Source organism: Carcharodon carcharias, chromosome 9, assembly GCF_017639515.1.
Source record: "Carcharodon carcharias isolate sCarCar2 chromosome 9, sCarCar2.pri, whole genome shotgun sequence".
NCBI lineage: Eukaryota > Metazoa > Chordata > Chondrichthyes > Lamniformes > Lamnidae > Carcharodon > Carcharodon carcharias.
In genome coordinates, this window is record NC_054475.1 from 92,092,387 (window position 1) to 92,380,744 (window position 288,358).

General features: G+C 41.6%; 3 protein-coding genes and 1 long non-coding RNA gene across 10 annotated transcripts; 2 read left to right on the forward strand and 2 right to left on the reverse strand.

The window, feature by feature from the left end:
- Window positions 1–6,013: 6,013 nt before the first annotated feature.
- Window positions 6,014–57,905, reverse strand: LOC121281830 (cytochrome c oxidase assembly protein COX11, mitochondrial). Of its 5 annotated transcripts, XM_041194870.1 has the most exons (6): window positions 57,845–57,905; window positions 52,998–53,397; window positions 49,700–49,855; window positions 44,969–45,094; window positions 16,887–16,958; window positions 6,014–7,367 (listed from the first exon to the last, which is right to left on the reverse strand). In XM_041194870.1, exons 2-5 carry the CDS (start codon window positions 53,310–53,312, stop codon window positions 16,917–16,919), a joined length of 639 nt encoding a protein of 212 aa, XP_041050804.1. In that variant the 5' UTR covers window positions 53,313–53,397; window positions 57,845–57,905; the 3' UTR covers window positions 6,014–7,367; window positions 16,887–16,916. The 5 variants fall into 5 exon arrangements, with proteins under 5 accessions (XP_041050804.1, XP_041050805.1, XP_041050801.1 ...); XM_041194871.1 differs by lacking the exons at window positions 6,014–7,367; window positions 16,887–16,958 and adding an exon at window positions 36,440–36,659; XM_041194867.1 differs by lacking the exons at window positions 6,014–7,367; window positions 16,887–16,958 and adding an exon at window positions 42,374–42,767.
- Window positions 57,906–57,947: 42 nt separating this feature from the next.
- On the forward strand, window positions 57,948–79,940 carry rbm41 (RNA binding motif protein 41). Of its 2 annotated transcripts, XM_041194865.1 has the most exons (7): window positions 57,948–58,041; window positions 65,906–66,025; window positions 67,090–67,282; window positions 69,688–69,892; window positions 72,114–72,532; window positions 76,622–76,769; window positions 77,951–79,940. In XM_041194865.1, exons 1-7 carry the CDS (start codon window positions 58,034–58,036, stop codon window positions 78,049–78,051), a joined length of 1,194 nt encoding a protein of 397 aa, XP_041050799.1. In that variant the 5' UTR covers window positions 57,948–58,033; the 3' UTR covers window positions 78,052–79,940. The 2 variants fall into 2 exon arrangements, with proteins under 2 accessions (XP_041050799.1, XP_041050800.1); XM_041194866.1 differs by lacking the exons at window positions 76,622–76,769; window positions 77,951–79,940 and adding an exon at window positions 74,085–74,230.
- A 1,567-nt stretch (window positions 79,941–81,507) lies between these two features.
- Window positions 81,508–88,736, reverse strand: LOC121281831. The gene is made up of 2 exons (XR_005943955.1): window positions 88,266–88,736; window positions 81,508–85,120 (listed from the first exon to the last, which is right to left on the reverse strand). It is a non-coding gene; the product is annotated as an uncharacterized LOC121281831 (long non-coding RNA).
- Window positions 88,204–220,324, forward strand: zgc:152774 (uncharacterized protein LOC553526 homolog). 2 transcript variants are annotated; one of them, XM_041194863.1, is made up of 17 exons: window positions 88,204–88,332; window positions 88,429–88,501; window positions 115,921–116,053; window positions 126,365–126,582; window positions 128,568–128,715; window positions 129,425–129,581; window positions 137,857–137,985; window positions 141,407–141,526; window positions 142,203–142,306; window positions 174,992–175,099; window positions 175,839–175,967; window positions 176,685–176,762; window positions 177,555–177,609; window positions 191,906–192,087; window positions 192,723–193,611; window positions 211,854–212,137; window positions 219,907–220,324. In XM_041194863.1, exons 1-17 carry the CDS (start codon window positions 88,294–88,296, stop codon window positions 220,052–220,054), a joined length of 2,994 nt encoding a protein of 997 aa, XP_041050797.1. In that variant the 5' UTR covers window positions 88,204–88,293; the 3' UTR covers window positions 220,055–220,324. The 2 variants fall into 2 exon arrangements, with proteins under 2 accessions (XP_041050797.1, XP_041050798.1); XM_041194864.1 differs by lacking the exons at window positions 88,204–88,332; window positions 88,429–88,501 and adding an exon at window positions 88,873–89,240.
- Window positions 220,325–288,358: the final 68,034 nt, after the last annotated feature.

Here is a 288,358-nt window from a genome sequence, read left to right on the forward strand (position 1 = left end):
GACCCGATAGGCGGTCCCCTCAAAATTGATAACGAAGGCCCCCTCCAGGCACTCCTCCTGGGCCAAGCGGACAAATACCTGGCGCCGGAAGGAGTACACATGGCGGAGGGCCGAGTCTTTGAGGCCGAGCGGGATTGGTGCAACCCCCGACCTGACCTCCCCCAATTTATTAAGGTGGGGGAGGAGGAGCTCGCTGGATAGAAAAGGCGGGATGTTCGAAATAATAATTCTCTGGGCGGTGGCCTCAAGGGGGTCCACTGCCAGAAAAGTCCCGCCCACAGTGAGTCCTTTTTGCAGGGCGAGGTGCACCGCCCGCTCGGACCTCAAGAAGAATATGGCCTTCCCATACATTTTAGAGGCCGCGACAATGGCTGAGGGGCCGACGACCCCAGCCATAGCCTTTACGCAGGCCTCTATTGTCATTTCAGGGTGAGCATAGCTCTTTACCCCAAGGGCCCTGGTCAGGAGGCGGAAAGGTGACAGGGCAGCGGGAGCAGCTGGAGCCGCAGAAGCAACCACGCCCGCATAAGTTTTCTTTTTTTGAGGCCCTGCCACCGGTGACAAAACCGCCTCCACATTAGCCCTTGAGGGCCCGGCCACAGGTGATGGTGAATTGGCCTTAGGGCCAGAGCCACGCCCACCCAGGGAAGGATTGGCCATTTTGTTTTTTTCTTTTTATTTTTTTTTAGAAATATAGGGAGGAAAGGGGGTGGGGGAGAGAGGTAGAAACAACCTCCCCTCTTTTAGGCAGGAGAGGAGAGGAGGGAGAGGAGTAAAAGACAGGGAGGCACAGGAGGGAAAGAGGTAAATGTCCTGGTGGGTGTCCTCGATGGTGGATGGACGGTGGGTGGGGGCCTGATGTTCTTCAGGCAGGGGGAGGCGATGTCTTCACCAGCTATTGCTGGCCTTACTGGGAAAAGGGCTGGGTTGGGGGGAGGGGTGGCAGAAAGATGGTTTCAGCACACACACACACCCTCCCGCTCTTCCTTCCCCAACTCCTCTGGCAGTCTTCTTGCCTCCCCCTACAAAAACACAGTCCTTAATTGCCCCCACCTTAAACAAAAATACACAGTTCAGACACCCACCTAGGATGTAGTTTTCCAACTCAGTCCTGGCCTCCTGGCCTTCCTGTCCTGTAGCAACAGTAGCAACTGTTCTCTTCTCTCCCTCTCTCTCCTTTAGCAGCACAGGGGCAAGGCAGCAGCAGCAGCACTGGAGGAGCAGCAGCAGAAGCACACAGCAGAAGCAACAACCCCAAAGGCAGCAGCAGAAACAGTTGAAACACTGAGGAGCAGCAACACCAACACCACACACCTTCTCTCCTCAGTACCAGGAAACCAACTGAATCCACAATTACCTCCACGAGATCGTTAGGAAAATGAACTCTTGATCTAGGGGTTACAAACCCAGTACCATAACCACTTGGCTATTTAGGCCAAGCAAAATTGGGATAAATCAGGCACAGCCCAAGACGGGCAACGCCTGCAAGGAGCCACCGAGGCCCCCATTGTTTCATAGTTTGCCATTGTGAGATTTGAACTCTTGATACTCTTTTTGAGTAAACCTGTTTCCATCTGTTTCAGATGAAGTTACATTGTTTCATAGTTTGCCATTGTGAGATTTGAACTCTTGATCTTGGGGTTACAAACCCAGTACCATAACCACTTGGATATTTAGGCCAAGCCCAGGAAGCTGTAAGCTCCACAACCTGGGCACAGGTGTTAATCACTTGTACATAATGTTCACTATTGTAAATAAACTCCCAAGAATGTCTCCCTGCCTATTGCTCCTTGTGCTGATGAGCAGCGCTTGTGTCACTCAGATGTGAAACCTTGGTTCTTGCACAAGATAAAGGCAGGTGTCTCAGTCGAGGGCCTCTTCTCTGTGCTTTGTGCAGCCTTCAGACAACAGTGATGGTCCGGCCGCACACTCCTGGATATATTAGTGATGCCTGCACCTCGATCCTGATCACAGCACGCAAGCAAGCTACCCTTGGCCAGACAGGATTCAGACATTCATAGGAGGTTTTGTGAAGATCTATGGAGTGTCCTCACTGCAAGCCATCATCAACTTCCCGGAATTGAGCGACTATTAGGGCCTCCGCTGAGTCTCCATGACAGGACCCTCATCAGAGAGGATATGTGCGCTGATGCAATGTGAGGATCTAAGGTGTCTTCTCACTGCATGTCATCATCATCCTCCACAAATCTAGCAGCTATGAGGGCCTCCTGAGCACGCCTGCCTTGTCTGGCCATAGTGGTGGCCTCATCACTGACACCTTCAAGGGCCTCCTCACCTTCATCCCCGTCGACATCCTCATCGGAGGAGACCTCCAACTCCTCCATCTCCTCCTCAGCCAACTCCTCTCCCCGTTGCAGCGCCACGTTGTAAAGGGCACAGCTGGCAATGACAATGTGTGACACCCTCTGTGGACTATATTGCAGCGCTCCACCAGACCGGTCCAGGCACTGGAACCTCATTTTCGGCATCCTAATGGTCTGTTCCACCATTATAGTGTCACTCTGCTGTAGTCTGAGGCCGCCGCACAGGTGTCATCAGCCACGGCCTCTGCGGGTAGCCCTTGTCCCCGAGGAGCCATCCCTGCAGCTTCTGTGGACCCTGGAAGATGTCAGGGATCTGACACAGACTGTGAATGTAGTAGTCGTGAATACTCCCTGGAAACTGTGCGCAGATTTACAGGATGTTTGTGGTGGTCATACATCAGCTGCACATTCTGCAAATGAAAGCCCTTGCAGTTGACATAGTTGACCATTTGTCACAATGGAAACCTGAGTACCACATGAGTATAGTCGATGGCAACCTGCACCTGTGGGAAACCTGAGATCTGGACAAATCCCAGTGTTTTTGCATCCTGGCTGTCCTGGTCCCGGGCGAAATGCACTAAGTTGTGTGCCTTCGTGAAAATGGCATCTGTGACCTCATGGTTGCATTTGTGGGTGGAGGCTGGTGATATCCCACAGAGGTCACCTGTGGAGCCCTGAAGGGAGCTGCTGGCAGAAAAATTGGTCACTCTCATGGCCACGGGCAGTGGATGCCCTCCATGGTCCCATGGTACTAAATCCTGCAGCAGCTGCCAGATGTGACCGACCAGTTCCCTAGATAGTCTTTGGCAACATTGTCCTCAGTCATCTGCAGGAATGAAAGATGGCATCCATAGACCCTGAATCTAGCTAGGTCCTGAATAGCCATGGCTTGCTGTTCTGTTCTAGTTCTGTTGAAGAGTCACGAGGACTCTAAACGTCAACTCTCTCTTCTCCGCCAATGCTGCCAGACCTGCTGAGTTTTTCCAGGTAATTCTGTTTTTGTTTTGGATTTCCAGCATCCGCAGTTTTTTGTTTTTATGGCCTGCAGTGGTTCTTCAGTGGCATATGCAGGAGCCCCAGCTGCCCCTTCTTCCTGAGGGTGCTTGTAGAAACTGTGGGTATAGAATCTCCTGTGTATCAGTGGTCATGTGATGTTCTTGGAGGCTCCAACCAATGCAGGTAATCCTAGGGGATGGAGCTTCCTGACGAGAGTCCTGATCGAGCATGTAGCATCTGAAAAGCTCTTTGTAATAAAGTTTCTGTTTCTTGTCGAAATCTGTCTGGTCCATCAAGTCATTACATTTGGCGATGAGGGATAAATAGCTCCGACGCTGCACCTTAGTTTGTTAATGTGAGTACACTGAACTTTAAACAAAAAGACAAGACTATTCACCAGTCATGCCACTATTCAGCAGGATCAGCCCTTATGATGCGACTATTAAAGTCTGGAGCCAGTATGTAGAGCGCCTTGGTTTTTATTTCATAGCAAACAAGGTTACCGCGGAGGAAAAGCAGAAAGCCATTCTTTTGAGTGTATGTGGTAGCAACATATAGAATCTCATCCACAGTCTGACAGCCCCGAACGTGCCCAATTCCAGGTCCTTTAATGAATTAGTGGACCTTGTGAAAATGCATTTCTAGCCAAAGCCAACCGTAATAAACCACTGCATTAAGTTGAATTCGAGTTAGGGCTCGGGAGAGTCCATTGCAACCTATGTAGCAAAGCCAAAGCAGTTGACAGAAAACTGCAACTTCAGGGACACACTAAATGATATGTTGCAGGAGTGAAGTTCAGGACAATGCCATTCAGCGCCGTTTACTTGCAGTGATTGACGTCGATTTGAAGCACACCCTGGAAGTATCCTTCATCTTGGAAAGTGTTGCGAGAGACTCACAGACTTTACAACACGTACAACATGGCACTGTTCTTCATGTGGGGCTGGAACCTACCACCAGGCATGGCGCAAAAACCAGAGACACGACAAAGAGAGAGGCAATGCCCACTGTTTAAAACATGAAAAGGCCTGGTAGAAACACTTCAGCAGCCACTCCAAGGTTAATTTGTTATAGATGTGGAGGTGACCACAGATCAGACAGCTGTAAATTTAGGGAAGCAGAATGCTATTACTGCCATAGGAAAGGTCATGTAGTGAGGCAATGCAGGGCAAAGTTGAAACAGCCCGTGAAGCAGCAAACCAACATGATTGAATTAAAAAATACAGCAGAACCTGAAGCTGCCGACACCGACATCTATTCCCTGTATAACATAACCGCTGCAAAACCGAACCTATCACTGTCACAATCCAAGTTAATGAGATGCCACGAAAATGGAGGTAGACACGGGAGCTTCAGCCTCAGTAGTGGGAGAACACACATTTAAATGCCAAAATGAAGGTACCCAGCCACTGAATTGAAGACATACACTGGAGACTCTATACAGGTAAAGGGCATTGCCACAGTACCAGTGACTTATAGGCAACAGACAGCCCAGCTTAAAGTGATAATAGTGACAGGAGAAGGACCTAGTTAGACTGGCTACAGAAAATCAAGCTTGACTGGTCTGAAATATTTCACCTGAAAACAGAAGGAATTCCTGAATTGCTAAGGAAATACAACAGGGTATTTCGGGATGAGTTAGGAGAATTGAAGGACCTTTCCATGCTACGAGGATCCCTCAGGTCAGAGTTAGCACCTCTGGAAAATCATGAAGAGAAACAAAATGAATTTAGTGCAATTCTGAACAAACTGAAGAAACAGTTGGCAGAGAAGAGTCAACAATGTTCAATATTCCAGGAGGAAGCCAAGAGATACAAGAAAGAGACTGAAGAGCTGAAGAATCAGCTGAATGAAACAAAAAAGACATTAGAAGGAAAAGTTGTCGACCTTTCAAAGGTGTGAGTGGATAATGAGGCCATGGGTAGCTCAACTACCAAACTGAACTAAGTTAAGATTTCACCAGAGAGAAAGGTGGCCGATTGTGAAATTAAAATGAAGGACAAGGCAAAATTCTGCGGCAAACAAATCAGATTAGAAAAGGCTAACCTGACACTAGAGCTCAAGGAGCTGGAAGAGTATTGGATGTCACAAATATACCATAAACCATTAATGGGTTTATTCAGTGAGGATAAAGCCATTCCGCCAATAGAATCAGCAAGAATTCAACATTGGGCTTTGATATTATCTGCAAATAAGTATATCTTTATGCACTGTCCTAGCTTACATATTGCAAAAGCAGATGCATTCAGTCATCTCCCATTACCAGACAGTATTGTACATGTTCCAGTGCCACAAGAAGTTGTTATTACTGAATTTATTGGATTCTTCACCAATATGTGTGAAGCAAATCAGAAATTGGATGAACAGAGGTCCAATTTTGTCTAAAGTCAGAGAACTTGTATTGCAAGGATGGTCAAATTCACTGTGTCTGAAGAGATGAGACCAGTCCATGTCCAAAAAACAGTAAAGTTGTCAAGACAGAATTTTGTTGTGGGGATTAAGGGTTGTCGTCCCTTTGCAAGTAGGAGAACCATTCTTGTCAGAGCTCCACTGTGCGCATCCAGGCATATCAAAGATGAAAATGCTTGCATGAAGCTATATCTGGTGGCCAGGCATTGACAGTGACATTGAAAGAATGGTCAAGCACTGTCTTCATTTTCAGCAACAACAGAAATTGCCTGTTTCAGCTCCACTGCATCTTTGGGGGTGGCCTGGTCGACCCTGGGTTAGACTACATATCGATTATGTAGGACCATTCTTAGGCACCATGTTTTTGTTGATTGTAGATGCACATTCTAAATGGATGGACGTACATAAAGTCAGATCATCAACATCGAGCGCAACTATTGAGAAGCTACATCACTGTTTTAGCACACATGGCCTACTGGAAATCATTGTTTCTGATAAGGGTACAGTCTTTACCAGTACAGAGTTTCAGAGATTCATGAGTTTAAATGGAATCAGACATGTTAAAACAGCCCCATACAATCCTCATTGAATGGTTTAGCTGAGAGAGCTGTGTAAACTTTCAAATCTGGTATGAAAAGGTTATCAGAAGGTATGCTAGAATCTCGACTTTCCCACTTTCTTCTCAGTTATTGTACAATGGCACATTTGACTACGGGTTCAACACCGTCTGAATTATTAATTAAATGTCGCCTACATACAAGGTTAAGCTTGGCATTTCCAAACTTAGAGGGGAAGGTAGAGAGGAATCAGAGTAACCAAAAATTTAATCACGCTATTCATAGCAAAGCTCGAAGATTTACTGCAGGAGATACAGTATATGTACGGAATTTCAGCAGTGGACCTTGTTGGGTTCCTGGTACAATTGTCTCGGAAACTGGTCCCTTATACTTCCAGGTGGAAGTGGAAGACCAAGTAGTTTGAAAGCACATGATAGAGAGACATGCTAACAACCAACTATTCCAGCTGTGATTAACATCGAGCCATAAATCCCTGAGGTGACAGATTGACCAAGAATAGACATGCCCGATGTCTCTGTCGCGTTGCCACTGTCTCTGTAGAGTTGCCACTTTCTAATGATATATCTCGTGCTGCAGTTCCTGATCATGTTAATCCTGTGGGGGAACCTCAGTGGTAGAGCTATGCCACTCTAATCAAATGAGAGTACCTCAGAGACTTAATTTTTAATCGCCTGAATTTGTATATATGTATATGTTGTTGGATATTCAAATGTTCTCTGTAAATGGAAACTTTAAAAATTAAAGGGGGAGGGAATGTAGTAACTGAAGGTATAGCCTCTCCTGCTGTCCATCAGGAGTCACGTGATATTCTTGGAGGCTCCAACCAACGAGCCCTAAGTGCGGGTAATCCAGGGTTGGGGCATCCTGACGAGAGTCGTGTTCGAGCATGTAGCATCTTAAAAGCTCTCTATAATAACATTTATCTGTTTCTTTTTGAAACCTGTGTGGTCCATCAAGTCATTACAGTGCTGCTCCATCGCTCTCTTCTTCATCTCCACTCTCTGTACACCACGAAGCATACGTCTATATCACCAGGCTCCATGTTCTCAATGTACTCCTCCTGCAGGATGAAAGAGAGAGATGCGTGGGTTAGCAAGGGCTGCCCTGCAGTTGAGGTGAGTTGGGGGTGCAAGGGCTGCACTGCGGTTGAGGCGATTTGGTGGTGCAAGGGCTGCACTGCGGTTGTATGTAGTGCGCAAGCATATGGGGGGGGGGGGGAGGAGGAGGGGAGGGAAGCGGCCATGCATTAGGGAAACTTTGTATAAAGTGACCATTCCTCTTGGTTAAGTTTGAAGGCTCCTTAACACATCCTGGAGAGTGGTGGCCACCACTTGGATGTCCAGTGTTTAGTGCACTGCATGGCTGACTGAGACCCCACCCAACTCCACCCCACTCCACCTGACCGATTGGCAGCAGTTTCACCCACTGGACTGCATGTGCTCTCAACTCAGGCACCCTCCTAACCTGCACTGCAAGGCTGCACTGTTAGCTCGAACCATGGGGGAGACTGGTCCAAACCGGGATGCTGACATTGCAAGGGGCTGTAAGTGCCTCCACCAGTGACGGCTCCATGGCCAGCTTTAGCAAGGAGATTGTACAGCATGCCCAGTCATCCAATGTTCTGCAGTCTACTAAAACACTCATTAGTTTGCAGTCTGTACATGAGGAGTACAATGTTCATTGGCATTTGGTGGCACTTTCATGCCTCTGCGTCGCTTGAGTGGGCAGATAAGCTAGAGGCCTGACTCCAAGCGTGCCTATGTGGCTGCATCTGAACTGTCTCAGCTGAGGAGGAATGGTCATTTTATACAAAGTGTGGCTGCTTCCCTCCCCGTCCCACCCCGCGCATGCTTGTGCACTACCAACAACCGCAGTTCAGCCCCTGCCCACCCACCAAAGTCATCTCAACTGCAGCGCAGTCCTTGCACCCCCCCCCCATCCCTCACAACTCACCCCAGCCACAGTGCAGCCCCTGCCCCGGTACCGCACCATCATCCATCTGGAAAAAAAGCAAGCCCCCTGTGCCCTCACCAGAACGCACAGTGCCTCAACCTTGAAGTCCAACAAGCAACCCTGGCGAGAGCTGTGGAACGTTTCCATGCACTCACTTCCGAGCTCCCCTTGAAGTGCAGCTTGCCAAGTGCACGCCTAATATCTGCTGTTGGCCCCTCTCGCATGATCCAGCAGGGGTGGGGGAGTCATTCCAGCAGGAAGGGCTTATAATGATATGCAGGTATAATACAATGAGGTTCCCGGTGTCTGAAAACGTGGTCCGCCATTGACAGGCAGAGCTGACAATTGCAAACTGGTTTCACAACGTTGTGAAACCAAGTTTTGGCTTTCTCACCAAATTGCCCGTTCACACCGCCAAACATGCCCAACTCCATGGGGCATGGAAAATTCTGCCCAAACTGTTACCTAAAACAAAAACTCTCCTGGCTCAACACTCAGTAGCTGCTTCCAATTCAAAAACTTTCACAGCTTCTCAGCAGCTCACACAAAAAGGAAGCTGGTCTTCCGTGGGTTCCCCCACAGTCACTCAACAGTTAAACATCCCTTTCCTTAAATATCTTTTACCCCTTTCATCTCAGGTTCCATTGTCCTCAAGCACCTTTTTGAAACTCAACTTCTCCGCATATAAAAACCTTTCATGTTTTCTACTTTGCCTCTACTATCGGGTCAATAAAATTTACTCATGTAACCCCTGTAAGATATAAATGTTCCTTTTCACCTCAGAACTCCCTTTTGAAATTCAATGGCTGAAAAACCAATTTCCCCACTTACGAAACAATGCAAGTTTCACATCCAACCTATTTACTTGAACTCAAACACACTGGAACTTCTCATTACAAATGCACAATCCTAAAGCCTTTAACATTTCATCTCTTAAACCTCGCAGACAATCTGGGTTTAATTAACCCTGGACACACACACTTTCTACAAAGAAAACGTAATCACAAAAATATAAAAATAGACACCTCTCATCACACTCGTGAAAACAGCTGAGGTGGAAATGGAGGCGGAGCCGCCAGGCTCATTGCTCAGTGGTCATTACTTTTCCTGTCCTGCCTCCTGTTGTTCCTGATCAGGCCCATAAACTCTTTCCCAGCACAGCATAAATCATTCACTCAATACTGATAAAATACTTTGAAGTAAGAACCCATCTATGATAAAACAACAAAACAAAACAGCTATTCTTTACTCCCATTTCAATTGTCAGTCGAAACAACACAATATTACTTCTGCTCTTTAGTCGGGAAGGCAAGGTTACTACAATCTTAAAGATGCCTGACACATTGCCTGTAATTAATGGGTTTTGTTTCTCCCAGGATGTCAGTGTTCTTCAAACAACATACTATTTATATTCCATTATTACTGCTTTGAAGCACAAGCTTTTTCCAAACCCAGTGCAGTTTCTAACAAATGATCGCATCTCATTTATTTTGGCATTCCTTCCAGGCAGTGTTTTTCATTTTCCCTTTGTCCTTCTCGACCTGTATACAAGCTTTGACGTGGTTGACCACAAGATCCTCCTCCAAACCCTCAGCTTTGTCCAGCCGGGTAAGAATCCCCAGTAATAGCTTTTCCTCCCCCGCCCTGGGATCTATCCTTGGCCCACTTCTATCTCTTATCTATATGCTGCCTCTTGGAGACATTATTAGAAAGCACAGCTTCAGTTTCCTCATGTATGCTGATGACATCCAGCTCTACCTCATTACCATCTCTCCCAAATCCTCCCAAATCCTCCCCTGCCTCCAAGTTGCCATTCTGCTTGTCCAACATCCAGTACTGGATGAGCCGAAATTCCCTCCTTTTCCCCCATAACTTTCTGAGGCTGAACTAAACTGCTCACAACCTTGGTGTCCTATTTCACCCTGAGATACATGTGAGATGGAGGGTGCAAGAGTCCCTCTTCAGCTAGTGTAGTGTCTTGTAGCATAGCAACAGCACAGCTGCTACCTTGGAACTTATGGCCACTGCCAGAGATGCTGCAGCCAGGCATGCACAGCAAGATTCTATGTTACCAGCCTTAGATGTTTTGATGAAAGCTCAAATGGAGTTGGAGTTGCAATGTAATACTTGGGCCTAAACAGAAGCAAAAAGAATGCACGTAAATCAGCATAACAAGCAACAGAAAACAAAGATGTTTTGGGAAACCCTACCACTGTGGAAGGCACTTAATAAACAACAGTTTATTTCTCTAATTCTTTGTCTTTTTATTTGTCTCTTTTGCTCTCTCCCATTTTCTTTCTCTCTCGATCTCTCTTTGCCTTGCTCCCTCTCATTCTATGGGATCTCATTTCTTGCTCTCTTTTTCACTTTTCTTTCCCTCTTTATTTCTCTCTTTCTCCCTTTTCCTTTTCCCTACTTGCTTTCACACTTCTTTTGCCCTACTCTGCAATAATGGAAATCACAACAAATGTAAAGTACTTCACTCACTCAGATAGAGAGCTCTCGCTTTCCATTCCATTGATATGCTGTCTAAATGTTAAATGATCTTGAAGCTGGTACCATATTCTGAACTATTGTCACCAACAAGTGAGAAATTCAGTCACCGTTTCTCGCAGAAGTTTATGACAATTTTCATTGGAGCATGGAGACTTCAAAGAAGTCAGTTTTTAGGCATGCTTCATAATAGAATATATGTATAACTACACATCAAAACCTACCCGTGTCACAAATTCTACCAGCTGTGTTCTGTGACTAAGAACATTGAACAGGCTGCTCCACATGCCTATCAGTTGAAAATTACCCATGGAAAAGTTATGAGGTGAAAAGCTTGAGTCGATCAAACCTACAATCGATTGTTAAAAATTAATTTATTCACTTGTGCAATTTTGGTATTAGTCGGAGGATCAGTTGCTGTATGGAAACCAAGTGAACTTCTCGGCAGGAATTGGAGAGCTAGATGGCAAGTTATAACAGCTCCTGCTCTTGTATCTCCACGTGGCTAGCAAAATGCAAACAAGGAGATTTTGCATGTAGCAGAGTTCTCATCAACTTGCCTGTTCATCTTTTTGTATGTGGAATGTTGAAGAGGGACTAATGGAGGGGAATAAGTACATTTTAAATAAAGCAAATATATATTTGTAAGGAAACTAAATATTTCTTTGCTTTATCTTGACTGAATTAACGTTTTTCAGTGTCAATGTTCAGCAGTCCAATAGATTCAGTCCTTCTCTTTTTATCTTAGATTCAGTCCTTCAATGTGTTTCAGTCCTGGTGGAGCAAAGTCCACCCTACAACAGCTGGCTGGGGTGATCTGTGATGTTTATTTTAATGAGGCATGACAGCAGCCATGGAGCAGACTACTTTATCATCATATAGAGCATGGGGTCAACATGCACAGTTAAGCTTCCATCTGTCCATCTCCTCAGTCATTTAACTTCTCTCTTTAAAAGGAAAAGGATGGATACCCTAATTATGAAATACAAATGCACCCCTGAATCTTTATTGTTAAACATTCAGTGGAAAATCTCCAACCAGGTAAGAGGCAGCTCCTCTTTTCCATTGTTGTATATGAGCTTCCATGAAGATCACCACATAATCGTTTATGACAGACAACTGGTTTATTCATTCATCACCAGATTTGATTGGATCACATTTTTTGTTTTTATGGGTGTCGCAGGTCAGGCCAGCATTTATTGCCCATCCCTAATTGCCCTTAAGAAGGTAGTAGTGAGCTGTCTTCTTGAACAGGTCCTGCGTTATCGTAGATCAGAGGCCATTTGGTCCATGTTAGCCCCTTGCAAAAGCAACTCAGCTATTCCCTCTCCTCTGCCTTTGTAGCCCTACAAATCTTTTTAAAATAATTCTCCAATTCCCCTTTGAAAAACATGATTGATCTGCCTCCAACACACACTGAGATAATGCATTTCAGATCCAAACCACTTGCTGCATAAAAAAATTTTCCTCATGTTGCCTCTGGTTTTTTTGCAAGTCAAATTAAATTGGTGTCCCCTGGTTTGCAACTCATCTGCCAATATCCATTACTATATCCAGGCCTTCATGAGTTTGAACACCCCTGTCAAATCTCCTCCCAAACTTTCTCTTCTCCAAGGAGACCAGTCACAACTTCACCAACCTATCCACATAATTGAAGTCTCTCCCCAGAACCATTCTCTTAAATCTTTTTTCCACCCTCTTGAATGCCTTCACAACCATTCGAAAGTCTGATGCCCAGAATTGGAGAAAATACTCCAGTTGAGGGTAAACCAGTGTTTGATAAAGTTTAACATAGCTTCCTTGCTTTTGTACTCTATACCTCTCTTTATAAAGCCCACAATCCCAGTTGCTTCATTAACTGCTTTTTCAACCTGCCCTGCCACCTTCAATGATTTGTGCACACATACCCCTAGGTCCATATGGTCCTGCACATTTTATATTGTCCTTCCTCATTCTTCCTTCCAAAATGTATCTCCTCACACTTCTCTGCATTAAATTTCATCTGTCACAAGTTCACCTATTGCACCAATAAGACCTCTTGAAGCCTATCACTATGCTCTTCGCAGTTCACAATATTTCCAGGTTTTGTGTCATCTGTAAATTCTGAAATTGTGCCCTGCACAACCTAGTCTAGATTATTAATATAGATCAAGAAAAACAGTGGTCCTAATGCCAATCCCTGGTGGTGAACACATGAGAACATAGAAGAGCATACAAAAATTGGAGCAGGACTAGGCAAATCGACCCCTCGAACCTGCTCAACCATTTGATAAGACTTTGGCTTGATCTGCTTGTGGCCTCAACTCCACTTTCCTGTCAGCACCCCATAAACTTCGATTCCCTTGTCAATCAAAAATCTATCTAACTCAGCCTTGAATGTATTCAATGATCCAGCCTCCACTATTCCCTGGGGAAGAGAATTCCACATACTAAAGATCCTCCAAGGGAAAAAAATTCTCCTCATTTCCGTCTTAAATAGGAAACACCCAATTTTTAAACTATGTCTCCAGGTTCTAGATTCCCCTCTCAGCATCTGCCCTGTCAAGTTCCTTCAGAATCTTATATGTTTCAATAAAATCGCCTCATTCTTCTAAATGCCATTGGGTATAGGCTCAATCTGTGCAATCTTTCCTCATAAAATAAGCCCTTCATCCCAGGAATGAGTTAAGTGAACCTTCTCTGAACTGCTTCTAAATGCAATCGTGTCCTTTAAGTAAGGATACCAAAATTGTACATAATAGGCAGTGCAAAGAGTAGGCAAAAATTTAGCAGCTGGAGTATAATGTGGGAAAATGCGAACTTGAATGGAGAGAGACTGCAGAACCTTTTAATACTGAGGGATTTGGGTGTCCTCGTACATGAATCACAAAAAGTTGATATGCAGGTGCAGCAAGTGATCAGGAAGACAAATGGAATGTTGGTATTAATTGTGAGGGAAATTGTGTATAAAAGTAGGGATAAAAGTTGTTGCAGGTGTACAGGGTCTTGGGTAGACCACATCTGCTGTACTATGTACAGTTTTGGTCTCTTGTTATGAGTATTCAATTTCATGATTCATATGCTTTAGGGATCTAACTTTTAGTTTTGGAATTGAATTAATTTTGAATGTAAGATATATGAAGACACATGATTTGAGAAGCTGATCATCAGAGCCAAGATAATTACAATTCAAGAATGGTCTATGTTTACTTAAAGCAGTTAAGAGTTAGAGGCGTGAAAACAACAATCAATGGGTGATGCTCTTAGTTTTGTGATGGAGCCAGTCTGTTAAGATTATAGCTGTCCCCATTAGAGATTATTCATTAGAAATTATTCACAATTTCCTCAGATCAAAGAAGGTTTGAAAACAACAAGAGAAGGTCTTAAAGTGTCCATATACTTTTCAGATCAAAAGACAGGTTTATATTTGGAGATATTAGTTTAAAATTTCTTCCTGGAACATCTCGCAGTACTACAGAAATTGGTTTTGCAGGGAGGTAGCCTTGGTTTTGGGTTTTATCTGAGCTCTCATAGAAAACAGGTCTCAGGGAACAGAGAGAGAAAGCTGCCAGCAGCTGCTCTTGATGGCTGGGTCAGGAATTGTAAAGCAGCTGTAACCAGTAGCAGCTAGCTATCAGAAACTAACGGTGTTTTCTGATGCAAATTAAGTCTGAATCCACATAATAAAGAACACGCGGGAGAATCACCGGCGAACAACCATAACAACATGACAAGATAGGAGCCAGCATTGATTCTGAAAGCCACGCAGCGGACTGAGAGCTGCTGCCATATGTCGTACAGTGGAGGCATTACTGGAGCGTGGAGCTGTGATGAGGAACCTGGAGAGCTTGAGAGAACGGACCCTGCCATACAAAATATCTAAACACAATCTGCGGTACACAGATGGCGGATATTTCTTAGTGGATTTTGATGCCCCTCCCACCATTATCCTAACCACGTTGGATCATCTGGGACGTGACATAGATGTAATCAAACCTACGATACTCAAACACCGCACCCCAGAGACAGGTGAAACCTGCCCACGAATGATCCGACCCAACTATGAAGTGAAATTGTGTTCTAGAAGGAAATGATCTTATGTCAGAAGACAATTAACTATTTAAAAGAACATAGAACCAAAGTATTCTGTATTGAAAGCTATTGTGAGGTTATTTTGTTAAAGATGAGATATTGAAAAAAAGAGAAAGCAGTGAGGCCCATGCTTGAGCTGGGGTGTCTACAATCTAGAGATGCTTAAGCGGGTTGGAGGATCACCCAGCCAGATGCTAGTGGTAGGAACGCTAGAAATCTCTCATCTCAGAATAGCAGGAACACTGAGGAGAATCAAAGTGAATTCCTGAGAGCTGTCGGACACCTTGTTTTGATCCAAGGAGAAGTAAAGGAACCCTCAAGACCATGAAAATATAGGAGAACTTTTGGGTGGAAACAAACGTAGAACAGAATGGTCTGTTGAGACTTTTGTGTTTAAAGTACAAGTGTTTATGAAATATAGCGTTAAGTTAGTTGTGCTTGCTTTGTTTAACTCATTAACCAAGGTTCCGTTTGCCTGTTCTGATGGTTTATGTGGGTGGTAAAGATCCCATACCACTATGGAAAGAAAAGATCCAGGTTTTCCTGGAGTGCTGGAACATTCCTCTCTCAAGCACCTCTAAGTATAATTTAGATGGTTGGTATGTATGTACAATGGCCTGTAACTTCCAAGTTTCAGGGTGTCATAACTGGGAGAGTACCCAAAAGTTGCCTGAGGGACCCACCCTGAGGTCCCGAGGAAAGGATTGCATGGCAATTGCCTGGGAAGCTCACATTTCCATTGGGCAATCACCCTGCAATGGAAATCCAATTTTCAGATATAAAATCACAAACTTCAGATGGTTCTGACTATCTTACAGTAATAGTTACCCAGAAAATGTTAGATTTAAATCCAATTCTAACTTCTGGGTAACTACAGTACTGATCCCCTTTTGACCCCCAACAGGACACCCCCCCCACCCCCGACTATCCCCTATTCCCCCCCAGAACTATCCTCACCCAATCCCCAAGGCACCAACACACACCCCACTGTGGGACCCTGCCTGATGAGCCCCCCCCACCCCCAATACCCTGTGGGACTCCTGCCAGATCCCTGACCCCCACACTGCCCTCCCCATCCTCCAACTGACCACACCCAACCACCTGACCCACCCCAACTACCTGACCCTCCCCACTGACCACCCCCCACCTGCCCTCCAATCATCTAACATCCCCCACCAACCACCCGACTTCTTTCCACTGACCACCAGAACCCCCAGCCACCCAACCCTCCCCAATGACCACCTTACTCCCCCACCACCTGCCCCCGATCACCAAACACCCCCAACTGATCACTTGACCTGCCCAACCACCCAACCCTTCCCCACCTACCACCTGACACTTCCACTAACTACCTGACCACCCCCCCCACCACCCCTACCAACTAACCTTGCAAACTTACCTTCTCCCTGGCTTCTCAAAGTGGCTGGACCTATAAACTTACCCGCTTTACAGCAGCTAATGCTGTAAAAAGAGAGACATGGCTTCCTTACCTCTGACTCTCCTGCCCTCGACACTGTCCACAGAGGAGGTCCTGTGGGACATTGCAGGCGAGGTGGGTGCAGAAAATCCTGTCCTAGGCCTCGGGAACCTGCTGCGCTGCACTGTTTTCGCCCAACCTTTCAATTCGTCGGGCAAGAAAGGAGCAGCCTCATTTCCAGGTAAGTAAAAGCAGACTGGCAATCCAACTGATTGCCACTTCACGGAATTTACGGGCCACTATGTTCACCCCATTCATCTACATAACACCACCACTGCACATCGAAAGGAATAGTCAGTGAAGCACCTTGAGACACGTCTATTGGGGTGATAAGGTGCTATATAAATTCTTGTCTTTCTTTCATCTGCTTCAACTGAAATCAATTAACTTATAATGAATTCAAAAATTTGTGGGAATTTTGGGGTTATCTGCCTATCAAAATTCTTACTCCCAGTGTCAGAGAAAGAGGATGCTTGCTTAATTGTTCATGCCACTCAAACATTCCCACCTAAATTGGGAATATGTCAGGCAGAGAGTGTGATTTATCCCCAAGTATATGTGGATGCATTATTGTTACTGGATTACCATTCTGTGTCTCCTGGTGCCACCAGACACTCAATCGCTCTCTACAGCAAAGGGGAGGGATCCTGGATGGACCTATACAAACAGAAATATAATGAGTCTTCTTCCTTTATTACACAATAAACATTTCACATAGGTTTTTAAGGTGGAGGAATTTTCATGCCTATTCAATTATTCTTTTGAACACAGACAGCTGTCATTTGAGTTAGGGATTGTGCATTATTGAATTAGTATCATGAATTGGAAAACAGAGCACAACATACTGTATACTTACAAAGATGTAAGAAAAACAGCAGTTCTAACCGAATATGCATTTGTGCCTGAAACAGACTGGGATTTAAATTCATCCAGGCATTGAAATTGCATAGAGTGAATATTCATTTAATACGTTTGTATGATGTTCCTGTCTTTTTTTAATGGCAGTCTTAATCTGAAATTGGTTAATGACCAGAATTTGCTGTAATAATAATTAATGGTGAGGCTCAGATTTCCCCATTATTACAGGCTAAATTTGATAGCATCTTCTGACATCCGTACATGCACACTTAACTGTTCAAAAGCAGAGATTGGCCAGGATTTAATGTGGGTGATGGGGTCTGGGAGGCCCAATACTAATCCAAGGTAATCAGGCACTTACCTGGACAGCATCAGGCCTCCCATCAGATTAAACTCCTAGTAGGGTGGAAATTCCACACCTACAAGCTGCTGGCCAATCAGTACCAGCAGCGCCACTGGATCAGTAGTGGGACCTACTGTGAGGCTTACTGATCGATTCGCAGATAGGAGGTGAGTGTGGGTGAGATGGTAGTCGAGGAGAAGGGGGTCACTGACGAAGGAAAAGAGGTTTGGAAGTGAGGGAATGGGGGTGACTTCCTGTGGGGCCCCCCTTGACGGTATCAGGTCCCTCAATCTGGCACAAAGAACCCGTGAATGAGGAGACCCCACCCCAGTAGGCTGCTGACAAACTTGACAAGGTTTGTTGGGTGGTATCCCTGGATGGTGAGTCCCTCACCCGCCACTGGTGAAATACCAGAATATCAGTGATCAGTGATCGTGGGATGAGCTCCTTAAGGTGGCCACTTAGGGGCCTCAACTGGCCTCTGGGAAGGTAGGTCACCCACAAGCCTTCCCTCCCTGGACTTGATCATGAGAGGCAGGAGTGGCGGGATCTTCATCCTGCACTCTCCCACACAATCACAGTCTTCCCCACTGCCTCTAAACTCATGGTGGTGGTGGGGTGGGGGGGGGTTGGTGGAGATGGCATTAAATTCTGCCCATTATGTCAGAGATACACTGGACCCCACATAGTGCATTGTTGCAGCCCTTGCTGTTAGAAGCAGCACTAAAAATTGCTGTAATGGCATGAATGTAAGGTATTCATCCATTATCTCTGTACTAAAAATACATTTAAAAGTTAGTGTTGATCCATTCAGAAGTCAGAGAGTTTGTAATGGCGTAATAAATGATAATTTCATCTGAACAACCTCTCTAACCCTGATAAAGTAATTTTACAAATGGGGAGTCTCATTCCCTCAGAATAATGTTATTGATTTTTAAGTATTTTTAAAACTTTGTCTATCTCTTCCGGTTCTCTCAATTAATCCTGTTCATCTTTTCCAATTTTTATTTTGTTTTCTCTACATGAATTATATCTCATTTATATTTCTTGCTTTACACTTTGATTTGGAGCCTGCATTTTTTGTGATGATTTTACCATCTGATTGGTTGAAGAATCTCATCATTTTGTCTCACCTACTATTGCCAAAGATAAGCTACAGAGGATGCTATGCTCGGATAGCCACTTGATGGCTGGAAGTGGCCACTCTAAAACTGGTCAGCTATTTGTGGGAAGCTGTCAGCAAGGTGACCAGTGAGAACCGTTGCTTCACTGCTCACCACAAAATCAGGGTTATTGTCTGATGAAATAGCAGGCAAAAGGCATTTGATCAAAAGACATTATAGGCAATTTCAAGACCATGGGTTTTGGTACAGCACTTCCTTCCATAGGAACCAAATTATAAAGTATGGCCCATGATTGCCTAATTAGGCAAAAGTCCTGGCTGTTTGGTTTGAAATAAGCAGCTAACGTTCCTATTACCAACTTGACCTTGGAGAGTAAAGGACATGGAAGGTTGAAGAAAATAAGCTTAAGTAAAGTTACTATTGGAGGAAATATGTTGATGTCTGCAATGCTGTCAGAACAAGTAGATCAAAATATCCCTAGCGATGCTCAAGAGTTTGATGCAGTTCAGGTTTCAGGCAGTAATTGAGCAGGTGCGAGAGAAAAATGTTTTCTTTTAAAAATTAGAAAATTCAAAGAAAACCAATGCAGCAAATGTAGCACTCCAGGAAGATTTAGGTGGTGCTATTTATTCAGGAGTGTGATATATAGATGCCTGGGCTTAATTCCTCTCTTAAGCAGCCTGAACATCTTGCTTCGATACACATACGCTGACGCGTGCGCAGTCTGTATCTACCTGGAAAGGGACGTGGTAATAGCATCCCCTTGTGATCAGAACTGGTAACTTGTGTCTTTCAACTTCTTCAGTCTGTCCAAATTACCTTCAGTCTGTCCAAATTAACCTTTCTCTTTATATAAAAAAAATGCAAACATGAAAGCGGATTTCAGATCAGTAGCAACTATTGCTGCCGCTTTAAACATAATTCAATACAATCTTTCAAATAATCATATCTCCTTTAATCCATAAATTACGGGCTAATAAAGCCCAAGTTTAGTATCATTTTGACTTCCTGGTTTACATTTCCCCTGTGCTTGTAATGTTCTGCAATAAGTTTCTGATCATGTGATATGGCATGGCACGCTTTAGCCACTAAATTTGCCCCAGGCTAATATGCCTTAAGTTAGGCAAATTTAACTTTTGACTATTAGGGTGAATACAGAACAGATTGTTTATATCTGGAATAGATAGCTCCCAGCAGCAGGTGCCTGTCCTTAGTTAACAAACATCTAACACTGCAGTTAATAATTTAATATACTGATTTTCAGGTTTCAGTCAGTAATTGAGATCCGATAACCCTAAAGCTGCTCCCTGGCCTTCACAACCAAATATATTGCAGACACTAAACACCCCTGAGTAGGTATGAGTAATTGCATACAAATGAAATGTTAATGACAGAAGAACATCAATGTATTTGCTGTAAGTGGTTCCTTAGAAACAGTGGACATTGGGAACATTCCAGGACTGTGGCCTTCCATGCATGCCCTTTCCTTGTGATCCTCATTCAGTTCAGAATATTTATCCTTTCCAAAACATTTCCATCATTAAAATCCTCAAGACCAGTTTTTTGATTGTGCTGGTCACCACTTAATTCTGCTCAGTTTGTTCTATTACCTTAAATAGAATAAAAACAGAATAGTTACAACACAGAAGTATGTACTTTTGCCAGTCTTGTTTGTGCCAGCTCTCTGCAAGAGCAATTCACCTAGTGTCACTCCCCCGCCTTTTCCCTGTGGCCTTGTAAATTTTTCTTCAGAGAGCCAATTCCTTTGTGAAAGGCACGATTGAGTCTTTCGGCAGTGCATTTTAAAGCCTAACTACTCCTTGCGTAAAAAACATTTCCTCATGTCACCATTGTATCTTTTGCCAGTCATCTTAAAAAGGTATCAGCTGATTATTGATCCTTCCACCAATTAATCCACAAATTACAGGCCAATAAAGCCCAAGTTTAGTATCATTTTGACTTCCTGGTTACATTTCCCCTGTGCTTGTAATGTTCTGCAATAAGTTTCTGATCATGTGATATGGCGTGGCGAGCTTTAGCCACTAAATTTGCCCCAGGCTAATATGCCTTAAGTTAGGCAAATTTAACTTTTGACTATTAGGGTGAATACAGAACAGATTGTTTATATCTGGAATAGATAGCTCCCAGCAGCAGGTGGGATCAGTTTCTCCCTATCTATTCTGTCTAGGCCCTTTGTGGTTTTGAATACCTTTATGAAACCTCCTGTCAACCCTCTCTTCAAGGAGAACAACCCCAGTTTCTCCAATTTATCCATGTAACTTAATTTCCTCATTCCTGGAATCATTCTGGTGAATCTTTTCTGCACTCTCTTTCCAAATCATCACATCATTTCCAAGAAGTGAATGCAATACTCCAGTTGAGGCTAATCCAATGTTTTATAAAGGTTCATCTCAAATTCCTCAATGGCACTCCATACTCCTATTATAAAGCCCAAGATATTGTATGTGTTATTAGCCACATTCTCAACCTGCCCTGCTGCCTTCAATGAATTTTGCACATATACATCCAGGTCCCTCTGCTCCTGCATTCATTTTTGAATTGAACCCCATTTTATATCACCTCTCCATGTTCTTCCTAGCAAAATGAAACATTTCACACTTCTCTGCATTATATTTCATCTGCCACCTGTCCATCAATTCCATCAACCTGCCTATGTCCTTTTGAAGTTTAGCATTATCTTCCTCACGGTTCACAATACTTCCAAGTTTCGTGTCATGCATAAATTTTGAAATGGTTTCCTATACACTAAAATGTAGGTCACTGATATATATCAAGAGGAGGAGGAGTTCAAACTCTGATGCCTGGGGAACCCCACCCAAAGTCTTCCTCCAGTCTGAAAAACAACCATACTACTGTTTCCTATCAGTCTGTTAATTTCATATCCTTGTTGCTGATGTCCCTTTATTCCGTGAGCTCAAATTTTGCTCAAGTCTGCTGTGCGACATATTATGTTACCTTTTGGAAGTCCATATATACCACACCAACTGCATTACCCTCATCTACCCTCTGTTACCACATCCAAAACTCAAGCAAGTTAGTTAAATATGATTTGTCCTTAACAAATCCATGCTGGTTTTCCTTAATTAACCTACATTTGCCAAAGTGACTATTAATTTTGTCTCAAGTTATCATTTCTAAAAGCTCCCCCCAGCACCAAAGTTAAACTGACTGGCCAATATTTGCTGGCCTTTTCCTTATTCCCTTTTTGTACAAGGGTGTAATTCTCCAGTCCTCTGGCGCCACTTACCCAAGGAGGATTGGAAAAATTATGGCCAGTGCCTCTGCAATTTCCATCCTTACTTCCTTCAGTATCCTTGGATGCATCTCATGTGGTCCTAGTGACTTTCCAACCTTAATTACAACCAGCCCATTTAAAAACCTTATCAGTTTTAAACCCATCAAGTGTCTCAACTACCTCCTCTTTCTCCGTGCCCTGGGCAGCATCTTCTTCCTTGGTAAAGATTATAAAAAATATTCATTTAGTACCTCAGGTATGATCTCTGCTTCCCCTTGTCCATAATTGGCCCCATTCCTTTTACCAGGTATATGCCTATAGAAGATTTTTGGATTCTCTCTTACCTGCTAGTCTATTCTCATACTCTTTTCATTGCACTTCATATTTGTTTTTTTCAATTCCCTTCTATATTGAGCCCAATTCTTAATTATTATCCACATGACATGGTTACAGTAAGCCTGCTATATAAAAATGTGCTAGTGGTAGAGTATTATTTATGCACTATTATATTGTCCAATTGTTACATTGGTATAGTTTTTCCAAGCTTAACTGCCATTGACAGTGCCACCAGTATGGTGCATTAGCTGCTGGTGTCACCCTTTATTGCCTCTGTTGGTTCAATGGGCTATATTTTAAACTTTTGCACCTGCTCAGTGAGGGATGCTGACAGCAAGTCAGGTATCTGAAAGTTCCTGGATTATGTTTTGCTGTGGCTCTTTTAACTTAGCCAAAGTATTAAGCATCCTGCTTCCAGGTTTTCCAATCAATTGGAGAGGGCGGGCATGATCACAAACTACACCTGACTGTTCAAGCCTCAGTATTTAAAGGGACCCTGGCAAGGGACATAATGAAACCATTCTACAACCATCAGGAAGGAGACAGCAACTCTACTAGTGAAGTTACAATGTAGGATGATTGTCCCCTGGTTCTTTCAGGCATTCTTGGAGGTCATGTTGCTGGCTGTAGGGGTCTGAAGAGAAATATTGTTCTCAGCAAATAGAGGAAGAGGCCAGGTTCTTCCATTGTTGGAAGTGTTGAGGAGATGAGCAGTAAGATTGTAGTACCTCACTCATGCATACAGTGCTGTATGGAGGTACAATGACCTCACCAGGGTGAGAGGTGAGCGGGCATGCCACATTCAAGTGCCAACCCTCTCATTCTGATTTCCTTAGCTTTCTCTTGCACAAAGCTCTTCGGACCAACATACTTTGCAGGTCCACCTGTTCCTCTATCAAGGCACTTTCTCACGTGAACTTGGTGGTTGCATAAAATTATGAACGTTACCAACAAAAAAAAAAATCATTATCTCATTGACTTAATTGACCTATAGTATGTAGCACCTTTAATGTAATAAAAGATCCCAAGGTGTTTTAGAACCACTATCAAATTTTGACACCCAGAGATGTATGGAGATATTAGACCAGATATAAGCTTGGCCAAAATGATGGGTTCTAAGGAGCATCTAAAAAGGAGGAAAGAGGGGTAGCGAGGCAGAGAGATTTCGGGAGGGAATTCCAAAACTTAGTGTCTGGACAGCTGAAGGTATGGTTGCCAATGATGGAGCAATTGAAGCCAGGAATGCTCAGGAGGCAAGGATTGGCAGAGTGCATAGAACCTAGGGGCCATAAGGCTGGAGGAGATCAGAGGTTGAGAGGGCCAAGGCCACAGTATTACTCACAATAAGAGGCCGTCATAGAAGAATTATTCCAGGCTGGTTTATTTAAGACAGCTCCTCAGTGCTACTAACTTCCAAGTAGCTTCCACACAAAGTGTTTCAGCTGTATCATTTTATTCTGCTTAGATGGGATAATCAATGCCCTTCACCTGTTTAACTAGTACTTGCCTTTAATAAGGTGATTACCATGCAGCTTGATTATTTATTGACACAGAGGGATTTGAAAACAAGGATGAGAATTTTAACTGATTGTTGCATTGAACCTAAAAAACTAATTTAATATTCAGGGTATTTTAAATTTGCATATCTCTGGCTAAAAATGCTATAATTCTGTGACACATTCCCTGAAATCACCGTAGCTGGAAAACTACACCTGTAAATATTGATTTGAAATCATTTGTGCAGCATTTGGTTTATTTCTGGATCAAATCAAGCTGCAAAGTGTGAGTAGTCTGACCCTATATAATTTATGACCCATGTGCCACCTAAGACTGATAAGCTTCATGACCTCTTAAAAATGTTTGTGCACATCATGTTTAGTCTTAAACTCCTTATAATTTTCTTTATATTATAAAATGCATAAAATTTACAATTCCTAATCCAAAAATCCATGACCCAAATCCTCTTTTACAATCTTACGTTTTTAATAAACTGCCCTAGCTACACGCCACTGGCTTCCTAATGCCTAAGGTATCAACTTCAATGTTCTAATTGTTGAATACCTCCATGGTCATATACAACCATGTTATGACAAATCTTTTGTAGCTGTATAGCCCAATCAGGCTGTTCACCCTGTGCTCTGCTTCTTCACTTTGTCTAAACCATTTTGCTTTGTGACTTCTCTCACTTCTCACTCACTTTTCCAGAACCACTTCATCCAATTCGGGGTTGCAGGGAGTCAGAACCTATCCCGACAGGCAATGGGCGCTGATGGGATACATCCAGGACAGTACGCCTGTCCATCCCTGGGGTCACAGTCACACGCACACACTGGGGGACAATTTACCATAGCCAATCCACCTAACCAGCACACCTTTGGATGGTGGGAGGAAATTGGAGCACCCGGTGGAAACCCACACAGACACAGGGAGGTCAGGATCAAACCCAGGTCCCTAGAGCTGTGAGGCAGCAGCACTAACCACTGCACCCTTTTCTCCAATAGGTTATTACAAAGTTGCATTTGTTTCCCTTTCTTAATCTTTTGTTCAGCATTCTCCTCTGCCATTTTTAAAGGATCCTGGGATTTTCCTCTATGTGAAGGGTGCCAAAGGAATGCAAGCTGTTATAAAAAGTACCAAGTGATACTGGTTGAAGAGTTAAGTAAACTACACCTATCAACAGTATATCTGTAGATGTTGTAGCACAGCCTAAAATCTGAAACATTTTAGATCCAACAAATTAATTCTAAAATATATTCTAGTGTTTGATAGGGTGAATCACTATAAATGATAATTGAAGAGCATTTTATATTTTAGCTCAGGTTTAAATGTTATGTTTGTAACTGAAATACTGTACAATGAGGTGTACTTGAATTCCATACAATGTGACTAAATGGAAAGAGGTCTATCCCTTAAAATTCTAAACAGTATGATTGAACATTTGCTCATTAGAGTTTCAGACAATGGAAGTAAATGCATGTCATTTGGCCCAACGCTGCCACATCTGCAAGGATGCCCATACTTAACATAAAACGAGGTCCTTATATTATACTGGTCAGAAAATGGCAAACTCTATTGAGCTATAGAGATTAGTAATAAATCCATCCTTTGATATTTTAAAATGATTGAAAATTGCCTATATACAATATCCCACTCATCACAGTGTAAGAATATTTTCAATTAAGATGCTTTCATTTTAGCATTTTGCAAAACCATATATTGCTATCAATAATTCTTGAAAATATAAACAGCCAATTTCCCATTTCCACCAGCAGCTAAACTAATTTTATTATGGACCTTGTAAATTGCCATCAGATTTACCAGGTCCTGTTGTGGCCTGTTTGGAAAATGCAATGAAGCAGGTTGATATAGTGTCACTCCCTGAACCAGCACAGCAGCCAGGGTTGGGTTGATGAAGAAAGCAAAAAACAAAATATGCAGCAAGAAAATAGAAAACAAGAAACAATAATGGAAGCAAAAACACTGCAGAGGAATTAAAAAGAAAAACTCAAGGTAATAACAACCTGTGTTTACATAGCGCTTTTAATGTAATAAAACATCCCAAGGTGCTTTACAACCACTGTCAAAATTTGACTTCAGGCCACATATGGAGTTAGGCCAGACATAAGCTTTGTCAAAGAGGTGGGTTCCAAGGAGCATCTAAAAGGACAAAAGCGAGGTATAGTGTCATTCCCTGAACCAGCACAGCAGCTGGGAGATTGGATTGATGAAGAAAGCAAAAGGAAAGCAAAAGACAAAACATGCAGCAAGAAAATAGAGAGATTTATGGAAGGAATCCTAGAACTCAGGCCTGGGCAGCAATTAAAATCAGGGTTGCTCAAATAGCTAGAATTGGCAATCTAAAGTGTAGCAAAATTATACTCCATTGGTTTATCGTGACTGAATAAATTAAATTTGATTTTTATTACATGGGGATTATAGAATTTCCCAGCATTTATATCACTATCTGTAAGATCATGATTCAATCAAACACATAACATTCCACATACAAATTCATACTCATATGAGTGTAAACCCCGAAATACTTTCAAATTGGTGAAACAATCAACTTCTTTGGATAGAATTTCAAGATAGTGCTGAGACTGCAGTTAAATGTAAAACATGTGCATTGTAAAATAATGTCATTCATCAGCTTACAACATTGCTAAAATACATACCATAGAATTTTAAGCTAAACTAGTATCAAATGTACTTACAGACAATAATGCTTACACAGCCAGAGACAAACTCCTGCTATAAAATTAAAAGGCAAACTGTCACAGGAAATGAAAGATACAATGTGGAGTGTACCTTCAGATAGGTAGTATGAATAGCGTAAAATCATATTAAATAATATACAAGTTTTAGTTTAAATTTACAACAAACCATTCTTGTTTGTTAGCATAACAATATGGTGCAAACATTCTTGAAGACAATAATATACTTCACGTAGACCATAAAAGGCCGCTTCTTCTTATCCTGAACAGTGGAACCAAGGAACATAGCCTGTGCTTAAAGGGAGATAGATTCAAAATGAAACTGCAGACAGGGAAGCAGAAAGTATTGATTCATTGCATTGCAAAAGAATAATTACTTTCAGATAATATTATGGAATATAGTGCATGTAAATTGATAAGTTAGCTGCAGCTCTGGGTAGAATTCTCACCTCTGAAGTGGAAGGTTGTGAATTCAAGTTCCACACCAGAGACTTTTGCGGAATTTTCCATTCTGGGCCTAAGTCCGATGTTGGGGGCCGTAACCGGGAGTGCTTTCTGCTGTGGAAGCCGGTGGGAATTCATGCCAAGTTGCGTGATGCTAGCCTAACTAGTTATGCAGTTGGGGGTTTCCTGACATTTTGCATGGCAGGGCAGGCTGGATGGTGCCTGCCTTGCCATCATATCCGGGCCCCATATTTAAAAGGCTCCTGGGCATCAACTTACCCACCATTGAAGGAGGAGATGGATGGGAGGAAGTCTCCAGGGTGGTCAGTATCCAGGGCCTCTAACAGAAGACTGTCCTGCAAGGGATAAATGACCTCACCTGCACCGCCAGGGTAAGTGGACCCTCAACTGCTCACAATCAGTTACTAAATGGTAGAGGGGATATGGGCCCTAGTGGCAAGGGAATCATCTGAGTGGCCCATTCATAAAAGCAGAGTATTACTTAAATGGAGAACGGCTGCATAATTATGAGGTGCAGGGGGATCTAGGTGTTCTAGTACATGAGTTACAAAGAATTATTATGCAGGAACAGCAAGTAATTAAGAAGGCTAATGGAATGCTACCCTTTATTATGAGAGGGATTGAAGATAAAAATAAGGATGTTATACTTCAGTTATACAGGGCATTGGTGAGACCGTGCCTTGAGTAGTACGTAGTTTTGGTCTCCTTATTTAAGGAAGGGTTTAAATGCATTGGAGGCGGTTCAAATGTTTACTAGATTGATACCTGGAATGAGTGGGTTGTCTTATGAAGAAAGGTTGGACAGATTGGGCTTGTTTCCACTGGAGTTTAGAAGAGTGAGGGGTGATTTGATTGTAGTATACAAGATCCTGAATGGTCTTGACAAGGTTGACGTCGAAAGGATGTTTCCTCTTGTGGGTGAGTCCAGAACCAGAATTTTAAAATTAGGACTCACCCTTTTAGGACAGAAATGAGGAGACATTTTTTCTCTCAGAGGGTTGTGCGACTTTGGAACTTTCTGCCTCAGAAGGTGGTGGAGGCAGGGTCATTGAATATTTTTAAGTCAAACATAGATACATCCTTGTTAGGCAAGGGAATCAAAGGTTATTGGGGGTAGATGGGAATGTGGAAATTGAAACACAATCTAGCCATCATCTGATTGAATGGTGGAGCACGCTTGAGGGGCTGAAGGGTCTACTCCTGTTCCTATTTCTTATAATGTGATGTCTCATTGCCCCACTGCAGTCCATCCAACCTGCATTGTGGGTCCCTGACCCTTCCACCCAGAGTGTTCAGGTGCTGTCTGGGAGTGGAGTTGGGGTGGGCAGGTGCTGGTGTGCGGGCAAGGGGCTTAGACATTGGGGGCACCAGCTAGCATCACTAATGACATGTCTCTGTGAGCCTTTCCCTTCTATCTGCATGGGCTCACTGCTCTGGAGGGTGCTGCCCCTGAACCCTTGTGGACAACCTGCGGTGCATCAATCACATTGCACACAATCCAGTGGATTATCTGTAAAACTGGGAACATAAGAAATGTACTTAAAGCCTCATTTTTCTCACCCTATCTTCTCTCTTTGCTCAGGAAAAGTTGAGGCACAACAGGAGAGAGAGAGAAAAGAGATGGGAGAGGGCTGGCCTGATCTCAGGAACTCACTGAGTTGGAGAAGTGGGCAGCCCAGCTGGCAGGGGAGGAACCGGACCGAGCCTGTGTGCATGGAGAGGTCGGCGGACAGCCTCTATCCAGTAAGGATCCATGTATAACAAAAACAGAATTACCTGGAAAAACTCAGCAGGTCTGGCAGCACCGGTGGAGAAGAAAAGAGTTGACGTTTCGAGTCCTCATGACCCTTCAACAGAACTGATTTTTCTTTACAATGAAAGGGGTGAAATATAAGCTGGTTTCAGTTGGGGGTGGGGGGGTGGGAGAGAAGTGGAGGGGGGAGTGTTGTTGTAGGGACAAGCAAGCAGTGATAGGAGCGGATTATCAAAAGATGTCACAGACAAAGGAACAAAAGAACACAGAGGTGTTGAAGTTGGTGATATTATCTAAATGAATGTGCTAATTAAGAATGGATGGTAGGGCACTCAAGGTATAGCTCTAGTGGGGGTGGGGGGGCATAAAAGATTTAAAAATAATGGAAATAGGTGGGAAAAGAAAAATCTATATAAATTATTGGAAAAAAAACAAAAGGAAGGGGGAAGAAACAGAAAGGGGGTGGGGATGGAGGAGGGAGCTCAAGACCTAAAGTTGTTGAATTCAATATTCAGTCCGGAAGGCTGTAAAGTGCCTGGTTGGAAGATGAGGTGCTGTTCCTCCAATTTGCGTTAGGCTTCATTGGAACAATGCAGCAGGCCAAGGACAGACATGTGGGCAAGAGAGCAGGGTGGTGTGTTAAAATGGCAAGCGACAGGGAGGTTTGGGTCATTCTTGCAGATAGACTGCAGGTGTTCTGCAAAGCGGTCGCCCAGTTTACGTTTGGTCTCTCCAATGTAGAGGAGATCGCATTGAGAGCAATGAATACAGTAGACTAAGTTGGGGGAAATGCAAGTGAAATGCTGCTTCACTTGAAAGGAGTGTTTGGGCCCTTGGACAGTGAGGAGAGAGGAAGTGAAGGGGCAGGTGTTACATCTTTTGTGTGGGCATGTGGAGGTGCCATAGGTGGGGGTTGAGGAGTAGGGGGTGATGGAGGAGTGGACCAGGGTGTCCCGGAGGGGACGATCCCTACGGAATGCCAACAGCGGGGGGTGAAGGGAAGACGTGTTTGGTGGTGGCATCATGCTGGAGTTGGCAGAAATGGCGGAGGATGATCCTTTGAATGCGGAGGCTGGTGGGGTGATAAGTGAGGACTACGGGGACCCTATCATTTTTCTGGGAGGGAGGAGAAGGCGTGAGGGCGGATGCGCGGGAGATGGGCCGGACACGGTTGAGGGCCCTGTCAACGACCGTGGGTGGAAAACCTCGGTTAAGGAAGAAGGAGGACACGTCAGAGGAACTGTTTTTGAAGGTAGCATCATCGGAACAGATGCGACGGAGGCGAAGGAGCTGAGAGAATGGGATGGAGTCCTTACAGGAAGTGGGGTGTGAGGAGCTGTTGTCAAGATAGCTGTGGGAGTCGGTAGGCTTGTAATGGATATTGGTGGACAGTCTATCACCGGAGATTGAGACAGAGAGTTCAAGGAAGGGAAGGGAAATGTTAGAGATGGGCCACGTGAAAATGATGGAGGGGTGGAGACTGGAAGCAAAATTAATAAATTTTTCCAAGTCCCGACGAGAGCATGAAGCAGCACCGAAGTAATCATCGATGTACCGGAGAAAGAGTTGTGGAAGGGGCCCGGAGTAGGACTGGAACAAGAAATGTTCCACATACCCCATAAAGAGACAGGCATAGCTGGGGCCCATGCGGGTACCCATAGCCACACCTTTTATTTGGAGGAAGTGAGAGGAGTTGAAGGAGAAATTGTTCAGTGTGAGAACAAGTTCAGCCAGACGGAGGAGAGTAGTGGTGGATGGGGATTGTTCGGGCCTCTGTTTGAGGAAGAAGCTAAGGGCCCTCAGACCATCCTGGTGAGGGATGGAGGTGTAGAGGGATTGGACGTCCATGGTGAAGAGGAAGCGGTTGGGGCCAGGGAACTGGAAATTGTTGATGTGACGTAAGGTGTCAGAGGAATCACGGATGTAGGTGGGAAGGGACTGGACAAGGGGAGAGAGAAGGGAGTCAAGATAACGAGAAATGAGTTCCGTGGGGCAGGAGCAAGCTGACACGATCGGTCTACTGGAACAGTTCTGTTTGTGGATTTTGGGTAGGAGGTAGAAGCGGGCCGTCCGAGTTTGGGCGACTATCAGGTTCGAAGCTGTGGGAGGAGGATCACCAGAGGAGATGAGGTCAGTGACAGTCCTGGAAATAATGGCTTGATGTTCAGTGGTGGGGGTCATGGTCCAGGGAGAGGTAGGAGGAAGTGTCTGCGAGTTGACGCTCAGCCTCCACGAGGTAGAGCTCTGTGCGCCAGACAACAACAGCACCACCCTTCTCAGCGGGATTGATGACCATGTCAGGGTTGGATCTGAGAGAACGGAGTGCAGTATGTTCAGAGAGAGAGAGAGATTAGAATGGGTGAGAGGAGCAGAGAAATTGAGACGACTAATGTCGCGCTGACAGTTCTCAATGAAAAGATCAAGAGAAGGTAAGAATCCAGAGGGAGGGGTCCAGGTGGAGGGAGAATATTGGAGGTGGGTAAAAGGATCTGTTGAACGGGGAGAGGACTCCTGCCCAAAGAAGTGAGCACGGAGACGAAGACGGCGGAAGAAGAGTTCAGCATCGTGCCGAGCCCAAAATTCATTGAGATGAGGGCGTAAGGTTAAGAAACTAAGTCCTTTGCTAAGCATTGAACGTTCAGTGTCGGAGAGGAGAAGGTCAGGGGGTATAGTGAATATACGGCTGGGGCTGGGATTGGAAGATGGGGTGGGGACGGAGGGACAGGCAGGGGTGGAGGGTCCTAGATGGGTGTTGATGTGGAGTTGTTGGAGCTTGCGTTCCTTAGCACTTGAGAGAAAGAGAAAAAGTTTCTTGTTGAGGCGTCGGATGAGACGAAGAATAAAATGAAACTGGGGGCACCCGCAGCTTTGAAAAAGGATATGGCAGTGCTGCTGGAGGGATAGGTTGAGTGTGTTCATATGGCGGCGCACGGCACTGAGTGTGGATCTCAGAATGTGACGGGAACAGCAGTCCGAGAAACGTTTTACGTCCCGGAGATACCTGTAATCCTGGGTGAGTTCGAAACATGAGGGGTGGAATTTCAGTTGAAATCCACGTGGGGTAAGTCGGAGACAGAGACAGTCACTGAGAAAGGAGATATGGCTGTGAAAGCGGGTTTTAGTAAACAGCTTGTCAAACATCAGGAGAGAAATGGAAAGCAATGAAGGTGAACAAGGCAAAAGAGAGATACGGAAATCTTGTCGCAGAGACGAACAGAACTTCTTCAAGGTAGGCATTTCTTGAAGAGCAGTGGCATTCAATTAAACTGGTCCACTCCTCTATCACCCCCTACTCCTCAACCCCCACCTATGGCACCTCCCCATGCCCACGCAAAAGATGTAACACCTGTCCCTTCACTTCCTCTCTCCTACCGTCCAAGGACCCAAACACTCCTTTCAAGTGAAGCAGCATTTCACTTGCATTTCCCCCAACTTAGCCTACTGTATTCGTTGCTCCCAATGCGGTCTCCTCTACATTGGAGAGACCAAACGTAAACTGGGCGACCGCTTTGCAGAACACCTGCGATCTGTCCGCAAGAATGACCCAAACCTCCCTGTTGCTTGCCATTTTAACATTCCACCCTGCTCTCTTGCCCACATGTCTGTCCTTGGCCTGCTGCATTGTTCCAGTGAAGCCCAACGCAAACTGGAGGAACAGCACGTCATCTTCCGACTAGGCACTTTACAGCCTTCCGGACTGAATATTGAATTCAACAACTTTAGGTCTTGAGCTCCCTCCTCCATCCCCACCCCCTTTCTGTTTCTCCCCCCCTTCCTTTTGTTTTTTTTCCAATAATTTATATAGATTTTTCTTTTCCAACCTATTTCCATTATTTTTAAATCTTTTATGCCCCCTACCCCCACTAGAGCTATACCTTGAGTGCCCTACCATCCATTCTTAATTAGCACATTTGTTTAGATAATATCACCAACTTCAACACCTCTGTGTTCTTTTGTTCCTTTGTCTGTGACATCTTTTGATGATCTGCTCCTATCACTGCTTGTTCGTCCCTACAACAACACCCCCCTCCACTTCTCCCACCCCCCCCACCTTAAACCAGCTTATATTTCACCCCTTTCATTGTAAAGAAAAATCAGTTCTGTTGAAGGGTCATGAGGACTCGAAACGTCAACTCTTTTCTTCTCCGCCGATGCTGCCAGACCTGCTGAGTTTTTCCAGGTAATTCTGTTTTTGTTTTGGATTTCCAGCATCCACAGTTTTTTGTTTTTATCTAAGGATCCGTGTATAATGTAGTCACATAGAAACCTAAGGGTTATGCATTCCTCCATGTTGGAAGCAGCTCATGCAGTCACTCGTTCTCTCTTCTCTCACTTACAGGTGCTAGCAGGAAGAGGACAAGGGAGGAAGAGGAAGCCCTGTCCAGCAGGTCCTCCAGTCCACAGAGGACCAAGGACATTGGTGATGAGGAAGAAAGTGCACCGGTAGAGGCATCAAAGCAGTCACCTGCATCGTTCACCAGTGCAGAGACAAACACCTCGGTGGATACTAGATGTAGTCCAGGCAGGGTCTCACATTCTGGTGGTCACCACACAGGCACGTGTCCGCAGCAAGGGGTTGCAGGGTCAGCCAAGCTCACCGGCACTTGGCAGACTGCTAGGGAAGAGGCATTTGCGACGTCCAAGTTGGATGACGAGCCTCTAGGATCGGCCTTCCACGTGATGCTGGGGATGCTGCAAGAGGCTTGACAACATCAGGCAGAGATGTCAGAGGCCCTCAGCAGGGTGGCACATGGGTGGAAGAGTTCATCTGTCTGCTGGCTGATGAAGTGCTGACCTGTGCATGCATCGAAGTCTCCATGGGGAAGGTGATGAACACCATGGAGAGCCTGGTCCAGCAAAATACCCAGTTTCTGATGGAGATATGCACAGACCTGCAGTCCATTGCTGTAGTCATGGGTGAGCTTTTGCAGTGGCTACACAAGAGGGGGCAGGGCACCTCGACCTCCCTCGAGATGCCTCTTCCTCTCAAAGATTCAGACAGAGATCCTCGGGCACCCAGAGGGAGGAAGAGCAGCAGTTGTATACCCTTGGGGCCTTCACTCAGGACTCTCTGAAGGTGTCCACATCTTTGGAATCCCACTTGCCTGTGACCCCTTGAGCTTCATCCTCTGTGATCGCAGAGGGAGCAGCTGGCCCACAGCAGGACAGCCAAAGTAAGCTGGGGCCCTTCAGGCCTCAGGCCTCCAGGGAACAGCCGCCAAGGTCTTTCAAGACAACAGAGCAAACTGGTCAGCAGGCTGCCTCCACCCTACGTAGAAGTGGTAGGGAAAGAAAGATTAAGAAGTTTTGATTTCTACATGTGGTTGCATGGGTGCAATGTGATTGTTAATGTTATGATACTTATGTAAATAGAGTACACCTTGCACTTTAATGAGGTCTGGTGTGGGTTATTTATGTTTCATAGCCCTTAAGCCTGTGTGGCTCCCACCCTCCACCATCTTTAGAGGGATGCCACAGGCTGGGTCTAAATCCCTGGAATCATGCATGTGCAGGGAGGCAAAGGTATTGGGCCCTTGTCAGCCATGTGCAAAAAGTGCCCCGTGCATGATAAACCTTTGTCCTACATATGCTCATCTTTTCCAATGCCATAGCATTCTAGGTACTATATGCTGCACTTCCTCTTCAGTTGTCTAGTTGAGATGACCTGCATTTCTGCCCACCCCCAATGACCCAACTCCCATGCAGCATCTCGAGAGCTCCACAAGAGGATAGTTACGAGCAGCTGTGGTTCATGTTACCTTCAACGTGCAGTCCAATGCTTTTACGCCCCCCTCTGTGATCCACATTCTTCCCCAATAACCATTGAATAACTCCCCCCCCCCGGTCCCTGCCCAAGGTGTAACATTTGACCTTCCCATATTTACCCTTGAACCCTCTGTCCCATTTAGGTGAATGTCAACAACCCCTACCTTCTCAAGGAGTCCACCCCCATTACAATAGAAACAGCCTCCCTCATCCTGCCAACCCCCAGAATCCACTTTCACTTCCATATCCCCTCCAACAACCCTCAGCGCCCTTTCACACTACAGCGATTGCCCCACCCTCACCCTCCCACCCAACCCGCTCCTACTGCCCCCTTTAACCCTTACCATCCCTTCCTATCCCTCAGTACAGCCCCCAGGACTCATCAGTTAACACCATGGATCCCTCCCTTCCCCCTAATGCCTGTTCACACCTTCACACCTCCCATGCCCATTCACACCAGCACAACCCTCATGCCCACTCCACCACAACCATTCCCACCCTCCTGCTCCATACCAGCTCACCCATTCCATGACCCCCACAGCATCTTTCTTTCCCCTACCACCGCCAACCTCCCCTGCCCCTTCTAGATCTCCACACCTCTTCATTCCTACCTTCCCCGTCTAACCCCCCCCATCCCCAGAACAGGGCATCACCGCCTAACAGTTACACATGCATTCACAAGATGCGCCTCCGGGGAAGCAGCTGCAGGTAGAAGATCCATGTTGCTGATGCTCCGCCCACCCACTGCTGCATATGCTGTGCCAGGGTCCATGGTCGCTGGAGACCACCATCTTCTGATCTCCACAGGCTGCCCCAGGCCTTCTTCCAGGTGAGTCCCAACATGTCCACACCATGGTGGTCAAGATGTGTTCCAGACTGGCGTGATATCCTGCTGGCAGCACAGATGATTGGACAGGGATGGGGGGTGGGGGGTAGAATAATTATGGCTAGGCTTTCACCTGCATCCCACTAATGGGATGCAAAACGGCCTCATGCTGACCTTTAGTGGGAATGGTGACTGCCATGTCGGGCGGGAGCGCACATTCCTGCCATCATTTCACACCGGTGAGAAACTTGATTTTTCAGCTCTGGCCACATTTTCCCTCCCTCATCTGCCTACTATTAAACCTGCCGTTCTTGGGACTGGAAAATTCCGCCAGCACAGAAATCTAGGCTAACGCTCCCAGTGCAATACCGAGGGTATGGCACAGCTCAAGGGGCAATCTTTCTGAAAAGATATCAAACTCTGGCCCTGTCTGCTCTCCCAGGTGGATATAAAAGATCCAATGGCACTATTTTGAAGTAAACAGGGGAGTTGTCCTTAGCTTCCTACCAATATTTATTCCTCAAAAATCATCACTGGAATAGACTATCTGGTCATTATTACCTTGCTATTTGTGGGAATCGGCCTTGCACAAATTGGCTGCTGCTTTTCCAACAACTGTGACTAAATGCCAAAAGTACTTCACTAGTTCTGAAGTGCTTTGAAATATGCTAAGGTTGTGAAAGGTGCTACATAAATGCAGGTCTTTAGGCTTAGCATCCTAGGGAGGAACAGATGATTTTGGACTGTGGTTCTCAAAGCTTTCCATTTCTGGGGGGTTTCTTTCACTCCATGTCTGGGTCTGCTGTAGGTTAATTAATATTCATGGACATAATTAGTCAACAACTCCATTATTGTTGTATTGTGCGACTAACAGGATTGTTTTTTCTCATCTAGTAATTGCTATTTTGCATGTCTTATTGTTTATGGTTTCAACTGAGTTCAGCAGCGTTCATTGCTACTGTATTTATCCAATATATTACTTAACTGTCCTTGGAACATAATCCCTGTGAACAATGAAGTTATGCAATAATATACTGCAAAGTTTATTACTGAGCAGTTTTAAGTGTTATGTGCTACTTGCAAATAGGACAACCAGATACATTTAATCATACCCAGCATTTCATCTGAGGTAAGCTTAACATTCTCAGGAAAATTGAAAACATTTAGAATAGCAAATGCTGTTCAAATTGGAAAAAAATGTTAAAATTGGTTTTATTGTGGCTTAATTAACAGGTGCATATTATTTCCCATTAAATAAGAATCCCAGCTACAATGCCCACAGGACATCAATTCACGTTAACTTTTAAACCAAATGCTCTGTAACTTACCTAATAGAACATAGATTAAGGAACCCACAGCACAAACTCATGTCTTCTTTCACAACCTTAGTTTGCCCCAAAGTGTTTTAAAGGTTTATCTGTAATGAATGTATATTCCATTGGTTGGCTTTCACTCTATATGTTATATAATATATAAAGAGATATATATATATATAGTAGGAAAAGTGGAAAGACAATTTTTCTATCACATTTCAAATAACATTAGAAAAGTAGAAAAAATTTATTTCTACTCAACTTTCTTCAAATTACACTAGTTTTTTTTAAACAATACAAACTATAATTATTTTAACACATAGCTGGATGTTGCGAGATGAACTCAATACATTTTGGTCTTCTTTCAACAGCTTTAATTGCACAGGCACTGGCAGACGCTCCACCTTCCTAACTCCCCTAATTAAGTCTGGGACAGGAAGGGTTGAGGTTTGCCTTCCTACCTGTAACGCTTTCAAGTACAAACCCGTTTCCATCTGTTTCAGATGAAGTGACATTGTTTCATAGTTTGCCATTGTGAGATTTGAACTCTTGATTGATATTTTGATGATGTAACAGATGTTGTGTAACTCTTTTGAGTACAAACACGTTTCCATCTGTTTTTCAGATGAAGTTACATTGTTTGCCAGTGTGAGATTTGAACTCTTGATCTTAGGATTACAAACCCAGTACCATAACCACTTGGCTATTTAGGCCAAGCTTAAAGGAAACAAACATGTTTCCATCTGTTTCAGATGAAGTTTCATTGTTTGCCATTGTGAGATCTGAACTCTTGATTGTAACTCTTTCAAGTACAAACTCGTTTCCATCTGTTCCTGTTCAGATGAAGTTACATTGTTTCATAGTTTGCCATTGTGAGATTTGAACTCTTGATCTTGGGTTTACAAACCCAGTACGATAACCACTTGGCTATTTAGGCCAAGCTCCTTCCTACCTGTAGGCAAATTGATACCCTTAAGTGGCCAATTAAGGGCCATAGCCCACCACTGCTAGTAGAATCTCAGCAGGACTTGGCCTAAATAGCCAAGTGGTTATGGTACTGGGTTTGTAACCCCAAGATCAAGAGTTCAAATCTCACAATGGCAAACTATGAAACAATGTAACTTCATCTGAAACAGATGGAAACAGGTTTACTCAAAAGAGTATCAAGAGTTCAGATCTCACACTGGCAAACTATGAAACAATGTAACTTCATCTGAAACAGATGGAAACGGGTTTGTACTCAAAAGTGTTAGAATCTCAGCAGGACTTGGCCTAAATAGCCAAGTGGTTATGGTACTGGGTTTGTAACCCCAAGATCAAGAGTTCAAATCTCACACTGGCAAACTATGAAACAATGTAACTTCATCTGAAACAAAGAGTTAGAATCTCAGCAGGGCTTGGCCTAAATAGCCAAGTAGTTATGGTACTGGGTTTGTAACCCCTTCAAGATCAAGAGTTCAAATCTCACAATGGCAAACTATGAAACAATATAACTTCATCTGAAACAGATGGAAATGGGTTTGACTCAAAAGAGTTAAAGAGTAGAATCTCAGCAGGGGGAAAATGATGATGTAGTGGTAATGACACTAGACTAGTAATATAGAGACCCAGCATATTGCTTTAGGGGTATGGGTTCAAATCCCACCATAGCAGCTGGTGGAATCTGAATTCAGTTAATAAAATCTAGAATCTCAGCAGCCTGGGGTAGGCACACAATGGTGAGCAAGCCACCAGATATAGCCTAGAAGGCCCACCAGTGGCCCAAAGTGGGGGAGGCCCTCCTGCTAGTGCACCCTGTGCCCAACAGTGGGACCTCCAGCAGCAAGGCCCTTCACCTATGGGAAGACACCCCCCTTGGCTCTTAAACAACCTCCCACCCTCCTTATTGGAGCCTATCTAATTGGCCCTGGTGAGCCCGTCCCACTTACCTGGGTTCTGGGGCTTTATGGTTGTTCTTCATCTTGGGGCCTACCATAGTACTGGTAGTGGCTACCCCTCCTGGTGGCGCTGCTGGGGCTGAGGAGCTGCTAGCCTCTGATTGGAATTCTTGGAGGCAGGATCTCTGCAGGACCTGGGAACCCCAACATGGATTAGATAGGTGACCAGTTGGCTTTTAATTGCATTGGAGTGACCAGGAATGGCTGAGGTGATGTCACCAGCTGATGGACGGCCCACCATCACAACCATTAAATCCAGCCCAGTGTGGGGGTAGAAAGAGAAGTTACTGCATAAAATTATTTGGCTATGTCTGGATAGGTAAAAGTGGAACAAGGGAAGAAAAGTCCCATTCAGCTGTACAAAGGAGGCATTGAAGGAGGGTGGGATAATCCATTGTGACAAAGGCTGCAGAAAGGTCAAAAAGGATGAAAAAGAATAGAGCACCATGATCACAGACAGAGGTCATTTGTGACTTTGATTAGGGTTCTGTCATTGTTTGGCAGGGGTGTAACCTGATTGGATGGATTTAAACATGGAGTCACAGGATTGACAGTCATGGATATGGGAGGTGACAACACATTCAAGGACCTGGGAGAAGAAAGGGAGGTTAGAGATAGAGACAGTAGTTTACAAGAGCAATGGGGTGAAGGATGTATTTTTTAAAAAGGGAAGGGATGATGGGAGATTTGAAAGATTTGAGTGGAGACATTACCTGATTATCAGATAGCATTGGATCCATTATAGTAAAAAATAGTTCATAATTTAAATAATTTCTGGGAATACTGATACTATCATTGCAGGCATCAATCTTGGATGGAGCTATGCTTGCCGGGGTAGGGTTGGGTGGACTACTAAATGAATGTGGCTCAGCATTGGAATCGCTATTCTTTATAATTTACATAAATTTCTCAAATTCAAATACTCAATGCAAAGTGGTCAGATTTACAAATTATTCCAAAATATAAAGGGTTGTGGATTTGGAGGAGGTAGCTTGGTACATGGTTTCCCAAACTGTGAGTTGCAAGATGAGATTCAGGGGTCACGAGCTCCAAGGTAGCAATGACAGCCACGGAGCTTGGAGTGATTTCTGACAGCTGTGAGGCCTCTTTAAATCCTTGCATTTTTTTGTAGGTGGATGTGGCCCAATGGACTACTCTCTGAGGACCAATTGCTGGTGCAAAAGAAAACCTGTGAAAAGGTCAGTGTTCATTTTTTTTCTGGAGAAACCCTGCCTTTTCATCAACTCCTCACCATCTCAACTTCTGTTCACCCCCCAACCCTTATTCAATGACTGAAGCCGTCCCTCCCTCTCAACAACTGAAACTTCCCTACACCACTCAACAACTGAAATGTTCCCCCCTCCTCAACAACTGAAGTCTCCTCCCCACCTTCACACAACACCAGAAGCATTCCCCTGCTCAACAATTTAAGCCTCCAACCTCAACTCAATAGCTGAAGCCTCTGCCTGCCCCATCCCGTCCCCACTCAACACCACTCATACCCCCCAAATTTTCACTCTGGGGTCACACAAAGTCTGAGGCATTAAAATGGGATCACACTGGGAAAATATTTCTGAAGCACTGGCTTAGAAACTGCAGAGTGACTTGGGATAAAATATGTATCTGGGCAGAATAATAGCAGACTAATTTAAAGCAATCCAGCATTGCTGCACGTACAAAGAACAAAGTAGTCACGTAATCCATTGATGCTGTTGAAATAGCTAAACTGAAAGAGACCAATGAGTCTCACAGTAGGACCAATAAATGCCCAATATGTCAATAAATCCAACTAATGCAGAATAGCAATCAACAAAACGAAAAGAAAGTTGAGCTACATAGATAAAACAGTAGCATATAAGACAGAGGGAGTCGTTGATCAAACTGTACATTGCTGTTGACAGATCTTGAGTACCATGTCCAGTTCTGGTTGCCGAATGTCAAAAGGTCGACATTCAAGGTCTAGAGGCAGTTTAGAGAAATTAAGATCATGGCTGATCTGTGGCCTAATTCCATATAACCATGTTTGCCCCAAATCCCTTGGTTAACAAAATTCTATCAATCTCAGATTTAAATTCAATCATTGATCTAGCACAAATTGCTGTTTGTGGAAGAGAGTTCCAAACTTTGACCACCCTTGGCATGTAAATGTATTTTAATTCCTGAAAGGCCTAATATTTCAACTGTGCCCCGTAGTCCTAGGCTCTTGAACCAGCAGGAATAATTCCTGTCTCTTTACCCTATCAGTCTTGAAAAGGTATTCAGGTTAGTTAGGAAAAGGAAAATCCTGAATAATACTCAAAATTAAATCTCTATTAGGACAAGGAGTCACAGGTTCAAGCTCATAAAAGGCAAAGCAGTGCATGCACCACTTATACATATAAATATGCTGTTAATACGCCAAGTGTTTTGAAAATATGAGAACATAAGGCTTGGAGCAGGAGTTGGCCATTCAGCCCTTTGAGCCTGCTGAACCATTCACTTATATCATAGCTGAGCTTCTACCTCAACTCTACCTTCCTACACTACAATATTCCCACATCCTTCAATTCCCTTAGTATCCAAAAATCTATTGATTTCTGCCTTAAATGTACTTAACAACTGAGCATTCACAGCTCTCTGGGGTAAAGAATTTGAAAGATTCATAACCCTCTGAGCGAAGAAATTTTTCGTCATCTCAGTCATAAATGATCGGCTCCTTATTCTGCGACTGTGGGGCTAGTTTTAGACATCCCTGGGAAAACATGCTTCCAGCATCCACCTGTCGAGCACGTTTAGAATATTCTTTCATTAAGATCACCTTTTATCCTTCTAAACTCTAGGAATACAGGCCTAGTTTACTCAATCTCTCTTCATAGGACAATCCCTTCATCCTAGCAATCAGTCTAAGAATCTTTGTTGTATCCCCTTCTAAGGCAAATATATCCTTCTTTGGGTAAGATCAAAACTGCACACAGTACTCCAGGTGTGGACTCACCAAGGCCTTGCGTAATTGCTGTAAGAATTCTTTACTCTTTCACTTCAATCCCTTTGTAATAAAGGCTAATGTACTATAAGCTGTCCTAATTCTTGCTGTACTTGCAAGTTAACTTTCTGTACAAGGACACCCAAGTTGATCTGATTACCAATATTTTTAAAAAATCCACTTTTCTATTTTCCTAACCAAGTGGAACAATTTTTCACTTCTCCACATTATTTTCTGTTTGTCACGTTCTTGTACACTCATGTAGCCTATCTATATCCCTTTTCAGACCTTTTGCGTCCTCCTAGAGCTTACTTTTCCTCCTAATTTTGTATTGTCAGTAAACTTGGATATATTACCCTTGATCCCCGCATTTGAGTCCTGATTTATAATCTGCTAGACACTACAATACTGTTAAGAGGCCTATAAACTACTCCCACCGCTGTTTTTTACCCTTTACTGTTTCTTAGCTCCACACAAACAGATTCTAAACCTTGATTTTCTGAGTTAAGATCCTTTCTTTCTACTGCAATTAATCTCTCCTTTATTTTTAGGGCTATCCTGCTACTTTTCTAATTTGCCTAACTCTTTCAAAAGTCATGTATCCTGGACTATTTACTTTTCAACCTTGGTCACTTTCTAAGTACATCCCAGTAATGGCTGTTAGGTCAAACCCATTTATTTCTATTTGGTTGGAAAGTAGATTTATCAAATTTATTAATCATATCCATTGGCAGAACCCTCCCTTGGCATCATATTGATAAATTGGAAACAGTGGAATTTTTCATACTTTCTAAATGAAATGACAACTATTCATGCATGGTTGCAAAGCTGGTTCAGAGAACCCTATGAAGTTAGTTGAATGATGGACTGTTGCTGTATTGGAAAGCAATGTGAAATTCCTTTGAGTATCAAGCTTGGCTAAGGACTTTCCAAACTGTTTATTTACCTGACGCTTCATCTTAATTTACAACCATACTGTCCTGCATGCCTATGAAATGATTGTTGTTACATTATTTTGCTAAACAATCTCTTTTTGGGAATCACAACATTAAGTATTATTGGTGCAACTGTCAGATACACTGTCAATCAACATAACATTGAATTAATTTGATTTTCACAGTAATAGTATGTTAATTATATCCAGGTAAAGGTAGCTTTTGACCATCCTTTGCCTCAAAGAATGTATAGGAGAGAGTGATTATGTCTACTCGTGCCATTCCTGGATCTTCCGCAAACTCAGGGTCAATATAAAAAAACACAGGCATGTCCACTTCCTCATGGGGATTCAGCCGTTGCTCTTCAAAACAGAAACACTAAAAGAGAGAGGCAGAGTAGAGTGTGAGTTGTTATTATATCTACTACCTACTTATATTGGACCAAAAGTACACGGAAGAAACAAAAAAGTTTCTACCACAATTCGCTCCACCTTCTAAGTTCACATCTTTGGGGTCAGCCATACACGATTAAAAGTTACAGGAGATTCGAGGTCCCTTATAAATCCCTCGCCCATATTTCTGGATTTTGCCTGTTTGTTAAGAATACTAGAATTAAGTGCCATAAGAAGACCCTGGATCAATTGCATCAATTTGTCGCCAAGTATGGCTGGGCGTCATACCTGAATCCTAGGCTCACAGCCAAAGACAGTTCCCTATGGAAACCCAACATCATTTTCTGGAAGAGAACAAAGGTTGCTGTGGTTGATGTGACAGTGCGTTACGAGGATGATAATAAGGTGCTCGAGAAGGTGTGGGAGGAACAAAGTCAAAAGTATAAACATCTGCAATCAGAAATTATGGAATTGATGAGAGACCTTGAGCCCAAATTCTTTTGGTTTGGACTAGGTACAAGAGGGAAATGGCTTGAACTGAGTAACAGCCTTACGCAGTTCCTAAACATACAGAAATATAAGTCCTCTGCCCAAATGAATAAAATCTAATTCCTGCTTTGATCAGGACTCAAACAGAGAGCTTCATGTATTGCAAAATAGCACCTTAAATTGTCCTAATGGATGCTACTTGATGAATCATCTGAAAAATAGCAACTGTTTACTGTGTACATTGCCCTGGTCAAACTAAAACTTGATCATTGAGCCCACTTTGGAATCATAGAAACAGGAAGATCTTCAAGCTTTGGAGGACATGCAGGGAAGAGATACAACCCTGATTCTTAGTGCCAAAGGACCGAACTATAAATGCAGACAGAAGAAATTTAGGTTTTTCAGCCTTTACCAGAAGTAACTGGGCAGGGACTTCAACGTGATAAAAAGTAAATCCATAACATCACGTCAAATTAAATCATGCAACAGGACAAATAGTAACAGGTTTAATTTAGAAAGTTCTTGACTGATTTCAAGAAGCTGTTCTTCACAAAGTGTGATCAACATGTGGAAAGAACTTTCAAATCTGGTGGTTACAGTAACAAAGTGGAGATCACTTACAAAAAAGTTAGATGCTGCATTTTGAGAAGGGTAAGAGAGGTGTGAAAAGGCCACTTTTTCCATATGAATGGTCTTCCTCATCCACAACTATCTTGTAAATTACAAGGCAACAATTCATTCAAGTTCTAATTCTGAGTGGAGCTAATTGTAATGGAAGCTTATTGTTCCATTTGATTACGCGATGACGGTGAAGTTCAGATGCTACAGAAACTTGAAGATCAGATCTACACATTATAAGCTATACAGTTTATTGTTCAGATTCAAGAGGTAATGAATTTCTATACTCTATTATTTCTGTTCAGTGTTGTGTATCAGAAGAACACAAGGGCTGATTTTTGTGCTAGAGACATTGCATGTACCATTCCATTTAATGCATGACATGCTAAGCATTTGATTAAATAGTGATTTAAGGAGAAGTACTCCTTGAAAAACTACTGAAAAAAAATGGAGACCCATTATGTTGGTGTCCTCATTTCTTGCTTGTTCCAGTGATGTCATTTACTCCTAGGAGGAGTCCTTGTACCTAGGACCCAACTGACCGGGAACTGCTCCAGAACTCTGTGGCCCTGAGGAAAACATCCTGCCAGGTGCGTTTGCAAAGTGGCTAGGCAGTAGTATAATGTACAGGGTCAGACAGCTGCAGAATGGCTCCCAGGCTAAACCATAGCTGTAGCCACCACTGAAATCAGTGGAGGCTTTGAATAAAAAAGTGTTCCCAGAGACTTTCTCTTTCCTTTAAGATGCCACATCTTGTTGAAATTAACGGACTGAGATAATTCTGGGGCTGAGAATACCAGATATGTAAGGCATCAAAATCCACAAATCACAAGAACTATTTGCATTTCTATCGTGCCTTCAATGTAAGATGTTCCAATACAAACATGATGTCCCTGGAAGTATGTTAGTATTTGCAGAGGGTCCTGAGGTATGTGGAAATTCGACCCACAGGAAGGCTTAAAAAGCACTGCAAGAGGAAATAAAACCATGCATCTGTAGCCACATCAGACTAAATCAGAAGGCTAAATAAAAATCTTAAAAAGTCTTTTCCTTCTAACACTTGGCTTATTTTGTCCATACCTGTATTTTATTGAAGTATTGCCCTGCATCAAATGGTACTACATTATAAGTAGAAATTCCAATGACTGGTTTGTCAGTAGGATTTTTCGCTTTATAGAATGCCAAAGCCGTTTCTCCAGGAACAACCTGGAGTGAGATTAAAACAAAGATTTACTTCCTTACTCATTAATACCACTGACAATGGTCAATATGCCATCATTAATAGTAAGAAATATAAGAAAACTATTGGGCATTAACTAAAGCTACTGATCCATATTATATAGCAGTGCTACTTCAACATAATAATAGCAGGAATTCAAAACATTTCTTTTGTACTCCATACATAGTGCTAAAGATGCACTAAGATCCATAAACGGATTTATCAGTTTAGTAACATTTGGTTTTGTGGGCTATTTTTTTTTAAACATTCACAGGGCTTCACTGGCAAAGCCAACATTTATTACCCATCCGTAGTTGCCCTGGAACTGCTGCAGTCCATGTGATGTAGGTACACACACAGTGCTGTTAGGAAGGGAATTCAGCGACAGTGAAGGAACAATGATATATTCATTGGATGTGGGTGCATTTGTTGAGAGGGCATTTAAGAGTCAATCACATTGCTGTGGATCTGGAGTCACAAGTAGGCCAGATTGCCCCAGAGGGCAGATTTCCTTCCCGAATGGGCAAACTTTTAATTCCAGATTTTTATTGAACTCAAATTTCACCATCTACCACGTGCGATTTGAACCCGGGTCCCCAGAGCATTACCCTGGGTCTCTGGAATACTAGTCAGTGACAACACCACTATGTCACCACTTCCCCTTGGGTGGCTTGGAGCAGAACTTGCAGGCGGTGGTGTTCTCATCTATCTACTGCCCTTGTCCTTCTAGATGATAGTGGTTGTGGGTTTGGAAAGTGCTGTCAATGGAGCCTTGCTGAATTCCTGCAGTGCATCTTGAAGATGGTACACACTTATGCTACTGTGTGTCGGTGGCGGAGGGAGTGAATGTTTGTGGATGTGGTGCCAATCAAGCGGCTGCTTTGTCCTGAGCAGTATCAGGCTTCTTGAGTGTTCCAGGAGCTGGACTCATCCAAGCAAATGGGGAGTATTCCATCACACTCCTGACTTGCATCTTGTAAATGGGAGACAGGCTTTGGAGGTGACTTACTCGTCGCATTATTCCTAGCCTCTGACCTGCTCTCGTAGTCACAGTATTTATATGGCTAGTCCAGTTCAGTTTCTGATCAATGGTAACCCCCAGGCTGTTGATAGCGGGGGATTCAGTGATGGTAACGCCATTGAACATCAAGTGGCGATGGTTGGATTCTCTCGTTGGAGACAGTCATTGCCTGACACTTGTGTGGCACGAATGTAACGTGCCACTTCTCAGCCCAAGCCTGGATATTGTCCATGTGTTGCAGTATTTGGACATGGGCTGCTTCAGTACCTGAGGAGTCACGAATGGTGCTGAACACTGTGCAATCATCAGCGAATATCCCCACTTCTGACCTTATGATGGAAGGAAGGTCACTGATGAAGCAGCTGAAGATGAATGGGCCTAGGACGCTACCCTCAGGAACTCCTGCAGTGATGTCCTGGAGCTAAAATGACATCCAACAACCACAACCATCTTCCTTTCTGCTAAATATGATTCCAACCAGCGAAGAGTTTTCCCCTTGATTCCCATTAAATCCAGTTTTGCTATAGCCCCTTGATACCACACTCAGTTAAATGATGTCAAGGGCAGTCACTCTCACCTCACGTGGGGAGTTCATCTCTTCTGTCCACATTTGAACCAAGGCTGTAATGAGGTCAGGACTGAGTGGCCCTGGCAGAACCCAAATTGGGTGTCAGTGAGCAGATTATTAGCAGCTACGTCCTTTAGGACTCGGCCAGCTCAGTCAATAGTGGTGCTACCAAGTCCCCCAACCAGAGTACATTCTGCATCTTTGTCAGCCTCAGCGCTTCCTCCAAATGATGTTCGACATGGACGAGCACTGATTCATCAACTGAGGGAGGGCGGCACATGGTAATGAGCAGAAGGTTTCCTTGCCCATATTTGACCTGATGCCATGAGACATCATGAGGTCCGGAGTCACTGTTGAGGACTCCCAGGCCAACTCCCTCCCGACTATACCACTGTGCCACCACCTCTGCTCGCATAGTGATGGTGGTGTCTGGGACTTTAGCTGTAAGATCTGATTCCATGAGGATGACTATGTCAGGCTGTTACTTGACTAGTCCATGAGACAGCTCTTCCAATTTTGGCACTAGCCCCCAGGTGATACTATGGAGGGCTTTGCAGGATCAATAGGGCTGAGATTGCCATTGTCGTTTCCAGTGCCTAGGTTGATGCCAGGTGGTCCGTCCAGTTTCATTCCTTTTTTGTGACTTTTTAGCAGTTTGATACAAACTGAGTGGCTTGCTACGCCATTTCAGAGGGCATTTATGAGTCAGTCACATTGCTGTGGGTCTGGAGTCACATGTAGGTCAGACCAGGTAAGGACGACAGATTTCGTTCCCTAAAGAACATTAGTGAACCAGATGGGTTTTTACAACAATCGACAATGGTTTCATGGTCATCATTCAACTTTTAATTCCAGATTTTTATTGAATTCAAGTTCCACCATCTGCTGTGGCGGGATTCCCAGAGCATTACCCTGGGAATATGGATTACTAGTCCAGCAACAATACTACTATGCCATCGCCTCCCCCTTAGTCATGCAAGAGTCCAGTATCGAGACTGCTTTCTTGATCTAATTTGTCTTGTTACTTTAAACACCAGCGTATTATCTGCACACGCATTTCACAGTTCCAGTATGAATGCCCATGAATGGCGATTTGTTCACACTTAAATACCATTTTTCTCTTTGATCATTATATTTCATGCATTTTATCAATAATTTCACACAATTTATCAATAAATCATGGTGAAGCCAAGATATATGCAAGTGACAGTGTATTCAATTAATTATAGTGAAGCCAAGGTAAATAGAACAAAGATATATAGAATTTAAACAAACACATAGTAAAACCTAGAGACAGCGTCAACAGTGAGTTTTAGTAAAATCAAAATGAATGAAACCGAAATATATAGCACAACTAGTAAATTGTAGTTAAAGAAAGAGCTAAAACACACAGCTAAGACATATCAGTCACTTCTCAATCCCTTTCAATCATCCCATCACCACAGGGTTAGCTTAGTGAGCTCAGTATGTCTGCTCATGCATGCCAGTAATCAGATAAACTTATTTTTAAAATATTAAAGACACTGCCCGCCGCGGGACTGGAAATTCCCGCCCAAAGTCATCAGACCTTTGGCTAGTTGGTCAAATTCTCCGTCCTGCCTGTGACGATTCCTGCAGATGACCCGTTATTCCCCTATTTATGGAGGTGCCCTTTCCGTGTGTCCCTTGCATAGTTCATAACTTGCAATCCACATTCAGTTGAAAGCTATTTGAGCACTGGCACAAATTTAATGTTCATTGACACAAATGTAATGTTCACTGGCACAAATTTAATGTTCACTGGTCCTAGAGTTTGCCCAGATTATTGAGGTATTCAGGAAGTGTGGACTCTCAACTCATATAATGCACATTTAAAAAAAAAACAGTTTTATTAGTTAAATCTTTAAAACTACCTTACCTCACACTTATGTTCTACCTCCAATTACTTAACTACTGGAGAGGAGAGGGTGGATTTTTCTCTTCACTCCACCTTAAAAAACAGGCAGTCCTCAGGTTTAATGAAGAGAAAAAAGGGGCAGTATCCTGTTACACCAAGCCTCCAACACCACTGTGCTGCCATGTAATTTTCTGACTCAGAATTAGTGCGGGGAAGTTTTAAGATTTAAATGAGTTGGTAGAGGGTGTTCTCCAATTTAAGCTTCCTCTGGGTATTTATGTTGGTGCCCCAGTGCAGGGGAACAAGAGAAACTTGGTGCAAACGTTTATTACAGGAGCTTGATGGTCAATATCTGGATGGGTCCTGGATCTGCCAAAGGTGAAGGAGGAGGATAAAAGGATTTCATGTGCAATTCCTCCACACCACCCCCCTCTGTCCCGCACCAACTCCAAAAGCTTTCTAAAGGCCTAGTGGTTCTCCAGCAGTAGCCAGAAGGGACTGATGCTCGCTAGTAGGCCTATAACTGCATTCCTATGTCCTATTTTTTAGATGCAAGGCCAAGGCAGGGCATACAATTGCCAGGGGGGCAGGAAAACTACAGAGTCCTTGAATGAGGAGAGGAAGTTACCTGGACTGGGAAGACGGTGGCACAAATTTAAGGTAATCAGAAAAGGAATTAAATGGGATGCCACAAAAAGAGTTCTTTACACAATGGATAATGAGAATGTGGAATTTATTGCACAAGCTATTTTTAAAGCAGAATCCATGTAAAAGTAAAAAAGAGGAATATTAATAGGAAAATTAGTTGGAGAGTGGGATTGGACGAAATGGCTTATAGACAAAAAAAACAAAAACATTAGAAAAAATTGCCTGGTTTTGAGCTGTAACATTGAATTACTATGCCCTATCCTGCATTTGAAAGTGCAATTAACTAATCTCCAACTTAGCGGGCTTCCATGCTGCCCCAATAAAAACTATTTAACAGCATATGCATTGGACAGGCAGGACAGTCCTTTGGTTAAAATGATGTCTCAAGAGCCAAGAGTGGTTTCTGATTTAACTTATTCTGTATTACGGCTTGTGAAATTGGTTTCCCACGTATAAGCATATTGCCTGTTTTCACTCACATAGATTTCAGTTTGCTGAGGTCTGAAGTTCCATTGCAGACTGGCATGGACATCAGCATTGAAAGTTACTTTAATAACTCGATCCTTCACAGGCTCCATGGTCTCGACTTGATCCACATTATGACCAGCTACTGCAGTCCCTCCCAGACCTGTAGCCTGAAAGCAGACAATTGATACTGAATGCGTGACTAGAAGTAAATGACATTTAATGTTTTATGCCACATGGTACACCGATAGTTGATCTACCATAGTTTCTAAAACTAGAAGACCAGCACTTTTTGTTTTGGCACCAGAATGAAAATACATCCCAATGTATGTATGACTACCCATTGCAATCTTTAAAACTACCTTACCTCACACTTATGTTCTACCTCCAATTACTTAATCTTCACTACACCAGATTCTCAAAGATTGTTTATAACGAAAATAAAATTCAATAACTGTTATTTTCTACAAAGTGCCAAGTTAATTCCATGCTAATTTTTGTTTTAAAGACTGAGAAACCTAGATGAGTTCATTCAGCAACAGGTCAGCCAATTAATTTATTTTGCTAACATTATTGGAGCAAAGTGTTACAGATTTGATTTGAAAAAGCTTTTGAGTAAGACAGGGAAATGGAATGTCCTGCAACAGTATTATGTCACAGTGGTCATTGCCACAACCATCTCTCTGTAAAAATCAACTTCAAAAATAATATCTTTAATTTCAAACATAATTGCTTTTCATGTTATTGTTCCAACAGTGAAAATTAATGACATATTGAAAGAACTAATTTGCATAGTTCAGCCAAGTCTGCAAGAGAAAAGCAGTATTAATGTATAGAAACAAGAGCAGGCCAATTAGCCCCTTGGGCCCCTTCCACCATTTAATTAGATCATGGTCAAACTGTGACCTAACTCCAGATACCCACCTGTACCCCATATCTTTCATACCTTTAGTTAACAAAAATATATCAGTTTCAGATTTAAAAATAACAATTGACCCAGCAGTTGGTATGACATTAACATGAGCTGTAATGCAGTTCCTTTATAACATCGGATTAAAATTCACGACTTCCACTCAGTTTTTTAATCTTTATATTGTATTATATTTATGAGGCTAATTTAAGACCAAAAGGCACTGTTTTCCAAAATTGGCCCAAAACTTCTGAAGAGAGTCAGAACCCCTGTGTCCAATTCTAATCGGAAAAATACCCACCTATCTGCATACATAGAGGAAGCTCCAACTTCCAATGGAAGATCTTGCAGAATTCCCTCAGCACAGGAACCCTCACCGAGAACAATGAAGAGAATCAGTGCAGAAGCCAGGCCCCTTTTAAGGCACCAGCTGTTGTATTCTGGTAAGTATTTAAAGGTCCCCAAGGTTCTCAGTCTGAGTATATGGCTGAGGGAGAGTGGAAGCTGGGTGAGGTGGTAGAGTGGCTGAGTGGGTAGGTGGTTTAATGGGCAGTCGGTTCGGGGGGGGTTGGGAGGCCTTACATGTGGTAGGGGCTAGTCAAATTGAGTCGGGGGAAGTCGGGTGGTGAGAGCTAGTCAGGTTGGATATGGATTTCGAGGAGGGAGTCAGGTGGTGAGGTTTGTCAGATCGGGTTGAGGGGGACTCAGGGTGTCGAGGGGGAGTCAGGGTGTCAAGGGGGGAGTCAGGTGGCGGGAACTAGTCAGGTTGGGTCAGAGGGGGTGGGGAGGGAGTTGGGGAAATCAGGACATAGTTGGGTGGTTAAAGGAGTCAGTTGTATAGGAGTAAGATGAAGATTTTCCTGTCCAGCATTTCCTGGGTAACTATCCAGGTAAGTAAGTTGGAACTGTCTGAAGTCGGAGATTTTTTCGGAGAGTCGCAAGGAAATTGCTTATTTGAAGTTCAAACAGTGTGGGCAATTCCCATGTCGTCATTCAGTCAGGACTTATAAGAGTCCTGAAGTGCATCTTGGGAGTTACATCCAGTCTCCAACAATCCGGACATTGGAAGGTCTGGGCCATTATTTTTTCTGAGTTACTACCTCAGATTGCAGTTTCTACTAAAAGTTAACTTTAACCAGCATTATGGATTCTGCTTAACTGATAAAGGTCAATGTATAAAACCATTTGTACTAGCTTAACTTTCACTGGTGCTGATACAGAATTCTCAAGAAAAAGGTAATTTTATTTTTTCTTAAAACATAAAACATGCAGCTATGCAGCATCTTGTGACACCACAACATCTAAAAGTGTTTCATACAATAAATTACTCCTGGAATATAGTGTCCTTTATGGAGGTGACCATTCCATGTTATGATTAGCATGCTTGGCTTGATTTGCACCCCTTTCACAAACATTCACTCCCTCCACCACCAACAAACAGTGGCAGCAATGTGTGCCATCTACAAGATGCATTGCAGAAACTCACCAAGGCTCCATAGGCAGCACCATCCAAACCCACAACCACTACCATCTAGAAGATACATGGGAACATCACCACCTCGAAGTTCCCCTCCAAGCCACTCGCCATCCTGACTTGGAAATATATTGCCATTCCTTCACTGTCGCTGAATCAAAATCTTGAACTCCCTCCCTAACAGCACTGTGAGTGCACTTACACCACATGGACTGCAGCGGTTCAAGAAGGCAGCTCACCACCACTTTCTCAAGGGCAGTAGGGATGGGCAATAAATGTTGGCCTAGCCAACGACGCCCACATCCTGTAAATTAATAGACAAAAGAGATGCCAGTGGGTACTGGCTTTGGGAAAAATGCTGGCCAGGTCTCCAGAAAAAATACTGCCTTGGAATCTGATTAGGTAAAGGTGATCTTGTATTTTTTGCCAATCATAACTTTGTTGGAACATACACATTTCCCAGGTGTTTTTCACCACTTAGTTTTCACTATTTCTGTTTATAGACAAAGGTGTACGTAATTTGGCTTCTACATTTTTTTAAAAAAGCACATGTAGCTACATTCCCTCCCTCCCAACTCTGCTCCTATTCAACTCTGTATTTGGCAATTTGTATAACTGTGGAATAGTTTCTGCTGGTTCTCAAGAGTCTCAGACTTGAGACCTGGAAAAAGTGGCTATTCAATTATACGTACTGTTTGATTTCTTTGGGGTGGGATGAGGTTTGTGCTGGTGACCACACTTGCATTATCAAATATTTTGTTATTGGGGACATTTTAATTTTAAAATAGTACTGATTTTACACTGTAACAACCAAGTGATTTGCATATAGTTACTTTTGCCTCAGTTTAGCTGATTTTTTTTTACATTTGTTAACGTTGGCTTATCCTGTCAACTTGGTAACGAGGCACAAACACAAGGTTTTACTGACCTGGCAATAAAGTCTGTAAAGAGGGACTGCAGCATACGACATGCCAATCATACCAATTGCTGTTGCTGCTATATACGTGAGCACAGTTTTATTCTTCTTTCTCCATGCCTCCTCCTGGTTCTGAGTGAAGGGATTACGGCCCTTCACGCCCCGCACTGGCTGCTGAGAAGTCAGGTCATTCAGTTTCTTAGGAGTAAACCGATTAAATACTGAATACAGTCTTGGTGAACTAAACTGTTGTAGTCTTTGTGCACAGGAATTACAGGAAGACACCATGTACAATTTTGAGATGCTTGCCCAACAGGACCAACGCATGCTGAATGTTAGCCAGGCCGTGATGCTAATACGTAATGTTTTCTTCCTTCGGTGTAAATAACAAACAGTAGTCTTCCTGCAACATCTGGAAATCAATGCCAAAATGTTATACTTTTTTCCCTTTTTCTGGTGTGTGTATTACACAAGTCAATCATAACCTGCAGTAATCCTACAATGCTTGCAAATTGAGATGCAATCCAATATTAACTAAGCAGACCCACAATTATTTTTCATCTTAATTAAAATACTATTTTGAATGGTACACTATGGCCTTTCTTTACTGATTAGACCGCACCTGAAATACTATTAGCAGTTCTGGACACCACACCTTAGAAAGGATAAACTGGCTTTGGAGGAAGTACAGTATAGATTTAACAGATGATACATGGAAGCCAAGGCAAGGGTTAAATTACAAAGAGAGATTGCACAAACTAGGGTTGTATTCCTGGGAATTTGGAAGGTTAAGAGGCAGTGTGATCAAAGCTTTGAAGGTATCAAGGGAAACTGATAGTTTATCTCCATGTACTCTATTTCTGTTGGTTGGGGAGTCTAGGATTGGGGGCATAGTAAAAAATAAGAGTCAGGCCTTTCAGAGTGAAATTAGGAAGCACTTCTACATGCAAAGGATGGTAGAAGTTTGAAACTCTTCCGCAAATTGTAACTGATGCTCGACCAATTGTTAATTTTAAATCTGAGGTTGTTGATTTCTGTTAACCGAAGATGTTAAGGGATATGGGGGCAAAGGCAGATATATGAAGTTAGGGGCATGAAGGGCACAAATCAGCCATGATCTCATTGAATGGTGGAACAGGCTCCAAGAACTAATCGGCCTACTCCTGTTTTTAGTGCTGTCTAGCTGCAGGCAGCTAGGTGCCAGCTGGCTAGCTAGCTAGTTAGGTGACACTGTTTTAATGGAAAGACCTTGCACACAATACAGGTAAGCATACTTCAGGTGTACTTAAACAAGCATCTATCATCACTTAATGTGAAACTTTTCATTCTTTTGCTTTCAAACTTGGGAATTCTGACATTAATTTATCAAGACACGGCATATTTTAGTGCAGCTTTTAGGTTTTTTGTCCAACAGTTGCAGGTGCTATATTTGACTTCAGCAGAGTGATTGCTAAGAATGCTGATGTGCATGATGAGATCTACTCCTACTCTCCATCGCGAATGTGGTTGAATGCTGTTTGCCATGATGTGTCCTGTTGGAACTGTTCATTATTGTTTGGATCCCAGCCTTTCTTCTCAGCTCTAAATAAATGTTTCTGGTGCCTCCATCGTAAAGAAGTCCAGAGTTTTCACCTATGTTACACTTTTGCAGAAAGCCAATAAGCAGTAACCAAGGAACTAAAACACACACAATAGAAAATGCACAAGCAGCATTTCATCTTATCATTTTACCAACAAATGCACAAAAAATTAAATTACATATGCAAATATGATCATAGCTCAAAAGGTAACGTCCTCTTTGGACTCAATTGGGAAATTACCCTCAAGTTGTGCTTGGAATTACAGTAGTTAGGTTGGACTTTAATTTGCCATTAAAATTCATTTGCTAAATCAGAAACATAAATTCTTCCATGAAGCAGTGCAATCAGGCAGCGTAACAGAGTGTAACTGTTTATTTTTACTTGCCATTAAAAAAAGAATATTTTATGTATTTCCAAGTGGTTAACGTGGAGCAGTTCATACAGCTGAAATGGATTTATCGCAAAAATAAGCATTTTTAATTAGCATGTCCAATTCTCCACCTGTTAATAACCTGATGTAAGAAAACTAAAAATGACAAACAACTATACTGAACCATATACTAGTTCCATTATACACCAGTCAGTTTCTTAGTGAATTAAATATCTTTTAATATGAAGTAAAAGAGAAAAAAATTAGTGCAATTAGAAAAGCATTCCGCACATTCCAGCAATTACGGCCAGCAGGTGCGCCCAGTTCTGTGGGTGGAGTCTAATCATGTGAAGTTAATCTTGAATCCAGTATAAAAGATCACAGGAATCTTCTGTCTTGGTTCTGCTTGGAATGCAATTGTATATTTTCAGAAACAAATGGAAACTTGACTTACCCAACAATGGTGTGTTTTTAAAAATTATTATATATTGCTTAAAATGCAGTTTGCCACACTGGGATTTCTAATTAGCTACATGTGTCTAATATCTGGATAACACTATTTATATAGCACGTTTGAAAACCATACCCCAAAGCACATTACAGCTTGTTTTTTTTATTCTTTCATGGGACTTGGGCTTCGCTGACTAGGCCAGCATTTTTATTGCCCATCCTTAATTACCCTTAAGAAGGTGGTGGTGAACTAGCTGCCTTCTTGAATCGTTGAATCGTAAGTACACCCACCATGCTGTTGGGGAGGGAGTTCCAGGATTTTGATCTAGTGAAGGAACTGCAATATAGTTCCAAGTGAGGATGGTATGTGGCTTTCAGGGGAACTTGTAGGTGGTGGTGTTCCCATGCATCTGCTGTCCTTGTCCTTCTAGGTGGTAGAGATTGTGGGTTTGGAAGGTGCTGTCAAAGGAGACTTGGTGAGTTTCTGCAGTGCATCTTGCAAATGGTACACTCTGCTACCACTGTGTTGGTGGTGGAGGGAGTGAATGTTTAAGGTGGTGGATGTGGTGTCAATCAAGCAGGCTGCTTTGTCCTGGATTGTGTCGAGCTTCTTCAGTGTTGTTGGAGCTGCACTCATCCAGGCAAGTGGAGAGTATTTCATTTTGCTCCTGACTTGTCTAGTAGATGGTGGACAGGCTTTGGGAAGTCAGGAGCTGAGTTGTTCTCCGCAGAATTCTCAGCCTCTGACCTGCTCTTTTAGCCACAGTATTTATATGGTTAGTCCAGTTCAGTTTCTGGTCAACAGTAATCCCCAGGGTGTTGATAGTGGGAGATTAATGATGGTGATGCCATTGAATGTAAAGGGGTGATGATTATATTCTCTCTTGTTGGAGATGGTCATTGCCTGGCACTTGTGTGGCACAAATGTTACTTGCCACTTGTCGGCCCAAGCCTGGATATTGTGCAGGTCTTGCTGCATTTGGACATGGACTGCTTCAGTATCTGAGGAGTCATGAATGGTGCTGAACATTGTGCAGTGAACACCCCCACTTCTGAAATAAAAGCAAAATACTGCAGATCCTAGAAATCTAAAATTAAGAACAAAATGCTGAAAAACTCAGCAGGTCTAGCAGCCTCTGTGGAGTGCAAAAGAGTTAAAATTTCTATATTACTCGTTCAGAGCTAATGTTCTGAGGAAGAGTCATACAGACTCAATGTTAACTCTGTTTCTCTATCCACAGATGTTGGACCTGTTGCGTTTTTCCAGCATTTTCTGTTTTTATATCCCGACTTCTGATCTTATGATGGAGGAAAGGTAATTGAAGATGGTTGGGCCTAGGACACTACCCCGAAGAACTCCTGCAGTAATATCTTGGGACTGAGATGATTGACCTCCAACCTTCCTTTGTGCCAGGTATGCCTCTAACCAGTGGAGAGCTTCCCCCACCCTCCCTATTCTCATTGACTCCAGTTTTGCTAGGCCTCCTTGATGCCACACTAGGTTAAATGCTGCCTTGATGTCAAAGGCAGTTCCAAGTTCTCTCTTCACCCTTTGAGTTCAACTCTCATGTGCATTTTTGGACTAAGGTTGTAATGAGGTCAGGATCTGGGAGGCCCGGGCAGAACCCAAACTGAGTGTCAGTGAGATTATTAATAAATACTGCTTGATAGCACCCCTTGCATCACTTTGCTGATAATCGAGAGTAGACTAATAAGGTAGTAATTGGCCAGGTGTATTTCATTCAAATGAAGTGCATTTGAAGACTAATCACTTGTTTTGTAGGAAATCCCGCAACCAATTTAAACATTGCAAGCTCTCATAGCAATGTGATAATGACTCGAAAATCTATCTCTGTGTTATTGATAGAGGGATAAATATCGGCCGGGCCAGCTGGTAGAACACCCTTGCTGTTCTTCGAAATAGTGCCCTGGGATTTTCTACATCCATTTGAGAGGGCAGAGGGTACCTCCATTTAATATCGCATCCAAAAGACTATTGAGAAGTTGTAGTTGTGTACCCAGTCTGGAGGTGAGCCTTTGACAAAGATACTATTTCTTCGTCACTTCCAAAGTTTCAAGTTGTAATTTCCGATTTGCCGGCATCAAACGTGTATGAATGTACTGTAAAAACCCAAATCACGACAGCTCCGCTGCCCGGTGGCTGCATTGTGAATTTTCAGCCCCTGTCCCATCACACTGAGATTCCAGTAACAACGGACCATACAGAGTCCCAGCTACCATGTCCTTTCTTTCAGTATGGCAGCTGCTGTTCCTCCCACTATTCAGACGAAAACAAGGCCCAGAGAGACACTGCACCAAGTTACAACCCGACCATCTCTGCCTGCCGAATTCAAGGCCCCGGCTCTCCGGACTGAACATGAAATCCGTTTAACTCGGGGGGGGGGGGGGGGGGGGGGGAGGAAAGTCCTTAGGCAATAAAAATATTTATAGTCACTCACCGGTTCTGAGAGCTGTGCGGTGCCGTACTACATTACCCATGATGCCATTCGGTTCGCGCTCACGCAGAACCTTGGTCACGTGATTTTTGCAGGTGCCAGAAAACTACAGTTCCCAGGGGCACCTTGCGGCAATCTGGTGTATTCGCGGAGTCGGCTGCCATTGTGTGACTGAGGAGGAGAAGAGTGAAGATGCGCAGGTAAGTCACGGAGATCGAGCGGTGAAGAGTGTCAGTGGATTTTATACATCGCAGGCGGATCGGTAATGGGGGCAGGGTTTCCGCAGGACCAAAGCAGGTTATTAATTTTGCTCCGGCCTGAGGAAGATTTATAATCACTGGAAGCTGTTCCCTGGAACAGAGTCTACAGAGGGAGATGGCTGCCTAAAGAGAGGCTTGTGGGTAGTTAAGGAGCAGCAATAAAACAAAACACTGTTGTTTCAGAAAGCTGTAGCGTTATTCGCAGTAACATCTCATGCTGCTCATATGAAACCTTATACTTAATTTGAACCTAACTACGTATTTAATTCAAAAAACTGGCCCCAAGGCATTATTTCTTCGGAAGATTTCTGATGTACGTGTATCTCCATATGTAATCAGTGTACATTTATAATATGTATGCATAATATACATTAAACTAAATCTCACCTATTCCCAGCCAAAATTAGTGTTAAGTTGTTCAGTTTAATTTTCAATACAATTTTCTTATCAGAATACTTTGTTATTTCCAGTTGACCTTGGTCGCTCTGTTCAAAAGAATAAAATCCTTTTTCAGTTTGGACATCTCAAAATAGTTGTTCCTGACAGTCTCCTGCAACCGGGACATGAAGATAAAGGAATATAGTTGGGAATCTGAAACAAAACTAGAAAATGCTGGAAAAACTCAGCAGGTGTGATAGTATCTGTGGAGAGAGAAAAATAGTTGACATTTCAAGTCTGTATGACCTGGGTCATTTTTAGCATTTTTTGTTGTTTCAGATTTCTGGCATCTGCAGTATTTTGTTTTTATCATAGTGGAGAATCTATTGTGTTCATGTTTGTCAGGTGTACAGCAGTATGCAGCTTGAGCTTTCTTTGATGCAGTTCCAATATTTTAGGTCTGGCAAAGAAAGGAGGCTAGTTGGCTAGCATGTGGTTCAGAATAACAGCAACAATGTGGGTTTGATTCATGTTCTGGCTGAGGTAGGCTTAGAACCTGCCTCCTCGCCTTGCCCCTGAGAGGGGAAGGCAATGGCAAACCATCACTAACAAAAGCAGCCAAGAAAATTGCACAGGATGAAGCATTCAGCTCATAAAGAACCAAGGACCAGCTTTGAACAGAACACACATTAATGAATGAAAGTGTAAAGAATGTTGTTATTGTCTTTGTTTTAAAAGTAAAAAGATAAAGTGTAATTACTATAGACCTCCATTTATTTAGAGGGTAAGCCCATTATGTGGTGGGATTTTCCATTTTAGAGACTAGGTGCAATGGCAAGTGGGAAACTCGGCGTGATTCCCAATGGGTAGCCGGGCAGATTTCCACAACGGATCTTCCGCTTTTCAGCTTATTAATTATGCATCAGTGTGGATCTTGTTGAATGTTGTGACACAGCAGTCAGTGATTTGCCTGTCGTGCCATTACCTCATGGGGTCGAAGGTCCTGGCACCATTTTTAAACAGCACCCAAGCACACATTCATTCACTGCTTGTTAGGTGTGAGCTGCACATCTGTATGAGCATGGCACTCAAAAAGCCTAAATCCTTGGCTCCACAGTTCAGCGAGGCTTCCCTGGAGAATCTATCCCAGGTTGCCCAGGTAAGGAGCGAGGTGCTCTTTCCTCGGGATGGGAGCAGGAGGCCTCCTTACCTGACCACACTAGCCTGGGAGGAAGTTGCCAGGGAGGTCAGCACTCTGGGCAACAAAAAAGGACCGCCCTGCAGCCCTGAGAAAGGATGAATCATCTGATCCACTCAGCCAGGGTAAGTGAACCTTCTCCTCACTCCACACTCTCACCCTGATAAGGGCATCAGGCAATCTAAGGGTTAGAGCCCACAGGGATGTCGCACATTACCAGCAGATGGGACATCACTGATTGCCTACTAGCCACTTTAATATCACCATCTCATGTAAGATCCTGCACCTTCATCGTTTACTGGAGAGGGCTCAGCTGACACAGCAAGCATGCATGCTTCTGAACTGCTCTTTCATCCATAGTGCTCACAGTCAATCCATCTGTCTATGCAGGACAAGATTTCCTACAGCAAAAGGGAGAGAGCCAAGACTGGAGGGGGGACCCAGAGTTGAGGACACTGCCTGTACAAGGAACAGGCTGCAGGGCTGGCTGGAGAGGATAGAGATTATTCCTGCATGGAAGGTGAGATTGGCTTCCCCGCAACAAGCCATTGAGGGTGCATCTAGTATACATTGGCCACACGGGGACAATGACTGTGTGACCTAACATGTAGGAGCCTGCCTAGTCAATCATTAATGATCTCTTTTATTTATTCCAACCACAAGCAAGAAAAGATAGAAGATGTTCTCCAGATGTCTCAGCCCCAGCCCCCAGGTCACCTCAGATGAGGAAGCAGACATCCCATTTGTTGAAGAACCGTCACTGCGTTTGCTTGCACCCTTCACAAGTGTAGATACACACCTCAGTGGGAACTAGTTCTAGAGTAGGCTTGAGTTCACAATTTGGTGATCACCTCACAGACGCGGGTCCACAGCAGGTGGAAGCAGTGGCAGCCAAGGTCTCTATCATTCGGAGGACTGCTGGAGACCAGGTTCTTGCAAAATCCGAGTCTGATGAAGAGCCTCTGTAATTGGCCCTTAGAGAAATGTTGGAGATGCAAAGGCAGTAGGGCTTTCAGAGGCTATCAACAGACTGGATGGAGGAGTCCATTCATGTTTTGTCTGATCTTGTGGCTTCATCATGCCAAGGTCTCCAGAGGAAGGGTGGTGGCCATCTTGGAGACCCAGGTCCAGCAGAATGCACAGTTTCTGTTGGATTTGCGCTTGGACCTGCACTCTGTCACTCTAGCCATGGGTGCGTTCCAGCAATGGCTAGGCGAAAGGGGGACGGGGCATCTTGATCTTCCTCAAGGAATGAGGGAGGGGCCCTTGGGCACCCAAAGGGAGGAGGAGCATTAGCCAGACATTCCGTGGCATCCACCCAGGAGTCTGCAAGGGTGTCTTGCTTCAAATCCCCTCTGCTTTGACCACATTAACCCCAGCAGGTCAGGCCAAGGATGGTGGATCTGGATCTGAGCAGGAGACCTTGATCAGGGTGGGGCACTCCAGGCTTCAGGCCTCCTGAGGATGCCTGCCTAAGTCATCTCAATAACAGGGCATAACAGTCAGCAGGCTGCCTCCACCTCTGCTGCGTATGCTGGGGCTGCACCTTGACAGCACCTTGCGGTAGAGCAAGGAAAATTTTAAAAGGTGTGAATGAACAATGGTGGCACGGGTGTTCAATCACTATCTGCTTTTCACTTTGTAAACATATTTCGCTTTTATCTCTCTCCAAGTCTCAGGTATTGAATGGCTCACCAATATGATGCAATGCCCTGCATTCATTCAAGGACACCAAATACCATCCCCTACTCCAATTATCTCATATCTTGTCCCTCAATTCCACGAGGTCTCACTCAATCTCATCACAGTCAGTTGCTTTTAGTTACACATCGGCAACATGAACAAAGGCATTTCCAATATGAAAATGATGGCTGGACATTGCACATGTAATTCTTGCATCTGAGGCTCACGTTATGTGACCACATGAGACTTGTTCGCGGAAGGTTAGTGATTATCCTGATACTGCCACACTGAAGTCTGATCTTTCTGGATGTTATAAGTATTTATTTCACCCATGTGCACGGCCATGGTCTTTATTTTATGACTGTGATGTTTTGATAAAAGTATTATTCATCGTTGAGCACCATAACCTTTCATGCCTCCCTACTTGACAGGCATGAATGTCAGAGGTGTGTGCTCATCCTGATGAAACCAGCCAATTACCAGTGAGTATCTTTCTTTGCTGCTGAATGGCTGCCTAGCTTTGGTTGATGGAGTCCTTCTGAAGTCTCAAAATACCATTCGATATGGATTTCAATACGTGACTGTGCAATCAGTGTCATAGGGTTCATAGCAAGGATTGATCTTTAAGATGGAAAATGTTGATGATTATAATGGTATGAAAGTGATGCTGCAGCACATCTCCTGAGTGCTCATCAGTATCTATGAAAAGACTAAGTTATCACTGACTGCTGTGTCAAAACTGATTGGGCCACATCATTCCTAGATGCCAAGGCAACGCAGGATGGAAACTTGTCAGGCTTCCGAATGCAGGGGGTAATGAGTCTCAATAATTACACAATGGTCCTGCTGACCTACTCTGTGAGTACAATGCTAACATAACTCGCAGGTTTGCATCCATGCTGTCGTGTGACAGATCACTGTGTCCTGATGTCCGATGGCATCTTGGGGCTCAGTATCATAATGGCGCTTGGAGAGATGGTGCTGTCTGGTTGTAGCTCCCTCTTCAGACGGTCGAGTGATAACCATCGATGGATGTTTTTCCTCTTAGAGCCGCCTTGCTAAGCTTCTATCACATTGGCATGACTGCATTGATGTGTGCATTAGCATTTCTGCCTCTTGAAGGCTGCCATGGCCACTGACTTTTTCGCATATGGTTGAAAGGACTGCACTATGCGTAGTACCTTAAGGACGAGTGCTATTGGAGTGCTTATCCCATTACACAGCAGCCACATGCTCCCTAAGCTACTGTGTCTTCCAAGGATGTCCTCATCATTAGGGTTGGAAATGACTCGTGCTTCTTCCGTTATCGTTTTGTCGACCTGACCCCATGCCTTCAAGGCCACATGCAACTCTGACTTTCCGGGACACCCCACAATGAGACCATCCAGTGCACCCCCCCATGACTTTTCAGCTACCCACATTCAGGATGCAGGTGCCTCTCCAGAGAGACCTTGCCCCAACCAAGACTGGGACCAAGACTCGCAGGGTCCTCTAACATGGCCCGCATAGCCCCAGGACAGTCTGTTCAGTATGTCCCTGACAGTGTGGCCTCTGCCTCGTTTAGTCTCTGACTCCTCCTTGAACAGTCTTATAACTCTTGCTCCAGGACGGTCTTTCACTATTCCACTCTGTTTCTCGATCACCTCCTCTCCAATCCTACCTCCATCTTCCCCATTCCCTCCTGTGTTCCACCATCCCTGCCTCCCAGTCCTGCCTTTGTCTTCCCCCTTTCTTCCCATGTTGCACCATGCACCCCCCCCCCCCGTCCCAGTCTTGCTTCTGTCTTCCCCCTCCCCACTAGTATTGTCCCCATTGCCAGCCTTGGCACAGCTTGTAAAACAAGCATCCAAAATCTCGCAGCAATGTTCTTAAAGGTAGGTGAAAGCAGTGTCTACTAACCTCGAGGTCATTAGTGAAGTCAGGCTCGCCAGGTGCACTCCACTTAGATAAAGCTGGGAAACAGACTGTTCTAACAATCCGATGGTGGGGTGCTTAATTTGAAGGGGGAATATAATTCTGGTGAATTGGCCTTTTAATGAGCATTCATGAGATGCAAATGAATGCAGATGTGGTTCCCAACATAGACCAGTGGGAAACTTGACCCAACTTTAACCCGCCATCAAAATCAAGAGAACAAAATTCTAAACTAATTTCCCACTGGTGGGAAACTGAATTTTTCCATCACGCCAAATTTAGTTCCCCCACCCGCCACAATCCCCACTGCTAGCAGGAGAGGAAAATTCCACCCATTGTGTCTTACAGAGACTAAAAGCCCAGGTTTGATTCTGAATTGGGCTCTTAACAGATGTAACTTGAGATGGTGATAGAAGTGTTTCAGTAAGCCTGAGTTCCTCCGGACTAGGGAGGAGAAATATCAACCAGTGCTCCCAATCCTGATTTCTAGTGATCCCTGCATGGATGCTTGGTGAGGACAGGATTGACTAGGCTATAATGTTCTGTATGTTTTAATAACTTGCATATATAGTTTAAGAAGTTTATAACATGAACATCTTTGTGCAGTCTGCTTCTGGAAGGAGCAAAAGATGAATAGCTGAAAGACTAGTTGCCAGTAGAGCTATATCCTTGTATGAATCAGTGCACCAAAAGAAAAAGCAAATGGGGACAAATTACTAATAAAGTTAGAAAAAAAACTAGTTCTGCTGGATTGATGGGGAAGGATCAATCTGGTAAAACATTTTTTTCTAATTCCATGAGTGGTTGTTACTCTTCTGGTAATGACAGGTTTGCTCTTGGGAAACAGGGAGATAACGACAGTACTGTTGATAATTACTCATCGACTACCACATGGTTTTAATGTTTAATGTGGTCTCCTCTACATTGGAGAGACCAAACGTAAACTGGGCGACCGCTTTGCAGAACACCTGCGGTCTGTCTGCAAGAATGACCCAAACCTCCCTGTCGCTTGCCATTTTAACACTCCACCCTGCTCTCTTGCCCACGTGTCTGTCCTTGGCTTGCTGCATTGTTCCGGTGAAGCCCAACGCAAACTGGAGGAACAACACCTCATCTTCCGACTAGGCACTTTACAGCCTTCCGGACTGAATATTGAATTCAACAACTTTAGGTCTTGAGCTCTCTCCCCCATCCCCACCCCCTTTCTGTTTCCCCCTTCCTTTTTTCTCCAATAAATTATATAGATTTTTCTTTTCCCACCTATTTCCATTATTTTTAAATATCTTAAAATCTTTTATGCTCTCCCCATCCCCACTAGAGCTATACCTTGAGTGCCCTACCATCCATTCTTAATTAGCACATTCGTTTAGATAATATCACCAACTTTAACACCTATGTGTTCTTTTGTTTTATTGTTGTTGACATCTTTTGATGATCTGCTTCTATCACTGCTTGTTTGTCCCTACAACCACACCGCCCCTCCACTTCTCTCTCTCTCTCTCTCTCTCTCTCCGCTCCCCCCACACACCTTAAACCAGCTTATATTTCAATTCTTTCTTGGACTCGAACTCAAGTTCTGTCGAAGGGTCATGAGGACTCGAAACGTCAACTCTTTTCTTCTTTGCTGATGCTGCCAGACCTGCTGAGTTTTTCCAGGTAATTCTGTTTTTGTTTTGGTTTTAATGTTTCATGGTTTATAGGAATGCTGCAGGGACTGAGAATTATTGATAAGACCAAAGAAACTTGTTATGAGCAAGCTTAATCATTGATACTTATCTTCAAATTTTCTCCTTTAGCTTTTGTTTTCATTTTTATGATTGGAGATCCAATGTAAACAATTGCTTCATTATTTGGGAGGTTAGCATTCACCTGCCTGCTTTGAGGGCCATACAGGTTAATGGTCGTTGGTCTTATTCACTGAGAGGAAAAACTGTCATGAATTATTTTCTTTTCATTGATGTTTTTGCTGGGTAGTGATGCACACAAAGTTACTTGCATCATGTTTATAATCATGCAAAAAAGGATCTGCTAAGTATGTGTAACTTTGTATTTGCAAACTCTCAAATCAAAGAATTTTATGCAGCAATGGTGCCTATTAAACTTATTTCCTCCGAATTTCTGCTTTTTAAAATTTCTTTTCCCTTATGTGATCTTCCCAAAAGCAGACTGTGCAAAGATACTCATGTTATAGCAGTATTAACTCGAGGCAGAACATAATATTTGATCCTCAACTCAAAATACAAAGGATCTTTCTTAGACACTGGGATGATTAGAATATCCCTGCTTTCTGGTGTTGAGCAGAAATATCACAAGTCGGTTTAATGTCAGCCTTACAAATTGAAGTAGAAGTAGATTTAGCTTCTCTTGGCTGTTCATGAGATAAAAATATATTTGGAACAGAAAATAGTGTGTTATAAATCAAAGAAGATAATTAAACCTTTGTTAATTTTCATCAGCAGAAGTATGTATGTGGCTTTTAATTTTATCCTTCTGATGACATAGCAGAAATGAGGAACTAGCTGCTGTGGCTATGAGCCTATGTCTAATTACAAAATACGAGTTTGTGACCTTGTAGTATTTTATCCTGGTGTAATGTGAGTAATACCCCTCTCTTTGTTCATCACCATTTAGGGTTAGCAGTCGTGTTTGTGGTGATGAGGATGTTGAACCAGAGGAGCTGGAAACAGAAGGAGAGAGGCAGTTACAAAACCTCTTGAAGCACCAGTTGGACAAAACAGTGACACTTGAAGAGTGAGTATACTAACATTTTAACAGAATAACTTCTGCATGAAGTAAGAAATTATTAATGATTTTGTACATTGTTCTAATACATAGTAGTACTTTCAAAATTATGAAATAATAGAAAATCCTGGAAATATTCAGGTCTGTCAGCGTCTGAAGAGAAGATAGGTTAATGTTTCTTGTGGAAACCCTTTATACTGATGGATCTTCTGTGTATTTCTAGCATTTTCTGTTTTTATTTCAGATTCCCAATGATGCTCGTTTTCTTTTGTTGTTTTTATTTCTAATGATTTTTAAATCTTGCCCATAACATTATATCAGATAATTCTGAATGACAGTATCTGTGATATGTAAAACATTTATTATTTTCTTCATTGTCTATTCAAAATTTCATTGAACAAAACCTCCCTAATGTCTTTGTCCCTCATTTCTTATTGTATGTCTAGTTTTTGCTGCTTAATATTGCTGGAGATACATTCTGAAAGAAAGAGCATGTATGACACTTGAGCTCAGTTCTTTCAGATTTGGATCTTGCTGTCCAGCTTTGCACAGAAACCCATGTCAACCCTGAGGTTGCTGAAAAACATTCAGTGTAAGAGAATGATCATAAGATGACTTCATACTTCTTCTGATAAAGCTGCATGAGTATTGGCTTGCAAAGTCTGAGTTACGTCATCATAGCCTGAAAGTTTCAAACACCAACTTCCAGTACAGGCGTTGACATTTGGTGATTAGAGCATCTCGCCAATGTTTTCGGTTCAATTGAGTTAATTTGCATATCTGTAAATACAGAATCTCACAATGTATTGACATTGGTTTGACTTGGTTGAAGCAGCTTCTAGCTCAGTAACAAGTACGAACTCAGGTCAACCTTCATGAGGCTCAGCATTATTTGTTGACCACCAACATTTATCTCATAAGAGAGAGAACTGGGCCTCCAATGAGAAAAACGGTATTTTTAGAAATGTCTGTCCTATAACTGAAGTTCCTTAATCACTAATTAGTTCTTAAGTTGCTTTATGATATGTTGACTTATTGCTGTTTTTCTTAACTTAAGTGTCTCTTTTTGACAGATGCATAGCTAAGAAGAAATGCTTTGCCCCGAGTGCTTTATACAAGCCATTTGGGGAGCAGGCAGCAGGAGTGTTGAGTCTGTCACAGTTTCAAACTCTGCAGGATGGAGAAGGGGAGATTGCTGCCCTGAGAGAACTTGGACTTACTGACAGGGAAATACAACTCTGGAGAGACAGAGAATCTCTGGTTAAGGTAAAGTATGATTGGAGAGTTTTGGCAAACTCATACAGGGTTAAGTAACAACATGCAACTTTGGTATCCAAGCGGGTAGCCTGTTCAAAAGGGTTAATTCTATTTTGGACATAGCAGTCTCAGGAATTTTACATCACGGTGTTGTTATGTATTCCTAGTGTTGCACAATACAGATTTATCCAGTAAATTATTATATAGATCACATGAATGCATCTCTGAAAACAGGAAACTATAGGCCAATTAGCTTGACGTATATCATGGGGAAGTTAGAATTGATTATTGAGGAGGTTATAGCTGAGCACTTAGAAGAGCTCAAGGCAATCGGGAATACTCAGCATGGTTTTGTGAAAGGAAAATCATGTTTAACCAATGTACTGGAGCTTTTTGAAGGAGTAACATGGATAAAGGGTGCCTGTAGATGTGCTGTACTTGGATTTCTAGAAGGCATTTGATAAAGTACTACATCAAAGGTTATTATGGAAAATAAAAGCGCATGGTGTAGGGAGTAACTTATTAGCATGGTTAGAAGATTGGCTGGCTGGTAGAAAGCAGAGAGTATGCATAAATGGGTCTTTTTCTGATTGGCAGGATGTAACGAGTGGAGTCCCACAGGGATTTGTGCTGGGGCCTCAATTTTTTACGATTTACATCAAAGACTTAGATGAGGGGAGCAAAGACATGGTAGCTAAATTTGCACATGACACAGTGATAGGTAGGAAAGTATGTTAAGTGGACATGAGGAGGTTGCAGATGGATATAGATAGATCGAGTGTGTGGGCAAAGATCTTGCAAATGGAGTTTAATGTGGGAAAATATGAAGTTGTTCCCTTTGGCAGGAAGACCAAAAAAAGAGTATTGCTTAAGTGGAGAATGGCTAAATATTTCTGAGGTGCAGCGGGATCTAGGTTTTCTAGTACATGGATCACAAAAAGTTAGTATGCATGTACTACAAGAAATTAAGAAGGCTAATGGAATGCTATCCTTTATTATGAGAGGGATTGGGCTTGTTTTCATAGGAGTTTAGAAGAGTGAGGGGTGATTTGATTGTAGTATACAAGATCCTGAACGGCCTTGACAAGGTGGATGTCGAAAGAATGTTTCCTCTTAGTGGGTGAGTCCAGAACTAGGGGGCACTGTTTTAAAATTAGGGGTCGCCCTTTTAGGTTCGAGATGAGGAGAAATTTTTTCCAGTGAGGGTTGTGCGACTTTGGAATTCTTTGACTCATAAGGTGGTGGAGGCGGGGTTCATTGAATATTTTTAAGGCAGAGGTAGATAGATTCTTGTTATGCGAGGGAATCAAAGGTCATTGGGGGTAGATTGAAAAGTGGAAATCGAAACACAAGAAGATCGGCCATGATCTTATTGAATGGTAGAGCAGGCTCGAGGAGATGAATGGTCCACTCCTGTTCCTATTTCTTATGTTCTAATGAAGCCATGGAAGGATTTGTGAACGTTCAGCATTATTTCAGTTAAATCTGGAAATTGCAAACTGCAGTTTGCAAGTTTATTGTGTGGAGGGGAGAGGAAGTTGGAGGTTTGCAGCTGATTAAGGAGATGGTGTGGCCCTTGAATTGCTGCAAATGCTAGTGGAAGACAAAGGGAGTGCTGTGTTCCCTAGCCATGGTCATGTTTGGAAGCTGATGCAAGATAACTACACGTCATGAAACTTTCAGAGTACAATTTATGCTGTCAATTTAAAAAGGAAAGTGGGAAGTTGGACATTAGGCATCACACCCAAATATGAAGCATCTGCAAAGCATTAAAAAATTAAACTGTCTGCACAACTGCATTTCAGTACTATAAGGGATTCATATTAATGTGATTTTGGCTTTGACGTATGGGTCACTCACCATACGGGTATACCCCATAAGGGTAATGAGCCCTTAAAATTTGCCCTATTAATATTAAGGCACAATCAGTATGACAAAGATCTACTCAGTAAATTGGAGACTGGGTTATGAAAGGTAATAAGCTTTTGGATGTTGTAAATTCAAAAAGACGAAGGAACAACGGGGATCTTCAGTATGAAGCATTTTTTGACAGGGAAGACCAAAAATTGCTTCCAGGTTGAATCATTGAGGGGAGGGAGTTGTAGGTGCTGTTGACGTAAGGCCACATATTATTAGCATCACAGGTACAATAACACTGGCATGTTGTAATCAGTTTATTAAATATTTAATATTTCTTTGTGTGCAACTCTTGAATAAGTGTGTGTGCAACAGTGCTAATCTGCTATCAAACAGATCACAAAGTGCATAAGTACAATTTTTTTTAATCCTGGTCTTTGTGGCCTGGTATCTTTTTCATTCCTCACTGCCGCATAAAAGCTGAAATCTGACACTGAGCAGTAGAGGATTGGAGACAGACCCCACACTTTGAAAGCCAATTCAGTTTGTGTTTAAAGTTCTCAGGGCTTGGAGCAGATCCAGCAGCAGTGCAACAAAGACTCCGTGCCATTGAAGAGAAAATTGAGGAGCGACAGCGACTTCTGTCATTGCCACAGAGATTCGCAGGAAGTAAACAGCTGAACAGGAGGGAGATGGAGATTGAAAATGCCATGTTCCAGGGAACTGACCGATATACCTTTTTGAAGGCTCTGTATTACCAAGGTGTAGATTTTTGTTGTTACATCTACGTTTTCTCATTCTTTGTTTATATTGAGTCATTCCCTGGAATAAGAAAGAAAGGAAGCAACCTGTTCCAAAGCTTCTGCTCAGGGAGATGAGTAAGAATAGCCGGGTACAACTTGTCTGTAATTCTTTTTTCCTTGAAATGAAGGAAATGGCTGACTTCTTAATGATATGGGTGAGATGTGGAATTTGCCCAGTGGGAGATCTTATGTGCTAACTCGTATTTAATACACTAGAGCAGGGATTTGGAGCAGTAGGGACCCGACATTATTATCTTTAGTTATACCGAGAACTCAAAGCCCTTGCTTCAATTTGGAGGTCAGAAAGCTGTGTCATTCAATGTTGTTCTTTGACTCTAGCCAGTTTTGTGGTCAAATGAATGATTTTTTGTCCATGCTTTATCAAAAAAAAATACTTACAAAGACCTGTTCTATGAATTTGTATGTTTCTGTGATTCTGCTTTGTAATATTATTGTTCTACCCTTGCAGAATATTTGTGACAAATAACTGGCAAATTCCAGAGTAGTGGACACAGAACATGGTATTGTATGACCTTGTGCCAGTCATCGTTTGAACACTGTCGATTAATTGTATTTTTTGTTTGTAAGTTTTCCTGTTTTCTCCCCGTTTTTGTTCCCTGAAATTTCCTCCATCATGCATCAGCCCCAGCTCCAAGCACGGCCTAGAGACCTGATCCAAGTGCTCTGCCAAAGTCACTCCATAACTGGTCACTGGTGTGTGCAGGACTGACTTCTGATTTTTTTCCTTCCCTGGTTTCTACTTTCATGACAGCAGCACTGAGATTTGAAAGCCACCATCTGGGGAATTGAGGGCATAAACCTGTCTCCTACATCTTATAACATAGCACACTGCGACTTCAAAGCATTTGGTTGCTTGTTTTTAACATCCTCATGGCATGCTCCTTATCTCAGGCCATTCAGCAGAGGATGTGAACATAGGTGAGACATGTCTCCAGCAGGAGGGAAAGCAAATTGGATTGTCAGTCACAGGTGCAACTCTCAGCTGCTGGTTTTAGAATGGCTTGGGCAGAGACATTGAAACATATTGGCTGGCCAAACTCCTGATTATGGAATGAAATGGGGTGTAGAGGATTGAAACAAATAACTAAAATAGCTTGCAAAATGGTATGGGAGGAACTGCCTAGTTGGCTACTCTTAAATAGGCCAGATAGTGTTATCTTCTGCCTATTTCCTCATCTTCAACCATTTCTCCCCTCACTCCATCTTCGAGCTTGCTATTATTTTGCCTTCCTACTGAATACTGTTCTCTCTAGATTCCTTGCCCATTTGTGTGCAATTGATATTAAAGCTAAAACTTCATTGGCTCAGTGGTGTGGTCTTGACTGTACCATAAGAAAACGTTAAGGGAATTTAGACCACCATTTTTGTGGTCTGACTCAACTCCACCTAGCATCCAACTAGATTTTGATCTCCCCTAGTGTTTTTGACAATACAAACTTACTTAGATTGTTTCTAACATTATCATGCTTTTGAGCATCTAATTATTTTAATGTTTTGAATTTTATTTTATTATTTTAAATTTATCCAATCATTTTGGCTCTATTCATAATCTTAAAAAGTGGAAAAATATATTTATGAATTATGCATGTTTGCCAATGCATTATAAGGTCTTTGTATTAACCTCAATGTGTTAACATACATGCACAAATTAAATATAATTTTACTTGACTTTATGAACATAGTCCATCGCCACTGTCAATTTCACCTGAATGCAGCAGAGTAATTAAAAGCTATTTAGTCACTCGACCAACGTGCTAAATGAGCTGTGGTACTAAGAATTGAAAACTTACCTACTTCTTGTGTTTTATTGAATTTCATTTCTAGTCGGAAGCTGTGCCAATGTGTGGCACCACAGTAGTTCAATTCTCAGGTTTCCTTTGGGTTTCAGCTGCATTGAGGGGAGGAAGAATTATCCTTGGGCTAGTGTCATATGCTGATATTCCCTTGGGGAGCTCTTGGATATTTGGGTGTCTAGGAACAGTTCAGACTTACATTATCTCAGCCATAGGACAGACTTGGCCAAGGGAATGGCAGGGGATGGGGTGGTGGCAGATGGAATGGGAAAATGTTCTGATCCAAGTATCCTCTTCGACATAATTTTATCCTGCTTTTCTGGGTTATGACATGTATAAATGTAACTCGTTTTGTTTCCACTTCAGATGAGAAGTCCGTAAAAGACCAGAATGACCCTATCAATCAATTAGAAATGATGTTACTAAAATTTAAAAACGATCCAGTTGGAATGGGAGACACTCCAAAAACCATAACGGGGCCTTCTATGGAAATACCTTCCACAGTTACAAGTGAAGGAGATACCTTTAAGGAAATGACTGGCCTATTTATTCAACCACAAAGTCAGGTCTGTGCTGCAGATCTATATGAAAATCAGAGCACCAAAGGGCTTTCTGTAAATGTTGCAATCCAAACCCTACCCAGCACTGGCACTCATGGCCCTCAGAAAATTACCCAGCAAGTGGAAGCTGTTCCCAAAGAAGAGATCTGGAAGAACAAGCTTTCTCAGGAGGAAATCCGAATGATTCCCAGGTTTTCAAATTATAAGCCTGGACAACCAAGCAGGGTATGATTAAATATTATTCATTAGCTGTAAAAGTATTTTTGTTGAATATAACCTCTGTGAGGAATTAAAATGTCTACATTTTCACTAATTTAACATCTATGATGAAGTGCAAACTTAAGGGAGGTCACATTGGTGTTCTGTAGTATTGTTCAAAGCCTCCTATAACCAACACCACTATTCAGTGACTTAAAAAAAAACCTGAAACCATCTGTAATGATATTTACCCTTTTTAAAATAAATGTTATCAAGATAAATGTTGTTGCTGGGCAATGGTTCTTTTTATTTCAGGGACCAAGTATAAGACTTAAGCTTTCCCCTGTCTTGTATGTCATGGGTAGATACAGGATAAATATTCTTCAGATCTTCAAATAACAAGTCTTTTCACCCTCACTACAGAAGAACATTCCCATTGCATGATTGTGATATTTTCAACTTTGCCCTTAAGCCATCTTTCTCACCTGAATGACAATGCAAACTTATACTAAATTACAGTCAGTGTTATGCTGTGGGTTTAAACTGACTAAAAACTGGCTTGTGACTCATACTTATCTCACTTAAAATTGTGGGTATTCTTAGAAAATGGGTTTTGAAATGTTCGCTGATGATTGAACAATGTTCAGCATCATTCACGACTCCTCAGATATTGAAGCAATCCATGTCCAAATGCAGCAAGACCTGGACAATACCCAGGCTTGGGCTGACAAGTGGCAAGTAACATTCGTGTCACACAAGTGCCAGACACTGACCATCGCTAACAAGAGAGAATCTAACCATTGCCCCTTTGACATTCAATTACATTACCCTCGCTGAATCCCCCACTATCAACATCCTGGGGGTTACCATTGACCAGAAACTGAACTTGACTAGCCATATAAATACTGTGGCTGCAAGAGCAGGTCAGACACTAAGAATCCTGCGGCAAGTAACTCTCATCTTCTGACTCCACAAAACTTGTCCACCATCTACAAGGCACGAGTCAGGAGTGTGATGGAATACTCTTCACTTGTCTGGATGACTGCAGCTCCAACAACTTCCAAGAAGCTCAACACCATCCAAGACAAAGCAGCCTACTTGATTGGCACTCCATCCATAAACATTCACCCGCTCCACCACTGACCCACAGTGGCAGCAGTGTGTACCAACTACAAGATGCACTGCAGGAACTCACCAAGGCTTCTTAGACAGCACCTTCCAAACCCACGACTGCTACTATCTAGAAGGACAAGGGCAGCAGATAGTTGGGAACACTACCACCTGGAAGTTCCCCTTTAAGCCACTCACCACCCTGACTTGGAAATGTATTGCTGTTCCTTCAATATCAATGGGTCAAAATCCTGGAACTCCCTTCCTAACAGCACTGTGCATGTACCTACACCACATGGACTGCAGCGGTTCAAGAAGGCTGCTCACCACCACCTTCTCAAGGGCAATTAGGGATGGGCAATAAATGTAAGCCTAGCCAATGATACCCACCTCCCATGAACGAATAAGCTTGGCATCACCCAGTCATTAAAACTATCTTGTCTTCTATTCTACGCTTGTTGGTGTACAGATTAGCCGTTCACCTGTGAACTCAATTTCAAATCCATGCCTTTGAGTCCCACTCTCCACCATGCAGTGATTCTGATCCCGTGTGTCCAAAATGTTTCACCAGTCACATCATGGACTTTGCTCTTGATTGCTATTTTCAAGGCTGGGATGGGAGAGGAGGAAAACATCTGTTAGGTGAGCTATTCCTATCACATTTTAAAAAGCTACTGCACTAAAGTATTTTTTGAGGCAATGGGGCAGGAACAAATGTACATTTTACAGGCTGTAGGTAGGTATAAAAGTATCTTTTTTTTTACAAATATATCACCATATAAAGGACCTATGGAATACTTCAGATAAGGTCAGATTTGTAGACTAATATGTAGCTGAAATACATACGTGATCAGCAATGTATTTTGTTTTAGCTAATCAGTAAGCTCACCTTTGACTTAGATTGAGATGACAAAATCCAAAGAGGAAAGGGGGCCATTTGACCATCTATGGCTTCTCATGCCATATAAACCTGCAGCTCCCTCATTAAGACATCAAACTGCCTCTTGAATGATTCCAAAGGTCTAAGGATTAATCCTTTCTATTGCATTCAGTATCCTGTATATGGATGTAATAAATCTCTCTTAATCGCCTCCTTTCAAAGTTGAAGGGTTCACGTTTTCTGACCTTTCTCATGCTACAATCTTGTGATTCTAGGCATAAGCCTTAGGGCCTTTTCTGCACCACTTGATGGCTTAGCCACAGGGACTGAATACATCATTCAAGATGCATCCTGACCAGAACATGATATAGCTTTAGCATCTTAGCCTTAGAATTAAACTGTATTGATGTGGGAATACAGTACACATGTCTAATATCAGAGAAGCCACAGGGCTGATTGATGTGGGAAACTGAAATGGTACTTTGGGGTAGGAAGAGATACCTATCTGAGATTGGGATAATGAAAGCATACTTTTGCAGCTAAGCTTGATTCAAACCTCAGTGAAGATCCACAAACATAACTCCAACAAGATCATTCAATATCTTTCAGAAGTGAGGACCTTCATTTTGTTACCTACATAGTCCATAGGCACTTGACCAGTTAGTTAAACAAACCCAACTGCTGCTTTGGCTAATATTTTCTGATTTGGAACATGCCAAGGATCAATCACCAATTCAATTGGAGAAAAGTATTTTAATAACATTCCCAATGGATAAAGGGGAGCCTGTAGATGTACTGTACTTGGATCTCTAGAAGGCATTTGATAAGGTGCCACATAAAAGATTATTACAGAAAATAAAAGCACATGGTGTAGTGGGTAACATTAGCATGGATAGAAGATTGCTTTCAGCCAGCCAATGAGTATAAATGGGTCTTTTTCTGATTGGCAGGATGTGAAAAGTGGAGTCCCACAGGGGTCTACTGGGGCCTCAACTTTTTACAATTTACATCAATGACTTAGATGAGGGGAGTGAAGACATGGTAGCTAAGTTTGCAGATGACACAAAGATAGGTAGGAAAGTATGTTGTGAAGAGGACATGAGGTTGCAGATGGATATAGTTAGATTGAGTGAATGGGCAAAGATCTGGCAAATGGAACTTAATGTGGGAAATGTGAAGTTGTTCACTTTGACGGGAAGAATAAAAAAAAGTATTAAATGGAGAACGGCTGCATAATTCTGAGTTGTAGAAGGATCTAGGTGTTCTGGTACATGGATCACAAAAAGTTAGTATGCAGGTACAACAAGTAATTAAGAAGGCTAATGGAATGCTATCCTTTATTACAAGAGGGATTGAACATAAAAATAAGGATGTTATGCTTCAGTTATACAGGGCATTGTTAAGACCGCACCTTGAATACTGTGTGTTTTGGTCTCCTTATTCAAGGAAGGATGTTAAGGCATTGGAGGCTGTTAAAAGGAGGTTTACTAAATTGATACCTGGAATGAGTGGGCTGCCTTATGAGGAAAGGTTGGATAGACTGGGCTTGTTTCCACTGGAGTTTAGAAGAGTGAGGGGTGATTTGATTGAAGTATACAAGATCCTGAACGGCCTTGACAAGGTGGACGTTGAAAGGATGTTTCTTCTTGCGGGTGAGTCCAGAACTAGGGGGCACTGTTTTAAAATTAGGTGTCACCGTTTTAGGACAGAGATAAGGAGAAATTTATTCCTGTGAGGGTTGTGCGACTTTGGAACTCTGCCTCAGAAGGCGGTGAAGGCGGCGTCATTGAATATTTTTAAGGTAGAGGTAGATAGATTCATGTTAGGCAAGGGAATCAAAGGTTATTAGGGTTAGATGGGAAAATGGAAATCGAAACACAAGATTATCGGCCATGATCCTATTGAATGGCGGAGCAGGCTTGAGGGGTCAAATAGTCTACTGTTCTTATTTCTAATGTACTGGGAAAGTTTTGTGGCTGTTCACTGTGGGGATTGTAACAAAATACAGCCTGATCGCTTGTAAATGTGACAATAAAGTGATACACTGCTGTTGTGTGATTCAAGTTTTGCTATTGCACATTTACTTCACAGTGCTGTATTTCTTCCCTTTTCCCACTTCCTCTCAGGTTCTGTACTTGAAAAACCTGAATCCAAAAGCCACGCTGGAGGATCTATTTTCCTTATTTGTTTCTTTCCAACAAAAAGATGGCCCTCAACTCCTTTTCCGGTTATTGACAGGCCGAATGAAGGGACAAGCATTCATCACCTTCCCATGTATGTATTTCCACATGACTAGGTAGCTAGTTCCTAAGAGTTTATTACAGTGTTTTGTTCATTAAACATAAACACTAAAATGTCTATTACATATTTTATTTGATTGTAATAGGGCGAATATGTTTTCATTATATTTCAGTCAGCAGTATCTCTAGGGGATGAAAGCAGATTGGCTGGAACTCTCATTCTTAATGGGGGATATAAAACAGGTGATATTGGATTGGCTACCTATTATAAACCCAACTCTGTTTTCCTCAGTTGTTTGAATGAAGATCAGCTTGTTTATATTTTCAAGTACAGCTAACAGCAGAACTGCATGGTTGCTGTCAGTTGCATTCGATGAAAAACTGTCCTTATAAGTGTAAATTTTGAAGTGCCATTGATAGTTCAGGCACCTGTTTGCATTGAGGTTCAAATGCTAGAGGATGCCAGTGTATTTTCTAAATGGCACATGTATAATAGAAGGTATGTTTATCAACATACTTTTTATGTAAAGTTTCCCCCACGGTCGAATGCATAGAGGCACTCTCCTATGTAGTGCTAAGCTATGCAAATTTAATTTCTGGTCTGTGCCAAGACCGATATCTGGATACCACCTGGGCTGGGAGTGGAAAATTTAAGATTGCTCCTGTAACTCAATGACTCTTGCTAGAAATTCTGTGTTGACATAGAGACCTGGACAAGGTTTGGCTGTGATTCTCTCTATGGTCAAATAGCCTGCCAACACTCTGTCTCAGCTCATACATGAATATATCTGTGGAACTGTACCCTGAATGAGTCAGCTTCTTCAAGAAAGGAAAATAGAAAATTGCATGGTGGAGTGGGTGGGTGGGGTTTGGTGAATCAAAGTTAGCTACGTATAAGAATGTCCTGCAGCTTGCTTGAACAACGTGAACACCTGCTCCTGAGTATTAACTTCTCCACAACAATATTAACTGTTCTGCGTGTATATATTTATGCACTATTGCTTTTAGGCACCAGATCTTAGACATGGAACAAACATTGCAGACTTTATGCGTGGATATGTTCCTGTCTTCCCAATATTCTGCATCCAAAGAATGGGATTATTAAACTTTAATATGGGGAATTTTTTATTCCTGCTGGGTGTGGAACTACAATACCCTAATATCCTGAGCGAGTTATTTCGGCTTAAATTTTAGTTATTATATTTTTTTTTTTAGGTGTGGAGATGGCAATGGAAGCACTGAACATGGTGAATGGCTACAATCTGAAGGGCAAGCCAATAATCATAGAGTATGGACAGAATCGGTCGGACCACTGATTTGTGCTTGGAGAATGTGGCAATTAGGAGGAGTTCCAGCACAATGAGATTGCTAGTCACTGGGATCACAGGCACATTGGAGTATTGGAAAGCGATCAGCTATCTGCAGTGGATAGATTTTCAACTCTTGAACCAAGATTAATTACTACAGTGTGTGGAAACAACCCTCATCTGTACATAACCCACACCCTCACTTGTTTCTGTTTATTCTGAAAAAAAAAGCACCTTTGGGCTTCACACTGGAAAATGCACCACATGATGTACTGAACTGTATAGAATAGAGTAGAATGAGAGAAGTCCCAAGTTTAGTTCGTAGTGCTCAGCTTTTCTCAGTGAAGGTTACATCTAGAGTGCTGCAGCTGATTACACTGTCCCTTTGCTAGGGATGAGAAAAGCTCTTGAGTTTCAGGTGCCTGAACCACTACATAGTGCCTCTTGCAGTGAAGTGGTTTCAGTTAAGGCTCCCCATTACTGAAAGATTTGGTAACATTGACTTTCTAGGCTCAAAAATGATGACTGGCTTTGATGCATGATACCAGCTGCTGTTGACATAACAGAACTCTTAATAGTCACTGCTTCAGGACAGGAGTGGAAGAAAACTAGAGCAATTTTTTGAAAGGATATGCCATTATTTTAACAAATTTTAGCTCATGTAATAATTAAACTACACAAACAGCTTATTTATTACCATACTGCTTTATAATCACATTTTCATACACTTAACTAGCACAGAAATGTTTTAACAATGCTTTTTTAAAACTGCTCTATCCTAACTTAATACAAGACAAAAATAGTTATGCAAATTTCATCAGAGGAAATAAATTCTAATAAGGATTTTTAGTAAGAGGTTTGGATACATATGAAGGAATGACTAGTTAAGCGCTTAAAGAAGAGCAGACCCAGAAAGAAGAAACAGAGCAGTGCTTCTTGCCATTTTTCACTTTTGCCAAACCTGGAAAGTGGTTCAATCCAAGTTCATTGTGGTGTGAAGTTATCCAACAGATCTAACTTCATCCCTTGTTACGTCCCTATCATCCCAAGGAATTTACCCTTTACTACAGACATAAGATGTGGGAAAACACATCTTTGCCACATCAAACCTGTAAATTTGGGCATATTTTGTGGATTATATGTGTGTTAATTAATGAGATTTAGAAAATAGAATTCACAGCCAAAAAAGGTAAGCTTTCTTGATTAATTACAATACAGCAGCGATCATACTTGTGAACACCATTCTGACCCACTATGGTGGTGATTTTGAGTTTTGATATGGTTGAGGTTGTCAGGCATTGAGACGGTAGTTTGAAGAGGCATAATAGTGCTCTGCCATGAGATCAAAACTCAGCTGACAGGCCTTTTTTTTTCCTGCTGTTATATACCCTCTCATTTGTCAATGTAGGCAGTGATCCAAAGAGATGATAAACTGATTTCCCACATTCAGCTAGGGGGTGAACTTTGGTTGAAAGTAACCAAGGAATGTGAAAATAAAATGTTTTTCAAGAAATAAAGTTTAAAATCTCCATCCCTGAGAGTTGTATTTATATTGGCCATAGATTAACCAGTCTTTAAAACTAAGTAGACATTGTAGACAATTGAGCATTTATGCCATTATGTTACTTGGGATTAAAATGTTTTTCCAAGTTTTAAATTTGCTGTAGTTATTTCAACTGGTGTTATCTGTCACGATTAAACATTTATGTGATTGTTGAAAGAAAATGGATGATAAAGTACATGGATGGAGCTTGTATACTGGGTGTTTGGATAGAATCATATTAAATTGGAATTCTTAAAGGCTGATGAATTAATCCCATGAAAGTTTCCAGGAATATTGTCTTTTTATTCATTTACCTGTCAGATATTAGATGATGAATAAAAGACAATGATGGACACCATTTGAGTTTTTTTTATTGATACAGCTTCTGGTGATTTTTTTTTCCCCAACACTGCCCTTGTTGGACTAATTGTGTGCAAGCATTTTTAAATACTAAATGACTGGCTCTATTTGCAAGTCAAAATATTTTCAGGAGTTTTGAATTTATTGCAGTGAGAGTCTTGTGCTTTGTATACAGTTTTGTACAAAGAAGTTTTTCCCTTTGGGTTTGGAGGGATTGTCTGGGGGGACGAGATGATCTGAAATTTGGTAGTATTGGAGGACAGGCTGTGGAGAGTTGTCTGAATTTCTTTTGGCTGTTGGGTGCGCAGCTGACAAATGCTCAAGCACAAATCACACTAAATACCAGCCTTAAACCCAGATGCTGATCAGATAACCTGGGGAGAGAGGGAAGGGGGTATTATGGTGTTGGGGAATGACTTAAATGTGGGTTGGGTATGTGGCCCGATGGCTGGGAGCTGGTGGTAGGTTGATGTGAACTATAAACCAGGGCTTTTGACAGGGAAGTGAAATTTCTAATTCCACCAAAAGAACAATTTTAAGGGTGATATTTTTGCAATTTTAAATCTTTAAAATTTTTTTTGGTTAGGTGTGGTCAAGTGAAAAAGTTAATGGCAGAAGACTTTATATTTTTTTGAGCAACTGTTGGCTGTCAAAATTATTACCAAATTAGAATTAAAAATACAATGAATTTGCTTATCCAATTGGGGAAGGAATTTAGAATTAATTCCATCTCAATTTCTTCTAAGTTTGTTTTATTTATTTGTTTGGGATGTGGGCGTCGCTGGCTAGGTCAGTACTTATTGCCCATGTCTAATTAAGCAAACATAAAAACGTGAATGCAAGCACAGTTCTGTCGAAGGGTCATGAGGACTCGAAACGTCAACTCTTTTCTTCTCCACCGATGCTGCCAGACCTGCTGAGTTTTTCCAGGTAATTCTGTTTTTGTTTCACCATACCAGGAGTTTGACATGGTACACATCACTAAAGTATTATTTTAATTTATATAGTTTCCTGAGACATCTATGGGAAAATTCATACCAATACAGTTCAGTAAGTTCTTAAGTTAAAACACAAGCAAAATAGGCTGTCTTTGTGCATCTAAATTAGAAATCCTTATGTTGACATGATTCCAAAACTGGAGAAGTATTGCAGTCCCCAACACTAATCTAACATTTCATACTTTATCAGTATAGAAAAACCTGAATGCTTAAAGGGTGTATAACACAAAGATGATTTGCCACTTAATGGTATAAACTGATCTTGTTCTACATCATATTAAATATTTAATACATATTTATACTAAGGGGCAAGAGCTCTTTTTAAAAAGAATACAGCTGAGGTAAGGGACAACATAAAAGTAACAATGTACAAAAATGCAACAAAAAAGTACAGATCCTTGCAACTGAGAGGTACAAGAACAAAAAAGTGACAAAACAGAGCGACAAAAAGAAACTTGCCAGGGATATAAAATCAACGTTATTTTTTCACAAAAAGAGACTGACCAGGAGCAATGTAGGCTTCTCAAGCTAATGAGTGATAATGTCAATGAAAGGAAACAGAGGACAAGTTGAATAATTTATCAATATTTACAGCACAGGAAGAAGATAGTACTCCAGACATTACAGAGAAACTAGTATTGAACTGGACAGAAATACATAAAAAATAACTTAAGCAAAATAGTAGTAAAGAAATTAATTGCACTAAAGAGTGATAAATACGCAGGAGGGGATACTTCCTATCTCAGGATTTTAAAGGAAGGTGAAAACATTGCAGGTCTATTATTTTCCAAAGTTCTCCTGACTTGGAACAATTTCTTCAGATGGGAAAATCTGACATCATTGTGCTATCTAAGAATGCAGAGAGGGGGAAACCAAGGAGTTATAGACCAGTTAGCTTAACTGTTGTTAGAAAATTACAGGAGTAAAATTAAGAGGAGTGACTGAGCACCTTATAAACTTTCATCTGATCAGAATGCTAGCATGGATTTGTAAAGAACAGGTTCTAACTGACTAATCTTATGACATTTTTAGAACAGGTGACTAAAAGAGTGGACAGAAGTTTATCTATTGATGCACATTTGATAAAGTCCCTCTGAAGAGACAGGTAAAGTTGAAGCTGATGGAACTGAAGGCAAATTATTGACCTAGTTAGGAAATTGAGTGGTAGGAGACCATGGGTAAGTATTGGCAGGATGCAAGTGATAGTGTCCCATCAGGCTCTGCGCTTGGGTTTTAATTATTCACTGTATTAATGACTTAGAGCCACATGTCCAACTTTGTTGCTGTTACAAAAGATAGGCTGCATTGTAAAGTGTGGGTGAAAGCATTAAATTAGAAAGATGAACTAGTAGATTAAGTGGATGAACAAAACTGACAAGTGGATTTTATGTAGGCAGGTGTGAGGTCATCTATTTGGATCTAAAAAGGAAAAGCTAGAAACAGTGGAGGTCCAAAGAGACTTGTCATTACTTTTTGTACCTGACCATGATATTTTAATCAAGAAGAATAATAGAATGTTAGACTTTATATATGGAGGACTAGAACAGAAGGGGATAGAAGTTGTGATATAGCTATACAAAGGCCTGGTTAGACCACACCTCTCATACTATGTTTAGTTCTGGGCACTACACTTTAGTTCAGGTATTTTAGCCTTGGAAGGAGTGCAATGTAGATTGACCAGAATGACATCTGGACTCCTCAGATTAAAGTTATGAGGGTAGATTACACAAACTGGGGTTGTATTCCATGGAATTTAGTAAGTTAAAGGAGTAATGTGATCAAAGTTTTAAGATATTAAGAGGGGCAGATAGAAACTATTTCACCTGGTTGGAGTCTCTAGGATTCAGGGATGTAGCCTAAAAATTATAGTCAGGCTTTTCAGGAATGGAGTTAGGAAATACTTCTACACAAAAAGGTAATAGAACTATTCCACAAATGGCAGTTACTGTGAGGTCAATTCTTAATTTTAAAGTGGAGATTGATGGATTATTGCTAACCAAAGGTATTAAGGGATATGGGGTGAAGGCGGGTATATGAAATTGCATCATAGATCAGCCATGATTTTACTAATGCGCAAGGAACAAGCACTAGTGGCTAAATGACCAATTCCTGTTTCTATGTTCCATATCATACCCCATCCCAACTTGAGTGTATAATTCCACAGAAATCACAGCACAGAAACAATTTTCAGACCATCAAGGCCATATTGGTGTTTATCCTCCATGCAAGCAGTAATCCTATTCTTATGTGGCCTGCATGGTTCCCATATCCCCTTCAAACAACACCTAATGGTGTTGACAAGGCCTCTGTTTCAATCACTAATAATAGTATTGTATTCCATAGCCTCGAAAAACATGTTTAAAAAAAGATGTATATTTCCTCGTGTTCTCTGCCCGAAGGCAGGTCCTTGGTGGTTATTTTTCAAACCACAGCAAAGTGCCATGATTTTTACTACAGGTAGGGTAAGGAGGCAGGTCCTGAACCTACCTCAGTTGGAATGGGGATCAAACACTGCTGTTGGCACTAATCTGATCCGCACATTAGCCATTTAGCCAACTGAGCTAACCGGCCCCAACAATGTTTCCTGTTCAGTCCTAAATTTCTTGCATTTAATCTTACATGTGACCCTCATTCTAGATCCCTCAATCACTGGAAGCCCTCTGTGAAGGAATGGGACACCGTTAATAGAAATAATGTTAAATGCTGGACCATTGTAAAATTAAGGTGATAACTTTAATTTTTGAGGCAGCAGAACAGCTCCAAATTGCTTCTCAATGACATTTCTTGCAGTAGCATAGGTCTCATCATATGAGTGTTGGTGATGAGTGACTGGGTTGTGGAGGGAGACATCAGTCAGGTATAAAATGAATCGCCATTGTTGATACTTTGGCCTAAAGATCTTGGGCAGCCAATTAGTGCAGACTGGCCAACTGGTATCATGCTGCTGCCAGGATGACATGTATTTACCAGCATGGTGAGCTGGGTGTGGTCACATACCAGCTGCATATTGAGCCAAGGTATACTTTGCAGCACCAATGTATTTCAGCATTGAGATTCATTGCCCACAAAGCTACATGTATGCAATACCCTCTCCTTGCATACAGTCTCTGTTGCCTCCTGGATGCAGCAATGAATGGTAAACAATGACAACTGGAGGAGGGTGGATGCCTCTTTGCTTCTAAACTGCATGCATAGTATCGCAAATACTGTGCTACCAAATTGTGTGTCCTTTTGTGTTGCGTTGGACATATTGTGATGGGATCATGGTGCCTAATGTCTTGGTATTATGTCTCCAGAGTGCTAACACCATGGTCAGCTCATGTACAGCCAAGCAATAAACCAGAATTGCAAGAGATACGGAAAGAACTTGCTGGTCGTCAATCACAAGCGGAGCAGTGAAGAGTGGTCTCTCTGACACAGGGACTAATTGGGCAAAGAAACTGGAACAAGTGGCATTGTTCCAATCCCCGTGGAGATCAATGATTTTTTTAAAAAAAGATGAATTTCCCAGCAACTACTGGAAATTACTAAAAGGAGAAAATTTCATATTTTTAGACTTGTACTCTTAAACATCAAACATTACTTAACAGGCAACTAATGTACCAAACTAAAGAGGTATTTTCACATCAACTAATTAACACAATCTTCCTACAACCTCTTGTTTTCTGTACACCTAATTTCTAGCAGATGTAAAGTTCCAAGTTACTCCCAGCCTTCCAGCAGGTCCACTTCCCCCTGCCACACCAGGTCAAATCCTCCAGTGTCCTTCGAAAATTGTTCCATTCAGCACCAACTCTCGCCTACAAGGCCCACCTCAGTGACTCCTTGTCCCTTAAAACTCAAAAGTCCTCTCTGTTCGGGCCTCTTCAAGCAGAATACGAGCAGTTACAAGCAATCTGCTTAATTGTTAACGCAAACAGTTCATCCTGCTCTTCGTAGCAGCAGCTTTGTTACTTTTCCACATAGCAGCATCTGCCTTGTCTCTCTCACTCAGTGTCTCTGTGCCTATCTCCAAAAGGCAGCTGTGCCTTTTGCATGACAAGGTGTGAAAACTGTCAGTTGATTTTCAATAGGATTCAGTTTGCTTTTCTTTTCCCATGGCCATGGGGGTCTGTTTCCAGGCAGAGGTTCAGTACGACCCCATCGCCCTATCCAGAAGTGTTCAATTCTGTTTCACCTTAAATTAAAGGAGACACTTTAAAAAACATAACCATCTTGTAAAGTCCAATTTTCATAACAACATCAGAGGTGTTGAACACAAGGACCTCGGCTAAATGACTAATTTATTTAATCATTCAGTCATGTTACAGTAAATACATCACTTGAGTTTAGTGCTTCATGACTTTAGCTGATCGGGGCAAGATTATAAATAACTAAATGGAGGACATGGGTAGGAAAGGTTTCAGAGATAGCCTTGAAGTCACAGCTGAGATTTAACAATTCCACTTTTAATTATTGCCTCCCAACAGGACCGCAGCTCCCAGGTCATTCCCCAGCGGAGGCAAGGCTTCTGCCGCCACTGACATCACAATTGTGCATCCGGTCCCCGCCACCCTCTTCCCAAAACCTCCCGTTCTTTGCTGCTCCCGCCCACTGCCACTGCCCATTCTGCCACTTCCCACTCACATATAAAAACAGAAATCTGCGGATGCTGGAAATCCGAAACAAAAACAGAATTACCTGGAAAAACTCAGCAGGTCTGGCAGCATCGGCGGAGAAGAAAAGAGTTGATGTTTCGAGTCCTCATGACCCTTCAACAGAACTAGGAGAGGGGTGAATTATAAGCTGGTTTAAGGTGGGGTGGGGGTGGGGGGAGAGAAGTGGAGGGGGTGGTGTGGTTGTAGGGACAAGCAAGCAGTAATAGGAGCAGATAATCAAAAGATGTCACAGACAAAAGAACAAAAGAACACAGAGGTGTTGAATTTGGTGATATTATCTAAACGAATGTGCTAATTAAGAATGGATGGTAGGGCACTCAAGGTATAGCTCTAGTGGGGGTGGGGGGGCATAAGAGATTTAAAAATAATGGAAATAGGTGGGAAAAGAAAAACCTATATAAATTATTGGAAAAAACAAAAGGGGGGAGAAACAGAAAGGGGGTGGGGATGGAGGAGGGAGTTCAAGACCTAAAGTTGTTGAATTCAATATTTAGTCTGGAAGGCTGTAAAGTGCCTAGTCAGAAGATGAGGTGCTGTTCCTCCAGTTTGTGTTGGGCTTCACTGGAACAATGCAGCAAGCCAAGTACAGACATGTGGGCAAGAGAGCAGGGTGGTGTGTTAAAATGGCAAGCGACAGGGAGGTTTGGGTCATTCTTGCAGACAGACCGCAGGTGTTCTGCAAAGCGGTCGCCCAGTTTACGTTGGGTCTCTCCCATGTAGAGGAGACCGCATTGGGAGCAACAAATACAGTAGACTAAGTTGGGGGAAATGCAAGTGAAATGCTGCTTCACTTGAAAGGAGTGTTTGGGCCCTAGGACAGTGAGGAGAGAGGAAGTGAAGGGGCAGGTGTTACATCTTTTGTGTGGGCATGGGGAGGTGCCATAGGTGGGGGTTGAGGAGTAGGGGGTGATGGAGGAGTGGACCAGGGTGTCCTGGAGGGAACGATCCCTACGGAATGTCAAAGGGGGGGGGGTGCGGGAGGGTGAAGGGAAGATGTGTTTGGTGGTGGCATCATGCTGGAGTTGGCGGAAATGGCGGAGGATGATCCTTCGAATGCGGAGGCTGATGGGGTGTTAAGTGAGGACAAGGGGGACCCTATCATGTTTCTGGGAGGGAGAAGGCGTGAGGGCGGATGCGCGGGAGATGGGCCGGACACGGTTGAGGGCCCTGTCAACGACCGTGGGTGGAAAACCTCGGTTAAGGAAGAAGGAGGACATGTCAGAGGAACTGTTTTTGAAGGTAGCATCATCAGAACAGATGCGACGGAGGCGAAGGAACTGAGAGAATGGGATGGAGTCCTTACAGGAAGCAGGGTGTGAGGAGCTGTAGTCGAGGTAGCTGTGGGAGTCAGTAGGCTTGTAAGGGATATTGGTGGACAGTCTATCACCAGAGATTGAGACAAGGAAGGGAAGGGAAGTGTCAGAGATGGACCACGTGAAAACGATGGAGGGGTGGAGATTGGAAGCAAGATTAATAAATTTTTCCAAGTCCCGAGAAGAGCATGAAGCAGCACCGAAGTAATCATCGACGTACTGGAGAAAGAGTTGTGGAAGGGGGCCGGAGTAGGACTGGAACAAGGAATGTTCCACATAACCCATAAAGAGACAGGCATAGCTGGGGCCCATGCGGGTACCATAGCCACACCTTTTATTTGGAGGAAGTGAGAGGAGTTGAAGGAGAAATTGTTCAGTGTGAGAACAAGTTCAGCCAGACGGAGGAGAGTAGTGGTGGATGGGGATTGTTCGGGCCTCTGTTTGAGGAAGAAGCTAAGGGCCCTCAGACCATCCTGGTGAGGGATGGAGGTGTAGAGGGATTGGAAGTCCATGGTGAAGAGGAAGCGGTTGGGGCCAGGGAACTGGAAATTGTTGATGTGACATAAGGTGTCGGAAGAATCACGGATGTAGGTGGGAAGGGACTGGACAAGGGGAGAGAGAAGGGAGTCAAGATAACGAGAAATGAGTTCTGTGGGGCAGGAGCAAGCTGACACGATCGGTCTACCGGGACATTTCTGTTTGTGGATTTTGGGTAGGAGGTAGAAGCGGACCGTCCAAGGTTGGGCGACTATCAGGTTGGAAGCTGTGGGAGGAAGATCCCCAGAGGAGATGAAGTCAGTGACAGTCCTGGAAACAATGGCTTGATGTTCAGTGGTGGGGTCATGGTCCAGGGAGAGGTAGGAGGAAGTCCCACTCACTGATGTTTGTTAACATCGCTCTCTCCGCTGCTCGCAGGAGGCGGACAACTGGGGCCAGGGCCAGCGAGGCTCACATCTTACGAAGTAATAAAAAAAGCAAAATTGCTACTTCCAAAACATTTGCAGCACATTTTAAATTTCAACATAAAGTAAATGTGGAGTAGAATGTTGAGTAATGATTCTTTCTCTAGTTCGTTGATGAAACTGCGTCGTGCAGAAATTGGCATGTTATACGGCATCCTCGCTCAGGAAGCATTGCGCTGTAGGGCAGTTTGCCCATTGATGGGAAACACCATATTGTACGGCATCCCCACGCAGAAAGCATAGCTCTGTACGGCAGTTCCCCTTGATGGAAGACGCCATGTTGTACGGCATCCTCACAGAAAGCATTGCACTGTACGGCAGTTCCCCCATTGATGGAAGACACCATGATGTACGGCATTCCACCGCCGTTGACAACGTTGCGCCCTCACCTGGGAAACGGAGAACTCTTGATCAAACATGGCGAGGCTGAGTGAGCATGGGATTCGCCTCAGTGCGGTAAGCTGAATAATAACGTAATAACAGCCGGAATCAGACGGAGCTGAGTTGCACATCTGCCAAATAACGCTGACGATGTTTTATTTTGTTCTTCAGATGAGCCCCACCTACTTACACACGAACTCGACCAGTCACACCTGGCCTTTTAGCGCAATCGCCGAGCTAATAGGTAAGGCATCGCACTGGCTTGTCAATCTATTCTTACTATAGCAATTTGCCGATGCTCGGCTTCTCTGCTGATCGCAACAGGAATTCAGCCGCCTTAAATTTTATATTTAATTATTTAATTATGTCCGAAATCTCGACTGCCGGGACAACCGAATTTGCGCGGGGGAGGGTCGCCTCGATGACTGACGGATGATTAGACCAATTAGGCGATGGACCCGTCATTTTGGGGCAGACTCATCCACCCCTGACTGACGTTTGTTTTCGGCAATTAGCGAACTGAGGGCGGGCTATAAGGATCTGATTGGCGCAAATGCTTGATTAGCATTGGCGCGAGCCAATTGAATTTGAACTGTCGTTAACGCCCGTGAGGTAGATGCAACAACCGTTGTGGACTGAAGTTGTCTGGTGGACTCTAGTTGGTGAGGGCGGGGAGAAGGAAAAACAGGTTAGGTTCAGGAGTGATCTGGGTGAATTCGGTGATGATTTGGGATGGATGGAAAGGATTGAACAGCCGATAGTAGCCGGGAGCGGTTGTTGTCACCTGACGTCTCCCAAGCCCCTGACTGCAACCCGAAGCACTCTCGGCTTCTCAGCCAATCACAGAGCGCAACGGAATCACAACAAACACCGCGTGACAATGGGAGCGAGCTTGAAACTTCCGTGTTAGGTAACGCCTCAGGAGCACGCGGGGAGCTGTGATTGGTCATTTTTGGGGTGTTAGCGGACAGTATTCGAATTGGGTAAGTAGAATTGTGTCCGAAGTGGAAAATGTGGTGACGGGTACTTGTGGTTCTGCGGTCTAAGCAGAAATTTGGACAAAAGTTTTAGTTTAGGCCATCAATTTATTGTTATCAGAATGACCATCCTTAGTGTTAAGTATTACAAAGTAATATTTGCATAAGTATGCCATAAATAAATATTTATGGTATAGTAACATGTCAACAGATTCATGTTTATGTTTCACACATGCCTCTTCCCATTCTAATCCTATTATGAGTCATCGCTGGACTTTTAATTTTCTAATATCTTTATTGTTGGCTTTCCTCTATCCTTTGACATACAAGAACTAAAAATATTTGGTCCCCTAGGCCCATCATTACTGTCTGTGCTGATCTTCCAGTCCCCTTCGACATCACCTGTAAAATTGTCTTCATTGCTTCATCTCAGAATATTTCTGCAAGATTGTCCTGCTTTATATTCCCTCCCACACCCATTCAAACTTGATACTCTTTATGCATCATTCCCACCCTTTACCCTGTTGTTGCTGATAGTGCTTCCAGCTACCACCTTATTCTTAAACAGACTCCACCTCTTTTCTTACCAAGGAGAGCTGTATGCTAAATGGGAAAGTGCTGAGAGTGTGACTGTGTTAAACACTGGCTGAGCTGCCTATACTCATTGAACTTGTGGGGTGGTAGGGGTGGCTTGCTTTATGTATGTATATATCAAGAATACTTTCTGGTGAATTTTTCAATTTTGCTTTGTGGAGTGCTTTAGTTTTTATTGAGATTGCTGTTCTAGTGAAATTTTACATCTGTGGGTGGATTGTTGCTTACTTTGATTTATTGTAACAGGGGGTGGAGGGGTGACATAGTGATAATGTCACTGGGCTGGTAATCCAGAGGTCCAGGCTAATGCTGTGTGGGTTCAAATCCAACCATGGCAGCTGGTGGAATTTAAAATACAATTAAATCTAGAATTGAATGCTAGTCTCAGTAATGGTGACAATGAAGCCATTGTTGATTGTTGTCAAAAACCCATCTGCTGCACTAATATCCTATACGGAAGGAAATCTGTCCTACATGTGACTTGGTCTAGAGTAAGGTGGTTGACTCTTAACTGCCCTCTGAAATGGCCTAGCAAGCCACTCAGTTCAAAGGCAATCAGGGATGGGCAGTGAATGCTGGTCTTGTCAGTGACGCACACATCCCATGAAAGAATAAAAAAAGTACCCAGAATACCAAGTGTAACAATTTCTTGAAGTTTTGGTCTATGTGAATTTCACAGCCTCATAGTAAACAGAGAATTGTCAGGCTGTGCCTCTTCTAATCTCAGCTATAACGATGTACAGCTAATTCACTGTGTTCGTTCATGTGCATTTGGCTGCCACACAGGACCTGAACCTATTCTGTCTATCTTCTTATCTCTTAGCAGCTGTCAAGTTCTTCTGTACATCTTCCCTTCCTGTCAGCCTGTCGTGCTAGCTTTCATTTCCCTGTTGGGCATGTTGAACCCCAAATCTGACTCCACCCCGTTACTGCCTTCCTTATTTATTTTTTTAAATTTATGTTCTTATTTCTTATATTTGTCTTATCCTACTTCTGTCCCAGGCATGAATCTGCCTTGGATTAGCCCAGAGCTACCTCTGTACCTTTCTTGACATTCACTCGCTGCTGCCTCCCTACAAGCAACAACCTAGGTTGTCACCTTCCCCTCTGATCAACTTTCTCACCAGCACCTGTTAGAGGTTAACCACGCCAACCTATTTCTTGTCCTGCTCACCTCAGTCAACATTGTCCCTTTTGACTTTGCATGTCAACCAACCTGTCATCACCCCTCCCTGCATAACATGGAATAGAATGTTACACCACAGAATGAGGCCAATTTGGCCTAATGTCTGTGTCAGCTCTTTGAAAATACCATCCAATTCGTCCCACTGCCCTGCATTTTCATCAATGTGATGCAGATTTTTCCTTTCATATATTTATCCAATTCCCTTTTGAAAGCTACTACTGAATCTGTTTCCACCATCCTTTCAGACAGTGCTTTCCAAATCAACAACTTGCTGTGTTTTTTTAAAATAAATTTTTAAACAAACTCCCTATTAGCTTTAAACAAACCTGGCTTCTTTTGCTCATGACCTTAAGTCATGTCCTCTGCTTATTAACCGTTCTGGCCAGTGGAATATTTTCTCAAAATCTCTCATTACTTTGAACACCTCTGTTAAATCTCCTATGATCCATCTCTCCTTTAAGAACAATTCCAACTTCTCGAGTCTTGCCACATAACTGAATTGCTCACCCCTGGTACCATTCTGATAAACATCTTCAAGGTTTTGATATCCTTCCTATAGTGTGGTGCTCAGAATTGGACACAATATTCCAGCTGAGGCTAATCAGTGATTTATAAAGGTTTAGCTTAGTTAAGTTCTTTGATTTTGTACTCTATGACTCTACTTATAAAGCCCAGGATCCCATATCCTTTTTAACAGCCTTCTCAACCTGTCCTACACCTTCAGATATTTGTATTTGTGAACCCACAGGTCTCTGTTCCTGCACTCCCTTTAAAATTGTACCACTTAGTTTATATTGCCAGTCCTCATTCATCCTTCCAAAATGCATTACTTCACACTTGTCTGCATTAAATTTCATCTGTTGTGTATCTGCCCATTTCACCAGTCTCATTTTATCTCTACCTTTTAGCCTATTTCGATTCTTTCACCCCACTACCCCCACTAGGGCTATCTGTACCTTGCTTGTCCTGCTTTCCACCCTTAATTAGCAGATTCCTTAGATAATATCACCACCTTCAACACCTCTTTGTCCTTTTGTCTATGACATCTTTTGGCTATCTCCACCTATCACTGGTCCTCTATCCAGCTCTACCCCCCCCCCCCCAAAACCAGCTTATATTTTACCTCTTCTATTTTTACTTAGTTCTGTTGAAGAGTCATACGGACTCGAAATGTTAACTGTGTTCCTCTCTGCAGATGCTGCCAGACCTGCTGAGTTTTTCCATGTATTTTTATTTTTGCTTTCTCATTATCCTAAAGTTTGCTCCTTTACTCCTTATGGTTTACTGAATTTTCAAGTTTTGTGATCTGTAAACTTTGAAATTTTGCCTTCTATATCTAATTCCAATTCACAGCATACATTAAAAGAGCCCTGGCCATTATACTGTCCCTTGAGGTACAGCACTGTATATTTCCCTCCAGTCTCTCAAACAGCAATTCATTTATCACTACTTTTTGATTCTTAGCCACAGTGCCATTGCTCGTACAGACCTATAGGTTTTGACTTTTATTTTTAACAAGACTGTTATGTTGCATTTTATTGAGCACCTTATGAAATCCGTGTACACAACTACACTTCCTTTATCAGCCCTCTCATTTACTTCATTAAAGAACTTAATCTAGTTTGTCAGATACAACTTTCCTTTAACAATTTGGTGTTGACTGCCATTTGTTAACTAATCCATGTTCTTTCAAGCACCAGTTTTGTCCTGGGTTATGGTTTCTAGATATGTCTGCACGACCAACTAGCTTACAGTTAACAGGTATTTTCCCTCCATTTTACTCCCTTAAATGTCTATTCACTTGCAAACAAGGCCCTTGTCATCTACAGCCTTATGATTGCATTGGCATCCTGACTTTGACTGAAACTTGCCTTATGGGTGACTATCTACCCAACTATACACTCAATTATTTGCACAAAAACTGTTAAAATGACAGCATTGTCCTTATCAGTACTGTACATATGCTGTCCAAACAATGAGATACTTACTGGCTGTACAATACCAGACGGGAGTAAAACAAAATACTTCCATAAGCTGGAAATTTGAAATATAAACAGAAAATGCAGAAAACACTCGACAAATCAGCTGGCGTCTGTGGAGCTGATACTGAGACACATGGATTTACAGAACTAGGCAAAAGGATATAGTCCTCTTGTATCTGTTGTGTTCAATACTGGTCCACACCCGCACACCCAGCGATGCAAATAAGCTGCAAGCAAATTTTCAAGCGCTGCTGGCAGTTTTAGCACTGAAGAAAATATTAATCTGTCAGGTTCAGGAAAACATGGCTCTGTGCCTCCAGTTAATCCCTCTGCAGTGATTTAACCTGCGCATGCTCACACAGATACTGGAAGGTGTCACCTACTGGTGCTCCAGAAAGACATATTTCAACACATAGACCATATGCAGTGGAATCTCATAAACTTTCTTTTAATGGTGGTCACGTTGGCAGCAGTCACTCCGTTGGAATATAGTGAACAGATTAAAGGAATCACAGGGTTCATTTTCAACAGGAACTTTGCCTCTGAGATAATCTTTTCAAATTGTAATAGTCCTCACTGCACCCACTTTCCAGAGATGACCTAATAACCACATTATTCGCTGACTACTGTAGAGCCTGACAGAAGGAAATAAAGACATCAAATCCAACGTCAGAACAGCCCCAATTGAATACAAAGCACAGCTATGAATTCTTTTATGTCCCCAGTAAAATGTTTTCTCTCTCCCATCCCATTCAATTTTCCTGATATGGTCCACATCTTTCTTCTCAAGTCCAAGGGGTGCACATTTGAGCTTATCTGACAACTGGTTTAACATCCATCAACCGATCTGGCAGGACCCCATCAAGTTGAGCCTCACTCTGGCAATTCTGCTCATTACTTTGGGACTAACATGGAGAGTAAATATAACCCTCCTCCTGAATTCTTTTTTCCATTACTATCTCCATAAACCCATCTACCCTTCCTCTTCTGTTATTGCCTGCAACAAGTATGAAGACCTCACGGGACATTTTATAACTGAAATTTAAATCATGCCTTCTGCTGTTCCCTTTGTCAAACCTTCCCTTTGGCTCCTCTCTGCTCCAGCCCTGATTCTTCACAATTCTCTAATTTTCTCTTCTATCTCCCTTCATCCCTTTTCTGAGCTTATCCATGAGATCCTACTCCTGCTCCCTTGACCCCATTCCTTCTAAACTGCTGAACAGCCAGCTTCTCTTCCTGGCCCTCACATGAGCTGATATAAATGATTCCTACTCCTTGGGTATTGTCCCTTGTCCTTTCAAACCATTAGCATCGCCCCCTTTTAAGAATCCCACCCTTGCCTACTCTTTGCAGACCACCACCCTATGACCCTTTCTTGCTCCCTTTCCCTAATGGGTTCTTAAACATTTTATGTCCTTCCAAATCTGTGTCCAACTTTATCACACTTTCATGTTTGAATCTCTAATCAGGTTTCACCCCTGTTACCACATTGAAATGGCCCTAATCAATGTAAAAAAAAATGTTATCCTCTTTGACTGGGGTGCCCTAATACTCCTCATTTTGGCTTTTGACACAGTGAGTCATCTCATCCTTCCCCAATATCTTTCCTCACTTGCCCAGTTCCCTGGGATTGCTGTCATTTGGTTCCTTGCATAACTATCCAATTGCAGTCGTAGCATCTCCAGGAATGACTTTTCTTCCCACCTCCACCTCGCCATTAGCCCTGTATTTGGTCATGCGCTATCCCTTGGTGATATCACCCAAGAACATGTACATTGATGGTGCCCAGCTCTATCTCTCCATTACTTGCCTTGGACCACCTCTGTATTGTCAGATTGCTTGTTCATTAGATGAGCCAAAGTTTCCTCCAGTTACACATTCAGAATTCTGAAGCTTTCATCTTAAACCAAAAACACGATACCCTTGCCTCGATTCGATTTCCCCTTCCCCACCCACTGTTTTCAACTGAACTAGACGTTTTACAGTTTTGGCATCCTGCTTAACTCCCACCTGAGCTTCCTATCCCATCCACTCCATCATTGTTGCTTCTGTAACATCACCTGTTTCTGTCCCTGCTTCAGCTAATCTTCTGCTGAACCTTCATTCATGCCTTTTCGTCACCTCCAGACTTGACTAGACCAATAGGAATCTGGTCATTTAAATTTTGTCAATTTCAGCTGATCTGAATCTCTGCTGCCCATATCCTTTTCAGAGTCATGCCCTGTTACCTATCGACCCTGATCTCACTGGCCTACATTGACTCCCAGTACCCCACTGCCTACAGTGTTAAGATTGTTGTCATGTTTAATTGCCTTCATAGCCTTTCCCTTTCTTTATAATCTCCTCCAGACCTCCAAATGCTCACCCCCAAGTCTCTCCATTCCTTTGACTGGCCTTTTGTGCATTTCACCAATTATTGGTGGCTGTGCACCAATAATGTCTAGGCTCCAGACTCTGGAATTTCCTGCCTAAATCCATCTGCCTCACCGTCACACTTTCCTCCTTTGAGACACTCCTCAAAACCCACCTCGTTGAACAAACTTTTGTCAGCTATTCCTAAATCTTTTTCCTTGGCTCAGCATTCATTTTTGCCTCAGGAACATTTTTTCTACATTAAATGCATTATATAAGTGCAACTTTTAAAAATCCTTCTCAAAACTTAGCTTTTCCACCAAGTTTTAAGTCACCCATCTAATCTGCTTTCATGGATTGCCATCTGTTCCCATTGTTCTTCTCTCCAATCTTGCAACACTTCATTAAAGGCCCCAAATTAATCCAAGCTGCAATTGTTGAATGCTCCCAATTGTCCTAGAATTGTTTAATTAATAAACAACAGGCTGAGGGGATATGACTTAACAACAACAACAACTTTCGTTTATGTGGTGTTTTAAAAGTAGTAAAATGTCTCGAGGTCCATGCACAGGTCCATCATCAAATAGAACTTGATACTGAGCCACATAAAACAATATTAGGACAGGTGACCAAAAGTGGTAGGCTTTAATGTACATCTTAAAGGAGGAGAAAAATGTAGCGAGACAGCGAGGTTTAGGGAGTGAATTCCAGAGTTTAAAGCCTAGGCAGCTGAAGGTATCAGTACCAATAGTGAAACAAAGAAAGTTGGGACGCGCAAGAGGCTAGATTTGGAGGGATGCAGAGATTTCTAAGGGTTGGAGGAGATTTTGGAGATGTGAAGAAGCAAGGCAATGGAGGAATTTGAAAACAAAGATGAGAATAAAATTGAGGCATTGCCGTACCAAGAGCTAGGGTAGTTCAGTGAGCACAGGGATGATGGGACTGGAATTTGGTGTGAGTTAGGGTACAGGCAGCAAGAGAGCATGTGCTCAAGTTTATGGAAGGTTTAATGGTTGGGGGGTGGTGAGGAGGGAGCCAAGAGAACATTTGAAAAGTTGCTTGAGAAGCCAGGAGGGCATTGGAATAGTTACTTATTTGAGAGGTACTCCAATGCTGCCTGCCCACAGGTAGCCACTCTGCAAGCTTGGAAATCCAAATCCACCACTTTATCTGGATCGCAGAGGTGATTGGCTGTGAAATGGATCCCAGACCTGTGGAATTACTCAAGTCCTTTGTTTTCAATTGAGCCACTGAGGGATGCTTTCCCTACTTATGTTAACATAGTGCAAGGCAGGGAGGAAGATTATTCTGGTATAACTTTTTTAAAAAGCTGTCAATTTTTTAAATATACACAATTTTATCTGCTGCTAGACTACAGAAAGCAGATGTAACAACATTAATGCTGGTGGCTGGCTCCCAAATGCAAGCTTCCCGGAATATAAATTAAAAGAACAGTGTGAAAGCCACTTTGAAAGGAAACGTTCCAGCAGTTTACAGACAATTTATAATATTGCCCAGAAGCTAATGTACAATGAACTCTGGCACCGGTCTGACCTCAGCTATCTGTAATTCATCTAACTGCAGTCCAAACTTTTAACACTTCTGTACATATATATAGATGATATTTCTTACATTTGTAAACACACAGCTAACCCCTTAACATCTCAAAGTAGAAATAGGAAGAGCACCTCTGAATCCACTGACCTACATCCGGTAACACTTCAGTGCACATTGACCACAAACCTTGTAACACTTCATTGAATACTAATCTTAAATACAATACGGCACAATGCAGGACACAAGCATTGTGTCAATATTTGTGTACAGGTTGGAGGTTGTACGGTGTATTTGTAGCATACAGCTTATTGTCTCATGGAACTTAACCTAAACAGTGCAATAATGTAGGGATCTCACATCCTTGTCTCTTGTTTGGAATAAGGAATCAAGTACTGAATTTAAACTCTATCAAGATTTCACAGCTGACAGACTAGATAGAAGGAGTAGTAAAGGGTCACGGGAGTGGGAGTACAGTGAACCCCCCCTAACTGTATTACAGATATTACTGTTCTTGGAACTAAGTCTTGTTTGTCTTGATTTCTCCAGTTTTTCATAAGGAATAATAACAGGTGGGTGAATGCATTTACAAGAAAATAATAGAGGGGATGGGGTGAGTTTCATGAACTGTAATACTGAAGCAGTAGTTTTTTTTTGTGCTGAGCTAAAATCATTTCCATTTTAATCAGCTCCAGTCAGAAATGCCACAATTAACCATAAAAATTAAATCAGGTCTGCTTTGTATTTTTTCCTACCGATGAATATCATTACAATATCATTGTAATTTAACACTGAATAGGAGATAGTATTTCTCTTCATATCAATGAATACAATGCTTCCTTAGACAATTTTGTTTAAAAATAAATTTGCAAAGTATAGTCAGTATTTTTTAGGTCATGTAGAATTATTTTAGAGGAGTAAGTAAAAGGACAAACGATAAGACTGTTCTTCCACTTGATGGCTTTGGAGTTGAGGAAGATAATGAGCTAACCTGTTAAATAGTAGCAGATACAGGGCTGCAAAAACAGCAGACAGAATGGATTACAAGTTAGCTAAAAGCTTCAAGTTATTACCTAAGTAACTACAATTACAGGGAGGTAGAGATCATTTCTTCTTTGGAATTAATCGAGCTATCCTTAGAGTGGATTTCAATGTTTTCTCACAATTTCTCCTGCAATTCATACTGAATGCAACAATTATTTTGGCTGCATCAGAGTCACCTAATGACTCTTCTCAGCAATTAGATTATGAAAACTGACTGTTAACCCAATATTTCTAATTAAATTTCTGTTTATTAATTCAAGTCTATGGATCCAGCCAACTCATGGTGACTTTGCTGCACTTACAAAGGACAGAATAAGTATTAAGCTTTCTATTCCTGGAAGCAGGATTCTTTGGTTGACTAAGGCCAAAACATTATGTTTAATTTTTTTAAAAACAATAATTTGTAATCCACTTGGATACCTGGCCATCTATAATTGGAGTTATGTGGGCAACAATTTAGGGTATTTCTTAACTTACTCCTTATACCCATTGCTGTTTTAGCAGGCTTGAGTTTGCTGTAACATGTCACTGTGATCCTTGTCATGCTATTACTTGATGCCAAGTAATCAATTAGAGGGTTTGTCGCCAGGTTAGAGAATGTAGTCATTCAATTGCTTACTGCATAGATGGAGCTTAGAGACTTGAAACTCAATTGCAAATCTAGACTGTCAGCTAATTTGTAAACTATTACAAGTTAACATTAATCTTTAATGAGGAAAGAAAGTATTTTTCTGTCAAAATATTTCCCAGCATTTTTTTAAATAAAGAATTAGCCTTTGGAGAATCTTGATTTTATTTTGAAACTTCAATTTTAATATTAGCTACATTTTTAATGTTAACCACTTGCCAGGTATTTCTTGATGCATGGCCACAACACTATTAAGGAGAGAAAAAAAAGGGCTTCAGTTCCAGATTGATCTAAGCTGTTCTGGAGGGTTTTCTGGCTTCATGTAGCCCTAGGGGCTGTCTAAAGTTGTAGCCCTTTGTCTTTTCAAAAGTAGTTGCTCCAGGACATTGAGTGGTATAGAAATTCTTACCAAAAATTGATATTCCTGTGAATATGTTAAATGAAATGTTGGGTACTATTAGTTTTCTCTATAAGATGAGAGTCTCTTTTACTTTAAATCATCTTGATATTCTTCAGTTATATGATTACTAATAATAAAGATAAAAATGGCAGCTTTTCTGTTGTATTGATGACAAACTTTACTTACTTTATACAGACATGCAGATCTGGTAAGCTGTAGGTTTGATTTCTGACTTAGCTGTGATGTAGTCTGGGAGAGAAAATAACCTGGATTCTCCCTCCTAATTGTTATCCATGCAAGAGTGCTTACCTGCAAACATTGGGTGAGCAAAGAACTCGGAGCAGACTGCTGAGCCCCTCAAACCTGTTATACCATCCAATTAGGACTTGGCTGATCTGAGCCTCAACTCTTGTTTATCTGCTTTAGAGCTATATCCTTTGATATACTTACCTAACAAAAATTTATTGACCTCACTCTTGAAAGTTCCAATTGACTCAGCATCTACAATCTTTTACGAGAAAAATTTCCAGATTTCCACTATTTGATTGAAAATGCTTCATGATTTCCTTCCCAATGGCCTGGGTTATATCTTCTCATTTTTGATTCCCTAACCAGAGGAAATATCTGTATCTACTCTATTGAATCCTATTAATATTGTAAATGACACTGACATGTCCTGTGGTACCCAGAAGTCTAAAATAATCAAACTTTTACCACACAAATGCTGGAGCTGATATCAAGTAGATTTTTCCAGATCTCACCATGTGCTGTGGAAAGATACGTTGTTGTTTTAGTACACTGACTGAAGTGCAGTAGTGAATGATGTGGCATCTGGTATACATGTATACATACGCGTGACAGTATAGTTCCTGAATCATTTTGGAACAATCACGTCACTTTTCATTCTTCAATAGTTAAAAGTGAGGATAGGATAAAGCTGGATGTGGCGATCTTATAGTTGAATAGCTTGCTGATAGTTACTGGGCTTACATGTAAGTGTGCACCTGAATTAGGTAACTGTTTTGTACTGATGGCTTCTCTGGCTGAGGACATGTCTGTGTTTGAACCCTAGACTTTTCCAAGATATTGCTCAATAGTACACCATGCAGTTCTTTTATCAATCAAGGTATTGGTGAAACTCCAAACGAGAGTTATAGCTCTCCAGTCATGTCATTTGCACACTGGATGATATTGCAGCTTGATAATCATTCACTAGTGCCTTTTTTTGCAGTATGTAGTATTACAGTTTTATACATGATTCAAATTTGCTGCTTTTGCAGCAGCAATGAATGTTGACACGCAGCAGGGCTAAGAATCATAATGTAATTATTGCAGATTTATTGATTTAGTTGATTATTGGGAAACAATATTTTAGGAAGATTCTCTCAGTAATTTCAGTACCAGATTTAATCAGATGTTGCAATTTTGATGGTAATTTAAAAACCAAGCAACAAATATCTGAGATAAAAACAAAAAACTGCAGATGCTGGAAATCCAAAACAAAAACAGAATTACCTGGAAAAACTCAAATATCTGAGGTTTATTGCATCTAAAAATACAGCTGTGCTCATATGGCAGGCTATTCTGATTTGCGCTTCTTTGTGCACAAGTGGTCTTCGTGAGCGTGAGCAAAACATTTTTTACAAATCCTGCATCCATACCATTTTAAATGAGGTAGGAGGCCCTCCGAATGTCAGTATAACATTGGAAAGCAGTTAATCCAAGTGGTTTGAGCAAGTGGTTTTGCATTTTTTGTGTTAGGGAGTTCCACAGTTCAGTCACTAACCTGAGTTATATGACTAGTTTAGTCCTTATTCTCCACCACAAAGGCTTCCACCTACATCGTATTTTCTTCCCCTGCCTCAGCCCATTTTTAACCCCCATACTTGACTATTTCAATGCCCATCCTCCATCGACTGTAAACTTAAGCTCATCAAAATATCTGCCGAATCCTATCCCTTACCAGATCCCATTCACCTATAACCTTTGGTTCTTGCTGACCTACATTAGCTGAGTCGCCAATGCCATAAATGTAAAATTCTCATTCTTGTATTCCATTATCTATTCAACACTCCCCATCAAAAGTCTCCTCCAGCATTATGACCCCACCCCAAAACAGCTTCTTATGACACTGGCCTTTAATGCATGTACATCCATTGGTGTCCATCCCCTCAACTGTGTAGGCCCATTGCTCTCAAATCCCTCCCTAATCTCCTCTGTCTGTCTATCTCTCTTTCCTATTTTTAAGGCCTCCCTTAAAAGCTGTCATTTTGAATAAGCCTTTGGACTACAAACCCCAACAGATCTCTGCTTTACTAACAGAAATTACAGTACCCTATTATTTTTATTGAGATTATTTCACAGGTTTTTGAATCAGACACATTTGAGCACAAGTGTTCTTGCACTTCGAAAAGGTTTGCTTAATTAGTGCTGCTATTAAAATCAACTCTTCAAAAACTCTTGATGTTTATTGTGTACTGAAAAGTTCGGGCTGGGATCTCCTTTTCAGCAAAATGCTAGCAAACCACCCTTTTTATCTGCGCCTGGACTGCACACCTAGCCAGTTTTCTCGGATCAGGTTATTTTCTGTATTTCAGATGTGCTCATCTGAGAGTAGACAGATAATTACTGCAAGAGCCTGCTGCACTGCCTTGCATCAAGCAACCTCCAGGCCTGGTTGAAAATATATACGATTTTTAAATTATCACTTGTCAGCAGGTTTTGGTAAAGCACAATTGTGCATGTATATAAAAATATTCTTGCAGCTGCACTGCAGGTCTCATTTTTAATATTTGAAAGGAATATGTTGGGAATGTTAAATATTTTTATATTAATCTACTGAACTATGATTGGCACCCAGAAATACAGTTAGATTACAGATATTCCCTATCCTGGTACAGATTGTGTCTGGAGAGGGTATTTTGAGTTGTACATCAGTAGAGTGAAGTGATAGGCCTGAAATTATCACTGATGATTATAATCAGGTGATCAGTTAAAAGTAGCACACAAGAGGCAAATTGGCATAACATTAAGCCTATTGTCCAAAATTCATTTTCCTATAATGCTACTATGCAGTAGCAACATGAGTGGTATTCGCCACTAACAGGATGGTGCCGTTAAGCCAAAAAGACGTTTCGCCTATCACACAAATTAGTAATGTGGTCTATGAACTTCAGTGCCAGTGTGATGCTCGGTCTGTCGGCCATACGTCCCAAAGACTAGTGGATTGTATCAAATGGCACATCCCAGTCCCTGTTCGCAATGGGCAGACCGTACTCAACCAGCCCGTGCTTGCAAAACTCAAACAGTGTCCAACATTGGATATGATTCTGCGGTTGGACAACATTTGCTAGGAATTACGCTGACAACCAATTTGAGATTGTCAGTTGGGCTTGCAATGTGGCGCATTTGCGTGTACTGGAACCTACATATGTTAATACACAGAGCCATGTTCTTTGCAGACAGAAAGAACATATACATACACTTCGCCTGTTTCAGCTAAACAAAACAAGTGATAGCCATTTGCTGACTCATTCCTCAGGGCAATGCCTTGACCAATCAGGATCAAGCTGTCTGGTTTAAATTTCAAACAATGCTTGGCAGTTAACTGTCAGTCACCATCAATGGTGCATTTTCCATGGCAATGCCACTTGCCAACCAATCAGCACTCTCTTCACATATAGGATAATTGTTGTTTTCCCCCTATATATTGGTATTCTTGCGAGTGTCCTAATGATTGCAAGACAAAAAGCTTAGACATGTCTTTTTTCAGCAATGCTTAAGTTCAGTAATGATTTTTCTGTTTTGAAGCTTAAGGGTTTTTTCTATATTTGGAGGGATAGATTATGATCCCATCTTTTATGCAAACTATAATAACTACACCAGTTAGAGTACAAAGGGCTGAAGGTTACTAGTTTCGGTCAGTTCCAAACGGCATCAAGTCAGGACAGTTGAGCTGCGCCTGAGTAAAAAGGAACTGTTTTGTAATAAGTACAGTTCCAGAAGTGTGTCGCAGTTATATTGGTAAAAATCAGCATGTTGCAGTTTTCCTTCCTGTTCTGTGATGTGACACTGTGTAATTTTCAAAATATTAGTTTGTCTTGCATTCTTTTCCTGTCACATCATCTGATATGACCATCATAACAAGGGATCAGAATCACAAGGGGAAATGGTGCAACTGTTATTTACCTGAGAAAAATGTTTAGGTTGTATTTTTCAACAATACTAAACTTTGAACAAGAAATTGCTCAACTGTAGAGAGAAATACATTATTATGACGCAATCTGTTGAAAACATGCCTGTGGAATACACGATCAAAAATCTTGAAAACCAAATCTTGAATTCCAGTTTACAAATTAAGCTTTTTAAAAATTCTGCAGATGTAAAAAAAAAATTGCCCGCTTGAATTGTATTTTTAATTGGAATTATAAAAATCATTGGGATTTAAAGCAGGCCAGGTCCTTACAGATATAGTGAAATTCTGAAGGAAAGTTACGATTCCTACTTTGGAACAGGTCCTAAACAAGAAAGGGACATATTAGGGGTGAGAACATTGCTAATGCAAATTAGTGAAAATTATCAACATTAATAAAAAGCTTTAAATTAGAAATACACTTTCTCCTACGTCTTAAGGCATTTAAATACCAGGAATTTCTGGGCAACACTCAAACTACGAACATACGAATTAGGAGCAGGAGTAGGCCACTCAGTCCCTCAAGCCTGCTCTACCATTCAATAAGATCATGGCTGATCTGAATGTAACCTCAACCCCACACTCCTGCCTACCCCGACCACCTTTTACCCCTTTGTTAATCAAGGATCTATCTAGCTTTGCCTTAAAAATATTCAGAAAGTCTGCTTCCACTGCCTTTTGAGGAAGAGAGTTCCAAAGACTCTCAACCTTCTGAGAGAAAAAAATTCTTCTCATCTCTGTCTTAACTGAGTGACCCCTTATCTTTAAATAGCGACTCCTGGTTCTAGACTCTCCCACAAGATGAAACATCTTCTCCACATCCACCCTGTCAAGACCCCTCAGAATCTTAAAGATTTCAATTAAGTCACCTCTTACTCTGCTAAATTCCAGTCGATACAAAGCTAACCTGTCCAGCCTTTCCTCCAGGGACAACCTGCCTATTCCTGGTATTAGTCTAGTAAACCTTCTCTGAACTGCTTCTAATGCATTAACATCTTTCTTTGAATAAGGATACTAGAACTGTACACACTGCCCCAGATGTGGTCTCACCAATGTCCTGTATAACTGAAGCATAATCTCCCTAATCAATTTTCCTCACAAGAAATGGTAACATTCTATTAGCTTTCCTAATTACCTGCTGTACCTGCACACTAACTTTTTGTGATTCATGCACTAGGACACACAGATCCCTCTGAATCTCAGAGCTCTCCAATTTCTCACTATTTAGATAATTTTAATTTTGATTCTTCCTGCCAAAATGAACGATATCACATTTACTCACATTATACTCCATTTGCCAGATCTTTTCCCACTCAACCTATCTATGTCACTTTGTAGCCTCCTTACATCCTCTTCATAATTTACTTTCCTACCTATCTTTGTGTCATCATCAGATTTAGCAACCATTCCTTTGGTCCCTTCACATAAGTCATTTATATAAATTGTAAAAGGTTGAGGCCCCAGCATTGATCCCTGTGGCACACCACTTATCACATGCTGCCAATCAGAAAAAGACCCATTTATGCCTACTCCCCGTTTCCTGTTAGCTAGCCAATATTCTATCCATGCCAATATATTGCCGCCTACACCTTGAGCTTTTATTTTCTGCAATAATGTTTGATGTGGCACTTTACCATCTGCCTTCTGGAAATCTAAGTACAGTACATCTACCGGTTCCCCTTTATCAACAGCACATGTGACTCTTTCAAAGAACTCCAATAAGTTGGTTAAATCTGATTTCCCTTTTACAAAACCATGTTGACTCTGCCTAACTGCTTTGAATTTTTCGAAGTGCCCTGCTATAACACCTTTAATAATAGCTTCAAAAGAGCTGGACTGTTCATTGCAGAACAGATCAATGCAAGCTGATTTGAAGTGAGTGCTTTTGATGATGTCAATTTCCTGAGTCCTGGAACAGGTGTAGAATATATAGTCAAGTGGGGTCTTTAGTGATGCTTGATCTAAGAACACTTTATTCTTTTAAGCTGAAAAGCTGAGAGGCCTATTCAACATCCTCTACACTCCACAGGAATTAGTTCAGATTTGCACCATATTCTGTATCAACCAAGTGATAGACAATGTAATTTGATATTTTTAACATTGCCATGAGCAGGCACTGAGTGATATACCCAAATGGCATTCTGTTCCCACGCTGTATAAAAGCACTGAGCATGTAATGGAGTGTCATTCAATTTTACCACTCATGAACATATTGTTAGCCTATAGCCTAACCTAGTCTAACCTTGAAGTTTGTCCATTGGATATTTTGGTAGTTTTCTACTAGCATTGTCAGATGACCTCTCCAAGTTCACCTTGTCCACAAGACTCACTTGCTGCTCTTGACCCCATTCCCATTAAACAGATGGCCAGCCAAATTCCCTCTGTGGTCCCCACACTAGCTAAAGGAAAGAGGACAGTAAACCTCCCCTCAGGTACTGTCCTCTTTCCTTTCAAATATTCTGCCATATCATTTTTTAAAAAAAAATCTTTGACCCTTCTATCCTTGTAAACTTACTGCCTCTCTCCAACATTCCTTTCCTCTCTAAAGTCCTTGAATATGTTGCCTCCCAAATCCCTGCCCATCTTTACTGCACCTCCACATTTGAATCTCTCTAATTGGGTTTTGCCCCTGCCACAGCACTGAAATGGCTCTAATCCAAGTTACAATTCAGGTGACTGTGACTGATTGTGGTGCTCTATCCTTCCTCATCCTCCTTGATCTATCTGCAGCCTTTGATACACTTAACCACAACATCCTCTTCCAGTGCCTCTCCTCTGATGTCTAGCTGAGTGGACTGCTTTTACCCACCCAGTCATGGTCACAAAGAATCTCCTGCAGTGGTTTCTTTTCCAACCCCTTTTCCAGTACCTCTGGAGTGTCCCATGTATTTATCCTTGGCCTCCATTTATTTCTAATACATGTGTTACCCCTCACCAAAATCATCTCAACAGACAATTGCTACTGCACATTGGCTCCTGGGAGACGGTGGCCTTCAGTCACCTTGCTGGCTCAACCAACAATGTGGTTGATTATTAAATGCCCTTTGAACAAGGGCAATTGGGGGTAGGCAGTAAATGCTGGCTGAGCTAATGACGCCCACAACCCATGAATGAATAAAAAAACATCTTGACATTAAAATTGTCATCCTCATGTGCAAATCTGTCCATAGCTTCAAGCATGCCCCACTTACAGCTATCTGACCATCTGAGAATCCTGCATTGTCCCAATTCTGACTTCCTATTGTTGGTGGCTGTGCTTTCAACCACCTATATTCGCAAAGCTTGGAATGCCCTCCCTAAACTTCTCCACTTCTTCTCATTTATTCATTCCTTTGAAGCCTTCTTTCTTTGACCAAGCTTATAGCTGTCTGTGCTAATATATCCTTCTTTGACTGGGTGTCCATTTTCATCTGAATTTGAACCTGTGGAATGCCTTGGGATGTTTCACTATATTAAAGACATTTATAAATGTAATTTTTTGTTGTTAAAGATTGTTTTTACTGTATGTCTTTATGTTTTTAATAAAAGTTTTACAATAATGAAAAAAGTTCTCCAGAAAATAATTTTTTATTTCATTATAACAACTTATGGAATTAACATTACAAATGATAATTAATTGGAGGTTTTTAAGCAGAGAAAATTGTGCTCAGGATTTGGGGGATATAGCAAAGTCACATTTATTGTACACTTGGTATTGCTCCGAGAAGTCACCACCTTGTAAATTTGAATAGCTCAGTGGCCATTGAATAGTCAGACCACAGAGACCCTCCCCACACATAAGGTCATTGCACCAGATTCACATTTGTATGGCTTGAACAGAATGACCAGTGAGACAAGTTTCTTCTGATAATTCACAATTGCTTTACTGAATCACCCACAACCTCACAGTACAAAAGCCCAAAATTTAAAACAACCCGTTCCCAGTATCTGACACGAAGTCACCACGACTCGGGTTTAAACTTACAAAAATGTTAACTCCACACGAAGTCCCCATGACTTGGTTTAAACTTACAAAAATATAGGTAAAACACTACGTCTTGCCCTGAAATGTTAAGAAAAAACCCTCAGACTAATATCACCAAGATATGGCTGAAACAAGTTACAAGTTACTGGCAAAAAACATCAAATTTTCACCCCAAACCTTCACAAAACTCAGATCAGTATCACTACGATTTGACTGAAACTTACAACCCCCAAAGCGGCTGGTCTGTCCAGTGTGAAACTAGGCCTGAGTCAAGGTGACCAGCCCTGACCCTCCTCCTGACGCAGCACAGATACTCAGGTGTGCTCTTTTTTTTAATACAATGATTTAGGTCAGACATGTGAAAATATACTTCCATTTAGTTGATTCCACGCAAAGACCAGACAAATGTCATCAGCTCCTGCTGGTTGAAACAATACGGGATTTTCCATGGAAGATGTTCCCAGATGAATATTATCAATTCTCACTGTATGAGCGATTCTCCTGCTGTTAGAGGTGGCACAGTAACAGCACCCTGCCTCCAAAGTTAATGAGGATTTGACTGATCCTATTTGCAATACTATTGCCTCTGGTTCAGACCTTAATTGCATAAGTCCTTGAGTGTATTGTATTGATATGTCCTTTGTGTCATTGTATTGGGTAATCAGACTTCTTGACTGCATTAGTCAATGGCAGGTAATGGCGTTTCCCTGGTACCATTGTTCCTTGATAGCAGTCAGTCAATGTCCAAACCCTTTTGATGAGAGTCTGTTTTTTTACTAAATGTCTGAATGAACCCCATGCTGCCAATCTCTGCTGACTGCAGCTTGGCTGTTGTATTTTATAGTTCCAGTCATGAGATCAAAATGTCCATGGGTTTGAAATTATGTTCCATAAATTTCCCAATTGGAAGGCATTCCGACCCTACGCTACATGAGAAGACATTAAAAGTCACTGATATTAGATAGAACTCGAAGCCACATCTAAACTAGTGCAAGTAGGATTGGAGGTTCCCATCCCTGAAGACATAAGTGAACCAGTTGGGTTCTTCCAACTATCCATCAATTTTCATTGGAACTGTTTTGCTACCGCTAGGCCACAAATTATCAAATGTATTGAATTCAGCTTAATCTGCCATAGTGAGATTTGAACTCTATCTCTGAATTGCTTGTTTAGCATCATTACTACAATGTCAGCTATGGCTTGGTTGAAAGCATTCTCGCCTCTGAATCAGAACGCTCAAATCCCAATGTAGAGACTTTATCACAAAAATTTAGGCTGACACTCCACTGCAGTACTGAGGTAGTGCTATACTGATGGAGGTGCTGTCATTTGGATGAAACATTAAACTCACATCCCATCTGCCCTGCCAGGTGGACATAAAAGCTCCCCTGGCATTATTTTGAAAAAGAACAGAGAAGATATTCTTGGTGTCCTGGCCAATATTTATCTATAAATCAATAGCAACATGTTGTATTTATATAACACTGTAGTAAACATCCCAAGCAACTTCATAGTAGTGTTATAAAGCAAAATTTGAAACCGAGCTACAAAGGCGATATTGAAGCCACATCAGAAAAACAGTTCTGTTGAAGGGTCATGAGGACTCGAAATGTCAACTGTGCTCTTCCCTGCCGATGCTGCCAGACCTGCTGAGTTTTTCCAGGTATTTCTGTTTCTGTTTTTGTTTCAGAAAAACATTATCTGGCCGTTATCATGTTGCTTTTGTGGGAACTTGCTGTGCGCAAATTGGCTGTCATGTTTTCTACATTACAACAGTGACTACACTTCAAGAAATATTTCATTGGTTGTAAAACACTTTGGGACATGCTGAGGCTGTGATAGGCACTATAATTAATGCAAATCATTCTTTCTTTCAATGCTACTCGCCTCCAATAATAATACATAACATCCAGTATCCTTCACATATTGTGCTCTTGAACTTTGATATTAATGAAGCAGTGAATTTAGATAGACTTCAGATGCTAAAAGTCAATTACGCAATTAACAATGCCCTGGAGATTTCAGAGGAACAAGGAAGGAGTTTTATGATGCACTTGACAGAGGCTCCAACAGATTGAAAATTGGCAAATGTTGTTCACACCTTCAAAAAGACAATAAATTTGTTCTTGTACCTAAAGGCTCATTAGGCTACTCTCAATAATCAAAAAACAATAGAATCAATGAGCAGAAAAAACGCAAGTATGAAATTAACATAAAAACAGAAAATACTGGAAAAACTTAGGTCTGGCAGCATCTGTGGAGAGAGAAGCTGTTAACATTTCGAGTCTGTATGATGATTCTTCAGTGAAGAAGAGGCATATGGACTCGAAACATTAACTCTGTTTCCCTCTCCTCAGATGCTGTCAGACCTGCTGAGTTTTCCCAGCATTTTGTTTTTATTTTAAATTTCCAGCATCTGCAGTATTCTGCTTTTATGAAATTAACTGAATAAGTAATAGCCAGCACAGCTTTAGAAAGGTTAGATTTTGCCTCGTCAGCTTTGTAGATGTTTTTAAAGTGACATTTCAACTTATTAGAAGGAAGACACCATATGTAATGTAGCTTAACTTCTAAAAGAGTTTTACTAATGTAAATGCATGAGAGACTTTACAGACTAAGGTCAATGGCTATCCTGGATTTGTATGTAGCCAAAGGGCAGGAAGGAGACAGTAGCCATAAAAACAATTAGATAAAAGCAAAATACTGCGGATGCTGGAAATCTGAAACAAAAACAGAAATTGTTTTTTCCAGCAATTTTTGTTTTTGTTTGAGATAAAAACAATTAAATTGTCTTGGGGAAAAGTATTGATTGGCGTGCCTTGGATATCCTTTTCCTTGTATATATAAAATTCCTTAAATTGGAAAGTTAAAGCATAGTCATTAAATTAGCAGATTTTAATATACTGAAATAGTGAACTAGCATACTTAGTGTTAGGTAGCAATAAAAACAAATAAGCTGCTTGGTTATGCAGCCTTATCAAATGAGGTCATGACCTGGAAGTTAATGCTGAAATCATACAGAGCTTTAGTCAAGTCACAATTGGTGTAATGCATACATATCTGATTACTGGGATTTACAGAAACCATGCAGAGATAATATAACAGTGAGCAATAAGGTTTATTTTCTGGTGTCAGCAAAGAGCTGAGGATGAAGCTTGATTAAACTGGGCTTAAAGGAGACTTGGATGGAGATTTGGGAGACACTGGCAGGCATTATGAGGGAGTCAGTGGGCACTAGGGAAATATTCGTAACTTAGAAATAGGCCACAGTGGTGCCTCTATTCCATTAGAGTGACAAATTGAACAGACAACCACAGACCTGCTTCATTCTCATGTAATATAATGGAATCCATTATCAAATGAAAACTTAAATAAGTTATTGTTTAAACAATCTAATATTGGTCAGCATGGATCCCTCAGAGAAAGATCCTACTTAACTAATCTCTTTGACTTTGAGGAGTTAACATCCTAGGTGCACTTTGGTAAACCCTACGATATTTTGTACCTAGACTTCCAGAAGGCATTTCAAAACCTCCAACAAAAAATCTCAAAGCTGCAGGCATTAAAAGTATATCTTGAGTACAAATAAGAAATTGGCTGATGGGTGAAAAACAAGAGATGCTTTCTAGATGTATTACTTTGGGGTAACAGAACTACTAAGTGGGATGCCACAGAGTTTGATCTTGGGCTTGTTACTGTTCCTAATTTACATGAGTCAGTTGGATCAAATTTATAGATTGTACTAAATTAGGAGGAGCAGTGCAATTTGAAAAGGCACCTCTGAAATGACAGACTAAGTGGACAAAACATGTAAGTAGCAACAATGGCAGATGAAATTTAATGCAGACAAATGGTAAATACTACACAAGTAAAAATGATCAAAATGCATAATCCCATGGATGGTGTTGAAATAATGAAAGGCGAAGTAGAAAGAGAGCTATGAGTCTGAGTAGTCTTTCTTCCTCTTGTCCAAACAATCCAGATCAGCAATCAACAAAGTCAATAAAAAACAACTAGATAGCCAAAGCAGTACAATATAAATTGGAGGCAGTCATGATCAAACTGTGATGTTCTGGCCATTCTGCATCCCGAATACTGTGTCCACTTGTAGTCACTGAGATAGAAGTAATTCAATTGTTGGAAATAATGCAAAGAGCCTTAAGACTGACCTGCAATCTTAGAGGTTTAAGTTATGAGGAAAGACTGGAGAAACTTCATCTTTTCGACTTTGAAAGCAGATATCTGAGCGGTTTCTTAGATGTAAGTTTGTAATTGTGAGGTGAATTTGCCAAGCAAATAGAACAATGGGGTGACAGTTTTAATAGTAAAAGGTATTAGGTAAATTATATCAGGAAATTGTTTTTGTCATGCATAGAGTGATCTCACAAAATGGAATAGTGGTAGTGACACCCCAGGCATCATTTTAAAAAAAACTATTAAATGTTGCAATGTTGGGATATGCTTCAGGACATCCTGGATGGATGAATTAAGATGGGCCAAATTGTCTTTCTCATCTGTAGTTATCTTGTAATCTTGTTTTTTTTCTCAAAACATTGTCTTAAGGAATCTTATGGAGATGTGTAAGATCCTTAATGGGATAGAGAAAATAAATCCGAAATAATTCTTCTTATCCTGCTGCCCTGTTAAGATGAAGACACATGTTCACGTAATGAAAGACAGAGACCATACATTTTTACAGAAAGGGTGATGAACAGCTAGAAAAGGTTTTCAGGAAAAGCGGTTAAGCCCAGGACATAGAACTCATTTAAGAGACAGCTAGCTGCTGCGTTGTAGGGTATAGTAGAATTGATATTCTGGAGGAATGAGGGGCCGAGAGGTTACTTTCTTCCAAATTAACATAGAGATGTAGTTAATGTTTTTTTAAAAGTTGGAAAGAGCTGATAAAACTGGTGAATGGTATTCAAAGATCACCTCAATGAGTCATGAAAAGACTTTAAAAGAACAAAAAAAATTAACGCAATGGAAGGGCAAGGGAAGCAGAAAAAATGTTCTAAAGTATTGGAAGAAAAAGGAAAGACAGTGAGGGATATGGCTAAGACATAAAATTGTTGAAGTCAGTGTTCAGGGAGCTGCAGAACACGAACAACATACTGTTTCTGAAGTTTGCATTGAACTTAGTTGGGAGAATATAGGAGGTTAAAGTTAAAATGATGATGAGAGGGGAATTGAAATGATCAGGCTGAAGTAGGTCAGGATAGCACTTGCAGATGGACAGACGTTCGGTTACCCAGACTTCATTTTGTCTCTGCAATATAATGTAACCATACCATGAGCAGCAAATACCTTGCTGATTTGGAGGAAGTCTATGGAAATTGATGCTTTACATGGAGTATTTGGGGCCTTGGCAATGGCTTGGGAAGAAGTAAATGTTTCATAAATGAGACACGGTCTCTGATTATTGTTGTGTAGGGAAGGTAGATAGCAGTTAGACTGATGGAAGCGTATAACAATATCGCAGAACCAACTGTTCTGAGAACAAAAGCAGAAAGAGGGTGGAAACATTTCCATAGTGTTTGGATCATATTGTGGCCAGCAAAAATGGTAATGAGTATTCTTGCAAATTTAGAAGATAATGGGATGAAAGATGTAACCATAAAGAACCAGATCATTTTTGTAATTGGAAGTCAAAGGGATGAAAATGGAAATAGGAGAAAGGGTGCAGAGTTGGTCAGGAGCTCTGTCAACCAAGAGAAAAAAGTTTGCTCAAGAACTCACTCAGCTAAGGAAAAATGAAGTTTCAAAGGCTCTAGTTCTAGAAGTGCATTGGAACAGTTTTCACAGAAACAGGAGGAGAAAAGAATGAAGTTTTTTCACAAGGTGAGATGAGAAGAAGAGTTGGGGTAGTTTCAACTTAGAAATTTGACTTGTCTTTTCTATCTCTGGATTCCAGCAAATCCGCTATGCACAGCATTTTCTAATTTTACTTTTAGTCTCTAATCAACAGCATCACAACTATATAGCTAGCTATGAAGTAACTCCAGCTCTGAAATTACCAGAAAAAAAATTAACAAAAGTTAAAGTAAGGCAAGGAGTGGATTGAAACATGTTTTCCTAGTGCCACCTGCCATAAAACTGCTGGAATAACCACCTCCTGTACTTTGCGAACATATTTGAGGACATAAGTATCAATGGATCCCTAATTCAAGCCTTTGCTGAATTTTCTCATATCAGACAGCAACAATTGGAGCATCACCTTGGGTCTTGACATTTCTGTGATGGGGAATTGAAAAATCAACCAGGAGACTCGCATCTGCAGGAAATGTGTAATCATTCAATGACAATAGGATTGCCCTCTGCTGTGAAATCCTTTGTGATTGAATTGCCTGCTGCCATACATATGAACATACAAACAAGGAGTAGGAGTAGCCATTTGGCCCCTCGAACCTGCTCTACAATTTAACAAGATCATGGCTGATCTAATAGTAACCTCAAATCTGCATCCCGCCTACCCCTGATAACCTATCACCCACTTGCTTACGAAGAATCTATCCACCTCTGCCTTAAAAATATTCAAAGACTCTGCTTCCACCACCTTTTCAGGAAGAGAGTTCCAAAGACTCATGATCCTCTGAGAGAACAAATTCTGCCTCATCTCTGTTTTAAATGGGCAACCCCTTATTTTTAAAGTGACCCCTAGTTCTAGATTCTCCCACAAGAGGAAACATCCTCTCCACATCCACCCTGTCAAGTCCCCTCAGGATCTTATATGTTTCAATCAAGTCACCTCTTACTCTTCTAAACTCCAGTGGATACAAGCCTAGCCTGTTCAACCTTTCCTCATAAGACAACCTGCCCATTCCAGCTGTTAGGCTGGTAAACCTTCCCTGAACTGCTTCCAATGGATTTATAACCTTGCTTAAGTAAGCCAAGCAATACTGTACACAGTACTCCAGATGTGGTCTCACTAATGCTCTGTATAACTGAAGCATAACCTCCCTACTTTTGTATTCAATTCCCCTCGCAATAAATGATAACATTCTATTAGCTTCCCTAATTATTTGCCGTAGCTGCATACTAGCATTTTGCGATTGATGCACTAAAATATGCATGTCTCTTTGCATTGCAGAACTCTGAAATCTCACCATTTAAATAATATGTCTTTCTTTTATTCTTCCTGCCAAAATGGATGATTTCTCATTTTCCCACATTATATTCCATTTGCCAGATCTTTGCCCACTCACTTAACCTATCTATATCTTTTTGTAGCCTCCTTACATCCTCTTCACAATTTACTTTCCTACCTATCTTTGTGTCATCATCAAATTTAGCAACCATTCCTTCGGTCCCTTTATCTAAGTCATTTATGTAAATTGTAAACATTTGAGGTCCCAGCACTGATCCCTAAGGCACACCACTCGTTACATCTTGCCAACCTGAAAAAGACCCATTTATGCCTACTCTCTGCTTCCTGTTAGCCAGCCAATTGTCTATCCATGTCAATATGTTACCCTCTATACCATGAGCTTTTATTTTCCCCAATAACCTTTGATGTGGTACTTTATCAAAAGCTTTCTGGAAATGTAAGAGTGCATCCACTGGTTCCCCTTTATCTACAGAACATGTACTTCCTCAAATAACTCCAATAAGTTGGCTAAACACGATTTCCCTTTCACAAAACCATGTTAACTCTGCAATTTTCCCTTTGACAGATGTTAAGCTAACTGGCCAATGGTTTCCACTTTCTGTCTCCCTCCCTTTTTGAATAATGGAGTTACATTTGCTATTACCCAACCTAATGGGACCTTCCCCGAATTTAAGGAGATTTGGAAAATTAAAACCAATGCATCAACCATCTCACTGGCCACTTCTGTTAAGACACTTGGACGAAGTCCATTAGGACCCAGGCACTTCTCAGCCTGCAGCTCCAACAGTTTATTCAGTACCACTTCTCTGGTTATTATAATTTTCCTGAGTTCCTCCCTCTCTTCCATTTCCTGATTTTAAAGCTGCTTTTGCAGTGCTACTTGTAGCTTCAATTGTGTAGACTGATGCAAAATTCATCTGCCATTTCCTTGTTTTCCATTATCAATTCTCCAGACTCACTTTCCATAGGGCCAACGCTCACTTTGTTAACTCGTTTCTTTTAAAAATATTTATAGAAACTCTTACTATCTGTTTTTATATTTCTGGCTAGCTTTCTCTCGTACTCTAATTATTCCCGCCTTATTAATCTTTTAGTCATCCTTTGCTGTTCCTTATATTCTGTCCAATGTCCTGGCCTTCCACCTATCTTTGCACAATTATATACTTTTTCTTTAAGTTTGATAATATTTTTAACCTTTCTAGTTAACTACAGATGGTGTGTCCATCCCTTCAACTTTTTCTTACTTACCCTTACTCATTGGTGACACTTGCCACCTGAGAAAAGACCACTTGTATAAGGCATCCATGAACCACAGACCTCTGTGGAACTATGTCTAACGCAAACCAGAGTCTTCAGGGGAGTGAGCAAAATTTACAGGATATGGGCCAGAAGAAGTGTTCAATTAGGATGTAAGGGACTCTTGGTATTAATTGAATCATGAGCAAGGTCCTTCAAATATAAATTATAAACATGTATAATAAATACTTGCGTAAATGCATTCCCTCCAAATATCTTAAATATGAAGTTAATGATTCTGTATTGATTGATTTCTGTTTCATGACCATTTTTGAGAAGTTGGCAAATGTGTGTGAGAATTCAAGTGTAGTTTTAATTTAATGCTCAACCACTTTCTGTTTGCTAGAAACCAGTAACTGCTTTAATGATAGGAACCTTTTCTATTCCAGATAATGCATGTGATCCAGGAGTGTGTGCCAAACAAATGTGGATTGACGTGACTGAGATTAAAAATGAGCTGTGCCTGACCTTCACTGATAATGGAAATGGAATGACTCCAATTAAACTACACAAAATGTTGAGGTAGAGTGCTTAAGGATGAACAAAATGAATTCCATTTTATTAAGATACTTGTCAAAGAAAATAAAGAAGTATACAAAATGTAATTTAGAATTTATTTAGTGAGCTAAGTACAGTATAGAACAGCACAACAAAGTACACAACAGGTAAAATGTAACTTAGAATAGAACTCTGATGTTACTGCACAATTCTGAATCCATTATGAACTTCCTTCTTACACCTGTTCATCTGTTAATTCAAATATTGCCAAATCCTTTCACTTGCTTCTTCTGAAAATGTCAGGCAGTGAGAATAACTAGAACCATATAAAAAGGGTGGGAAAAGACCACTAGGCCAATCCAGCCCACTGCATCTATGTGATATTCCCATATACAACTCCTGGCTCCCAAAGCTTAGCCATGACCTTCAAGGCACAAGTCAGAAGTGTGATGAAATGCTGTCCAAACATCCAACACCAGCACACCGTGCTACAATGTGCACGATCTATAAGATGCATTTCAGCAATGCACTAAAGCTTCTTTGCCAGCACCTCTCAAACCCATGACTTTCACCATCTAGGAGCTCAAAGGACAAGGCAGCAGGTGCATGTAAGTGCCATCACCTCCATGTTCCCGTCCAAGTCATACACCAACCATTCCTTCATCATCACTGGTTCAAAATCCTGGAACCCCCTACCAAACAGCATTATGAAAGTATCTTTACCACATGGATTGCATATGGTTCAAGAAGAAGACCTCAAGGGTAACTAGGCATAATTATTGCTGAAAAAAAGAGACACTTCTAAGCTTTTCATCTTGCACTCACCAGGACACTCACAAGAATAACAACCTAAGGGGGATAAAGAACAATTTATACTGTATGTGAAGAGAGTGCTGATTGGTTGGCAAGTGGCATTGCCATGCAGAATATGCCACTGATGGCGACTGACACTTAACTGCCAGGCATTGTTTGAAATTTAAACCAGGCAGCTTGACCCTGATTGGTCAAGATATTGCCCTCAAGAATGAGTTAGTGAATGGCTGTCACTTATTTTGTTTAGCTGATACAGGCACAATGTATGTACATGTTCTTTCTGTCTGCAAAGAACCGGGCTATGTGTATTAATATATGTAGCTTCCACTTCATGCAAATATGTCACATTGCGAGCCTGACTGACAATCTTAAATTGGTTGTCAGTATAATTCTTAACACATTGAGGATTATTTGGCAAATGTTTCCAATCGCAGAATCACATCCAAAATTGGACAGTGTTTTGAGTTTTGAAAGCATGTGCTGGTTGTGTACGATCTGTACCCTGCCCGTTGCAAACAGCAGCTTGGACATGCTATTTGATACGATCCGTTTGATATGATCCATCAGTCTTTTTGGCCGACATACCTAGCATCACACTGGCACTGAATCTCATATACTACATTACTCATTTGTGTGATAGGCAGAACGTCTTTTTGGCTTGACAGCAGCATCCTGTTAGTGGCGAATATCACTTATGTTGCTACTCTTGTGGCAGATGGAATTTATTGTAGGAAAGTGAGGGGTCATGCACTTTGGTAGGAAAAATCAAAAGGCAGACTATTATTTAAATGGAGAGAGAGTCCAAAAAAGTGCAGCACAGAGGGATCTGGGTGTTCTTGTGCATGAAACACAAAGTTAGCATGCAGGTGCAGCAAGTAATTAAGAAGGCAAATGGAATTTTGGCCTGCATTGCTGGGGGCTGGAGTTTAAAAATAGGGAAGTCTTGTTACAACTGTACAGGGTGTTGGTGAGGCTGCACCGGGAGTACTGTGTACAGTTTTGGTCCCCGTATTTAAGAAAGGATATACTGGCATTGGAGGCAGTTCAAAAGAGATTCACTAGGCGGATTCCTGGGATGAAGAGATTGACTTATCATGAACGGCTAAACAGGTTAGGCCTTTATTCATTAGAATTTAGAAGAATGAGGGGTGATCTTATTGAAGCGTAGAAGATTCTGAGGGGGCTTCACAGGGTAGATGTTGAGAAGATGTTTCCACTAGTGGGGGAATCTCAAATTCGGGGACATAGTTACAGCACAAGGGGTCACTCATTTTAAAACTGAGATGCAAAGGAATTTCTTCTCTTAGAGGGTAGTGAATGTCTGGAATTCTCTACCCCAGAGAGTTGTGGAGGTTAGATCACTGAAAGTATTTAAAGAGGAGATAGATAGATTTTTGAAATATCAGGGAGTTGAAGGTCATGAGGAGTTAGCATGAAAGAGGAGTTGAGGCCTGGGGCGGAGCAGCATGTTCTTATTGAGTGGCAGGGCAGGCTTGAGGGGCCGAGTGGCCTACTCCAGCTCCTAATTCTTATGTTCTTATTTATGTTCTTACTGTATAGTAGCAGCGTGAAACAGTTAGCTTTAACTGTTTATCAAATTTTTGAGATACCTTACCCTTCCATGCCTAGTAAATAGGGCCCGAGCTATTTGCTCATCATGCAAGCTTGATGCTGAAATAGGGCGTATCACAGGCATCCTGCAGGATAATGGCTGCCCTCATCAGATCACTTCGCACTGGATATCACGTAAACTCATGATCGGGCCTAAGGCCATCACTTTCAGCCCTGAAAAGTGCCCAGTCTATCTCAGATTACCCTAGAAGGCAAGCTATCTCAAAAATTTGAGCAACAGGTGAAGCTAGCTGTTTCACACTGCTACTATGCAGTAGCAACATGAGTGGTATTCACAACTAACAAGATGCTGCTGTTAAGTCAAAAAGACGTTCTACCTATCTCACGAATGAGTAATGTGGTATGTGAATTTCAGTGCCAGTGTGATGTTAGGTATGTAGGCCCTACGTCCCAAAGACTGGCGGATCGTATCAAACAGGATGTTCCAGCCACTGTTCGCAACGGCCAGGGTACACACCGTACTCAACCATGCCGTGTTTGCAAAACTCAAAACACGGTGTCCAACATTAGATGTGATTCTGCGATTGGACAACATTTGCCAAATAATCCTCAATGTGCTAAAAATTACACTGACAACCAATTTAAGATGGTCAGTCAGGCTTGTAATGTGGCACATTTGCATGTCTTGGAAGCTACATATATTAAGAGACAGGGCCCTGTTCTTTACAGACAGAAAGAACACATACATACTTGGTGTCTGTTTCAGCTGAACAGAATATTTGCTGACTCATCGATCAAGGCGCTGCCCCTGAGGGATCAGGGTCAAGCTGCCTGGTTTAAATTTCAAACAATGTTTGGCAGTTAACTGTCAGTCGCCATCAGTAGTGCATCCCCAATGATAAAGGCACTTGCTAACCAATCAGCAGTGTCTTCACGTACAGTATAAAATGTTGTTTTCTCTCTTATATTGGTATTCTTGCGAATGTCCTGATGAGCGCAAGACTAATAGCTTAGACGTCTCTTTTTTCAGCAATACTCAAGTTCTATACTACCAAACGACTTGAGGCATAATTAATAACGTTCACATACCAAGAATGAACATTTAAAAAAAGTATTGACCATGTATTCTACTGGGAGAGGCAAAATAAATCGGAGAAAAGCTGCCAATTAAAAAAGCTATTTAAAAATCTTTTAGATTTTAAATCCGTTTATCGATCAATAATGCACGATACTTTTTGTTTCAATTTCCCCTTAAATTTATTTTTTGTTTGAAAATAAATTTGGATGAACTATCTCTCCTTGAATTTTTAATGGCACCTTTCCTTGATGTGAAGGTACTTAATATATCCTCATGACATTGAGCTTTAGATAATCTTACAATTCATTGACATATTTCAGTTTAGGACTTTTTGTCCTGCTTGCTTCCCTTAATGTCCCATTAGCACATCCTTTAGATAATATCACCACCATCAACACCCCTTTATCCTTTTGTCTATGACATCTTTAGCATTCTCTTGGCCTCCACCTATCACTGGCCCACTATTGAGCTCTCCTGTCCCACCCCTTCTACCAGCTTATATTTCATCTCATTTCTATATGTCTTAGTTCTGATGAAGGGTCATATGGACTCGAAATGGCAACTGTATCCCTCTCTGCAGATGCTGTCAGACCTGCTGAGTTTTTTTGCAGGTATTTTTGTTTTTGTTCTAGGACTTTATCATGTTATATTCATATCCAGATGCCCTTTCAATGCCAATGGGCTGTGACTACTGACTCACTGGAAAGCCTTCTGTAGCTAGCGTGACACTGTTTGCTTGATTTTCTCACCCCTCTTGTTTTAACCTCACTATTGTCAATTGCATTGGTGAATGCCTCTTGGAATTTTTATTCCTGTTCTCCCTGATGATGTATCTCAATGAGATGGAACTTCAGCAAATTCTGCAATCCATTGGCCCAAAAGAAGTTAAGACTTTTTCATGTTAATGGCACGTTTGTTGTTACCTCTACTTATATGCACTGCCCTATGTTTGGCACTATTGAAATTCATCGATTCTACATGACCCGATCTGTGTGATTAGTCCAAGTCTCTCTGAATATAATCCTTTTACTCACTACCTGCCATACAGCTTCGTGTCATCAGCAAATAATAATTATGCTACTATATTTTCCTTGTTCCATATCATTAATAAATGTTATAAATAGCAGGTGTCAAGAAAGAGTCCACAAGATATCTTTGTGGTACAGTATAAAACATACCCAACAAAATGCACAACAGGTAAAAGTGTTTCACAACAGAAGTATACAGTGTAGACCATATATTGTGTACCACAACTAACAGAATAAACCTGGTGTTTTAGAACACAAGTATACAACAGTCCCAAATACAATGTAACATAGCAAAATAAAATATATGATTCATCCAAATGCATTGGAATGCAGCATGATATCATACACTATAACATAAAGTTTGTCAAATCACAGGTCATTTAAATTGCAATATAGTATACTAAGCACTGATTGAATAATGTATACAGTACATTCATACTATAGTTTGGGCACCATCAGTGGTGATGCTTCATTTATTTCCAGGTGTATTTTTGCAGCCTACCTAACCTCAAGTAGAGATTCAATACCATAGAAACCTGTCCTGGGATCCCTGCTATTCACAACAGCAGATACATGGGAACACCACCACCTAGAAGTTTCCCTTCAAGCCACTCACCATCCTGACTTGGAAATATATCATCGTTCCTTCGCTGTTGCTGGGTCAAAATCCTGGAACTCCCTCCCTCATTGCACTGTGAAGGCAACTCATCATCACCTTCTCAAGAGCAATTAGGGATGGGCAATAAATGCTGGCCAAGCCAGCGACGCCCACATCCCGTACATGAATTTTAAAAAAATGATGTGGACTGGGGACCTTTAACAGGAATATGATTTTTTTTTATATGTATAAGAGACATGGAAATACCAATTAGGAGCCATAGGGCAAGTGAAATAACCCCAGTAAAGTACAGGTACCAGACCCAGTATCCAGGAAGCTCAGGACTGGACATGTGCCAGATTTTGGGATTTTACGGATTTTGGGTCCTGGCCTGGCATATAGTTATAAGACACAAAATAGAGTATGAAAAATAAAGAATAAGGGAGTTTTATTTAAATTGCTACCCAGGCCGCCAACTTCGAATGTAGCCGGTTTTCAGGTCCTTTGGGACGCTGGATAAGGGCTGCAGTGCCTGTAGAGCGATCTGCAGAATTATTGACCTAAATTTCTTTCCTCTGTTTCTTTTGGACCATGGGCAGTATCTGGTCCTCATTTGACAAATGTTGCATGATTGAAATCAGGAATTCACTGTATGGGGATTCACAGGTGCCAAGCTGCATTCTGTCATTAGTACAACTTGTTGCATTGTTCCTAGGAGAAATTCTTATAAGGTACAAGTTGGGATTTTGGTTTCTGGCAAACGGTGAATAATTCTCGTACAGCACAACAGAAAGCACATGGATATAGATTCTATGGGGAATCAGAATATAAATAAGAATGGAACCTGGTGAGAGCAGTCTCACCCAGTTGGATGACAGTGAAGAGGCGTTGGAGGAGGATGATGTGGTCAACCGTATCAAAGGCTGGAAACAGGTCGAGAAGGATGAGGAGGGATAGTTTACCTTTGTCAAAGTCATACACAATGTAATTTGTGACTTCGATAAGAGCTGTTTCGTTACTTTGACAGGGGTGGAAACTTGATTGGAGGCATTCAAACATGGAGTTCTGAGAAGGATAGGAATGGATTTGGGAGATGACAACATGTTTGAGGACTTTGTAGAGAAAAGGGAGGTTAGAGATGGGACAGTATTTGCAAGGACGGTGAAGTCAAGGTTGGTTTTTTGAGGGGAGAGGTGATACAGCAGATTTAAAGGATCCAACATGCCACTTTGCCCTGGATCCCATGGGCTCTACTTTCTTGACCAGTCTGCCGTCAGGAACCTTATCAAAAGTCTTGCTAAAGTTCATGTAGACCACATCAAATACTTTACCCTCATCAACACTCCTGGTTACCTCCTCAAAAAAATTGATCATATTTGTCAAACACGACCTTCCCTTAAATCCATGCTGACTATCCCTGATCAATCTCTGTCTCTCCAAGTGCAGATATATTCTGTCCCTCAGAATTCTTTCTAGTAACTTTCCAATCACCGAGGTTGGGCTGACTGGCCTGTAATTTCCTGGTCTATCCCTTCCTCCCTTTTTTAATAATGGGACAATGCTAGCAGTTCTCCAGTCCTCTGGCACCTTACCTGTGGCCAGAGAGGATTTGAAAATTACTGCCAAGGCCCCTGATATCTCTTCCCTTGCCTCCCTCAACAGCCTGGGATGCATCTCATCAGGCCTGCAGAATTATCCACTTTTAAGGTTGCTAAACCCGCTAGTACCTCCTTTCTGTGTTAATTTCCTCCAATATTTCACAGTGCTTCACCCTGATGTCTACACCTGCATCGTCCTTTCCCATTGTGAAGACCGACGCAAAGTATTCATTGAGGACTGTACCCATGTCTTCAGAGTCAATGCACAGCTTACCTCTGTGGTCCCTAATTGGCCCTACACTTTCCCTAGTTATTCTCTTGCACTTTATATATTTTAAAAAACCCTTTCAGCTTTCCTTTATTCTACCTACCAATGCTTTCTCATGCATTCTCTTAGCTTTCCTAATTTCCTTTTTAAGTTCCCCCCTGCACTTTTTACACTCCACTAGGGATTCTGCTGTATTGAGCCCTCAGTATCTGCCATAAGCTTCTCTTTTTTTCTTAATCCTAACCTTTATGCCCCTTGACATCCAGGGCTCCCCAGACTTGGTCCCCCACCTTTGTCTTTATGGGAACATATTTGCCCTGTACTCTCACTATTTCCTTCTTGAATGCCTGCCACTACTCTAACACAGTTTTATTTGCAAGTAGCTGCTCCCAGTCCACTTGAGCCAAATCGTATCTCATCTTAGTAAAATTAGTCTGTCCCCAGTTTAGAATTTTTATTCCTGGCCCAACCTTATCCTTTTCCATAACTATCCTAAATGTAACTGAGTTATGGTCACTATCTCCAAAATGCTCCTGTACTAATATGCCTTCCACCTGCCCAGGCTCATTTTCAAAAATTAGGCCCAGAACTGCCTACTCCCTTGTTGGGCTTTCTATGTACTGGATAAAAAATTTCCCCTGATGCATTTAGGTATTTTGCTCCCCCCCTACCTTGCACACTAAAATTATCCCAGTTAATATTTGAGTGGTTAAAATCCCCTACTATTACTGCCTTATTATTCTTACACTTCTCTGAAATTTGATTGCATATCTGATCCTCTACCTCTCCCTGACTGTTTGGGAGCCTATAATACACCCAACAACATGTTTGCCCTTTTTGTGTTTTTTTACCTCAACCCATGTGGCCTCATTTGATGATCCTTCCAAGATGATATCCCTGCTGACCGGTATTAATGATTCTTTGATCAATATTGCGACCCCCCCACCTCTATCTTGTTTGAATACCCTATACCCAGGAATGTTATGCTGCCAATCCTACCCTTTATTTAGCCAAGTCTCGGTCTTAACTATGATACATTCCCACGTGCCTATCTGTGCCCTCAGCTCGTCTATCTTATTCCTCATGCTCCTTGCATTAAAATATATTCCATTTAGCCTTACTAAACTCACTTCTTTCTTTTCTAGCCTATGTTTTCCCTGCCTTCCAGACTCACTTACTAGCGTTTTAACTTTTAATTCCATCTTAGCTTCTCTCCCTCTGAACTACTTTTCAGGATCCCACCCCCCGCCAATTTAGTTTAAATTCCCCCCAACAGTATGAGCAAACCTCCCTGCAAGTTCAGGGCTGGGCCAGGGAGAAGCAATAAAGGAATGGAGGAATGTGGGCAGAGGCAGCTGATCAGATTGTCTCAATTATAGTGACAAAGAAGAAGCCCGTGAGGTCCTCACATTTATTGTTGGAGTTGAGTGTGGAGGGGACAGGGAAAGAGGTTTAAGTTTGCCAGGGAGAAAAGAAGCTGGGGTCATCTTTGCATTTCAGGATGATACTGAAATTGTGAGCAGTTTTAGCAGATGAGAGCAGAATCGATGTTTTAGTGGTGCAGCCAGATCTGGTGGTGGATGGCTAAACCAGTTGTTCTCCATAACCTTTCAAATCTGCTTCCCTTGTTGTCATTTTTGGTGTCTGTATTTCCTCTTAAAAGCTTGGCTACAGTGTTAGCTATTATTCAGTATCAAATTTCAACCCCCACCCATCAACCCCCTCACAAGAGTCCAAAAGCACTTGTCTCATTTGCACTAGGTGTGAATAGTCGCTAGAATTTGAAATTCTGTTTGTTGCATCCAGGATGCTGTTTCAGATGCTCCGTCTGAAACTCACCATGTACCAGGAAGCCCTGTTGTTCTATGAACTAAAGCTTTTGGCTTTCAGGTTTCAGATCAGAAGCACCCAAGCTAAAAAAACCTGGCTTTTTTCTAGTATTATTTTGGTAAACTGTGGTATCTGGAGCATATCTTTTAAATCTTGTGTGTAGTATGTGTTGCATAGAAGACATCACACTTTGCAAAAAATGCAAAACGAGATTGAAATAAAATTTTAAAAAGCCATTCCTTGATCTGGAACCTGAAACTTGAAAATAGCCATCCTCTGACCCAGGCAATTTCTCTGTAGCTACCATTTCCTTCATTTACCTCTTTAGAGCAGTGGCTTAAAAACTGCAGGCCAGCTTGCCAGCCAGACATCATAACTGTTCCAATCTTGTGACTACCCGTAATGGATACATATAACATCTGGCATGTTAATGTGCAAAATATTTAATTTGCACAATGCAAAGTATGGTCATGCCTGAGACCCATCTCTCTCGGTGACACAATAGGAAAAACCAGAGAGACTTACTACTCCCAGCAATTTCCCCACTGTCGGTTCTTTTATTTTAAGATACGTGGACAGCTTTTAAAATAATTATTTTAATGCAACTTATTGTAAGTATATCATGATTTTGTGGGAAAATTCACCTTGTGATAAACAGGTTAAGTTACGGACCAAAAGAGCTTCTGAGGTTTGATAGCTGGTCTGTGTGGCATCTGTTGATCTCAGCCAGGGTAGAGTGGCTGTGCTGCAATTGACCTCATTGCTCCTGGAGGAGGAAAGAGAAAAAAAATCAAGCAGTTTCCAATAATGATCCTTTGATCCTTGTTGGAAAGTGTATAGACAGATGTTAGGTGCGAATAGGTTAGGGTCTTGGCCTCCAGTCAACTTCAGTATCCACACAGTTCATACAGCAAGAGTAGTCATTGGGCAAGGGTCTTCCAAATCTCTGACACTATACTCATTTATGAATTATTGCATGAAAGGAATGGAAGGGAGGAAAATTGGGGAAGAACAAACAAAAACGTCAGCATTAGATTTTAAAGCTTGTTTAAATTTTGATTTGTGAATTTGGCTTAATTTCACAGATGTAAATTTGTTGGTTACTGAAGACATCAAGAAATGATGTTTCTTGAAACAAACATTTAAAAAATGTTTATTTTTTCCTCCTTTCCCTATTTATAAATTTGATACATGGAGGCAGGGGGACAAACCAGCCATCCACATGCAGAGCTGTGGATTTCTTGACTGATGACAAAGTTTAGAAGTGACAAGTGCAATTTGAGGAGATGGATTGAATTTCACATATATTTAAATGACAAATAACCTGTGGAACTCAGGACTTTCTGGCTGAGAATTTCCTGTGTGTCTGCTCTGATCCCCTCTCCTTCCCTTACAAAAATGGTCTGGTCCAGCTTGGCTAGAATTGGAAGAAACTGTTAATTTTGCAACAGTTGGTCTTTGAGGTAGAATGAACTCTGTATGTAAAAATCTGTTTTATTGTTGCAAGTCTTTTTTTTTCTCATTTTTCAACCTTGAATCTTATTTCACAGCTTTGGCTTCACTAATAAAACAGGGAATAAAAGCCACTTGCCAATAGGAGTATATGGAAATGGATTTAAATCAGGCTCCATGAGGCTGGGAAAGGATGCTCTTGTCTTCACCAAGAATGGCGGAGCTTTAAGTGTGGGCCTCCTATCACAGACCTACTTGGAACAGATTAATGCACAAGCTGTCATTATCCCTATTGTGCCTTTCAACCAACAGAATAATATCCTTTAATGTGATGGATTTTTCATATTTAGTTCATTTTATTTTAATTCAGTGGGATTCCTTCAATATCGGACTATTTTGTTCCACAGGATTCTCTTATGTGATGCAAAATGTTATTATAATGCTCCCCACTAATTTCTTGAGCATAGTGTTATGATATACAGCTCCTATTTAATGGACAACTAATTCTAAATGTTTAAGTGCCGCTACATCTCCTGTGTGATGCTATCTTTAGTCCATAGAACTGCTCCCTGAAACATTATATGCATTATATAAAGCAAATGGTTTAATTCCGGTGAACATGAGCCACTCTTGGTTAACTCTTGCAAACCGAGTTGTATGGTCAGGGACTTCATCACTGTATAACTTAGCTCCACTGAGTTTAAACATTTTTTTCCAGCCACAATCTGCTAATGTTAGATTTTAGAAGGGATGGATTCCTCACATAAGGGGAACCCTCCTTCAAATGAGCGGAATTGCCACGGCAAGCAGGTTTACTTTTTCCTTGTTGGATGGGATCCACTGCATATATAGAGTTGTTTGATTTCCAAATCAGTACTAAGAGAAGGGCTGACAAGAAAACCGTAAATAACTCTAAGAAATAAGTAAACATAACAGAAAAAAGTATACATCAACAATGTAGTAGATAAACTCTGGCTGTTCTGTCATTGGCCTTGTGCACTGTTCTAACAAAGATGAATGCAAGCTTCAGGAACAATATCATCATGTTCTCTTGGACACCATACAAACCTCTGGTCTGCATATTGACGTAATTAACTTCAGCTATATCCACATTTTTATTGATTAAACTAGATAGGCGTTTGGACAGCCAGTGGTAGGCCTCTTAAGATGAAGCTGGCTGCACTACTGGTAGAGCAGTGTGACTACTGGCCCCATTTTGAGGCTTTTGGTGCCCTATTAACCCCAGGTGAGGACATTCAAAATTGACTCTGGAGAGTCAAGACTCAAGGGCAGTTGTTTAGGTGAAGAGGATAACTGAACCCAACCAGGGGCAGGTGGTCGGTGAAAGTGGGAGAGGTCGATGATGAAAAGGAGGACTAGAGTAGAGGAAACCAACAACAGGAATGGCTAGATAGCACAAGGTAGGACAAGGATGTTTTCCTTTAATTGAAAGGGGGGTGGGTGCAATGAGCCACCCCTCACTTAGATGAGCAGTTTCTTTTTATTCTTTCATTGGATGTGAGCATTGCTGGCAAGGCCAGCATTTATTGCTAATCTCTAATTGTCCTTGAGAAATGGAGGACTGGAGCAAGGCCAGAGAGCAAAAGTAGCCAGGTTCATGGGAAGGACCGAAAAAGAGAAAAGACGGATGGATGGGGTGGTGCAATGGGGACAATGGGAGGTGATGCAGGGGTTGGACCATGACCTGCTTGCATCTTTTAAAAAAAAAATAATGGATAGGACTTGCAGTGAGCTGCAGTTCATAATTTTCAAACATGTTCACACAGGTCTCTCTGACTGTTCATTAGCCATCTACCACTTGTGAGTATCCATCAAGAGACCTGTCATGATTTTCATGCAAAGGAAACTTTGGTGCACATGGCAAACATCAGTGCCATTTCTGATTTCCCAAACATCATTCAGTCGAGTGAAATGAAAGGAAAGGAGGTATCACACTGTTGAAAAGTTGCTTCCAGGCAGATTGTTCACTATGGTGAAGGATTCAAATAGCAAGGAAAGCTAGATGTAAGAAGGAAGGTCAAATGGATAACTTTTACAGAAGGGGTAATCAAATTGTGAAATACGTTACCAAGAAAAGTAAATTTTTTTTATTCATTCAAGGGATGTGGGCTTTGCTGACAAGGCTGGCATTTATTGCCCATCCCTAATTGCCCTTGAGAAGGTGATGGTGAGCTGCGTTCTTGAACCGCTGCAGTCCACGTGGTGTAGGTACACCCACAGTGCTGTTAGGGAGATAATATGAATAGATTCTTATGAAAACTACTTAACTCACTGAAGCACAAAACCTCATAGTTACTGAAGACTCGGTGCCAAGTCTGGAGGCCATCTTGAAACATTCCATCTTCAAATCACAGGAGGAACTGCTGGCAGAATTTGATGCAATCCTCAGCAAAAAAGGAACCCGGATTATTATTTGGAACATCAGAAGGTGGGTATAGAATCCAGTAATTTAAACAATAATCCTTTACCAAATTATTTCAAGAGCTGTAGACCATTTTGCTGTTTAACCAATTCCCCGACACCCCCTTTTGTTGCTCACTCATCCTTTCTAGCGAGAAAAGAAGTAAATGAGTTTCCATTTTGTCTAGAAACTTGCAAGTTACATAATTTAGCAAATGTAAATGTCTCATGTCCTTTTCTTCATATGAGCAGTCTTATACAGGGTTGTGAGACAGGGAAAATATTTCTTGTGCATATTTAATTTTTCTTTTTTGGATCCTTCATATCACACACTATCCCCTCTCTCAGTCATCTGCCAGTGTTATTTTGTAAATAATTTAGTATCTTTGCTTTAGAGGTGTCTGGTTTTCTTTTGAAAAGCTTTGACAGCATGTCTCTTTTCTCAGCAATGCTCAAGTTCTGGACATTGTTATTTGTTGTCATTTTCATCTTGTCATTCTTATTCATGCCCTTAACCAGATATCCATCAGTCACTCTGGGTTTTACTTCAGATGACTGCAACCATCTTCTACTTTAGTGAACTAATTTTGCAAAGTAATTTCAAAGAACTTGTTGCAGTTGATGTATTGCCCAACCGTTGACCTAAGAAACATTTCTGACACGTGACTTTTCACAGTACAGAGGGATCAGTTCCAACACTTCCTTTCTTGTTGATTAAAGGATTTTATATCTTTTAGAAACAAGGATGGGAAACCTGAACTGGATTTTGAAACAGACCAATTTGACATCCGAATCCCAGATATCAGTTGTGAAGATGTAGCAGGAAAGAAGAAAACTTACAGACGGCCTGAGCGACAGGACCAGCACACACCTGAAAGTGACTACTCATTAAGGGTCAGCACCTATTTGTATGTGAAAGCTTTTGTTCGGCAGGTTTGGAAAAGAGAATTAATTGAGCAGTGGATAGATCGTTCCGTTAAGAGTTTTATATCTGGTTTGACGTATTCCTGGAGATTTAATAATGTGATGCCACTCATGATACTTAATCATGTGACATTTGATCATGTGACATTTTTCCACTGTAAATGTTATTGCCTTTACCTTAGTTGAGTGTCTCAGTGTCACCAAGTATTAACCAAGGAAGTTAAGGATAGTATCAAATTGAAAGATGTGGCAAAGATTAGTGATAACCCAGAGGATTGGGAAAGTTTTAAAAACCAACAAAAGATGACCCAAAAAAAAAGAGGGAGAAAATAAACTTTGAGGGTAAATTAGCAAGTAATATAAAAACGGACAGTAAGAGCTTCTTTAAATATATAAGAAGGAAAGAGAGGCCAAAGTGAACATAGGCTCTTTAGAGAATGAGGTTGGGGAAATAATAATGGGGAACCAGGAAAAGGCAGAGGATTTGAATAAATACTTTGCATTACGGTAGAAGACACTAATAGCATTCCAAAAATACTAAATAATCAAGGGGCAAAAGGGGTGGAGGAAATAAGTACAATAACTATCACTAGAGAAAAAGTACTAGGGAAACTAATGAGGCTAAAGGCCGAAAAGTCCCCTGGACCTGATGGGTTGCATCCTAGGATGTTAAAGGAAGTAGCTACAGAGAAAGTGAATGCACTGGAAATAATCTTCCAAAAATTCTTAGGTTCTGGAAAAGTCCCAGAGAATTAGAAAACTGCCAATGTTACACCGTTATTCAAAAAGGGGAGACAAAAAGCAGTTAACTGTAGGCCAGTTAACTTAACATCCGTCATTGGGAAAATGTTAGACTCTATTGTAAAGGATGTAATAGCAGAGCATTTCGAAATGCATAATCTAATCAAACAGTCAGCATGGCTTCATGAAGGGGAAATCATGTCTGACAAATTTATTAGCATTCTTTGAGAAGGTAACAAGCAGGATAAAGGGGAACCAGTAGATGTAATATATTTGGATTTCCAAAAGGTGCTCGATAAGGTACGGCACATAAGGCTACTTAATAAGTTAAGTGTCCATTGTGTTGGGGGAATGTATGAGCATGGATAGAGGATTGGCTAACTAATAGAAGACAGAGTGTTGGGATATGGGGGCATTTTCAGGATGGCAACCTGCAACTAATGGAGTGCCACAGGGATCAGTGCTGGGGCCTCAATTATTTACAGTATATATTAATGACTTAGATGAGGGAAGTGAATGTACTATCGGCAAGTTTGCGGATAATGCAAAAATAGGTGGGAAAGCAAGTGGTGAGGATGACGCAAAGAGTCTACAGAGAGACATAGACAAGTTAAGTGAGTGGGCAAAAACTTGGCAGATGGAATATAATGTGGAAAAATGTGAGATTATGCACTTTGACAGGAAGAATAGAGGAGATGAATATTATATAAGTGGAGAAAGAGTGCAGAAAGCTGCAGCACAGAGGGATTTGGGGGGATCCTCGTGCATGAATCCCAAAAAGCTAGCATACAAGTTCAGCATGTAATAGGGAAGCATATGGAATGCTGGCCTTTATTTCAAAGGGAATGGAGTGTAAAAATAGGGAAGTCTTGCTAAAACTATACAAGGCACTAGTTAGACAACACCTAGAATACTGTGAATAGTTTTGGCCCCCTTATCTAAAGAAAAATATACTGGCATTGGGGGCAGTCCAGAGAATGTTCACTAGGTTGATCCTGGGTATGGAGTGATTTTCTTATGAGGAGAGGTTGAGTAGGTTAGGCCTGTACTGATTGGAGTTTAGAAGAATGAGAGGTGACCTTATTGAAACATATAATATTCTTAGGGGGCTTGACAGGGTCGATGCTGAAAGGTTGTTTCCCCTTGTGGGAGAGTCTAGGACTAGAGGGCATAATCTCAGAATAAAGGGTCGCCCAATTAAGACATAGATGATAAGCAATTTCTTCTCTGAGGTTAGTGAATCTGTGGAATTCTTTACTGCAGAGGGCTGTAGAGGCTGGGTCATTAATTGTATTCAAGGCTGAGATACATTTTTCATCAGTAAGGGAATCAAGGATTATGGAGAAAAGGCAGGCAAGGGGAGTTGAGGATTGTCAGATCAGCCATGATCTCATTGAATGGCGGAGCAGACTCAATGGGCCGAATGCCTACTTTTACTCTTATGTCTTATGGTCTTGTGGTTTTATGGTCAATCCCAAAATAAAAGTATAACTGTTTATGGTGACATTAATAACAATTTATAAATCAAAGAAAGAGCACAAAAGATTTAAGGGTAAGTAGTGTTTAAGTAAAAACATTTGTGATGTTTCAAAAATATTGATCACAATGAGAAACACCAAGTAAATTCCATTGGTTCAACTGAAACATCATAAGTAACTTTGAACTAAATTGGTAGCATTTTATGACTTTTAACAAATAGCATCAAGTTCTAAAAATAACAAATAAAACCAAAACAAGCCTAACCTAAATCAATTCACTGACTCCCATAGCCTACCTTGCAAACCCAGATGAGTTTCAGTTCTCAGAGAGAACCTCCAAAGCAGCGTGGCTCTTGTTACAAAGCATATAATTTAACAGGTCAAGTGCATCACATGAACTCTCTCTCATTCCAGATTGTATTTCTTCCACCCCCAGTTGCTACCTCAGGACTTAAGAATTTCTAGGTGATTTTTGTTGGTCCCAGTGTCGTCGTCATCTCACCTGGCAGTGAAGCGCAGTTTCCAAATAATGGGGAGACCAACAGTGCTCAGACATTATCGTTTAATTGCAAAGCAACACAACTCGGGTACTTTGCATGCACCAAGTACACGTTCAAGGAGCATTTCTCCCTGGTCGCCAGCAGCAGTACTCATGAGACCAATTACCCATTCTGGTGGAACCCTTGCCAAAGTGAAAGGGTTGACTACTCGACTTCCCATCTAACAACTCCTTATCCATAGTACACCTTTGCCAAATTCTGATCATTAGTTACTTTATGCAAGGTTGGGCAGCTACCACCTGCTTCAGGGAACAATAACATTACTGTTGGTAATGGCAAAAAAAATCAGTTTTGTTCCTTTCAATGCAATTGTTTTGTTAGTTACCAATTCTAATTCATGTATTGACTACACTAATAATGTGAACATAGAAATATAGCAGGTAGGAAAAGAACAGCTGGCCCATCAAGCTTGTCCCACACTTCCGAAACTTGAGGACCATGATAGATATTTCCTACCCACCATAGCCACATTCAGAAAAACATCCAGGAAGAATAATGAGGACAAAATCTGCACATTTCCTCTCTGACCCTATCAGGTGATCAAAACCAGTCCAGGGGGTCACATTGACCATACGTATGATAACTGTTAATCCATTACCTTTTATACCTTTGTCCTGATCAAGGACCAGTTTAACTCCCCTTTGAAGGCATGCAGTGAGTCAGCCGACACCACGTAAGCGGGCAATGCACCCCATTGACTCACTAATTGTTGTGGGGTGGCCGAGTTGTGCTATTAATTATAGGGTTGATCCGCAGACACCTCTTGGGTGGAAACATTAAGTTTATTTACAATATACGTAGCAGCAACTATATGTGTGCTTTCAACTCCTACTCCTTCTCTGCACTCACTGACTGAGGTATCCTGTGCCACTCTCCTATTGGTTACTACAGATCATGTGATATCCCTTAAGTATTATTTTTAAAGGTACATTACACTAAATAAAACCGTAATTACTACGTTCCTTCCCCTTTAACTCGGCTATACATATATTTACAAGTACATATTTTTCAAGACTACATAATATGTTGGGTAAGGAATTTACAAGTTCAGTCGTTCAGGTGGTTTCCTGGTATGTGTGGAACGTCGCAGCTCCACAACTTCAGATTCTTTGTCAGGAACCTCCTTTTTCAGTGTTGCCTGACCATCAGGTGCTTCGGTGAGGACTTGCAGTTCTGCATCCTCAATTCTTATAGGAACATTAGGCATGTCAGTCCTGGATTGAGTGTTCTCAACAAGAAACGCAGACCTGGTCACGATCACTGGTGAAACCAATTCTTGGTGATTTATCTCTTTCTCTTCCTTAAATGGTCCACGTATTTACGAATGATCCAGCTTTCCCCTCCATGTGGTAAGATAGAGGTCCAGTCACTGCACTAATTTCACCCGGTGACCACTTTGGTCCTTCTTGAAATTTTTCACGTATACTGGCTCTCCCACGGCAAATTTCCTCTCATGACTATACCAGTCGTGTCTCGTTTTCTGGCTTCCCTGACTCCTTTCCACCTTCCCCTCTAAATCTGGCATTATTAAGCTTAATCTCGTCCTGAGACGGTGTTTCAGCAATAACTCCACCGGTGTGACACCTGTTGTTGTATAAGGGATAGTCCTGTAATGAAAAAGGAGTTCTAGCTTGGTTTCCAAGGAATTGCCAGTTAGTTTTCTCATGCCTGCCTTGAAAGTTTGAACCGCCCTTTTGGCCAATCCATTAGGGGAAGAGTGGTATGGTGCAGTTTTCACATGAGTGATACCGTTGAGGCTGATAAAGCAACTCAGCACTCGTAAATGCCATGCCGTTACCAGAAACGACTACTTCTGGTAGTCTATGAATGGCAAAACTCTGACGTCGTTTCTCAATTGTAGCAGCTGACATTGGTGACTTCACCTCATACATGTCGAACCATTTTGAATGGGCATCGACAATGAGCAGAAACATTGACTACTTTGGACTTTCCTGGGAACAGTCGCACCCAGGGTCCACTTGGCCACTCCCATGGGTGTAATGGAGCTGTCACTGGCAACTTTTGCAGTTGCTAACATTGTACACAGTGCTTCATTAGACACTCTATTTCGTCATCCATCCCAGACCATTATAATAGCTGCGTGCTATGGTTTTCATTTGGGAAATTCCTGGATGGGCACTGTGTAGTTCAATTAAAAGTGGTTCGCTTCCCTTTGAAGGAACTATCACTCATGCTTCCCACAATAAGATGCCATACTGGCTGGTTATTTCATGTCTTCTGTTGGACTCCTGTGACCAACCATGTAGCATTTGTTCTGGTACCTGAGACAGGATTGGGTCTTGATTTGTCCAGACTCTGATCTGTTGAGCACATACCAGCGAGGAATCTAAGAAATTTAACAGTAAAACAATTTCCTGTGGAACTGGGACATGTTCATCATTTTCTTGTAAAGGCAAACGACTAAAGGCATCAGCGTTTGCGATTTGATTGCCAGGTATGTGTACGAACGCATAGTCGTATGCTGCCAGAATTAAAGCCCATTGTTGTATTCTTGCTGAGGCTATGGGTGGTATAGCCTTGTCCTCACTAAACAATCCTAGCAATGGTTTATGGTCTGAAATGATAAAAGACGTGTGTGTACTTGTGAAATTTCTTGACACCAAAGATGATGGACAGGCCTTCTTTTCCTATCTGCGAGTATCCCTTTTCCACTGTGGTGAACGTTCTTGATACATAACCTATTGACTGTTCCGTGTCGTCATCCATCCGATGAGAGAGCACTGCTCCCACTCCATAGGGAGATGTGTCACGTGTCAGCACCGATTCTTTTGTCTGGTCATAATGTACTAAAAGATTGGACGAGTGCAACAATTGTTTCACCTTCTTTCTGGGGTGCCTCCCAAGACCAATGTTGGTTCTTTTTGAGTAGAGACTGCGGGGGGCCAGGACTGTAGACAAATTGGGTAAGAATCACCCACAATAGTTGATCATTCCAAGGAATGATTTGAGAAGTGAGGCGTTCTTTGGCGCAGGTGCCTCTCCTATGGCTGTCACTTTCTCCTCAACTGGGTGGAGGCCCCATTAGTATTTCTGTATCTTTTTTCTATATGCCGCCTTCTTTCCAGCACAAACTTTAATCTCGGCCTTCTTTTTGACTTCACTGTTGGCCATATTTTTTTTAGATGCAAGCTCAACTTGTCTGAGCTCAGTGGCTGAGTCACCCAAAAATTCATTATCTGTCTGCTTCTTGGGAAATTCTGCGACTTTTGCTTCCAAACCCTCTTTGGCTTCATTTAGCAGATTCTTCACCTCTTTGCTAGACAGCTAGCTTCAATGAGCTGGCACTACCTTGGAGTTTATCAGAACTCCTGTCTCCTGGTTGTATTCAACTATACAAGACTCCCAGGGCTTCTTGTGAGCCCTTTTTGATCACCTGAGCCCCCTCTGATCACCAGGGCTTCCCCTGAGCCCCCTCTGATCACCAGGGCTTCCCCGAGCTCTCTTTGCATTTCTTTTGCTGGGCTTCCAATCTACTGTTTTAGACAGTCTTCATTTCTTTATGTTGTTGAATGGTGACACATTCCTTTTGCATTTGATCTTGAAGGACAATCAACTGTTCTTTCAACTGTTTAATTTCTTGTTGTGCGCCCTATGGGGTCTCCTGTTGCCCTTGGCGGAGTTGCCCTCTCTCTGGGGTCTTATCCCCTTCGACAGGATTGCCCTCCCTCTGGGGCCTCTTGTTGCCTTCCACAGAGTTGCCTTCTCTCTGGGGTCTTGCTCCCTTCCGCATAGTTGCCCTCTCTCTGGGGTCTTGCTCCCTTCCGCATAGTTGCCCTCTCTCTGGGGTCTCTTCTAATTGTCTGTCCATAGCCATTTTTCTTGTACTTACCGCTCTAAATATATTGCTGCTTTAAGAACAGTCACCGTTTTTTTTAAACTTGGGCTTTCTCTGTAGCTGTTGGCTTTTCTGTATTGTGTTTCCCACGCATTGTGAGTCGACTTCTCTTTTAACTCTGTAAAACTTCGTTCCTGTTCAGAAAAAAACACAGCAGTGATTCCTCTCCCTTTTCTGGGTGATTCTGCTGGGTTTTTCCCTTTTACTCTGCAGGGTCTCTTGATGTTGAACATTCCTCACTTCGGGAGACTCAGCGGCCTTGGGGTCCAATCGGGCCATTTTTTTTTTTGTTAAATTTTAAAACTGCAGCAATGCTTTCTGCTCTGATTGCTGCTCCTTCCCTTTAACTTGCAAGCTGTGTGCCAGCCTCTCCAACCCACTGAACCTGTGGGGCTGCTGCCCACTTTAAAATGTAAGTACAGATTCTATCCCTTTTCCAATGTTTTGCTCACCCGCCCTGTGGACTCTCAGTCAGGGGTCCTGCAACTTCAATGCTATTCTTTCAATGCTCTGGGGGATTTCTCAGCCATTAGGTTTGGGTCCTGTTCCTTCTTTAACCTTAAGCAACAGCATACCTGGTGAGTATATTTTCCTTTCTTTTTAACTTGATTTCTTCTGTTCAATCCTGTTTTATCCTTGTCGCCAGTTTGTTGTGAGGTGGCCAAGTTGTACTATTAATTATAGGATTGATCCACAGACACTTCATGGGTGGAAACATTAAGCTTATTTACAATATACGTAGCAGCAACTACATGTGTGCTTTCAACTTCAACTCCTTCTCTGCACTGATGAGGTAGCCCACTCTACTTTCCCATTGGTTACTATAGATCATGTGATCTTCCTTAGCAAATATTGTTCTTAAAGGTACATTGCACACTAACTAAAACCATAATTACTACACTAATCTTTGGCTAAAGAACCACCTAACATCTAGCTTATTCTTGCATGTTTTGAATGGACGTGCCCTGGTTCTCCTCAATCTGTCAAACTGAAATAATCATCCAACCTTTCATTATTTCACATACATCTACAAGAATGCCTCGAAGTCTCTGCTGCTCCAAAGTAACTAGTTTCTGTTACTTGGTGGAACATGAGGCAACAGTGCCATTTACCCATCTCAAAGCAAAAATTTCAATATAAAGCGGAATATCCATTATCTGCACTACCATTAATCATCATTCTGATTACCTGCCTTAACTTTCACAAGATTCATTCTTTCATGAGATTTTGCTTCATTTCACTATCTGCTGTTGTTTCTTGCTATTTGTAGCGTGCTTGTTTTAATTTCTGTACCAAAGTTTGAATAAGAACAGACTTTGGAGATTCTCAATTATCTGATAATTTCTAAAATGCTTTGGCAGAAGAAGTGAGAAAATCCTCTCTATTTGGCTAATAATGGAGGTTCCACTGTAACTATTTACCTTTACTGAAATCTTACTTAGAAGTTTACAGTTTAGTAAAACAAATGTTATTTCAGCGATGCTTCCTGACTTATTAAAATAAGTCTTGCATTAACTTGCAACTTGTGTCAAGAAGTCATGAGGATCATGAATAAAGGTGAGGACTGCAAGATTGTAAGCCAACTACTAATTTTCTTTATCTTTTGATAGGCATATTGTAGCATTTTGTACCTGAAGCCTCGCATGCAGATTATCCTGCGTAAGAAGAAAATCAAAGCACAGCTTATCACAAAGAGCCTGGCTCATGTTGAATATGATGTTTACAGACCTAATTTTAATGTATCCTTTTTGGATTTGCAGTAATAGTCAGTACACTCTTTTTGCCATTATGATTACAATATGCTGTTGCTATTTTAAAAAGCTGCTCAACTTCCAGACCCTCACAGCTAAGTGGGACAAAACAATTCTACTCTTTCCTGTGCCTGGAGCTAACCTTTGCAATCATGAGTGAGTGCTGCTGATGTGAATGGTGGAATGAGGGGGGTGGGGGGTGGTGTGTGAGAGCTTGTATAATCCATTTATTAGGTTTTCAAGGATGGTTCCAGCAAAGTGGCATTAATAACCTATGTTGGCATCCCATACAAACTGGTATAAATCTCTCACAACGTAGCTTCCTTGAACTTCTGCACTAGAATAATGGCCTATATCTAGATGCACATTACTATGGCACAGATGTTGGGAAATTCCAGACCAAAGTTTATTGAGTACTCTGCTAGATCTCAATTGTGCACTTATAATGCAGCATTTAGCATCAGCCTAATGTTTGAACAAGCACTATACAAACTACCTTCCTTGTCTCTATTGAATCAATACTACTGTGTTCATTGTTCCTCTGAACTGACCTTTCTGTTCTTCCTAAGCTCAAATATACTGTTTTCTTCTTCCCTGCGTTGTCAGTATTTGAATTGTGTTAAATTGCATCTTCTCTTGCTCTAAATCTTTTTTTCCAAAGACGTGAATATTCTGAAACTTCTCACTTCCTTTAAATACCATATACAAAATATATGGCAGCAAATCACCAAGCGTCCTTTGACAGCACTTTCCAAACCCAAAACCTCTACCACCTAGAATGACAGAGGCATAGGAACACTAACACCTGCAAGTTCCCCTCCAAACCAAACACCAATCCTGACTTGGAACTATATCACTGTTCCTTCACTGTTGCTGGGTCAAAATCCTGGAATGCTCTTCCTAACAGTACTGTGGGTACACCTACACAAGATGGACGGCAGCAGTTTAAGAAGGCGGCTGATCACCATCTTCTTTGAGCAATAAATGCTGGTCCTGCCAGCAATGCTCACATCCCATGAAAGAAAACAAAAAAAATTGCTTCATTTTAAAGAATGCAAGATTTTACATGCCAGTGTTGTCACCTAAACGTTACTGATGTTTGTTCAGAAATTTCTTTTCACTTCCAGTTTTCAACCTTGTGGCATCTTGTATTTTGCCTAGGTTTCTTAACTTAAAAAAAATCTCTTCCATCTGAATGCTTGCTTTATAGAACTAAAATAACGAGGAAGGAGGAATACATTTCTTAACTTATATTCTTCCCAGTGAAATAAGTATTGGGATACAAATATTGCTTCCTATTTCAGTGCCATCTGGGGATACACATAAGCACAGCACAACCAAATCATGGTCGCATGCATTCAAATCTATAGTCCAGATTAATTTTTCTGTTTTTTTTTATCCCGGTGATGGCAGAAACCAGATTATGACTAAAACAGTTGTATACTGCAGAACTGTATTGTTTCTGAAGGTAGACAGGAGGCTTCAGTTGATCATGAAATTACATGTATTTAGGAAATCATATTTGTTCTTCTCTTCCCTTCTCTTGATTTTTCTCCACCTGCTTTCTCAAAAGGAGCCTTTGATTTTGCTTAAAAAGGTGCCTCTGCTTACCCCTTAGATGTGTCTACTTTTGATTTCCATCCAACATACTTGTCTCCAGTTTGCATGAGACTGCTCATTGTGTTTTTTGGTAGGCCATTCCTTAGCCAATTCAATTCTGTGACATTGTTCCCTAGGATAAGCAGTGACCCTTCACTCATTGAGATAGCCCTTTAATCCAACAGCACTGAGATGGACAAGGTTGTAGCTCTGGTACTGGCAGTGGGTAGCCTAAGGAACATAAACATGGATTGAGTTTACTGGGGAGAATGGAAGACAAAGGTAGATAGAGGTTACTTTTCCTGTTGGTTAAGGCTTTATGACTCTACACAATTCCGATATTATCTGGATGCTGGGATATGTATTCATGCATACCTCTGCAGAGATAAATACCATTTCTCCTTGGCTTGCGTTACAGGTTGCATTCTGGCATTAGTTCTAGCAATCATGCAGTTTGTCATTGTCAACAGACTTTTGTATCCCATATACTTTGGCTGAGGAATTGATTATGTGAAAACCCTAACCACAGCAGAACAAAGGACACTATGTTATAAAATACTAATCAATACTCTTACCTGTTCTTTGACCTATTGATGTACATTTAAAGTAAGCGCTGGCCTTTCAGCCTTCATTATTAGCAAAGTTCCACTTACAACTCCTTTCCTCTGCCATCAAACATGGAACCTTATTTCTGCCTCATACATAACAGGCATACAGGTCAAACAGAGACCCCTGTAGCTTTCAAGTTTACCTGATTAGCAGGCCAGGATTTTTTTATTCATTCATGGGATGTGAGCGTCGCTAGCTAGGCCAGCACTTATTGCCCATCCCTAAATGCCCTTGGGAAGGTGGTGATGAGTTGCCTTCTTGAACTGCTGCAATCCATGTGGTGTATGTACACCCACAGTGCAGGTAGAGAGGGAGTTCCAGGATCTTGGCCCAGTGATAGTGAAGGACCAATGAGATATTTCCAGGTCAGGATGGTGAGTGGCTTGGAGGGATCTTCCAGGTGGTAGTGTTCCCATGTGTCTGCTGCCCTTGCCTTTCTGGATGGTAGCGGTCATGGGTTTGGAAGGTGCTGTCTAAGAAGCCTTGGTTCCTGCAAAGCTTCTTATAGATGGTGTACACTGCTACCACTGTGCGTCAGTGGTGGAGGGAGTGGATGTTTAAGGTGGTGGATAGGGTGCCAATCAAGCAGGCTGCTTTGTCCTGGATGGTGTCGAGCTTCTTGAATGTTGTTGGAGCTGCACTCATCCAGGCACGTGGAGTATATTCCATTACACTCCTGATTTGTGCCTTGTGAAACATTTCTTAAAACCTAACTCTTTGACCAAGCTTTTGGTCATCTGACGTTATAATTATGTGGCTTGTGTTGTTTTATCATGCCTCTGTGAGTGCCTTGAAATGTTTTATTGCATTAAAGGTGCATAATAACATAAGAAAACAATCCTAGTCTCAGTTATTAAAATTGTTCATTTCAGCAGAGGAAATAATCAAAATGTCAATTCTGCTCCATAGAAGTACACTGAGAAATGATACTGCCAGCACACCTAATGCCCAGAGCATTGCTATTAACAAAAAATTGGTAGAAAATACTTTTGAAAAATATATTTTTTTGTCTTTTTTATTTTGAGTAAAATGCATTACTCAAAGCACAGATTAAATCATTATTGTAATATCCTGTAAATAAATAAATTTTCAATATGATTTACTTTGCAAATGCAGCAGATATACGGCACTTACAGTTAGGTGCTCAAGCTCATGTGGTTTACCATGTCTAATATGTTCTTTACCTTAATTATTTGATTAGAATAAACGTGTCAAAATAACCTTTGGTTTTAACTGTAAAAACAAAGAGCACTATGGGATAATGATGTACAACAAAAATCGGCTTATCAAATCCTATGAGAAAGTGGGATGCCAGATAAAGGTAAGGATTTCATATTCACATGTTTTGGTATTTAAATCAATTAAACACGCTTCTAGCCTGCTGAAATTATGTTCCTTTTTTTAACCAATTTTAGCTCTTGGTGGTGCTGATTCTTGCTGGGGTACATTTCCATGGACACCATTAATGTTCCAATAAGTGGCCAAAATACCCATTCATGGTATATGAAGCTACATAGTGAATGTCAGTAGACCATTCAACACTGGGACCCCATCTTGTTCTTGAACAACACCATAGCTTTGATTTTTCTTCTTTTTATACCTGAAGCATTGACATCAATTATAGCTCTGCAACTGTTGCACAGTTGAAGCCGGCTAACACAGGTCAGGCACTGAACTTGTGACCTTTTGGTCTGTGTGGCTTAGTGCTTCTTCAAACATCAACCCTAATTTCATCCCTGAACCTAGTGGACCACCTGCACACCTTCATATCTCTTTCTCTAAAGAAGCATGGTTTTAGAGTTGATATGTCTAACTTCATAAATGGTAACTCAGAATTATAAGTTTCTCAAGTACCAGGTTCTGTAGAACAGCAAACTAATTCTTCCTTAAAAATATTTTGATTAAGAATTAACTTTTTTTGGAAGGGACAATGCACCTGGAAAACATCAACTGCGTAAAACAATAAACCAATTATTTACTTGCATTTTTTTCTCCAGTCAACCAGCAGAGGATGTGGAGTTGGTGTAATTGGAATTATTGAGTGCAATTTTCTCAAACCAGCGCATAATAAACAAGATTTTGAATACACTAAAGAATACAGGTAAGACCAGAAAAACACAAAACCATTGTCCAAAACTTAAATGAGAAAAAACCCTTCGCCAAAAGAACGGAGTCCCTAACCTCAGACAAAAACAGTGGGCAGGATTTCCCAGCCCCACCTGCCGCCAGGATCATCCAGTCCCGCCAAAGGTCAATGGACTTTTGGCTGGCCCACCGCACCTCCCACCAGGGCGGGGCTGGAAAATCCCAGCCAGTGTCTGGCGGTCAAACGCTTTCCTGGACCACAGGTTTCTACACAGAAACTTGAAAATGTCATCTAACATTAAAATCTGAAACTAAAATGGGAAATACTGTAAATACACAGCAAGCTTTTCAGTATTTGAAAATAATCTAAATGTAGATTAGATCTTTCATTAGAACTAGAAACTGTAAAATAAACTAGCCTTCAACAAAACTTAACAGTGAGGTATGCTGATTTTTGTCAGAGATTGGAAATGACTTCATTTAATGGCTTGAAAATGTTTCTTTTGCAAAGGAATGAAGTAAAAATCAGTGGATAATAAATGTACAAAGCTTATCTCAACCAGTGAAAAGGTAATAAAAGAACAAAAATATGTGAAAGCAGCAATGAAAAGGCTTGGCTTTAAGGCATATATGAAAACAAATGCTGATAAAAGAATTTGACATGACAGCATATAAGAAAATGGGTCACAGAGTTTGCATTGAGCTTAGCTGAAGCATTGCAGAAATGGAAGTGATGAACCACAGGGAAGTTAAGGCTGCACTTTTAGAAGAGTGAAGATGTTTTGCAAATCAGCTGTCCAATTTCTGTTTGGTCTTTTCAATGTAGAAAAGATTACACCATTGACAGTAAATACAGTATACTAGATTGGAGGAAGTACATGTAAATTGCTGTTTCACATAGGAGGAGGATTTGGAGATCTGAAAATCAGTTACACGTGTAAGAGAAATGGCAACCAGGAGTTGGTGATAGAAGAATAGGTAAAGGTATCATGAGAGAATGGTCCCTCTGGAAAGCAGGAAGAAGAGAGGAGGATATGCTTGGTGATGAAAGTCATTTAATACTTACCTCTTCATTGATTCATTTTTTAAAAAATGATATTAAATGGACAGTGGTAACTTAAATACTAAATTGGCTAAGGAATAGGAGGCAGGGAGTATTGGGTGGATATTTTGCTGACTGAAGAGAAGCTTGCAGTGGGGTGCCCTAGAGGCTGTTATTGAGCCATTACTTTTCTTGCTGTATGTAAATGACCTGGACTTGTGCATAAGGACTATCATTTCGAATGGTGTGAATGATGCAATAAAGAATAGTACAATAGTAACAGACTTCAGTTGGAATGTAGACAGACAGGTGAAACGTGCAGACACATGGCAGATGCAATTTAATGTAGATAGGTGTGAAGTGATGCATTTTAGGAGAAACAACATGGAGAGGCAGTATAATTTAAATGGTATTTTCCACTGTGTCTCCTGCCAATGTAAAATGGCCGTCTACGCATGCGAACTGCTTTGTGCAGATGTCACTCTGCTCAGTCGGAAAGCAGTTAATTTCTTGATTGCACACAGGATATAATTCTGCTACGTGTTCCATGCAAACAAGATGGTGGGCCATAATATGTTTAGTATTGAGTAATTGGGACAGACTTGGTTCATAATCTAAATAAAATTTGAAAAGAAGAAATGCAACAAATGCTAATATCCTATATTGCAGAAAGTGTAAATTTAATGGGATGAGTTAGCGTAATTGCAAACAATCTGTAGGGAATGACTGTGAATTGGACATGCATCAATGCCACAGCTTTAAATGCTGTAGGCCCATGCTTCCCCAAGCCCACTACCACCCAACTTCCCCACCCCCTCACCCATTCCAGGTTCGGAAACTTTGCATCCAGACCTGTGCTAAAAGTGTAAAAATGGCGGAGAAACACTAGAACTGCACATGCACGGCGTCAGCAGCAAACAGAGCCATTATTTTCAAGGGGAGTGCAAGAACAGAGAGACCTGGAGGTTCATATTTACAAATTTTTGAAGGTGGCAGGGCAAGTTGAATATGCAACTAAGGAAGTTATCAGATACTTTGCTTTATAAATGGGAGCATTGAATTCAAAAATAAGGAAGTAATGCTAAAACATTACAAATCTCTAGTTAGGCCTCAAAGAATATTGTATACAATGCTGGTCACTGTTTTGGACTACCACCATGTTCTGTGTACTCTTGGCGTGGTTCCTGGCTGCTAGTACGTGTGACCTATCTTCCCTAGACAGACTGTAGTCTTACTCTGGTACTTGCTTTAAACTGGTTTATTAACACTATATAAAGGACAGGTTATAGAGTAGTTACATCTCTTCTGAGGACAATGTGTTCCCTCTCTCAAGAGAGAGTTTACATCACATTTCAGCATATCTATTCTATTAACCCATTACACTACACCTTCCACCAAATATTCTATCAACTTCTTAACAACAACATGAAACTATGTTTTAACCATGTACATTATATTTCTGCAACTCCCTTTTTACTACAAATTCTGCCTAACTGCCACTCTTGCCCCTCCACAAGTCACTCTTATGAGGGATTTAATCTCTCACAGTTCTCGGCCCTTTGGGAAGACGTGTGGGCGTTCTTCTTTTCCTTGGAAGTCATCACCATGAGCAAACTGGGACTTTGGCTTTGCATTATTGCTGGCAATCAGAGTGTAGAATCCAGAACTGCTAAACTGTAAAGATTGTGGATACTTGCAACAAAAGATGGATGCAAGAGAGAAGACTGAAGGAAGTCAACCCATGGATTCTCTTGAACCAGAAGAGAAAAAACTAAGACACGTTCAGGAATGTTCTGTTTCCTCAAAGCACATGGGAGAATTACCTGAGAAGATGAAGGATCTTCAACTCCAATTAAGACTGTTACAGCCAAATCATTCAATGCTGCATTGAAGATGAAAAAGGTATTGAAGATCAGAAATTCTGTTGAATCTAGATGACGAGAAGAAAAACGACAAATTCCTGTAGGCATTTCAGGAAATGAAGAAGAGATGATTTCCCAATGACATTTTGAAAAGGAAGCTCTCTTTCTGTAGACAGTGGTAACATTTCCTTACTTCACTTTGTCCATCGTGGGCAATGGGAATATTCTTTTAGGATACGAAGATAAGACAATACCGTTTTTTAGAATGGGATGAATCTCTAAGACAATATGAAGACATATTTTCTGTAGTTTCTTGTAGATGAACATCTTGGAAACATGTTTCCTGAACGGAATTCTGAACCTTTCGCAGCTCTGAAGATTTTGCCATGGCATCTGTGTTGAAGAACAGCTCTAATGGGAAGAAGATCTTCAGCTGGGGCTGAAATATGAACATCAGTTTACTTTCACCTTTGGAAACAGGTGCTACTAACTTTTTGGCAGTGTGATCTTCTATGGAATTAAGCAAGTCATTCTGCCTGGAAAACTCTTCCTGGTTAACCAGCGAAAGACTAGGTATTGCATTGATAGATCAGTGGAATAAAGATCTGAATGCTGTTCAGCCGCACGAAATACAGCAGACTCTTCAAAAAAGACAACAAAGATTTCGTAATGGTGCGTCTGTCGATTGGAATGGCAGACTAACCTCTAGGACCTCATCCTCCAACAAATCACTCAATGTCGCAACAGCCTTTTCCTCATTATTTTCTTCAGGAAAGAGCCAGTTCAGGTCCAAAAGATTTTCATGAAGTTGGCCGCTATCTGCTGCTGTGCCTTCTGTATCTGCCACCTCTGGCCTAGCTTCATAAAGAACGGAGAGATCCATAACCTCATTATCCGGCTAGGGCCTAGTGGATGTATTTCTGTGATGGAAAGGAAATCACTGCTGATTGAATAAACTCTGTCAGCTGCGATAGGCTGAAAATCCACTCATTCTACATAAAACATCGAAGATTGTTCCATGAAAGAAATTGAGCTTTCCAAATGCTGGTCGTCATTTGTTTTTTTTCCAGAATTCCTAGTAGTACGCCAACATCTTCACTCAATAAGAATGTACATTGATTGTGAACAACATAGAGAGAATCGACAACCTGTCGCCCTTTGTAGCAAAGAGGAGCAATTATCCTGCCTTTCATTGGAAGGTTTGTGCCACCTGGACCTTGTAATTTGATATCTGATGGATGAACGGATATTAGCTGAAGCCAATCTAGATAATCTGCTAATATGGTATGCCAGCTCCAGTATCAATTTTAAAGTTGGTTTTAACTTGCACTGTTGACTTCTCCTAGAAACTCTGTAATTTCGCCTTTGTCTTGATTTCCAATTTCTTAGATGGGAATGTGTTTCATAAATATTCTCTTGGCTTCTTCCCTGATTTAAATTGTTGGACTTGCAGAAAAGCTTGAAATATCCAGTTTTTCCACACTGGAAGCATTCCATGCATCCTGCTGGGCAGTCTTGGCCTTTGTGTTGCCTCTTTGCAGCACAACGTAAGCATCTCAAAATGGTTTCTATGGAGTTTCCCGCCCTTTCATCTGTTTTGGCGGGCTTTGGAATGGGTGGAGCCGCTGCCTGTGGGCCTACCCAGTTAATGGAGTCACGTGGAGCCTTGGAATTATAGCCCAGTTTATTTCTGAGTTCAGCCTGCCACTTGATCTAAAGTGAGGTCGTCTTTGCTCTGTAGAAAGTCGGAGAGCTTTTTAACCCAGACATCAATGACTATGTGGTCATGGATCAGCTCGTCCTTCAGCACCCTATATCCACAAGATATAGGTGATGTAGGTTAGTGAGAAATAATTCCACTGATTCTCCTGGCTTCTGGTTAAAACATGCGTGCTCCATCATCAAATTGTGCTTAGCGCTAAAATACATATCAAAGGCTTTGAAAACTGTGTCAAAGTCTGCACGGACTCTTCTATCTCCAGCCTCAGAAGAACGCCATCTGTGACCGGACCTATGGCATAAAGAAACAAACTGATTTGCTGCTTTTGTTCTTTAATATGAAGGCCTGATGCTGCTCAATATTGGAGGAAGTGCTTCTTCCATAACTCCCAAGCTTGGACTCTCTGTGGGCCCTCAAGACGTTCAAATGGGTACAGACATCGTTACCTTTCTCCAGTTTGCAGTCTCCTTTGGTAGGGTTGTAAGTAAGCTGCTACCTAGTTTTCTTTCACTCTCTCACCATGGTTCTGTTGATGGCACCATTCTGGCTAGATTGGTGTCACCACCGCTGCTACCATGTTTTGGACCACCACCATGTTCTATGTACTCTTGGTGTGGTTCCTGGCTGATGGTATACATGACCTATCTTCCCTAGACAGACTGCAGATTGCTCTCGTACTTGCTTTAAAGTGGTTTATTGACACTTAACGGACAGGTTACAGAATGGGTATGTCTCTCCTGAGTACACTAAGTTCCCTCTTCTCTCTCTCTCTCTCTCTCTCTGTCTTGTTAAGGGTGATTTAATAGAGGTATTCAAAGTTATGAGAGGTTGTCATAGAGCACATAGGAAGAAACTATTTCCTCTGGCAAGTAGATTGGTAACTAGTCATAGATTTAAAATAATTGGCAAAAGAACTAAAGGGGAAATGAGAAATTTATTTCTGAGGATTGTTAAGGCCTGGAGCACACTACCTGAAAGGACGGTGAAATCAGATTCCATTGGAACTTTTAGAAGGCAATTGGGCATTTACTCAAATAGGACTAATTTTCAGGTTTATTGGGGAAAGCTGGGGTGCAGGAGTGCATTTGCTGCTATTTAAAAGAGCCGACACAGGAGTGACAGGTTGAATGGCCTCCTTCTGTGCTGTAAGATTCAGTGATGCTATCCTACGGTCTAAGATTTTATACATGGCAGAAGATAATTGGATGTATGCAGAGACTGTTAGATGGAAGGTAAGGACAAGAGGATCATATGTTTGTTAGAAGGGGAGTGGAAGAATCAAAAACCTTAGCTAAGGAAAAAGGAAAATATTTCAGAAGCTCTGATGTGGAAGTATGGCCATCAGAGGAGGTATAATGTAAAGGAGAGAAATTGGGGTAGAAACATAAGCTGTTATTTGAAAGTATCTTTGACTGGTAATTGGCATCTGTGGAAAAAGCAATGCTAGCGAGGAAAGGGAGAAGTTCAAGAAGGTGAGGCAAGAATCAGTGATCTGTAACGTACTGATGAGGGATTGCCTCCAAATTCTACCATAGTGGAGAAATCTGCTAGGTTGGATTAAGGAGAGGAAGCATTATCAATGCAATGATGGAAGCAGTCAATGAGTGGACCTAACTAGGACTGCAAAAAAGAATCTCCCATATATTCCACAAATGCTGAGATCAATGCAGTGACTGACGGTGACACCTTTTATTGGGATGAAATGAGAAGACTTAAAAGATAAATTGTTCAGAATGAGAACAAGTTCAGGCAAATAGAAGAGGATGTGTTGTTAAAGAAGAGGATGATGGTGATTAGAGGCTTAGTGGGCCACTGTTCAAGCAGCAAGTAGAAGCAACAGAGAAATTGCTGGTAAGGGCTGATGGTGTAATGGGATTGTACCTTTATGGTAAAATCAAGATGATTGGCCCCAAAAAATATGAAATTTCCAAAAAGCAGTGGTCAGGCTTTGTCTATAATACTTCCTCTAATTTTGGTCCCCTTACATGTTAAGTGATATAGAGGCCCTGGGGAAAAAAAGTCCTGAGGAGAATCACAATTTTATACCTAGTTTAAAGACTTTAAGTAACTTTGATAGGCTTAGAGAGCTTTTTTCACTCTAGAAAAGTGCAAACTTAAAGGAGACTTGCTTGAGACTTTTAAAATAATGAGAGGATTAGGTTTGGGCTATGTAGGTCGGCTATATGAGTTAAGATTGGATGTGAAGGACCATGGGAAATAAGTTACATAAGCATAGAACTAGATTAAGTTATTAGGAAGATTTTCTGTTCACAGAAATCATAAAACTTTAGAACAAGTTTTCCCCTTATTCAGTGAGTACACATTTTCTGCAAACATTCAAAGGATGCTGAACGAGCTCCTAACTATGACTGACATAGAGTACAAAAGGTACGTGGGTAATTTGTGAATGAGTCTTTCCCCACGGTGATCTTGTGGAACTCATTTAATCACCTTCAGTGCCAGAATTTTATCCCCAAAATTTCTTTCTTCTCTGCCATGTGAATACACACAGCTGGCTGAAAGTACTATAGAGGGGGATGTAAGAGGTCTTTTTGATGCTGAGGATACAGGGTTGGAAGCTCAGCTTGGACTCAGTTAGGATATAGGGGTTACAAACAATCAGGTTCAGCCTGAAACAGTGGATGGAATTCTCTCTGGCGATAAGCAATAGAGGTCAGGACATGTTTCCAGGACGTGTACCTCTTCCCTGTGATTTTCCTGAGACAGCCAATTAATGTCCAGAGGGCAGGTTTACCATCCAATTAAGGGCAGCGATGGGCTCTCAAAGCTGAAGGGCAAATCAGAGGCCTTCCACCTTTAAAGGAGCAGCAGACTGTAATGGAAGGTAAGAAAAAGAGGGGGGAGCTTCAATTTGGGAGCACCTTCTCTCCAGCATTTTAAATCCCTCCAAGCACCTAAACTGGCCATCGCTACCTGTGGGAGACTGAAGGCTGATTGGAAAATTACAGTTGACCTACTTTAATTGTACTCAATTAGGCTGCTCTTGAGCCTGATCAACTATCTACCACAAGTAGCTAAGCAACCCTGTCAGCCCCGATCCTGCCTCTTTAAAAATGGCATGGAGATGCGATGGAGCCAGAGAACTGGCACGCATACCGGTGGGGTGATTACAGCAAAGGCCGTAAATCCAGCCTAGTAACTGAAAAGAGTTTGGAATCATTGGCAGGAGTAGGGAGTTTGGGGCAGAAGCTGAAGATGTTGGCTTTGTTTTTCGCAGTGTTTAGCTAAAGGAAACTGTGGCTCATCCAAGAGTGGATGAGGAGAGCCTGTAGATATGATGTACTTGGATTTCCAAATGGCACTTGATAAGGTGCCACATCTAAGGCTACTTCACAAAGTAAGAGCTTATGGTGTAAGGGGTGACATATTAGCATGGGTAGAAGATTAGTTAGCTAACAGGAAGAAAGTAGCGATAAATGGGTCATTTTCAGGTTGGCAACTTATGCTTAGTGGAGTGCCACAGGGGCCAGTGCTGGGGTGTCAACCATTCACAATCTATGTCAATGATTTGGATGAAGGGAACAAATGTACGGTAGCTAAATTTGCTGATGACACAAAGGTAGGAAATTAAGTGGCAAAATTTGGCAGATGGCGTATACTGTGGGAAAATATGAACTTGTTGCCTTTGGCAGAAAGAATAGAAAAGCAGTATACTATTTAAATCGAGAGAGACTGCAGAACTCTGAGGTTCAGAGGGATCTGGGTGTCCTTGTACATGAATCACAGATGGTACAGCAGGTGATTAGGAAAGCAAATGGCATATGCTGTTTATAGCAAGGGGAATCGACTATAAAAGTAGGGAAGTGTTGCTACAGCTGTACGTTGCCTTGTTGAGACCACATCTGGAGTGCTGTGTACAATTTTTTGTTTTCCTTACTTAAAGCATATAATTGCATTAGAAGCAGTTCAGAAAAGGTTTACTCAACTGATTCCTGGGATGAAGGGTTTAGCTTATGAGGAATGGTTGAGCAAGTTCAGCCTATACACATTGACGTGATAGGGTGGGGGAGCCTAGAACTAGGGGACATGGTTTAAAAATTAGGGGTGTCTCATTCAAGACTGAGATGAGGAGAATTTTTTTTTCTCAGACAGTCACTAGTCTGTGAAATTCTCTACCCCAGAGCAGTAGAGGCTGGGCCATTGAATAGATTCAAGGCTGAGTTAGATAGATTTTTGATGACAGAGCCAAGGGTTTTGGGGAGCAGATAGGTAATTGGAGTTGAAGCCACAATCAGATCAGCCACGATTTTATCGAATGATGGAGCAGGCTTGGGGGGCCGAATGGCCCACTTCTCCTAATTCTTGTGTTCTTGGATGTCAGACCAACAGTGTGACAACACCGAGGCAGTGAAGAGGTGAACAGAACTAATGGAGGGACGAGATAGGGATTATCGTTATGCATGAAAGCTGATTCATGTATGCTGATGATGTTTGAGATAATATGCATACAATTAATAGATAATAGGAATCAGGTGAGAGTAGTCCCACTGAACTAATGGAGGAGAGTCATTGAGGAGAATGGTGTATTTAACCATATCAAATGCTTCAGAGGGGACGGGAAGAATGAGGAGGGGTAATCCATCGTGGTCAAGTCAAAGAGAATGTTCTTTTCACAGGCTATTTTTCATCTTTGTACAGCCATGACTTGAAGCGCTAAAGGAATGGTATAGAGGTTGCAAGCTCCAGTGGAACTGATTTCTGCTGGATTCCCACTGATTTAAGGATCTGCTTGATCTTTCAGTCAGTCCTGTAGCTGACATTTGAAGCCCTCCCCTGAATCAGGCTGGAGCTTCAATTTGGTATATAAAAGGGGGTAGAGAAAGGAACTATGCCATTTTATGCTATTAGCACTTCAGACTTAGGTCAGTATTAAAACAAGGCAAACCAAATTAGGACTGGAAGAGTTGAAATTCCGTTCCACAGGCCATTTTCTCTGCACTTCTACTAAAGGCTTATTTCTTGCTCAGGTACATTTTCACTGATTGTGGTCAGCCCTTTGATAATCAAATGACCATTATTCATTTTGAACCTTGACAATGACCATCAGCAGGCTCTTTGAATCCTAGGATTGGTGGGGGTTTGGAGGGCCGGTTGAAGGGATTGTGTGGAGGGGTGAAGCTGTGCTGACATTGGGAGGAGGATTATTGATTTCATTCGCTTGTTGAAGATATGGAAGATATCATACATAAGCCCCAATGTTTCTTTCCAGTGGGTTTCTGTTGAATTGTACCATTTGTTGTTGCTTTCCATTTTCTTCTCTAGTTCCTCTTGAGCTTTAGATATGCTTGCCTACATGCACTTTGCCTTCTTCCCTGTATTCTCACTGTATTGAAATAGAGACTCCTGCTCTAACTCATTTTTCCCTGTGCATGAAGACTATGTACTTCTTACCTCCCTCGGACTTCACTTCCTCCTCCGATTTAGAAGTTTTTGAAACCTTGGTTAAGCTTGGTATCACTTAACTATTTCTTGATTTACCTCACCTTCTGTATTTCCCTCTTCAACCTTAGCTGTTTTCTACACTATTGAGTGCAGAATGAGCCGATAGAAACTCACATCAGAAAACACTGGTTTTATAAGCATCATCTCTCACATCTATAGTCAGGATTAAACATATCAGATGACACCAGCTCCACTTAGAAGAAAAGTTGGCTTGAGATTAATATTTATATTGATGGTGTGTCCAGCAGATAGCTTAGTATGTATAGTACTTACAATGCTACACATATCACAGTTCAAGTTCGAATCACGGTGGTTGATGAAGTTCTGAGTGCCTGATAACTCAGATTTTCTTCTGTTTCATCACAGTCAAATTTCTGGCTTTTAAGATTTGAGGTTTGTTATTGACTGTAAATTAGCTGAAATACATCTCACATTACTGAGGTCCAGCCAGTGCATATTAATCACAGAACCTTAGCACAGAAGGAGATAATTCAGCTTGTTGTGTCTTTGGAAAAAGCTATCCAATTAGTCCCCCTCCACCTTTACACTATAGCTCTGCAGATTTTTCCTTTTCAGGTACAGTTTCCTTTAGAAAGTTACTATTGAATTTATTTCCATTACTATTTCTGTCAGTGCATTCAAGATCATACATCATAGTCTATATACTTATAGTTTACATGCATGCTATCTTGAATTCTCCATTGGATCAGCCAGGAAATCTTTAACGTGCTGTACATGTACTTATTTTCAGTTGAGAAGTATATCTGTAATTATTGATAGATGATGCCAAAATAGACCCCTCTCAGTGGCAGTGAGTAGCTGAGCCATGTCAGCCAGGGAGTTCCCAGATTCAATCCCTAGTCTACAGAATTAGTTGATTTTATTTGGGACAGAAATGGATGTCAGCAACTATGATCTAGGGGAGGGGAAATCAATCCTAAGTAGGAATGTTTGTTTGAACATGAACATTGGGCGAGGCTAAGTTATCAAAAGTCTCATGGTGAAATAGCCTGATGAAACTCAGTATCTCGATTCTCACATAGTGAATGCTGCAAGTATCCATGGAAACCATACTCTAGTTAGTTCCTTCTGAAAATGAAGGGAGAAAACTAGATTGAATTGAGCAGAAGTATTTTGCAAGATCACACCATTACATGTGGTGTAAGAAATTCTGTTTCTGCATTGTAGCAACTTGATATCTTTGCATTTAAACAGAATGACTGGATGAAATGTAACTTCCTCATTGCAGTTGAATTGGACACCCACCCATCATAGCCAAAGAGGATGTGTCAACATCATGTAACACATCTGGCCCAGACATTGGACATGGGGGGAGATTGCAGTGACGCCTACAGTCTGCATTTTCGAACTGTCTAAGGGAAGTTGGCATTGCTAATATCAATGGCTTGGTAAAAACTGACATCAACAAGACAAGTAGTAAAAGGCTGGTTTCTAATTGCCTAGGAAATTTATCCAAATCTTAAAGTTGATAGATATAGTTCACCAAGTATTTTGCTTATAGCTGATCATTAAAGTTATTTTTATTGAGTAATTTCCTGTTTATACTGCTGCAGATCTTCAGGGAAACCTTTACTTCCTGTTACATGTCACTTAAAGTTAAAATGAGGAAAGCATGACTAGTCAAAAGTATTTGTGAAAATGGCACTCATTCCTAATAATGGTGTCTTGACTCAGCAATGGTTCCTTTCCCAGCTTTTCTGATTTCAGTGATCTTAATACAAAACATAGTTTTAGAATCAAAGAAAAGTGGGATTTTCATTCAGTAGTATTCAGAGTACAAAAGGGTATATTCTCATCCTGTGCAAATGTTCACTCAAGAAAAGGAAAATAATTATTTAAAATGAAAACCAAGTGCTAGAAACAGTCAGCAGGTCTGGCAACATCTGTGGAGAGAGAAACAGAGTTAACGTTTCTAATTGAAAAAACGTTTTGAACAAGAGTCATATTTGACTTGAAATGTTAACTCTGTTTCTCTCTCCACAGATGCTGCCAGATTTGCTAAATATTTACAGCACTTTCTGTTTTTATTTCCGATTTCCAGCATCTACAGTATTTTGCTTTTATAAAAGAATTAGTTCACTCTTCAACAACTGTTTGTACTAGATCTCATTCACCTTTCACCCTTGTGCTAGGTTGGCTGTCTCTGGCAATGCCTCAGATTTAAAATTTGCATAGTTGTTTCCAAATCCTTTTCAATGGCTTTAGCCCTCCCTATCTCTGTAACCTCCTCCAACCCAACAACGCTCTGAGATGCCTGCGCTCCTCCGGTTCTGGCCTCTTGTGCATCCCCAATTTTAATAACTCCAATGTTGCTGGTCGTGCCTTTATTGCTGAGGCCTTACACCCTGGAATTCCTTCCCTAAACCTCTCCTCTTTTAAGATGCTCCCTAGAAACAACCTCTTTTACCAAGCTTTAAGTCACTTATCCTAAGATAAGAACATAAGACTTATGAATAGGAGTAGGCCATTTGGCCAGGCGAGCCTGCTCCACTATTTGATAAGATCCTGGCTGCTCTAATTGTCGTTTCAAGTCCACCTTCCTATCTTCCCCCATAACCTTGACTCCTTTATCTATAAATATCTATCTAACTCGGCCTTGAATAAATTCAATGATCCAACCTCCACTGCTTTCTGGGAAAGAGAATTCCACAGATTAATGACCTTCCGTGAGAAAAAAAAATCCTCATCTCATCTTAAAAGGGAGACCTCTTACTTTTAAATTGTGTCTTCTAGTTCTAGTCTCTCCCATTAGAGGAAACATCTGCTGTTATCCACCCTATCAAGTCCCCTCAGGATCTTATATGTTTCAATAAGATTACCCCTCATTCTTCTAAACTCCAATGAGTATAGGCCCAACCTGTTCAACCTTTCTTCATAAGATAACCTCTTCATCCTAGGAATGAGAAGAATGAACCTTCTCTGAATGGCTTCTAATGCAATTATATCATTTTGCAAATAAGGAGGCCAACACTGTACATAGTACTCCAGATGTGGTCTCATGCAGGCCCTGTACAGCTGCAGTAAGGCTTCCCTACTTTTATATTCCATTCCCCTTGCAATAAATGCCAATATTCCATTTACTTTCCCAATCACTTGCTGCTCCTGCATACTATTTGTGATACCAGGACACCTAGATCTCTCTGTACCACCTAGTTCTGCAATCTCTCTCCGTTTAAATAGATTACTGTTTTTCCATTATTCCTGCCAGAGTGGACAAGTTCACTTTTCCCACGCCATCTGCCAAATTTTTGCCCACACATCTAACCTATCTATATCCCTTTGTAGACTTTTTATCTCCTCTTGACAATTTCCTGTCGTACCTATCTTGTGTCATCAGCAAATTTAACTACCATACATTTGGTCTCTTCATCCAAGCCATTGATATAGGTTCTCTGTGACAATCCATTAGTTACAACTTGCCAACCCAATAAAGACCCATTTACTCCTACTCTGCTTCCTGTTAGCTAACCAATCCTTTACCTATGCTAATATGTTACCCCTACATCATGAGCTCTTATTTTGTGTAGTAAGCTTTGATATGGCATGTTATCAATTGCTTTTAGGAAATTCATGTATACCACACCTACAGGTTCCCCTTCATCCACTTTGCAAGTTATTTCCTCAAAGAACTCTAATAAATTAGTTAAATATAATTTTCTTTTCACAAAACTATGTTGACTCTGTCTGATCCTATTATGATTTTCTAAATATCCTGCTATAACTCCTTAATAATGGATTCTAGCAATTTCCCTATGACAGATGTTAGGCTAACAGACCTATAGTTTCCTGCTTCCTGTCTCTCTCTTGAGTAAAATTGTTACATATGCTTATGCTGTTGATATGGGGAGTAGGTTGAGGAGCTGAGGCAGAAAATCAGCCATGATTGTATTGAAAGGCAAATCAGAGTCGAAGAGGCATATGATCTACTCCTGCTCCTATTTATGTTCTTATATCAAACTTTGTTTGATAATGTTCCTGTGAAATGCCTTTGGACATTTCACTGTGTTGAAGGCAGTTTATAAAAGTAAGTTGTTGTTTGAGTGTTTTTATACCAAAGCAAAAATTTTGTATCCTGTTTTAATTTTTCATCAGTGCCAATATGTGGATGATACATTTGCTCTCTTTAAACCCCTAATGGCATGTAGTAATTTCCTTGCATGTCTTAATGGGCTCTATCCTACGCTCAAATTCACCTTTGAAGCGGAGCAGTCAAATGAACTCCCTTTCCTTGACATACTAATTGAGAAACCTGCCAGGGAGTTCTCTACCTTCACTGGTCAATACATGCATTGGGATTCTTACAGTTCCATGTGCTATAAGATTGGCCTTATCAGCAACCTCATAAATAGGGCCTAAGCTATTTGTTCACCATTCAAGCTTGATGCTGAAATAGGGCGCATCAAAGACATCCTGGCTACCCTGATCAGATCATTTCACGCTAACTCATGAATGGGTCTAAGGCCGTCACTTTCAGTCCTGAAAAATGCCCAGTCTACCTCAGATTACCCTGGAAGGACAAGCTATTTCAAAACTTTGAGCAACAGGTGAAGCTAGCTGTTTCACGCTGCTACTGTGCAGGAGCAACATGAGTGATATTCGCCACTAACAGGATGCTGCTGTCAAGCCAAAAAGACGTTCTGACTATCTCACAAATGAGTAATGTGGTATATGAATTTCAGTGCCACTGTGATGCTAGGTATGTAGGCTGTACGTCCCAAAGACTGGCGGATTGTATCAAACAGCATGTCTCAGCTGCTGTTTTGCAGCGGGCAAGGTACAGATTGTACCCAACCAGCCCATGCTTGTAAAACTCAAAACACAGTGTTCAACATTCAATGTGATTCTTCAATCGGACAACATTTGCTAAGTAATCCTCAGCGTGCTAAGAATTATGCTGACAGCTAATTTAAGATAGTCAGGCTCGCAGTGTGGCGCATTTGTGTGTACTGGAAGCTACATATATTAAAACACAGAACCCTGTCCATTACACACATATGCACATTGCGCCTGTTTCAGCTAAACAAAATAAGTGATAGCCATTCACTGGTTCATTCCTCAGGGTAATGCCTTGACCAATCAGGGTCAAGCTGCCTGCTTTAAATTTCAAACGATGCTTGGCAGTTAACTGTCAGTTACCATCAATGGTGCAATCTCAATGGCAATGCCTCTACCAATCAGAGTCCGCTTGCCAACCAATAAGCACTCTCTTCTCATGCAGTATAAAGTTGTTGCCTCCCCTGAAATTGGTATTCTTGCGGTTGCCCTGAAGAGTGCGTCTCAAAGCTTCGACAAAATGCTTTTTTCCAGCAATGCTTTTTTTTTCTTGAAATGTGGCAAGATAGTATTTATTGTCCTGCCACAGTTACCCCTGAGGGCATTAAAACCACAAAGTATTGGGGGAAGCCATATGTAGGCCAGACTAGGTGAAATTGGTGGCATTTTTATGATCAGCTAATACCTTCCACTGTTAATTTGTAGGTTGACACCAGATAAAATATCAGGTAAATTTAGTTTTACAACTTATGGGCTGCAAGTTGATTACCATTATACCGTTAAGTTGTTTTCTTGTAATAACCCAGTGGAAATTAGCAACTTGCCTTGCTGTCATAAGTAGTCCAATGCTTTGGTCAGACAACATGTTGAGTACTGTGTCCAGTTTTGGTCAAGAAGGAAAATCTTTAACAATGTGGTTAAATGTTAGATGCCAGGCACTTGAGTATATACCAGTAGATTTGTTTTATAATTTCAGGCTGCAAGTATTGTGGGTGCACTTGCTTTAGAAAAAGTTAGGCGAAAAGCTTGATACTTAAAATTTAAAGACAGCTTAAGGAACTGATCACAGCTTTGTGTGCTCTTCTGTACTTGATAAGACTTCATAGAGTGACGTTTAAGGTATTGAAGCCTGATGTCTCTCACTAACCATTTCTACGATTGATGCACTTTCCAATTTCAAAAATAATGGTATATATAATGCGTATGGTTAGGAACTTTCAGCAAAAGAGAATAGAGATGTCTACCACCAATTACATTTTAAAGTTTAGAGTACTTTTCTAAGAAAGTTTAAAAATTAGACACCAAGGGCAGTATGTTCCCGGCGGGTGGTGGGGTGGGGGGGGGGGTTGCTCACCAACATGTAAAATGACGTGCGGTGACATCAGGCGGAACTCAGGTAGGCGGGGGCTCAGCAAAATCAGCTGTGCGCCCACTGACCTGTCAGTGGCCAATTGAGGCCATTGACAGAGTCATTTAAGTAATTAATGGACCTGCCCATCCAACCTTAAGGTTGGTGGGCAGGCCGGGAACTCTGGCGGGCATTAGAAAAGGCATGAAACCTCATCCATGGGCGTGATGAGGTTTCATTTAGGTTTTAAAAATTTAATAAAAGTTTTTTTAAAAGTTATGGACATGTCCGAACTCATGCGACACTGTCACATGAGGGGACATGTCAGGGATTTTTCTTTTTCTATCTTTAATAATTTGTGCAGTAGAGACAATCTCCCCAAGGCAGCACTTAGCCTCAGGGAGATGAGTGGACTCTTTTGTGCGCATGCGTGAAAGAGTGCACTCTCGGCTCAGGGAATTCCCCCCCACCCGCACAGGGAGCGCAAAATCCTGCCCCAAGTTTTTACCTCTCTGATAATGCAGATTTGGCTGGGCAGTATTAATAATGTACCCTGGTATCATAACCTGTTTAAATCATGTGCTTTTTCATTGTTTCCACACTCTGAATCTATTTTCAATTCTTGAAACTGAACTACCTGTGAGATTTTTCTTAAATGTAGCCATGTGATCTTTTGTTACCTCCAGCACTTCAACTCATTTTTAAAAATAAAATATTATAAGATCAGATAAAATCAGGTTACTTATCTTTTTCCTCAATACAAAAGTTTGGATAGATCCTCTTTTAACTCTAAGAATTAGAAGTATTTTCACATCAGTGTAATTTTAAAAAAGATTTCTGATCATGGGATCCCCTTTCAGATGCAATTTTTACACTGGCTGTTAATCCACACTGATCAATAGCATTGTACCCGAATGCCTGGGTGATATCGTTGGAATGTATTACTTTGGAATTGTGAAATCTTTTACTTCATTATTCTTCCATAATGCTGATGGCTAAAAATGATGTGATAGCACCTGTGATATAAGACTACTTAGTGATGTATTACAGCAATTACAGGAAGAGCAAAGCTACACCAACCTCCTGGCACCATGCTGTCAGTTTAAAAGTCTGTTCACCAGGTCACAAAATTAAATGAAAGCACAAAACACCCTGGCTCCAAATTCCTTAGAACACAATTCCAACAGTTAATCTGGGATTAGGTTTGCCAGCCTTGACCCCACCAGGGGCTTTGGGACAAATATGGTGGCACCTTGTTTTTATGTGCCGGGGGGTGGGGGGGGGGGGTGCGGCGGCTGGTGGTTAGATAGGCACAATATCCATGATAGGTACATCTCCAGGACCCATTATGTATGAGCATTGGGGTGATCTATGTTCCTTTTTTTAAAAAAAAAGAAAATGATTCAATATCTTTGAGGGTGCATGCTGCTTTCCTGGCGCCAGTGGGGCCCACTTTTACTGATCTGTATGCCTATCCTCTCAGCATACTTCCATATACTGGCCTTTTGAGGTATGTTGACTCCTGACTGAGCCAAGAGAACAGAGGAATTGCTGGATGATAGAAGACCATGGTCCATCTAATATGCCCTCTATCATCCTGATGATTATCATCCAACGATAATCGTGTTGTTGATCAATCATGCTAATCAATCGCTATCAATTATTCCACAACAGAGCCAGACATAAGGAGGAAAATTCCAGTGGTGGAAAGATTTGATAGCCACAGGTCCAAAGTCTATTATTTCCAAGCATACTATACTTGCCACACACCACATCTCCATTTACTTATACTAATTCCAAAATGTTATTTTCTGATAGAAAAATATAATTTTCATTTGAATGAATTAATACTAACTGCTTCCACCATCTCCCTCAGGAAGGCCATCCTGGAATGTAAAAATAACCCCTGGCTTCTTTTCTCTACTGCAAACTGTCTTCTTATACCCCTCCCTCCTGTCTCCTCTACCTTCATCTCCAACAATAAGTGCAAGAAACTCCTGGACTACTTTGTCATTAAGATTGAGACCATCTGATCAGCTGCCCCTGCTACAGTACTGAAATGGCACTCATCAAAGTCACAACTTACGGCTTGTGTGACAGTGATAAAGGTAAATTATCCCTACTTGTCCTTTTTGACCTGTCTGCAAATTTTGATATGGTTGACCACACCATGCTCCTCTAATGCCTCTCCACTGTCACCCAGCAAGGCAAGGCTATCCTCAGCTGGGTGATTGTTATCACCTGCAATGGCTTCTCTTCCCATTCCTACACCATGACCTTTGGTGTCCCCCAAAGGTCTATCTTTGGCCCCCTCCTGTTCTGCGTCTACATGTTCAGCGGCACAATCTGAAGGTAATTAAGCTTTTACATGTACGCTGACAACACCCAGTTCTACTTCACCACTACTTCTCTCGACTCTTGCTAACTTATTAGACTACTTATCTGACTTGCAGTGCTGAATGAACAGAAATTTCCTCCAATTAAATATTGGGAAGACTGAAGTCATTGTCTTCAGTCCCTGCTGCAAACTCAGTTCTTGAGCTCCAGACTTATCCTCTCCCTGACAACTATCTGAGGCTGAACCAAACTGTTTGCAACCTTGGTGTCACATTTGAGCCCAAGGAGAGTTTCAGATGACACACCTGTGCCAACACTAAGACCGCCTGTTTCCACCTCCATACCATCACCCCGCTACATCTCTGCTTCCATTAATCTTCGACGGAAACCCTCGTCCATGCCTTTGTTACCTCTAGACTTTAACTATTCTAATGCATGCATGGCTGGTCTCTCATATTCCCCCTCTGTAAACTTGATGTTGTTCAAAACTTGGCTGCCTAAGTTTTTACTCACAGCAAATCCCAATCACCCATCATCCTGTCCTTATCAACCTATGTTGGTTCCTGGTGAAGGGTATTGGCTGGCAGAGTCCTTACAGGGCTTTGAGTTCACCTACAACATTTCAGTTATCCCTGCTGAGTGATCTTGGACGATGCTCTTTACAATGCGTGGAAGGGAGTGCCAGCTGAGCCTGCATGTTCAACCATGTCCAACAGACTGGTGAATACAACGTTAGACACTAACTTTCTTTCCCGGAAAGCAGTGGAGGCTGGGTCATTGAATTTATTCAAGGCTCAGTTGGATAGGTTTTTGACAGAAAGGGGAGTCGAAGGTTATGGGGGGCAGGCAGGAGTTGAGACCACAATCAGATCAGCCATTGTCTTTGGAATGGTGGAGCAAGCTTGAAGAGCTGAATAGCCTACTCCTGCTCCCTAAGTCCTATGTTTCTAACATGAACATTCAATAAAGAGTGAACACAAAAATACATTGTTTCTTCCATAATAAAGAAAATGTCCATAACCCTGCTGTAACCATCAATGCATGCTAACCATAAGGTATGTCAGTCCATTTAGCTCTTTGATTAAGCTCGTCTCAACATGATGATGCACACGTGATTAAAGTGAAACCAATGTAATGTGAAATATTTGAGTGAAATTTAAATTTGAAAAAAACACCTCTGTGCTTTCAGTAAGTCTTATGTTTATTGTAAAGTAGTAGGGCAGGAAAGTTGTGGCTGTGATGCAGAGCCTCCATGGTTGACCAGGAGGCTCTTTTATAGCCCACCCGTAACTGCAGCATCGTCAGCTGATGGCGAGTTTCACCATTGAAAAGCTTCCCCTGCCACAGAATTGCACGTTTCCTGTGCACACCGCTGGCACTTTAAATTTTAATTGTAATCGTGTAGGAAATGGGAAGAAGCAAGAGAGTGGAAGTGTGGCAAACTTCCTGCTCCTCCGTTGAGAACAGCACACCACTGACAAAGCCCCACCCAAAGAATATAACTTAGGACACAAAGTTCTATGAACTCCTCACACTTACTCAATTGTCAAACTCATTGATCAGTAGTTTCCTGGGTCACTTTGGCAATCTTTTTTAAAGTGGAAAACTTCGGCTTGGATAGTTCCCATCTCTGCTTTCAACTATCCCCAGCCCCTATATCCCTACCAGACAAAATTTTCCTTGTAAAGGCAGGCAGAGATACAGCCCCTTGTATGGCAAGTCAGAAACTCTCAGAAACAGCAGAAAGCTGCCACTACATTTGGTCACTGTGTTTCTCAGGGAGTTCATTTGGAGTTACAGTGAGAGACTGAAAGAACTTGAGGAATTTCAGCCCCAATTTAAAAAAAAACTTTTCCTTGATTCCTCATGCGTGAGCTTAAATTCTGAATAATGACAGGGAGGTATTACAGCTGTTTCCAAACCTACTGATGTATACATTTACCAACAAGGTCAATGAATACCAATAATGTGTGGGAATTCTGGCCAATTTGTTTTTCTTTGCCCAGGTATTTTAACTTACTGCAGATCAGAGATCATGATTGCAACAGGCAGCACATTTACAAATTGAGCTATTAGCAAAGTTTATGCAGAGATTCTTAAATAACATTGGAGATGTGTAAATATTAAATAAAAATACATCGGGATGACAAAGACCACAAACTAAACTATTCACCCACCATAAAGGCTCAATCCCAACCGTCAGTGGCCAAGTCACTATGTGCAATTGTGCAAATTATTTTCTAGCGATAATTTACAAAGAAGTTGTCTGCATTTACTTTGAATTAATTTATTTTAATTTTTCTTCACTTGTTAAACTTATCATGTGTCATTGTAGTTAAGTTTAATATATATTTGCTATTGTAAACGTTTACTCCTTCACACAATGGATTTGACTCCACATTTGGGCTCCTCCCTTGAATTTGTTTCTGTGGTTTCACATTACTTTCTGTTAGATGCACCTATTGATATTGCAGTGATCTAATAAGTATTTGAACTAGCCAAAGAATATGTGGAGCAACCTCATTGGTCTAGAAGATCACAGTATTGCTGGTGTAATTCAAAGCTGTACAGACTAGAAAGTCCAAAGTTTTGTTCCTGATCTGTGCTGTATAGCTACTTTTAGCAAAGGTACTAACTGGGGAACTACAGTTGTCATCAGCCCACCTGAATAAAAAAGAGGGACAGCAGTTCCTACTGACTACTCAGTGAGCCTTGTTGGAAAGAATGCTGTGGAACAGCAGGTGAAAATAAGGTTGAGTTTGGTTCTGATGATGACTTGTATTTATACAATGTTCCTCAAATTGACTGTCTCAGAATGCTTTATTGAAGGAACATCAAAAAAAACAAAGTAACTTGGGACATAGTAACTGAAAGCATGGTCAAATAAGTAGGTTTTTAAAACAGAAAATAATGCTACAATGTGGTTATGGAAGAAAACTCCAGAGGGCAGTAGCACAGTGGGGGAGGGAATTCTAACCACACACCCCCAAATAAAAAGATGGTTTGGCTAGGGAGAGAGGTTGAAAAGTTAAAAATCTAAAGCAGGAACCCAAAATACTTTGAATCCACCCATTTCCAGTTTTAACAGTGGTGGGCTAAGGAGGTGGGTTTATCATTTAAATATTTTAATGAGGCTGTGGCCTTCAATTTAACAGTGATTCTATTCTTACAGGGACTTGGGTTTCCCTAACCTCAAGAAACCCAGCAGGTGATAGGAGGCTGAATTCATAAATCAGTTGTCTTAACAGCACTTTTGTGGGTTAGGTGGAGCAAGAGTGTTCCCTTAAGCCTACCAACCACCCATTACACTACCCCAGCAGCCCAGTGACCTCTCCCACTCCTCCTACTAGGCTGCTGTCAGCCCAGTTTGGTTGCAGCCATGTGCCACAGCCAGCTTGTTAGGCTAGCAGTGAGTGGGAAACCAATTGAACAATATTTGTGGTCCTTTGAGAAACCTGTACTTGTGAGTTTCTTGACTTCAAAACAGCACTCCCTGTCCCCTCCTTGCCTCAGAGCTAATATCCAGCCATAGTGTCTAAAAGATGGCTATACATCCCTTGGCCTAGATGCATTGAGGACAATTGTAACATCCAACTAGTAATGCCTGAAACTAGCTAAATCAGCACAGACAAGGAATGAAACTTGAAACTTTCTACTCTGTGCAGCTTCAAGTTACATCAGCTGTACTTCAACCTTCGAGTCTGAAAGCTTATTGGATCACGATGTTATTGATTGCTGCATCTAGCCAAAAGTCATACATTACAAAGACTTAATTAAGTTCTGCCTTAAATCATCCACAGCATTTCAGTTTCACTGTTAGGGACTACTCTGACATTTGGGCCTCATTTACTTCCAACTTAAGCAGAGATGGTGTCAGCATGTTACTTAGGAAACCTGCAGAGACTGTTTTACAGGCTTATACCACAGAACACAACAGGTGCATGCCACCACAGACTGGAACATTATTTAGTGTAACATAGATGGGAACTGACATTGCTGTAGTATACAGGGTATATTTTATCCCAAAATGTTGTATTAAATCAGACAGATGTAATCTTTTTGGTGCTGAAGACATGAGAACATTGATTTCATTCATAGCTTGCCAACCTGCTCACAAGTTTACCACTTCTTGGAGGTACATGAAGGAATTGATAAGGTTTTTTGGCAAAGGAGTTTTGGCTTTAACTTCAGTATGTGCCTATTGGCCCATTTTAAAAAGACCTTTTTATGTTTGAAGTAATTCTGTAATGCATTTGGCCCTTTGTTGTCATTTCTGTGCTGCTTACACTGCAGGGCAATTTTGTTGCCACAACAACAACTGATATTTATATAGCTCCTTCAACGTAATAAAAGTTCCAAGGCACTTCACAGGAGCATTATAAAATAAAACATGACACTGAACTACACAAGAAGATATTCGGTCTAATGACCAAATGCTTGGTTAAAGCGGTAGGTTTTAAAGAGTGTCTTAAATGAAGAAAGCAAGGTAGAACAGCAGAGACATGTAGGGAGGGAGTTATAGAGAAGCGCAGATATCTCAGAGGCTTGTGGACTGGAGGGTATTACAGAGATAAGGAGGGGCAAGGTCATGGTGGGATTTACAAACAAGGATGAGAATTTTAAAATCAAGATACTGTTAGACGGATTAAATATAGATTAGTGAACACTGGCATGATAGGTGAATGGGACTTGGTGCAAAGAAAGACATGGGCAGCAGAGTTTTGGATAACCTCAAGTTTACAGAAGGTAGAATGTGGGAGACCAGCCGTGAGTCCATTGGAACAGTGAAGTCTAGAGGTAACAGTGGTATGGATAAGGATTTCAGCAGCAGATGTGCTGAGACAGGGTGAAGGTAGGCAATGTTATGGAGGTGGAAATAGACAGTCACACTGATGGTGCGAAGATGTGTCGGAAGCTCATCTTGGGATCAAGTGTGACACCAGGGTTGCAAACAGTGTGGTTTAGTCTCAGGCAATTACCAGGGAAAGGGATGAATTTGGTAGCTAAGGAACTGAATTTGAAGTGACTGTACAAAATTTGTGCATGAGCAATTGCTCAGAATTGTCATAAGTCAGTTCTAAGTTTTTTTAGTCGTTCATAGATTGTGAACATGATGGGTGAAACCAAGATTTATTGCCATCCCTAATTGCCCTTGAGAAGATAGTGGTGAGCCACTGCCTTAAACTGCTGCTGTCTGTGATGAAAGTACTCCCACAGTGCTGTTTGGTAGTGTATTCCAGGATTTTAAACCAGTGACAATGAAGGAATGGCAATGTATTTCCAAGTCAATATGGTGAGTCACTTGGAGGGAGCTTGCAGGTAGGGTGTTAAAATGCACCCGCTATACTTGTTCTTCTAAGCTGTAGAGGTCAGTGGGTCTGGGAAGTGCTGTCGAGGCCTTGACAAATTGCTGCATTGGACCCTGTTGATGGTGGACACTGCAGCCACACTATGCCAGTGATGAAAGGAGTGAATGTTTTTAAGGTGGTGGATGAGCTGCCAATCAAGTGGGCCTTTGTTGTGGATGTTATCGAGCTTTGAATGCTGGAAATGTCCTTATCCAGGCAAGTGAGAGTATTCCATCACATTACTCATTGGCACCTTACAGATAGTGGAAAAGCTTTGGGGAGGCACAGAATACCCAGCCTCTGATGTGCTATTGTAACCACAGTACTTATATGGTTGGTTCAGTTAAGTTTCTGGTCAGTGGTAATTCCCAAGATGTTTATGGTTTCAGCGATGGCAATGCTATTGAATGACGGGGGGAGGTGTTTAGAATCTCTCTTGTTGGAGATGATCATTGCTTGGCACTAGTGTAGTACAAATGTTATTTGCCACTTATTAGCCCAACCCCAAATGCTGTCCAGATCTTGCTGCTTCATTATCTGAGAGTTGTAAATTGCACTGAACACTGCATTCATCAGCATATATCCCTAATTGTGACCTCATGATGGAGGGTAGATCATTCATGAAGCAGCTGAAGATGGTTGGGCCTGGGACGCTGTGCAGGGTGCAGCAATGTCCTAGGGCTAAGATAATTAGCCTCCAACAACCACAACCACCACCACCTTTCTTTGTGCTAGGCCAGTATGGCTGAAACTTTCCTTGTTTTGGGAGAAGGTCTGTTCAGGCCAACAATGTGGATAACAAAGTGTTGACTCAAACAAGTAGCTTAGAAATCACCTAGGGAACTGAAAGAAAGGAACTCTTACATTTATATAGCGTCTTTCACAACCTTAGGACATCTCAAAGCACCTTACAGCCAATAAAGTACTTTTTGAAATATGAACACTTGCAGTGTAGGAAATGTGGCAGCCAATTTCCACACAGCAAACCCCCAAAACAGTGATAATCAATAATCTTTATTCCCCCATTGTAGATGGAGGGATACGTGTTGGCTAGGATCGTGAGGAAAATGTATCTACATTTCAACTCAACTTGATGGCCAATGCCATTTAGTTTTGTTGTTGCCAGCACACCTGAGGAAAAGTTTCGAATACCTCCAGTAATGGCACTCTGTCCTTTATATTGTGCTAATACTGCTAGGCTCTTGCATTTGGGAAATTCAATGACACTTGGACTGTATAAAAACACTGATGTTACAGAGTTGGCTCTGTGATTGCTCTTGCTCTCGAAACCAATCCTGCAGCATAAACGGACATTAGATTATACATAAACGGCGGGATTTTACTGCAGGCTTGGGGACCCTGACGATGAAATGGGAGTGCTGAGAACACACTTGCAGGAAGTGGGAGCAGCTCAGCAGCTTTACTGGAGGTGGTTTCCTAATTAGCCATTACTGGACTCACCAATTAAGAATGGAGGGCAGGCTCCCAATGTTACTGAAACAAAAACAGAATTACCCGGAAAAACTCAGCAGGTCTGGCAGCATCGGCGGAGAAGAAAAGAGTTGACGTTTCGAGTCCTCATGACCCTTCAGTTCTGTTGAAGGGTCATGAGGATTCGAAACGTCAACTCTTTTCTCCGCCGATGCTGCCAGACCTGCTGAGTTTTTCCAGGTAATTCTGTTTTTGTTTTGGATTTCCAGCATCCGCAGTTTTTTGTTTTTATCCCAATGTTACTGACCCAATTAAAGGGCCCACAGCTGTAGAGCCTGGGCAGTCCGCACAGGGAAAGGTGGGCATTGCTGAGGTAGCTTGGTGATCGAGAAGGCTCAGTGATAAGTAAAATAAAAATCGGGGAGATCAAGCAGACAGGTCCCTCAAGATGGCTTTCCTTACTGCTGCCCCCTCTTTGGGGCATGGAGCGTACATCTCCAGTGGTCCTCCTGACAGCCTCAGGGAGCTCACCTCCATGAAGTTGACAGCCTCTTCAGGCAGTAGGGTGGATGGGGGTAGCTGCTTGGTCACTGGCAGGCCTGAAGAATCGACCCTAATAAAATCCTTAAATATTTAAATTAGTTTCCCACTAAACAGAGGCAGGCAGCTACTTCGCATCTGACCGCTGGGAAACTTCCCTGCAAAGTAAAGAATTTTGTGTGGGTTTTTATGTGTTGGGATTGTAAAATTATCAATTTGTTAGGAGAATTGTCAGTGGAGTTATTTTCTGCATCCCAGCTAGCCACCCTGGGGCCAGGGAAATGCTGCTGCAAAATGATTTTGCAAGTGGCCAGGCATTGTATTATTACTGCTTGCAAGTAAATTATTGATCCTTCTATCAGTACAGGAATATCACCCTGGACAATATTAAAATGGAACATTTAACATGTAGGAGTAATATGTTGGCCTCCAGGTACACAAAATTATAAAGATAACGCAATGCGCAGAGAAAATCTGCTGGAGCTGTCAGTTCTCTAAAGGTTAAGTCAATTGTATATAGCAATAAGGTTATATTGTAAATAAGTTATATTGAGGTTATATATAAGATTATGCTGTAATACTGTTGTATAAGAAAGTTACTCTTTATAGTTGAAGTGTTCCAAACTATTTGTCTATAAGGTTTATGTAGCAACATCATCAACCCTTTCATTTTGATTACATCACCCCATACAGCAGCCCAAACAGTTCTACCTGTATAGCTTGTAATTTTGTTATAAGACTGGAAAACATTGCAGAGTTTAAAGCAAAGGCTTAACTGATTTATATAATTTTTAAAATCTGTTTATGGGATGTGGGAGTCGCTGGCTAGGACAGCATTTATTGCACATTTCTAATTGCCCTTGTTCAGAGGGCATTTAAGAGTCAATCATATTGTTGTAGGTCTGGAGTCACATATGAGCCAGGCCAGGTAAGAACGACAGATTTCCTTTCCTAAAGGACATTAGTGAACCAGATGTGTTTTTACGACAGTTAGCAATGGTTTCATGATATTCATCAGACTTTTAATTCCAGAATATCCTCTTGAGATTTTATTCATTTGGGAATGTGTTCATAGTGGATGATGATCTGTGTCAGCAGACACTACTGTACAGGTGTGAAGCTGCAAACTGTCCAACATACAGTCAAATAACGTTCAGATATAACACTGCATTTCCACCAAAATTGACAGGTGACTTTCTCCGATTGAATTCTTAATTTTTCTCATGGAGAAAAACAAAGGGTGCATTGAATGGCATACTAGAATTTATACCCATATCTTCTAGGGAATGATGGCTATCAGAATGATTGTTTTGTTCAAACCATACTATAATGAAGTAGTCTAAGTAGTCAAACTTTACAATGGTTTCTGCTCCTGACCGATTTCCAGTGGCTTCTATTGGAAAGCACTTGTATGTGGATGTACATGTCTGACAAAGATAGCATTGGATTTGACTGTTAGACCCCTGCAGTTAAATAGCCTGCCAACACTCATTATCTGGGTTTGGATGAGCAACGTTAATGTCAGCATGAGTAGGTACCTTCATGAGGGGAGAATTTTGGAGATGGGGGAGAAAACAAAAAATAATTAGCTTTGAGCAATTAGCAAAGGTTGCTTAGGGAGAAAAGAAGCAAATGTTTTTTTGTATTGAAGTGTTATTGGAAGAAAATCCAGAGAAGTAAAGTGAATAAAACAATTCAAAGTAAAGGTTGCACCACTGGAGTTCCGTTTGCACTTACATGTGCATTTTTATCTGCATTTGTTTTTTGTATTTTGGAATGATTTTTAGAGGGTTTTTTGTTATTAGTGGGGGGGATCAATAATAATTCACATTTTTCTGATTGGTCTTGGTGTTGAACTTTGCTGTGTTCTGCCTGTCATTCTGCATCAAGTGACATGGCGCAAAAGGGGTTTTAAACCCTTTGAGTTTGAAAAACAATGTTGTTGGGTGTTCATGTGGTTGTTGGACAGGAACTCTAGCAACAAAGGATATCCTGCTTTTGGTGCCCATAAGCGTTGCTTTGTGCAGAAAGAGAAATTTATCGAACACTGTTCAAACTTATCTGACAAGATAAGAACAAGTCATGCACTAGGTCAAAGGTGGACACTGGCAAGTAGTTAGGCTCGTCCTACGGATAAATTTAGTCCCACACAATGTCTGCAATCCTGTTAATTGTATAGAATGCTTATATGGTTGTCACAAACACTTTGCTCTACCGCATTGATATTTTTTAATAAAGCTTTCTCTGCCAGTTTTAAAAAAATAAAAGTCACGAGGGTAAATTGTTAAATGCAGAGAACCTATACCTTCAAATTATGGATCTAGTTGCCCCTAACAACCCAATCCCACTCCAATGACTTTACTATCCAGTGTGGAAATAAGCCATTCAGACTAGGAAGGACCAGACTTCTATTCCTGGTCTGCATTAAGTTAATTGATCTCAGTTGGAGCAGCAATAGGATGCCACAGTTAAAATCAATGCCTGTGAGGAATCTGAGAGAAATCAGACAGGCTTATAACTCCTGATCACAATCCTATAGCTTTTGTCAGTCGGACCAGTGTGTTCGGTAGAAGTTTTATTGATGCCTCAGTATAATATCCATTTGTTTCTTAAATTATTGCGGGCTATTTGCCTCCAGTACTGTATTCATAAATTGTTCCTGTTATCTGCTCTAAAATTACCTCGTGAATCTGTGGTCTGTTGTTCTATTCTCCCACTTATTTTCAAATAATATTCCAGATTAACTTTTACTGTACCTGTAACAATCTCGTATCTCCCTGAGGTCACCTCTCAAATGCCTCTTTTGTAGGCTGAAAAGCCCAAAAGCAGGATTTTCTCAACCCTTTGGGGATGGGCTGGGAGCTGCGAAGGGCAAGAAAATGGCATGGGAAAGTGGGTGGAGTGCCCAACATCTACCCATCGGCATGCCATTTTGCCAGAAGCACAAAAGGTGATAGATGGGCCGCCTGCGCAGATTCCATTTGAGCCATATAAGTGGGCAATTAAGGGGCTGTTTTCGCTTTCACTTGGCAGTTTGCCAACTGCAGGGAGTCCTGCTGCCACGTGGGACGACTTCTAGGTAAACCCTGGTGACCTTCCAGAGGGCTGCAGGGAAGGGGTGGGCCTCCTTTTTGGGCACGCTTTGGCCCATGTAGGCACCTTCCAGCAGCATTGACCACCCCTATGGGATCAGCACCACCTGTCCTCAGTGAAGCCCCCCCCCCCCCCCCCCCCCCCCCCCCCCCCCTCCCCAGCCCGCTTGCCAGGGCCTTGCTCCCTGGCTCCAGACTCCCCAAACCCCACTTTACCTGTCTTTGAGAGTATACAGCCATTGATATGACCACACCTTTCATGTGCAGCCCCAGTAATGGACACCACTGAGAACCTTTGATTGGGCTGTCTGCTCTTGGTGGAAAGCAGATGTCCTTAATAAGGATAGCAGCACTTTCAGCAGCCACAGAATTGACTACTACTGGCAAAATGTGGTCCTGGGTCCTGCTGCCCATCAAAGCAGGTTCAACACCCTCCCTCCCTTTCAGCCTTGTCAGCAAAATTTCTGAATCTGCAGATTTCTGCAGTCTTTGCACATGATTTATACTCCTGACACTGGGGATCAAGTTGGTAACTCCTCTCTGCACTGCCTGTTGAGTAGAATTGGGCATAATATTCAAGTTGAATAATGACCAAAGCACTAAAAAAATAATATTTCATACTTTCATATTCTCCTGTAGCTCAACATCCCATTGGTTTTATTGTTTGCTGTTCTGCATTTGTTGCCCATGTTTAGTGTTGTCTACTAAGACGCTTAGGCCTCTTTTCAGCTTTACCATAAGCTATTTCAACACTATTATTGAATTACATGTGTCATCTACTTATCCTTCATATGTATTACACATTCCACTTGTCTGCATTAAATTTCATCTGCCATTGTCCTGACCACATCAGTATTTTGTATAACTTATTTTGTAATTTCTGTGTTTTCTTCTTGGATTTCACGAACTCTACTAGCTTACGGTCAGCTGCAAATTTTACGACTCAACATCGAGACCAGGGTTTTCTGGCTCCATTGTGACAGGACCTGCCGCAGGGGATGCAGCAAGCCAGCCAAAAGACTTTCAGTGGGTCTGGACGATCCCAATGGCAGGCGAGCTGGAAAATCCCACCCTAAGTTTCTAAATCCAGATCATCTGTGTAAGTTAGAAATAGCAGTGGTCTCTGCACCGAGTCCTTAGACATCCCATTCAGTCTTTCCTCCACTCCAGCATATATCCTCTTATGAATATTAATTGTTGTCTATTTTTCAGCCAATTCCTTCTCAATTCCCAGAGTCCACCCTGAACTCAAAGCTGTGGGCTATCAATTAATAGCCTTTAATGTGGAAAAGTATCAGAAACCTTTTAGAAGTCAAGATCTGAACATTATAGAGGCTTGCATGGGATGCCATCTGTGGTAAAGCAAACTGTCGTAGATGCTGAAGATGATGGCATCAATTTTCCAAATTTGAGGAAATGATGTCTCAGCCAAAATTGCTGCGATTTGACAGCACAGCGTCAGTTACGAGATTGAGAGAGATGTTAGTAAAGGAAAGTTGGTGTTGCATATGAGTTTGTGTCTGCAGATAATTTGACCAAGATCAGCATGTGAATAAGGAATGAAAGGAGGGAAGGGTATGTCCCCAATGTACCAAACATAGTGCAGGACTAAGCGACGGAGACAAATTGAAAATCTCAGCCAATCAATGGAAATCAAACTAGCATCTTTCAATCCTAGCTCTTTAAAGCTGTAGTATTCATTACGTCCCTCAGTTTACAAGCCTCTAAAATGCAAGCTTAATATCACCTGCTCATTACTTCTGACTTATTTTGTCTTCCATTTTACTCATTTCAACTTTGCAATGTCCTGCTCTATATTTGTCTTTCATTGTGGATTCTCAATTCTGAAAAGATTTTGACATGTTTGAAGCTTGTCATAGACTAGCAGAAAGAACTTTTGAGGATAAAGTAAAATTTGTGTAATTCTAGCTAGTACTTTAGGGATTGAACACTAAAAATAACTTCTGTATCATTTAATTTGCAATTTCCTGATTTAACTTCACTCACCTAATTTTTTAAACCTTGGTTTCTTAAAGCTTGGATCTTAACACTTCCCCTTGTTCCCCATTCAGAATAACATGACATGCAATCTGTAGCAATGTATGTTGTCTAAAGTGCTAAGAAATGGCAGCACTTCTGTTGGAATAAAAACAGAAAATGCTGGAAACGCTCTGCAGGTCAGCCACGAACTGTGGGGAAGGGAAGGTAGGATTAGTGTTTTGGGTCACTAACCTTTCATCAAAACTCTTGAATGACTGAAGTGATAATGGTGGGACAAAAAAAGGAAATAATGAGAGAAGTTAGAGAAATATAAGATGTATATGAGATGAGGATGGTGTGTAAATAGTTACAACAAAACAAAAGGCGAAGGAAGCATAGAAAATCTGGCAAACTGGGGAAAGGTCATGTGGACAGGAGTATAATAGAAAACATCATGGGTCCAGATCACGTCTTCGATCATGTACTAATACAGGTTCTTCACCCTAAGCACCAGTCTACAACCTCCCCTGCTCCCAGAAATGTTAGTTCACCCATCCCACTTTGTCAATACATGCTGCACCAGAAACACTGGAACTGTGGTTTAGCACATTAGCTACGGATTGCATGTCATGATTTTCTGAATGGGAAACGATGGCAAGTGTTCAGACCCAACCAAGGTTTCTTAACCAAGGTTAAGAAACAACCAAGGTTCTAAAAATTAGTGTTAAGGCCATAGGGTTGTCAAGCGCCTGGTAGAAAGATGAGATGCTGTTCTTCAAGCTTGCATTTAGTCCAACGAAAGATCATTGATCTGAAACATTGACACTACCTTCCTCTTCCAACAGATCTGCCTGATTTGCAGTGTTGCCAGTGTTTCCTGTCTTTATTTCAGATTTCCAGCACCTGTGGTATTATTATAGCATTTGTGTTGGGTCTTAGAGTTTTACTATTAGGATTGAAAGAGGTTCTTGGTTCCACAGAGGTGAAGTGGTACCTGCTAAAGTCCTGCAACATACAAAAACAGATTGTTGATAAATGTCAAATGAGCCACCCATCAGAATGTACTACATAATTTTAAGGCGTTTCTAAAGAAGAATAGCACAATACCTTAATACCACTAGTTATCTATGGTGCACATTGCTAATTATAGTATTGTATCGATGAGTCATAACAGTGTCCTATAGTGGCTGGAAACAGGTACTATTTGATTTTGTTTTTTGTTCTTTACATTTGTAGATTTGTCAACCATATCATTTTTTCCAGCTTGAGCATCCTGAGGATGTTGCAACGCGATTGTTCAGATAGCAAATAGATCTCTTGTACTTTGCTTAAGTGCCCATTCTTCTTGCGTGAGTTTAGGCACTGATGGGGTACATTTCTGGGAGCAGATCCTCCTGTTGGTCTGCTGTAGCTTCAGCAGAGTGGCTGTGGAAACCCTGAAGAAACATTTGCTGATTGAGCTGTTAGTTTGAGGTTTGTGCCGAAATTACAGTGGACATATGAGAGAACCCTTACAGAAATTCACTCACAGCACCTGCAGACTACTTGACCATGAAGAACATTTTAAATGGAGCCTGCCTTCACCTGGTTTCTCAGAAACTCTTTTTAATCCCTGGAAAATTCAACTGAAGAAGCAGTTGCCTGTCATGGAATAAAAATTGTGAGTCAGCATGGATCAATAGTACTAAATAATGTTTATTTTAATAGTAACACATCCTAAAAGCCCAAGATGCTTGTTTTTCAGATTGACAGTGCAGGCATTGGGACAAAAGCTGAATGATTACTGGAAGGAAAAGAAAACCAAGAAAAACCAAGAGGAAGCAGATAGCACAGAGATGGTGGAAGAGCCACGGTGAGAGATTTTTGACTACTCTTCCATTTTGGAGCCTACTTTGATTAAATTCTCGGTTTCCATGTCCCCTAACAGTGTGCTATCCAATCCTTTATGACTGCCACCACTCCTAACCCGTATAAGTAACAGCACTACCACTGGAAAACGTTCTGCAGCCACCAATCTTAATAATGATGCATGTTTCAATTAGTCAATTCAAGATAATGAAGGATTTTCCTCAGACTTTTAAATTATGGACTATGCGGGTATCATTTAATCCAATTTAGATTTTTTTTTGTTGTTTGCTAGTTGAGCTTTTCTACTGTTAAATGATTTTCACAGACTGTTGGACAATGAAGTGCATCACAAAAATGTGTTGCCTCACTCCTGAGGGACCTAGTAGAAATGGTTTAGAACAGATGATAGTAACCTTCAGTATTTTAATGAGCACCAGCATGTAGAAATGTTGAATGTCATAAATCAGTGTAACCAAACCTGTTATCACAATTTCTTTTCAGTCAGTATGTATAATCATTTATTAACTACACTTTTCATGAATTATTAGTAAAATGTTGCATTGAGGGTTATAGACATAAATGATTCTACAATGGGACCCTCGACCTCTGTCAGTTGCTTCTGTAATACTTAGGACAGTGTCTTTTCATCCCAAATAAATTCAGCATTTGAAAATTATGTTTACTGTTAGAATAGTTTGAAAAAAGTACAAGTGCTTATTTTATTGTGCTGCTTTCCCACTCAGAACTGCCCCTGACCAAGCTTGGGTTCAGTGTGAGACATGCATGAAATGGCGCAAGTTACCACCAGAAGTCAACCCAGAGTCACTACCAGAAAACTGGTACTGTAACATGAATCCTGACCCCAAGTTCAGGTAAGAAGGAATCAGAACATGCCATCACAAGCAGAAGTGAGTCTCTTATATCTAATTGGTAAAACAATTACTTTTATGAATGAGATTACGTGGTCAGGGGGTGAATCATGTATTGCTACAATGGTCTTTCAGCTCTTACTCAAGTTGAAGGGGACCGATTTTAACTTTCAGAAACGGGTGCTTAATGAGGCAGTTATCCTGGTGCTCTGATGAAGCCGTACAAGGTCCTACCACTAGGTGCTTGATTACCTGGTTCGGGCACTAGGTGCCATTTAATATACAAATTGGGGTTCTATTATGTACATAGGACCCCAAAATCCATTTTAGGACAGAACTGATTAGAGTGTGCACATTGCACTCTCCAAACTGTTTTACTGTCAATACAGTCAGAAAAGTGCAAAAAACATAAATTTTAAATGACTTTTGTGCTGTCAAAAAGAGCAGGAATGCTACTACCTCAAGCTTCTTCTCCCCTGTGATTGTGACCACCACCCCCCACCCATCGAACTTGCTGCCAGCCAGATACCCAATATTGCACCAACCCGAAGAGGACAAGCTGCATTCGGACGGATGCCACAATGACTCCAGCCTCTTCACTGTTGGAATGAAGGGCAGCTGGCCCGCAAGCCTGACTGTCTGCCCAAAAGTTAAAAGCTACCCGAGTAGGTGATAAATATAGCCACACAATCCTAACATTTTGACTTTTTTTAATTTTAGGGACTGCTCTATACCTGAGGAGCCAGAGGAAAGTGATGATGAGATAACACCCAGTTACGAAAAAACATCTAAAAAACAGTTAAGTATCTTTGCCAGCATTGGTTTCATGTGTAATACAGAAACAGGCAATTTGACTGGACCAGTCCACGTTGTTGTTTATTTTCCAGGTGAACGATTCTCTCCCCATCTGCCCATCATGTTCCCATATCCCTTTATACTCCACCCCTTCATTAGGCCCTGTTCCTTCTATCATCTACCTAATCTATTCTTTAATGATATCTCTGCTTCAGTCGTGAACTGTGGTGTATCCCACAGCCTCATAACCCTCTGCATTAGAAAGTTTATCCTGTTCTCTATCCTAAATCCCATTTAATTTTAAATCTATATTCCTTCAATTTAGAGCCTTCAATCATTGAAAACAGTCTGTTTCTCTCTACTTTTGTCCCATCCCTTCATCATTTTAAACATTCCTGTTAATAAAGCACTCTGTAATCTCTGTTCTAATGAAAACGGCCTCAATTTTTCACTCTCGAGGATTTGCTGGAAAGGATATGTTGATGCATCTGTTAAGGAGAGATCAGGAATGGCTTTGATGTTCCCTACAATTGGATAGCTTGTTGGAATTCACTGTCTAAACTCACGCATAACCAATAATCTCTTCACCACCAGAAGACAGCTAGCTGGTGCATGACTTCAGGACAGTAGGAGAAAAATTTGGAAAGGACATCAAATTGCATGAGCCTTCCAGGACCTGTATCTTCATTCTGATTGTTACCTCCACTGCGGCTTGACAAAAGACCAAATAACTTCCTAAACGTTTCAGTTAGTTACCTCTGGATTTACTTCTTCATGTGCATTGTTTTTTCTTAGTGATCAAAGTCTGGAGAGAAAGAGCAGGAAGTCTTCGGAACAAGAAAGACTCATGGTAAGGAGTATATAAATAAAAAGTAACCTTTAATATAATCCATTATAGACAGACCTTTAGGCTGTTTTTGCATACATGTCACGCTCCAAATTGAACCCTCCACCTGAAAAATAATTATTAACTCATGTAGGCCATGCTCTTACTCAACCTTTTGCTTGAGAAAGTGTGGCCTATTTGCAAATCAATACAGCAGGCAACCCCTAGTGTAAATAATTAAGAGGAAAACACAGTTTTTGGAATGAATTGAATGTAATCTGGAATGTTCAGATGTGGTTGACTCCTGGCGGTGTTATACAGCATCAGAACTATTACATGTACAGATGTTCCTTGAGTTTCACTTTGCAAGGCTAACGTAAGGTACGAGATAGGGCCTTGTCTCCTTCATACAAGCGCAGGGAGGTTTAAGCAACTCATAGAACATAACATTCTCACCCAGTTGGAATTTACTGTGTATGTTTGTTAAGTTCCCTTTTTCATCACCTCTTATTATCAATCACATGGTACTTCTCAGCAGGGGTAATTTTATTGCAATGAAAGACTTTGTAGTTCCACAGTGGCTCAGTTGGTAATTGCATTTCCCAGTGTTGAACTGACCTACACAGATTAGAAAGGGTCCTGGTTGTTAAACTTCTGACATCCAGTTTGTGAAGGAGGTGACCAGAAGTCAGTCTTTACTCTGTTTGGATTTATTCACAAAGTCAAACATTACAATAGTCCCTAACTCTACAACCCACCGCCAGTGTCCCCAAGTGCCTTTTTATGTGTTTAAGTAATTGTCCAATGAGTGTTCCCACCTATAAAAATTTAACCTTAATTTATACTGGTTCAGCCTGTACTAAATTAGCTATCTTATCCCTAGCAACAGTTGAGGTCTTGTAGTCTTGATACCCTCATGCTAGGTAACGGAAAAATTTGGCCTCAGCTTCTGCTCAGTGGCACATATGAAAAATATTTGTATTCTCGGCTGTGATGGTTTCTATGATTGAATAGATTGTCGCTCATTATTTAAAGTTGCATAATAAAAATAGCCACTTACATATGAACATACAAACACTTGAATGAGATACTGGAGGATGCCCATGAATCAGCATCTTGAGAAGCGAATTGGTGATAACTAAATAGGGGGAAAATGCCCTCTTCTAGTTATCCCACATTGCGATCACTGAACATTGCTACAGTTCAGATTAGCAGGAGGCATACAGAAAGATGTAATGCATTTGATGAGCTGTACGTTATATAGGCACGTTTGATAGAGTATGATATGACATATGAATGGCCCACTTGCATTGTCCTAAGAGACCTTCATCCTTAAGACCTTGCACTGTTTTGGATGCACGAGGGGAGTTTAATGCCCTAAAAGTGACATTGGATTGGGATCCCAGCCTCATCCTGCCCTCTTCCAACTTGCACTTGGGCAGGCTTGAAGCCAAGCCGGGTGCCCCCCGTGCAGCTGTTGGGTAAAGCATTTAAACATTCTAGTAAGCAATTAAAATCTGTTTTAACCAAGGATTCTAGATTTAACAGGGAACAGATCTATTTTCTGAGTTGTGCAGAACTTGCCATGGTCATCGCGGTGAGGGCACAACCAGGAGTGCTACTTCAGTGAAACTGACAGGCTGTCAGCAGCCTTTGATCAATGAAACTGAAGAGCTCCAACTATGGCCAGGCGAGAGGCTGCTGCTCACGTCATACTTCCGAGTGCTTTCAATGCTTGACAAGTAATCGCCAACTTCTTGGAAGTTACTTTACCTGTCTTGCATGTCACTCACCTTCAGCTGCACTTCCCTGCTGTCAGCCTTCACCACAACTTACAGCCCTACCTTGCACCTCTGACAAAGAGCAAGAGCAGCATCAACACCTACAACACCACCAGTAGCAGGAGCAACACTAACACTAACTGCCTTCTGCTCAGCTGTGTGCTACTCCACGTGGCATAGGAAATGACCACAGATTCACCTCAAAGGAAGCAAGATTGTCAATACAGGAGTTACAGGCAGAGGATCAGGTCTTTCAACAAGTATGAGGATCATGGGTCTCAGGCTTTCATGGCAAGTCATTGCTGATCTCTGCAGTCACTTAGAACAAGACCTCTTCTCAGAGTTTGAGGTGGACACGCATCGTCAGTGGCTATCAAAGTGGCAGTCACTGGGGGCTCTTCCCCATTCTCTGCCTCTCCCCAAGGCTGTGTGCTCTCTTCTTAAAAGAGAGAAAGCAAAGAGTTATGAATGTTGGTAAGGTCTTGTGTGGATAGCAGGGAGGACTACATTTGTGGAGGGACTGTGATGCATAGGAGAGGACAATAGGATGAGGGTGAGTGTGAGTGTTTACTGCTTAGAAAGCGTTGTGAGATGCTTGAAGAAGGAGGAATGAGTGGAGCTCCAAGGACTGTTATTCTACAGAGTGTTATGCAGAGGAATGCTGGGAAAATCAGAGTATGGGGGTTGGCACCTGAAATTGTTATGCCACTCACCTTAACTGCCATCTTGACTTGCTGGGTCCTCTTAGTGCACCATCTCTGGAGGGACCACATTTCTGTCGCTGAATTCTTATGATTGCTGCAGCCACACAAATCCTTGTCCTGTTCAGCTATTCTAACCCATGCAGGAGTCCCTTCACTTAGAAATCATTCCTTTGACAGGATCAGCATCATCCCACTCATCCTCTATGATTGGTCAGGGAACCTGGAGATGGGGAGGTAGAGCCTTGGCAAAGGCCTACTCTAACTGTCAACGGATTCCCAACCAATTAATGGTCCTGTTGTTTCATCGGTGACTGAGTTCAGAAAATCTGCTGTTAGTTTTTATTGTTTTTTACCAAGAAAAAGCCTGATTTATTTTTCCTCCATGAATCTTTTTTTGTGATTTTTCACTAGTACGTATATTGCAATATCCTCTGAGGAAAACCCATTTTTTCTAGTTATTTTGGCAGTATTTCAACTTTAATATTCTTCCTGGATTACCAAAAACTCAAATGATCTTTTCCTGTACTGCAATCCATTGTTGAGGAGGTCTGGACTAATACCTGTTTTTTTGAACATTTTGGCTGAGTTGGTATTTTTCTCAGCTTTGACTCAGAAGATTGTAGGTTCAAGACCCACTTCAGGATTTCGACATGTAGTGTGACACTTCTTTGCAGTCCTAAAAGACTGCACAATGAGAGCTGCTTTCCTTCAGATGAACTATTAAACCAAGATGCCCTCTGCCTGTTCCAGTGTTTCAGGTGATTGTAAAAGTTTCTATGGCACTATTCAAAGAAGAGTTCTCCCACGTCCTGGTCAAAATTTCTCCCTCAACCAATGCTGCCAAAACCACATAGACTGACTGGTTATGATGAGATCATTCTTACTTTTACACATTGACATTTGCAAAAAACAGATGGTGGTATGAAACTCACAATGTTTTCAACTGCTAGGATAATTTTTTATATCCAATTTCAAGAGTTTTACTTTTTTTCCTGGCAATTTTTAATTGTTCTTATAAAATCCAAAATAAACCCCAAAAATTCATTGGATGGAATTTTGTTCAAAAATAAAAACTGAAAACACAGTACTTTGGCAATACTCAAAAATGGCACTGAAAATAAATGCAACCTGTAAATTTTAATGAAAATTTGGAATAATTTTAAATTCTATTCTGCTTCACAAATGGAAAGGAAAGACACAATGGCACAGTAGGTCCATGTAATGCAAATAATTTTTTCTTGTTCTTGACATTTGGACAAAATTGGCAGAATCCCATTTATTGCCCATTCCTAACTGACCTGTTGTGCGGTGGGCAAACTGCTTGAACCGCTGACATATGTTGATATAACTGGCCAGTGTTGGCCCCAGTCCCATTTCTAGGGTTTGATGGTGGGGTACTTGGCGATAATAGTGTTATTGAAGGCCAGGGAACGGTGGCCGTGCTTTTTCTTGTGGCAAATGATCATGTACCTGTCAATTGTTAACTCAACCCTAGTTGTTGCCTAGGCTGATAGACTGCTTTATTATCAGAGTTGTGAAAGCAGCTGAATGTTGTGGAATAGTCTATGAAGAGCCCTCTTTCTGACTTTATGAAGGAGATCATTGGTGAACTAGGTGAAGACAATTTGGCCAGACACTATGCTGAGGAACTCCCACAATGATGCCCTGGCAATACAATTATTGGCCCACATGACAACCACATCAGGGAGGGGGAAAGTTACCTGGACAGACACTTTGCTCCAGGAGGTGGTCACACCCCTTGGATTAGGTAATTCAAATTTGGTCTGTGATCAGGGAAAAGAGGACATGACTGCAGGTGAGGCAGGTATGGGGACCCAGGGATGTCGGTTGAGGAGCCTCATCCCCTGCAATTATCCAATAGTTATGAGATTCTTGCAAGCTTTGTTGGCAAGAGCGAGGACTGTAGGGAGGATGAGCGAACTGACCACGGCACTGTGGTACAGGGAGCCATTCAAGTTGGGTGGAGGAAAGAGGAATGTAGTAGTGGTAGGCACTATAATAAGGGGGATAAATACTGTCCTATGTAGCCATGACCGTGAGTCCCAAAGGCTGTGTTGCCTGCCCGATGCTAGGGTTGAGGATGTCTCCTCAGGGCTGATGGGGAACTTGGAATGGGAGGGGAGGGATCCAGTTGTCATTATGAACATTGGGACCAACAACATTGCTAGGATTAGAAAGGAGGTTCTGCTGAAAGAATTTGAACAGTTAGGAGCTAAATTAAAAAAACAGAACCTCAAAGGTAATAACCTTGGGATTACTACCTGAGCCACAGGCAAACTGGCAAAATAAAGTCAAGGAGTTAAACACCACGTAACTAAAAGATCAGTGTGGGAGGAATGGGTTTCAGTTCATGGAGCACTGGCACTAGTACTGGGGTAGAAGGAAGCTGTTCCGATGGGACGGGCTTCGCTTGAACCGTGTTGGAACCAATCGAATAACTAGGGCTGTAGAGAGGGCTTTAAACTAAATAGAGGGGAGAGGATTATGGAGAGGGGATATGTAGACAAAATTAATGACCCTTTACTTAAATGCACGTTGTATCCAGAACAAGACAAATGAATTAACAACACAGTATGATCTTATATCCATTATGGAGACATAATTACAAGGAGATCAAATCTGGGAACTAAATATTCAGGGTTATGTGACTTTTTGACAGGTCAGGCAGGAAGCAAAGGCTGGTGGAGTGGCTTTGTTAGTACGAGATTGAATAAGTACGATAGCAAGAAATGACCTTGGACTGGAAGATGTAGAATCCATATGTGTGGAAGTAAGAAATGACAAAGGAAAGAAGACACTGGTGGGAGTAGTCTATAGGCTCCCTAACAGTGGCTATACTGTTGGACAGAGAGTAAATCAGGAGATAATGAGAGTATGTAAAAAGGCAGTACATTAATCATGGGTGACTTTAATCTAAAAAGATTGAAAAAATCAAATTGACAGAGGTAGCCACGAGCAAAAAATCATAGATTGTATTCGGGTTGGTTTCCTAGAACAATATGTTGTGGATCTAATCAGGGATCAGGCTATTTTGGATCAGGTAATGTGCAATGAGGCAGGTTTAATAAATGATCTCAGAGTAAAAGATCCCCTAGGCAACAGTGACCATAACATGGTAGAATTTAACATTCAGTTTCAGAGTGAGAAACCTAGATCGGAAATAACTCTGCTAAACTTAAATAGGAGTAATTACAAAGGTATGAGGGCAGAGTTGGCTGGAGTGGACTGGGAAAGGAGTTTAGCAGAAAAGATGGTTGCTGAACGATGGCAGATGTTTAAGAAAATAATTCATGACTCATAATGATATATCCCAGAGAGGAAGAAGGATTCTAGGAAGGAAATGGTTACCCAAGTTAAGGATAGTGTCAAATTGAAAGATAAAACATACATGTGGCAAAGATTAGTGGTAAGCCAGAGGATTGGGAAAGTTTTAAAAACCAACACAAGATGGCCAAAGGAATGATAGAGGGTAAGCTAATAGATTCTGGAAAACTCCCAGAAGATTGGAAAATTGGTAACTATAGGCCAGTTAGCTTAACACCTGTCATTGGAAAATGTCTGGGTCTATTATAAAGGATGTAACAGCAGAGCGTTTAGAAATGCATAATATAATCAAGAGTAATATAACAACGGACAGCAAGAGCTTCCTTAAGTATATGAAAAGGAAAAGAGAGGCCAAAGTGAACAGGGGCCCCTTAGAGAATGAGGCTAGGGAAATAATAATGGGGAACCAGGAAATGGCAGAGGAGTTGAATAAGTACTTTGCTTCAGTCTTCAAAGTAGAAGACACTAATAACATTCCAAAAACACTAAGTAATCAAAGGGCAAAAGGGGGGGAGGAAATAAATACAATAACTATCACTAGAGGAAAAGTACTATGGAAACTAATGGGGCTAAAGGCCGATAAGTCCCTTGGACCTGATTGGTTGCATCTAGGATATTAAAGGAAGTAGCTACAGAGATGCTGGATGCACTGGTAGTAATCTTCCAAGAATCTTTAGATTCTGGAAAAGTCCCAGAAGATTGGAAAATTGGTAACTATAGGCCAGTTAGCTTAACACCTGTCATTGGAAAATGTCTGGGTCTATTATAAAGGATGTAACAGCAGAGCGTTTAGAAATGCATAATATAATCAAGCAGAGTCAGCATGCCTTCATGAAGGGGAAATCATGCCTGACAAATTTATTAGAATTCTTAGAGGATGTAACCAGCAAGATAGATAAAGGGGCACCAGTAGATGTAATAGATTTGGATTTTCAAAAGGCGCTTGATAAGGTATTGCACATAAGGCTGCTTAATAAGATTAGAGCCCATAGAGTTGGGGGTAGTATATTAGCATGGATAGAGGATTGGCTAACTAATAGAAGATAGAGAGTTGGGATAAGGGGGACATTTTCAGGATGGCAACATGTAACTAGTGTAGTGCCACAGGGATCAGTGCTGGGGCCACAATTATTTACAGTATATATGAATAACTTGAATGAGGGAAGTGAATGTACTATCGCCAAGTTGCGGCTGATACAAAAATAGGTGGGAAGGCAAGTGGTGAGGATGACACCGAGTCTACAGAGGGATATAGACAGGTTAAATGAGTGGGCAAAAACTTAGCAGATGGAATATAATGTGGGAAAATGTGAGGTTATGCACTTTGGCAGGAAGAATAGAGGAGTTGAATATTATTTAAATGTAGAAAGACTGCAGAAAGCTGCAGCACAGAGAGATTGGGGGGTCCTCACACATGAATAACAAAAAGCTAACGTACAAGTTCAACAGGTAATAGGAAAGGCAAATGGAATGTTGGCCTTTATTTCAAAGGGAATGGAGTATAAAAGTCAGGAATTCTTGCTAAAATCATACAAGGAACTAGTTAGACCACACCTAGAATACCGTGAACAACTTTGGTCCCCTTACCCAAGGAAAGACATACTGGCATTAGAGGCAGCCCAGAGAAGGTTCACTAGGTTGATCCTGGGTATGGAGGGACTTCCTTTAGAGGAGAGGTTGAGTAGGTTGATCCTGTACTCATTGGAGTTTAGAAGAATGAGAGGTGACTTTATTGAAACATATAGAATTCTTAGGGGGCTTGACAGGGTAGATGCTGAGAAGTTGACTCCACTTGTTGGAGAGTCTAGGACCAGAGGGCATAATCTCAGTAAGGGGGTCACCCATTTAAGACAGAGGTGAGGAGGAATTTCTTCTCTGAGGATAGTGAATCTGTGAAATTCTTTACTGCAGAGGACTGTAGAGGCTAGGTCATTAAGTATATTCAAGGCTGAGATAGACAGATTTTTAATTGGCTAGGGAATCAAGGGTCATGGGGAAAAGGCAGGAAAGTGGAGTTGAGGATTATCAGATCAGCCATGATCTCATTGAATGGCGGAGCAAACTCGATGGGCTGAATGGCCTACTTTTACTCCTACGTCTTATGGTCTTATCTTATGCATCTGATATGATTGGAACATTTTCTTCCTGACCACTATTGACCATAGTTTCAGCTTCTTAGTTGAATGCTGCTTGGATGCCAATGGCAGACAGTTTCACTTTGTATTCAGTTCTTACATTCATGTCTGGCTCAAGCCAATTGATTCTGGCAGAACCAAAGCTAAGAATCGATGAGCAAGCTGGATGTAACTAGCTGTTGCTTGATGGCACAATGAATCATTCTTTCCATTATTTTGTTGAAGATTGGGAAGAAGCGGGCTTGAATATGATACAAGCTGGCAATTTTCGATGGCTGTGGACTAAATTCCAGTGTTGTAGCTGCACTGGAACAGCTTGAATGACAGCTAATTTTAATGACCTGGCATTAAGTACTACTGGAATGTTGTCTTCACTCATAGCTTTCACTGTTTCCTGTGTACTCAGCAAACTCTAACTACTTAATGTCACATGGAGTGAACTAAATAAACTGTACAGTGATATCTATGATGCTAGGATACTCAAAGAGGCTGAGTAGGATTGTACATTCAACACTTGTGGCTGAAGACAGTTGCAACACTTCAACTTTATCTCTTATGCTCATGTTTAGCTCCACCATGGTTAAGAATGGAGATGCTTATAGAACCTCCTGTTGGTGCCTTGACTTGTTGTTGGATTTCTTGGCTCTGTTTATAGCATGCCAGTTTTGGTGTTTAGCATGCTCACTAGGCTGTCATTTCATTCTAAGGTTTTAAGATGCTGCTCCCCAGTGAATAAGGGATCATCTCCTGGCTTGCTGGTAATGGAGCAGTCAGCGATGTGCTGTAAAGTTACAGCTTGTGGTGGTATTCAATTCTTTGGCTGCTGATGGCCCACAATGCCTTGTGGATAACTGTTGCTTTTCAGTTACTATATCTATCTTTAAACTTGTTGTACAATGCAACACTATATGATGGAGTGTGTCTTTGTAGCAAATGTGCAGAGCTCACTTCTGTCCTGTTATCTTGGACTGATGTGTCTATAACAGATAGGAGGATGAGTTTCATCTTGTTCGTTGCTTCATTACCTGACAGTGACTCAGTCTTGCAGCTAACTCCTTCAGGACTTGACCAGCATGGTCAATGGTGATACTGCTCAACCAAATGAGTTTCTGAGATGTTCCATGGCTACTTGTGACATTGAATTCAATAATTATTTGTGGTAATGCTCAGGCTGTCATTAAAAACTTAATTGGTTAATTGATGTCTTTTAGAGAAGGGGATATACTAGCCCTACTCAGTCTGGTGTATATGTGTTTCAAGTAATCACTACAAAAGTTGAATTTACATAGTCTAGCAAGTCACTCTGTTGTGCAAGTAATCAATGGGATGCAAACTATTAAGAAAAATATTGCATGAACCTTTTGGTAATGACTCAGCTTTTCTATCAGGTCAAGAGCCAGGCAATATCAACTGACATAGCCCTGCAATGCCCTCTCACTAATATCTGAGAATTGTTCCCCAAATTAGGAAAGATGCCCCATAGGCTAGTCAAAGAACAACCTGACCTCACGATACTCAGTCATATCTATCAGCCAATATCCTAGATTCCTCCATCACTCCTGGTTCTAGCTTGCCTCAAGCTCAAGGAAGACCTACCAGAGGTGGGCATACAGTCATGTGAGGTGGTAATGGCCCTGAGCACCTTAAACATGACACTGAACCCCGTGAAGCATCAGAGTTTTAGGTTACGCAATACCAAAGGTGATCAGTAGGAGGTTCTATCTCCAACCCCCCAAATGGATCTTTCGGTATTGTTCCATGTTGAACATCACCACTTAGAGGAAGCGATGAAAGGAGTAAAGACACACAATTTAGTTAGAATCACCTTTTTAATTCAACACATCAATAGATTTTATGAAGGTTTCACCTTCCCGTATATGCTTTGTATCCTATGTCACATACCCCATATGTCAGGATATTCATTGCAAACTAATCTGTTCTTATATAAGGAATGATATCAGAGTGCTCCACACACAACTGTTGGATATAATGTGAAGAATTTTATTACATAGCTTCTGTCTGAATTATTTACATGAATTTCCTCCTTTAAAAAAACACTTTGCTATTATGCTTCCATCTTTTTGTGACTCGGTGTCAATTTTTGTCTGACTTTGCTTCTGTGAAGTGCCTTAGAATGTTTACTATATTGATGGAAATATTTGAATACAAGTTGATCCCGTTATTGATAACTTCCAAAGGAACGTTATATAAAATGAAAAAGTATTAAATGACAAGGTCAAAGTTGAAAAACCAGCATCTTCAGGGTTCTCAACTTGCTTTGTTTTCACCCTGCTTAGTATGGTTCCCAGCAGCCTCATGCTCTACACTTCACAAAAGCCATACAGCTATTACTAAGAATGAAAGAGCCTACATAATGTTGCGTATTTCTTCCTCATTTTTTTAATGTTTCAAGAACTGTTTGTGTTATGATTCTGGGAATAATTGCGCTCAGCCTTTGAGGACTGCGTAACAGCAACTTTTGAATTTTTTAATTGTTTAACACTTCAAAAAGGAAGTTTTCTAACTAAAACCTAAAAATCAGCAGGTAAAGTAACAGACAACAGATTATTTAAATTTTTTTAAGTCGGTTAAATGTTGAATGATTGCTGTGGAAGTCTTCAAATGCTAAGTGGCTTCTCCTTTGTTGTATTTTCTCCCTTTACCTTTTTTTCCCATTCATGCTTGTAACTTACTCTTCTCCTTTATATTTCTGCCTTTCTCCCTGCATTCCTCCCTTTAAACTTTATCACCAAATTTTTTCTAACTTTGTGTTTCTTTTATCTCTCTCGTTTGTCATTGTTTTTCTTGTGATTCCTTGTGATTTCTTCTTTTTACTTGTTAAACCCTAGCATTTTGAATTTACAGGCAATGCTAGAGAGGTGTCCTGCCCCTTTCCTCCCGTTTGGAATTTTCAGCCCAGTTTTCGCTCGAGATGCTTTGCCACTTAAAAGGTCTGCTTTCAGTTCTGAACTTCAAGTCCACACTCCACACTGTGAATCACTGTCTGGGGACAATGGTGACGTTAATCTCTTCAGAATGGCTCTATCATTCCTCTGTTAGTCTCCTTTACTCACTCACACCATTAACAACCCCTGGCTATGCTACTGCACCTTGCATGTTTAGAGAGAACCTCTCCCTCACTGTCAGAGATTCCTAATCACTGTGGCATGCCTAATGAAGTCTTTGCATTAAGAATGTTACCACATTTTCTACTGAAAAGCTTACTTACTGTTCCCATGTAGCTAAGATGTGAATGAACTATTAGGAAAATGATTAAATGTAATATGTTCATTCCACCACTGAGCGGTTGCTGGTGTATGCTGCTTGCCTATAGAACCACAAAAAAAGGTTTACAAAGGCAATGTTCAGGTGGATTACAACTTGATTCTGGTTTTATTTTTGTTTTAGTTCCTATATCAATCTTATGTGACTTTCTTTTTAAAGCACACTGATTGTGGTTCACCTAGTAATTTAAAATGAATCATAATTAACATAGATTAAGTTATGACTGTAGTTTCAGTTAATGCAGACAAAAAACGACATGTGGTGTCCTCAGTGACTTAAAGGCGTTACTCAGTGTAGTACTTAACCACACAGTTCAGAATATCTCACCTTCAATCTCCGTTCTGTATGGAGTTAACTGATCTGCAAGGAAGCAATTGGGGTGCAAAAAATGAGCTCAGTGCCCATAGGCCTGGGAGGAAAAAAATCATCTGTAGTCCCTGTTTCTCATAACTAATCAATGACTACATGTAGAAAAGTGCATATATTTATGAATGTAGCTGTTCAGTGAGGACAAGATTGGGCATGGCTCTGTTGATCATAGTTAAATGGGTTACTAATACTCTCTTGGTGCATACGTGAAGAATAACTAGGTAAGGTCTGGAGGGCTTCCATACTCTAGCAGCATCATTGCCTTGTAACTGTAAATGCCCCACATTGCATTACTGTATATCATCAGTGAAGACATCAGTTCCCAACTTAAGTCAGTCTGAATGTATGTGAAGAGGCCAGGGAATAAAATGGGATTTAAAAAAAAAAATTCTTTCATGGTATGTGGGCACCACTGGCAAAGCCAGCATTTGTTGCTTGCTCGGCCATTTCAGAAGGCAGCAAAGAGTCTACAATTTTACATATAATTTTTATTAATTTAATTCAATTTCACAAGCTTCCATGGTGGGATTTGATCCCTAGTCCCCAGAGTATTTTAGTCTGGGCTTCTGTATTACTAGTCCAACAACATTATGCTATGCCACCACCTCCCCATATAAAGGTTTGGCTACCTGTGAAAAGATGTTTTTGTTTTCTACACGGCAGCCGGATTATAATTACTCTGTATTCCAAGCCAGCTGGAGTGTTGGAGGATGTTAGAACTGCACCTACAGCCAAGTTAGAGAGATTTTTAGCGCATTAAACTTACAGCTGGGTTGAAGTGAGGTGGAAGCACATTGCTCCCTGAACTTAGCATTGAGTTGGAATCTCACAATCATTGCCTTTGGTTAACCTGTGTAGTGTAGTGTTTGAAGGAAATTCTGTGGTTGATTGAATGCTTGTTCTCTTCTCTAATAACATCTCAGTGCCTCAGTTAAAGGCTGTTGTTCATCACAGGTAGGTGATCACATGAATTCTGCAATTCTTTTCATTTTTGTTTTCAAATGTGCTGTAGCTTGACAGACTGAAGAAAGGAATAGATATTTTATTTAGATTGAGAGATTGGTGGCTGAAATACGACAAACCTCCCATTAGTCTTAAATTGATGCAAGACAGAACTGTTATAAAAAAAGATTTTTCGCATTTGCAATAATTTGTGCAGGTAACACCAACCAAGTTTCAGAATTAAAAAAGAACACATTGAATAGTTTAATTTCCTTAGCACAATCATGACAAATTTCTATGCTCTTTTTGCCTTTCATTACCCTGTTTATAGGCTGACAACTATGCTAAAATAACATCCAAAAAAATTTTATAAGTGCATCAAGCAGTGCCCTACCAAAAGAAACTAAACTCAATTTTTAATGCTCCTCTAAGGGCTAGCAGGATTTCTACACCCTGTGCATAAAATAACACAGATTACAATGTTTTTGCTTTATTCTTAAAAATGTTCAGCAGTATCATTGTTTGGATTGATACTTTGCTGTTGTTTTGTTTCTTTTTGTATTGTACTCCAGTATATAGTAGAAAATTAAATTTAAACAAAACAGAAATCATTTTTTGTACCTACCTCTCCTGCTGTCCCAGACCTTAAAATAATCTTTCAGTTTTCAAAGAGTTATAGGTGCTTTCATCCTGTCACAGATCTTCCTGCTGTGTATGGGTCAAGTTGGTAAAGGCACCATGTGAGTTGGAGCTGATCCATACAGAACTGGAAGATCCCTGGTTCAGTTGCTACTTTGTACTAATCTCATCTAGGGTCGCGGTTTGGTGGTATATTTGGTCTCAGCAATCCTGGGCTACAAAGGTAAATAAATGACAATCAGTTTCTAATCACTTTTGTTGGAAAGTGCATGAGTGAACATGTGGACAAAAGTAGACTGAACTGTAATCTTTCAATGGTTAATTAAGTCGTCTGATACTTGCTCACACATGAAAAATAGCCACTTGGATGATGTACCAGAGTGCAATTGACGCCTTTGCAAGTGGTGGCATCAGGACAATTTTATTCTTATACTCAGCAGAAAAGTATACCATGACACTGTAAATATTGTGCGATATTTACAAATCTTAACATTTGGAACTCAGACCTGTCTCAGCTAGAGCTGAGAAAGAAACTGGGTTAGTTCTATGCTGTGTTTTTTTTGGAATGTCAGGTGAACTATTTACTACAATCAGTCAAATGCTAGTTTTTGAAGAGGCACATTACAACCTTTCTGAACTTCTGAGGACAGCTTTTGCTGATGGGGCAATTAGACCCCAGTAAATTAAAACATGTTTCGGACCATAGAATATATTTTTAGTTCAGTAACACATCTTAAGTGATTCACGGAGATAAATTGTTCTGATTTCAAAGTATTGACGCAGAAGAAATATGTTAATGAAGATTTCTTTTGGCTCATATATTTCTAGTACAATTTAAATTAGTTGAATATTTGCTAGAAGTACTGTGCTGTACTTTTTAATTCCATTGCATATTGTAATCATAATTCTTTATCCTTTAAAAGCTACACAGTTAAGTCTAGAGATTTGGCCACATTTATGTGACCAATGTTTAGCTGCAGACCTCTAGAAGAGAAAACAATATCTAAGGCTAGTGTAGCTGTTCATGGTATGCTTGGTTAATTATGAAATTGTCTATTTTCCACAGATTCTGAAATCTTAATTTGCTTTCTCTATTTCTTTTTTGGTTACCTGGGAGCAGCAATCCCAGTTGGTGGAGAGAAAAGGTCACTTTGAAACAGGAGAAAGTGAGGAGGAGAGAGAGGAAGAGGAAGAAGGGAGCTGCAGAACAAGATCATGCTCCACCAGTCTCAGCACAGCATCAGGATATTCAGACAGTGTGAATGAAGAACGTGTTGTATCCTCCAGCCTAGGACTGAGCAGGTTGATGATTTAGTGTTGCATCTATTTCTGGCATTATATGTTTATTGAAATATATTACGGGAGCCAATTCAAAAGCTTTCGTTAAAAAATAAGGGAATTACTTACACTGTACAAGTTGCTTTGAAAAATATTTGAGGCCCCCTCATGGCATGGTTGGTGAAAGCAAGCTATGTCACGCTGGGTGAATTCCTCGCTATTGTTGCAGAAACCTGAGAAAAATGATGTAATCAATTATTGCACCTTTTTCCAGAGTTTCAACAATCCATCTACCAAAGCTACTGCAGTAAAGCAAAATAACCCCCATGGAAATTCACCCCTCTATGTCAGGGTTGATCAATGAGCAAATGACTGCTTGTTGAAGGTATCAGAGTGCATCTGTGCTACCTGGAACTGTACACCAGCATGAATCAGCAGCTTTAAGAGAAAACTTGAAAGAACAAAAAAGGATCATTGGCATGTCAAGGTGAAAACTAACAGGGATGGCAGTAAATGCTGGCCTTTTCAGCGACGTTCATGAACCATAAATAAATAAAGAATTCTGTAGAAAATTTCTAACAAACTTAAAGATTAAGTGAATAATGACTGGTATATGAACTGTTGTGGAATAACTTTTGTGATTAATTTCCTCCCCATAGTAACAAACGAAAACAGAGCCCAAGAAGTAAGAGCCGGAATAAAAAGCGCTTTAAAGAAAGAGCAGGAAGATTAGCTAATCCAGGTACTCCTGATCCAGCCCAATCAATGAAGTATGAAATGGTGAATTCTACCAGAGAAAGAAAAAGCAGTAGCAGTGATGATGATCTCATCATCATAGATGATGCAGGTACGCAAGGATCTAAAGACAGTATTACTCAGCAAAGCACCAAGCAGGAAAAAACAGAACCAATGGATTTCTCTAGCCTCACTGAGGATAGTTGTGACAATAACATTGTTAAGGAGAATGGTTCAAATAACGATGGGCCCGTTAATCATCTTTCTGCTGAAAAAGTACTTATTTCAGAAGGAACCCAGACCAATAACCTTGCTGTTATAAAGAAAATTGAAATAAGTTCCAGTGGCACCAATGAGCCCACAAACTCCCATTCTAATATGGAATCTCAAGGAGATGTTTTAACACACAAAGTCCATGAGATTGACTTGAATACAACAAAGAAGTATACGGCAGCCACTGTACACTTTCTGGAGAAGCAATTGGATCATGCAAGGAATTTATTAGATGAAAGAACCACAGAAAGAGATTGCTTTAGAAAAGAAAGTGAGGAGCAGGCCGTCACAATAGAGCAAATAACAAAACAACTGATGGAGTACCAAGAAATCGAAAGACAGCAACAAGATAAAACTACACCGAGACCAAACATAATGGAAAACATAGAGGCTGTTGGGCCTGAAGGCTGGAGCCTTGAGGAAATTAGGGTATATTGCAAGGAAATAGTACAAGAACGCGATGCCTTGGCCCAGCAGCTAGAAGATGCAGTAAAGAGGATGGAAAACTGCTCATCAGAAAGGAATCAGTTGAAAGAACAGGCAAGTACCTGCTCAGTTTGAGAGCAGAATAACAAATAAAGTGTCCAAATGAGGAACTGTGTTTTTATTTTCAATTTTTCCTACTGTGCTTTGAAACCCTCATCTCCTCTGGTGCTGTGAACCACCAGTCAAGAGGACAAACTGGAAACTTGTTTCTAGTCCTCTTCTGTTGGCACAGGAAATGCAAGAGAGTGGCCCTCACTCCTGCTGTGAGTAAGATTCTGGCCTCCGTTGGATCCCAATGAATGCACAGTTTAAATCAGGATCTCACTGTGTTGGAAATTGCAGGGCCAGGCCTCTTTATGTATGCTGTACCCATCAGACTTCAGAACTCTAACACATCAGGGCAGAACGTATTATCTGGTGCAAAATAGGTGCTCAGCAGAAAGTGTGCACCCACCAGCTACTTATTGTTGCTGTTGTAAGGCCACAGTTAAAATCAGAATGATATTGGGAGGAAAGTCATGTGTAGATGCTACTACCAGTAATAATCTCTTCTGCCACTGATGCTTTCTAATGTTAAATGTAAGTACGGTATTTTAATGTTTTGGGAACTAGAGGCATATGGTACACTTACCATTAAAATGCTAAGTACACCAAGCAGATAGAAGAGAAAAAGCCCAACAATAGAACAATGACTATATGTTTGCTATAATTTGCAGAGGCTGGAATTGCATTCCACTGATAAACTGGAAGGAAGTACATTTTTCCTGAAACAAATTTTACAACTGGTCAATAGAGTTTTACAAACATACGAATTAGGAGCAGGAGTAGGACAGGACACTCGGTCCTTTAAACCTGCTCCTAATTCGTTAAGATCATGGCTGATCTGATTGTAACCTCAACTCCACATTCCCACCTACCCCGATAACCTTTCAAACCCTTGCTAATCAAGGATCTATCTACTTCTGCCTTAAAAATATTTAAAGACCCTGCTTCCACTGCCTTTTGAAGAATAGAGTTCCAAAGACTCTCAACTCTCTGAGAGAAAAAAATTCTCTTCATTATTGTCCTATTTTTAAACAGTGGCCCCAATTGTACTAGATTCTCCCACAAGAGGACATCCTCTCCACATCGACCCTGTCAAGACCCCTCAGGATCTTATATGTTTCAATCAAGTCACTTCTTACTCTTCTAAACTCCAGCAGATACAAACCTAACCTGTCCCACCTTTCTTCAAAAGACAACCCACCCAATCCAAGTATTCCTTTAGTAAACCTTCTCTGAACTGCTTCCAACGCATTTACATCCTTCCTTAAATAAGGAGACCAATTCTGTACACAGTACTTCAAATGTGGCCTCACCAATACCCTATATAACTGAAGCATAACTTCACTACTTTTGTATTTGATTCCTCTCGCAATGACTGATAACATTCTACTAGCTTTTATAATTACTTGCTGTGATTAGGTTTGGAGAAAGCTAGTATGAATATAATTTTAATGATAAAATATTCTTCCTTATCAAATCAAAGTTGTTAATATGTTGTATAAGTTAAATAACAAAGTTTTCTGTAATCCATCAGGACTTATTAACAATATTTGTGTTTCTAAACAGTTCATATCCTTACACCATATGGCTTCTTGTTTCTATCCCACATGTAATATTTTGTAGACAGTTTATTTTGTTATTTTCCCATTATTAACATTATGAGTTACATATGAAAGGGAGGAAAGACATTGAATAGTTCTTCATCATCCATTTTTTTGGTTCCAGTAAGGTCTTTTCTACAAAAACAATGTTACCTTAAGACAAATCACAAATTCGCTTTCTCTGTAAGCGCTGTCAAATTTTCCAAGTTCAATCTAAGAGGGCAAAGATTCACTGGTTTGATGAGACTCAGGTAGCTGATTTAAGTAAATCTGGAAATCACATTAAGTCCTCCCAAGAATCTTCCTCTTTATTTTATTTTCCCATTCAAAAAAATGATAATCAGGAAGGAATATATACAAGGTTTGGTCAAAATATCCTATTGGGCCTGCCAGATTTTGTTTCAAAACCAATGTAATATACAATAAGAATGTAGAAAGTGTGAACATTCCATTTCAGACTTCAATCCTTATATTTAACAGATGGATGAGCTATCCAATTCATTCCTAAATCTCAACATAAATGAAGCAGGAGCACACTTTGTTGCAGGTTCATGATTGGCTAGTTATCAGCTATCTTGACCTAAATGCTGCCGAATCATATACCTGTGTAGATCTGAGAATCCAATGACAAAGAAAGGGAGGCATCAGATTCAGAGACAGAATTATTGCAGCTCTATTTCACATCATAGCAATCTATGCAGGAGAGATCCATGCAACAGATAATTCCCCCAAGAATGAATAAAATGCGCATGTCTTTCAGGGACACTTTATATCTTTGAATCTCAGGTAAGCTCATAAACTTGTACCAGTAGGGATCCAAAAGGCAGATATATCCACCTTAGATGTCAAAATGCCTGGTCATGTGGGGCTCGATCTGTATTTAGAAGGATTCCTTCTAGTTTGGCAGATTTGTTTCTGTTTGTTATCTAAAAGAAGGAAACTAAAAAAAAAGCTAAAGAAAGTATTTAACATAGGAAATACTGATACCATGTTTCTGAAACATATTCAGCAAGCTGACTAGATGCCTTGCGCTTAAAACACAGATACTTAGATTAAGTTATCCAGAACAGCTATAGAAAGTTAACATCTTTCGAACTAGTGGATACGTTCTAGCAACATGTGACATTGACCTTTTTTAAATTTAATTCTCCAATTTTTTTTAGTTGATGCTATTAATATTTCCATTGACAAGGACTGTACACTTGTGACACCTTGATAACTATCTGATGAGGACACAATCTCAGAAGTCACACTTCAGTTGAGATTCTGAAGAATTGGAAGGTGGCCAATTATGATTTTTTCCATTAGTGAAGATGTCATATTCAAAACTATTGTAGTTTTCCTATTTTGGTAGCATTTTCTGAAAACACAAGTATCTGTTAATCTTCTTGCTGTGCTAAAAAGTTGTTGTTCAAACCAGTTTATGGCAGAGGCTTCCTTTGTACAGCAGCTATTGGAAATTCTGCTGTGTCTTAGCTCAGGTAACTGCTTGTTGCAAGTGATTTACATGTGTAATTTGCATGCCAAATTATGACATCTAGCTTTCTTACTACAATTAATGCTTTTATAAGAATACAAAGGACATCTGGGACATAGGTTTGGCAAGAGTTGCTGATTATCCTCATTAACATCTGGATAAAAATTTGAGTTGACTATTTAGGCTTTTCATCCTCAAGTGCAAAATCACTCAGACCTATGTTCACTTCAAACCCACAGTTAGAGTTAGCAAGAGATTGGAGTGGAGGGAAACATTTGAATGCTCAGAAGATTGGACAGCAATGCATGATATCCAACAGGATAAGTTTTTTTTCTGTGGTTTATTGCAAAACCATAACACATAAAAAGCATGAGTTTATAATTTTGCTACAAATAGAGACATTTGAATATCCTCACCTGATGTTAGTAAGTTGCCTCTTAATTAAAGAAAAACTCACTATTCTTATGCCACTTAGTCTCTTATTTTAAATAAAGGAACTTGAGTTCAAGTATAGCTATTTTGTATGTGGTTTGGAAAGGGAGAAGTCATAAGGAACAATTAGAAAAATATGTTAAAAGGACAGTCATTAATTTTGATTTTCATCTGTTTGCTTGCCTTACTTATATTAAGAATAAGATATTTCTTTTGAAGAACCAACTAGGGAACAGGCTAAAAACAAAAAAACTGCGGTTGCTGGAAATCAAAAACAGAAATACCTGGAAAAACTCAGGTCCGGCAGCATCGGCGGAGAAGAGCAAAGTTGTCGTTTCGAGTCCTCATGACCCTTCAACAGAACTAAGTAGAAATAGGAAAGGGGTGAAATATAAGCTGTTTAAGGGGGGGGGCTGTTGTTGAGACAAGCAAGCAGTGATAGGAGGAGATAACCAAAAGATGTCACAGACAAAAGAACAAAGAGGTGTTGAAGGTGGTGATATTATCTAAAAGAATGTGCTAATTAAGAGGGGAGAGCACGACAAGCAAGGTAGTTCTAGTGGGGGTGGGTGAAATAAACGATGGGTGGAATACATTTAAAAATAATGGAAATAGATGGGAAAAGAAAAATCTATATAAATTATTGGAAAAAACAAAAGGGAGGGGGAAGAAACGGAAAGGGGGTGGGGATGGAGGAGGGAGTTCAAGATCTAAAGTTGTTCAGCTCACCATTCAGTCCGGAAGTCTGTAAAGTGCCTAGTTGGAAGATGAGGTGCTATTTCTCCAGTTTGCATTGAGCTCCACTGGAACAATGCAGCAAGCCAAGGACAGACATGTGGGCAAGAGAGCAGGGTGGAGTGTTAAAATGACAAGTGACAGGGAGGTCTGGGTAATGCTTGCGGACAGACCAAAGGTGTTCTGCAAAGCAGTCACCCAGTCTGCGTTTGGTCTCTCCAATGTAGAGGAAGCCGCATTGTGAGCAACGAATGCAGTAGACTAAGTTGGGGGAAATGCAAGTGAAATGCTGCTTCACTTGAAAGGAGTGTTTGGGCCCTTAGACGGTGAGGAGAGAGGAAGTGAAGGGGCAGGTGTTGCATATTTTGCGTTTGCAAGGGGAGGTGCCGTGGAAGGGGGTTGAGGAGTAGGGGGTGATGGAGGAGTGCACCAGGGTGTCATGGAGGGAACGATCCGCTTCCTGGAAGGACTCCATCCCATTCTGTCAGTTCCTTCGCCTCCGTCGCATCTGTTCTGATGATGCTACCTTCAAAAACAGTTCCTCTGACATGTCCTCCTCCTTTCTTAACCGAGGTTTTCCACCCACAGTAGTTGACAGGGCCCTCAACCGTGTCTGGCCCATCTCCCGCGCATCTGCCCTCACGCCTTCTCCTCCCTCCCAGAAACATGATAGGGTCCCCTTTGTCCTCACTTATCACCCCACCAGCTTCCACATTCAAAGGATCATACTCCGCCATTTCCGCCAACTCCAGCATGATGCCACCACCAAACACATCTTCCTTTCAACCCCCGTAGGGATCGTTCCCTCCGTGACACCCTGGTCCACTCCTCCATCACCCCTTACTCCTCAACCCCCACCTACGGTACCTCCCCATGCAAATGCAAAATATGCAACACCTGCCCCTTCACTTCCTCTCTCCTCACCGTCCAAGGGCCCAAACACTCCTTTCAAGTGAAGCAGCATTTCACTTGCATTTCCCCCAACTTAGTCTGCTGCATTCATTGCTCCCAATGCGGTTTCCTCTACATTGGAGAGACCAAACGCATACCGCTTTGCAGAACACCTTAGGTCTGTCCGCAAGCATTACCCAGACCTCCCTGTTGCTTGCCATTTTAACACTCCACCCTGCTCTCTTGCCCAAATATCTGTCCTTGGCTTGCTGCATTGTTCCGGTGAAGCTCAGCGCAAACTGGAGGAACAGCACCTCATCTTCCGACTAGGGACTTTACAGCCTTCCGGACTGAATATTGAGCTGAACAACTTTAGATCTTGAACTCCCTCCTCCATCCCCACCCCCTTTCCGTTTCTTCCCCCTCCCTTTTGTTTTTTCCAATAATTTATATAGATTTTTCTTTTCCCACCTATTTCCATTACTTTTAAATGTATTCCACCATTGTTTATTTCACCCCACCCCCACTAGAGCTACCTTGCTTGTCGTGCTCTCCCCTCTTAATTAGCACATTCTTTTAGATAATATCACCACCTTCAACACCTCTTTGTTCTTTTGTCTGTGACATCTTTTGGTTATCTCCTCCTATCACTGCTTGCTTGTCCCAACAACCCCCACCCCCCCTTAAACCAGCTTATATTTCATCTCTTTCCTATTTCTACTTAGTTCTATTGAAGGGTCATGAGGGCTCAAAACGTCAACTTTGCTCTTCTCCGTCGATGCTGCCAGACCTGCTGAGTTTTTCCAGGTATTTCTGTTTTTGTTAGGGAACAGGCTATCTTAGATGTGGTTTTGTGCAATGAGAAGGGGGTAATTAATAATCATGCTGTGTGGAGTCCTTTAGGGAACAGTGACCATAACATTTTAGAATTCTTCCTTAGGTTGGGGGTAGGATTAGTAAATTTGTGGATGACACAAAGATTGGCCAGGTGGTTAATAGTGAGGTTGAGTGTCTTGAGCTACAGGAAGATATAGATGAGATGGTCAAATGGGCAGATAAGTGGCAGATGGAATTTAACCTTGAAAAGTGTGAGGTGATACACTTTGGAAGGAGTAATTTGATAAGGAAGTATTCAATGAACGGCATGACACTAGGAGTTCTGAGGAACAAAGGGACCTTGGCATGTGTGTCCATAGGTCTCTGAAGGCAGAGGGGCATGTTAGTGGTGAAAAAGGCATATGGGACACTTGCCTTTATCAATTGAGGCATAGATTACAAAAGTAGGGAGATCATGTTGGAGTTGTATAGAACCTTGGTGAGGCTACAGGTGGAGTACTATGTGCAGTTCTGGTCGCCACATAATAGGAAGGATGTGATTGCACTGGAGGGGGTGCAGAGGAGATTCACCAGGATGTTGCCTGGGATGAAACATTTAGGTTCTGAAGAGAGGTTGGATAGACTTGGGTTGTTTTCATTGGGGCAGAGAAGACTGAGGGGCGACCTGATCGAGGTTTACAAGATTATGAGGGGCATGGACAGGGTGGATAGGGAGCAACTGTTCCCCTTAGTTGAAGGGTCAGTCATGAGGAGACTTAAGTTCAAGGTGAGGGGCAGGAGGTTTAGGGGGGATGTGAGGAAAAACTTTTTTACCCAGAGGGTGGTGATAGTCTGGAATGCACTGCCTGGGAGGGTGGTGGAGGCGGGTTGCCTCAGATCCTTTAAAAAGCACCTGGATGAGCACTTGGCATGTCATAACATTCAAGGCTACTAGCCAAGTGCTGGTAAATGGGATTAGGTAGGTAGATCAGGTATTTCTCACGTGTCAGTGCAGACTCAGTGGGCCAAATGGCCTCTTCTGCACTGCGTGATTCTGTGGAGTGAAATAGCCCAATCTGAAACTAGGGCTCTAAATCTAAACAAAGGAAACTACGAAGGTATGAGGCATGAGTTGGCTACGATAGTTTGGGGTACTTCATTAAAAGGCATGGCAGTGGATAGGCAATGGCTAATTTTTAAGGAACAAATGTATGCATTGCAACAGTAATAGATTCCTTTTAGGTACAAAAGGGCAGCAGGAAAAGTGGCCCAATTATGGCTAACGAAAGGAATTAATGATAGTATTAGATCCAAAGAGGAGTCATATCAAGTTGCTAGAAAAAGTAGCAAAACTGAGGATTGGGAGCAGTTTAGAATTCAGCAAAGGAGGACCAAGAGATTGATTAAGAGGGGAAAAATAGAGTATGAGAGTAAACTTGTAAGGAACATAGAAGAGAACTGTAAAAGCTTTTATAATTATGTAAGAAAAAAAATTAGTGAAGTCAAATGTAGGTCCCTTATAGTCCAAAACAGGAGAATTTATAATAGAGAACAAGGACATTGCAGAGCAAATAATCAGCTACTTTGGTTCTGTCTTCACAGAGGAAGGCACAAATAACTTCCCAGAAATACTAGAGAGCCAAAGGTCTAGTGATAAGGAGGAATTGAAGGAAATTAATATTACTAAAAAAACAGTGCTGGAGAAACCAATGGGACTGAAAGCCGCTAAACCCTGAGGGCCTGATAATCTACGTCTCAGAGTACTGAAGGAGATGGCCATGGAAATAGTGGATGCATTGGTTGTCACCTTCCAAAATTCTGTAGGTTCTGGAACAGTCCTGGCAGATTAGTAGTAACCCCACTATTTAAAAAAAGAGGGAAAGCAGGTAATTACAAGACTGGTTAGCCTAGCATCAGTGTTGAGGAAAATGCTAGAGTCTTTTATAAAGGATGTGATAACAGGGCACTTAGAAAATATCAATGGGATTAGGCAAAGTCAATGTGGATTTATGAAAGGGAAATCATGTTTGACAAAACTACTGGAGCTTTTTGAGGATGTAACTAGCAGAATAGATAAGGGAGAATCAGTGGATGCGGCATATTTGGATTTTCAGAAAGCTTTTGATAAAGCCCCACATAAGAGGTTAGTGTGCAAAATTAAAGCACACGGTATTGGGGGTAATATATTGCCATGGATTGAGAATTAGTTGGCAGACAGGAAACAGAGATTAAGAATAAATGGGTCTTTTTTCAGAATGGCAGGTGGTGACTGGTGGGGTACCGCAGGGTTCAGTGCTTGGGCCCCAGCTATTCACAATATATATCAATCATTTGGATGAGGGAACCAAATGTAATATTTCCAAGTTTGCTGATGACACAAAACTAGGGAATGTGAGTGGTGAGGAAGATGTTAAGAGGCTTCAAGGCGATTTAGACAAGTTGAGTGAGTGGGCAAATACGTGGCAGATGCAGTATAAGAATTCATAAGAGTGTATTCGGGACAGTTTCCTAGAACAATATGTTGTGGATCCAACCAGGGATCAGGCTATTTTGGATCTGGCAGTGCGTAATGAGACAGGTTTAATAAATGATCTTGAGGGAAAAGATACCCTGGGAAACACAGGTAGAATTTAGCATTCAGTTTGAGAATGAGAAACTTGGGTTGGAAACAACTGTGCTGAACTTAAATAAGGGTAATTACAAAGGAGGGCAGAGTTGGCTGGAGTGGACTGGGATAGGATTTTAGCAGAAAAAAACAGTTGATGAACAATGGTAGATGTTTAAGAAAATAGTTCATGACCCACAAAAAAGATTTATCCCAGTGAAGGAGAAGGATTCAAGGAAGGAGATAAACCAAGGATGTTAAAGATAATATCAAATTAAAAGAAAAGGCATACAATGTGGCAAAGATTAGCGGTAAGCTGAGGGATTGGGAAAGTTTGAAAAACCAACAGAAGATAACCAAGAAAAAAATGAGGGAGCAAATAAACTTTGAGGGTAAACTAGCAAGTAATATAAAAATGGATAGTAAGAGCTTCTTTAAATATATGAAAAGGAAGAGAGAGACCAAAGTGAACATAGGACCCTTACAGAATGAGGCTGGGGAAATAATAATGGGGAACTAGGAAATAGCAGAGGAGTTTGAATAAATACTTTGCTTCGATCTTCACTGCAGAAGACATTAATAGCATTCCAAAAATACTAAATAATCAGGGGGCAGAAGTTGGGGGGGGTGTGGGGGTAGTAAATACAATAACTATCACTAGAGAAAAAGTTCCAAGGAAACTAAAATAGAGTTAAAGGATGATAAGTCCCCTGGACCTGATGGGTTGCATCCTAGGATATTAAAGGAAGTAGCTACAGAGATGCTGGATGCACTGGAAGTAATCGTCCAAGAATCTTTAGATTCTGGAAAAGCCCCAGAGGATTGGAAAGCTGCCAATGTAACACTGTTATTCAAAAAGGGAGGGAAACAAAAAACAGGTAACTATAGGCCAGTTAGCTTAACATCTGTCATTGGGAAAATGTTAGGGTCTGTTATAAAGGATGTAATAGCAGAGCATTTAGAATTACATAATCTAATCAAGCGGAGTCAGCATAGCTTCATAAAGGGGAAATCAGGCTTGACAAATTTATTAGAATTCTTTGAGGAGGTAACACGCAGGATAGATAAAGGGGAACCAAGAGGTGTAATATATTTGGATTTCCAAAAGACATTCAATAAGGTCCCACATGTAAGGCTACTTAATAAGATAAGAACCCATTGTGTTGGGGATAGTATGTTAGCATGGATAGAGGATTGGCTAACTAATAGAAGACAGAAAGTTGGGATGAGGAGCATTTTCAGGATGGCAACCTGTAATTAGTGGAGTGCCATAGGGATCAGTGCTGGGGCCTCAATTATTTACAATATATATTAATGACTTAGATGAGGGAAGTGAATATACTATCGCCGAATTTGAGGATGATTACAAAAATAGGTGGGAAGGCAAGTGGTGATGATGACATAAGGGGTCTACAGAGGGATATAGACAGGTTAAGTGAGTGGGCAAAAACTTGGCAGATGGAATAGAATGTGGGAAAATGTGAGGTTTTGCACTTTGGCAGGATAAATATTACTTAAATGGAGAAAGACTGCAAGCACAGTGGGATTTGGGAGTCCTTGTGCATGAATCCCAAAAAGCTAATGCACAAGTACAACAGGTAATAGGGAAGGCAAATGGAAGGTATTATCCCAATACCCATATCCCAAAGGGAATGGAGTATAAAAATTGGGAAGTCTTGCTAAAACCATACAAGGCACCAGTTAGACCACACCTACAATACCGTGAACAGTTTGGTCCCCTTATCTAAGGAAAGATATACTGGCATTGGAGGCAGTCCAGAGGAGGTTCACTAGGTTGATTCTGGGTATGGAGGGATTTTCTTATGAAAAGAGTTTGAGTAGGTTGGGCCTGTACTCATTGAAACTTAGAAGAATGGGAGGTGACCTTATTGAAATATATACAATTCTTAGAAGACTTGACAGGGTAGATGCTGAGAGGATGTGCGCCTTGTAGGAGAGCCTTGGACCAGAGGGCATAATCTCAGAGTAAGGGGTTGCCCATTTAAAACAGATGAGGAGGAATTACTTCTCTCTCAGAGTAGTGAATCTGGAATTCTTTACTGCAGAGGGCCGTAGAAGCTGGGTCGTTAAATATATTCAAGGCAGAGATAGACTGATTTTTAATCAGTAAGGGAATCAAAGGCTATTGGGAAAACGCAGGAAAGTGGAGTTGAGGATTATCAGATCAGCCATGATCTCAATGAATGGCGGAGCAGACTCAATAGGCCAAATGGCCTACTTCTGCTCCTGCATCATATGGTCTTATAGTATAACGTGGATAAGTACGAAGTTATCCACTTTAGTAGGAAAAACAATGGCAGAGTATTATTTAAATAGTGATACATTGGCAAATGTTGATGCGGAAAGGGACCTGGATGTCCTTGTACACCAATCACTGAAAGCAAGCATACAGGTGCAGCAAACATTTAAGAAGCCACATGGCATGTTAGCTTTTATTGCAAGGGGACTTGAGTACAGGAGCAAGGATCTCTTACAGTAGCCTTGGCGAGACCACACCTGGAATATTGTGTGCATTTTTGGTCTCCTTACCTGTGAAATGATTACTTGCAATAGAGGGAATGCAATGAAGGTTCACCAGATTGCTTTCCTGGAATAGCAGGTTTGTCATATAAGGAAAGATTGGGTTGACAGGCCTGTATTCACTGGTGTTTAGAAGAATGAGAGGAGATGTTATGACTGATGCAGTTGGTAAAGTTGAGTTATAGAGGAGATGTTATGACTGATGCAGTTGGTAAAGTTGAGTTATTTAAAAATCCCACGGGGAAACTTTAAACAACTGTCATAACCTATAATTTTAAGTTATGTTTGAGATGCAACTCTAAATTCAGGAATCAGACCACCAGTTCTTGAAGGTTTACATTAAACTAAATTAAACATTTTATTAATTTACACAGGTGTGTGTGTGTGTGTGTGTGTGGCTACAAATTAACTTTGAACAAATTCCCAAACTAATCTCCATTAAGGTAGCAGCAACCCATAGACTTAACCAAAACACCAGGCAAAGCATTTTCACTTTATGAATTTAAAATGATCTTTTTACTTTGGTTTCTGTGGAGACAGTTGGAGGCTTAGAGCAGGCTTTTGATCTCACATTGCTTTTGCCCTGCAAACCCGAAAACTGCTGAAATTATACCTACCGTTGCCCATTGAATGTAAATTCTCATTGTATCACCAGGCTTTTCCAACAATAAAACCCTTTTCATAATACCAATTTTATTAGTAATATAAACATATTGCTTGGTATCTGCTAGATAGAGCTCAGCCTTCACTCGACTCCTTGAATGCTCTATTCAAAAAATGCAAATACATTCTATCACTCTTACATATCAAAACTAGTACGCATCAAAGCACCCAGACTAGCTGGCTTTAATCCAGTTAAGGCACACCCACAGACTAAACCTCTATTTTAAAAGAAAAATATTTTCCTTTCATATACATTAATAACTTCATGACACCCCCCTTCTGATCGGGAAATGAACCGTTATAATTCTAAAGGACCCATCTAATACCATTGCCTATACAACTATATATATATATATATATATATATTCACACACACAAGTCCTTGGTATCAACAAAAATCACTCCTGTTGAGTGTCCAGGTTCTTTTTAAAAAGTCCCATTTTCCTGTAAGCTTCAAACTTTTGATAATGCATCTGCGAACAGATTTTCTCTTCCAGCAATATGTATGATCCGTAGATTAAACAGTTGTAATAATAGATCTCTTCTGAAAAGCCTTGTACTTTTGTTTCGATTGTTATCCAAAAACTTTAAAGGATTATGGTCTGTACAAACAATTGTTTCTGATTAATTGTTTGCAATGTAAATTTCAAAATGCTGCAATGCTAACACCAAACTCAAAGTCTCTTGTTTGATCGTTAAATATCTTCTCTGTTGTACGTTCAGCTTCCATGAGAAATACCCTATCGGTTTTTCAATTCCAGTGTCGTCATCTTGTAACTGTACAGCCTCAATGCCTATATCGCTTGCCTCTTGCAACTTAATTTGCTTGGCATAATAGGGTATTGCCAATACTGGTGTCGTAGTTAATACAGTTTTCAAGCTATCAAATGACTTTTGACACTCCAGTGTCCATAGAAACTTCTTGTTCCTTTTTAACAGTTCAGCCAGTGGAGCAACCGCTTGGCTAAAATTTGGTACAAATTCCGGTAAAGCCCAAACATGCCCAGAAATCTCAAAACTTCTTATTTTGTTGTAGGCACTGGGAAATCTATGATCGCCTTGACTTTTGCATCTCTTGGAGCCACCTTACCATGTCCAATGGTATGGCCTAGATATGTAACTTCAGCTTTTGCAAATTCACTTTTAGCCAAGTTCATCATCAAATTAGCTTCTTGTAGTCGAGTAAATAATTCTCCTGGATGCTGTAACTGCTCTTCCCACGTCTGACTGAAAACAATTAGATCATTGATATAAACTGCACAATTGCCTAGATACGCAATTACTTTGTCAGTCTTTGAAGTGTCGCAGGTGCATTCTTCATACCAAATGGCATGACTTTAAGCTGATATAGTCCACTTGGCATTACAAAAGCTGATATCTCCTTTGCTTTCTACGACCTGCCAAATCCTTTTAGCAAGTAATCCTTGTGATAAATTTTGATTGTCCCACTTTCTCAATGCATTCTTCCAACCATGGCATGGGATACGAATCCACTTTTGTTACCCCCATTCACCTTTCGATAGTCCACACGCAGCCTTTGTGCTTTATCCAGTTTCGGTACCAGTGCAACAGGTGAACTCCAGTTACTGCAACTAGACTCAATTATATCATTTTGAAGCATGAAATTAATTTCTTTTTGTACTTGTGATAACTTTGCTGGACTTAATTTATAAGGATGTTGCCTTATTGAAGATGATATTTCAAAAGATACATCAGGTATAACTAAGTGTGTCTTTCCCAATTTATTGCCACAAATAGGTTTGTGTGAGTGCAATAGCTTTTCCAAATCACTTTGATGCTTGCTTGGAAGGTAACTCAATATTTCATTTAGATTTTCAAGCACCCCTTCGTTATCCAATTTGATTAGAGGAAAATCAATTTCAGAGTGCTACACTTCTACCTCTTTCTCATCATCCACCATTACTAAGTTCTCTTTTTGTTCCTCTTCCCTGTCAAAGTACTTTTTAAGCATATTTGCATGACACACACTCTGCTTCTTTCTTCTACCTGGAGTAATTATTAAATAATTTACTTGACTCAATTTCTTTTCAATTCTGTAAGGCTCACTACATCTTGCATTTAATGAATCACCTAGAACTGGTCACAAAACTAGTACTTTCTCTCCAGAAACAAAACTGAATTTTAGCCGCCTTATCTGTTTTTACTTTCATCACTTGCTGTGATATCTTTAAATGTTCCTTAGCCAACTCAAATGCTCTGTTCGATCTTTCCCTGAAATTTGAGACGTAATCCAGGAGATTAGTTTCTGAATTTTGACCACCAATTTCTCATGAATCAATTTCAGTGGTCCCCTTACCTCATGACCATAAATTAGTTCAAAGGGGCTAAAACCAGTCAATGCATTAGGAGTGTCTCTAATAACAAATAACAAAAATGGAATTACTGTATCTCAATCCTGTGCATAATTATGACAGTATGCTCTCATCATAGTTTTTTTAAAGTTTGATGCCATCTTTCCAAAGCTCCTTGTGACTCCGGATGAAAGGCTATTGACTTAAACTATTTTATCCCCAAACTGTTCATTACATAAGCAGTTGTGACATGAAATTTGACCACTGATTGTATTTCTTTAGGTAAACCATATCTTGTAAAAAATTTAATTAATTCCTCCACAATCATCTTAGGTGTAATATTTCTTAAAGGTATCACTTCAGAAAACTTTCTATAGACACATCCAGTATTGTCATTAAATACTGATTTCCACTTTTATTCTTAGGGAGGGGTCCTACACAATCAATCATGACCCTGGGAAAAAGTCCTTCAAATGCTGGTATGGGATTAAAAGGGTCGGCTTAATCACTGTTTGTGGTTTTCCTGTTATTTGACATGTATAACATGTTCTATAGAATTTGACTACATCACTATGCAATCCTGGCCAAAAAAAATTACCCCTGTATCTTTTCCTGTGTTTTCCTAATTCCTAATTGTCCCCCCATTGGAATTTCATGAGCAATCCTCAGAATCTCATTTCTATACCCTAATGAGATTACAATCTGATGCACCTGCCTCCGGCTTCCATTTCCTGAATGTGATCCGACCTCCATTTTCTTATCAGAATACCTGCCTGAAGATAACATATTGGAATACATTTTGCTTTGGTTTCTGAATAAGCTTTCTGATATAACTGTTTCAATTGCAAGTCATTTTTCTGTAACTCCACTAACCTCTTTGTGTTAAACATTTCAATTGAACTGTTCTGCATTCCTTCCTCTTGAACAATGTTATCAAATACAGTGCCAGCTAATTGGATTTTGACACCTTCTTGCCTTTGAACTGCCTGCTTATCTTGTTTAACTTGTTCTTCCCTATGGACCTTTGATCTCATTATAGCGCAATCAAGAAACAATCCAGGATGTTCCTTTTGTAACACCTCTGTTGAAAACACTTCTACAGGCTGCTCAACTACCACAGGCATCACCTACATTTGCAATTCAGCTATGTCATTACCCAGAATAAATTGAAACCCTGCAATAGGCAATTTTTTCATCACTCCAGCTATAACTTCACCCAACTTCCATTTGCTCTTTAAATTTACCTTCCACAATGGATTAGATTTAACATCTCCTTGAACCCCACTTATTATTACCTTCTCCTGCAACACTCCCTCTGAACAACAAATAGCACTGTCCCACAACATTAAGGGTTGACTAGCCCCTGTGTCTCTTAAAATTTTAACATCTTTACCTACTCCATGTGTACACATGGAAACACTTTGCCTTCACATACATAGCCTTTAAGCATTTCTGCAACCTGCTCCCCAGAATTCTCTTGAGTAAACTGTGAACACATTCCCACTTCTTTACCTTTCACTGATACTCCCTGTTTCACCTGTACACAAGCCACTGGTTTCTCCTGTGCCTGAACCTCAGAACCCACAGTACTTTTACTCCCAGAGCTTTTCTGTACTCCCACAGTTCCTACAGATTTTTCTTGCAATCTCCAGCACATTGCCTTTGTGTGCCCCACTTTATTACAATGAAAACACTTCAATTTTCAAATGTCATTTCTACCATCAGCATCTTCCTTTTTATTCTGAGAAAAAACTTGCTGGAAACTTCCAGCTACCCTTTCTCTTCCCTGACTACCAGCCTTCCTTTCACCTTCCCACTTTTTATCCTTTTCCAATTTGAAAGGGTGATGAATAAAAGGTTTAGCTCTATGAACTAACTCAGGATCATCAGCTATCTCTGCTGCTTGTCTTACAGAATTAACCCTCTGTTCCTCCATATGAGTTCTCACTACCGAAGGGAATGAATCTTTAAATTCTTTCAAAATAATGACTTCCCTAAGAGTTGCATAGGTTGTCTCTATTTTTAATGCCCTTATCCACCGGTCAAAATTATTTTGTTTTATTCTTTCAAACTCAATATAAGTTTGCCCAAGCTGTTTTCTCATATTCCTAAATTTCTGCCTGTATGCTTCAAGAACCAACTCATATGCACTGAAAATTGCCTTCTTCACCACATCATAATTCACCGACATTTCTTCTGATAGCGAAGCATATGCCTCAAGCGCCCTACCTAATAACTTAGACTGTAATAATAATGTCCAGCTTTCCTGTGGCTATTTCATCTGTTTGGCTAGTTTCTCAAATTAAATAAAGAATCCTTCAATATCTTTTTCCTCCAACTTTGGAAGAGCTTATACAAATTAAAACATATCCTCACTAGATTCTACTCTAGAGATAAAGCCCTTCTTTACCTACTGACATCTCTTTTCGAACTGCCAACATTTTCAGTTGGAATTCTCTCTCTCTTTCTGTTTCCTCCTCCAACTTCACAATTTCTAATTCCCTTTTAAAAGCCATTTCTCTGTCGTTTCTAATTCAAGCTTTTTCATTTGCAACTGGAGTCTCACTACCTCCAGCTGTGACTCAAGTGTCAGGTTTCACTTCCAACTGTAGATGCTGTACTATACTTTTAACCATATCTGATTTCCTAGCCCCTGCAGGTAACCCTAATTTTAACTGACCTGCCAACTCTGTTAACTTACTTTTGATTATTTTCTCCAACCCTCTGAGTTATCTCTTCTATTCCCAGACAAGTCTTAGCAATTGTCAAAGCCATCTTGCAGTCTCACCACTTCTAAAATACCTCACCAGCTCCTGAATTCAAAGTGCTTCTCGTACTTGTAAGCTTTAAGATTCACCAATTCCAAACCAATCAAGGAATTAGAAGTATTATTTATCCTGGATGAGCCCCCAATTTTTATGACGATGCAGTTGGTAAAGCTGAGTTATTTAAAAATCCCAGAGGGAAACTTTAAACAACTGTCATAACCTATAATTTTAAGTGTTATGTTTAAGATGCAACTCTAAATTCAGGAATCAGACCACCAGTTCTCGAGGTTTTACATTAAACTAAATGGAACATTTTATAATTTGCACAGGTTAAAATATATATATATATGCACACACACACACACACGGCTACAGATTACTACTATCTTAACTTTTAACAAACTCCCAAACGAACCTCCATTAAGGCAACAGCAACCCATAGACTTAACCAGACACCAGCCAAAGAATTTTCACCTTACGAATTCAAAATTAGGTTTTTTTTACTTTGATTCCAATGGAGACAGTTGGAAGTTTATAGCAGCCTTTTGACCTCGCATTGCCTCTGCCCTGCACACCCCAAAACTGCTGAAGTTATACCTCTCATTGAATGTAAATTCTCATTGTATCACCAGGCTCTTCCAACAATAAAATCCCTTTCATAGTACCATTTTTATTAGTAATATAAACATATTGCTTGGTATCTACTGGACAGGGCTCAGTCTTCACCCAACTTCTTGGATGCTCTATTCAAAAAATGCAAATACATTCTATTTCTCTTACATATCAAAACCATTACACATCAAAGCACCCAGACTAGCTGGTTTTAATCCAGTTAAGACACACCCACAGTCTAAACCTCTATTTTAGAAGAAAAATATATTCCATCAATCTTATATACATTAATAGCTTCATGACAGGAGATCTCTTGAAAAGTATAAAATTCTGACAAGGCTGGACAGACTGGATGCAGGGATGATATTTTCTCTGGCTTGGGGCTCTGGAACAAGGGATTGCAATCTCAGGATATGGGATAGGTCACTTAGGACTGAGATGAGGAGAAACCTCTTCACTTGGAGGGTGGTGAACCTGTGGAATTCCCTACCACAGAGGGCTGTGGAGGCCAAGACACTGAATATATTTAAGAAGGAAATTGATTTCTAGACTCTAAAGGCACCAAGGGGTAGGGGAAGAGAGCGCGAGTATGGCCTTGAGATAGAGAATCAGCCATGATCATATTGAATGATGGAGCAGACTCGAAGGGCAGAATGACCTATTCCTGCTTCTATTTTTCTGTGTTTCTATGTAAGAATTGGAAATGTAGCCTTAATATGCCTTTTTGACTTATTGAATGGGCAGTAAATGTAAATTGACTCAAAAAAGCATAGGAAGTAACGACTCCTGTTATTACAGCTTGGAAAAATGGAGCAAGAAAGAGACCAATTCAGACTGGAGTATGAAAAAATGAAACAGGATTTGAAAACTAATGCAAGCAAAGGTGAAGATTTTTATTGGACCAAAAAATCAGCAGCTGCGCACAGATACTCAGAGCTGGAGCTAATGCGAACAGAGATTGAAAAATTGAAGGGACAGAAGATAGAGTTGGAGGAGAAATTGAAAGAGGCCCTGAGGTGTAATACAGTATATAAGGAAGCATGGAACCCTTCAACCAGCCAGGAAGTTGCACAGGCCAACAGGTAATGAAAAAAAAACATAGTGGTTAAAGAGGGAGTCTTGCCTGTCAAAAACCTCTTAAAATGCAACTCTCATTGATTAGAACCCTTTTTTGAATCCTATTCGCCTCACTGTGTTGATTTTATTTGTAGTTATTTTAAGAGCTACTTTCGTAAGTTCTTTGAGTTGTTTCTAAGGGCAGCTGAACCATCACTTTTTTGTGCTGAAACTGCATTATCCAAATGTATCATGTGAGACTGCAATGAAGAAACTTAAGTATCAAATTCCAATGACTTGCCCATATGAACATTGAACATACAATCTGGGATCACATGATTTGCATATTTCAGGCAAGCTACAGTTGGAAACGCTTATAAATCAAAATTTATTCATTCGGGCCAGGAAATAATGTACTGCTGTAGGCTCTAAGCACAGAAGTTTAAGAAACCAGCGTTCCTCAAAAAACTTTCTGCAAGTGACCAGAAAGATCTGCATCAAATATCTGAAAGGTCTGCTGCAGCACACACAAATCCCAGGTATGCAAATATGGATGTCTTCCAGCAGAAACTAGAGATGGGGAAACTGCAGGAAGTCTGAAAATACAGCCAGGATAAAGGAATGGCAGAAAGAGTTACACACACAGGGAACAGCAAAGGGCACAAAAGATAGAAGGAATGAAGGAGCTGTGGAGAGAGTGCATTGTGAGAATAGTCAGAGGCCTAAGCACAATGGGGATAAAGCAATGGCTTAGAGAAAGAAAGCACTTTGTGATCCCAGTGGAATACTAGAGAACACAGTAGGGATAAATGAGTGGCTGAGAGAGAGAAAACTGCAAGAATAGCAGGACGTCAAAGAGCACAGTACAGCTAAAGCAGCAACAGAAAGAGTGAGAAAGCACTGTGAAATAGAGGGAGAGAGAGCTCTCTCGCGCACCCACTCTGTGCCTGCTCTCTCCTGCTCTGTGCCCGCTTTCTCCTGTTCTGTGCCCACTCGCTCACTCTCTCTATGCTTGCTTTCTCTCTCTGCTCTCTCGTTCTCTGAGTTCGCTCTCGCTGCGCTCGCCCTGCTCTCGCTGCGCTCGCTCGCTCTTCTCTCGCTGCGCTCGCTCTTCTCTCGCTGCGCTCGCTCTTCTCTCGCTGCGCTCGCTCTTCTCTCGCTGCGCTCGCTCTTCTCTCGCTGCGCTCGCTCTGCTCTCGCTTCGCTCGCTCGCTCTGCTCTGCTCTCTCTATGTTCTTGCTCGATCTCTGCGCTTGCTCCCTCTGCTCACTCTCTCTCTCTCTCTCTGCGCAGCCGGCTCGCTTGCTCGCCCTCTGCACCTGCTCCTTCTGCTTAATCGGTCTCTCCGCGCGGGCCCGCACGTGCTCACTGCGCGTGCTCCCTCTGCTCACTCGGTCTCTCTGCGCGGGCCCGCACGTGCTCTCTGCGCGTGCTCCCTCTGCTCACTCGGTCTCTCCGCGCGGGCCCGCTCATGCTCTCTGCGTGCACTCCCTCTGCTCACTCGGTCTCTCCGCGCGGGCCCGCTCGTGCTCTCTGTGCACGCTCCATCTCGCTCTGCGCGCGCACTCTCCTTCCCTCCTGGCACCCTCCCTCTCCTGAGAAAGAGAGAGAGCGCCCAGAGAGAGACAGAGAGAGAGAGAGCGAGCGCACAGAGAGACAGAGTGTGCGCCCAGAGAGACAGAGAGAGAGTACGCCGAGAAAGAGAGCGCCAAGAGAGAGTGAGTGCGCGCCGAGATGTAGAGAGAGAGAGCGTGCTGAGGGAGCGAACACGTAGTGAGAGGGAGTGCATAGGGCCAAGAGGGAGCATGAGCGCCAAGAGAGGGACCGACGGCCGTGAGAGAAAGGGAGCGAGCGCCGAGGGCCAAGAGAGGGAGAGAGAGCACAAGAGCGTGCCGAGAGAGGGAGGGAGCGAGCACGCAGTGAGAGGGAGCACAGAGGGCCAAGAGGGAGGGAGAGCGCCGAGCAAGAGAGCGAGCGCACAGAGAGAGCGAGCGCACAGAGAGAGCGAGCGCACAGAGAGAGCGCAGAGAGAAAGAGCAAGAGAGCGAGCACGCACAGAGGGAGTGAGAGGGGAGAGAGCGAGTGAGAGCGCAGAGGGCACATAGAGACAGAGAGCTCTGAGAGTGCACCTGGCACAAAGTTTCACCTGGGTAGTCGCCAGAGAAGGCAATTGGGTAGCAAGGATCAGATAAAAGCAAAATACTGTGGATGCTGGAAATCTGAAACAAAAATATACATAGCTGGAAAAACTCAGCAGGTCTGATAGCATCTGCGGAGAGGAATACAGTTAACGTTTCAAGTCCGTATGACTCTTCATCAGATCACTGGAAGCACAGCAAGGATCAGATGCCTGTAATGAAGCCCATTTAAAGCAAGAACAAGTTCGATTAGTAAAATATCTTTCACAAATACAAGGTGTGCCGAAATGCTTCACAGACAATTAAGTACTTTTTTTAAGAGTAACTGCATTTGGAATGTTGGAAATACTGCAGTCAAATTACACATAGGTAGGCCCCACCAACAGCATAGAGGTAAATACCAGAGAATGTGTTTTAGTTGGTTGAGGCGTAAGTATTGAGCAGAGCATAAGAGAAATCTCCCTTGTTCTTCAGCATAATGCCATGGGATCTTTTGTGTTCACTTGAGGTGGCAGAAAGGGCATTGGTTTAATGTTTCATCCAGAAGATGCCACCTCTGACAGTGTTCTCTTGATATGCCCTGGAGTATCAGCCTAGATCTTGTACTTGAGTTTCTAACGGAACTTAAACAAACAATTTGATGATTTCCATCCTAGGTAAGCGAGGAAACTGTAGCTGCTTCATCCATAATTTCCAAACCTCTTGTTTCAGCTATTGCCCATATAAAACTGACATAGACTGCAAGTGCCAAATGGCCGTCTCCTCTGCCATAATGATTCTACAAGGGAGACTGTTTGGAACAGAGAGATGTAAGGCACCAGTGAAGGCAAAGCCACAGCCCTAGAAGTAACTAGGACTGAAATTGTGTACTTCACAACCCCACAAACTTCCTTCAGAGCAGAAAGAAAGAGAGTTAATGATCCTTCCATGTCAGGCAAAATAAATTATTTTCTAATAATGTACTCTCCTAAGAATGGATTGTAAAAAGCATATCTGTCATCTACAATGGCTCCCCTTTACCTAGGAGATAGCATGATACCTTTCCACCATCAGCTATGACCTGAAAGGCTCTCCTGGTCAGCCTCCCACTTTGCATCCTCTATGAACTTGAGCTCATCCAAAATACTGTTGCACATATCCTAATATTGTACCTGTTCACCTTAAACCCTGTGCTCACTAAACTACATTGCCTCAGTATGGCAAAGCCTCGATTTTAAAATTCTCATCTTTGTTTTCAAATTCTACCATAGTTTAACCCCTCCCTATCTGTGTAACTTCTTTCAGCCATAAACCCTCTGAAATCATTGGCCTCATGCACATCCCTGATTTTTGTTCCAGCAGTAGTGTCTGTGCCCTCAGCTGCCCAGGCACCAGGCTCTGAAATTTCTCCCCCACCCCTGATAACCCCTTTACCGCTCTTTCTTCCTTTAAGACATTCCTTAAAACTTACCTCTTTGACCAAGCTTATGCTCACCTGTCCTATTCTCTCTTTGTGGTTTTGTGTTAAATTGTGTTTGACAATTGCTCCTCTGGAGCACCTTGTTAAAGACAATATATACATGCAAGTTTTTGTTGCTGCTGTTGTTGAATGAGTTCCTTCAGTCACATCCTTACATTAAAAATCTCTCAAAGTGCTTAATTGCTTGGTACATACTCCTGCCACCTCATCTCAAGATATCCAATGGGATTTCACAGTTTCTGCATTCATTTCAAAGGAAAAGACAGCCCACAACAGCTGGGAGAGATTGGCAGCAGTTGGTGGACTCCTAAACTTAAGACCCCCTTTCCCCTGAGAGGAAGAAGGTTTGCAGATCCTGGGGAGAGAGGCCATCAATGGTTTTGGAGATGAGGAAATAGGAGGAGCTGTGCCAGTTGAAGGTTCATCAAGGCATCCTGTTTCTCCTCCATTAACTGTTATGTCATGTGAAACACTTGTCATTTCTTCAATTAAAAATGACATGAGCCCTTCTCCTTGGAATTTAGCCTCTATTTCTCTTTTCCCTCTTTAGATGTGTCACAGCATGAAGAAGACAGAAGTCCCTCAGCATTCAATACCAACATTTTGTGGCACTCACCCTTATTCACTGTATCCCTCACAGCCAAACGACAGCACAGATTCATCGAACCTGGGGAAGTTAGATAGTGAAGAAGAGAAAAATAGACTGGACGAGTGAAAAATGAACTGGTTGACACATAGGGAGCAAGTGTGACCAGAGGCAGCTTGTGATGGTACATGGGGGGGATGATTTGGCTGGACAGCTATGAGGTTCCAGAGTACTGCAGCTTCTGGGCATATATTTAAAAGAACAATGTTTGCATAGCATCAAATGTTAGTGCAGGCATTAGGTCCCATATAAGACAGTGTGTTGCAATTGGCAGCTCAGATAAAAAGAAGTTCACCAACTGCTTATGCAACATATTGGAGAATCACTTACAATCATTGTGATCTAGTGTAGCGCATATGGCCAGGAACCTTTGCAGCAAAATCTAATCTTGCTTCCTGCATTGATGCTCAGACCTTTGTCATGGAGTCCTTAGATATAGGGCTGAAGAAGATGGTCTCTCTGGACAGATTTGGTGACTGGTTTCTGCCGAGTATCACTCAAGGGTTCACCAATCTTGCTGGACCGTTAGACTTACTTTTCTACAAGTCAAAGACTGTACATAGTTCCCAGTTCTTCAGGATGCTCCCAGATTGATCAAGATGCCTGAATTGTGTCTTCAACTCATGGTGTACTCAGTGATAATTCCGGTGGACAATTGTTCTTGGTTATTGCTGCTCAACAGTCCTGGTATCAGCTAAGGTCACACAGGATAATTTTTATCACCAAGAAACACCCAAAAGTTTTGTTCTCTGTGTTAGAGCGCTGTTACTGTTGTGTTCCTTAATATTACCTGCATAATGTGGGCTGGTTTCACACGCAAGCTGCACCTTGGGAAAATGGTTTATTTTCCTATTGACTTCTGTCTGGCATTGATAAAGGAATCCCATATGGTTTCTTGGGTGCCATTGCTACTTATCAGCAATTTCTTGCCACTTGATATTGATTCTCCATGCAGAAACTGATGGAATCACTTGTTCTGGAAATTAAGGATGATGTGACCTGAATAGCTACTAACAGAACAGCACACATGACATAAATCTGTGACAGCTTCACAGACATTTCTCGTCAGTTAATTGAGAGTAGGAGTGCCTCTGCTTCTACACGGTATGTACCTCTGATGCACCCTCATCAGCCTTTGCCCCCCTCCATTGATCCTCCTTCCCTTCCAAAAAAAAACAAAGATAGTGAGAATTCATAACAGGAAATTCATTGCTTGATTCCTGAAAAGTTGAGAAGGTAAATGACAACATTCAGCAAATGGTACCTAGACAGATGAGAATGGAGGAGGCAACAGCAAGAAGGAAGCTATAATAACTATAATGAGGTTTTTACTGAAACTGAATAATCTTGTTCCTTTGAACTTAACTTCCACCTTCAAGGTAGCACATCTATTTTATATTAATTTTGAAATTTAAGGCTCAGTGAAAATTAAGGGGAATTGAATGTATAAGATCACCACATTATTATCACCTCACCCAAAAATCGGAAAGTGGTTCCACCATCTTCTACAAATTTTGTCAGAAAATTAGGTGCATGCTAAGCAGAGCAGGGATGTAGTACAACTGATCCATGTCCCAATTCCAGTCCCTAGCTATTTTGAAAGGGGGATCATGTTTAACCAATTTATTGGAGTTCTTTGAAGTAGTAACATGTGCTGTGGATAAAGGGAAGCCTGTAGACATGCTGTACTTGGATTTCCAGAAGGTATTTAATAAGGTGCCACATCAAGCATTATTGTGGAAAATAAAAGCTCATGGTGTAAGGGGTAATATATTAGCATGGGTAGAAGATTAGCTGGCTGGCAGAAAAGAGAGATTATGACATAAATGGGCCTTTTTCTGATTGGCAAGATGTGACAGGTAAGGTCCTGCAGGGGTCTGTGCTGGGGCCTCAACTTTTATAATTTACACCAATGACTTAGATGAAGGGAGTGAAGGCGTGGTAGCTAAATTGGCAGACAACGCAAAGATAGGTAGCAAAGTATGTTGTGAAGAGGACAAAAAGAGGTTGCAGAAGGATACAGATAGGTTGAGTGAGTGGCAAAAGCATGGCAGATGGAGTATAATGTGGGGAAATGTGAAGTTGTTCACTTTGGTAGGAAGAACAAAAAAGCAGAGTGTTTCTTAAATGGAGAACGGCTGCAGAATTCCAACCTGCAGAGGGATCTAGGTGAACTAGTGCATGAGTCACAAAAGGTTAGTATGCAGGTCAGCAAGTAATTAAGAAGGCTAATGGAATGTTATCCTTTATTACAAGAGGAATTGAACATAACATTAAGGATGCAATGCTTCAGTTATGCTGGGCATTGATGAGACCACATCTCGAATATTGTGTGCAGTTTTGGTCTCATTTAAGGAAGGATATAAATGCGTTGGAGGCAGTTCAGAGGAGGTTTACTAGATTGATACCTACCTAGAATGAGCTGTCTTATGAGGAAAGGTTAAACAGACTAGGCTTGTTTCCACTGGAGTATAGAAGAGGGAGAGGAGACTTAATTGAAGCATATAAGTTCCTGAACCGTATTGACAAGGTGGACGTGGAGAGAATGTTTCTTCTTGAGGGTGAGCCCAGAACTAGGGGGCACTGTTTTAAAATTAGGGGTCGCCCTTTTAGGGCATATGAGGAGAAATTTTTTTCTGAGCGTTGTGCAACTTTGGAACTCTTTGCCTCAGAAGGCAGTGGAGGTGGGGTCATTGAATATTTTTAAGGCGGAGGTAGATAGATTCTTGTTAGGCAAGGGAATAAAAGGTTATCGGGGGTAGATGGGAATATGGAATTTGAAACACAAACAGATCAGCCACGATCTTAATGAATGGCGGAGCAGGTTCGTGGGGCCAAATGGCCCACTTCTGCTCTATTTCATATTTATGTTTGTATGTATGTATCCTAATGTCAAGAAGAACACACCAGGAAATCGAGACAATTACTTATAGTGAGTGAGGAAGACCTTGGAGAAGGCAGATAGTCTGACTACCCTGACAGAGAAAATTAAGAAAAAAAGAAAGCAGAACAAGCCATTGTAATTTATTTTCTAATGCTGTATTATTTTGTATCAACTTTCCAAAAGTTATTCAGTGTTTCACAACAGCAAGTTGATAAATAATCGCAATGTTGAACTAATCTGAAGATTTGTTTGATGAAGGGACTGGATGCTGCCTTTTCATTTCCAGTATATTGTTTTTAATCCAGTCCAAACTGATGTGAAGAAAATCTGGCTGTAAGAGTACTAAATGTAATAAATTTGCGCAATCTCAATCCGGTTCCTGTTGGGATCTCTCCATTCAGCACTCACATAGTAATCTAACTCAAGCCATAGGATGCTTAGTGAAATGGGTAAAATCTCACTATTTTGCCGTAAGTACAACTCTTCTGAGTTGGCAAGAAGCAGTTTTATTTGGCATTTAACTGAGAGTATTTGATGCTAATATGGGGCGCCCAAGATGGAAAGTGTTTCAGTTCATAGTAACATCTCTCATCTTCATGATGAGCACAAAACAAGCAAAGTACTTGATATGATACTAGAGCCAAGTAACCTATGTTGTGTTTCAACAGTGTACTGGCAAAGCTGAAGTCATTGCGAGTAAAGGTCGGACACCTGTTGGGTTCGGTTCTGCCACATCTGGACTTAAAAGACATCAGTTACGAAACAGACACAATCGATGAAATCCTAGAAAAGGTTATCGAAGCAAATAAACTCTGAGCCAAATCTTCCCTTTTATAACATACTAAGAGAAAAACAGCACCAACCTTTGATGAATGCATTTGAGCAACCCGTGTGTTATTTTGAAATGGGCATATCCCAGAAAAAACAGAAACAAGTGATAGCAATGTACAGGAAGCATTTGCAGAATTCACAACAATGGCTACTACTGAAAGTACAAAATCAGTTGTTTTGATAACCATGCATCTGACCAAATCTCTCCACATGTAATGAAATTTATCAGAGCTGCTGGTAAATGACACAAACTGCTGCTCTATGTTTGTTTTTTTTATGCCTCTTTTTGTTGGTGAATACTCCAGCACAAAAAGTTGCTCCCAGGCAGTAACATGATTGAAAATATTTCTGAATGCACAAACTTAATCTATTGATATTGGAAAAATGAAACCAAGGATGCAGAACAGCCTTAAGCTAATCAGATGTAAAGTCCTTACAGAATCAAATGTCTGATGCCTGCAACTTTTACAATTCCAAATCAGTGCATTTCTGAAACTTTTATAATATGCCATAGATCTAATAACATGCAATGGACATGTCTACTCCATAGTCACAATGACAGCTGTTTTAATTTATTCATAGGAGTCACTGGCTAGGCCAGTATGTGTTGCCCATCCCTAATTGTCCTTGGGAAGGTGGTGGCGAGTCGCCTTCTTGAACTGCTGTGTGAAGGCCGGAGTTCTTTAGGGAGTTCCAGGGTATTGACTCAGTGGTGATGAAGGAACAGTGATATATTTCTAGGTCAGGATAGTGTGACTGAGAAGGGACCTTGCAGGTGGGGGTGTTCCTATGCCTTATTGGCTTATCCTTTTAGGTGGCAGAAATCGCAGGTTTGGGAGGTGCTGTTGAAAAAGCTGTGGCAAGTTGCTGCAGTGCATCTTGTAAACTGCAGCCACGGTGCACCAGTGGTGGAGAGAGTGAATGTTTAAGATGGTGAATGGTGTTGAGATTCTTGTGTTGTTGGAGCTGCACTCATCCAGGCAAGTGGAAAGTATTCCCTCACACTCCTGACTTGTATTATGTAGAATCTGCACAGGCTTTGAGGAGTCAGGAGGTAGGAAATCAGTCACTCAGCACAGAATTCCCACTCTCTAAGCTGCTTTTGTAGCTACGGTATTTATATGGCTGGTTCAGTTAAGTGTTTGTTCAATAGTGAACACCCTCCCTACCCCCACTAACACTGACCCCAGGATGTTGATGGTGGAGATTCAGCAATGGTAAAGCCATTGAATGTTGAGGGGAGATGATTAGATTTTCCCTTGTTGGAGATGGTCATTGCTTGGCACTTGTATGGTGCAAATGTTACTTGCCTTTTATCGGCCCAAGCCTGAATATTTTTTTTTTCTGAAACTATTGGTAAGAAATAGTGAGTTTAGTACTTTTCTGACCATGCTGTCTTATTCAACTTGTAGTAACTGTAGAAAAATATCAATGAAATTAATTTTCTATTCTTTAGTAGGCAGTTGATCAGGTGAGTAAATTAATTGAAAAGATTTTTGCTGCTGAGATTGAGTAACAAAAAATAGTTACACAAACCTGACAAATGTATGTGAACATTTGCCTAAGTCTCCAAAGGGTTATTATAAAACAAATAGTATACTGTTAAGATTCAACCTTCTGAATGTCATCCTCTTCCTGCAGGGATTTCTCCATTCTTGCAAAGGATAATAACAGATGAAATGCATCATAATTATGATAAATGGGTTAATATGCTCTCTGTGGCTGAGACTTAAACTTGAGTCCATGAAAAATTTGAAGTTTGATTTACTTGGAAGTATCTGGTTGTATTTAAGAGCTGTTAGTTGATGAAAAACTTTATATTGTGGGAAAAATAGGCCTGTGATGTTACTTGAATTTGAAATATTCAGTCAGATTCCCGGGTTATGGTGCCCTTGCTATAAGATTACTGAGCACAGATTTGAGCCAACAGTTCACTGGTGAATTTCCATGAAGGTTTTCACCATATCCACTGCAGCTTTGACAGAGGAGCTGTGTAAACTCTGAAAGACATCACCGTAATGTCATCCGACATGCCAAAATCAAGTACCGTTTGACTCATAGGGTGTTTTGATGTCCTGTATTTGTTTAAGTGTAGCATGCTCATATTTATTTGGGTACAAATGTAGTTGATTGTTGATCTACAAAACCTAAACGTAAACTTAGTGAACATACTGGAGAACTCTGTTTTTAATATGACATTGTGTATAACATTGAGCCTGAAATTCCATAAGTTCCTTCCATTGATGAACATGTGGCAGAGTAGAACTCTTGGACATCAATGAAACCTATTGTAGAGCCTCTTCCAAACTGTGGAACTGGGATCATTAATATCCTCCGGATCAGCCACTGACCCCTGTAAGGGCACATCCCACCCAACAGAGCCTTCGAAAAATAGAGTTAGGCTCCTTTATCAGTTCTTTGATGTTTGTATCTTTGCTCTTAACTTGCTTTTTAACACCTAAGTAACTTTGCCTTTGCTATTGTACCTCTAGCCATGACACTTATTTATGACTGATTTCCTGGTTCTTTACTTGAAGTTATTTCAACCTCCTGCTAAGAACTACCCCTCAAAAGATGAATGACAAATTAGCATTATTTTTGAGAAAAGTGCGCAATAGCTGCTTTATAATAAATTGTTCTAATTGTTAAAGCAGTAGTTTGAAAAGCATATGGTGCCCCTTAACATTTGGGATCTACATTCTAATATATAATATATAGTACAGAACAGGAGTATTGTTGAAATAAAGAGACCTGCTGTCAAAACTTTCCATCTTGGACTCATCAGGACAGATGCAAGAAAGCCAGATTTCAAAAGGAGCAACAGTTTATACTGCAAGAGAAAAAGATGCTGATTGGTTGGCAAGTTGACTTTGGTTGAGTTGTTACCATGGAGAATGCACAAAGGAATTACTGCCCCCCACACTTTTGTTTTAATTCAAAAAAGCCCAATGCCTGGACATGTTCCATTTGTCTGCAGAGCACCTGTCCCAGTGTATGAATATATGTAGCTTCCAGCAAATGTAAGTGAACCACATTGTGAACCTGATTGATAATCTTGTTTGAACTAAACAAAAGCGAGGGGATCAATAGTTCCCTAGTGCATTATCCATGGCAATTCCTTGACCAATCAGAATCGACTTGCCAACCAACCAGTACCCTTTTCTCATGCAGTATGAATTGTTGCTTCCTTTGAAATTTGGCATTCTTGAGCCTGTACTGATGAGTGCAAGATGAAAAGCTTTGACAGCATGTCTCTATTTTCAGCACTTCTAATATATTGTAGACTAATGGAATAAGAATTTCCACTCTGACCACAATGAAAGTTCTAAATTAATGCGTTTGGGTAGCTTCATCCCATTTTTTCATATGGATATAGGTCCACTGTGTAAACCTGCTCCTAGTTTGGCACCAAATGGCAGTCATACTTGAAGCAGTAAAGATGGCTGCTCTGGGAAACAGACATCCCTCACTGATGCAGTGGGCTATTAATCCTAGATATCCTGCTGATTTCCAGTAAAAAGCTGAATTACTCTGCATCAACCCATGTAATACAGTGCAAACAGAGCTTTGACCTGCACTAACTCATGCTAAACTTAATCTGCCGCATTGTTGATGGTGATACTGATCTTGAGACTTTCACAGTAACATTACTATACCATCTCCCGCAATGAATATTGCAAAAACTGTATCTTATTATTAAGTCTTCCAACTTTAGACTGTACTGGATGGGATGGGGAAGAGAGTTATGAATGATAGGAGCCTGACAAACATTTTTGAAATTCCTGGGTTTTCTCTACAGTGAGAAAACAATCTGGGCTGATAATTCTACCTGACAAACAGAAGTGAAGCAAGTGTAGATATAAATCCTCAGTTCTATGTGAAATGATTTTGGGAAGTGTGAGTCCACTTGAACCCATAGCACAAAACTGCACTAAGTGGCATCTTATTTAGAGTAAGAAGGAACTAACTTGTGATTGATCAAGTTCTCAATACATCTATAAATGCTATGCAACAAATATAATAATTTTTTGTTGTTACTGTTATTAGGTAAATTCTACAACTGATGTGTACAGTGAAGTTCTACAGACAGTAAATGAGATAATGATCATTTCATCTTTGGTTATGTTTGATTGTGTTGATTTTTGAAAATTCATCCATGGAATGTGGGCTTCACTGGCTAAGCCAGCATTTATTGCCCATCCCTAGTTGCCCTTGAGAAGGGGGTGGTGAGCTGCTGCCTTGAACTGCTGCAGTCCATGTGGTGTAGGTACATCCACAGTGCTGTTAGGGAAGCATTTCCAGGATTTTGACCCGGTGATAGTGAAGGAGCGGAGATATATTTCCAAGTCAGGATGATGAGTGACTTGGAGGGGAACTTCCAGGTGATGTTGTTCTTATCTATCTGCAGCTCTTGTCCTTCTAGGTGGTAATGGTCATGGGTTTGGAAGGTGCTGTCTAAGGAGCCTTGGTGAATCCCTGCAGTGCATCTTGTCGATGGTGCAGATTGCTGCTACTGTACATCAGTGGAGGGAGTGAATGTTTGTGGATGGGCTGCTTTGTCTTGGATGGTGTCGAGCTTCTAGAGTGTTGTGGGAGCTGCACTGATCCAGACAAGTGGGGAGTATTCCATCACACTCCTGACTTGTGCCTTGTAAATGGTAGACAGGCATTGGGGAGTCAGGAGGTGGATTACTCGCTGCAGGATTCCTAGCCTCTGACCTGCTCTTGTAACCACAGTATTTATATGGCTAGTCCACTTCAGTTTCTGGTCAATGGTAACCCCCTCAGGATGATGTTAGTGGGGGATTCGGTGATGGTAATGCCATCAGACATGATGGTTAGATTCTCTCTTGTTGGAGATGGTCATTACCTGGCACTTGGGTAGTGTGAATGTTACTTGCCACTTGTCAAGGTCTTGTCCAGGTCTTGCTGCATTTGGACATGGACTGTTTCAATATCTGAGGAGTTGTGAATGATGCTGAACATTGTGCAGTCATCAGCGAACATCCCCATTCCTGACCTTCTAATGGAAGGAAGGTCTTTGATGAAGCAGCTGAAGATGGTTGGGCCAAGGACACTACCCTGAGGAACTCCTGCTGAGATAACTGAACTCCAACAACCACAGCCATCTTCCTTTGTGCTAGCTATGACTCCAACCTGTGGAGAGTTTTCCCCCTGATTCCCATTGGCTCCAGTTTTGCTAGGGCTCCTTGATGCCACACTCAGCCTTGATGTAAAGAGTAGTCTCACCTCACCTCAGGCGTTCAACTATTTTGTCCATGTTTGAACCAAGGCTGTAATGAGGATTGAGGGACAAATGTTAGTTAGGATACAGGCAGAATTGAGTGGTCTTTGCTGAATAATGTTGTGGTATCTTTTATGTCCCTCTGAACAACTAGATAGTGTTCTTAATTTAGTGTCTCATCAGAAAGACAGCACTACTTCATTTCTGCATTAAAGTAGAGGTTTGGATTATGCACCAAACAGCTGAATGCACAATCTTTCAACTCAGGGACATGAGTTCTCTGGAGGGGTTTGGTAGTATAATAGTTATTGTATTAGATAAGTATCCCAGAGGTCGTGAGTTGAAATTGCATGATATCAGATTGTGAAATGGATTTCAATAAAAGAAATTACGATCGAAGCTTTTTTTTTTACTTATAACCTCAATTGGTTCACTAGTATCTTTCAGGGAAAGGAGCATACCACCCCTATCTGCTCTGATTACAACTTAAATCCAGTCCTACACTACATGCTTTACTCTTAATGCCCTCAGCAGTGGCTTAGGTAGACATTCAGTTGTAAGAACAACGGCCTAAGGAAAAGGATCACCACAATCTTCTCCAGGCAGTAGTTGTTTCAATTTAAGTCACATCCTGCAAGAAAATTTTAAAAAGCTAACATTGTGTGAAGTTGAATCTGAGGTACGTTTTTAGGCACAGTGGAAGGAGCTTTACTCTACATCTTTTTTTATTTGTTCATGGGATGTGGGCGTCATTGGCTAGTCTAGCATCTAGTCATGCTACATGTGATTTGGGATTCTAGCTCCTCAAAACAGAATGTATCCCACCTCCCAGGTCTAAAATTCCTTACTTTAATATGAAAAATATCATAAGAACTAAACTCGAAGCTGATTCAATTCAGTGCATATTGACCCTGTTTACAGATCGCAATTCTTTACAAATGTAATATTGCACTGAAAGACCAATGCAACACTGCTGAAGTACAACTTACTGGAGTTTGAAAATTCTCAACAAATATTCCTTACATATTTCCCAGATATTTTCTTTTGCTATATTTATATCTGCTTTATGGATCAGAACGATTTGAAATGTTATTTTATCGTAATATGTTGGAACATTAAGTAAACAGGATTTGTGTAATGATACCAGTCATGACCACAGAATAGCTCGTAAAATTTTAGTGATTTAAGTTTCAGGATAACTAATTTACTAATGCTAGTGTGTTCTGAAATTATACCTAAAATAATTTATTCGTCTACCTTTTTCCAATCAAATTTGTTCTTAATTGTAGTTTAACAACTAGAAGAATATTATGCAGATTTTTTTGTTTTAAAAAGAATTGGATTTTGTTTATCTAGTTTTATGTGGAAACTCATCCTATTTGTTTTATGCCAGTTAAAAAATGAAAACAAACTGGTATTTGGAGATTTTCAGCATTTGTTTTTAATACAATTTTTATCAAACTTTTCTCCATGGGCCTTAATTGTTTCAGATTAGCTATTGGCTCCTCACAATTGTGCATTAGTTTTGCATCCATAAAACAAAATCTCCTCAAGTTGGTACACCCTGTATTAATCAACATATGGAAATCTTAACAGAAGTGTTAGCTGGAGTTAGTCTATCTTTCTGAACAAGAGGAGTGTAAGTGACATATAGAAGCATTAAAGGGCAGTGAGAGGTGCTATTGGCCTGCCTTCTAAACTAGTGAAAGGAATTATTTTCCCAACTGCTGGGCCATGAAGAAATTTTTTCAAGGAAAGCACTGGTAAGCCATCTGGGACCCCTCTCCTTTCAGAAGGTTTTCTAATCCTTATTGAAAACCCCAATCGTAATCAACAAATGAAGATGGGTAACAAATAGTTGGGGGTCTCAATCGGAAAACCCCACAAAATTGCTCACAGGTACAACAGTTAAACTCAATTAAATTGCTAACCATGAAAAGGAGTTCTCTAATTTTTTAGGGTATAATGATATAGGTCTGGCTTTACTTCCAGTATCCTGGCTCTGGTGGAAAAGGGAACACAATTGGGCAGGAAGGCCAGCTACTATATTCTCCTGCCAAGCTAAATTTCCCACTTCCAATTTTTCTCCTGAATTCCGTTCTTCAACAAGTCAGTTGCATGATGATTTATGAATCAATTCAGTGGCAACTAATGAGTTCAGACTCCAAGTTCTTCATGTTCATTGTTGAAAGGCAATCTTCTGGGGGAGTGGCAAGACAAGACGACATTAGCTACTGACCAAAAAAAGCACATCGGCTAAACCAATGAGATCTTGTTCATCTTGCAAACCTGCTTTATGTTTATTTTGGTAGATGAGGAAAATAACAATACTGAATGAGAATGTATATGAGCATCATCTCCAGTCTTCCTCATTAATAGACCCATATCTTTCAAACTTCATTTTACTGGAATTGTGGAACTAAGGTTAGTATTTGAAGAAAGAATAAAGTTATCAGTGTTACAAGTAAATCACTGATTTTTGTCAGCAAAATCTTCTCCCCAGCAACTTTTCTCAGTGACTCAATTCCATGTCAGTTAAAACAGGAATGTTGATTTGAACTCATTTTTGGAAAGCAGGATTGCTGGTGTGGTAAATAGAAAACCAATCCCAGTAGGGAGTGATTTTCTGAGATTGGAAGAGCAGAGGGAGCTTTACTGTGCAGCTAACTGTGCTTTAGGCATCTGTGTTAGATAAAATAATGGACATCCAAAGTGGAAAATGTTCTGTTTCTTGCACTAACACACTTCATTTAGAAAATGACAAAAGGGGAAATTCAGAGAGGATAGAATTGGAAGCTAATGACTTGTTTTGTGCTAATTGTACTGCTGATGCAAAAAGAAACTTTTGTGGCATGACATTAACAAGCGTTTGATATTTATTAACCATTTATTATTTTTTCAAACTTGTTTTTTACCTAACTGAATAATTTATGATTTCTGCTTATATGGTTTTAAAATTATATTTATCAAAAAATTAGCCTAGGGTCAAATGTTTTGGACAATATTTTAATTATTTTCAATTTTTAGAAGTCCTGAATTCAATGTTTGAGATAAACACACAGCAGCATTAAGTGTAGGTGTGTTTGGAAAAGTAATTGCAATAGTAGAAAATATTTGAGACTTCATCTGAATTTAATTCACGAAGATTTTGAAGCACTATTTAGTAGCCTCATCTAAGTAGAAAATATATATAAATAAAAAATTGTGCAGTAGAAACAGGAACCAGATGTTCAATAGATATGGAATAAATGTTATACAAGGAACTTTACGTTCTGTTATTATCTTTATTTTCACTTCTAAATTTTAAGCCTTTTTCTGAACCTGTTACATTTTTAAGATATTTCTGCATTCACTAATGTTATAAAGATTAAATTTGTATTTCCCCTGTAAGCAGCTAAGCTCTTTCCCTAACTCTACCTCACTAAGTTAGAAGCTACCGAGCTTTTAGTGGCCCTTGATGCCAGTGATGATGCCTGTGACAATATTAAAGAGATTACTTGTTTGGATAGTGGGAGGGGTATTGGAGGGTTTGTTTTTTTTCTGCACAGTATTTAGTCTAGCCTCATGGCCCAACCAAGAGCTGAGAAAACTCAAGATTAATGAGTAGGTAAATTGGTTATGTTCTTGGACAATTAACCAAGAGCCCTAGACGAATAATCCAGAGAATATATGTTTAAAGCCCACTATGACAGCTTGAGAATTTTAATTCAGTTTTAAAAATCTGGATTCATGAAGTTGTCAATTTGTCATAAAAACTCAGCTGGCTCATGAGCATCTTTTAGGGAAGGAAACTTGCCATTCTTAGCCAGTCTGCCCTATTTGTGACAGTAGCCCCACGTTTACATGGTTGACTATTAACTGCTGCTGAGTTGCAGAAATTCAAAGAGTTAAACCACTATTGTCTTGTCAGAGCAACTAAGAATAGGCAATAAATGTTTGCCTGACCAGTAATATCCACATCCTGAGGATGCAAATTTTAAAAAGTAGATAGTTGAGTAAAATTTAAAACCAGCTGGCTACCTTAATTTTATCCATCTGCAGCTTATGGAATCCAAAAGACCATTTTACAACCAGAAGCAGCTAGTCAAGGGCACCAGTTCAAAGCAGCAAAGTATTGGCCAAACGGTCAATAGCAAAATGTTGCTAATGGGTCACAAAAAGTAAATTACAAATATCAAGGCAATGTTATCTGGTGCGTTAAGTGCCACAGAATGACACGCATTTGAACATCAACATAGGGAGATGTTGGTTTAGTGTGTTTCTTCTTGCTTTCAACATCCGCTAGTCAGCCTTATATGATCTCTTTTCAAGATTCATCTTATAGATATATTGAGAATATTCTGTAACAAAAGGTAAGATATTGATATATTTTTAACCATATATATTTTGTTACAATTAGTGTTTGTCATGCCATATGAAGACGGTCAAGTGAAAAATTGTTTTAAACAAATGGCTTTATGATCTTTAATGAATGTTAACATCCAAATTATAAATGAGCAATGAAAAATACAAAAAAAAAGTTGTTACTTTGTTGCATCTTATAAACTCAGGTGAAAATTGTTTGCTCATCTAATCATTGTTAAAAAAGGGGAGGGAGGATTAGTGTCTTTCTTCAATGTATTTGTTTTTCTGTGCAGTACCCATGAGATCCGCAAATCAATTTAAATGAGAAAATAAGGTGTGATCATGAGGCAGCAAAGGATCCAAATATTGAACTATATTTCTTGTAGAATATGTCATTTTTTAATTCAGAAATGTAGTATTGTAACATTTCAATACATGGAGAAAACTTGATGGGAAAAGACTGTAACAACCATAGCTGCCCTTGAAAAGTGAGGAAGACTCCGTACCCAGCATTCTAACAAACCATATGTATGTAGTGATGCTTACTCTTCCCTAGATCTAAAATCTGGCAGGAATTGAAGAGGAGCATAAGATCATGACTTGTTTGCCTTGATGTATAAATTAAATGAAAATCAAAACAATACCATGAAACATACAGTTCTGTGTTTCCAAAAAAAACTAGAATTTTTCTGTTTGATTTACATTTCAGAAATTTCCATTTTTCTCAAAATAAGCCTGCGTCATCCAGACTCATGTAAATAACAGCCTTACATGTTTGGGTCATATCGGTCTTCCTCACCAATAGAAATGCCATTTCTACACAGTTGTTTCCTGTTAAGTATTTAAACATAGGAAAAAAATTGAATGAAATAAAATGTTTTGTGTTATGTCACTGTTAAATTAATATTTATTCTTTGATATTTACAGACGGTTTTATTAGGTTCAGTATTGTTTAGAAAGCATCTGTTTCTGTGTCATGTTAGTTGCAGAATTATCTTGTTTTGAGAATTTGTTAATGCGTTTGAGGAGCACTGAAGGTGTAATTGGTCAATATTTTGAATCCATGTTTGTTACTTACTGAGTTAAAGGAGCAACTTTTTAAAAGTGCACTATATTTGTGCAAAACATGTTTGGAAAACCTGTTGTTCAAAAGTAAGCAAAGCCATATATTGAATCAATATACAAAAACTATAGCGCTTAAACTCTCGTGTGTGGTAATAATCCCTATTCTCTTGTGCTAGATCACACAGACCTCCTGTTTGTTTTAAACCTGAGACACTGTATGTACTTTCTCCAACAGGAACACTAGAAACTGCTGAAACTTAATTTTTCCTTTTTTTATTGTTCACTTGTATGGCAACATGATTTAAAGATACACCTCGAAGTCAGGATATGATTCTGGCAAACAGAACTCATTTTTTCAGTTTAAATATATGATATAAATAAATAGAAATGAAACCACATGGCGTAAGGAATATTCTTGACATATGCTTATCTTATTGAAAACATCAATATGGACAGCACCAGTTAGCGTTTCACACTTCTTGGTGACAATGATAATTATCCTCTTGGTGGAAGGAAAACTACTACTAGCTTCTTGTCCATGTGATATCACAGTGCAAGCTTGATGCTATTAAGGGTGACTTGGGGGCATTGGAAATGGAATATGGCCACTGCTTAGATTTGTGTAAATCTACAATGTTCCTATATAAATTTCTTCTAAGTTTGAAATGTACAATTCAAGAACTTTTGTCACATTGCCTAAGCGTCCAAATTTATTTCTACCACTGCTAGAGATATAGATAACAACTTTATATGTAGTTGTTTGGTAGGACACAACTTGAGTACTGCTACAAAATGAGACATGTCTAAGCTTTTTGTCTTGCACTCGTGAGGACACGCTCAAAAATACCAATATAAGGGTGAAAACAACAATTTATACTGTATGTGAAGGTGCTGATCGGTTGGCAAGTGGCATTGTCATGGAGAATGCACCACTGATGGTGACTGACTTAACTGCCAAGCATTGTTTGAAATTTAAACCAGGCAGCTTGTCCCTGATTGGTCAAGATATTGCCCTGGGGAATGAATCAGCAAATCGCTGTCACTTATTTTGTTTAACTGAAACAGGTGCAGCGCAATGTGTGTATATTTTCTTTCTGTCTGCAAAGAACAGGGCCCTGTGTGTTAATATATGTAGTTTCCTGCACATGCAAATGCACCACATTGTGAGGCTGACTGATAATCTTGGTTGTCAGCGAATTCTTAGCACATTGAGGATTTTTTCACAAACGTCCAACCGTGGAATCACGTCTAATGTTAGACACTCTGCTTTTGAGTTTTGCAAGTATGGGCTGGTTAGGTACAGTCTGTATCCTGCCCATTGCGAACAGCGGCTGGGACATGCTGTTTGATGCCATCCGCCAATCTTTGGGACATAGGGCCTACATACTTAGCATCACACTGGCACTGAAATTCACATACCACATTACTCATTTGTATGATAGGCAGAACGTATTTTTGCCTTGACGGCACCATCCTGTTAGTGGTGAATATCACTCATGTCGCTAATGTGTAGTTGCAGCCTGAAGCAGCTAGCTTCACCTGTTGCTCAAACGTTTGAGATACCTTGCCTCCTAGGGTAATCTGAGATAGACTGGGCACTTTTCAGGGCCGAAAGTGACGGCCTTAGTCCTGTTCATGAGTGCGTGATGTACAGCACGAAATGATCTGATCAGGGTGGCCATTATCCTGCAGGATGTCTTTGCTGCACCCTATTTCAGCATCAAGCTGCATAGTGAGCAAATGGCTTGGGCCCTATTTACAAGGTTGTTGATAAGGCCAATTTTTTAGCGTGTGGAACTGTAAGACTCCTAACGTGTCTATTGACCTATGAAGTTAGGCTTGCGGTAGAGAATCCCTGGCAGATTTCTCAACTAGTACATCAAGGAAGGGGAGTTCATTTGACTGCTCCATTTCATAGGTGAATTTGAGAGCAGGATGGAGCCCATTAAGACATGTAAGGAAATTCTTGCCTGCAGCCACAAATTTAAATAAAGCAAAAGTATCATCCGCATATTGGAAATATGCGAAGGGTAGGAGGTTAGGTATCATTCCATCAAAGACACATTTCTCATGGAACCCCAACAAAGATGTTTGTGAGAGCTAGGTCTAGAGAGGATCCCATGGCAACACCATCTATTTGGGTATACATGGTGCTGTTAAAACTGAACTCAACTGCACGAGTTGCTGAGTTCATAAGTTCAGTGAAAACTGATTCACACAATGGTGGCGAGTCTAGATTGCCATGATATAGTGCTGTAGTGCAAATGTCTATGGCTTCCTTAAGTGGAACATTGGTGAATAGGCTAGCAATGTCAAATGAGCACATGGACACAGCATTGCTATCGATAAGCAGGTCCTGTATGGCCTTCGCAAATGTAAAAGAGTCCTTCACCATTTCGTGGAAAACTCACTCAAAACTGGTCGTAACAATTCGCCCAAGCATTTTGCCAATTCATGTTGTGCAAAACTGGTCATCGATAAGATGGGCGTAGAGGAATATCAACATCAGATTACCCTTGAAGGGCAATGTATCTCAAAAATTTGAGCAACAGGTGAAGCTAGCTGTTTCACGCTGCTACTATGCAGTAATAACAAGTGATATCTGTGACTAACAGGATGCTGCAGTCAAGCCAAAAAGATGTTCTGCCTATCACACATGCGTAATGTGGTATATGAATTTCAGTGCCAGTGTGATGATAGGTATGTAGGCCTTACATCCCAAAGACTGATGGATTGCATCAAACAGCATGTCCCAGCCACTGTTTGCAACAGGCAGGCTACAGACTGTACCAACCAGGCCACGCTTGCAAAATCCAAAACAGTATCCAACATTAGATTGATTCTTCGATTGGACAACATTTGCTAAGTAATCCTCAGTGTGTTAAGAATTATGCTGACAATGAATTTAAGATTGTCAGTTGGGCTCACAATGTGGTGCATTTGCATGTACTGGAAGCTACATATATTAAAACACAGGGCCCTGTTCTTTGCAGACACAGGCACAATGTGAGTATGTGCTTTCTTTCAGTTAAACCAAATAAGTTACAGCTATTTGCTGACTCATTCCTCAGGGCAATGCCTTGACCAAATCAGGGTCAAGCTGTCTGGTTTAAATTTCAAATAAGGCTTGGCAGTTAACTGTCAGTCACCATCAGTGGTAAATTCTCAATGCCACTTGCCAACCGACCAGCACTCTTCATATACTGTATAAATTGTTGTTTTCCCTATTGGTAGTATTCTTGCGAGTGTCCTGATGAGCGCAAGACGAAAAGCATAGACGTATCTTTTATCAGCAATAACTTTATATGTCTTGAAGATAAAATGACTTGGTCCAAGTTATAGATCTGGAGGAGTATCTTAAAGGAGTAGAGGGAGGTGGAGGGATGAATGGGCTTAGTGAAGGAATTCCAGTGTATAGAATGAAGACTGAAGGCAAAGCTGGCACTAATAGGGGAATGCAAGGAGGGGATATAAAAATTGACAGGTCAAAAAGCATGGAGCTGAAGGGCAGGTGTGCAAAGGTTATAGGGCTGGAGAAAACTACATTGTGTAACCACCGTCAAAGTGAATTTTTAAAGTTATGATTCAGATGTTATGCTAATCAAATGATGCTTCTGAATCAATCATTAACCAATGAGTATTTCCACATTGCTCATCATAACTCTTCGTGCACTCACCATACCGCCCCCCCTCCCCACCGCCTGCCCTGCAAGGGGTCATGAACCATAGTCTGGATTCAGGAACCATTTGAACAGTATGTTCTCCCCAGCACCACCCCCGCCCCCCAATGCGGTCCATGCCCTCCTTGTCCCCCATGCCACCACCATATCTATGCCCATGTACCCAGTATGCACTATGTACAGAACCAAGGAGTCAGATATAATGATACAAGTCTTAAAATGCTCGTGATTAAAAAACATTCAAATCTGCAACCATGTCAACAGAGACAGTTGACCAGATCTTTCTCTAGTTGGCCCCATTTGCATGCCTGGCTGAGCTCCAAAACTCAATAATGAATTAGCTCAGCAGAAGTCTATTTACACAGTGTTAAGATCCATGTAGAGGCTGATAACTTATCGAAAAGAAAGGAATTGCGATTACATCAATGGAAAGAAAACCGCTGGACAGGATCTAATTTTTTTTACATCTTTTACTGTAACAAACCAATTAAAATCAACTTAATTGAAACAATTAACAAGCGAAGAATATTTCAAATAAAAAGGTAAATTTCACAAAGTAGTGGATACAACAAAGAAACTCCTCATGTAGGTACATGCACTTGCATTACTACTTGCAGAAATGTGAGACCATGTGCAATATCATAGTCTTTTCGGCCTCCACTATGTAGAGTTTTCACTTTCCACTCAATTGTGTTGGCCCATGAGTCACTTTCACCAGCAGCCATACAGCATCTAAAGTCCCTGCACACAGTTACCACTGACAAGGCACCCATCTACAAGCCCTGTCTCACTCAGGTCATGAAAGTCCTGACAGCACAAAATCACCAGAAACTCCCTTTGGACAGTCTGATGGGCTCTTGCAACAGCAGTAATGGGTCTTCCCAAGCCACAACCCTTGCCTTTCCTGTTTTCAGCTCTCTACCCTTTCCAACTGTATAACGCACACAGTAACACAGTTTCTGCTTTATTCTCAGAGACCTGCATCAAAACCAGGATCTGTTCAAAGACTGGCAAACAGAAAACTGTTCCATTTGGAGAGAAGCTTGCTTGTTTCCTGTTTATATAAATTCTCAGTGTGCTTTGAACTGCCAAACAGAAAACACAGGCTGACCCATCCACACTGCAATTAGATTTCTATTTACCATTTGCTTCTTAGCTGTTCATCCCTCCGGTCATATGGGCATTTTTTATAACCGAATGATGTCTTAATCAGTAAACCAATTAACCCTCTTTCAGAATACTCCGCAGCCCACTTTGGTCTTAAAGGGACATCACGCAAAAGAAAATACATGCTTTTCCCAGCATATGGGATATCATAACAGGCTGAAGTGGCGTGTTAGCTTTAATTGAGGCATTCCTTTCCATGGGACACTGGCACCAGTTCTGGGACAGGAAGGAACTGTACCAAGGGGATGGGCTCCGTCTTAATCACGAAAGGACCCATGCACTAGCAGAAAGGGTATATAGAGAGGTAAATGCTTTAAAATAGTAATATGGGGGAGGGGTTGGCAGGAACTGCAAGCAGCCTGAATGTAAACAAAAAGTTAGGAGAGCAGAATAAGCAATAGAGTAAGGGAGAACGTTAATGGCAAAGGAATAATTGGAGTTATACAACATGAGTCTAGAAAGATGTTTGAAAATAATGGCTGGGGGCAGGGTCATGCACATCCGTTGTAAATGTCAGGGGCAAACCTGCCCCCTGCTTGGCTGGCTCACCCTGCAGCCATTGAACAGCCATTGGGCTATTAATTTGCTTAAGTCAAGCCTTCTGCCTCCAAGAGCTGCCAGCCAATCAAATGGCTAGCAGCTCTTTGATCCCAGCAGCACTACTGGAAGCAATAGCCACTGCTAGGGCTGTAAGCAGTCCCCAGTGGTGATTGTCAATGCAGCTGGATTTGAAGGTGGCTGGGGATTAGTCTTGTCGGGGCCAGGCTGACAGGTTCTGGGAAGTGGGAGGTGGTGGGAGATCAAGATGGACAAGGGTGGTGGGGAGGGGAAATGTGAAGGTTGAAACGAGGAGGGGGGGCTCCAAGTGGGCACAGGAGGTACAATCCGCCCCCTTGCCCTCGCCCAGACACCAGTCCAGGCAGTAAAAGCTACCAGGCTGCACAGTTGGCAGTGGGCTACCTAGCCATGGGTAAAATCTCAGCAGTGGCAGGAGAAGGCCCTTAAGTGGCTAATTAGAGAATTGTGGCAGGTCACGCAGGCAGCGCCTTAGCATAGTGTCCAATTTTACCACCCTCTCCTGTCTGCCAATACCAACAGCATTCCCTACCCACTTCCCCAGCAGGGATGGGGGCGAGGAACAGGAAAATCCTGGTCAATGTGAGACAAAATTCTATTAAAGAGTTAAATGTCTTTACAACAATGAACAGTATCTATAATAGAAAAGAGGAGCTGGAGGCAATTGTACACTGAGAAGAACCAGACATACTACTGAGACATGGCTATAGAAAAATCAAGATTGAAATTTAAACATTGTAGTTTATAACATTTTTATAAAAGGTAGAGACAGAAAAGGGCATGTGGAGTCAAGGAATTGGGATAATAATGACAGTAGGAAAAAGGGTTGCAGCTACAGCAAGACAAAAATGGAATCCAAATGGATAGAGCTAAAAGATAATAAATGATCAATCACACTAATGGGTGTAGTCTACAGAGCACCTAATAGTGGAAGGAGGTGGAGGAAGAAATATTCAGACAAATTAGGGAATCAAATAAAAATAAACACTAAACAAAACTCTCAGGGATTTCAATGACCCTGTTATTAATTGGATAGAATAGGTAGGTAAAAGGGAATAAAGGAATGGAATTCCTACAATGTGCACAAGACTCCTTTCTAACCCAACATGTAAAATGTCCAAAAGGGGAGGATTCAGTATTATATCTAATACTGGTGAATAAACCAGAATAGATAAGAGAAGTAAAAGTAAAGGTAACATCTAGGCAATAGTGATCATAGTACACTATAAGAGAAGGGCAGAAGTATGATGATAATCATGTTAATATATTGGAGAAAAGCTGAGAATAGGACTTGGGAAAATAAAATGGGCAACTATATTGATAAACAACAATGTAGAGCGTTAATGGGAAATATTTACAACCATGTTCAACAAAGTGCAGGAAATATACATTCCTCTAAAAGAAAAGAACAAACTATAAACACTTGTGACACTCCATGAATGAATAAAGACAAAGGGAACAATTGAGCGTTAGGAAGTACATAGACGGTGGAGGAATCCATGAGAAGAGAGAATATAGAGAATCGGAGACAAATAAAAAAAGCAATTAGGAAGGCAAAGAGCAACTATGAAATCAAATTATCAAGAAACATAAAATAGTGAAATAAAAAGTGTTGGATAAACTAAGCCAGTCAGACAACATTTGTGGAGAGAAACTGAGTTAACGTTTCCAGTCAATATCCTCTCGTTAGAACCTTTCTGGCCCAGATCTTCAGAAGAACAGCAATCATTGTCAGATTATCACTCTGCTAGAACTTTCCCCCACCTTGATGCTTTCCTTGCCAGGTCTTCCGAGGCCAGCTTTCCCAGAAATGTGGAGCACAACATCCCTCCGAGAACTCTGCCGCAGCACTGTAGACTTGGGGAAGACAGGACATGCCCGCTTTTTACAACACCAGCTGCTGTCTGGTAAGCTTAAAGGTCCAATGTAAATGGATAATTGGTGAATGAATGAATGAGGGAATTGATAGGGTAGCAAGTGGGTAGGTAAGCAGATAGTGTGGGTAAGGTGTTAGATGGATGAGTGGGTAGGGTGGGTAAGTGGGTGAGGTTGTAAATGGGTGGTGGGTCGAGTCAAGAGGGGTAGTCAGATTGGGGGCAGGTCCTGTTAGGGGGGTGGTAGGTGGTGGGGGTATTCGGGTCAAGTCAGGGTGGCTGAGGGTCATAGTTGGGGGTTCAGGAGTGATGATCAGAGTAGCAGGTGGGTAGTTGGGGGGTCAGGAGGAGGTGATGTGGTGGGGGAGAATGGTCAGTGTGAGTGATAGGGAAGTCACATGTGTAGTTAGACTAGGTTTTTTCAGCCCAACATTTCCTAAGCAACTATTGAGGTAAGTACATTGCAACAATCTGAAGTCTCAACTCTAGCTCAGAGACGGAGGCATTCGCAAAGGGCCCTGGACAGCAGGGGAATTACCCATCAGAAATTGACGCTTTCTGGAAAATTGCCATGGAGGTCAGCATGCCAGGATTTTTGATGCATATTTTGGGTTTTACGTCAGTCCCTGATGATCCGGAGGCCAAAGGTTTTGGACAATAAACTTTTGTTTTTCTACACAGATGCTGCCCGACCAGCTGAGCATTTCAGCATTTTTTGTTTCTATTTCAGATTCCCAGAATTCACAGTATTTTGTTTTTGATAAAATAACAAAATATTTTACAGGCGCAACAATAAAAAATGGAAGGCTGTGATGGCTATAGGATCATTAAGGGATAGTCAGGATAAACGTTGCCTCTCAAATGATAGAGGGATGGCAGAAATACTGAAGAATTATTTTACTTCACTGCTTACCAAGCATATAGAACAGGTAGGAATGACATTGGATGATGGGATGAGCAATGAGATAAGTGCATTTAAAATAGGTATTTGGTAATACAGAACTTGAGCATTGCTGAAAGAAGAGAGATGTCAAAGCTTTTCATCTTGCACTCATCAGGACACTTCACAAGAATACCAAAATGAGGGGAAAACAACAATTTATACAGAAATAAAAGCAGAAACCGCTGGGAAAACTCTGCAGGTCTGGCAGCATCTGTGGAGAGAGAAATAGTTAACTTTTCGAGTTCATGTGACTCTTCCTCAGAGCTAAAGAGAAATAGAAGTGTGATGGATTTTATACTGTTTAAGAGAGAGTGGAGCAGGCAGAAAAAGAATGAAGGTCAGGGAAAGGTGGCAGCTCAGGAGAGATTGGCAAAGATGTCATGGCAAAGGGACTGTTAATGGTAGTAGTGAAGAGGAAAGAAGGTGCTGATAGTAGCATAAAGGTAAGATAGCAGAAGTTGTTAATGGCAGAACAAGTGTCAGCACTCTGTCATGTGTTTTTATGTTTTGCTTTCACTGATGGCCCTGTGGGACAAGGAGGGCCTTGGGGAAAAAGATTAAAAATGAACAAATAAATAAAAGAATAAAATATTTTTTTAAAATAAAATAATAAAAATTGGATTAAAAATGGGGGAATATGAAGAAGAGAGTTCATGATCTGAAGTTGCTGAACTCCATGCTAAGTCCAGAAGGCTGTAAAGTGCCTAACTGGAAGATGAAGTGCTGTTCCTCCAGTTTGTGTTGGACTTCACTAGAACATTGCAGCAGGTGAAGGACAGACATGCGGGCATGAGAGCAGGGTGGTATGTTGAAATGGCAAGTGAAAGGAAGGTCTGGGTCATGCTTGCGGGTAGACCAAAGATGTTCTGCAAAATGGTCAGCCAGTCTATGTTTAGTCTCCCCACCGTAGAGGGGACCACCTTGGGAGCAGTGAATACAGCAGACTATGATGAAAGTACAATAATTTTCATAATATTATTCTGGTTTATTGTGAACTAAATTTATGCGGGTAAGTATAGTTGTGTCTGTGTGTGATATAATTAGATTTGTAGTCAAGTAGACTGCAAGTTTAAATCATTAAAAGAAGCTGGGTGCTTGACATGCTAATGAATAAACATGGATGCCAGCTTAGCATGTAAGGTATGATGGGAATTTGCATTTTTAGATAAATGAAGAGATTTGGTTTTGAAAGGGATCTTAGTCTGTTTACAACTAGCCAAGTAAACAAGGCTAAGGAAAGTGTTTATTTTTCCCAAAAATTACTGGCTATATATTGGCAGCATTAAAGTTTTTATATTATGAGGAAGATGCAGTTTCAAAGACATATGGAACAATAGAATTTACATATTAAAAAGAGAGAAACATATATAAAGGAGAATGAGGGGCTATGTGGCAGAAGGCAATGTAAGATCTAACAGGAGTTTGTGAAATAGTCTTAATAAAGCCTCCAGCATTTGTGCATAAGCCTGCTATATAGCGAAACTGAAGTTGGGAAAAAGCCATTTGGAATTCCACTGACAAGTGGGTATTATGTTAATTTGCTGATTCTGTTTTAAATCCAAAATGTATTTTGGACTGTTGCCTTAAAGGGACTATAACTAAGGGTCAGGTTAATTGGGAATTTTAGGAGTTATTATAGTAGTAAGTAATTGTAGTCTTATGTATGTGCTTGACATCTTTTATTTTGTTAATAAATAGTTTAATTTAACTTTTAAAATCTCTAAAGGTCTTGGTGGACTTATTGCTTCTGAATTCAGTGCACACATCTCATAATAAATACAAATTGCAAAACTATTGTGATAGCACAACCAAGTTTCTCTCATGGATTTGGTCCGGCTGGCACAAATCATCTGCCACCTCATAAACATAGACCAAATTGAAGGACATGGAAGTGAAGGGCTGCTTCACCTGAAAAGAATGTTTGTGGTCTAGATGAAGAGGAGGGAGGAGGTAAAGGTGCAGGTGTTGCACCTTCCATGATTGCATGTGAAGGTGCCATAGGAAGAGAATGAGGAGTTGGGGGTAATGGAGGGGTGGACCAGGCTGTCCTGGAGGGAATGGTCCCTATGGAATGCGGCCAAGTCCAGCATGATGCCACCACCAAACACATTTTCCCCACACCACATCCTCCTGCACCCCCGCCATGTCAGCATTCCGTAGGGACTGTTCCCTCCATGATTCCTTGATCCACTCCTCCATCACCCCCAACTCCTCATTCCCTTCCCAAGGCACCTTCTCATGCAATTGTAGAAGGTGCAACACCTGCCCTTTTACCTCCTTCCTCCTCAACGTCCAAGGCCCCGAACACTGCTTTCAGGTGAAGCAGCGTTTCACTTGCACCTCTTTCAATTTGGTCTACTGTATTCACTGCCCCCAGAGCGGTCTCCTCTATATTGGGGAGACTAAACGCAGACTGGGTGACCGCTTGCGGAACACCTTCACTCAGTCCGCAAGCATGACCCAGACCTTCCTGCCGCTTGCCATTTTGACACACCATCTTGTTCTCATGCCCACACATCCACCCTTGGCCTGCTGCAATATTCCAGTTAAGCCTAACGCAGACTGAAGAAACAGCACCTCATCTTCCGATTAGGCGCCTTACATCCTTCTGGACTTAACATTGAGTATAATAACCTCAGACCATGAACTCTCTTCTCCATCTTGACCCCATTTTTTATCCAATTTTTATTTTTATTTATTTATTGTTTAAATTTTATTTTATTCTTTTATTTATCTGTTTTTTAATCCTTTCCCCCCCCCAAACCCCCTCGTCCCACAGGGCCACTGTGAAAGCAAAATGTAAAAACAAGTGACAGAGTATTGACTCTTGCTCTGCTGTTAACACTTTCTGCTATTTTATCTTTCTGCCACTACCGGCACCTTCTTTAGTCTTTACCACTACCATTAACAGCCCCTTTGTTTTGTTTCCATGACACTGAGGATTATTTAGCAAATGTTGTCCAATTGAGGAATCACATCTAATGTTGAACACTTTGTTTTGAGTTTTACAAGCGCATGTTGATTGAGTACGGTCTGTACCTTGCCTGCTGCGAACAGCAGCTGGGACATGCTGTTTGATACCATCCAGCAGTCTTTGGGACGTATGGCCTAGCATCACACTGGCACTGCAATTCATATACCACTTTACTCATTTGTGTGAGAACATCTTTTTGGCTTGACGGCAGCATCCTGTTGTCACTTGTGTTGCTCCTGATAATAGCAGCGTGAAATAGCTAGCTTCACCTGTTGCCCAGATTTTTTTTAGATAGATTACCCTGGAGAGGTAAAGTGAGGTAGACTGTTCAGGTTTCAGAGCCAAAAGTGACGGGCTTAGGCCGCTTCATGAGTTTGCGTGATATACGGCATGAAATGATCTGATTGGAGTAACCATTTTCCTGCAGGATGCCTTTGATGTGTCCTATTTCAGCATCAAACTTGCATGGTGAGCAACATCAGAAATAGCTGGAAAAACTCAGCAGGTCTGGCAGCATCGGCAGAGAAGAACAAAGTTGATGTTTTAAGTCCTCATGACCCTTCCACAGAACTATTGTGGAAGTTCTGTGGAAAGGTCATGAGGACTCGAAATGTCAACTTTGTTCTTCTCCGCCGATGCTGCCAGACCTGCTGAGTTTTTCCAGGTATTTCTGTTTTTGTTTTGGATTTCCAGCATCCGCAGTTTTTTGTTTTTATTATTGCAAGGTGAGCAAATGGCTCAAGCCCAATTACAAGGCTGCCAATAAGACAATCTTATAGCCTACGGAGCTGAAAGAATCCCAGTGCATATATTGACCAGTGAAGGTAGGCTTGCAGTAGACCATGATAGAGAACCCCCTGGCAGATTTCTCAATTAGTACATCAAGGAAGGGGAGTTCATTTGACTGCTCCATTTCAAAGGTGAATTTGAGTGCAGAAAGGACCCCATTAAGACGTGTAAGGAAATTATTACATGCAGCTGCAGATTTAAATAAAGCGAATGTATCATTCACATATCGGAAAAGACATACTTCTCATGGAACGCAACAAAGGTGTTTGTGAGAGCTGGACCTAGAGAGGATCCCATGGCAACACCATCTATTTGGGCATACATGGTGCTGTTAAAACTGAACTCAACTGCTCGAGTTGCCGAGTTCATAAGTTCAATGAATACTGATTCTCACAATGGTGGTGGTTCTAGATTGCCATGAAACTGTGCTGCAGCGCAAGTATCTATGGCTTCCTTATGTGGAACATTGGTGAACAGGCTAGCAATGTCAAATAAGCACATGGACACAGCATTGCTATCGATAAGCAGGTCCTGTATGGCCTTCGCAAATGTGAAGGAGTCCTTCACCATGCATGTAAAAAAAATTTGCTCAAAACTGGTTGTAACAATTCGCCCAAACATTTGGCCAATTCATGTTGTGCAAAACTGGCCATCAATAAGATAGGGCATAAAGGGACATCACTTTTGTGTGTCTTGGACAGCCCGTAAATACGCAGCAAGCTGTGAGGACGGACCCTGTCACGTGTATCACATGACAGCTCATCGATCTGACGTAAGTCCAGCAAGTGTTTTATTAGCTTATTTTTGAGCAAAGCTGTCCAGTCATATTGCGTGGCAAGTCCAATGGATACAAATTTGGACCATCATTAAGAATAGTGTGCATTTTGTTGATATAATCACACATGGTAAGAATGACTATTCCCGTCCCTTTGCCAGGTTCGCTGATGTGTATGTCCGGGTTGGTCTCAAAGCCTCATAAACACCAAATTATTTGCGTTGTATTTGAAAGTCAGACAGGTCATTCAGAATCCCGCAATACACGTGCTAGATCAGCTAGTCGTGCTTTCAAGTATTCAGCATTTTCCGTGGACGCTGGTTTGTTGCTGGATAGTTGGGAGTCGGGAGTTCAAACTAACCAAATGCCTCTTCCTGTTTGACTTGGGATGAATGCACAGCAAACTTCAAACCATGCGCAAGAGCAAACTCCTTGCTTTCTGAGGGTACATGGTCAGAGAGATTTGTTACCTGTTTTGTGGTGTCATTAATTATGTTGCCAAACTGCTTTTACTTAAGTGAATTTATAATGTGGGTGTGTTTCAAATGGGTGCTGTTTATGGTGCAGTAACCACTTGCCAACTTGCTACCACTTGCTAACCAACAGCACTCTCTTCTCATACAATACAGATTGTTGTTTTTCTCCTTATATTGGTATTCTTGCAAGTGCCCCGATGAGTGCAAGACGAAAAGCTTAGATTTGTCTCTTTTTTCAGCAATACTACATTTAAAATGGAAAGGGGATGCTTTGAATAATCAAACTCAAAGAATACAATGTTCCTGCTTCAGATGGATTACACCCGCATTTTTTAAAAGAATTTAAAGAGATAGCAGAGGTATTATTACTCTATTTAATAATCTTCCAATTCTCCCCTTCTTTGAGATAGATCGTTGTTATCATCATTCCTTATGGTGACTTGTATCTGAGCTTATTAACCTTACTTACCTTACCAGGCACATTTACGCACATGCACTCAATGCCCATCTTAGCCTGCCTTCCATTGCCCCTCTGTCTGATGCCTGCTTTTTCTGAACAATGCTTTACTCAAATACTTTTAGACTCTTCCAGTCTTCTGTGCATCTTGTTTCTCCTCCCCAATGTTTTATCCTGTTTTCATCCTCGTAACAGATTGATGTACTGTAGTGGGTTAACGGAATAGTTATGGTAATGAGTGATGTAGGCTATGATGTAACAGTGACATCAGTAGTCATGTGCTGGACTCTTGGGAGAGAGGATAAGACAGTCTGTATTCATGAGAGACATACCCACTCTGTAACCTATCATATTTATAGGGAAGAATTTTTACCTCATCAGGCAGGTGCGGCAGGCGGGCCTGGGAGCAGCCGCGAAACTGACCACTGCCTGCAATGGGCCCCGACGGCAATTTCACACTGGCTGGCCAATTACTGGCTAAGCGCTGCTGGGATGGGGGTGGGAGCAGGAATAAGGGTGCGCTCAGTGGAAGCTCCCTGAAGGCACAGAGCTGCGGGCAGGCGAATAAGCCAGATGGTGTTTGAATTCTTAACGAAGCCTCATCCGCGAGCAGCTGAGGTTTCGAACAGTTACTAAAAAGCCTATAAAATTTTTAAAAACTCATATTTCACATGTCCCTCTTCATGTGATGGAGTCACAAGTGGGGACCTTTCCTTTGTTTCAAAATTCCTTATTTGTCATGTTAAAAATGATGTCACCAGCACTGCTGTCATCGCGCACTATTTCACTCCCGTTCTGATTGGGCATGTGTCTGCCCGCAGGAGGACAGGTTCTGTCCATAGTATTAATTAACCAGTTTGAAGTAACTGCCAGAGTAAGACTATAGTCTCTCTAGGTAAGATAAGTCATGCATATCAGAAGCCAGCAGCACATTAAAAATGACAGCAGTGCTGGTGACATCATTTTTAACATGACAAATAAGGAATTTTGAAACAAAGGAAAGGTCCCCACTTGTGACTCCATCACATGAAGAGGGACATGTGAAATATGAGTTTTTAAAAATTTTATAGGCTTTTTAGTAACTGTTCGAAACCTCAGCTGCTCGCAGATGAGGCTTCGTTAAGAATTCAAACACCATCTGGCTTATTCGCCTGCCCGCAAGCCGAACGGTTGGACAGGCAATGAAAAATTAAATTTACATAATTGGCTAAGGGCATTAATAGGCCTTTTAATTGTTGGCAGGCGCACTGCCGCCCCTCGCATGCGCCCGCTGATGAAAGATCGCAAGAGTGTGCATTGATGTCGGGACGCACGCCCGATGTCATCGCGCACTATTTCACTCCCGTTCTGATTGGGCATGTGTCTGCCCGCAGGAGGACAGGTTCTGTCCATAGTATTAATTAACCAGTTTGAAGTAACTGCCAGAGTAAGACTATAGTCTCTCTAGGTAAGATAAGTCATGCATATCAGAAGCCAGCAGCACATTAAAAATGACAGCAGCGCTGGTGACATCAGTCTAAAGAGGGGTTGGTTTCATCAAAGGGACCGTTGCAAGAAAGTGCAAGAAAACCTGGTAGAAGGAATGATCTACAAACATACCAAAACAGGAGGCAAACTGGAGAACAGTTAAGATGTACTTTCCCGGTGAGTAGTCATTGCCCCTACCCTACCCGTTTGAAAATCTCAAGGGCCTGCAGAGAGGCCAAATGTAGGAGTTATGGAAGAAACACTTCCTCTGATATCAGGCAGCATTGGGTCTTCATGTGAAAGCATCAGGGTACTTCATTCTTTTACACTGTAGGACCAGTCATCGACAATGTCCTCTTGAGAAAGGGGGTGGAAGAGACCTCGGCAGAATTTGACACCGTCCTCAAAGCCTTCAAATTCAAAAAGTATTTTAGCCTGAAATGAAACCTCTTGGGAGAGCTAGCGCACTTTAACTAAAGGCCCCAAAGATCAGGGGAATCAGTCAAATTATCTATTACTTGTACCACCTCTTGGCGACATAGTGCATTGAAAGATGAACTTACTTGCGACCACATCATCATCATCAGGGGCCCTGATGAAAAGCTGTCGGATTTTTCACAAAGATGACTTTACTCTGGACCAAGCAGTTCGATACATGAGGCAGGCTGAACTTGGAGAGATAAAATGGGCTATAACCCTCCATGACACCGAAGCTCTAAAAGACTCTGTTAACTGGTGACCTCAGCCACTCGAAAGCCCACCAAAATGGGCAAAAGGGAGGAAAACTCCACAGTAGTAATTTTGAGATGCTTATGCTGCAGTGCAGAGAAACAACACACACCAAGACTGCCCAGCAGGGCACTGTTTCCACTGCGGGAAGACTGACCATTTCAAGTACTTCTGTAAGTCCAACAACTTTAATAGAGGAAGAAGACAAGAGAATATTTATGAAATGCTCACATTCCAAGAAATTGGAAATAATGACAGAGACGAAATTAATGTTTCTAGGGGGAGTAAATGGGTCTTAATCAGGACAAATGATCAGTTACAGTGCAAGATAAAGGCTTTTGCACCAACTTTAAAGTTGGTACAGGAGCTAGTATTAACATGTTAGCAGGTCACCTATACTCCTTCAGTCAATACCCCTCCATCTATCAGGTGTTAAATTGCAAGGCCCAGGTGACACAAACCTTCCAGTAAAGAGTCAGCTAATTATCACTCTTCACTACAAAGAGCAACAGCATGTTGATATCTTCTATGTTGTTCACAATCAATGCATCTCCTATTGATGAATATGTCAGTATATTACTTGTTCCAGAAAAAACAGATGATGACCCACATTTGGACAACTGGATGCCTTTCATGGAAGAATTTCCAAAGTTCTATGTAGAGCCAGTGGATTTCCATCCTACAGCGGCTGGTAAGGTTTATTCATTGAGCAGTGATTCACTCTCCATCGCAGAGACACCACCCACTCAATCCCTGGGTGGATATTGAGATTGTGGATTTCAGTTCTTTATGAAGCTAGGCCAGAGGATGTGGATACAGAAGGCACTGCGGCTGACAGCAGCCATCTGCACAAAGACCTTTTGGACCTGAGTTGACTCTATCCAGAAGAAGGTCATGAGAAAGAAGCCATTGTAGCATCGGGTGATCCATTGGAGGTTGAGGCCCTAGAGATTGATACACCATTCCAAACTACAGCTGAACCATATGAAGTTTCTGTTGTTCTTTTTTGAGAGTCAGCTGTGTTTACTGCGGTAGAGCAACATTCAGATCTTTGTCATACTTAATCCATCAATGCAATGCCTTATATATTGCTGGTTAACCACAAAGAGTTCTCTAGGGAGAAAAACATGTTTGATTCCATGCCTGGGTTCATAGAGGATCACAATGCCAGAGAGTTGGTAATGCTTGTTACCTTGGGCAAAAGTAAATTGATGCCCATACTTCAGCCTCAGCAGAAAATCTTCTTCCCACTAAAGTTTTCCTTCAATGCAGAGGCTGAGGCAGAATCTTCACAAGCTTCTACAGCTTCAGAATCCTGTATAGGAGATTCATCTTCATGTCGTTATAGAGATTCATCCCATTGTGGAAAATGGTGTTGTCTTATCTTCTTATCCTCAAAAGTTATTCCCATTGCCTATGGTGGAGCAGCCTCACATAGAGTGTGGCAATGTTACCACTGCCTACTGAAAATGAACGTTTTTCCCGAAATGTCAGCGGGAAATCATCTCCTCTTCATTTTCTGCAATGCCTGCAGGAATTTCATTATTCTTCTCCTTGTTGTCCAGATTTGTTAAGTCTCAGATCCTCAATACCTTTTTCGTCCTCAATGCAGTAGTGAATAATACAGCGGTGAGAGTCTTCATAGGAATTGAAGATCCTTCATCTTCTTAGGTCTTTCCCCAGTGTGTGTCAAAGGAGTAGAAGATTCCAGATTGAGTTTTAATTTCTTCCCTTCCAGTTCAAGAGAGTTCAGCAGTTGTTCTCGTCCCTTCAGTCGCCTCTTGGGTCATTCTTTCTTTGAAAGGCATCTACGATCCTTACACTCGATTACCAGCAGTCCTACAAAATTGTTTCCCCATTTCAATGTTGATGATGTCCTACCAGGAACAGATGAATGCCTGCATGTCTCTATGACATCTTCCCAAAGAGCCATGAACACTGCGGGAGATTATTTAATCCCCCAGAACAATGACCTGGGAGGTGGGGAATAGGAATTGGGTGGAATCTGTAGAAGTAAAGGGGAGTTACAGAAATGTAATGTAAATAGTTTAAAAAACATAGTTTAACATTGTTGCTAAGATGTTGATAGAATATTGGGGGGTGGTGGGGGGGAAGATGTAGTATAATGGGTTAATAGAATAGTTATGGTAATGAATGATGTAGACCATGATGTAACAGTGACAACAGTAGTCATGTGCTAGACACTCAGGAGGGAGTATGGAACAGTTTGCACTCATGAGAAACATACCTACACTGTAACCTATCTTAAATGTAGACTAGAATCTTCCGGTTGGCGTGCGGGGGTGAGCCCCGCATGCTGATGTGTAAAATGACATGTGGTGATGTCAGGCAGCGTCCCGACGTTACCGCACATCATTCCAATCTTCAGTTCGGAGGCCACGCAGCAAGGTCAGCTGTGCGCCCACCAAACTGTCAAAGGCCTATTAAGGCCATTTATCACCTAATTAAACTGATTGTCTGGGCTGCCCATCCAACCTTTATCAAAGGTCCTTAATCTACCTAACTCAAATGGCCCACCCCTGCAAAATGGCAGCAATTGGGCCCGCGCCCACTCCCAAACCGCCTGCCCAACAGGGAGAAAATTCTCCCCATAGTGTTAATAAACCAGTTTGAAGTGACTTCCAGAGTAAGACTACAGTTTCTCTAGATTAAATAGGCCATGCATACCAGAAGTCAACAAACATGCCACCAGTATATGAAATGATTGATATACTTGAGAAAAACACAACACAAATTTCGCGAAACATAGCTCATTTGACATGATCCATGGCCATGTTTATCTCCAATATACTGCACTTTGACTTCCCAGATATTGAGAAACATCAAGAGAATCTGGGTGTGAAATAGGTTTAAAAGATCCAGAGCATTAATTTTGAATTTAATGTACATCAGCTGGTGACTCTGCCATTTGGTAACTTCATGGTTTGTATGGACTGCTAGCCTTCAGTAATTGTGTATTTTTAGGTAAATGACATTATTAAAACAACCAGCTGCTATCAACAAACCTGTGTGCTGTTGTTGTAATGTTGTATTTTGTACACAAAGCGGCGCTGTTGTCTTGTGTAACTTTCCTCTAACTCAAGAGTTAGTTTGTATTATTAGTATCAATCCACCCATAATTAGCCATAGTTCACAAGGTCTGTCGGCACCTCTCTATTCACTGCAATCCTGATCGCCACTGTCATTCCATTCTCCATCCAGTTTCTGAGGTTGTCCACACATCCAGCCCTTCTCCTTATTAGTATACAATGTCTAATGTATTCCTGTAACATTTCTTTTTCAGCTACTTTAACAAAGGAATTAAGTCATTTATTTTAAGCTGATAAGCTGCTCATTGAATTGCCCATAGGTAATTTAGCACCCAGAATGCGATTTCTGCTGTTTACTAGAGCATCACAGTAGCCTAGCTGATATCAGGCTTGTTCATTACTATAATACAGCAAAACTACTGAAGCAATGTATCACACGACTGCCACAAGGTCAACATTTGCTGGATCGGGGCCCTGTAGTTAGACTTTTTCCTCACGCAACAGCTCAAAAGAAAATTCTCTGTGAGTTGCTGGAAGTGTGAGCAGATAATGGGGCATCTGAGACCTTGGTGAACAACATGACCACCAGTCAACCCTTAATCAATGAGAATTATGGATTGATAAAAACAAAGCTGAGGAATGAATAGGGTGAATTTGCTTCCAGAATGAAAAAGTAGGATTTTTTAAAGTTGAAATTTCAATCATCTCTAATCACAATTTACTATCTAAATTACTTGTGCTTCCTTCCACTCTCTTGTTCCCATTTGTTGCCTTCCCATTTTGGTTCCCACTGCCAATTCTCTATCCAACCCACTAAAATCCCATTTCCTACCCTTTTTCCTTTTTAGCTATTCAATCCATTTTTCTTTCCTTCCCACTTATTCCACTGTCACTCACATTTGGATCTGGATCTCCATCCATTCTCTCTCACTCTTTTACAACAATGAGTGCCAAAAGGCCCTCTTTCCCTCCCACTTTTCCTATTTCTTATTATCTGTCTATCTCAGAGAGGCTTATTTGCGATCACAATTCAATTTATTCAAGAAGAGATATTGGAACGAAGGGGAGAAGTGTTTCTCTTTCTCAGTCTTCTCTTCTCTTCTAATTATTCTGTCTCATGGGGGAAAATGATTAACATGGACCTTTAATGGCAGGTTGGAGATGTTCAGTTGGCTTCAGATTTCAGCTGATGCCATTTTCAAATGAAAGCAATGTCACAAAGAAATTTCTGTCTCTGTTTAATACACTTTTTAAACATTAAAGAATGGAAAATTGCAAAAGTTGTATCAGAATTTATCAGCTGTCATTTATTTTTTCATTCAATCACACACTAACTCTGCATTTTTTAAAAAATAGACATGATATAAAATTTACTTCGGTAAAGCTTTTGAAATGTGACCTTGTCAAGATTATTTGAAGGAAAACTGTTGGGCAGATGTTGCTAAACAAAAACATGGCAGCAATGCAGCTGAATTTGGTGCATCCCAGGAAATGAAGTACACAGCACGAGGCCAAAGTGCACAACCCAAATTCACCTCACGGGGCCAACAGCTCTGGGACAACCACCCAGTTCAAGTTCAGGCTTTTTGGAGATGTTGGGGCCCTTCAAGTAAAAGTACGGATACAACAGGACAGTTAATTTGAGCATATTAAAATACATAATTTTATTTCTGTTCAACTCTCTGTGTAGACATTGGAAATTTCAGTAACTGAGAAAAAAAATCTTACTTGAAATAATTTCAGGAATCATTTTAAGTGACATCAGGCTAAATTGCACAAATTTTGGGGCAATATGCTCTTTACTATAAAATAGCAATTGCTGTGTATCATGTAGTGTGATGCTTTCACATTGATAAAAAGAACATAAGAGCAGGCTGTTCCACCATTCAATTGGATCATGATGGACCTGTACATTAACCCTGTAATCTTTTAGTACACTGGTCTAACAAAAATCTATCAGTCTTAATTTTGAAATTGTCCATTGACTTAGTCTTAATAGATTTTTTGAGAGGAGAGTTCTAGCTTTTCACTATGCTTTCTGACAGCTTTCCTGAATGGCTACCATAGCACCATCTACTATTGTAGCAGGCACTTATCACAAGGGAGTTGCCCTGGGAGTCATCAGCATTGACTCTGGATCCCATGAAGTCTCATGGCATCAGGTCAAACATGGGCATGGAACCTCCTGCTGATTACCACATACCCCCTTCCCTCAGCTGATGTGTAAGTGCTCCTCCATGTTGAACACCACGTGGAGGAAGCCCTGAGGGTGGCAAGGACGCAGAATGTACTCTGGATGGGGACTTCAATGTCCATCACCAAGAGTGGCCCGATAGCACCACTATTGACTGAACTGGCTGAGTCCTAATTGACATAGCTGCTAGATTGTGGCAGGTGGTAAGGACCAACAAGAGAGCAAAACATACTCGACCTCATCCTCACCAACCTGCCTGCAGCAGATGCATCTGCGCATGGCAGTATCGGTAGGAGTGACCACTGCACAGTTGTTGTGGAGACGAGGTCCCGCCTTCTCATTGAGGATACCCTCATTCTTGTTGTGTGGCACTGCCACCATGCTATATGGGATAGATTTTGAACAGATCTAGCAACTCAAGGCTGGGCATCCATGAGATGCTGTGGGGCAGCAGCAGAGTTGTACTCGAACACAAACTGTAACCTCATGGTCCCTCACTCTACCATTACCATCAAGCCAGGGGATCAACCCTGGGTCAATGAAGAGTGCAGGAGGGCATGCCAGGACCAGCACCAAGCATACCTAAAAATGAGGTATCAACCTGGTGAAGCTATAACACAGGAGTACTTGTGTGCCAAACAGCATAAGCAGCAAGTGATCCCACATCCAGATCTAAGATCTGCAGTCCTGCCACATCCAGTCATGAAGGGTGGTGGACAATTAAACAACTCATCGAAGGAGGAGGCTCCACAAATATCCCATCGTCAAAAATCGGGGACCCCAGCACATCAGTGCAAAAGATAAGGCTGAAGCATTTGTTACAATCTTCAGTCAGAAGTGCCGAGTGGATGATCCATCTCGGCCTCCTCCGGAGATCCCAGCACCACAGATGCCAGTCTTCAGCCAATTTGATTCACTCCACGTGATATCAAGAAACAGCTGAAGGCACAGGATACTGCAAAGGCTACGGACCCTGACAACATTCCGGCAATTATACTGAAGACTTGTGTTCCAGAATTTGCAACACCCCCAGCCAGACTGTTCCAGCACAGCTACAACACTGGCATCTACCTGGCTGTGTGGAAAATTACCCAGGTATGTCCTATACCCAAAAAGAAGGACAAATCCAACCCGGCCAATTACCATCCCATCAGTCTACTTTTCATCATCAGTAAAGTAAAGGAAGGGGTGATCAATAGTGCTATAAAGTGGCACTTACTTAACAATAACCTGCTCACTGACACCCAGTTTGGGTTTTGCCAGAACCACTCGGCTCCTGACCTCATTACAGCCTTGGTTCAAACGTGGACAAAAGAGCTGAGCTCCCAAGGTGAGGTGAGAGTGACTGTCCTTGAAATCAAGGCTGCAATTGACTGAATGTGGTATCAAGGGGCCCTAGCAAAACTGGAGTCAATGAGAATCAGGGAGAAAGCTCTCCACTGGTTGGAGTCATACCTAGCACAAAGGAAGATGGTTGTGGTTGGTGGAGCTCAGACATCTCAGCTCCAGGACATCACTGCAGGAGTTCCTCAGAGTAGTGTCCTCAGCCCAACCATCTTCAGCTGCTTCATCAATGACCTTCCTTCCATCATAAGGTCAGAGGTGGGGATGTTCACTGATGATTGCACAATATTCGCAACTCTTCAGATACTGAAGCAGTCCATGTCCAAATGCAGCAAGACCTTGGGCTGACAAGTGGCAAGTAACATTCATGCCAAATAAGTGCCAGGCAATGACCACCTCCAACAAGAGAGAATCCAACCATTGCCCCTTGATGTTCAATGGTATTACCATCACTGAATCCCCCACTATCAACATCCTGGGGGCTTACCATTGACCAGAAACTGAACTGGACTAGCCATATAAATAATGTGACTAGAAGAGTAGGTCAGAGGCTAGGAATTGTGCGATGAGTAACTCACCTCCTGACTCCCCAAAGCCAGTCCACCATCTACAAGGCACAAGTCAGGAGTGTGATGGAACAATCCCCACTTGTCTGGATGAGTGCAGCTCCCACAACACTCAAGAAGCTTAACACCATCCAGTACAAAGCAACCCACTTGATTGGCACCACATCCACAAACATTCACTCCTTCCACCACTGACGCACAGTAGCATTAGTGTATACCATCTACAAGATGCACTGCAGGAATTCACTAAGGCTACTTCAACAGGACCTTCCAAACCCATGACCACTACCATCAAGAAGGACAAGAGCAGCAGATAGATGGGAATATCACCATCTGGAAGTTCCCCTCCAAGCCACTCACCATCCTGACTTGGAAATATATCGCCATTCCTTCACTGTGGCTCAATCAAAATCCTGGAACTCCCTTCCTAACAGCACTGTGGGCATACCTACACCACATGGACTGCAGCGGTTCAAGAAAGACAGCTCACCACCACCTTCTCAAGGGCAACTAGGGATGGGCAATAAATGCTGGCCCAGCGAGCGAAGCTCACCTCCTATGGATGAATAAAATGTATATATATATATATATATATATATATATATACAATGTTGCTGTCCTGGAACAGATTGTGCCATAAAAGACAGGATGGTGCCAAGGAGGAGTCTGGTCTAATGGGGATCTGCCTGGCAACATTTTAATTGGCTCCTGACCAGGTGACCAGGGTTTGTGTGAGAGCAATGCAGCAGAATATCTCCTAGCCTGAAAGGAAAAAGACCTAAAACTTCTCCCTCGTGTGTGTAAGATTCCAGTAATTCTACAATAATAGCTCACTGGCTTTATCTCCTCATATCTCTATACCTCCTCTCTCTCTAAAAACCCCTGTCAAGAGGCAAAGGGGAAAATCACTGTTGGAGACATTGAAAGGCAAGTGCTCAACCAGTGAAGTGAAGACTGAAAGTGCTGGAAGACCATCTCATGTCATCAACAAAGAACTGAAAGGAATTTGGAAGGCATTGATCAAAATCAACCCATCGAATCCTGTACTCCGGAATTGGTGCTATTGAACTGTTTTACCCCATCCATGTTTTTGTGTGTCTTATGTGTCTCGTATGTGTGTGTGTATAGGGATTTAAGAAGTGGTAGAGTTTAGGTTATAGAGTTAGAATTTAACAGTTCATATTTCTTTCTTTTGCCACTGGTTAAAGACAATTTGTTCAGTAAACAGTTTTTAAGTTTACAAACCTGGTGCTCATATTCTGTTAACCTAAATTAAACAGTTGGGTGGGTTGATTAAATGTTTCACATTTGTCACAGCTCTGGGAGCAGTGGAGCTTGATATTGCAGCGCACTATCCCCAGTGAGTCATGATGCAATAAGATTTGCATAATGTGCATAAGTTGTTCCATGACAGTGTGGAAGAGCTTGAACAACCAGCTGGTCTTTCCTATCCATCATTTTTGCATGTCTCTGCATTATCGTATTTATCACAGCCCCAATTTCATTTATTCTGGATATGTATTTGGATGTAGAAGAAAATAATATGGTCACTTTGAGAACCAGACCAAAACTATTTAATTTGATTTTGCTTTATATTATTTACTAACTTTGAAATAATAATGCTCAGACAACCAAGCAATGTGATTGGTTGATTTTGTAGTTGTTGATTTCGGCGGCGGCGGTCCCTTGGACTCGAGGATGAAGTCCATCAGGCTTGTTGAGAATTCAGATGACTGAGGAGGCTAATTCTGGGTCCACATGTTCTTTCACAGTGGGGGCACATTATTGTGCAGGAAAATGGAAATCACAGCCCCGGATTGGCTTCCTTCTCTTTCCTTTGCCGCCGCTGTTCCACCTCGCTGTTGAATCATCGAGCCTTGAAATGGCTTGCACCTTGATGGATTAGGTAGTGTCATGCCAGCATTCTCCTCCCAGTCAGTGGTGTTAATGCCTCTGTGCTTTAGGGGGACCTTGAGTATATCCTTATACCTTTTCCTTTAGCTGCCCTTTGAGCTTTGGCCAACGGAGAGGTGTGAGAAGAGAAGCTGCTGAGGGAAGCGGTTTTCGGGCATTCGAATGCAGTGGCCCATCCATAGTTGTTAACTTATAGCTGTTCCTATCTATCCAGTGAATGAAACTGCTTTAGATTGACCCTCATTTAATCAATGGGATGTTGTGCCAATCAACCAACTGCAGTTTTTTTTGTTTGATAGGTGTGATGCAGACATGTGCTCAGAGGATAGACATTTAATTATGGAGCCATAGCTATATTAAAATAGTATCATTGTTATATCATTGGCATGTGTTAACATTCAGAAACTAATTTAATTTCTACACACATTTTCTCAAAGCGGTTCACAGACGAAATCAACAATGTTTGAATCCAGATAATCAGCCCAACGCAATGCTGCCCGTGTTGAAACTACTAAGCTTTCTTCATATCAGTGCATTTAGAGTTAACATCCATCTATGAACAATGGACATGAACTGAGATGTGGTTCTCAATCAAAAACAGAATTACCTAGAAAAACTCAGCAGGTCTGGCAGCATTGACGGAGAAGAAAAGAGTTGACGTTTCAAGTCCTCATGACCCTTCCACAGAACAATAACTTTTTCTCAAGATCCACAATCCCAACCAATGTTTTGATTGACAACTTAGCTTCACCAATGACATGGTCTGTGACTCTTGGCCTTTAGTGAATTAAATTATTTAAATAAATGTTTCTGACCAGACAACGAGAAACAGCCTAACTAGAAAATCAGATTATTTCCTGGTAGTGAAACTTTGAGCTAGACTTCATGCTGTTTGTATTTCGAACTTTAGGCCAGTTTTTTTTTTTACAGAGAACTTGTGTAATGTTTACCCTGGCTGAGTTCCAGTTTAGTGATGAACAATTTGCACACTCCTATTTAAGATGCTGAGTCTAGAAATGTGGTTTTAAAAAAGTGCACAATCGCCCAAATCATGGGGAAAATTTTCTCCCTGTGGCGGGACTGAGCGAGAGTGGGCCACGATCAGCTGCGTGCTGCCATTTTACGTGGCGGGACAATTAAGGCCCGCCCAGTGTGACGTGCACCCAGAAGCACTGAGCGCTCCCAGTGTGGGTTGGGGGGGAGGTTGAGTCGGGGCCTGCGCCCTTTCATGCATGCACGTGTAAGAGTGCAGAAATCTCCCTAAAGTAACGAGCTGTCTCAGGGAGATTAACTTGATTTTGAAAAGTTTTCATAAAGAAAAAATTTTTTTTAAGACATGTGAAAGTGTCACATGAGCTGGGACATGCCTATGAATTTTATTAAAATTCTTTATTAAAGTTTAAAACCTTCATGAAATTTCATCCTACCCGCGGATGAGGTTCCATGAAAAATGCGAAGGCCGCCGGGGCTCTTCACCTGCCCGCCAACCTTAAGGTTGGACGGGCAGCTGTGTTAGTTATTTTAATTGACATTTAAATGGCCTAAATAGGCCTTTGACAGTTTGGCGGGCGCACAGCTGACTGTGGTGCACACCCGCCGAACTGAAGATCAGAATGACGTTGGGGCGCACGCCCAATGTCACTGCGCGCCATTTTACACGTTGGGGAGCGGGGCCTGCCTCTGCATGCCAACCCAAAGATTCTGGCCTACGTTCCACAGGAATGAGACAGAGGAATAACTCAAATAATAAACTGAACGTTTACCAGTGGTAACCGGAATGACTCATTTACTCTATTCTGCTTATATTTAACTTAACCCCTCACAGGAAATGGCTGCCAATGGGAGAAGGAGCTCAGAGAATACATAATGGGTGGAATTTCCCATGCCCGCTGGTATTGGCATGATTGCACGCTGGCGTGTTTTACAACTGTACATAAGCAACATGCACCTGGCAAGCTGCACTTTGCTTGGGACTTCGGTGTTCCTTTGCCTACCTTGCTTTGAGCAGCACTCGGTCATTAGCGCCAGGCTTTGCTGGCAGCCCAACATCATTTTTAGGGAAGCTCACGTGCAGCTCTACCTACCAGACCAGACATAAGGCTTTTCAATGACTGCCGGGCTGGGGCTTGCTTGGGGAAGGGAGGTGAACTGGCATCAGGCAAGGGAAAAGGCTGCGGGGTGAGGGCTGTACTGCAAATGGGGGTAACCCAGGGTGTGTGGGAGGGCACAAATTGATCTGTGCAAGTGGCTTCGAGCAGCTGAGGAGGCAGACTCCAGAGGAGATGAAATCAGATGGAGATGTGAGGGTATGTGTGTGAGAGTGAGTGGTGATGTCCCTTGAGCTGGCCGTGAGTGAGATGCCAGTGAATGTGTGATGGGCTTGAGTGTGTGAGTTTAGAATGATGAGATGATTGCCTTACCCTGGCGAAACAGATGAGATCATTCATCCTCTTTCTGCATTGGGTGGCCAACCTCAGTATTGACTCTGACCACCACTGCCATCGCCTACCAAACCCGAGTGGTAATGTAGCTGCCCCTCCTTCGACCAGAGCAGGGGTAGAGGACATCATGGCGGGCCTCCACAGTGTCCAAAAGGTGCTTGAGGGACATGTCACTAAACCAGGGGCCTGCAGGCTTCTTGCCTTTTGGGGCCATGTCTTCTTTGCAGCTGGGCTGGAAGCACTAAGAGGTGTGCGCACAGCTGCACTTTGAATATAGCGCCTGGCGTGATGAAGCGGTGAGGTGACGGCGTGGCTGATGAATAGGAGCCTGCCTGTCATTGAAACAGCATGCTTCCTGGGAATGCGTGATTAATGAGGTGGGATTGGGAAAATACAACGTTAGAAGCCGCCATTGCGGCCAGCAGGTAAAACATCCTTTTTCCCACCTGCTATGGCACTTAGTGCAAATCTGGGATGATTCTGCCCCTGGTCTCACAAAGATAACCTGTTAAACAACATAAAAGTTTGGAGTTATTAATAAGGAAGGACATTTGTAGTAATATTTAATGTGTAATATACCTTTAAGAATAATGCTTGTGAAGGAAGATCATGTGATCTTTAATACCTAATAGGAGAGTAGCGTGGGCTATCCCTTTAGTTAGTAGTGTAGAGATGAAAACAAAAAAACTGCGGATGCTGGAAATCCAAAACAAAAACAGAATGTTTGAGTTGGAAGCACACGTGTAGTTGCTGCTGAGTATCTTTGTAAATAAACTAAAAGTTTCCATCTAAGTGCCTGCTGATCAACTCTATCAATAACACCAAATCGGCCACCACTCACAACTAAAGGGTAAAAGAAGAACAAAGGGGGAGGCAGAAACAATTTTTTAGAGGCATTAGTAAAAAAAATGCAACAAATTAACAACTACTGTCAACCATCAACTCAGAATCAAAAGGTTAATAGTGAGCTGATTCGGTAATTGAGAGACGTGGCAGGAAATTACTACAATACTGAGTATCAGGTTAACGAGGACAAAATTTATGACAGACAGAAGGGATGGGTGAATTTTTAAAGATAGTCAGTAATCACATGAATTAGGCTGATTGCCAAACAGGATGTAGTTTGCAGCAATCCAGCAAAAGTGACTCGTGACCTAAAAGTGGATGTACAGCCAGGTCTCAAATGTCATTATCTTATCTGATATCTATCATAATTAGAACAAATGCAATAATACAAATGGGTAAGTCAGAAGAACATATTTTAGGGGATTTGAGGGAAGCTCTTGGGAGGATGAAATGAGAAACAGCACTGAAAAATAAAATGAAGCAAGAAAATGGAATGCTTCTATGGACAGGAAAATGATATAAGTCCCTGAGAGAAAATAGAAAGACAGCAAGATCCACACCAGAACACATGGAATAAATAGATCAGAAATAACCTCAGGGCATAGCAGAAATCTGTTAAAAGAAGTGATGAAGACTGAGAAAATGCAAGTGGGGAAACTGAGGAGTATTAGAAAGGAGGTGACAGTATTAGAAAAATAAACTATAGATAGCAGTAAGAGGAATCAAATGTTTTTACTTGCTATGTGAAAAGCAAATTCAGTGGTAAAAGTCAGATAAGTTCCTTAAAGATAGATGGGGTATAAATATCCTGAAAAATCAAGGAATACAAGGTATTTTACATTAATTTTTCTTTAAGTCCTCTACTAATAAAGGCCAGGGCCAAGTCCCAGACCCAGTCACACTTATTCAGAAATCAATAGCATGTGTAGAGATCAGTAAAGCTATGAAGAAACTCAAAGCATAATTGGAGTAGATCAGATACACACGAGAATCCTGAAAGAAATGAATGAGGAAATAGAAAAAGCTGCAGTTATTTTTTTACCTGAGAACTGGAGAATGTCTAGACATTTGATAAAAGGAGTGCGATGCAAACTGGGGAATGATGAGCCTAACATTAGTGTTGGAAAAACTGCTCAAGAACAATGTATAAGATGTAAGTTGCATAGCCCTATTTTAAACAAAGGTGGCAGAACTGTGCAATTAGGCTAAACCCAGTTCTGATGAATTTAGAGGGGCAACATCAGGAACAGATCAGGGACAGTGATCAAGCTTTTTGTTTAAGATGAAACAAAGCAAAAAAAGTAATTTAAAAAAAATCAGTAACACAAGCATACTACTTTAAATTGGGCTGGTCAAACTGTGAGCTTAGGAAAAAACTCAATAGTCCCATTGAGACAAGTTAAAAATATCTTTTTCCCTGAGCTTTTGCTGAGATACACGATGTGATAAGTTTTACCCGACTCACCAGGGCACATCCTCCTCTAGGAGTGCCCATCTAAAACAATTTATGCAAAATCTAGAATTAAAGAAAATCAAAGAGAAAAAATCAAAACAAAAAAAATGTGTGATACCTGTGCCCTCTAATCACGAAGACATCCAAAGAGCCAGATGACAAGGAAGGGGTTAATTTTGGGAGCGCCCACTTCTAACCATAACCCCCAGTAGCAGCATATCCCCCCATACACAAATGGTGAGATCTGAGGTGCCCCAGATATTGGGCTCTGGCTCTCATCATAATGAAGATGGTTCCATGAGAGAAGGCAACATCTAGCAGCGGCTCACAGGTAAGTGGATTGGGGAGCCTCAGAATTGCTGTGGAGGTGAAGGGGAAGAGAGGGATTTAGGGGCCCTAGAGGTCAGAGCCAGAGTTGGGCGGGAGTGATGTGGCAGAGGGGGAGGGAGGTCAGGGAGCACAGAGGTTGGAGCTGGGGGTAGCAGGAGAGAAGGAAGGAAATCAAGGAACGTGAAGGTTGGAGCCAAGGTGAAGGGGGTAGGGAGTATTCAAGGAAACTTAGTGGTCATGATTCTGTCTGTCATTTTGGGGCTTTAGCAGTCTGAAAAATTGGCTCTACATGACCCAATTTAACCATATGCATGTTTGACATAATAGAAGGGTCCTTTTTAAAAATAGGATGCAAATATTGGGAATGAATTAAACCCAACTTGACCAGAGGATACCTTCTTTAAAAGGTCAACACTACTAGAGTTTCAGGAGGAGTTTGGTCACTCAACTTCTTTTTTTTTAACAAAACAAACAAAATGAGTGATGCAATTAAATTTACAGAAAGGAATTTGAACATAGCATAACATAAATTAAGGAAATTAAATTAAAACAGCTGAAACAGGGAAAATAAAATGTATTGATCATTGGCCACATAAGGGCATCCAGTGACCCAGAAGACATTGCATGCATTAGTTGACTTGTCCTGTTTTAAGTAGACCAATGGAAATATGGCAAGCCTAGTCCCATAGGCCCAGCAGGGTACTGGGCCTGTGGGACCTTAAAGGGGGCAAACCACTAAGATTTCCAGAAAGCATTGGACCACTTAAATTAAATTTTAACCATATATAGTTAACATAGATTAAGAGGCCCTATTTTATATATTGGAAGTGTGAAGTCATTCAAAACTTCGCCAGCAAGGGCACAATAAAATGCTTCCCTTTAAAGGGGCAGCATCATACACATTTTGGGAGGGTTTGGTCCTCCTAGAAACATAGGGGATAATTTTCGCCCGATTGGGGGATCTGAAAGGGCACAAGGCGGGCGTGCATCTGATCGCCACCTGTAATCAACTGCGTGCCACCATTTTACATGGGCGGGCCAATTAAGGCCCGCCCAGTGGGACACGCACCCAGAAACGCTGAGCACTCCCTGTGCGGGTGGGGGGAGGGAGAGTCGGGGCCTGTGCTCTTTTGCGCATGCGCACGAAAGAGTGCAGAAATCTCCCTGAGGCATGGAGCTGCCTCAGAGAGATTAGTTTGATTATTATTACTTGAAATAAAGAAAAAATAAATTATTCAGAAATGTCCCCTCATGTGACAGTGTCACATGAGCTGGGACATATCACTGATTTTTAATTAAAATTTTCATTTGATTTATAAAGCCTTCATGGAACCTCATCCCACCTGTGGATGAGGTTCCATGAAAAATGCGAAGGCCGCCTGGGCTCTTCACCTGCCCACCAACCTTAAGGTTGGACAGGCAGCTATGTTAATTCTTTTAATTGATCTTTAAATGGCCTTAATAGGCCTTTGACAGTTCGGTGAACGCGCAGCCGACTCAGGTACACGCATGCCGAACTGAATAACTGAATGATGCCCGGTGATGTGGGGATGGACGCCCAATGTCACTGCGTATCATTTTACACATCGGCGAGCGGGGCCCGCCACAACCACTCCACCCCCCCCCCCCCCCAAACCCCCATGCTGACCAGAAGATTCAGACTTTAGGAATAGGAGCAGGCCATTTAGCCCTTTGAGTCTGTTCCACAACTCAATGACTGATTAGTGACCCTAACTTCATATGTGTAATGCCTGAATTGATTTTAAAAACAAGTAAAAATTTCCCAGGGCACCCACACATCACATAAAGCAGTCAGTGAACAGGTAGACAGTTAAATCACAACTGCCAGCAAAGGTGGGAAAGGAACTACACATGGCTAATCATTCACTATTCATGGAGGAATCCAGTAATATGAAGCTGTTATCAAGTAGTGGGATTTATTTAACCATTAATTAATTGGATTATTTTAATTCTGTTAAGGGTCACTGCTAAAATCCCATTTACAATGTGTTCAATTCATACTATGCTTTCAAGAGATCATTGATATACAGAGACAAACAACAAGAATGATTCTGAGAGTCAAGAAAGATCCAAAGGATTGAACATGGGAAAAAGAGGGCATTAAACCACAGGTAAATATAAACCATATGGTTGTAAATATAAATATGTATATGCACGCAGTTTTTTATTCCTTCATCATAGGCAAGGCCAACATTCGTTGCTCATCTCCAATTGCCTTTGAGAAGGTGGTGGTGAGCTGCCTTCTTGACCTGCTGCAGTCCATGTGGTTTGGCTTTTCTGTAATGGTTTGCTATAACTAAGTGCTGAGGCTGTTTCACAGAGCAGTTAAGAGTTGAGCACATTGCTGTGGATCTGGAGTCACATGTAAGTCAGAGCAGACCAGATAAGGGAGTGAGGGGGATTTGAACCCATGTCCCCAGAATATTAACCTGGGCCTCTGAATTACACTGTGATATTACCGTTATGCCACCATTTCCCATTATATGCAATTTATACATTTTTTTAAAACTAAAATTGTGATTGCTGAATCAAAGACTGAGTATACAATCAACAAACTTCAAGTAACTACAGATTAACCGGATTTTGGTCTCCCAGGCTGCTGACTGTATGCAATAAATTCCCAACAAATACAGTTATGTTCACTGATTAACTCCTTTACAGCTAAGAATGCAGTTAAATGTTTGACTGATATGTATACATATAAATGATTTATTACCAAATTGAACACAGTAGTTGCTGTGCTGCTGGAGCCATGGAAATGTCATTTGTGGAATTGTGTGTTCAAGGTTGTGCAATGTAGGTTATAATGTTAGATTAATATTTTAGAGTTTAGCTTAATTACTTTTGGACTTGTCAGAATTTTATCTTTTCGAATGAATTACCTCTAGTTAATCACATTTCACACAAAATTATATGCAATAAGTGGAGTATATTTGACCTGGCTCAGCTGGTAGCACTCTTGCCTCTAAGCCCAAAGGTTCTGGGTTCAAGTTCCACTTCAGGACCTGAGCACAACAACTAAGGTATTAAAGGAGTACTGCATTATTGGAGGTGTGGTCTTTTGGATGAGATATTAAACCGAGGTCCTGTCCGCCCTCTGCAATGGATGTAAAAGACCCCATGGCACTATTTTGAAGAACAGCCAGGGAGTTATCTCTGTTTCCTGGCCAATATTTAATGCTCAACCAATGTTATAAAAACATATTAACCTGGTCATTATTACATTACTATTTGTGGGAGCTTGTTGTGTGCAAGTTTTCTATCACATTTTCTATATTACAACAGTGACTACACTTCAAAAGCACTTCATTGGCTGGAAAGCACTGAGAGGCCCATTGGCTGTGAAACGTGCTATTTAAATGCAAGTGTTCCTTTCTTTTAGTGCAATGCATATTGTGCATAGCAGGTCAAAAAATATGCTTAATAGGCCAAATGTAATTTCTTGTTCCCTCTACTTTTGAGTCTGTCAAATAACACCAGAGCAATAATTTTTAAATTTTTAGGTAGTGATTAGTGCATGCACTGGCCTCATTATCTGGGTGGAAACTCTGCTCCTCGCAAGGCCCTGTGGGAACTCCAAGCACTGGGTAGGACCCATTGCCACTTAGCATGAAGAACCCTTTGCTGGCATCAAGCAAACCCCTTACATTGTTGACCCAACACAAAACCTTCCACAGTTACTTCCTCAGTAACCTCCGTCCCAGTTATTTCTAGGGCCTGTTCTTCATTACAGGTTAGCTAGTCTGCCACCAATTTACACTTGTTCATGATGGTTACGTGCAGGCTTTCTGCTTTGAAAAGTAAATAAAGAAACCTTTTAAGCATTAGAAGGTAACACAAGGAACACCTTTGTGAGCAGCTACATTATATCCACTGTAGAAGAGAATGCAACTATTGTATTTCTAGGCTCGTATTTCAGGATATTTTTTTCTTCATAGGATCTGGGAACCATGTTACCTAAAGTATTGAGGTGTTTTAAAAAATGAATGGAGGACAGTTATTTAAAATAATGTGTATGAAATCAATCCCAGTCACTTACAACACTGTGGTGTCCAATATGACTAATGGGGGAGTTACCCAATCATCTCCATTGCAGCTGGGAATAGTGATATCTTTATATACAGTCCAAAGAGACTAGTGGGCAGTCAATCAGCTAGATCTGGGGAGAAAGCCTGCCCTTCTGAAGAGAAGTTTGTTCCCCCGAAGCCCAGAGACAGCCAGGATCAAAAGGCAACCAGGAAAAGTTAAGTGACAGCATGAATAGTGACAGAGTTATTTTTATTCTTACTCCCAAGGAAGGCTCTGTATTTAACTGGAGATTTGATTGCATCTATTACTTTGTACATTCCTTTGTTGTCTATGAAATAAATTAGCATAACAATTCATATCTGATCCCATCTCAGTGATTGTTTCTGAGCATTACACTGGACAAAGCAGTCCAGTTGGTTGACATCTCATCCACTAGCCTAAATGTTCACCCTCTCCACCAGGATCAAATGGTGGTTGCCATGAGTACTATCTTGGCATCTCATCAAGGTTTCTTCAATAGCATCTTCCAAACCCATGACATCCACTATCTAGAAGGGCAAGGGCAGTTGGCTGAATGGCTGGTGTGGGTCAGATTGGTGCCAAAAGCATGGGGTTCACTCCCCATTCTGGCTGGGGTGGATTTGGGGCCTGCTTCCTTGCCCTACCTGTGATGGAGGTCTTGGTGCTATGGGTCAGACCTGCCTTTGGGCAGATAACTGAAGAAGAGAAAAACAACTTGTGTGTGAACCTTTTTTCTCCCTTAAGGAATCTAGGTGACTTATGTACCACCAAGACTGAAAAGGGTAAAAGAAAAGATAAGATAAGATAATGAGTATATGAAACTGAGTTTGGATTTTTAAAAGCTTGAAGTTGTAGGAAGAAATTAAAACTGAGGGAGATCGAGAGCTCCGTGTTTCGGTACGCTTGATGAGAATGAGTTAGACTAGAACGCAACAAGCTTCCTGGAAGGTGCAATTTGTGGGCAAATCTGGAGAAAGATCAATGGTATCAACTAGGGATAAGCTAGGGTGAGGAAAAGGAGGTTGTGATGGAGAGGTTACAGGCTAGAGGTGAAAGAGGTATTGCCTGTACAAAAATATCCCTGGTGGTCACAAGGATTTAAATAGTAAATGAGCCTTGTTGCGTTGGTGATAAAAAGATAAAGCAATTATTAAGTACATTTTATGATTTTATTGATCAATTCACATGAATTAGTTTCTCATTTTCCTGTGTGCTAAATAGCTTTTCCTCTGCAATAAACCAATCCAGTTTCTGTCATAAATTTGAGAAAGATGATAAACCATTTTGTGAAAGTTAGAAAAGTTTATTTGTGTAATTGGGTTATGATTGGAGTTTTAAAAATGTTTCATTCATCACTTGGTATGTTTCCTGTAGATGAAAATGGTTTATGTGAAAAAAGGAGAAAAGGTTCCCATTAACTAAATAAAACTTCCCAGATCTGCATCAAATGTTGCTCATTTTAGAAGTTTCTGATTTTTAATTGGAAGATTTGCTCTGTTAGAATACAGGCTGTAGCTGTATTTATAGAGTCAGACAGCATTGAGTGAGGCATTCAGACCATCTTGCCTGTGCTGGACCTTTGGTAGAACTATCCAATTAATCCCATTCTCCTACTCTTTCCACCTAAACCAGCAAAAACTTTCCTTTTCAAATCTTAATTCCCTTTTGACAGTTACTATGCAAATGCCTCCATGAACCTTTCAGCCAGCAAATCCTAGGCCAGTGGCGATCAAAATTTATTAGTTGAAAGACTCCTTTTCAAATGGATCAGTAATCACAGACCACCACCACAACCCGCCCCCACAACCGCAATTTAATTTATAATAATATTTAATACTCATAATGTGAATGGACTGTATGTACAGACTGTTTTATTAATGCTTTTATCAGTGGGATTTGTGTGCCTGCTTCTTATTGCAGAGTCTGCCTATCCTTCCAGTCTCCCCTCCTGGGTGAGACAGCCAGCCTACTCTGTGCTGCATATGTGTGATGGCCACACTAGAATCACATCTCCTTGGTGACTTACACCAAGTCCATCCCTGGTCGTTACTCACTCATGTAGAATTTGGAAAGGAGTTTCATTTGCAGACCCCCTGGAACATAGCTACAGACCCCTTTGCTTTGCAGTTTGTGAAACACTGTTCTAGATCATAACAACTCACTGCATAAAAAATATTCTCATTGCTTCTCTGTTTCTTTTGCCAATCCCCTTTCTGTGTCCTCTGGTTACCACCCTCTTGTCAGTGGCATCAGTTTCTCTCTATCTACCTTTCATAATTTTGAGTATTTCTATTAAATCTCCCCTTAGCCTGCTCTGCTCAAAGGAGAACAATCCCAGCTTCTCCAGTCTCTCCATCTAACTGAAATCTTTCATCCCTAATACATTACTAATAAATCTCCTCTACATCCTTTCCATAGCTTTCTTTAAGTGTGGTGCCTGAAATTGGGCACAACACTCCAGCTGAGGCCCAGCTAGTGATTTAGAAAGGTTTGCCTACAATAAAACTGTTATTAAACTTCAAATGTGCTTCATTGGTTATATAGTGTTTGAGACGTTTGGTGGTCGTGAAAAGCATTGTATAAAGGCAAGTCTTTCTTTTTACAATAAATTAATTGCTTCACATTTCCTAGTCCTTCATATAGCCAAGGATTCCATATGCTGTAGTAACAGCCTTATCACCAAATTTGAGTATATATACCACCAGTTGTCTCTGTTTCTGCACCTCCTTAAAAATTCTACCATTTAGTTTATATTGCCTCTCTTCATTCTTCCTACCAATATGCAAAAAAGCATTCTCTGCTGGACACTTTGTGCAGTCATGATTACTTTACTAATGATAGAACAGTTCCTCAAATTAAAAAAAATGTTTGTCAAAATGATTTTTGTGTACTTGAGAGAACCTTTCCCTCACAAAAGGTTCATTGGGTTCAAAAGTTAAAGAGAATTTTATAATGCACGTGGGTTCTAGTGTTTTTTTTATTTTTATTGGATTGCTTTTGACACAATAAATACCTACATCTTCTTAACTGGCTGTACAAAGAGTTCTTACACAATGTCAAAATGTGCTCAGATGATTGGCCTCTGATTCAAATGAATTCATTAACCCTTTCCACACCTGCTGCTCCAATGGTCTATTTGATAAAAGTATTTTCCCAGTGTGGTTTTAATACTTAAACTATAAAGTCTTAGGCTTGATCATCTGGGGCAGAATTTTCTGTTTGATGTGCAGGGGGCAGTCCCCACACATCAGTGCTTAAAATGATGTGCGGGCGAGCGTCCCACGTCACCACGCGCCATCGCGATATTTCGCTGGGCGGGTACGCGATGAAGTTCAATGCGTGCCTGCCATTAATTAACGGGCTAGTTAAGGCCCTTAAATCATCAATCAACGGCGATTTTCAGGTGCCCATGTGACCTTTGGCTCGGCGCATGGGCACAACGGGCAGGCGGGTAGGAGACTTTTTAATCAAACTCATTTACGGGCGGGATAAGAGGGCTCAGTGGGGTTGTCGATCTGGTCTGTGAGTATTTATTGCAGAAAGTTTTTTTTAAACTTGCCTATGTGATCTGTAGCAGTTCAGAACAAATTTCAGCAACTTTCTGTGTACTTTGAACCTTCAGCTCAGCACTCTGCAGCGAATAATCTTTATCAGTCCTACAGCTTTCCGGAGGCCTCCCTTTAGCCTGGGTTTGGGTTCTGACATCTCAACAGGAGGCAGCTCCTCTGAGGAGGAGGGGAGGGATAGAATAAGGAGGAGGCCAGGAGTGGACAATCAGCCTCAGGGGAGCCACCTTTGGGAGGCCAGGCACAGGCACAAGGGGCGCAGGACCAAGAGGTAGTCCGAGGTAGAAGGGACCGCAGAAGATGCCACTATCCTGCTGCCAGGGTATACAGACGGCGAAGCAGCTACCTCAGTATGACTGAGGTGCATTGCCGAAGGAGGCTCCGACTCTCAAGGGAGACAGTCAACTACATCTGTCAGATGATTGGCCCTGAGATCTCTCCAAACTGTGTGGGCAGACACCCCATGCCAAAGGCTCTGAAGGTCACAGTTGTCCTCAACTTCTCTGCTTCTGGCTCCTTCCTGTGGTGTGCACACTTGTGTCAAGCAGGTCACAGATGCTCTGTTCAGATGGGCATTGACCTTCATCCACTTCCGCTGGGATGAAGCCAGCCAGACACAGCGAGCCAGAGGCTTCGGGGCCATTGTTGGCTTCCCCAACATCCAGGGTGCAATAAACTGCACACACGTGGCCATCAAGGTGCCAGCAGGTGAGCCCGGTGCCTTCATCAACAGAAAGGGCTTCCACTCCATGAACGTGCAGATAGTGTGTGATCACAGGACGCAGATTCTACAAGTCTGTGCAAGGTACCCAGGCAGCTCCCACATTCTCAGACACTTCCAGGTGCCAGGGCTCTTCAGTGCTCCAGCCTGACTGGATGGATGGCTGCTGGGTGACAAGGGCTATCCCCTTCAAAGGTGGCTCATGACACCTATCCGCCATCCAAGAACAGAGCTGAGCAGCGGTACAATAGGAGCCACGCCTCCACAAGGGCTGTGATGGAGAGAGCCATCGGTCTTCTCAAAATGCGCTTCCAATGCCTGGATCGCTCAGGGGCTGCATTCCAATACCCCCCAGATCATGTTTCGGTGATAGTAGTTGCATGCTGCGCTCTCCACAATCTTGCGCTGGAAAGGGGGGGAAGCATGATGAAGACGTTAATGCAGTGGATGCGGCTGCACATGATGAGTCCAGCACTGATTCTGAGGATGAGGAAGCACAGGGCGATGAGGAGGGGCTAAACGCTGACCTGAGACTACACCAAGGAGGCAGGGACACCCAGGAGGCTTTAATCCAATGAACCTCCAGCTAGCTCCACACAAATGGATCAGGAGGACCAGCCTTGTCTGGCACATCCATAGTCAGTACTTAAGTGCTGCATCTGCCACTTCATCAGCTGCAACTAAGGGCTTTGGACATAAACTTCAATGTCCATTCGATCACTCATGACATTAATGTAAAATATACAAAGGCAGAACAAAGGAGCCACCCTCAGCCATAGTAACACATCTGGATTTAATTTTCACTATCAGAAGATCACATAAAGTCAAAACAAAAAGTTATTCAAGCAGAAACAAATAATAAGTCCCTAATCTTGGGCCAGCACAAAAGCACCAGTGAAAAACCTGTGGTGTGCCGAAGGTGCCTTATGGTTACGTTTACGGGTGCTTCGTCTTGGTGCCGCCCCATCGCTCGGAGTGACATGAGACAACCTGCTGACTCTGCTGTCCTGTTGGTCTCGATGACCTTGGCAGCCGTCCTCTGGCCCGTGAAGCCTGTGCTGGCCCCGCTTGGGAGGTATCTGCCAGTTCCACAGCTGGCATCTCCCCAGTCGACACAGCCTTACCTGATGAAGCAGTCACTGGGAGGGGGCGGAGCAGCTGTTGCCCTTATCTGGAGCACTGTGAGAGGAGCCCGCAGATACGACAGGCAGCTGCTCCGCCGATGTGAGGTCGTCCCGGACCTCCCTGCTCACCGTAGATGGAGGGGCAATGAGCTGGGAAGCTTGAAGCCCACACCATCTCCCACATTGGCAATGACCAGCTGTAGCTACTGGCGCTGTGAGGGCTTGCAGGCCCGAGCGTAACCCCAGAAGAAGCTGCTTGTTCTCCTGGAGGTACCCCTCCACTAGGGTCGCCACTCTCTCTATGGAGGAAGCATGATGCTCTGACATGAGGCTCATAGCATCACTCATGCTCCATGTGGACTCCTCCACCATGGACACCAAACGAAGCATAGTCTCATGCAACACTCCCAGATGCTCCCGCACACCCAGCCGCATTTCCTGAAGCTGCTGCGTCCCAGACGACTCCAGAGGCACATCATCACATCCCGACTCAACATGTGCTTGGTTCCCTGCAGTCCTCCAACTGCTGGCGCTATTGGTACTCTGTCTCTACCAGCTCCTCCAATGATTGTGAAGTGCCCTCTCCACTGTGCCCTGGGACACTAGCCAATGTTGCAATGCCCACTGATGTGCTAGTACCTATGCTGTTGTCTGCCTCGTGGAAATGGTATGACACAGGTGACACTTCAGGGCCCTCAGGTGTGAGGGGTGGGGCGGGGGGGCCCTCTGCAGCTCCTCCTGCGGGCCATGCTCTGAAATTACTGAAATGAACAACAAGGACACTTAAGCAGTTAGCATGCACACAGTGACATCTTCATCCCTTTCCCCCTGGCTCATTATGCACTCAATCTTCCAGAACCTATGGACACGAATATTGGTGAGGTGGCAAATAGTCAGGAGGGTACCCTTACATTACAGGCGGATATAGACAGGCTAGTCAGATGGCATAAGGAATGCCAAATGGAATGTTGTGTGGATAAGTGTGAGGTGATGCACTTGGGTAGGAGAAACAAGGTATTGGAATACACGAGGAATGATAGGATTGTGGAAAGTAAAGAGGATCAGAGGGACCTTGCTGTGCATGTCGACAGGCCCATTAGGGTCATGGGACACGTACATAAGGTTTTTAAGAAGGTTAATGCCATATGTGCCTTTTATTAGCCGAGGAAAAGAATATAGGAACAGGGAGGTCATGTTGCAAGTGCAGAAAACGCTGCTTGGGCCACAGCTATAGTTCTGCGTGCAGGTATGATATGCAATTGACGGGAGGGATGTGACTGGAGTGGAGAGAGTGCAGAGGTCGCTGACCAGGATGCTGTCTGGGCTGGAGAGTTTGACTTAAGAGGAGACATAGCGTAGATTGGCGTTATTTCCCCTGGAGCAGAGGAGATTGAGAGGTGACATTATTGAGCTTTATAACATTATGAGGGGCATAGATAGAGTCGACAGAAAGGAACTTTTCCCCTTGGTGGAGGGATCAGTACTCTGGTGGCATAGATTTAAGGTAAGGGGCATGAGGTTGTCAAGTGATGTGATGAACAACTTTTGCACACATAGTTTTGGGAACCTGGAACACACATCTGACTAGCCTGTCTGTATCCACCTGTAATGTAAGGGTACCCTTCTGACTATTTGCCACCCCACCAATATTCGTGTCCATAGGTTCTGAAAGGGTGGTGGATGCAGAAACCCTCCTAACATGTAATAAGTATTTGGATGTGCAGTTGCGATGCCATGGCATACAAGGCCATGGGGATAGTGGTGGGAAATGAGATCAGGGGACTTTGGAAGGTGCTTGACATGCGCATCTTCAAAGGGCCGAGGGACCTTTGTCTATGACCCACACGTCTGACTCTATCACTCTCTGAATGAGCAATGTTGCTATTATAACGATTCAAACAATCATCAGTGCTATGGATGCTGGGAGGACATTGCGGATCTCACTGTTGGCCTCAAATACCTGGCTATTCCACCCCAACCTCATCGACACAGTTGACCTGGGCGCATGGCGCCTTTCAAGCTCCAGGGCCTCCTGCTCAAAACAGCTTAACATCAGGAACTAGGCCTGGCCGCCTTCAGCCTTCTCCTGAAAAACAGAGAAGACCATTCATTGTGGAAATTTGCACATGGACTCTGCACGTGCACCCTGCACCCCAACCACAGTGGACCATATCAGTCCTCCAGTGCCTCCTCTCCACGCTACTGCTGATCAGTCACACAAAGGTAGTACACCTGCTCCCAACAGCCCCCCCAACAGCCACCTTGGACACATTCTGCGTCCATCACTTTAGGAAACACATGGTCTTTGCTCTCATGGCAAGGAGGCGCAACTAGGTGCAGTGTCGAGGGCAGCAGATTTCTCTTGGTGATGACAGCTTGAGGCTCCCCTTCCACAATCTCATCACCGTGAGTAGGACATGTGTTGGAGTTCTGAGTATGCGCCTATCTGCTGCTCCTGCATGTTGCCCCCAGACTAGTCATGTGCAGCTAAGAGCAACACATGGTGCAGGGGAGATCTCATCTTCTCATGAACCACTGAGGCTGATGTACGTATGGGCACTATCTGCTTGCCCACCTAGCGTACGAGAAATGCCCAACATGATTCAATGCAGTCACGACAGTAAGACTTGCGGGGGTCCCCTCAAAGGCTAAGGCTACCTGCTGGTTTAAATGCCCAATGCCCACATGGTATTTAACCATCCAGAACTTAACAAATCATTGAAGCACTTACGGCACTGGATCCAGGTGCACTGCACCACATTGCAGGACCCCCTCCCAGGCACGTTTGGTCATGTGGGGAGGCCTCCTCCTCCCATCCTGGGGAACAAGCAGCTCCCTCCTCGAGGAGGGCAGCAGGGCAGTCATCAGAAAAGCGAGGGGCACAATGACCCTCCGTTGGCCTACCCTGCAGCATACCCTACTCCTGTGGCAGACGCTCCAGCCCACCCTGCTCCTCTGCCCTTCCATCCAGCCAACCCCCTGTGGTGTGACCTCAAATTGGCCATTGTGAGCAGCCTACAGGAGGCTGCCAGGCTTTCCTTTAAACAGACTGCTGGGTCACCATTAGACCCGGTGGTCTGTGCACGCCCGCTGCATCCTGCACACTCCCGCTTTTTATGGGAGTTGGAAATGCGCTGGGTAGGCCTTAATTGGCCTGCCCCCTCAAAATGACAGCATGGCCCCGATTGCGAGCACCAATCAGTTCCGCTCCAGCCCGTGGCCGCTCCTGCTCCACTCGCCCAACAGGCAGAAATTTCTGCCTATGATTTCAACTGAGTAGAAACTGGAAATAAAATTGGCCTTGGTATTGTAAAGTATTACTGTTTAGTTAAAACAAATGGAACTTGGCTACAATGTCCACTTTGATCAACTTGTTTTCTGATGTTTAACATTAACATTGCTGAGATTCATCTCATCAGTCAGTCTTTCATAGAATTGCTTGTAAAATCAGATTTTTTTTACCTCCGATGGAGATTTGCAACGTGCTCAATGTGGTCTCTGCTGTGGGACATAAATCTGAATATATCTCAGGATTCCTCTCTTTGAAATCTACAGTTTACAAATGATCTTGCCATCTACCGCTCTTTGACCTGCACACAGTTGGATCAGGGGCTCCTCATCCTGCAAATGCAAAGGTTAACGTAGCATGAAGCTTTCATGCCAACACATCAATCCAAACTACCCCAGGACATTTCTGCCACATGTGGCATTCTTCCATGTACACACATCAGCAAGTGACATTCAGCATGTTTACACTTTCATCACAGTTTTTGTGGAAAATAGGTATCAGATACACAGAACATGCAGCTTTCACTTGGCTCAAGAACATAAGAACATAAGAAATAGGACCAGGAGTAGACAAGGTTCACTCAGATGTAAAGAGCAGTAATGGAACCTATATAGGCATCAGCTTGCGCTCATCATATTAAGCTTTTGGCTTTTATAATGAGAAAATATTTCTGGCTTTTATAAAGAGAAAATATTCATCAAGATACGATGATCTGCCACTCAGGCAGATCAATTAGTCTTCTCCTGGCAGCTACACATTGACCTCCCCAATCTAACAAATAACATCACTATGTATGGCAGTGACCATTATCCAGGGAACAGCCATGATGAATTCATGTTGTAGCACAGTATACATTATATGAAGAAGAAAAAACATTGTTTTCTCTTTGGAGATCTCTGCAATCATGGCTGCTGATCCCACCAAGAAACTTCTAACACAGAGAGGTATCTTGTCCTGATACCTCAGCATTAATTTTTCAGCTGCCTCTTTCAACAAGAATGGCATGTTGGTTGTAGCTTTAAAGGAGTTCCCAAAGCAGACATGAAGTTGTTACAGTCACTGCTCCACCTGCCCACACAAGCTGCCATGAAGCCTGAGCCAATTTGAAGCCTGGGCCTCATGAATGTTCTTCTGGTAAGTTGTAGCTGTCAAGCAGTCACCACTACAACCTATGATGCTGTAAAATGGGAAATCCTCCAGCGGGTCAGAGGTGTGGAGCTGGCGAGGTAGAAGCAAGAGGGAAGGGGTTCAGTGGGACATTAGAGTTTTATCGTAGGCCCAAGAGAAGCATTACTGTTCCAGCTATGGTCATCAAAGTAAATTTGTAAATTATCTTGACAGGTCATTTACCATCAATGTTCCTGATCTGCTACACAGGTGCATGGCCACAAAGCAGCCTGCAGGCTTTGCTCTATTAATATACTATGCAAAAAATTTAAAGGAACCATGCAGTAAAGAAGTGGGCCACACACAATAACTACATTTTAAAGGGAGTATTGCTCACCAGCTGATACTAATTAACAAAGAATGTGTAGCAGACACTTTGCCCATTTGTGTCTGAAAATGAGAAAGATTTCAAGTATACCATGAGGGACCCCCATAAAATTCAGTTAAATTCTGAAGCTGAATGAGCTTTTTGCATTCTTGTTATGGAATCTTCCTGTGCTAGGTCTTGCAATTAGCAACTGAGCTCGTTGGGCATAGAGTAAACTTTAAAGTTCAGTGACAAATAATATGCAGTCCTGACACCTAACCAGTGTAATGATTTAGATGTCTGCTGCCTGATTACCAGTGATAGCAGAAAATGAGTGATGCGAAGTCACCCATAATCTGTGAGGCCAGTCATCCATAATCTGGATGAGGTGAAGTTACCCATAATCTGTTTGATTTAGGTCAGTCAATATAACTGATGGTAATGGCAGCATATCAGACTATGTTTAGCAACCCTATAGCTTTATTTGGTTCATCCACTCACAACAAATTTCTCTAGAACTCTAACCCAAAGCCTATCTGATTGAAGAAAGCAGCACAGGAATCCAATCCATGATTCAATGTAAATTTACATTTAAAAAAAATACTCTTAACAAAAGTGTTAGAAAGTGAATAAAGTTAAACTGCACAGTACATTAATTTCCTATTACAACACAGCCTGATAGACAAACCAACAGCAACACCAGGATTTCCCATAGCTTTAAGGAAAAATATTTTAGTCCACTTTAAAATGTTCCAAAGTTAATAACTTGAAGCTTCTTTTCTTATGCTTGATGTACAGGATGTATTTGCTCTCATACTGTCTGTAATCACTGTGTTTTGTAAGGAAAGAGGTGTGTCTTTTCTTACCTTGGAATGTGTATTCCAATTAAATAATTCAGCAGCAATCTTTTGAGAGGTTAAAATAAAGAAGGTTACCACACAACGATGGGATACAAATAAAGATAGTGCGCTTTCACAGATTACAGTTACACATGGTTCACAGCAGGTATTGAGATTTCTTGTAGTCAAATACCTAGGAAATTGGTTCTCAGGAGAACTTTGATACTGGAACAGGCTAAGTACTTTGGCTGCTTGATGACTTGCAGCCAGTTTCAGAGCCTGGTTCTCAGCCTGGCTGACATTTGATGGTTCTGATGGATCTGCAGTGTTCTGGAGTAATAAGGGTGGAATCCCTGAAATCTGTATAGATCTGCTGGGTTAACACTTCTGAGTGCCACCTAGTCTGATTTGGATGGGGGAGGCTATTGTAATACAATGGGAAGTTGAAAGTAGCCATTGATCTTTTCCTGCTCCTATTGCATGTCAACCCATGTCCCTCATACTCCCCATGCTGACAAAATTCCCCCCTACCCATCCCAGGAGCCTTCATATTCTACATGCCAATTTGTGCCCCTCTGCCCATGCCCCATGGCCCTTTATAGCCTCTATATTAATTTAATACCAACCCATGCTACTCCACCCTTACATCCTCCATACCAAACTCACTGAGTATCCACCATGGAAGACCTCCAGACCCATGCTAAGATGGAATAAAATGAAATTCTAGGTGTCTATTGATGACTTCGCAATTTTAAAAAAAATCTCATTCATAAAAACCCATTCACTACATTTACGTTCCTTCAAACCCATTATCCCTTAAAATAACAAAGGTTTCATTAAAGTGCTTAATCCCTTATGAAAACAAGCATTTGTATTAATAGCCCCACATCAAAGACAGAGCTGTCATTCAAACTGTGAACTAACAGGCACCCCACTGTGATGATGATAGGTTGTGGAATCAGTCATGTGGTACAAATCCTAGAATGATTGCACTCAGATTATGTCAACAGAGTAAAATAGCAATACCCTTTTTTTGAAGCTGGGACTTCTTTTTTTCCGAAAAAAATAAAGGCCAGGAGATTTAAATGCCTTGGCATCTTGACAGTTCCCTTGACAGCTTGACAGTTCCACTGAGTTTATCTGCTTTTTATACACATTTATATCTACTTTAAACAATCCCAAAGGGAACTTGACCTCTCCCAAAGGTGCCTCTGGACTACCCAAAATGTTACCATACCTCTCCAAACAACTTCAGTAACTTCAGACTTTCTCCTGAAAAGTGTAAAGTCCATGAGTGGTGTTTTGAGCATCCTGCTAATGAAAATTGGATCTGTTTGAAGGCAGATGCACTTTAACGTGCAACAGATGTGTAAACCACAAACTGCCCCCGTTTTCACCCCATCTTCCCCAAGCAAAAATGGTGGGTGCCGTGTCCAAGGGCCGGACTTCTAGAGTCGAGGCTGCAGTGCAACTTTGACAATGCCAGAGACCCTCTCCATCTTAATGAAAATTCATGCCTCGGCTGTTGTTGTCTGCAGGCCTTTAAAAATATTCATGCACACCGTAATCTAATTTTCTTTTCTTACCTGCACTTGCTAAAAGTCATTAAGAAGGTACACAGACATTTTAATTCTATGTGGCAATTCCACTTTCCTAAAACTATTGCACAAACTGAAAAACATCTCAGCCTTTGAGCTGCCAGGATTCTGGAGTCTTGTGATGGCACACTCTTGGTGAGGCGAAGATTCCATATGTGCTATTGGAATGTTGCAGAACAAATATGTATCAAACTACTCCTTGATATATAAGAACATGACATAATGTCCAAATTAGATTCAGTCATAATATACTGTTTCTTTTTCATATTGTAGTGGATTAAACTGAAGACAATTGGATAATAGCCAAGGTGTTATTTGTTGAGTAGCTAATTCAGGTCATTGTGACTTGAGAATTCCTGTGAAATAAAGTGTGGTCCAAACTCTTATTATGGAAAGCACATAACATAATAGATGCCCTGGGAAGTTTTATTTTTCACACATAATCACAGTGCTTAAGAGGTCCTTCGGCCCATCAAATCTGCACCGACACATGAGAAACACCTGACCTATCTACCTAATCCCAGTTACCAGCACTTGGCCTATAGCTTTGAATGTTAAGATGTGCCAAGTGCTCATTCAGGTATTTTTTAAAGGATGTGAGGCAACCTGCCTCCACCACCCTCCCAGGCAGTGCATTCCAGACCGTCACCACCCTCTGGGTAAAAAAGTTTTTCCTCACATCCTGCCCCTCACCTTGAACTTATGTCCCCTCGTGACTGACCCTTCAACTAAGGGGAACAGATGCTCTCTATCCACCCTGTCCATGCCCCTCATAATCTTGTACACCTCAAATCAGTTCACCCCTCAGTCTTCTCTGATCCAACGAAAACAACCTGTCTATCCAACCTCTCTTCATAACTTAAATGTTTCATCCCAGGCAACATCCTGGTGAATCTCCTCTGCACCCCCTCCAGTGCAATCACATCCTTCCTATAATGTGGTGACCAGAACTGCACACAGTACTCCACCTGTGGCCTCACCAAGGTTCTATACAACTCCAACATGACCTCCCTACTTTTGTAATCTATGCCTCGATTGATAAAGGCAAGTGTCCCATATGTGTTTTTCACCACCCCACTAACATGCCCCTCTGCCTTCAGAGACCTATGGACACACACGCCAAGGTCCCTTTGTTCCTCAGGACTTCCTAGTGCCATGCCATTCATTGAATACTTCCTTGTCAAATTACTCCTTCCAAAGTGTATCACCTCACACTTTTCAGGGTTAAATTCCATCCGCTACTTATCTGCCCATTTGACCATCCCGTCTATATCTTTCTGTAGCCAAAGACACTCAACCTCACTGTTAACCACCCGGCCAATCTTTGTGTCATCTGCAAACTTACTAATCCTACCTCCCACATAGTCGTCTATGTCGTTTATATAAATGACAAATAATAGGGGACCCAGCACAGATCCCTGTGGTACCCCACTGGAAACTGGCTTCTAGTCATTAAAGCATCCTTCTGTCATTACCCTCTGCCTCCTACAACTAAGCCAATTTTGAATTCACCTTATCAAATTACCCTGTATCCCATGTGCCTTTGCCTTCTTTATAAGTCTCCCATGTGGGACCTTGTCAAAGGCTTTGCTGAAATCCATATAAACTACATAACTGCACTATCCTCATCTACACACCTGGTCACCTCCTCAAAAAATTCAATCAAATTTGTTAGGCATGACCTCCCTCTGACAAAGCCATGCTGACTAGCCTTGATCAAACCTTGCCTCTCCAAGTGGAGACAGATACTGTCCTTCAGAAATTTCTCCAATAGTTTCCCTACCACTGACGTGAGACTCACTGGTCTGTAGTTCCCTGGCTTATCTCTACAACCCTTCTTAAATAGTGTAACCACATTAGCTGTTCTCCAGTCCTCTGGCACCTCCCCCGTGGCCAGAGAGGAATTAAAAATTTGGGTCAGAGCTCCTGCGATCTCCTCCCTTGCCTCCCTCAGCAGTCTGGGACACATATAATCCAGACCTGGAGATTTGTCCACTTTTAAGCCTGCCAACACTCACATTACCTTGTCACTCCCTATATCAATTTCCTTAAGAACCTCGCAGTCTCTTTCCCCGAGTTCGATACCTTCATCCTCATTCTCTTGGGTGAAGACGGACGTGAAGTATTCATTCAACACTCCAGCGATGTCCTCTGGCTCCACCCATAGATTGCCGCCTTGGTCCCTAATGGGCCCTACTCTTTCCCTGGTTATCCTCTTCCCATTGATATACTTATAGAATATCTTGGGATTTTCCCTACTTTTACCAGCCAGAGCTTTCTCATATCCCTTCTTTGCTCTCCTAATTGCTTTCTTAAGCTCCACCCTGCACTGTCTGTACTCCACTAATGCCTCTGCTGATTTGCTTCCTTTGTACCTGCTAAAAGCCTCTCTTTTCCTTCTCATCATAACCTGAATATCTCTTGTCATCCATGGATCTCTGGGCTTGTTACTTCTTCCTATCAGCCTAGAGGGGACATGTTGAGCCTGTACACTCCCTATTTCCTTTTTGAACACTCCCCACTGTTCCTCTGTAGATTTCCCCACAAGTAACTGTTCCCAGACTACCTTGGCCAGATCCTGCCTTATTTTACTAAAATCCAATCTCCCCCAGTCCAAAATTTTTTTTTGCAATTTGTCGATTTCTTTATCCATAACGAACGTAAACTACTGTGTTGTGGTCGCTATCACTAAAATGCCTGTTGTCACCACAAAGCACAAAGCCTGATGCCTGGGTTTCCATCCTTGGCTTGGATGCGCAAAGTCAGGAGAATTCCCAGCTCCATGAACCTAACTTCAATAAATTTGAATGTCTGATTTTTGGTCCACGTGGGCAGGCTACATTAGGAATTGGGATGGGCAATCCCAGAGGTAGTGCGGAGATCTGAGGCAGGCCCCACGCGGGTTGGGTTCTCAGGTGCATATAAAAAGTGGGCCCTCAGAAAGGCCCATTTGAGAGGTCAGAAGATGAGGGTAAAGTCCCTGCACATTGGAGGAAATGTTATTGACTTGTCAGGTGAGTGGGGATTTTGTAAATGTTGTCCAACTGGTAGCTGTCCCTGGATCGGATGGCCCATCGTGTATATTATAAGAGTGTTTGGCATAGCAAGGGTTAATGTGGGACTGGAGAATAGTACTGTCTACTGTGTAAAGGCCACATGATGAGGGATGTGAATCAGTCTAAGAGTACACAGAGACCTGCGTAGAAGTAAGCATGGGTTTAGCCCATACTCTGGGCTGTGCCTTGTGTATATTTATGTGTTACCAATAAATGCTACTGTTCAACCTCTGAACCGCTTAGTGAGACCTTCTGAACAAACCCTCACAACATGGTGGCAGCTCATGAACAAACCCAGAATCGGAGAAGTTAGTGTAGGACCCCGGAGATTGAATATCCAAAGGAACAGCACCCTGACCTGACTGAAGTGAACTAAAGACACAGCTGGAGATCACCTAAAAACAAGCTCCATAGCAGACATGGAGGCTGAGGGACAGAGCAAGGATCCACTGTACAGTTAAAGGACTTCTTTAGCTCTTTCAGAGCACATGGAGGACCATTGTGAGTCCACATCGATTGCAGAGCCAAAGGACCCAGCAAGGGTGAGCAAAAGATTAAGTTCTAAGCCTGAACTAGTCTTTTGAGTGTCTTCAGACGGTTAATCAGTCAAAGCAGTCCATTTTGTTAATCACCGCAGCCAGCCTGGGTTCAGAGATGGTGCCATACCACATGGCAGCTGAGCTCCGTTAAAAAAACAAACATTTAATAATTCAGCCAAATATACTCTGAAAACTTTTAATCAGCCTGATATACTCTGAAAATGTTCTAAAGAACCCAAATCTTTGATTAAAAAATTCACTGCAAGAAATCAATCCCTTTGAGGTCGGGCCTGTGACTGCCTTGGGGACCTGCCAAAACCCAACAAATGCAGGAAGAAACATTGAAAAAATGGTTACCGCAGTGCCACCTTTAAAAGTGAAATAGCATTTACAGCTGTACTCGCCTGAGCCGAAAAGCAACCATGCATAATAAATCAACCCTAACACCTTAATTTGGGCCGATGCAAGGGCCAGTCCAGATGCAGAAGATTTTCTAGTTACATGATAGCTTCAGGATTAGATAAGCAGACAGAAGCTAAACAAATGAATATGCTCATTAGGTCCGATAGCCGATGACATAATTGAGACGCAAGGAATAAATGAATCTTTAGATAAGTTTGAAGCTATACTGAAATCCTTTGATACCTACTTTAATTTAAGAAGTAATAAAATTTTAGAGTGAGAAAAGTTTAATGAGCGAGTCCAACCACCTGGAGGATCCGTTGACTCTTTCATAAACAAATTATGTAGGTTGGCTGAAGGCTGTGATTACAGCAGCCTTAAATCAGAGCTCATATGAGACCAAATAATAGCCGGAGTGGTGGATGATGCCCTTTCAGACATACTGCAGACAAAAGAAGACTCTGATTCTAGAAAAGGCCATCCAAATAGTTGGGCAATCTGAAATTTGCTAACAACACTGGTCCATTTCATATGGTGAATTTAAGCCATGGTATGAAGCAACACCAGCTGTCCAGCTCATAAAGCAGCAAATTGGCAGGGAGACTCCAGGCCAAGGAAGACAATACCTAAACAGACCACACAATAGTGGGAGACCATGTCAGCGCTTTGGAGCCAAAAGACCTGAAAGGTGAGAGCAATGAACAGCAATCTCTGCAGTGTTTCAACTGCAACTGGCTGGGACAATTTACTAAGAAGTGGAAAGCTGTGCAAGCCTAAGACATCAAGGCATACGGAGAATCCCCAAATAGTCCACAAGATTGAGGTACCACATCAGAAAGAAGTCCAACCGTGCTTCTTGGGTGAGATCAAAGACCCAGATTCTCTCTTTGGAATGCTGACATCTCTGTAAACAGTCACCTCACCAATTTCAAATTAGACATGGGAGCCAGTGTTACGGTCCTCTTGGATAAGGAACCGTGGCTGAAAGACCTCTGGCTATGAATAACAGATACACCACTCTATGGTCCTGGAGGAATCTGACTTGCGGTCACAAGCATGATCCTACAACCACTCCAGTATGGAGACAAGCAAATCTTCAAAATTTTGTACATCATCCGAAACAAATCCTTTTTCTCTCTTAAGCAGGGATGCATGTGTTGCCATTAACCTCCTCTAAATGGCAGAAGACGTCAAAACAACCTCAGTCATCAATTATGCAGAACTGTAAGTTCCCGAGAGGCCCACCAGTAAAGAGATACTTGACTGCGACTTCAGCTCTTAATTGTCTTCACTCTTTGCAGAGTCGGTTTGTTCAACTGCCTTGCAGTTGGCAGAAACTCTTCTTTGGTCAGACCAGCCAAACCTTCAGATAAGTACCACCATATTTTGAGCTGAAGACATACATGAGAATGACCAGCAATAGAACAATGAACCCCAACCTCAGGTTCCAATGGTTGCTGTCATACAACTAGAGAGACCGTGGCAACGACACTGCAATTTCCAGCAGAAGTGCACAGCAGCAAGGCGAAGCTGGAGCAGGAGAGTAACAACCATCAACTCACCAGAGCACACATCAGTGAGGTGCATGTGCACAGGAAAGGACAGTGTGGTGATGAAAGCCAAACTGTAGGTTGAGTTCATGGATGACGTTATGACTGGTCCCCAGACGATGTCCTCCAATTTGTTAAGTTCCTGAACAGGACCCCAATTTTGTTATGATCCCAGGTAAGGAGGAATGAGTTGGCTCCCCTTCTTTATTCAACCCCCTCGGGTGGTTGCAACAAGGTAAATGTTATTATTCTTTTTATTCTTCATCTCATCCGACGCCTCAACAAGGAACTTTGTCTCTTTCCTTCAGATGCAAAGGAACGCAATCTCCAACAACTCATCAACTCCAACGCCCATCTAGGACCCTGCACCCCTGCCTGTCCATCTGTCCCTATCCCGTCTTCCAATCCCAGTCCCGGCCGTGTATTCACTATACCCTCTGACCTTACCCTCTCTGATGCTGAACGTTCAGTGCTCAGCAAAGGACTTAGTTTCATACCCTTATACCCTCACCTCAATGAATTTCGGGCTTGGCACAATGCTGAACTCTTCTTCCGCCACCATCATCTCCATGCTCACTTCTTTGGGTAGGATTCCTCTCCCCGTTCAACGAACCCTTTTACCCGCCTCCAATATTCTCCCTCCATCTGGACCCCTCCCTCTGGATTTTTACCTGCTCTTGATCTTTTCATTGAGGACTGCCGACGTGACTTCAACCGTCTCAATTTCTCTGTTCCTCTCACCCGCTCTAGCCTGTCTCTCTCTGAACTTGCTCTCTCCGTTCTCTCAGGTCCAAATCTGACTTTGTCATCAAACCTGCTGACAAGGTGGTGCTGTTGTTGTCTGTCGCACCTTGCAGAGGCTGAGCGTCAACTCGCAAACACTTCCTCCTACCTCTCCCTGGACCGTGACCCCACCACTGAACATCAAGCCATTGTTTCCAGGACTGTCACTGACTTCATCTCCTCTGGAGACCTTCCCTCCACAGCTTCCAACCTCATAGTCTCCCAACCTCGGACAGCCCGCTTCTATCTCCTACCCAAAATCCACAAACAGAACTGTCCCAGCAGTCCGATCATGTCAGCCTGTTCCTGCCCCACGGAACTCATTTCTTGCTCTCTTGACTCCATTCTCTCCCCTTGTCCAGTCTCTTCCCACCTACATCCGCGATTCCTCTCACACCCTACATCATATCAACAATTTCCAGTTCCCTGGCCCCAGCCGCATCCTCTTCACTATGGACGTCCAATCCCTCTACACCTCCATCCCCCACCGGGATGGTCTGGTGGCTCTCTGCTTCTTCCTCGAAAAGAGGCCCGAACAATCCCCATCCATTACTACTCTCCTCCATCTGGCTGAACTTGTTCTCACACTGAACAATTTCTCCTTAAACTCCTCTCACTTCCTCCAAATAAAAGGTGTAGCTATGGGTACCCGCATGGGCCCCAGTTATGCCTGTCTCTTTGTGGGGTATGTGGAAAATTCCTTGTTTCAGTGCTACTCAGGCCCCCTCCCACAACTCTCTCCAGTACATCGATGACTGCTTTGGTGTCAGTTCATGCTCTCGTCTGGATCTGGAAAAATGTATTAATTTTGGTTCCAATTTCCACCCCTCCATCATTTTCACGTGGTCCATCACTGACACTTCCCATACCTTCCTTGACCTCTCAGTCTCAATTTCTGGTGGTAGACCATTACAAGCCTACCGATTCCCACAACTACCTTGACTACAGCTCCTCACACCCTGCTTCCTGTAAGGAGTCCATTGCATTCTTTCTGTTCCTTCACCTCCGTCGCATCTGTTCTGATGATGCCACTTTCCAAAACAGTTCCTCTGACATGTCTTCCTTCCTCCTTAACTGAGGTTTTCCATCCATGGTGGTTGACAGGGCCCTCAACCGTGTCCGTCCCATCTCCCATGCATCCGCCCTCACACCTTCCTCTCCCTCCCAGAACCATGATAGGGTCCCGCTTGTCCTCAATTATCACCCCACCAGCCTCTGCGTTCAAGTCATATTCATTTATTTCTATTTGTGCCGTCAACTCATCTATCTTGTTACAAATGCTGTGTGCATTCAGATAAAGAGCCTTAAGCTTTGACATTTGACTATTAATATTCATTCTGGTTTTAATTTCTGTTGCACTCTTCTGCCCCTTCCTGTCACACTTTGATTATCATTTGCCTCTTCACTACTCTGCACCTCTGCTCTCTCCTTTCTTTTTGAATTTTTAAATTTTCCCTCAATTGAACCCCCCTGCCCCCACCCCCAACTAATTAGTTTAAAGCCCTGTCTACAACCCTAGTTATACGATTCACCAAGACACTGGTCCCAGCATGATTCAAATGAAGCCCGTCCCAATGGAACAGTTCTCTCCTTCCCCAGTACTCAACCCAGTGCTTCAAGAATTGGAACTCATTTCTCCCACCCCAATCTTTGAGCCATGCATTTACCTCTGAAATCTTATTTACCTTATACCAATTTGCAAGTGGATCAGGTAGTAATCCGGAGATTATTATCTTTGTGGTTCTGCTTTTTAATTTAGCCCTGAGCTGCTCGTAGCCCCTCAGCAGAAACTCTTTCCTAGTCCTAACTATGTCCCTGGCACCTACGTGGACCATGACAACTGGATCCTTCCCCTCCCACTCCAAGTTCCTCTCCAGCCCAAAAGAGATGTCCTTAACCTTGGCACCAGGAAGGCATCACAGCCTTCGGGACTCTCTGCCTTTGCTGCAGAGAACAGTATCTATTCCCCTATCTATGCTACCCCCTTTTACTACTACATTTCTCTTTTCTCCCCCAACTTGAATGGTGCTCTGTACCACGGTGCTGTGGTCAGTTGGCTCATCCACCATGCAGCCTGCGCCCTCGTCTACACTGGGAGCAAGAACCTTGTACTTATTGGACAAGGGTACTGGCTGAGGCTCTTCCAAACCCAAGTTCTGGATCCCCATACCCGCCTCACTCGCAGTCACATTCTCCTGGTCCCCGACGATGGTCCAACTTTGATCTAATTAATCTAAGGGGTGTGACTGTCTCCTGAAACAGTGTCCAGGTAACTCTCCCCCTCCCTGATATGTCGCAGTGCCCGTAGCTCGGACACCAGCTCATCAACTCTGAGCTGAAGTTCCTTGAACAGACAACACTCGCTGCAGATGTGGTCACTGTGGATCACACCAGCGTCCACCAGATTCACGTGCTACAGCTGCAGCACATAACCTGCCCAGCCATCTCTATTCTAATTAATTAATTAACTTGGGTGTTAAATATTTTAAACAGCTGTAATAATGTCTCCTGATTTAGACCACTTGGCCAATCAAAAGAGACACGAAAGAGATATCCACCAATAACCTATCTGTTTTCTTGTCACATCACACTTCAGCTCTGGCAGGTAGAAACAGCTCTCTGCCATTGGTTTTTTACCTCCCACCACCACTGCCCTTCTCACACAGGTCTGCTCTCCTCACACTCTTTTATCCTGTGTCTCTGCCGCTCTCCTTGCACACAAGAGAACGTAGCCACAATGAGAAGGGCTACTTTTATAAAATCATTCATTCATGGGATGTGGACGTCACTGGCTGGGCCACCATTTGTTGCCCATCCCTAATTGCCCTTGAGAACTGATTGGCTTGCTAGGCCATTTCAGAGTCAGCCACATTGCTGTGGGTCTGGAGTCACATGTAAGCCAGACCAGGTAACAACAGCAGATTTCCTTCCCTAAAGGGAATTGACTATGACTTTTAATTCTAATACTTTTTTAATGAATTCGAATTTTGCCATCTGCTGTGGTGGGACTCAAACCCAGGTCCCCAGAGTACTAGTCCAATGACAATACCACTATACCACTGCCTTCCCATATACATATATAATGCCTTTTGTGTCTCACACAGGCTCCGGCTCAGAGCTGTCTGTGCATAGTCCCTTTCAGAGAAGGGAGAAAAGTCACAATGAAGCTCCAGTGGGTAGGAACATGGACGTCAGGAATCACTTTTTTGAGGCACAATATTTAGATAATCAGCAGCAGATGTGTGGACATCTGGCAGAGTTCTCTGATATGATGGGAGCTCTTCAACTGTGATGGGATGAGTCCATTGCTGTCATGAGCTCCAAATTGTCCCAGGGGCTCAACCACATGAGCCCTAACCATGAGAAATTAGCCGCTCTTATGAAGAAACATATGAAGCAGCACTTGGAGTGGATGCAAGAGTAGTGTCTCAGCCAGGAAAGGGTGCAAGCCTCCCCAAGTAGCCTGGATCAGTCCGCTCAGAGTATGAGCGCTGACATCGATGGAATGTGTGAGGAGCTGTGTACCCTAATCAGGATGGTCGCACTGTTGACTCAGCAATTGCTGGAATGGATGACTGTGTACACCTGTGGCAGTCATTGAGGAGGATGAAGGCACCAAAAGCTTTTCAGCACCCTCATAGTCTTCCACCTCCCCAGCTCCTCTGCCAGAGCCCCCATCTGCTCCAAGGTGCCAGTGACCATGACTTCCCAGCAGAGATGCAAATGCCGTAAAAGGAATATTTTTCAAAGTGTGCCTGCTCGGTGAGGCAGGCCACCACGCTCCTCATCGCCATATAGACCGAGAAGTGAGCAGCCTGCCTCCACCTGTTCTGAGGCAATACAGTGGAGCACTTTGTAGGAGTGTGTGTGAGCACTGACTGCCACCTTGCCTAGAGCACGAATGGGTTCACCATGATTACACTTTTTCGCATTGTAAATATCACATTTGAGCACTTTTCCAACATATGTACATTGACTTGCAGATGTCTTGTTGTGTGATTGTGCACTACAAATCAAAAAAGAATGGTAACATTATGAAGTATGTCCTCACTGGTGATAATGAAGGTGGCATGCTGAGGTCCATCTCATACTGATGTCATAAGGAGTAAAGGTGTGACCATATTTGTGAGGTATCGGAATACTTCTTCTTTCCCTGATCTATCACATATTAATCCAGTTCAAAGGCTCAAATACTGAGATGCTCCTTGTATCTTTCATTGTCCATTCATGCTTAACTTTAAGAGAGACACAATGAGAAGAGACCATGAACAGATACAGGGCAGCAGGTGCATCTCAAGCATGCGTGCTGGGTGCAAGACATTTATCCACATGGCAGTGTGATGCATTGGACTAGGTGTAAGCATCACAGCTCAAGATACCATGTATGCTCCAGGCAATACTGCTAGTTCGCTGTCTCCATTATTTTGGTACTATTTACATTGCAAATGGCGGGGGATATGCTTTGTTTAGGAAGCCGAGGTTTATGCATGCCTGGAATGTTGCATATGGTACCCATCCAAAAACTGGACCATTGGCTAGAATCAATGGTGTGTAGGTTTATTGAAAGAGATTTTGTTG

Coding starts and splice junctions, on each gene's coding strand:
- zgc:152774 (XM_041194863.1), top strand. CDS start 88,294: ATGGCGAGGCTGAGTGAGCATGGGATTCGCCTCAGTGCG. Junction 88,502..115,920: donor CGCAATCGCCGAGCTAATAG/GTAAGGCATCGC, acceptor TTTCTATTCCAG/ATAATGCATGTGATCCAGGA. Junction 193,612..211,853: donor GGAATCAGTTGAAAGAACAG/GCAAGTACCTGC, acceptor CTGTTATTACAG/CTTGGAAAAATGGAGCAAGA.
- rbm41 (XM_041194865.1), top strand. Junction 66,026..67,089: donor AAAACAGTGACACTTGAAGA/GTGAGTATACTA, acceptor TCTTTTTGACAG/ATGCATAGCTAAGAAGAAAT. Junction 76,770..77,950: donor AGCATTCATCACCTTCCCAT/GTATGTATTTCC, acceptor TTTTTTTTTTAG/GTGTGGAGATGGCAATGGAA.
- LOC121281830 (XM_041194867.1), bottom strand. CDS start 53,312: ATGCGTTGGTCCTGTTGGGCAAGCATCTCAAAATTGTACATGGTGTCT. Junction 45,095..49,699: donor CTCAGCAAACTGAAATCTAT/GTGAGTGAAAAC, acceptor ATCTCACTCCAG/GTTGTTCCTGGAGAAACGGC. Junction 42,768..44,968: donor AATACTTCAATAAAATACAG/GTATGGACAAAA, acceptor TCTCTCTTTTAG/TGTTTCTGTTTTGAAGAGCA.